We start from the raw sequence: 288358 nt of genomic DNA, 5'->3' as shown, positions 1-288358 counted from the left end.
TCCACCGAAAAGTTCACATTACACAGCCTAATCAAGTTAAATCAACAAATTTTCCAAATTTAGTTAATTTTACAAGTTTTTCTTAAGTAGATTCAGCAATTACTTTTTACAGTGAATCAGTTAAATGAAGTAAAATAATATAATAATATATACTTTTATAATCAGAGTATAAAAGAATATCTGGTACAAAAAGAATGAGTAAAATTAAATTAAACGCACACTATAATGATAAAAAAAGTATAATAATTACAATTAATAAATTTTCACTAGTGCTCCCAGATTTGTGGACCCCATTGAGAGAAAACAGTTTCCAAATTATATATCACTGAAAAACTGCTCTTCTCTCCACCAGGTACGTCGGATCTCAGTCCGTTCTCGGCAGACCCGCGGCAGTTTGAACGTCAGTTTCCTGGTCTGTCCACGCTCACAGAAAGCCGTTTCCCCAGTCCCAGAATGCACTATCCTGCGACGTTCACCTACACCCCCACTCCGGTCACCTCCGGCATGTCTCTGGGCATGTCCACCACCACCCACTACCACACCTACCTGCCTCCGCCGTACCCCGGCTCCACCCAGAACCAAAGCGGGCCCTTTCAGACCAGCAGCACGCCCTATCTCTACTACGGCGCCTCATCCGGGTCGTACCAGTTCTCAATGGTGCCGGGTGGAGATCGATCCCCTTCCAGGATGCTGCCGCCTTGCACTAGCGCGTCCACCGGCAGCACCCTCATCAACCCCAACCTGCCCAATCAGACGGACGGAGGCGAGGCGGACGGCAGCCACAGCAGCTCGCCCACTGTGCTCAACTCCAGCGGCAGGATGGACGAGTCCGTTTGGCGACCCTATTGAGACGGTCTGGTTGAACGAGACCTCAACGCAGCACTGTTAGCCTTAAAGACAGAGTGCGAGAGATAGTTGCATGTAAGCATGATCGGATTTGAAGCACAAACTCATTGGTACTCATTGTTGAATGGTTGCAGTGTATTTTATGACTACACTGATGTTTTTTTTTTTTAATTCTTTAATACAGATGGCAATTTACGACATTAGTCTGATTCATCTGACATTCCACAACGGCTATCGGTGATATAACACATGCCAGTCACTGAATTTAAAGGAATAGTTCACTCAGAAATGAAAATATGCTGCCTCGTTCTAAACCCATACACTGCAAAAAACAATTTTTAGTTCAACTTTAAATAGTTGTACTATCTAAACATTCTTAAATAAACATACATTTACTTGAGAAGCGAAATTACTTAAGGTATTAAGTTTTGTTTCCTAAATATAACTTTTTTTTTTTCACAGTTTACCAATTTGCTGTACAATGTTCTAAAAAGACTTATAAAAACACCAAAACCAATAAAAAAAAAACTATTTAAAATAAATGTATTTGTATAAATACAAAAACAAAACAAACAACAACAGACAACAAAGGACATCACAAGTCATAGGCTAAAGTGAAGAGTTACGTTTTAAAATATGTAACGTTGGTGCTGTTCTAATATGGATCGGTAAACTGTTCCAAACTCTGGTTGGTAAACCTTAGAGTTTTCACAGGATAGTGTTCACACAACAAGTCAGAAAGGTAAGAGGGGGGCGAGGCCATTTAAACATAAAAAAAAGAAAAAGAAAAGCAGAAGCACTTTAAATCGATTCTAAAGCAGACTGGGAGCCAATGTAAGACATTAAAATAGGAGCGTTTGCAAACACTGGTTAAAAGTCTTGCAGATGCATTTTGGACCATTTGTAATCTAGATAATGAAGAATTGTTTATTACCAGATACAGGGAGTTACAATAGTCAATTCTAGAAGAAAGAAAAGCATGAATTGCAGTTTCAAAGTGCTTAAAAGAAAGAAAAGTCTTCACTTTAGCCAGCGCTCTTAGTTGGTAAAAACTTGATTTGACAACTTAATTTATTTGCCTCTCAAATTTAAGTGCACTATCAAATAATATGCCCAATTTTTTACCATTTTTTACATTTTTTTTTTTTGAAGAAGAAGATAAAACACCAGAATTTAAATGAGAAATGTTTGGGATTTCAGAAAAGCCAAACACAGTGATCTATGTTTTACTCTCATTTAGATTTATAAAATTTAACAACATCCAGGCTTTGACATCGGAAAGACAGGCACAGAGGGAGTCTAAGTCATTTGTGTGCTTCAGGGGCAAATAAAGTTTAGTATTGTCTGCATAGCAATGACAATACAAGCCATGTTTTACAAAAATAGAGCCTAAATGAAGCATATACAGAGAAAACAATAAAGGGGCCAAAATAGAGCTTTGGGGGACCCCACAAGTCAAGGGAACCACACCCGAATAGCATCCTTTTATATTTGTTATTGTTTTAAGCATTAAGTCACATAATTTTATGTTTTGTTTTTGTTCTTTCAGGTAAATAAAACTTTATATTATCTTATGTCATTTTGCTTCTCAAGTAAATGTTTCTTGATTTAAGAAAGTTTAGATATTTTATTGAAAAATAAGATAAAATGCAAAAAAATGATGTAATTTTTGCAGTTTTTACTTCCTTTCTTTTGTGGAACACAAAATGACATATTTAGCGCAATGTTAACGCTGCACATTTAAATGCAATGAAAGCATATCGGGGTGGTAAAGCTCTAAAATGCTCTTGAATGTGGTTTTTGAAGTTTGACAGCTGATCATGTGGCTTTCAGCACCAAAAGAAGGCGGCTTGTGCGCTACATATTCTAATTATTCTGAAGACATTCAGTAACTTTGTGTAAAGAGCAGACCAATATTTAAGAGTAAAAGTTGCCAGAACATTCATTTTTGGACGAACTATCCCTTTACCTGTCTTAGAGTAAACTTTCATTGCAATAGGAATGCAGACACACTATTGGCTCAGAATATTTTTATACTAACTCGGTCTAATTTAGCATTTCTTAACACTGAAAGCAACTTTTTTATTTATGCGTGTTAGAAGTCAGCTATTTGAAACCTTACTGGCTAATTCCCTCTGATTATTTTAATTTATGTATGAAATGGTAGCAAACGGTACTGATTGCGAAGCAATATAAGCCATATAAACTTTAAATTATGCAATGTGTTTAGAGGGACAAAATCTAAGACGTTTGAATATTATTTTTTGGGACATCTATTAATAACTTAATGAAATATTTACTCGTTTTGTAATTTAAATGTTTTGTTATTATTATTGTTATTGTAAAGCAACCAAAAAGAAAATCCAATGGTACGCAAGCAATGAAGGAAGGATATTTCATTGTAAGACTATATCCACAATCAAATGCTTGTGGATTTTTCTCAGAATAATATCTCAGTCTGAAACGTTTCATTTTAATAACATGAAGTAAGCAAGCGTTAAGACATCCAGAAATGTTTTAGACTGAGTAAATCTGAGTGAGTAACATCCATTAAAAAAAAAAAAAAACAATCAATAAATGTACAAAGATATGTTACGAGAGGTGACGTGCTGCACTCTCCACTTGTTTTATTTTGGTATCCAATGTTTAGCAAGTTAATTTATTTTAGATGTAATTTTTATTTAATGTTTTTGGTGACTACAAGAACGACCAAACTCTTGCAGCAGTGGCCTAAATCTCTGCTTCTTTAGATACAGACATGATCAAATCTTGCGCATGCACTTGCAGAACGACCAGTTTCAATACAATCGTCAGCCTTCTCTTCTATAACTGGATGGTTAACTGCACTTTGTAGGTTAGTTAAACACTATGCAAACTGTACTACAACAATCACACTCAGAAATGTCTCTTTGCTGTGTGCTAATGTTCTTGAGGTACAATATAATCAAAGTACTTGGCATTTTAGACAACACATGAATAAAACAAAATCTCTGATAGAAGTACAGTGAAATGAACTGTTTAAGATGAGATGGGCTGCAAGCAAACGTTATACTGAAAATACAATCAAATTTAATTCCACAATGGAAATGCTTATCATCTCTATTTCTAGAATTTATTTATTGGTCAGCAAACCATAATGAGATGGGATGAAATTATCACTGACAAGAGAACCAATTTTGAAACAATTCTATTTGTAATTCTTTACATTTTGTAGTTGGCATCTTTGAAGATTAATGTACGTGTTTCTGGATTCAACAAGTGGTACTTGATTGAATGTTTGTCCATATGTAAGTTAATAGGCTGCTGGCAGCGCCCTTCTGAAACAAATCTCACTTGTCTGTTTTATTTCTGTTTTTGTGTAGAACAAAGCACTTCTTCTTTTAAAGGGATATACAACAAATGAAGCCTATGCCAGATATAAAGAAAAAATAAATATTTTACTCAAGAACTTATATTTTGCATGAAGTAAAATGAAGTCTTTTTTGCATAATGACACAATGAAACTTAAGAAAAACATTTTCTTTGACTAACTGTTTTCTGTTTTGGCACAATAAATTACATACATTAGCATCAATTCATCAGTTAAATCCAGTACAATGGTAATTAAAATATATATATGCATTTTTTTTTCATGTTACAGTAATGAATAATTATTAAAAGTAATGTCTCAATGCAAAACATTCTAAACATAAGCCAAACATGGTCCTAAACTTCATGCAAAATATGTCATCTTTTTTCCCTTTGATTTTTGTGACAAAATGTAACCTGAACATGTTCTTGGTCAGTTTTGAGAGATTCACCCAATTAAAATGATCTTAAAACAAGCCTGTAAGCTTTTTCACCCCAGCTATTTGTTCTGTACAGTATTAAACGCCATTTATTTGAGTTCAGTAACAAAAACATCACTTACACTGCTGTCCTTAACTGCCCTTTGATTTTGCCTTTTCTTTACCGTGGTGTCTTCTGGTATGAGGAGAGCGTTTATGTTTACAGAATGTTTACAAAAACTGCAAGCAGGTAACTGCAAATGTAAAGAACCTCTGCACTGTTAACTTTTTATGAATCCATGTTTAATTGCTTCAACATGCCTGATAACACAAGAACAACATTGGTCTGTCTTAATCAAACATGTCACAGGGCCAAAATATTTCTATGCTTTTGGGCTGTAGACTATGTTTTTCATTCACCCTTTTTTATGTAGTACCTTTGCAACTTCTGGGTCAACTAGCAGAGATTCCTTCCATAAAACTATTTCTATCTGTTCTATACGTTCAAACAAGCATTGAAAGTTCATTTACATATGTTTTTTGTCATTATCACAGACATTCAGAGAGTTTTGGGATTCTCCTTGGAATATCTATTTGCAAATTTCATTTATATTGCCAGTACGCAAGGTCAGTTTAAATATGAAGAAAACCAAATGCTTCTGCGACATATTTTGCGCTTTGTTATTTTCGTTTCTGGACCCTGGAAACACAATGCTATTGAAATATGCATCATTTTGATTCATCACAATGCTTTGTTTGTAAACAACTTCCTTGCACATACTGTACAGATGTTTCAGTTTCAGCAGTCCTGTTTGTGAAACTTTAACCTGTTTGTATGGGACAAACAATCCAGTAAAAATATTGTGAGATTTTTGAGCGTTTCTGATGATTGTATCATTTGTCTTTTGAGAATAAAAATGGCTTTTTGTTATAACTCATTGTTTACTTTTTCATTTCATTAGTTTGATAAATGGGTCAATGACATGGCATGCATAATTTTGTCCCCGAGTGTAATATTTCCTTTTGAAATAATTTGATAAATTTATGACATATCACTTTATTCTATAGTTTGAATTGATACATATTTTGTATTTTGTCATCTTAAACCCCCAAAATGTCAGGTGTTGCAACTATCCGAACAGATGAACAGACTAAGAAAACTATTTAAAAGTGTCTTAATAATAAAAAAATAAATACTGTGGCATGTTTTTTAGATTTGAAACCTTACATATAAACAAAGGTTATAGGTATTAGTAGTTTTAAAGCTGTTGAGATAATTGAAAAACTCATGTCGAGCAATTTGTATATTCTGAAATGTCAGGGTGGCAAAACTAAAAAACATGTATAGACAATAGTAAACATGATAATGCATCATCCAGAGGACCCCAAATGATCCTAGCAGCAGAGTAAAAAAGCCTTAAAGTTCTGCATAATTAGGGGCGTGGCCACTTGAGTGACAGGTGGATTGCCGTTGTTTGTCTGCTGTCTGTTAGCTCCACCCATTTCCCGCCTCTTTGCCCTTTTTCAGTTATCTGTGGGTGACGCGCTGCCAAGACGGTGACTGCCAGCTGACTCCGCCCACTTTGGGATTCAAAAATGCTCTTCAGAAGCCTACGGGTGATGCCACGGACACTACGCCCATTGTTTTATATAGTCTATAGCTGGTCCATGTCAGGTGGTACAATTACAGTATATACACACAACTTTTTGGTTGTACCGCCTGATATAAAAACAGTCAAACAATGAATTTAAACACTCTGAAATGTTATTTAACAACTGTTTAAACACATTGTTCATGACTCAAAAATATGCATGACATCAGTTTTGAAAAAAAAAAAATTTTGAAAACACATTTTTTGAAGCTTTATTTGTTAATGACCCAAACACAAATGTGCAGTTTTTTGTAGATTTTCTGAATTTGTCCTATTCTAGAGACAATATGCATGAAAGAGTTAATAATATAGGCCAAATATTATACAAGTGCATAAAAGTTATAAATGTAAATTTACTTTCCACCGCTTTCAATAATAAAATGTCTTGCCATCATGATTGACTTTATTAAAAACACCTCAAGAGCAGGTGCTTCCTAGAAAACTTGAACTTTTGTTGGAAGCACCAAGGGGAGCAAGAAAAACTTCTTTCACTGCTGTTTCACTGAGCTCCATTTAAAAACAACCTCAGGCACTGCTGGTTTGACAGTTCCCTGTATTATATGGCTGCAATGGAAAACCCCCTCGACCAACAAGAGCGAATCATTAAGGAAGTACTTCATTAAACGTCTGTATCTGAGTCATGTTACTAAAACATGTTCACAATCTGTTACATTTAAACATGTTGTTCAGCAGCCAGCAGTTTCATGGAACTAAATTACATTGAACTTAGCTGAACTCAACTCAACTGCATTGAATTGAAATGAACAGAAGATTAAAATTAAATTTAAGGGAACTAAACTTAGCTGTGGTAAACTGAACTGATCTTAACCAAACTGAGTGGAACTGAATTTAATTGAATTTAAAATGCAATCAAATTGAACTGAATATAGCTAAAATGAATTGAATATAAAAACAGACAAAATAAGCTACATTTCAAAATGTCATTTAAAGGTGCCCTAGAATCAAAAATTGAATTTACCTTGGCATAGTTTGTAACACTGTCACATAAAATGCATGTTTTACCACTCTATTTATTACAATGATTTTAGGTATAATAGAGTTTTAATTGGTTTACATGTGTTTTAGTCCATTTTATTCCTCTTATCTATTTAATGTGTGTATGTCTTTAAATGTGTATGGGTCTGCCTGTCATGTGACTGATCACATGACAGGAACAAGGAAGTAAGCCAGCATAAAGGAGGCAGCATGGCGAACAATCAGCCCCGCTCATTACAAACGTGATCACCCACAAGCTGGATTGAGGAGTTATTTCTTGGACTTACCTTTCCAGTGCTTCACATTAACTTCACATCAACTTCACTTGGATCAACACTTCTGTGGACTTTGTATATACACCGGTGGACACTTTCACATTGGGACTTTCAGCACGTTACTAGGACTCTTAAGGACTGTTTTATGGTATGGTGAAAATGGACTCCCTGCTTTTAAAAGGCCTAAGTTTTTCTAGTTTTATTGTGTTGTTTTAAGTTCCTTGTGATTATTGTAAATATACCTTATTTATTCATTTCTGTTTTCTGTATCGTCTTTTTAAACACTCATAGCTGCTCACACAGTATAATCTGACCCCAATATTAATCCATGTAAACTCGACCGATTGGGCCGATCGTTACATATGGTGGCCCGTACGGGGAACGTTTAAAGATTTTATACGCTGTGTTGAGAAGAGTGTTTTAAGATGACGACAAATCCAATTAATGCTGCTTCTTTTAATACATCTGCTGGTGGGTCATCGACTGTTTTAAGAGGAGAGATAAGAAATGGGCGAAACAGCTGGAACAAGCCAAGGATCCAGAAACCGCCATCTCCCCTCCCACTGTGACGACCAGCCCAGTGCCTCCCACGTCGACCCCTGGCTTTCCTCCGACCAACGATCCCACTGCCTCAACCAATTCACGGACAGTCAACAGAGCAACCAATGGAGAATTCGGTGCCACTGTTACAACTGGGCCAGACTTCGACACCGTCTTCTCCATCCTCCCCTTCTCCAGAGAGCAGCTCACCAGCTCACAGGGTGATGACGACACTCTCCAGAGACTTTCCATCTCTCCCTCCACACCACCAACCGACGGGATCGAAGTGCGGGACCACCAAGGCGTACTGTATCGTCGGATCCAGAAGGGGGATGACAACGTAAAGATCCAGCTCGTCGTCCCCAAGGCCCTGATCCAGCAGACGATACAGCACTTTCATCAAAAGACCCCAAAGAGACACCATGGGTGGCTCAAGACACTCCTGCGGATCCTGGAGGTCGCCTGGTGGCCCACGATCCGCAGCGACACCTGGAGATTCGTCGGCGACTGTAAGTCGTGTGGTGTGGAGACCAAGGAGTGTGCCGTCACCAACCCCAGCAGAAAACCACCTCATCATCCACCTCATCACCATTCATCATCAACATGCACCAAAGAGACCCACAAGCCAGATAGGAGGAAATGCCAGGGGGAGTGGCGTGCCAGGAAGGCTGGATGCTTCAGGACTTTGGGAGGAATGGCGTCACCGACCCAAGGACATCCAGGCTGGTATCTGATCCCACCTCTCTAGTGTCCCCATAGATTCCTCCGGCAGACCAGTGCCTCTGTGGGAGGGCCTAGTTTTACCTAATTTCTTACAAAGACATTTGAAGATACACATTCGAGAGGATACCCACTACATGGACAATGGTTGACGGTACCTTTTTAAGGACTAGTTTCTTTCCCAAGGTGACTTAAGCTAAGGGGGGGGACTATGTAACACTGTCACATAAAATGCATGTTTTACCACTCTATTTATTACAATGATTTTAGGTATAATAGAGTTTTAATTGGTTTACATGTGTTTTAGTCCATTTTATTCCTCTTATCTATTTAATGTGTGTATGTCTTTAAATGTGTATGGGTCTGCCTGTCATGTGACTGATCACATGACAGGAACAAGGAGGTAAGCCAGCATAAAGGAGGCAGCATGGCAAACAATCAGCCCCGCTCATTACAAACGTGATCACGCACAAGCTGGATTGAGGAGTTATTTCTTGGACTTACCTTTCCAGTGCTTCACATTAACTTCACTTTGTATATACACCGGTGGACACTTTCACATTGGGACTTTCAGCACGTTACTAGGACTCTTAAGGACTGTTTTATGGTATGGTGAAAATGGACTCCCTGCTTTTAAACGGCCTAAGTTTTTCTAATTTTATTGTGTTGTTTTAAGTTCCTTGTGATTAATGTAAATATACCTTATTTATTCATTTCTGTTGTCTGTATCGTCTTTTTAAACACTCATAGCTGCTCACACAGTATAATCTGACCCCAATATTAATCCATGTAAACTCGACCGATTGGGCCGATCGTTACAAGTTGAATAACAAGAGTTCAGTATATGGAAAAGACATACATTGAGTTTCAAACTCCATTGCTTCCTACTTCTTATGTAAATCTCATTTGTTTAAAAGACCTCCGAAAAACAGGCGAATCTCAACATAACACCGACTGTTACGTAATAGTCGGGATCATTAATATGTACGCCCCCAATATCTGCATATGCCAGCCCATGTTCAAGGCATTAGACAAGGGCAGGCAGTATTAACGTCTGGATCTGTGCACAGCTGAATCATCAGACTAGGTAAGCAAGCAAGAACAACAGCGAAAAATGGCAGATGGAGCAATAATAACTGACATGATCCATGATAACATGATATTTTAGTGATATTTGTATATTGTCTTTCTAAATGTTCCATTAGCATGTTGCTAATGTTCTGTTAAAGTTACCATCGTTTATTACTGTATTCACAGAGACAAGAGAGCCGTAGTTTTTTTTTTTTTTTTTTTCATTTTTAAACACTTGCAGTCTGTATAATGCACAAACACAACTTCATTCTTTATAAATCTCTCCAACATAATGTTAGCCTGTTAGCCACGTAGCACTATCAAACTCATTCTGAATCAAATGTAAACATCCAAATAAATTCTATACTCACATGGTGCCCCAAAATTGGCAGTTAAAAAATTAATTTAAAAAAAAAATCTATGGGGTATTTTGAGCTGAAACTTCACAGACAAATTCAGTGGACACCTTAGACTTATATTACATCTTGTAAAAACTGGTTCTAGGGCACCTTTAATCATCAGCAGTTTTAAACAGAACTGACTCTAAATGAACTGAAGTGAACTGAATTAAATTTAGCTGAACAAAACTAAACTCCACATATAGCTGAAATGACTGGAAATTAAAACATGGAACATCTGCTACAGTTAAAAATGTTCTGTTGAACTTAACTAAATCTTAACTGAAATAAAATGAACTGAACTGAGCTGAATTCAATTCAAGTTTTTTTCGATAACGCTTTTCACAATACATTGTTTTGAAGCAGCTTCGTAGAAAATGCATGTTTCATTGTTACAATCAGGAAGTATTTTGTTATCGGTCAGAGAGCTGAACTAGAACTGACTAAACTAAGCTGAGTTAAATCTAAGAGAAATAAACTTAGCTGACCATGCTTAACCAAACTAGAGCAAATATTTGGCCACAAATATTGGCACCCTTAGTAAATATGAGCAAGGGTGGCTATGAAAATAAATCTGCATTGTTTATTCTTTTGATCTTTCATTAAAAGAATTCACAAAATTTTAACCTTTCATTTAAGTAAACAATTGAAAGCGGGGGAAACTCACATTAGGAAATAAATGTTTTTCTCTAGTTCACGTTGGCCACAATTATTGGCACCCAATTATTGCAACGTCCCTTGCCCAAGATAACAGCTCTGAGTCTTCTTCTATAATGCCTGATGAGTTTGGAGAACACCTGACAAGAGATCAGAAATCATTTCTCCATACAGAATCTCTCCAGATCCTTCAGATTTCAGCTCCATGTTGGTGCTTCTCCTCTTCAGTTCACTCCACTCATTTTCTTTAGGGTTCAGGTCAGGGGACTGGGATGGTCATGGCAGAAGCTTCATTTTGTGCTCAGAGACACATTTTTGTTTTGAGTTTGATGTTTGTTTTGAATCATTGTCCTGATGGAAGATCCAACCACGGCCCATTTTTGGATTTCTAGCAATCAGGTTTTGTTTTTTATCTGTATTTGATAGAATCCACGATACCATGTATCTGAACAAGATGTCCAGGACCTCCAGCAGAAAAACAGTTCCACAAACTTAAAGATTCAGCAGTATATTTAACCATGGACATAGAGTACTTTTTATCCATGTGTGCACCAAACCCATCTGGTGGGTTTGCTGCCAAAAAGCTCTTTTTTTAGTTTCATCTGACCATAGAAGCCGGTCACGTTTGAAGTTCCAGTCGTGTCTGACAACTGAATATGCTGGAGATTGTTTCTGGATGAGAGCAGAGGATTTTTCTTGAAACCCTCCAGAACAACTTGTGGGGATGTAGGTGCTGTTTGATAATTTTTTTTTTTAGGTTTTCTGAGACGCAAGACTCAACTAATCTCTGCAATTCTCCAGCTGTGATCCTTGGAGAGTCTTTGTCCACTCAAACTCTCCTCCTCACCGCGCATTAGGGTGATTTAGACTCACGTCCTCTTCCAAGCAGATTTGTAACATCTTTAGTTGATTGGAACGTCTTAATTATTGCCCTGATGGTGAAAATGGGGATTTTCAATGCTTTAGCTTTTTTTCTTATAGCCATTTTCTATTTTGTGAAGCTCAACAATCTTTTGCTGCACATCAGAACTATTTTCATTGGTTCTACTCATTGTGATGAATGATTAAGTGAATTTGGCCTTTTGTGTTTCCTCATGTTTATACTCCTGTCATGGCTGGACAATTTCATGCTCCGAGTCACTCTGGTGTGCTAAAAAATGTAAATATGAATGGGAATATACTTCAGAGATATTTTTACTCATGAGAATTTCTAGGGGTGCCAATAATTGTGGCCAACATGTATTGGAGAAAAACATTTATTTCATAATGTGAGTTTCCCCCCACTTTCAATTGTATTACTTTGATTAAAGGTTACAATTTTGTGTTTTTTGTTTTTGTTTTTTTAATGAAAGATCAAAAGGACTGTATATATATATATATATTATAGCTGAACAAGAAAATTAAACAGCTGAAAAAAAACATAACAGAACATCTGCTACAGTAATAAAATGACATTTGCCAACAGTATTGTTGAACTTAATTAAAATAAATTTACCTGAACATACTGTAGCTGAACTAAACTACTGTAAATATACAGTAAATAATAACTAAATAAGTACTTACTTAGCCATAAATGAACTGAACTAACACTAAACTGGACTATTTTTTAAACTGAGCCAAACAGATCTGAACTTACCATAGCTGAACTGATCTGAAATGAAAACATAACGGAACATCTGCTACAGTTAGAAATGACATTTACCAGTAGTTCTGTTGAACTCAATAAAATTGAACCATACAGAATTTAATACTGAACTGAACTACAAAAATATATATATAAATATATATATATATATATATATATATATATATATATATATATATATATATATATATATATATATATATATATATATATATATATATATATAAACTTGCTTACTGAACTGAACTCAGCCAAACTGAACCAAATTTAACTTACCATAGCTAAACTGACTGGAAATGGAAACATGGAACATCTGTTACATTTAGAAATGACATTTGCCAGATGTTTGCCAATTTTGCTGAAACTTGACTAAATTGATCTTAACTGAACTAAACTGAATTTAACTGAACAGAACCACGGTTGTACTGCTGGTTTTGTGGTTGTCTATGTTCTATGATTTTGCACTTCTTAATCTTTGAAAAGAATGAAAGATATATCTGGGCTGCATTTTACATTACACTTCCCCATCATACACGCTGAAAATAAATAGGGCTTTCTGAACAGCTCTGATGAAAATCTGAGATAATCCATGAGAGGTTTTCGTCCCTGGCTTACATTGAGCAATGGTACTTCAACTTGAAGAGCATAGCAATGTTTAAACTTCTTCTAGTCAGTTTGTTGAACGGGCCTTATCTGTGCACATCTTGCCAGAATATGTAGGCCCAAATCTCCATGAGATTTTATATGATTTCCTGTCACTTTTCCTGACTATATTCTAAATTTCCACCAAAGACATTCATAACATACACTTCAAGACAGACAAATGCTCCATTATGCAGCATGTGATGATTAATGCACGTTAATGTGACACATGAAACAGATCGGTTAATGCTGTGAGCTGTTCAAACACGATGCCAACTGTTTGTCTAAACCTGCACTGAGGGTCTTTAAACGGCCCTATCAATGAACGCAAACATCCATAAGTTCAGCTTGGATCAATGTTTGGTTTGGATCACCTCAGCCAGGAAACGACTCAATGGGCTTATTTAGCGCTACTTAGAGCGGGCTCGACACTATTACATTGTTTTAAGACAAAACACGTGTGTTTCCTTTTGAAAATGAACATTGTGCTGAATGTTCTGTCATCTTTATCAAGGCTAATTGATAAAAGTTCTCCGATTCTGTTTTCATTTGTGGGTTGGCACGTTGCCTGATGGTTTTCAGTTAAAATAAACAAGTAGTGATAGTGCAAAAGCCAAACGCTGAGAAGATCTAAGGATAAGGAACAGCATCTCTGGCCATTTAAAGACAAAACTCAGAGTGGTTACTGATAAATATAGCTTAGTTTCTCGTTGCAACACAATTTTCCACCTTAACATGTAAAATCATAAATTTGCACTAGGACTTCATGAATAAAACCCTTACCAATACTAGAACAAAGTAAAAATATAAATATAACAACAATAATTCATAAATTATATATATAACGCTCAATCTATTTACTAACATAGTTTAATCTCATACTCTGCTAATTAAAATAGTTTTGAAATGGGTTTCAATTTCATTGCATCAAAATTATTTTTTATTTTCAATGTTCATTCATGACTTTAATAAATTTGTTAAAATAATTTGTTGATGTTGTTGTTGAAAATCCGTAATTCATTTGGTAAATGTTTTCATCAATTTAATTTAATTTAATTTAATTAATTTCATTGAACTTTTATTTTTTTAAATTGAACATAAGTCTTTTCACCTCAGTGCCTTTCTTTCACTGATTTACGCATCATTTCCTATAGTTCTCTCTGGATGAAATAGGAGGCTTCTGGTTTCACAGCGTGTTGTAAGAGTCATTCATTTCTCATACAGTTAAGCCCCTGGTTGCTCCAAATCACTTCACAAGCAATCAAATCTGCATTGTACTGTCCCAGTTTGGCTGGAGGTGTGCCAAGGACAATGCCCCAACGCCTTTAACACGGCAAAACCTGCGGGACATCTGAAAATAGAGACCCTTAGTGTCCCATGGCTGTCTGAAGGTTGCAGACTGGTTTGTCGGGCCTGATGATTTATGCTGGCAGCGCTCGTGAAGTATTTGCTGCCGCTGGGAGGTTTCCGTACAAATGAAGTGTGAAGCTCAGGGGACCACGGAGGCGGCGGGACGCAATCCTTAAACACCTCCGGCGCGCTGGCAGTAAACGAGACACTTTATAAGAGGAGGGTGGAACTAATGCATAGAGATGTTATCTAAAGCTGATATCACCTGATCATGATTCATCCTCTGTTCTTCGCTAAAAAGATATGACTGTGAAGTTTCCAAGTAGGTTGAGTTCCTGGATCAGCATCTTTTGTCCATGATCAACAATGCTGTCAAAGAAGCACATTGTTAAGCATAACTCTAACCCAAACTGAATTTGTCAGAGGAACATGCAAAATGCATTCATACACAATTTAACCCTTCGCCGGGAGTTTGATTGACAAGCGATCTAACCAATCATAACGCAGAATCCGCCATTTTCTCCGACAAAGCAGTCAGGACTTGAACTTGAAAAATGGTGTGTACTGATGTCTTTCTGCATTTGAAACAACAATCCTTCCCATGTTCATTCATGTTTATTTGATGCTATAAATTAACTAGTAGGAAGAGATCGGTTCACAAACCGCTTGAGCTGAGGCACTACATCGATCTGTCACGACACATTAAAGAGCCACAAAATGTTTTTTTTGTTTGAATTTCTTTACACAATTTGAAAGCTGGGACTTTGTTTAATATAATAAGTAATCGGCTGTGTTTTGTCTGTCGACATGTTGTCAGTGTCTTCTTTGCTCTGCAATGTATTTTCCACTTTGTGTGAAGTGACAGCGCCATGGCTTGTCGGACAAAGCAACAGTAACTAAGGGGGGCGGGTCTTTGCGAAGAGTCAATTGAATTGAATGATAACATACATCTTATACCTAATATATATATATATATATATATATATATATATATATATATTCTAAGGGTTTTAAAGGTATTAAGGGTTTTATAGGGTTAGTATGAGTATGAGTATGATGCGGGTAGCATTATTTACCCACTGTTGAATAGTGCTACCTACTAGCACTGAACACACTGAATTCTCTTCCGCGCTTGAATGGACAAAAACACACAAAATGTTGCCAAAATGACCGTTTTGTGGAGTATCCTCGTAAGCACAGTCTTAAATGGGTTAAATAAACTCTTAAATGAACACAAAGAATTGTGAGAAAATAGGATGCAGATCCGCGTCATCTGCAGCAGGTCCTAAAGTGACAGCAGACTAATAAACCTGCTTCAGTCTGCCATTAATGTTAATCAAAGAACAAAATAAATAGAAACTCATTAACTGTTTTTAACTGAATAACTTTTGTAGCTTTAATTCAAATTATTAAAAATGTATCTATATTTTAATTTAAATTATGCAGTGAAGACTGTAAAGTGTTTGATAACTGCTTTGATTCTGGATATTTCCTACCTGTTAGATCAAATATTTAAAAAATAGTGTCTTTATGTTGTTTCCACATTCATTTGAAGATTAAATGTGAAATTATTACAATATAAAACTATATTAAAAACTTTAATGTTAGGTGTGATTAATCGCCATTGATTACAGAAAAATTAGTGTGTGTGTGTGTGTGTGTGTGTGTGTGTGTGTGTGTGTGTGTGTGTGTGTGTGTGTGTGTGTGTGTGTGTGTGTGTGTGTGTGTGTGTGTGTGTGTTTAAACCTTTGTAAATCTCAAAGGTTTAAACTTGTAAACTCATTCCCAGTCCTGCTTCAAGGTCATGTTTGTGTGAGCCATGGGCAAATTTTAAGAAACACTGCCCTCCTGTGGATAATCTTCCTTCCAACTTCCAGTTAAAACCATGTTTAAACATCAGATGACACTGGGGCCGCAACAAAAACACAACATAAACATTAAACATGTTGCAGCATCACAATTTCACAAATATTTCACTAAAACGAACATGTGCACAATAGTATGCAGTTGCAAGGGTGTTCTTGGTGGCCACCCTGTAGTAAATGTGGTATTTTGATGAAAGCCGTACACCTTGGTAAACTTGGGATTCCATTTAGCTAAGGACAGGCAAGGATGGATAGAGGAGGTGAAGAGGAGATATGAGTGCAAGGAGCCAAAGCTCAGTCATTCACTCTCCATAAATACTGCTATGAGTCAGAGACAGTGGACGACAGCCCTTAGAAACCATGAAAAAGCCATGTTCTGATGCGCAAGCATAAATCTTAATCTGTCTGGTTATGGATGTCTCTAATCACAGTCTCTATGGTGGTTTCTAAATCAATCGTTTGGAGAATGAAGTAAACTTTTGATGAAGTTTATGGATTGTGGTGAGATGTGAAATTAGACAAATTAGATTTAATATCTTAATTATTGCTCTCAAGTCAGAAAACAAAAGTCTAATATTTCAATTTGAACTGTAGTCGGTTTATAAAGCAGCGGCTAGGACAAAACTAACATAACTCTGCAAACTTTACATATAAAGTGTACATGTAAAATTATAGCATAAAATATTATTATTAAAATAATAAAAATTAAAGTATGTAAAATATTAAATTTTATTGAATATAGTTTTAAAAAAATGGTAATAAAATATGACAAGATCTCAGAGTTAAACTGTGTCAGAAAAAAATAATCTTAATTATGTCAGATAACACTTAATCAAAACATGGTCAGGTCACAGTGTCTGAATAATTTTTGGTTCCAAATTTTTAACAATTTTACTGGTAGTCCACTGTATGAAGAATTTTTGGGTATAATATGTCACACTTTACTTTATTTTGCAATCCCCACTAGTAAAAATATAACAAAAATATCAAAAAAGTCTGAATAATTTTTGGTTTGACTGTAAATATAAACATGGTCACTTATCACATTATCATTATCGTGGTCATACTGGTTAGATTAATGAATTTTTACTGGTATTGGTAGTGACTAAAGTTTGATATTATGACAACACTGAATGTAAGAAAATGCAGCAATGCTTTCATCATTATTCTCAAGCCCTGCATGACATGCACTCTGGTTTCAGAAAAAGGACGTGTGAAACAGAAGTGAAGCTCCATTCTGACACCTTCTCTGGAAGCTGCCGAGTGCCAAATCCTAAACAAACACACGTGCGTGAGTGATATTGTTCCACCTCATCACTCTCACCCTCTCAATCTTCCCAGCATGCAGCAGGCCTGACACCACTGGAACCCTGTGCTCAGAGCAGGATGGCTCATATTAAGTCCGCAGAAGGGTCATTCCACGCTCTGCAGAGCGATACGGTGACTTACTGCGAGTAGGTAGCAGCTGTTTACACCGACTGCATCGAGGTGTTAAGTTGATATCACAAGCATTTTGATGGAATGTTAGGTTTCACATATCAAATTAGCATAGCAGTTCACGTAAAAATAAAAATAATGTCATGATGTACTTATTCGCATGTTAATCCAAAGCCACTTGATTTTCTTTCTTTTTTGCCGCTTTTCCATAAACAACAAAAGTATTTAGTGAAATGGGGATGTCAAGCTATATATATATTTTATATATATATTATTTTTTTTCAATTAAAATTTTAAATGGGTTTAGTGTTAGTTAACTCTGATACAGAAAACAGAGGCTTGAACATTTTTCAAAATATCTCTTTTTGCATTCCTGGAAAAAAGGAAATTATACAGGTTTGGCTAAACATGAAACTAAGTAAATGTTGACAGAATTTTAATTTTGTGATGAACAATGCCTTTAAGCTTTCCACTGACAAAAATAAATTATATTGGGATGCAGATCAACACTGAGATGAACAGATGGGGAACACATGAAAGCATAATGTATATACTGTATATATATATAAAGCGAGATGGAAACTTTAAGTAGATAGAAGAGTGGGTATGCAGCAATTTCGTATCCCAAAATCCCAGAGGCAAGTTGGCGATGGAGAAAAAAAATATTTCTACCAAAGCAAACAATACCAAATGCCGTTTCATACACTCTCAGCATGAAGACTTTTAATTTTCCACCATAAAATGTGAAACCTCTTGGATCTCTTCATGAGGTGCAGACAGACAGCATTGAAGTCTAAATCAAGATCTGACTGATGCATACCCACAATTACCCTGCTGTTTGAAATAGGGGCAAACTTCAACATTTGGTATCATTTAGAACCCAGGCGATGTCACTGATGCACAACCGATCCACAGTCACAAATCCAACAAGATCTCAAAGGATATTACTGCGCAGCGATGCTTGAATCCAACTCTGTGCGTTAGCCTATAATTATAAGACTCAAGCAAGCGCTTGTTTTGATAAAACGGTCTGAGTGAACTACAGGTTGCCTTGACTTTACTGCCCTGAAATCCTCTGATGTTGGTGATCCGAGCTGAGTTGTGGAGGAATTGCATGCCTCTTGCGTGGTGCGTTGGCAGTGTCCATGGAGTGGGCTCTGCTTTAGATTACCTTTGGGTTTTGAGCTATGAAAATGCAATAGCCACTTCAGTGTGAGTTAAATCAGGTGGGAAGTGAGTAATGAGGCCGGCGTATACTGCTGCTTTGACACCCTTCAAGAAAGGTAGAAGCATTCAGGAAAAGACTCTTTTTTTTTTTTTAAGTAATTGCTGGTTTTAGCAAATATAATGTGATTCTTCCAGGACTGTAATGATATCATTTTTGCTTCCAACCAAACACAGTTTCCACAGTTTCTGTCAAAATAAAACATACTGCAGTTATTGTAAACACTGTAAAATTATTTTAAAAATTTGATTTTTTTTTTTTATATATATATTTCCTGAAGAACATGTGAGGAATAAACTATATGATGCTAGAGCATCTGCCAGGGCTTTGTAGTACAGTTGCAGAGGTGTTTGTTCTGAGTGGATGTCCGCACATTGCTGTGCGGTTGCTTACTGGTCCACCCAAAACTCTCAATGGTGGTATTTACATGTACACTTCATGCATTTTACAGATCAGACACCTATCTAGACCTAGACCAAGTGTAAATGCATTTGTAATGAAATGCATTACAAGAAGCAAATCTGCTTTAGTGCATATGGTTTTTCAGGCCACATATGTAAACTTTACAATCCCTAGTGCTGTTTTTATCAGATAAGGCAAAATAGTTATTTAATGTGATGCTATGCAAACAATGTTGCTTTGTGTTTTATTATGTGGGTACTGTTGCTTTCTCTTTTATCTTGCAATGTCTTTGGTTCAAGCTTCAGTTGTTGTAGCTTTGCGCTACTACGATACCTTCCACTGAATATAGCATAGCCTGATCTTCATTCCTATATTTATGGATATGACATAAACACACACATCCGAATGACAGAAGTATGCCGTTTCCCAGGAAATTAATCCCAACAGCTCTAAATTATAAATAATTAATATACACCGATCAGGCCTAACATTATGACCACTGACAGGAAATGTGAATACACTGATTCCCTTTCGAAAGGGAACTCGCACTGCATCTAGCGCTATGGGGAATGCCTCCTCAGAAACCGGTGTCTGAAACGCTATCAAATCATACCAATCTTATTGGCCGGCAACAGCCTATGACGTCACTACTAGTGTGAACCGAACGCACATAAGGGGTGCCAAAAGAACAAGTCAACCTCTTTTCGTCTTCAGGGACTGTTTTGTCTAAACGCTGTTCAAGTGCTGTTCTAGGTAAGAATGGCTTTTTTAAGCAGACGTTTCAAGCGGTGTGTACATCTGTGTCTTAGATATTTGATGCTTTGATGACTTGTGCGTCCTTTGTTAGAAAATGCATGTTCAGTACTTGAGAGTTCTTTACATGTTCTTGTGAGAGCTTTTCCCGCTGAGGAAGCTCCACTCCCGTTTGTCTGACTTCCTGTAGGAAGAGGGACAATCTTTTGTGCTCGATGCGCACAGAAGAAGCTTGACTGAAGTGTTTGTATGTGTTTATTTCGTAAGTTTATTTTGTTTATTTTACTTCAGTGGCTGACGAGAGTGTTGTGCTGTTTGAGGATGCTTTGTCTTTTGCTGTCTAGTGTCTAGTGAGATAAGTGAGCAACTTGTCTCCTCAGTCCCCAGACGTTTGCAGACTGTTAAAAGAAGAGAGGATGCCACACAGTGGTAAACATGGCCTTGTCCCAACTTCTTTGAGATGTGTTGATGCCATGAAATTTAAAATCAACTTATTTTCCCCTTAAAATGATACATTTTCTCAGGTTAAACATTTGATATGTCATCTATGTTGTATTCTGAATAAAATATTGAAATTTGAAACTTCCACATCATTGCATTCTGTTTTTATCCATAATTTGTACAGTGTCCCAACTTTTTTGGAATCAGGTTTGTATGTATGTATGTATGTATGTTTATATATATATATATATATATATATATATATATATATATATATATATATATATATATATATATATATATACAAACCCGATTCCAAAAAAGTTGGGACACTGTACATATATACTTATGTATTGGGGCATTTAACTGGGAGAGAGTAAAGTGAAGCTACCGCTCCATTAAGCTCCAGGTGGTGAGTTCACCTGTGTGTTGTGAGTCGGCCTCCTTTCCTTAGAGTTGTTAGGGTGAAGTCTCCACTCCATTGAGCTCCAGGGAGGTCATGAGTGCATGTGTGTCGGCCCTTCTTTTTGGGCCGTCCCTATATCTGGCCTAGGTTTGTATTTTAGGAGTGTCTTTTAGACAGAGGCAGTTATGCTGTAGATTTTCCTCCTCCTTGCATGCCATGGCTTGGAATAGGCTACTCCTAGGTGAGCCTCTCCAGCTTAGAACTGGCAGCTAGTGATCCTTCTGCATTAGGCTATTATTGCAAGTAGCAGGCTTTACGGCCTCCTTAATTTGCCTAGGTCGAGCTGGGGCTCCTCTTGATCTTAGAGTAAAAGTGCTATGCTGAGCTTTAGTTCCCTAGTGGTGTTAGGCACAGACAGATAGCCAGGTGTTGTAGGCTTTTGTAGAAAAAGCGGTGGTTATCCTTGAACGTTGTTAGACTTCCTCTCGTTTAGAGAGTGGAAAGCACTATGCTAAAGTCTCCGCTCTCTAGACCTTTGGTAGTAGCTTTATCTGGTCGAGCTTAGAGCAATCTCTCAGCCATAAGCTCCTTGATTATTATCAAGTCGCGGGGTCGAGTGTTGCAGGCCCCTCCTGTGGAATTTCATCCTGTTGAGGCCTCCATTGCTCCCAGACAGTTGTTCTCATCTTTAGAGTTTTAGGCTTTCACCCTTGAGCCCTTTTTCAGGTTTAGCTCACTTTTCTCCCACAGCTCTGTGCTCTGTGCGATAATGATGTAGGGGAACGAAATCACTGGGATCACTTTCAGAATGATTTTTTTTTCCACCAGCTGTTGAACAATAAAACACAAAAGCCAATCAGAATTCATTCAAATGTAAGGGCTTGTGCATTTAAATGGCAGACAACATTGTGGAGAAGTTAATCTTTTGATCTTTGCTTAGTCAAACTCCCTTTACAAGGATACTTTAAACAGGCATGTGTTCGGCTAATGACAAAAAAGAAGGAAAACCGGACACTACTATTGAATAATTAGACATTTTGACTGTGACTCTACAGCAGTCATTCCCAAAGACCCACAAGTGGGTCGCGGGAGATTTTGTATGGGTCGCCAAGTCGAGCACTATTTTTCAGTGTGCTTGTAACACAGTTCGTAGATACGGGAAGAAGGAGGCGGGAACCGGCGAACGTTCAACATAACTTTAATACCAAAATAAACAAAGAACAAAACGAAAGTAATGCCGGCAGACCCTCGCGGACGTCTGCCGGCCACACAAACATAATAAAACATAATGTTAAGTCCAGGCCTGGCCCTCTCTCATCCTTCACTGTAGTCGCTCCTCCTTTTATGCTCCCGGAGCTCCTCCGTGAGGGACTCAAGGCCGGTGCGCCTCCCAGGTGAAGCTCATTAACACTCGCGCCGTTCCCTCACGGCTCTCGCCCGCTATATGTGTAGTTCAAGAATTAACCGCACGAGGGAGATCATCGTTTTCTTCCGTTTATTTATTTATTTATTTATTTATTTATTTTTTTTTGTTCTTTAGCTGCGCTCTGCACTCGGCAACCAGACATAAAAATGGATGCTTAGCTAATTAAGAAGAAAAAAAACAGCTAAAGACCAGGCTAACACTGCCAACAGCCAAAATACCGTCCCCGAGGGAGGCCAGCTTGACACTGTAATGATGAGAATATGAAAACAATGAGATGCCCTATCAACTCTTCCTTTCTCATTTCACCTCTGCATTTTACTTTTTGTCAACAACAGGTAAATAAAAAATAATTGTGCTTTGTCAAATATCTGTATCTCTTTTAAATAGTTAAGTGGAAGCTTAACTGACCTTAAAAATGGTCATACATATTTTGTTAATGCATAAATTCTCTTTGTGATATATGAACTATATGGGCCTAATGTTTATTGGGTCACAAGAATTTATCGAATTTAAAATGTGGGTCCCCAGAAAAAAAGTTTGGGAAACACTGCTCTACAGTATAGATAGTCATCAAACGATCTGTGACAGACGTGTTTGGTGCATTGATGTGTGGGGTGTGAGTGAGTCGAACTGGCCTTCATGCACTACTTCGTGACTGCAGGACATTTCTCCTAGAAAGGTGCAAAACTTACTGAAGCAATCAAGGAAGAAGCAAAGTGCATGTATGACCGGCCCTTTGCCCCACTGCCCAAATAAAGACTGCAAACATAAATGCAGATGGTTTAAATTTGCAGTGAAAGAAATGTGTTGGACGGCTCTAAGATGGTGAAAGGGCTTTCTCAACAGGACGTAGGGTAATTAAAACCCATGAGGCCGAGCGGCCCTGAGCTACCAGAGGAAAACCTCTCCTGTTTCGGCCTGTGTTCCAATCTGATCTCCATGCTTGTTTAATACTGAAGCAATATTATACTGCTGCCAGCTAAACCTGACATACAGACATCACATGTGCTGGAAATCAGATGGAACGACAGCTTTTTTCACACGTATTTGACAGTTTGATAGAGGGTGACCATTTGGTTTTCATGAAATATTATCTTAAGCTTCTCATATTGTATCCAGTTGTTGGAACTCAGCAGATGTTCGGTTGTAACCACGCCAAGCTATTTATGTCATATAAATATGCTACAGACTACAGCGTCATTCAAAATATATATTTAACATTAATTAATATTAATCTTTATCCTGCTGGGGAAAAGAAAAAATCCAACAGCAAGAACTAAAACCTTAAATCAGCTTTTAATGTGGTTTACTCTTAACCTGGCAAGCCTGGTGTTCAACTGATTTAGCTAGTTATATGATCTCCCAGCCTGACAAGTGGCCAAAACACCTCTAAAACCACTAGGACAGTCTAGACAGACCAACAGATTTTAAGCAGTTTTTATCTGTTTTCTCAGCAAGGTAAAGAAATGTTCCAGGTTCAATACAAAATAAACATGTAACATCCATGCCACTGAAGATAAATTGCGAAAAATCATGATTTCTTACAATGAGTCTATGGGGCAAAACAAGCACCAGAAAATTGATTTTGAACATAGAGTAGTATTAACCTGTATTTCCTGTCATGACCATCACATCAAGTCGATAAACACGGTATCTCACAAAACACGAAAGGATACAAAGACAGGAGCTTAATTTAAAGGTGCAATAGGTGATTCTCTACAGAAACATTTTTTGGTATACTGGTTGAAAGTCTCCTCATATCCTGATAGCAATCACTGTTAAATGGTCTAAATGTATTTTTATAAATATATATCATCTGTGGAAGGCATAAGACCATAAAATGTTCGTCTAATCATTCTATTCGGTATGAATGAAATAATACGATGTCCTATTTCAAGGTATGTTTCTCCCTGCATTCCATTTGGTAGGGCTCATCCCTATGCCCTAATCCCTTTAAAGGGTTTACCCTCCGGGGTGAGAGCTTCAAAGGGATGAAGGGTGTAGGGGTCAAAAAAAATCTTTTTTGGAACGCACTTCTGCGTCATCTTAACGAGACATTCAAGGAAGCACCTTTGTTGCACATTTTGTATGCCAGTTGACCCCACAAAAACAAAGATGTTGTTTAATGTTAGTTTACTTATTTATTTATTTAGTTTTGGTTTATCGCACCATATTGTAAATTGTGTCTGTGAATTTTAAACATTTGAATGGACTGATAAAGGGAGCTGTAAAGTATTTTTGTTGAAGTACAATGTTGTTTTGACCATAATAATGTACCAAATCTAACTCGTATAAATATAAGTATAGAAAAATACTATGCATACATTTATAGGTAAAATCAAACTCCAACTCAGAATGAGCTGTACCCATTCTGTGATGCCAAACAACTTGCCTGTGCAAAGGATCATGGGGGCCTTCATCCTTCATGAAATCCTTCATTCCGAAGTACCCTTTGAAGTTGCCAGTTTTGAGCACTTCGGTTTGGAACGACCCTTCAATATGGTGGCCATGATTGTTTTCGCTCCTAAATGCCCTTCGGTGGGCGATATGTCCCGTCTGGAACACATTGGCAGCTTATAAAAACTTAGTTCTGGGTTTTTTAGCTTGTTTGCTGTACACCCTGTCACGTAGCAGCTTTTAGAAATTGTTGTTTTTTGTTATAAGTCAGAAATGACAAGGAATCAGCTTGGGTTGGATGGTGGGCGTGGTTTTCAGATTATGATGCGGTCACTGTCTCTATGATGACAAGCCTTGAGGTTTTTTCTACTTTTTGTCTTGCAGTATGACATGTGACCATACACAAAAGAAGCATCACAAGCTTTATAAAAAAATATATATTTAATAACAGACCATAATTATTGAGTTGATATATGAAAATTCCAGACAGGGCAGAGATACCTGAGACCTAAATGTGTGCCTATTTTGTGTGATGGCTTTGATTTGTTTATAGAAAAAGATCTTAAATATTATGTATACATTTTGTGTCAGTATTTGTATATCAGCTGCAGAATTAAGCCAATATCATGGCCAATATAAATAGCTCAGCTTCATTAATTTTACCACTAGGTGGGGCTGTGTGCTTAAATAGAATTATTTTCAAGCCAATGGAAAGAAATTTAATTCTTTCATTTTTACTTTTTTTTCTCCTTCAGAAATTCACAAACATTAACTATAATAAATACTAAAGTTAAATATCATACTTTCAGATAAAGCACACTTTTATATTAGGCTACTGTTTCACAAGCTAGCAAAAATAATTTATGCAACACAAAAACGTTAAAGGGCTTTGCAGCAAGAATTTGACTTTGAACAAAGAGAATCACCATCCGACTCTGACAAGTTGTAGAGAAACAGTGGCACAGTGTTTTTTTCTAGACCGTCAAAGATAGTGACACTAATAGAGCAGTTTATGTCACTTACAGACAGTAAACATAATGGCAATAGTTATGGAAGTACACACAAGCATGAAAAGAGCAGGCAACAGTTTAGAATATTGCAGGACTGAGCCAATATGGCAAATTCTGCTCAAGAACTGCTGAAGAAAAATCATTTTCTCTTTCTGTTGTTTGCATATGATTATTAGAGTCACTGCTTGGTTGGTGTTCATTTGCCCAGTCGCCTGGCCACGTCCTGATAGGCCAGTTCAATCTCTCTGTCTGCCGCACAGGTGTTGGTGAATTCATCACGTGCATAGGCATTCTGCAGGTACCTCCAAACTCCACTAAACTCTGATGGAATGTCAAAGTTACGGTATTTCTTTGAAACCACCTGAATGTGGAAAGAAAAACAATGATGAAAAGAAACTGCTATATTCCAAATAAATCATCCTAAAAGTATTTTAATAAATGTCCTGTTGGGGCAAGTTATCATGTGTTTATATGTTGTAATTTTATGGAAATCATCAGTTGCTGTAGATCTTTGCATGTTGCTGGTACTTCCCGGTACAAATATCTAAACATTCTTAAAGGTGTAATATGTAATAGTTTTGCAGTAAAATATCCAAAAAACACTAGGCCAGTGTTATATATTTTGTTCATTTGAGTACTTACAATATCCCAATTGTTTCCAACTATTTGTAAATCGTGAGAAAATTGCAATTTTAACCAAGGCTCCGGGACGTGTGACGAGTCGCCTGTCAATTGCGTCATACCTGCGTTACCCTCGGTTTCTGGTTTTATTTTGTAGAAACCATGGAAACACTAAAGACGCTTTAATATATTACACATTTTGATAGACAATGGAACGTTTTGATATATTTATAGACATAAAATGTATTGATGTTATATAGCTCAACACGTTTAGTCTTATTGTTTATATCTAATTTTCTTGATTTTTTGAGAGTAATGCTTTACCACGCCTCAGAGAAAAAATACTATTTTGTCAGCTAACATAGCATAATCAGATGCAGCTTTATTTTTAGTAACAGTAATACAGCATTTTCTCCATCATACAATATGTTTTAAAATGAATTGCATGCCATTTATCAACACAAGCCAGCATTTAATATTAGGGTAGAGTGGGGGAAAACGCCCCCCTGGGGTAAAACGCCCCCCACCTGTTTTTCTCAAAATAAGCACCAGAGGTAGTCAATATACATTTTCACTGTTGCTATGCACTACGTTTGACAACGGGGATAAACAAATCTCCTTGGAGAAGCTGACACCAGCGACGTATTTGAAGAGAAGAGGATTACATGATAAGCGCTATAATTTTCAGATATTAGTAAACAAGTGTTTAAGAGAATATTGTTCTGCAGGATATCACAGTGATGTATGATAGATGAATAGTGAAGTCTGTAGTATGAGAGGATATGTTATTTATAAGGAATATGATTATATTTTAAAAATTAAACATTTTTTTAAAAAGTCGTAGCTTGTGGGGTAAAACGCCCCCTACGCTGAGGGGTAAAATGCCCCCCAGAGGGCATAGTTTCTCTGTATCATAATTACTATAATAACATATTTCTGTCTATCAAATCCTTTGTTTTACACTTAATGCAGTATAACTAGGTGGTAAAATCAAAATATTTAAACAAAATTAAAAAAAAAAATAATAATAATAAAAATTACCTCAAGTGAGCATTAGGCTAGCTTGATAGCACAGTTAGTTCACTGATGGAAGGTGGTTAGGTGACCACATTAAATTGGATGGCTTTTAATGCATTTATTGGACATATTTTACTACATAAATATATAAATTTATAAGTTTAATATTTATTTAGGGTTTTCTGTTTGTCTTGGTGATAGTGGTGAAAAAATACATCAATTATCAAATGTTAAAAATTTGGATATGTTGGATATTCCTCAAATAAATATTAAAAATATTAAATATGTAGGCCTATACATGTTGATACATTACTTGCCTTTTACTTTTAGAAACTATTCTGTTCATTTTGCTGTTGATCTATGAAGCAAACTGGTTGGTAAAGAAAGGGGGCATTTTACCCCACCTTGGGGGGCGTTTTACCCCACCGCTGGGGCAAAACGCCCCCTTTGTACAAAAAATATTTTCAGTCAAAATACTAATTAATTATAAAGGCTGAGCAATTTTAATATTTGGTGAATAACTCCTGCCATAGTCACTCAAAACCGGGAAGGCAATTCTAGTCACATTTATGTTTTGTTTCACTGTAATGTCACATTTTCCTTAAGGGGGGCGTTTTCCCCCACTCTACCCTATATTCTAAAATCGATCAGCTTACTGCAGTGTGCAACAGTGTCTCACAGCAGCCACCGAGCGAACTCACAGAGTAACGTTATAGCTAACTATAGTGATGGGACGATTGATACCAGGGCTTCGATGCTCAGACACAGTTTTCAAAGCATTATTGTATCACACACTGTACCGATGCTTGTATCGAAATGACAATACCACGTGATTGATGACGTTTGAAGCTTTGAACCTCATGCAGTATCGGAAAGTCGAGACAGCTGGCGCTTCAGCTGATGCATAAAAGAAAAATGCATGTTTTATTGCTCGGGTCTCAGAGACCCCGAACAGAACATAAGGGTTAAACAGCTCACCCAAAAATATTTTTTCAACTACTCACATCAATTATGATCGCATAATTGTATATTTTATATTATTGATCAATATGTGAATCCGTTGACCAGGTTACACATGACACGAGTGGTGGTCTCATTGTCACAAATTAATTTAGATGAGATTACATCAGATTTGATATAACTGATTCAAGATAAGAGTGATTCTGTCACGGACTTCCAAAGCTTTGGTCACATGCTTTTTCAAACCCTATCTGCTCCGCGATGATTTAGATATGGTGGAGAAAACAAGTCTGACCACCAGATGTCGCTAATACGCACTGTGTTAAAAGCTTCGAGTAATGAACCGTTTTTCGGCACAATTTGATGATAGCCTCAAATACTTCAGAAAGCCTCGGTTTCCCATCACTAACAATTTGAATAAATGAATCTGAATACATTTTTGGGGGGACAAATAGGCAAGCTTTGGCATATATTATCAAAATAAATGATTGTCATAGAATGAAGTACGAACTGGAAATAAATACAAACTGCACATTTAAATATTTATTCGTATTATGACATAATATTTTGCTAAAAAGCAAATGACACCACATCTGCGCAAGAGTTCACGTTATGTGAATCAGAACATGAAGCAGTCACGTGGTTGTGTGTGAAAACGAAGCTTCGGATGTCACCGATCACGTGGTTATGGCAAAACGAATCAAACTCCGATACAGTGCTTCAGTGTGAGATGTTTCGGGGTTTTTTTTCGTCCTGCTCTACTTCATACTACAGTAACGTTGATAATCGCATCCATGAACATGACTTCTTCCCTAGTCCTATCCCTATTCTTTTACACCAGGGATGGACAACTCCGGTCCTGGAGGGCCAGTGTCCTGCAGAGTTTATCTCCATCCCTGATAAAAACTCACTTGCCTATAACTTTCTACTAATCCTAAAGACCTTGATTAGCTGGTACAGGTGTGTTTGATTAGGGTTGGAGCTAAACTCTGCTGGATACTGGCCCTCCAGGACCGGAGTTGGTGGAGACCACATGTCCCAAGATTCCGCACTCAAACTTGGCATCATCAAGCTACCCCTAGCGGACAGAATTCTTACATACTGCACCTTTAAATCAAGACACATTTACTTGTGGCGCTGTTTTCTGAAACAGTTTCAAAATTGGGTGAGTTTATGCTTAAAGGTGAATGTTCTAGAATATTCTTTCACAGGATGTAATATAAGTCTAAGGTGTCCCCTGAATGTGTCTGTGAAGTTTCAGCTCAAAATACCCCATAGATTTTTTTTAATTAATTTTTTTTAACTGCCTATTTTGGGGCATCATTAAATATGTGCCGATTCAGGCTGCGGCCCCTTTAAATCCTCGCGCTCTCCACCCCCAAGCTTGCGACTATAAAACAGTGCATAAACAAAGTTCACACAGCTAATATAACCCTCAAATGGATCTTTACAAAATGTTCGTCATGCATGCTGCATGCATGCACTGGATCATGTGAGTATAGTATTTATTTGGATGTTAACATTTGACTCTGAATGAGGCTATGCTCCGTGGCTAAAGCTAACATTACACACTGTTGGAGAGATTTATAAAGAATGAAGTTGTGTTTAGGCATTATACAGACTGCAAGTGTTTAAAAATGAAAATAGCGACGGCTCTCTTGTCTCTGTGAATACACTAAGAAACGATGGTAATTTTAACCACATTTAACAGTACATTAGCAACATGTTAACAAAACATTTAGAAAGACAATTTACAAATATCACTAAAAATATCATGTTATCATGGATCATGTCAGTTATTATTGCTCCATCTGCCATTTTTCGCTATTGTCCTTGCTTGCTTACCTAGTCTGATGATTCAGCTGTGCACAGATCCAGACGTTAATACTGGCTGCCCTTGTCTAATGCCTTGAACATGAGCTGGCATATGCAGATATTGGGGGCGTGCATATTAATGATCCTGACTGTTACGTAACAGTCAGTGTTATGTTGAGATTTGCCTGTTCTTCGAAGGTCTTTTAAACAAATGAGATTTACATAAAATGGAGGAAACAATGGAGTTTGAAACTCAATGTATGTCTTTTCCATGTACTGAACTCTTGTTATTCAACTATGCCAATATAAAATCAATATAGAATCATTTGATTCTAGGGCACCTTTAAAACAAGAAAAAAATGGGTTAAGAAAAATAGACTTGTTTTCCCTTTGATTTCTTACTTCACTGGCAGATATTTGTTCTTCTTTTTCAGAAAACATGACTTTATGTCAAATGTCATTTTGCTTCTATTTTGATGTAAGAATCTTTATACATCTCACTGAAAAACACGTCAAAAACACAGATTTGGAAAAAAAATTGCAGTGTAGAAGATGACTGCCTTTACTTTAGAGAGTATTTCATATTTCAGAAAATGTATTCTTCTCAAATCAGTGGCAATAAATGACCACGATCCCATTGTGCCAACTTACCCCATACCCCATATATTTTATTCCAGCAATAATGTTCAAAAGACTTTTAACTTTATAAAAAATAATAATCAGTGCAATAAAAAGTCTCTCCTAGAACATTTCAGGAATCCCCAGTATTTTATCTTTTAAGTGATCAATTAAATCAGATCTCCCAGCGGTACATCACCTTCACTACGTGCAGTTTAGGGAGGAGGTTGCAGTCTGCGAGCGTTAATTCATTGCCGTCCAAGTACTTGCGGTTGGAGCACTTCTCCTCCCCCGTACCATTGGCATCAATCTCGTCCGGGTGAGGGGAGTTAAGGAAGTTGTCCAGTTTCTTCAGAGCTTTCAGTAGCCCCTTCTCCAGACCTACACAGCCAACAGTTTGATATGTGCTTATGCTGAATGTTTTTATCTGAAGAAATATGGCGACTTTAAGTCAAGACAATCCCTGTAAAGGACTAGCGGAATGTGAATGAGCTTTGGATAACATGTGGCTCCATATTTTTCCGTTGACAGCAGAGCATGCATAAAGAGCAGTAGATATTCCTTCAACCTGTCTAATAAGTTATAGAGCAGACGTTAAACTCACTTGCATTGGCTTCTGGCTTTGTGTTCTTGACGTAGGCTGAGAACTTTGCAAAGATGTCATTTCCTGCTGTATTTGACTCCTTGTTCTTTGCAGCCAGTTTTGGATATCTTTTGGAAGTGAAAGAAAAATATATAATGCTGTTCACATTACATAAACAATCAATTCATCTATCAGCATCCTGTCAACCTACTTGGGAGGTGCTAGCATCTCCTCCAAGAATTCCTCGATTTTGTTGATGTCTGTCCGCACCTCTCCATTGAAGGTAAGGAATGGCGGGGGAGTTCCAGGAGCGAGATTATGGAGATCAGCTGGTTTCCTTGAAGAATAATGAAAAAACTTTAGATTTTACTGATTTTTATCATTACACAATGTAGAAGAGAAAGTAATTTTTGCAGACCAATTAAAAAGCACTATTTTCTTCGCTATGTTCATGTATTTCCTATTGAAACAGAATATTTGGTTGGGACAAACATGTATCTATCTAAAGCAAAGGTCTTCAACCAGGGGCCCAAAATAAAGCATTAAAATAAGCATTAAAATAAGCTAAAATAACTAAATTCAAGACTTTTATTATTTAATTGCCAGAATTCACACAATCTCAGAAGACCTGGATAGGGTGAATGCAGGTAAAGTAGGCTGTTTAAGCTTGTTTGCAGTTTGCTCAATGGGTTTGCACATGCAGATCATAACAATGGTGTTTAATTGAAGATACACTATTTTTTTTTAATGATAAAATAGTTATAATAGCTGATGCAATATGACATTAGTGGGTGTGGCCACCCCTCAAAGGATGACTACCTCATGGTGAAAGGTAAAAAACCCTTTGACATAACATTTTCATTTCTAACTTATAAGGTTGCTCACTAAATGTTAATAAATATTATTGTGAGAGTTCCTGTTTTATTTGTTGCTACAGTTAACAGGGAATAAAATGCAAAGAAAAACTTTTTTTTATTTGTTTTCTTGTAAGGTGTTTAAATATTGTTCGCCCACTTTGGCTGAATGTGATAAAATGGGCCAGTGTGATTCAGGTAAAGCCTTCAGCCTTCAGTAATTACATTAAAATTCATTACATAAATTGACATTCACTGGTTATTATATAGCTGACATGTATAATTTACTTTTTTTTAGAAACAGAAATGAGTCAGGAAATTCAAGTCAGAGATGGAAGAAAGGAAAGAGCAGGCAAGGCAGTAAATTCAAGCTGTGGAGTGAGGAAAGGATGAGTGGAGCATAATGCAGATGCGGAGTATTAAAGGTACAATTAGTGATATTTTTTTCCGCTAGAGGTCGCTAGAAGCCTATTCAAAACAAAGGCGTAGTTTGATGACGCCAAGTTTTAGAGCGGAAACTTGGGACATGCGGTCTCCATCTCAACGGACGGTGCAAAAGAATAGGGATTGGAGTCTGGAAGAACTCATGTTCGTGGATGCGATTATTAACGTTACTGTAGTATGAAGCAGAGCAGGACCGAGTGTTGCGGGAGCTGAACGAGGATCTGGAGCGATTGATCAACACACGCCTCACGAGCAGCAGGACTTTTATTATGATACAGTCGCCGGCGCCGCTTCCGCTTTTCCGGTCATGAGTTTACAGGAGCTGTCCTTGTCGACAGAACCAGCGGCAGATGGTAAACAGTAATTATGTTCCATAAATAAGTAACACAATCCACCATAAAACGTGCAAGAAGTAAATAAGGAACTGCTTGAAGCGAGCTAGTGGTTTGCTGGACGCTAGACACTACTTCCGCATTTGTCCACGGCACTGTTGTCATGTGGTTTCTACGTCAGTAAAGGCGGTAACAAAGGTAACTGACGTCATTGACAGGCGACTGCACTGCCCCATGTCACTGTTTAGAATGGGGATTTTCTCATGATTTACAAGTAGTTGAAAACGTTAGAGATATTGTTTGTAATCAGCTGGACAAAATATATAACACTAGCCTAGTGGTTTTTGGATATTTTACTGCAAAAATTTTACATATTGTACCTTTAAGCTTTAAAATATGGACACAATTAAAGTTTATTTAAAGTGTTTTGAGAAAATAGATGGGTGGACTAACACACATAAACTAAAAGCCACAATTTTGACTTCATGGGGTTTTAACAGCAAACCTAATACCAAAAGTAGATTTTAAATAGGGCTGTTATTGAAACAGATATCCCAATTCGATTCCAAATCGCAAAATCTCTATTTGATTTGATTTTTAATTAATTTCAAAGGATAATTTTCACTGGCCCTGACACACAAAAAAAAAAAAAAAAATTAATAAATGCATAGTGTGTATAAATTAAATATGGATTAATCCTTTCTAAAGTTACAAAAGTTCAAGAGCAGTGAGTATTTCTTTTCTGTCTTATGTTGTTTGATTAACATAAAAAAACAGACAGCAGCAGGAATATTAGGCTGCTGTCACTTTAAGACTAAAGGCCTGTTTACACCAAGAATGATAACTATGAAGAGAACTATAACAATAAATATATTTGCTATATTAGACCGACAAGCGATGTGTCTGTTTATTCTAAGCTTAAGCATTGCGGTTTCAAAGTGTGAACAACATGTTTTTGCTGTTCTTGTTGCATTTACACGGCTTTGACCAGCAGATATCCTCAGCATGCTAAGTTTCGAGTGAATAGCTAGTGTAATCAATCTGATCTAACAGTGAATTTAACTGATGAAGTCAATATAGTGGAATAAAAACAACGTCTAGTCTTTTTCACTGCAACGTCAAAGGAAGCAAGACAATGTTATCAAAATTAGTGCTGGATACATGAGGTAATTTTATGTTACACTGTTTGCTATCCTGGCATAATGATCTCATCGTTAATACTTCTTATCATTTATTCAAAGGGTATGACCGGTTGTTTTCGATATATCTATTTTCTATAAAGTATCTTTGAAAAGGGAGGTTGTCAAAAAGTGGTGGCTTTTTCTGGACCTTGGCGATTAACCTCTCCGCAATGTCGTCTGTCATTTTAAAATGCGTGATCCCTTAAATTAGAATGGATTCTGATTGGCTGTCAGTGTTTTATCGTTCAACAACTGAAAAAAAAGTTCTGAAAGTGATCCCAACAATATTGTTTCTCTATATCATTGTCGTTATAGCTGTGGTGTGGACAGTGCTATTCTTTTATATTCAGAAAGATTTTTAGAACTGTATCTTTATTATTATCTTTATAGTTATCGTTCTTGGTGTGAACAGGCCTTAAAGGGATAGTTCACCCAAAAATGAAAATTTGATGTTTATCTGCTTACCCCCACTGCATCCAAGATGTAGAGGAATTTTTTTCTTCAGTCAAACGCAAATTATGATTTTTAACTGCAACCGCTGCCGTCTGTCAGTCAAATAATAGCAGTGATTGGGAACTTGAACAATAAGAGTCAAAAAAACTTCCATAAACAAATCCAAATTAAACCCTGCGGCTCGTGACGGCACATTGATGTCCTAAGACACGAAACGATTGGTTTGTGCGAGAAACCGAACAGTATTTATATAATTTTTTACCTCTAATACACCACTATGTCCAACTCCGTTCAGCTTCCGGCTAGTGAGGTCTGATCGCGCTCTGACAACGGAAGTGATGTCTCGCGCTCATTGAAGTATATGGGCGAGACATTACTTCCGTCATCACAACGCGTTTTTTGACCTCACTAACAGGAAGCTGAACGAAGTTGGACATAGTGGTGTATTAGAGGTAAAAAATATCTAAATAATGTTTGGTTTCTCACACAAACCGATTGTTTCGTGTCTCAGGACATTAATGTGTCGTCACGAGCCGCAGGTTTTAATTTTGATTTGTCTACTGTTATTGTTCAAGTTCCCATCTACTGCTATTATTTGACTGACAGACTGAATGTTTAAATGGCAAGCCCTTAAAAACACAGTGCAAATGATAAACTTTCATGACCATGCAGCACTGGCCTGATCGGGACAGTGACAGTTCCTTCAACTGTCCGGAACGTCAGCTGAAAGGCGCACCTGCATCTGCCATGTTAAACATTGAATGAATGACAGGATTCCCATTGTAACATTGCGCAGACTAGTAATAAGATTCAAGTTAATCAGATATTATGTACAATGTTTGCGGGGAAACAAAATATGGAAAAAAAAAGAACGATTCATGGCTTTTTGATATTGAATTGAATCGACCACTTTTTAAAAATCAATTCATTGAATTTTGCCTATAGTCCAAATTTTAAAATACAATTGAAATTTCATTACCTTTTCAGATCGACAGTGGTGACGTTGAACACGACTCCCTTTAGCCACAGGATCATAAAAAGCCTCTGAGAGAAAGGACAGTTTCCAATACTTTCACCATCACTGCCAGCCTGAGGAACACAAACAGAGAAATCATTACACCAGACTCAATACATCACATATACAGTAAGATATATGAATATGATAATCATGACACACATCAAAGTACAATAGTTCTACAAGTATTTTGCAGGCAGGAAATATGTTTGAACATGTTTTTTTGCCAATAAGCAATATAAAGATTCTTGCAATGAATTATGTCCTAAAATTGTTATATATTTTTATATATATATATATATATATATATATATATATATATATATATATATATATATATATATATATTGTTTGTATAGTATATTGCATTATTTTTAACAAGGTAATCCAATTTTTTTTTATATATTTTTTTTTTAATAATTATTCAACTCACAAACCCAGACATGCATGTCAGTGTCATTAGGGCAAATGTGATATTATTAAACCCCTGAAAGTCATTCACCATTCAGTGCATGATTTGTAATCTTCAAAACAATAGTACACAATACAAAGAACGAATGGGATTCGGTGCCAAATTTCCATATCTGAAATTAGAAGATCAAGCTACCCAATAGTGTCCTTAAACTGGGCCAGTAACCTGAGCCAGACATCAGATCCATGCTTGAGCTGAATTATGCATGGAAATTCCATTACCTGCCCCATTAGCCCACAGCAAAGGGGTTTTGGGTCATACTGTACCTGTCAATAGAACGTAGTTAGACATCATCCTCGCCACCTAAATTAATGTGTTTATCACTTGCTAGGATAAAATGCAAAGAGGTTAGTTTTCAAACACCCATCTGAGTTAAACGGTCAACGCATGATTGGCTCAGATCGAATGTCCACCTTATTGCTGATGTTACACCTGTGGTTATGCTCACACACAGAGACATTTACTGAATGGGACATGGAAGTTTTTCAATCTGACATTACTCAATCCAACCAACTTTATACCTTCCCATAGGATAAAAGATATTCAGAGCAAGGACCAAATATAATTTTACTATTAAAATTAGTTATTTAGATTAAAATGCTCTTAGAATATATTTTATGACTCTCTGTGTATTGGATTTCTGAGTGCTCCTTGTCCATGCAAAACTCACCGACAAGGACGCTACAGTATACACTCTTAAAAATAAAGGTTCTTTATTGGCATCTTTAGTACCTTTAACATCCATAGAGCCTTTCCATTACACAAAAGGTACTATTAAAATGTTCCTCACACTTGGAAAAAAAAACTGTTGTTCACTGAAAAGTGACCCAAAATGGCTCTTCTATGGCACTGGCTGTAAAAACTAGTGTCAGTAGTAGTGAAAGCTGGTTGCCAGGGCATTTCTATGCTGTTGCTATGGTGTTTACAGTGCTTTTCTGCATGTTGCTGTGTGGTTACAAGAATGTTCTAGGTGGCTGCAGGTGGTTACCTATACTGGCTTGATTTAAAAGAGCACTTCTAAATCTCTGTGATCAGTAACATTCTTGTGCTTGTTTTATTGTCTCCCAGGTACATAATTGTAAGTCTGATTACTTATTAAAGTTATAGCACACCTCTCTACAAGAAGACACATGATTTGAGGAATCATTAATGTCTTTAACACAGTATATGTTAAAGTTTAATACTAAGAGTTATGGGTTTCAAATCACTAAGCAAATAAGCAACTTGGCAAACATCACTAATAAGGACATATATCAGTACTCAGCAATTCTAAATCAAACAGTAAACACATGCCAGCCAACAAAGTTTTTATTGTCACTATTAGCTCTATTTATAACTTTGACTCATGCAATAAGATGCCACATGGAAGAAATACAGTATCTGACCTTATGCGATTAAGACAGTTCTTTGATTTACAATGCTGCTAATGCTTTTAATAATGTCTTTATCAACATTTTCATTCTTTTCACTCTTTCAGCAATTTCAGCTGTTAACATGTTCTCTAAACATCACCACATCTGCAAAACAAACCACAGCAGAAGTTCCCTTCAGAGGAATTAGAGCATGAGGCGTTGATAGAAAGGAAGAAATAATTCAAGAAGGACCTGGGGTTTCTGCTTTGAAATGTTACCTGCCCCCTTTTGAGCCCTGTCCTGGGCCAGACGCCCATCTTAACCTCAACCGTTGCCAACAAACTTGAGCTACAATTGTCAGAATGCTTAAAACAGGTTTTCAAAAGTAGTTCTGCCATTGATTCCTGACCCCTGACTACTGATGAAGTACACAAAACACAGTAAAAGAGCTCATTAAAGCTCATTTTTATGCTTACCTTCACAAAAAGCTCAATATCAGGATCTTTGTCCTCTTCATTTGAGGTCATATCGCTTAAGCTCACTCAGATTCAGAGGCTGACAGAGAATTATGAAAATGTAACCTCCTTTTCCCTGGATGCGAATTTGCTTTCAGGAAAGAGTCTTATATGCGTCCAGCAGGGTGTTGTGATGGTCTCAGCACTGTAACAAGTTGGTGGATGTGATGTCGTTGTTTTGATTTGGCCCCTGCGGTCAGCTGTCAGTGAGAGCCGCTAGAACTGTCACAGGAGGGACAAAAATAGCCTCCACGCGGCGCAGGAGCAAAAGGGAGGAGTTCAGTGTCACCTACACCGTCATCTGTTCTCTAACTTATTCTGGCTTGGGTCTTTTATAGAAATATGATGAATCATATTTCACACCTTCCTTACAAAACCTGAGTCACAAAACACTGACCTCTCACAGCACTGGTGTGAAAATCCAAACAGGGTTTAGAAATGACTCAAGGGTCATTCTGTCAAATCATTCAAATTTCAGAAATGTTTGGTTTTGTTAAGATTTTTTCTGATGAAAGACAAATATAAATAGTGATGAAAGCCAATATATTAAATGTCATGAATGATTGTTTACTTAGTAATAAACTATTTTGTAGCGAGGGGGTCAAAATGACTATTTTCACCTGAGATTTGGAACAAAATTACAGGTGAAAGAAAATGACTGTAGAAAGATGGAAGCATCATGTTATTTTAACACAGAAAATGGTCGGTATATTAGTAAAATCTGTTGACTTTAGCAATCTTTGTTGCATTATATGCCAACTGTGACAGCTTAAAAATGGGAAAAAGCCCTTTTTTGCACCCCAAAAGTAGCCCAATGACCATATCCCACATATCAAAACTCAAAATATGCCACTCCCATACCTAAAATACATATCTTACATTGTTATGCAAATTGAAAACCACTATATAGTGATCATAAACAGAGCTTAAAGACTCCTTCCCAGCAGCCCTCCTTCAAAAAACTTAACATAGAACAGTTTTATCATTGGTAGAACGTAAAATATTTCCTTTAACCCTTAAAAACCTTTCAAAAAATCAGCCCGCGGCAACAGTTTAAAAGTAGCCATGGGAAAACCACAGACTTGGCAATCCTGCCTCTGGAAGAGTTGACACGGAATGACCCTCTAGTATTCCAGTCCTTTTAAGTCTTATAAATGTTTTCTCCTCTCTAAAATCTCCTTTTTTCATATCTTTTTTTTTTTTTTTCTCAAGGTCTTTGAATCATCTGGTATTTAGGTGACAAACACAATGTAAAGGCATTCTGACATTCTTACAGTAAGTATCCTAATAGGCAACTTTTTAAGAGTTCACTGTCTCTCAGACCCCAGTAACGCTGATAATCAGCTGGCAGTTCTTAATGGATGGCGTTCAGTGTGGGTGGGTTATGGGTAAAGCATTCCAGTAAGTTCTCTCTAAATATAGAGCTGTAACCTCCCTGAACACTCATTTACACATGATTACTGACCAACTGTACAGTAACAGTCACACACTAAACTGTTGCTCTGTATTGAACACCAACTAACCAAATGAGTATTTGTGGTATGGCATGTTAGACTACACACATTATAAAATTCTAATTAGACTATATATACACACTGGTTCAAAGGTTTGGGGTGGGTCTTTTTTTAATTTTTTTTTTGAAAGAAGTTAATACTTTTATTCAGCAAGGATACATTAAATTGATCAAAAGCGACAGTAAAGGCAAAGTTACAAAATATCTCTATTTCAAATAAATTTCTCTTCTTTTGAACTTTCTATTAGGGGTGTAACAGATCACAAAAATCACGGTTCAGCGTTTTAAAGACGCTGTTCGGTACAGGTTAAGTACAGCAGGGTGAGAAAACTAAACATTTTTTTTTTTTTTTTTTATTAAACAGTGGTTTACTAAACAAGCTGTATTTCTGTCTATAAATTCATTCAATTGTATTTAAAAAAAAAATTAAGGATATAAAAATCTTTGTTAATGCTGTAAACTAGGCTATATAAGGAGCCCTAACTTGAACATTTCTATAATATTAAAGGTTACAATTAACAAGAGTCCAAACTAATAAATTCAGTTGCTATTTATTTTTAGATATAATTATTTACACTCAAATAGCCTAATAATAATAATAAATTGTATGCAAATGTTTAAATTGCACATAAGGCAGGTTTTGCATTAGCCTTTATATCTAATTATAAAATTATGTTTTTCCAATTCGTAGTTGAAATGAAATGTAGTCATTTACACAGTGGCTGTCATAAAATTTTCTAATTAAGACATCACTAAAAAGGTCAAAGGGTTAGTTCACCCAAAAATGAAAATTCTGTCATTTATTACTCAGCCTCATGTCGTTCCACACCCGTATAAGACTTTCGTTAATCAAATTAAGATATTTTAGTTGAAATCCGATGACTCAGTGAGGCCTCCATAGCCAGCAATGACACTTCCTCTCTCAAGATCCATAAAGGTACTAAAAACATATTTAAATAAGTTCATGTGAGTACAGTGGTTCAATATTAATAATATAAAGTAACGAGAATATTTGTTGCATCTGTTACACCACATCAAAAAATGTCAAAACGGCATTTATTGTTTGAATTTTGTGATAAAATGGACATATTTGAAAGAAACTTTCGAAAGTAACAAAACACAGAGGTCATTGCGATTATTGGTGGTTAATGCTGGTTAAAATTGGTTAGGCTACTACACTGCGCATGCCCCCTTGTGTATTGGATTGGATTGTGGACCGCCTGTTACTGATTGCCTGTATTCGTCGTCTGACTGTATGCAGCGAAACGTGATGTCCCATCAAAGAAATCGTTTCCACAAAAATATGCTGTTTTCAACATTGATAATATTAAGAAATGTTTCTTGAACAGCAAATCAACATACTAGAATGAAACTTCTGCTTTGCACCACAGGACTAAATTATATTTTAAAATATATTCAAATAGAAAACATAAAACATTTTGCAATATTACTATTTTTTACTGTATTTTTGATCAAATAAACACAGCCTTGATGAGCAGAAGAGATTTCCTGCAAAAATATTTTAAAAAAACCTTACACACCCCATTTTTTTGAATAGTATGTAGGGTGATAGTGAATCTGCCAAAAGGCAAATATCTGCTTATTAATTAATTCTGTACATAAAAACCTTGAAATATCAACTGATTGTCCTCACAACAGTGTCATGATATACAGTACAGTAACCTGTAGTTGTAAAATAACATGAAGTGAGACCTCTAGTGGCTGCTTGACATCTACAAAGAACTGCTTATATAAAAAGCACACTACAAAAAAGAAACTCTTTAAATATCTGAAATAGATATTTTATTTCATTTTGATGACAAATGTCATGTCATTTTTTGAGTGAAAAAATGTTCCATTTAGTTCTTGCTTTGCATAGATTCACGAAGATTCAGAAAGCTCATACAAACATATACAACCACAAACATTTGATAGCCAAATACTGCACAAGCGAGGATGATTTCTTGTTTCAGTAACCTTTCTTTTCAGTAACTAAAGTTGGATGTGAAATAATTTTGACCATTGCTAAAGACAAAAGCCACATGAAATATGATTATGAAATGACAAGCCATTTATAAAAATTCAAAAAGAAAAATGATTGTGCAGCTTTTCAATGTCATTTTAAGACAACAGTATTAAAAGTCAAAAACACAAATTAAAAAGCAATATCCTTTTGCTATTTTCCACTAAATAAGCAACACCATTTAAAAAGAACAACTAATTAAATAAGAAAAATAAAATCTCTTAAATAAACCAAATCATTTTGAAGCATGACAAAATTTCAAATTCTTAAATTCTTAAAGTAGCAGCGGATTCCCTTCTCCCAAATCTGACCACACAGATTATAGTGCGACAAGCAAAAAATAATAAGCTTTACAGTGTATTTACACATCCAACTATCTCAGAGAAAGATTCAACAACATCCAAAATCATTCTACTTTACAAGAACATTCGATCTTCAGGTAAAAAGCCCTCTTAAACCCTACAGAAATATTCCCCAGTAGGGATTCATGAAGAAATGATCATTCCTTTATTAGACAGAGCAACACTGAGATCTAAATGAGTCTCTTTTGCAAAGAAAAAAAGATCAAGCAACCTATAAAAAAAAGAAATAAATATTCAAATTTAGCTGGTTGTGGATTTCCTGGCATGTGAAAACAGATGTAACATGACTTAATAAATAAAGTTTCACTACAAACAAAATCAGTACAGGAATTTTCAAGTAATCTCAGCATCCTGTTTACAAACCTTAACCAGAAGAAAAAAAAAAAAAAACATCAGAAAGTTAAAGGGTTAATTTACCCAAAAATTAAAATTATCCCATAATTTAATCACCCTCAAGCCATCCTAGATGTATATGACTTTCTTCTTTCAGTCAAACACAACCAGAGTTTTATTAAATAATATCCACCTAGCTCTTCCAAGCTTTAAAATGGGAGTGAATGGTGCCCGAGATTTTGAAGCCAAAAAAAAGCACATCCATCCATCATAAGAGGTCACCCATCTGGCAAAACTAGACTCGTGTACGGCCGTTACTGGAAGCCAGTGATTATAGTTTATAAAGTTTTAAATATGGATATTTTTCTTACAAAAATGCATCGCTTCAAAAGCCTTTACTAACCCCGTGGAGTCCTATGGATTACTTTTCTGATGGATGGATTTTTTTGGACTTCAAAATCTAGGGTACTTTTCACTCCCATTATAAAGCTTGGAAAAGCCAGGATATTATTTAATAAAAATACGATTGTGTTTGGCTGAAACAAGAAAGTCATATGCACCTAGGATGGCTTGAGTGTGAGCAAATTATGGGATAATTTTCATTTTTTTGGGTGAACTATCCCTTTAATAATTATTATTGCTTATGTTCCAAGTTAAGTGCAGACCAGTTCAAGAGTATAAAGCATGGCACACCTCAGTAACCTGACTGGTAACATAATATGCATAGTTATAAAGCAAGATTTACATGCTTATGCTAATGCTAAAAAGCATTATTGGAAGTTGCACAAATGAATCATTCACACATGCTTGTGCGTGTGAGGTTAGGAAAAATCTAACACATTCAAAATATTTTTAGTTTTCTTATGGTAAATATTGGTGTTGTAACTCATAACCTGGTTAAAAACGTAGCACTAAACTTTTTTAAACTAAAGCATTTCTAGCTCAACAGCTGATGTTGAAGACATGTTTTGTCATGTTGTTTCATACTAATGATAACTAATCCTTATTGTGCCTACAGTGTATTTTACTGGTTCTACAACAGTTAAATTTCTCTCAATGATTGTCATCTCTGCACCATTTCAGCATTTAAAGGAATAGTTCACCTGAAAATGAAAATGCAGTCATCATTTACTCACCCTCATGTTTTTCCAAACCTGTCTGACTTTTTCCCTGTTTGGGTGAACTATTCCTTTAACATTTTGCATGTGCTTGAATCAAGTCAAATTCCCTCATTCATTCAAGTAAAGGTTCATCATCAGCGTCGTCATCTAACTCCAAGCGGGCGAATGGACGAGAAGACGAGGCATCTCTGTTCTTCATCAGCTTGAATAGGCAGGTGAAGGTGGTCAGGATTATTAAAACACCAATGACAATGCCCACCGCTAACGCCAGCTCTCCGCACTGCTCGTTAACTAGCGCACAGCGCACGTGAGCGAAGCTGCCGTTGTTGGCTTCCGGAGCGATGCCGATGAGGTGGCACATGAGTGGGTAAAGATCCACACTGTTAAAGCTCGACATCCTGTAGCCTTTACGGAACGCAGGCCCATGGGCAGCCAAGAAGGGGTGCATGCTGGGAAGCCTATTGTCATAGCCATGGTCGCCCACTGCAAAAGACAAGAAATAGATGAAAAAAGCTTAATGTGCCGATAATGCAGATATTACCTTTCATCTAGTGTGTAATACAGCAGTTTGTGAATATAAAAGGTGTGCAAAGTTTCAAAGATCAAAATGCACAATAAATGTCTCTCAAAAGAAAGAACCGATTCTGAACTGCCTGAAACGAGTTGTCAGTAATTACAATTTTACTTCCTGCTTGAACCTACTTAAGTTTGTAACACATTTCTATAATGCAAGCCTATGGTCGTCAATGACTGCCCATAAACAGCGCCTACTCTGACCCGCCCTCAAACACTGTAGCTTGTAGCTGTGACTGAAGAGTTTGGTTCATGTTGTTGACATGTTGATAAGACGCTGTGTTCTGTGCTGTGAAAGCAAATCCACTTTAATGAGGCTTGAATTTATCTAGTAAAACCAACACCATCGTTACTGTTCTGATCAATGTCACTCAAACGCTGAGAAACACTGGAATTCAGATATCGTTAGCCTCATAGCATAATTGCCCAGATCATATTTCAAAGGCAGATATCACAGTTTGGCCAAAAAATGACTTAGGCAATTATGCTATGAGGCTAACAATATGGTAATGGGTGTTTGTTTCCCCACACATGCTGTAAGCAGTAGACCAACCACAACAGACTGTGCTGTCTGACCAGGGATGGGCAGTATTTATGATACATGTATTTCAAACACATATTTCAAATATAAAATAGTATTTTGTGATTTGTATTTGATAGGGTTGATGAAAATAGCTTTGTATTTTTGTAGTTTTAAAATACTGTAAAATACTTTGTAAGAAGTCTACATGATGACATCATAAAAATGCAGCCTCTGATTGGTGCCTACTCAGTGGTTTGCCCAGACTTGTCGAGTTCACAACAGATGTTAAGTTTTGGTGTTCGTTTTAGTAGCCTATAGGCTAAATAGCTTAACAATTTACATAATGTTCTTGATAACTATTAACTGAGCAGCAGCCCCCTATATTTATGATTAACAATCAATTTATTAATTAGTTAAAAGTAGTTGCTATGAATGCAGGAGCCATCAGTTGTCTTCTTATCAATGACTTGTTTGTCATTGAGTCAGTGTTGCTGATGCAAAGTAGGCCCTTCGTTACCATGCATCAAGTAACTAAATTAGGATACAATTATGAGTCATTCGCAAACTGTTAAACATTAAACTGTTGGTTACTTTAAAACTAGCCTTCATCTGGCAGATTACAGGGAAGTGTGAATATTTGATCTGTTAAAGCCACAATATGTACATTTTCACCGCTAGAGGTTGCTTATTCAGTCGCTTATCCTTGATTTTGTGAAATCATGGGATGCTGAACGAGATTGCTGGAGAGCAGCGAAACTTTTATTTTGCCACAGTCGCCTTGCTTTTTTTGGTCTAGTATGTGGGGTAATGCAGCACTGTTTATCATTTTAGATACATTTGTGTGTTGAGAGTTGTTATAATGCTACTCTGTGTAGTTCAAATAGGTAGGCCAATTGATGGAAGGTTTGCGAAGAAATCTAATGCTTCCTTGTAAAAGTATTTTTTAGTATTTTTAAAATATTTTTAAAAATATAATACATTTTATTTTAAAATACATTTTGATGTATTTTTGCCCAACCCTGTGTTTGACCAATCAGAGCAGAGTAGGCTCTCAGAAAGGAGGCGTTTACAGAGACCGTTTCAGACACTGCGAGAAAAGAGGTGATGCTGCAATGTATATTATGAGAAAAGAGGCCTTGTCCACACTAATATGTTTTCATTTGAAAACACATCTTTTTTCCATCCACACTGAGACAGCGTATTTGTCAAGCTTTTTGAAAATGCTTTCCAGAGTGGATAAATTTGAAAATGCCATTTTTGCATTGTAGTTTGGATAATGAAAATGGAGGTACTGGAAAACGATGACGCATGTTAGGCATATTGTACCTATAGGTATCTATACCCATTAACAGTATTCCTCAAGATAAATGCTCCTTTGTAGAATGTTCGTGTTACAATTCCTGCAAAGATGACAGAGAATTTACTCACATTTGCTGTCCAGCTGGCACAATATGACAGTTGCCTGCTAATAAAATGATTGTGCCAGAAGAATAAAAGAGAACTTTATTATATCTGCTCTCTCTGCAACATCTTTTTAGCATGTTTTACGCATGTGGAGTAAGGTGATTTAAAGGGGTCATGAATTGAGAAATCAACTTTTCCTTGAGCTTTTGATATAAGAGGTCATCGTACAATAAGAATATAAGATTCAGAACTGAAATCTTCCTTGTTAGTCAATAAAAGCTTTTATTGACACCAGGCACACTGAACAACTGATCCTGAAATTTGATAAATTGTGCAGCCCTACTGTCAGATAGGTGAAACGCTGCCTCCACAGAAGAAATCAACGCCTACTTCATCATTGCTTTCCAGGTGGAGAAATGGGAATGCAGGGGCACCGCGATGCGACCACAAAGCGCACTTTCGCGATCAAAGGGGCAGGGGCTCAAGCCCTAAAAAAAACACGCTAAAAGAGAGAGTAATACTTGGATATTTCAAATGGAAAGATGTTAGCCAATCACAGCAGTGGGCGTTTACACTGAACTCTCACAGCAGACACGCCCCTTAATACAGAGCATTCAAAAAAGAGGGCTAAAATCAGGGTAGCAAAAATGAGTTATTTCTAAATTATGACAATTTTAGATGTAAAACACGTACTAACATTATAAGTGCAGCCCAGGAAACATTATAAAACAATAAAACAATGCAGTTCATGACCCCTTTAAGTGTTTTCAGACGTTTCAGTGTGGATGAGCAACTTTTGGAAAATGCTCGTGTGGATGAGGAGCATTTTTAAATGAAAACTCTGTTTTCAAATGTCTCTGGATTAATGTAGATGTAGCCTGAAAGTGTTTTTTGACCTTGGATGCATGTAAACCTATTGTAGGAAACCTCCAAAACAAAATTAGGAACTTTTACAATAGCATAATAGAGGCATTTTAAAAGTGTCAACACAAAAGCAAATTGCAACATAAACAATGCATTTGCCTTTGCAAATAACATTGATTGTTTTTTTAAAGGTTTAAATAGCAAATATTTTTAACATGGACATATGAATCAAAATAAGATTTCTAGGCAAATGTAACCTTAATAATTACTCAATGTTTTTAAGGAACACTTACATCGTGGGAGGCTGCCACTTTTGACAATCGTCCAGCCTTCATCTGCCACCAAAATGATCGGCTGAATCCTTTCGTTGTTTTTATAGTGCAGCCTGTCGGGAACATCATCCTTCAGGTATGCCTTCATGTGATCGTGACAGCTGGACAGGTTTTTGTATATGGTGGTATTATCTGTGAGTAAAAGAAAAAATATATGAGGAAAAATGCAAATCCATGTGGAATCTGTGGACTTTTTCACATTTTCTCTGCTGATTTTGGAAGGAAATATTCTAGGAAGTTAGAATAAATATTATTTTAACCACCCTGATCTCTGAAAAACAAGCTGAAAACTGAATAGCAATAGTAATCCAATTAGCATAAAAAAATAAGTTAGACGGGTATGATGTTCTATGGAATTGTTTTGATAAAAGGAAATGAGATACACTTCTAGTTTAGTTCACTTATATGATTTGTTCTTCAGGCATTCCTCTTTAAAAGTAAAAAGTATCTGCTGACCCCCACTGAAAACCACTTCACTCATGGTGCCACATTGAGATCCCCATATCTCTGGTTTTGAACCATATACAGCCTTAGACACATCCATGCCATTTAATATTTTGGCTTTCATCATAGTACATTGTCAGGCAAAGTTTTTAAATTAAAAAATTATTTAAAAGGTGCAATGTGTAAAATTTGAGAGGATCTATTGACATAAATTCAATATAATACACATAACTATGTTTTCAGTAGTGTATAAAGACCTTACATAATGAACCGTTATGTTTTTATTACCTTAGAATGAGCCATTTCTATCTCATACACCGCGGGTCCCCCCTCCATGTAAAGTTGCCATTATGCGCCGACATGTTTCTACAGCAGCCCTAAATGAACATACACTCTACAGAGTGCGTTTAGTCACTATGTTTTTCTTCTAAATCGTTTGTGTTTTTAGAGGCAGCTTGCATCGTCACTTGACTGTCTACTCTCTGCTGTCTCAGACGACGACATCTTGGTCTTGTGTCGGCCAGGCGGCCACCGTAGCTTCTCCGAAAGGGAGGGGTGCGAGGGGTATGTGCAGTCAGTTGCAGTTCGCAATCTCACCACTAGATGCCACTAAAATTTACACATTGCACCTTTAAATGGAGTATCAATGACAAACTGTACCTTGCAGTGGAATTATGGCAGCCACAGGAGTCAGATCCACCACTGTATAGCTGTTCGGACTGATGCAGTTATCCAATTTAATAAGACGCTCTTTAGCACACTGAGCCATACCATGATCGCTAGTGATGATAACGTTTATTTTGCCCCATAATCCCGTTTTGTTGAGCTGCTCTATCAGGAAACCTATGTGATTATCCACCTCCCTTAAAACCTTGGTCATCTCTGTGGTGTTCTCCGGGCCGTATTTGTGGCCGCTCCAGTCGGGTTCTTCCCAGTACAGAGTGGCAAACTTAACAGATCTGTCCGTCGTCATCCACTGTGTGATGTTTCCCAGCCTTTCTTCGAAGGGCACCTTTGAGTCGTACTCATATTTATATTTTAATGTGTGGTTTTGAATATTCACATCTGTTCCTGGCCACATAGCAGATGCTGCCCTGTAGCCATTTTTCTCCACAGACACCCAGATCGGAGTGGCTTCGTCCCACCAGAAAGGGTCACTGTCATTTTTTATTGAGAAATGCTTTTTTGACACTGGGTCATACATAATACTGGCAAGCATCCCATGACTTTCCGCGTACAGCCCTGTGACGAGACTGTAATGATTGGGAAAAGTTTTTGTCGTAAACACATTGGTTAGTTCATGTACAAGGACACCATCGGAGAAGAACTTCTCAAGATTGGGAAATGAGTATTTGTTTAGGTAGTCTGCCCGAAAGCCATCAAAAGACACAAGGAGTAGTGCCGGCGTGTCGTTGGCAGACTTTAGTGCCGGCACAGACAGGGTTAATCCACTACAGATGATGAGAGCGTACAGATAACCGCTGATCTGCATCCTGTGGCGGGGAATGTGGAAGTCACTTTCTTCACTGTGAATAGACAAAAGAAACTTATAACACACAGACTAACTTTTGTTAAAGTGAAAGTCCTGTAACGGAATTTTTACCCACAAGCCCTTCCTACAACAATTTGCTACTTAACTCATGACTGTTACAAACCATTACCAACCCACCCTGAACTTCACTGACTGCAAATATATGTCTTCAACAGCAGTTTTCAAATTCTTTTAAATGTGAAATATTTTAACTTTTGTAATTCATGCCATGTCATAGGACTACTTAAATGAACACTGGCACACAGAGTATTCTCAAGTTAATATACTCAGCTGATTCAAAACATATGGTGATGACAGGGTTGAAATAATGTAGCATGTTAGGGAGAAACTTAGTAACAATAATCAATAAAATCTTTATTAATCGATAATAAAAATAATTGAACAATGTTTAATTGCACATAGCCAATATACATTCACTATAGTTGTGTCCCAAATGACAAACTATACACTATGCACTAATACACTATGTACTTATGCACTATGTACTCATCAATATAGTGTATGAATTTTATTTTGAAGTTTATTTTGTCATTCAACATCGGAGTCTGATCCCCCCTCCGCACGGTAATTAAAGCTGTGACAGCGGAGTGCATGAAGTGTCCAAAAACTTAGTTTTTCCGTTAATTTAGTACATCATCCGGGTATTTAAAGTGCACTTTTTCTTTTGGGAATTTTCTGTGTGAATGCTCTATTTATACTTAAAAAGCCAAAGAATAGTGCTTAAGTATGCAAATTGGGATGCATCTTATATTTGTTGCCTTAAAACTGCACATTGCTTGGTGGTCAACATTGGACAGGTTGTGGAATAACAATTTTGTAAATAATTTATTGAAATTAATTTTCTCTCAAAAATATTATTTTGAAATCAGTGAAATCAGTGATTCGGATCGCGTGTCAACCCGCCGAACTGGTGAAATCATGTGACTGTGGTGCTCCAAACCACTGATTCGACAGTTTGGTGGTTTGACGCGAGATCCGAATCACTGATTCGACACAAAAGATTCATAACGCTCCGAAGCTTAAAGGGATATTTCACCCAAAAATGAAAATTCTATCATCAATTACTCACCCTCAAGTTGTTCAAAACCTGTATAATTTTCTTTGTTCTGTTGAACACAAAGGAAGATATTTTGTCTTAAACTGAGCAGTTTTGGGGCACCATTGACTTCCATAGTAGTTTTTTCCTACCATGGAAGTCAGTGGTGCCCCAAAGTGGCCTGGTTATAAACTTTCTTCAAAATATCTTCCTTTGTGTTCAGTAGAACAAAGAAATTTATACAGATTTGGAACAACTTGAGGGTGAGTAAATCATGATAGAATTTTCATTTTTGGAGGAACTATCCCTTTAATGAAACAGTGTTTTGAAATTGGCCATCACTATATAAGTCATTATTTTGTTTTTTTGGCACACCAAAAATTTTCTCGTCACTTTATAATATTAATATTGAACAACTGTACTCGCATGAACTGATTTAAATATGTTTTTAGTACCTTTATGGATCTTGATAGAGGAAGTGTCATTGCTGGCCACGCAGGCCTCACTGAGTCATCGGATTTGAACAAAAATATCTTAATTTGTGTTTCTAAGATTAATGAAGGTCTTACGGGTGTGGAACGACATGAGGGTGAGTAAATCATGATAGAATTTTCATTTTTGGGTGAACTAACCCTTTAATTGGATCTTTATTTCTGGACATGTGATTTCACTTTCACAATTTCAAGCAGTCAAAAGTGCTTTTATTTGAAGAATCATATTTCAAGAATCACAAATCAAGATTTCTTGCAACACAAGGAACTACAATTGTTAGTCAATACTGGGCTGTCCAGGGGATGTTTCGTCAAATAAATGTTATCTTAATAACACTTTCCATACTTAAAAAGATATGACATATACAATTATAATTATAAATGAATATAATAAATCAATATAATAAGTTTCAAGTTTGTCATATGCACAAACAAGATGTCAGTGACAGTTTGTACAGTGAAATTGTTGGGAGGCTCTCAGGCATTCTACAGCAGTAAATACAAATGATAGGTGTGCAAATAAGTGCAGATGCTCATGTAAACCACGTAATTGTGTATGAGAGTATATATGCATAGTAGAACTTCTATGTAATTTATGTGTTATGTAACAAGGAAGTGATACAGGAAGCGCCGGAGGACAAAACATGGTTCTAAAATTAGTGTTGAGCAGGTGCAAAATATACTGAGTCCTGGGTCACACTTATTGGAGCTGATCAATAATCAATACAGGCCTGTTTAAAACTCATTTATAATATAATGCAATTATTTTATCGGTACTTTCGATGGAAAATAGTAAAAATAGACTACAAAAAAGAAGAAAATAACGAGGAAAAAATGACAGTCTTGCACTGAATACTGCTGATGATTACATTACTGATTTTGGCCACATTACGTTTATTGGCCAAACTTAGCCATCAAGGAACTCAAAAAAGCCGAAGGGAAGAAACATTAACATACCTTTCGACTTGGGACGTTGGGAAGCGTATAATTTAACTCCAGTCACATTAAACTCTTCGATGATGTGTTTTATAAAGTCAGATATGTACTGGACTTGATGCAGTTTCTTCTTGCGCTTCCTCAAACACAATACCACATGACGTCATAGCATGACGGACAGATTCAGCAGCCAATGAAAGCGAGGTACGTCCCACTGCAGGTGCTTTTCACTTTCGGTCTCATCTTTTTTTTTTTTTTTTTTTTTTTTGTACATACGACACTGTTTTAATTGAGCACAACTAATATGAAAACAATACATCCATTTTAGATGTATTCGTCTTAAATTAAAATAATTCACTCAATAGTTTTTCTCCTCCAAAGTAAAATTGTAGTATCATATAATTCAGCAGTTGGATAAACATATGAACACAATAAAACCACACTAAAAACTTAAAAGCTTGTATAAGGTAAGTTTGACTTTCAAAACAAATCTAGCACTTTAGTGGCTCCGGTTTCCATGACTACGGAACAGAAAAGTGAGCAGATTTCTGAACAGCTTTTTTGTTACTTTAGATATCTCACAAAAACAGGTGTGTTAAACAGCTTTAAAGTGGTGTTCGCGTTTACATTGTGTTTCAGGACGCAAAAACACAGGAATATTCCTTGTCTGTGTGTGGAGGCCTTGCGTTTGACGCATACAGTAAAGTCTTTACGCGACGCGTACACTGCAAGCGATGGAATCCCGACGTCGACCAATCAGAGCGCTCGTATTATAATAAGGAAGCGCGACGCGTCTGTCTGAAATGACATCAGTACCCAGTCGACCAATTAAAGACCTCGTTTACGCGACGCGGCACGTTCGCGTTTATTTGCAGCAGATGGGGTTTGACTCACTCACTGAATGCGGTTTGGTGAAGGTAGGTTGTTTTTCAAACATTTTTATTCCTCATGTCTTCATAATAACATAAAGAGGGACCACTATGTGGTCTTCTCGAGCGCTGTCACTGTAATGCAGCTCTATTTTTTGTTGTTGTTGCAGTATTTCCTTTGTGTCATGGTAGAAACGTCGTCACGGCTGCATTTGAGCTTCTCACACTGCAAGTAAATATGGGTTTAAGTTTTTAGAGAGATCTGTGCATGAATTAAGGATTATGAATATTTTTTTTCCTAAACTAGATCAAGTGTTTGTTAGATATTCTTTACACCTGGTTTGGGTTAAGGTAGCTACCATAGACAGAGAGGGAGACTCTGCCACTCTGTCATTTGCACTCTGTATTGATGTATGTTTTTTGATGAAAAATATTGTTTTTAATAATAATTTATAACTAAAATTGTATTATCAATAAAATATTAATAAAGTTTTAATATTTAAACATAAATAATTATATTTACATACTGTAGCACTGTCATACTCTGTATTGACATGTTTAAAGGAAAAGTATTATTTTAATAATATTTTAATAAAATATTGTTTTTGAAATAATTACTAAATATTATAAAAGTGTGTTATTAATAAGTTTAAAAGTTATTTTTATATTTTTAAATATTTTAATATTTTAATGATATCTAAAATAATTAATAATTATATTTATTGTATAAATATAATCATATGTATTATATAAATGTAAAATTTTAAATATTTTAATTATTATTTAAATAAATATTTTTTTCATTTGATATGAATTGTGAACTAGACATGTTCTTTTTGGGTTTTGGCAACATGACAGTGATACTCAGCATGTTCTCATTATAATCATGCCAAAATTCAGATCTTCTTTTTAATGGACAGTATCTTGTTGCTCAGTGTAATGGTGACTTTTCCATGAATCAGGACATTGCAAAAACACTGAGCAGCAGGAATCTTTTTGTGGCCATTCCATCCATTACATTTTCCAAAGTAGACTCTCTGTTTAGTTAGCCAACTTTTTCACCAGTTGGTCCTCCAAGCATTATGAATTTCTAATATAGTGACTTTCATGTCTCCATAAAACTCACACAGTTTTGTGGAAACTCTGTCACTATTAAAGGACCACGACAGAACTTACATAATTTGATGCTATGATAGGAAAAGCTTAACGGCCACATAGGAGTTTGTTTGGTGAAGTTTGGTGTGCTCTGGTTGATGAGAACTAGAATTGCACAGAGACGGCAGGACTCAAGGGGTTCCCAGTTTAGCAGGCAGCTGCTGTGCCCTAGTTCCACTGCTCAACCTCAACTAAAGTAAGATGGAGTCCAGCAGACTGTGACCGATCTCACATGTAAACAATCTGCTTCTATATATGACATAGTACATGTAAATAAAGTATAAGATCTTTTATGGTGCAGAAATATGATCATTAAAACTACAGTTCCTAAAATCTAGGACAAACTGTTTGGATTGTAAAAAAACAAACTTTTAAAACTTATTTTCTTTTAAGATGTTCTCCAACATTGCAAAAAAAAAAAATAATAAAAAAATAATAATAATTATATATATATATATATATATATATATATATTTTTTTTTTTCTTAAATCAAGATACATTTACTGGAGAAGAAAATGACTTGAGCTATTAAAGGATTAGTTCACTTTCAAATTAAAATTTCCTGATAATTTACTCACACCCATCCAAGATGTTCATGTCTTTCTTTCTTTCTTCAGTCGAAAAGAAATGAAGGTTTTTGATGAAAACATTCGAGGATTTTTCTCAATATAGTGGACTTCAATGGAGCCCAAACGGTTGAAGGTCGAAATGACAGTTTACAGCAATCCCAGACGAGAAATAAGGGTCTTATCTAGAGAAACCATCACTCATTCTCTAAAAAAAAAAAATTTAATTTTATACGTTTTAACCATAAATGCTTATCTTGAACTAGTTCTCTTCTTCTTCTTCTCCTTCTCTATTTGAATTCCAGCAGTGTAGACACTGCTAAGTGTATTACTGCCCTCCACAGGTCAAAGTTTGAACTACATTTTCATATATAATATGCTAGAGCAAGTATATAACAATTAGTTCAAACTTTGACCTGTGGAGGGCAGTAATACACTTACACCAGAATTCCAATAGAAAAGAAGAAGAGAGCTAGTTCAAGATGAGCATTTATTGTTAAAACTTATAGAATTTATTTTTTTTTTTTTTTGAAAATGAGCGGTTTCTCTAGATAAGACCCTTATTCCTTGTCTGGGATCATGTAGAACGTTTTGAAGCTGCACTGAAACTGCAATTTTGACCTTCAACCGTTTGGATGCCATTGAAGTCCACTATATGGAGAATAATCCTGGAATGTTTTTATCAAAAACCTTAATTTCTTTTTGACTGAAGAAAGAAAGACATGAACATCTTGGATGACATGGGGGTGAGTAAATTATCAGAAAACTTTAATTTGAATGTGAACTAATCCTTTAAGTCTTGTTATCTGAAAAAATATATCAAATGAAGTGAGTTTATACTTAAAACAAGATTAAATATCTGCCAGTATAGGGTAAGAGAAATAAACTTAATTCAAAGGAAAAACAAGATTATTTTTCGGGCAGATATTATTCTGATACTTTTTTTTTCTTCAGAAAACAAGACTTAATATCATGACATTTTGCTTCTCAAGTTGTGTGTCTTGATTCAAGAATAAGTGTAAGTAAGATATTTGTACTGGAAAACGAGACAAAAAAATCTTTTAATTTTGTATTGAATAATCTTTAAAAAATCATTTTTTACAGTGGGGAATCTCCTGATTATGATGAAGTGACTGCACAATATAATTGTTCAAATCATCTGTGCAAAAAGCATAGACAAATTGTCGTCACCACAGAATTATTTAGTGCAGTTTATAATGGATCGGTTCATCTATTTAGACAAAAAGCTGCTGTTCATTCATGCATTATGTTGTCCATTGCATCTAATACACATTGTATGTTTTGTTTCCATAGGTGTAAACAGTATATGAAAACCATACTTGAGAAAAAGTACAGATACCTTTTAGCGAAAATGATTGCATTACAGGTCCCCAATTCTAATACGACTTGTGTAAAAGTCTCAAGTATTTTACTCATACTGAATGTAGGCTCAAAGATCCAGTAGTCCTCAACAATTGTGAAAAACAAGAAACAGGTGATTTGTGAGTAGAGCAATCACGTTTATTTTCTAAGTTAAAAAAGAACACCTCAAAATAAATCAATGTCGACAACAGCCTCTTAAACATCTACAAATACTCAAGTCTCAGTTCAGCTCAAGTGCTCAAAAAGGGCTTAAGTAAACCATTATCCTTCAAAATGTTCTGTTCAATATAATGGATAAATAAAATAATGTTGAGTAAAAGTAAATAGTCAAAGCCTACTTGCACTGGACACTGGTTTCGGCCTCATCACCGGCTGCAGTCATGTGCTCATCTTATATATTAAACACCTTCACATAGAGTAGTCTTGTTGACTAGTTTGGGTGAGTAATGCTGGGTACACACTAAAGAGAGAGAGACCACAAACATGAGTTCAAAAAATCCTAGATTTAACCGTTTTGCTCCTATAGTGTGTGGTGTGCCGTGGTGTGACAAAGACAGCACACCAGACACAAACAGGTTTCCAACCAGAGTCCCTACTGTGAACATGGGAATATTTCTCAAGACTTCAGAATAAACATGACGGACGATAGTCAGGAAGAAATTCCGATGATAGTGTTTGGAATGATTTTGACAGAAAATTCATTAAAAAAGGGGGTTGGGTGAAGTCGTGGAGATGGTTTTTATATATTGTATATTTATATATTATATATTTATATTTTTTATAGTCTTTATGCTGCACCATGACTGCATTTGTTATGTTTCCGTCTTCTATCAGCTCACTTTCTGATTGGATATTGTTTAATTTCATGTGATAATCTCCAGAGTGTGCACACTTTTGTCCTCAGAGTTCCCCCCACACATCAGGATTTCTGATCAAAAACATGTTGAATATTTATAATTCGCAATCAGGGCGGCTCCGATGTTCTTCTGAGCAGATTCAGTCATTCTTAACACACCTCACACCACAGGAAAATCTGATAAGATAATCAGTAGAACCATCAAGATAATCAGGACATTACCTAGGATTGTCGGAAGGGGACAAATCGGCCCCAAATCAACCTGATTATCTTGTGATGTGTACCCAGGGTGAAAGTGATTTCACCAAGTACAACATGTTCCTGGATCAAAATCTTTGTTGATCCTGGAACAACATTCCAATCAACCAATCAGATTTGAGGGACAAGTTTACCATTTATATCAAGTTTAGGCTTACAACCAGCGTTAGGTGCTTTTACATCAGTGTTATTCACCTATGATTTTAGGGAAAAGCTATGGGTAGGGTTAGGTTTAGGGGTAGGGATAGGGTTAGAAGTACATTTTCGAACAGGAATATTGTTCCAGGATCAACAAAATATGCAAAATCACAGTGACCATATTTTTTATATATATATATATATATATATATATATATATATATATATATATATATATATATATATATATATATATATATATATATATATATATGCTAATATCTTTGTTACTTAAGGGTTAGTTAACCCAAAAATTAAAATTCTGTCATTAACTACTCACCCTCATGTCATAAGACCACACCCGTACAATCTTTGTTCATCTTCAGAACACAAATTAAGATATTTTTGATGAAACCCCAGAGGTATATGACTCGTCCATAGCAGCAATATAGTCAAAATGTTTAAGGTCCAGAAAGGTACTAAAGACATCGTTAAAACAGTCGATGTGACTGCAGTGGTTCAACCTGAATTTTCTCTCTATTACATTTATTCAAATACTTTACACCACTGTTTGTTTCTAGGATATACTTTATTTGACCCATTTTCTTGGTGTCTGTTTGCTTTCTCTGATCCACAAGAATTAGTGCTTGTCACTCTCAAGAATCAACGATGAATCACAACAAAGTTACAAGGAAGTAGATATTATGAAAGAAGACTAACTAGTAAAACAAGTGTTAGTGCAGTTGTTGATATAAACTGTCCTGATTACAGAACTGCACAGGTATGTTTCTTTTACAAGAGGATTTTTAGATTCTAAGATAGTTTATCACATTTAAGCACACAGTAGATTTCAGTATTCACTTTTTGCATGGTATGATTCTGTTTGTGTTTGTTATATTTCAGATCATAATCATAATTTCAACAGTCTCGGGACTCAAACAGTATCTGCAAGTCTTGTTTGGAGAGCCTCTGGAAAGCTGCTAAAGAACATCAACAGCATTTTTCTTACATATCGTCTTCAAAAATAAATCTTAGCTAATGTGCTTCAAATGAACGTTCTCTAAAACAAAAGATATTTGCATTTTTGAACATTCATGAAATCTGTGCATATTTTGGCTTAAAATCCGAAGAGCCAGGACAATTGCTGGAGCCATGCAGGTCTCTTGAACAATTTCCAACAGTGATCTGCCAACTTTTCCATTGAATGATTTTTAGTTTCCCTGCACGTGTGCAGTAAATGTCCCTAAAGCCAATGGCAATGTCACATGCAGCAAAGCCCTTAAAAAGTTCAGAAAGCCATGCTGCATCACAGGATGACGACCTTTCCAGTTTGAAGGCTCTGACTGAGAAGCTGAAACTGGAGACCAGAAAGCCGTCTTACCTGGACTGGAGAGCCCAGCTGGAGGCGATGCTGGCCCAGAGCCACAGAGTCTCAGATGCGTTAGCGGCACCGGGTGACACGGAGAAACAAAAAACATCAGGTCCTCTTAAGTGGGCGAAGCCGTCACTGGGCGCTGGTGTGATCCATGAAGGGAGGCAGCCATCGGTGAACAGACTGGGATTTGGAAGTATAGACAGAGCATTGGAGTGGCTCAGGAAAGAGCTGGTGAGTATTAATGTGTATTGAACAATATATAAATAATATGAAAGTGTGTGTATATACAGCACATTACCTGTCAAAACTTAAAGGATATTTTTTCATTTTTTTGAAAGAAGTCTCTTCTGCTCACCAAGGCTCCATTTATTTGATCAAAAATACAGTGAAAACAGTAATATTGTGAAATATTGATAACACTTTACAATAAGGTTTCAGTAGTTAACAAACATAGTTAACATGAACAAAAAAAAATGAACAATACTTCTACAGCATTTATTAAACTTAGATAATGTTAACATTTACTAATGCATTATTAAAATCAAATGTTGTATTTGTTAACATTACTTAATTCACTGTGAACAAACAATGAACAACTGTATTTTTATTAACTAACATTAACAAAGATGAACAAATCCTGTAAAAAAAATGTATTGCTCATGGTTAGTTCATGTTAGTTAATACATTAACTAATATTAACAAATGAGACCTATTATTACAATTGAAAGAACTGTTTTCTATTGTAATATATTTGAAAATATATTTTTTTCCTGATGGCAAAGCTGAATTTTCAGCATCATTATTCTAGTCTTCAGAAATCATTCTAATATGCTGCTCAAGAAACATTTCTAATTATTATCAATGTTGAAAATAGTTAAAAGGTGATAATTGTTTTTCAGGATTCTTTGATAAATAGAAAGTTCAAAAGAACAGCATTTATTGCAAATAGAAATATTCTGTAAACACTATAAATGCCTTTACTGTCACTTTTGAACAAGATAATGTGTCCTTGCTTGCCCAAAACTTTTTAATGGTTGTGTTTGTGTATCACAGTTTACACAAAATTATTAAAGGGTTAGTTTACCCAAAAATGTCATTAATTTTGTCATAAATTGCTCACCCTCATGTCATTCCAAACCTGTAAGACCTTTGTTCATCTTTGGAACACAAATTAAGATATTTTTCGCAAATGCAAAACAAAAATAACGACTTTATTCAACAATTCCTTCTCTCTCCTGCCAGTCTCCTACTAAGTTGACATAGTTATTATTATTATTATTGGCCAGCTCCTGTGTCAGCATCACACACATGCTTTGGCCAATAATGAGCCTGCGTTCGGACATAAACACGGAAGCTCTGCAATGTGTTCACTACATCAACTGTGTAGGAGACTGACATGGAAGAGAAGAGATTGTTGAATAAAGTTGTTATATTTGTTACATTTTTGCACACAAAAAGTATTCTCGTCGCTTCATAATATTAAGGTTGAACCACTATAGTTGCGTTGACCATTTTAACGATGTCTTTATTACCTTTCTGGGCCTTGACAGTTGTAGTTAAATTGCTCTCTATGGAGGAGTCAGACAGCTCTTGGATTTTATCAAAAATATCTTAATTTGTGTTCTGAAGATGAACGAAGGTCTTACGGGTGTGGAACGACATGAGGGTGAGTAATTGATGACAGAATTTTCATTTTTGGGTGAACTAACCCTTTAACATCAAAATTTAAAGGATTAGTTCACTTTTTTTATATAAAATGTTCCTGATAATTTACTCACCCCCATGTCATCCAAGATATGTCTTTCTTTCTTCAGTCGAAAAGAAATGAAGGTTTTTGATGAAAACATTCCAGGATTATTCTCCTTATTGTGGACTTCAATGGCTTCCAAACGGTTGAAGGTCAAAAATACAGTTTCAGTGCAGCTTCAAAGGGCTTTAAACAATACCAGACGAATAATAAGGGTCTTATCTAGCGAAACCATTGGTCATTTTCTTAAAAAAAAAAAAAATATATACATTTTAGACGCTCATCTTGAACTAGGGCTGCGTTCCAGTTCGGTTTTAGACACGCACTTGCGAACTTCCCTAAACACTTCCCCTCGGGGGAATCCCTGCCGCCATTTTGAAGTGCGTTCCACTTCGTGAAGTGGACGTGGGAAGTTTATATGGACAGACCCTCGCTCCCTCGATTTTAACCGAGGGAGCGAATCTACTTCATATGTACACTTCAGGCAGCTCCATAACCCACAATGCAACACGATTGTGACGTCACCGCATATCGCGTTTAATTTACCCCACCACAAACAACTCTATGATATATTAATTATTTTTTAAACATTTAAAACACACATATATACATATAGAATGCTGTATTAAACAATTTTGTAAGGGGAAAAAATAAATAATAAATCAGCTCCATTGCGGATTCCAAGTGATCAAGGGCTTAGGATGTTCCAGTTCAGCCCATACAAAGGTTCCGCCAGAAGTGGGCACTCGTGCAACGTAAGCAATGATGTACATCCGAGTCAACGAGACCGAGTGAAGTTAGCAAGGGAAGGGCATTTAAAAACCGAACTGGAAAGCAGCCTAGCTTCTTCTTCTTCTCTATTAGAATTCCAGCATTGTAGATGCTACTAAGTGTATTACTGCTCTCCACAGGTCAAAATTTGAACTACTTGCACTAGCATATTGTATATGACAATTTAATTCAAACTTTGACCTGTGGAGGGCAGTAATACACTTACCTAACACTGGTTGCCACCAACTGGTGTAACAATGTAAAGGGCCAGGAAAAGTTTTACCATAGTGTTTCTCTGATATTATTTCTTTTGTTGCAGGCAGAGATGCGTTTACAGGACCAGCAGCTTGCACGTCAACTAATGCACCTGCGCAGTGACATTAACAACCAGAGAATCGTGCAAACGTGTAACCAACATCGCAAGATGCTGAACGATGCCACGTTTGAGCTGGAGGAGCGAGACGATATGTCAGATTTATGTGATGTCCCCATGTCTCCTGGATTAGGTCTCTCCTCGACACTCAAGGTCATCGGGGTCACCAAGATGAACATCAACTCTCGGCGGTTCTCCCTGTGCTAACAGCAGGACACAACAGAGGACCATGTTTTTATCTTGAAGGGGTCATGACATGGATTTTTTTTATTATTTTAATGTGTTCCTTAAGGTTCACCTATAATGTTATTTATGTTAAATATGCAGAAAAATTATTAATTTCAGCCTTCATCTTCAACCTGACCTCTATCTGAAATGATCAGTTTTTAAGGGCCGGTTCCTTTAAAGACCCTTTCACACCAAGAACGATAACTATAAAGATAACGATAAAGATATACTTCTAAAAATCATTCTAAATATAAAAGAATAGCACTGTCCACGCCACAGCTATAACGATAATGATATAGAGAAACGATATTGTTGGGATTACTTTCAGAACGATTTTTTCCCAGCTGTTGAACGAAAAAACACTTACACTCAATCGGAATCTGTTATAATTTAAGGGCTTGCGCGTTTAAAATGGCAGATGACATTGAGAGAAGTTAATAGCTGAGGTGCAGAAAAAACCACCACTGTCTGACAAGTCAAACCCCCTTTTCAATGATACTTTAATGAAAATGGATATATGGGAAACAATCAGTCATACCCTCAGAATAAATGGTGAAAAGTATTAATGATGAGATCATTATCCAGGTTAGCAAACAGTGTAACATAAAATTACCTCATGTATCCAGCACTAGTTTCGTCAACATTGTCTTGCTTCCTTTGAAGTTGCTGTGGAAAAGACTAGGCTTGTTTTTATTCCACTAGATTATATCGATTACACTAGCTATTCACTCGAAACATAGCATGCGGAGGACATCTGCTGGTTAAAGCCGATGTAAATGCAACAAGAACAGCAAAAACATGTTCACACTTTGAATGCTTAGAATGAACAGACCGTTATCGTTCGTTGGTGTGAACGCAAATACAGTTATTGTTATGGTTATCTTTATAGGTATTGATCTTGATGTGAATGGGCCTTTAGGCTTGTCAGTAAACTCCCACTGTTATTATTGGCAAATGTTATTGCATAGGAAACAGTATCAGCGCCCACTCGCTATTGCACTTGAGTAAGTGTTTTGAAAACATTATTCATGTAAACCTGTCATTTACCAACAAAGCATTATAAAATCATTTACTTGCGGTTTCTGATGTAGCTGCTGTTAGATCTAATACAGTTTGCTGCTTCATTACACTGTGCCTCATTCACAAAACAATCTACAGTCAAACGCTCCAAACAAACATATAATCCTCTGATGCGATCTGGGATGCCATTAAAAATTAACCATTTAGTTGTTCCTGATGCTGGTATGCTTCTGAAGTCTGTACAGAAAACTGTTTAAGCTGGACTCGTCAAAGCGAACGTACCTTTACGCTTCAATTAACTCTTCCATTTGTCCTCTTGTCAGCAGACTTAAGCACGTGGAATACGTCAGAAAGTAAACAGGCGTCTGTATACTGTATCCAGTGTAGACAGCGTCAGTGATTATGTTGGGTTCTGTTTGCTTTTGATGCGATACAGTGCTCACATTAGGTGTATGGCCTATGGTGAGATGATGCACCCGAGTTGACTGACATGAATTAGCGGTTGGGGCCGCCATTAAAGAAAAGAGACACCTAATCATGACTAAATGCCAGTGGGAGGGGCCTATGGTGATGATGCAAAACTATTCATTGATGTCTTGCTCTGAAGGTCACATGCAAACGTATTTGCCCATGTGACGTCACAAATGCCACAATATCCAAAAAAGCCATTTTTTGCAGCTTGATTAAATAAATGCTTTGTTGATAATGAGGATGATAATTTTAAGCTATGAAACTTGGCTATTTTAATGGTAAAGACCTCTTATATGTCAAGAGATCACAGCAAATTTGGTTGCTCATGTCATGACCCCAAAGTGTTTTTATAGATTATAGAGCATTATTAGGATAATGGTATTTTCAAAATGCCTCTGACCTTGTGCTTTCATTGCCTTAAGCCAACATGAAAAGACTTTAAAAAAACATTAAAACTTTAAAAACATCTTAACAATCAAGTGTACAGTCAGTGTAATTTTGTTTGATATTATGACATACGCCTATAATTTTGGGGGAAAATTTTGAGATTTTAAAGCTATACAAAACAGAAAAACATAATTTTGTGAGTTGATGCTTAAAACAATAAATAAATAAACAATTAAAGAGAAAACAAGATTATTTTTCTTAACCCCATTGGCAGATTTTTTTAAGCATAAACTCTTAAAAACTCATAAACTCATAAAATTTTAATAAATTTTTCAGAAAACAAGACAACATAATGTCATGTCAGTTTGCTTCTTAAATAAAGGTATCTTGATTTAAGAATGTTTTGTAAGAAAATCCTTATGCCATGTATTACATATCAAGTTCTCTCACAGATATACTGTATCTTATTGTGCAACAGTCAAACATTTTTTTTTGTTGTTTGTAATGCCACGTTTTCACAGGCCACTATTGTGATGAAATAGGTGTGTAATCATCGTTATTCTGTAAACCTCTCCCTCTTTTTGCTTTTTAACCTGTTTGTTCAGTCACCAGAGGGTAAGGCCTATAGTAAAAAAAGATTTAACACTAGTTCTAACACTAACAGAGCTGCTTGTCATCGTAACAAAGCCATTCACAATGCAAGTGCCGTGGAACTTCAGATTTGGGATAGTCATTCTTGGAGACTCAGCTGTAGGGAAATCATCTCTTCTGCATCGCTTCACTGAAGGAACATTTAATGAATCCCGTCAGTCTCCACTGGGAATTGATTTCAAGGTGCATAACATGATCTTTGACCCTGATGTTGTGATCAAACTCCTTCTGTGGGACACTGCAGGTCAGGAAAGATTTAGGTGAGTGTTTGTCAACTAAATACACCCAATATTACACAGGAATTGTTTACTCTGTGCTGTACTCTGTGCTTTTGTTCTTATTGTAGGCCGATTTGCTCACTATTTTAGTTTTTCTTTTTAAGACGTATAGCATTTATGTGAATTCAAAACCTGAAATTAGATTAGAAATTAAACTGCTCTCTGGAAAAGTGTTAGGGGTAACATTACAAGTACATAATCAGATTACTTTTTTCAAGTAACTAGTAAATATACAATGGGTACGGAAAGTATTTAGACCCCCTTAAATTTTTCACTCTGTTATATTGCAGCCATTTGCTAAAATCATTTAAGTTAATTTTTTTCCTCATTAATGTACACACAGCACCCCATATTGACAGAAAAACACAGAATTGTTGACATTTTTGCAGATTTATTAAAAAGGAAAAACTGAAATATCACATGGTCTTAAGTATTCAGACCCTTTGCTCAGTATTTAGTAGAAGCACCCTTTTGATCTAATACAGCCACAAGTCTTTTTGGGAAAGATGCAACAAGTTTTTCACACCTGGATTTGGGGATCCTTTGCCATTCCTCCTTGCAGATCCTCTCCAGTTCTGTCAGGTTGGATGGTAAACGTTGGTGGACAGCCATTTTTAGGTCTCTCCAGAGATGCTCAAATGGGTTTAAGTCAGGGCTCTGGCTGGGCCATTCAAGAACAGTTGTTGTGAAGCCACTCCTTCGTTATTTTAGCTGTGTGCTTAGGGTCATTGTCTTGTTGGAAGGTAAACCTTCGGCCCAGTCTGAGGTCCTGAGCACTGTGGAGAAGGTTTTCATCCAGGATATCCCTGTACTTGGCCACATTCATCTTTCCCTCGATTGCAACCAGTTGTCCTGTCCCTGCAGCTGAAAAACACCCCCACAGCATGATGCTGCCACCACCATGCTTTACTGTTGGGACTGTATTGGACAGGTGATGAACAGTGCCTTGTTTTCTCCACACATACCGCTAAGAATTAAGGCCAAAAATTTCTATCTTGGTCTCATCAGACCAGAGAACCTTATTTCTGACAATCTCACCATCTTGGCAAACTCCATGCGGGCTTTCATGTGTCTTGCACTGAGGAGAGGCTTCCATCGGGCCACTCTTCCGTAAAGCCCCGACTGGTGGAGGGCTGCAGTGATGGTTGACTTTCTACAACTTTCTCCCATCTCCCGACTGCATCTCTGGAGCTCAGCCACAGTGATCTTTGGGTTCTTCTTGACCTCTCTCACCAAGGCTCTTCTCCCCCGATAGCTCAGTTTGGCCGTACGGCCAGCTCTAGGAAGGGTTCTGGTCGTCCCAAACGTCTTCCGTTTAAGGATTATGGAGGCCACTGTGCTCTTAGGAACCTTAAGTGCAGCAGAATTTTTTTTGTTACCTTGGTCAGATCTGTGCCTTGCCACAATTCTGTCTCTGAGCTCTTCAGGCTGTTCCTCGGACCTCATGATTCTCATTTGCTCTGACATGCACTGTGAGCTATAAGGTCTTATATAGACAGGTGTGTGGCTTTCCTAATCAAGTCCAATCAGTATAAACAAACACAGCTGGACTCAAATGAAGGTGTAGAACCATCTCAAGGATGATCAGAAGAAATGGACAGCACCTGAGTTAAATGTCACAGCAAAGGGTTTGAATACTTAGGACCATGTGATATTTCAGTTTTTCCTTTTTAATAAATCTGCAAAAATGTCAACAATTCTGTGTTTTTCTGTCAATATGGGGTGCTGTGTGTACATTAATGAGGTAAAAATTAACTTAAATGATTTTAGCAAATGGCTGCAATATAACAAAGAGTGAAAAATTTAAGGGGGTCTGAATACTTTCCGTACCCACTGTATATAGTAAATATACTACTTTTAAATTTACAAGTTACTTTTTTCCCATTTACTGACGCCTCTCTTGTCCCCATGTTGACAGAAATCAGGAGTAAGTGCAGAGGCGTTGTGTGTGCTGTGTGAACATGATGGGTATTGTAGTTCTAGTTTAAAAAATAAAATAAAATCATGGACATAATTTGAAGAGGTTAAATGGTCCTCAAAAAATAGTCACAATTGTATTGTACGCGGTCAGAAATGACCGCATTGGAAATGAATCAGAGACAAATTTCATCTAGTGGAAAAGTTGGGTACTATGCCCAAACAAAATCTTACTGAAAGCCCTTTTTTTAAGATATCAACCTCAAATTTGGAGCACAACTTGTTTAGATATTGGGCATTTTTCATAAAAAACAAACTTCTATAACTTTTTTTTTTTTTTTTAGTTTAAATTTAAATTTCACTCACCAGGTGAGAAAAAGCAAAACAAAAGGGACGCAACACAATACATTCCATAAACAGTAACTAAGTAATACAATTTTATTAGGGAGTAACTCAATATTGTAACACATTACTTTTTAAAAGTAACTTTTCCCAACACATATTTCTCATAAATGTCAGGTTGGGCAAGTTTCTATTTTCTATAGACCACAGTTGGTTTGATACTTTTGTTATATGTACAGGGCACAGCATAAATGAGTACACCCTCTCTGAACAAATACAAAAGATGTATTTTCTTTATGATCACTAATACAATTCATGGAAAGATGGCAAAACTAAAATGTATTAAACATATACATAATGAAGAAAAACTGAGAAATATATGTCATTAATATCCATAAAATAACTAATTAGCCAATTTTGTTTAAATTAAGGATTGCAGACATGAGTACACCCTAGATTTAATTCAACAAATGTATAATATTCTAGTATTTATTCCCTCCACAATTTTGAATATACTGCTCTGACCCTTTCTGGCATGGTGTGTACAAGTTCATGACAAATTGTCACATCTGTTCTGTTTAACTCATGGATGATGAGCTCCTCAAATGCCCTGATCTTTAATGGGGAGTGTTGCTCAACTCGTCTCTACAGAATCCGCCACAGGTGCTCAAGAGTGTTAAGATTGAGTGCAATACATGTCCACAGAAGGTGGACATTTACAGTGAGGAAAATAAGTATTTGAACACCCTGCTATTTTGCAAGTTCTCCCACTTAGAAATCATGGAGGGGTCTGAAATTGTCATCGTAGGTGCATGTCCACTGTGAGAGACATAATCTAAAAAAAAAAATCCAGAAATCACAATGTATGATTTTTTTAACTATTTATTTGTATGATACAGCTGCAAATAAGTATTTGAACACCTGTCTATCAGCTAGAATTCTGACCCTCAAAGACCTGTTAGTCTGCCTTTAAAATGTCCACCTCCACTCCATTTATTATCCTAAATTAGATGCACCTGTTTGAGGTCGTTAGCTGCATAAAGACACCTGTCCACCCCATACAATCAGTAAGAATCCAACTACTAACATGGCCAAGACCAAAGAGCTGTCCAAAGACACTAGAGACAAAATTGTACACCTCCACAAGGCTGGAAAGGGCTACGGGGAAATTGCCAAGCAGCTTGGTGAAAAAAGGTCAACTGTTGGAGCAATCATTAGAAAATGGAAGAAGCTAAACATGACCGTCAATCTCCCTCGGACTGGGGCTCCACGTAAGATCTCACCTCGTGGGGTCTCAATGATCCTAAGAAAGGTGAGAAATCAGCCCAGAACTACACGGGAGGAGCTGGTCAATGACCTGAAAAGAGCTGGGACCACCGTTTCCAAGGTTACTGTTGGTAATACACTAAGACGTCATGGTTTGAAATCATGCATGGCACGGAAGGTTCCCCTGCTTAAACCAGCACATGTCCAGGTCCGTCTTAAGTTTGCCAATGACCATTTGGATTATCCAGAGGAGTCATGGGAGAAAGTCATGTGGTCAGAAGAGACCAAAATAGAACTTTTTGGTCATAATTCCACTAAACGTGTTTGGAGGAAGAAGAATGATGAGTACCATCCCAAGAACACCATCCCTACTGTGAAGCATGGGGGTGGTAGCATCATGCTTTGGGGGTGTTTTTCTGCACATGGGACAGGACGACTGCACTGTATTAAGGAGAGGATGACCGGGGCCATGTATTGCGAGATTTTGGGGAACAACCTCCTTCCCTCAGTTAGAGCATTGAAGATGGGTCGAGGCTGGGTCTTCCAACATGACAATGACCCGAAGCACACAGCCAGGATAACCAAGGAGTGGCTCTGTAAGAAGCATATCAAGGTTCTGGCATGGCCTAGCCAGTCTCCAGACCTAAACCCAATAGAGAATCTTTGGAGGGAGCTCAAACTCCGTGTTTCTCAGCGACAAGCCAGAAATCTGACTGATCTAGAGAAGATCTGTGTGGAGGAGTGGGCCAAAATCCCTCCTGCAGTGTGTGCAAACCTGGTGAAAAACTACAGGAAACGTTTGACCTCTGTAATTGCAAACAAAGGCTACTGTACCAAATATTAACATTGATTTTCTCAGGTGTTCAAATACTTATTTGCAGCTGTATCATACAAATAAATAGTTAAAAAATCATACATTGTGATTTCTGGATTTTTTTCTTTAGATTATGTCTCTCACAGTGGACATGCACCTACGATGACAATTTCAGACCCCTCCATGATTTCTAAGTGGGAGAACTTGCAAAATAGCAGGGTGTTCAAATACTTATTTTCCTCACTGTAACCTTGGGAGAATGCATATCCTCACTGTCATGTTGAAAAAAAATGCCCAACAATGCAGGGAGTGAGGAAAGGGTAACAACTTCTGTTTCAAGATTGTGTATTAAATTACAAAGTGTGGGAATTCATGACAGCATTGATAAAGCACAACTCCCTCACACCTTCCTCATCCCTCACCAGCACTCATACTCCACTGAACTTTACTGTGGGAACCAGGCATTTCTCACTGTACTCCTCCTCTAGCAACACCATAACATTTTGGATGCTGTTAGATGGATGCTCCAGAATCTATATTTGTAAATATGGGCTATGGAAATGGCTAACTGACTTTATTGTGCTTTGGCTACAGTACACTCTTAAAAAATGCTGGATTAAAAACAAACCAATTTGGGTTATTTTGGCAACCCAGCGCTGGGTCAAAAAGGCACGCACCCAGCGCTGGGTTGTTTAATGTAACCTAAATTTTGATGTAAAATGACTACATTGCTGTATTTAAATTAACCCACATGGGTTTTTAATTAAACCCAGAAATCTTAGACATTATATAATCACTTGTGTACACACAGAATGAATATCAAAAGGTAAAAACTTCTTAAAAACAAGAACAAGGGCAAACATGGTCAAAATTAACAACATGCATGTGAGATGAAAATCAGAAAAGAACAGCAAATCAACAGCCACAAAACTTATACAGATAAATGAAATTGTTTTTCACATTTCAGTGAACATTGATGAATATAACTGGCATTTAAGACCAAATAAGACTTTTTTCGCATATTATCCACTGCCAACGAAAACACTATAAAATTATTTACTGGTTTCAACTTTAAGTAATTGTATTAAATATTGCAATAACTGAAAGAATGTTAGTTTGAATGAGAGTGTGAATTCCTCCACTAAACAACAAGCATTGAACATTTGTCATATTATGCTAAAAGTCCCTGAATACAGAACACGCATCACTGACAATTTTCATGACCTCCTTAGGATAACTGATGTCCAGTCATGAAGAAGCTCCATCAGCACAGCAAAGGCATGCAACATCCTTTAAAAAACATCAGTCATCTCCACTGGGGAAGGTCATTCTACTTTTTGACCAGTATTCATCCCCGTCACCACCTGTCCATCATTGGGCTAAAAAGAAGAAAAAGAAAATTACTAGGGAACACAAAACAAATTCCTAAAACATTTATTGGTTAAAACTGAATTTTCAGACAGGTGCATCCACATCAGTAAGAGTAGGTCAATAGTATATTTTAGCACTTCAAACACTTGTTTAATGTATCTTCTACCACAGCACACTAGAATGCTACAATGGCAGCACCAGTGACTGCATTTAATTCAATTATTATTGACCAACACAAATGATTCATGATTCAAATTGAGTTGGGCGATATGGCCAAAAATATTGTCATAATACTTTTTTCCATATCGTATGATAGCAATATTTATCACAATATTCAAAAACCATTAATAGGGAAGGAAGTTCTACATATTTGTTACTTGAGAACAAATGCAAACAATTTGTTCACAGTTAAACTCCACAGAGTAAGCTGCATTTTAATTTAGGGCTTCATGAAATCCACTTTATTTCCCCCCAAATTCTGTGTTTTCCATGATATTTTTCTGGATTCTATGTTTTATGATTTAATACAAATTTATCGTCAAAAATGGTGTCTCACTAAATGAATTAATAAAACTTTAACAATTCAATCAATCTTTTTAAAATGTAATCAAACTGTTTCAGTTTGAGTTTCAATGTGTATTTGATGGGAATTTTCCTCAAATGAAACAGAGAAAAGCTTGTGAAGTGACTCAAGAGCAGCTCTGGAGATGAAGTTCATGTGGATTGTCCTAATACAGAGAGACTGCAGATGGATTAGATTAATCCATATACAGTAAAAATGTCCAGAACTTATTTTTAGCCATACATTTATAAAGACAAAAACCATGTTTTTGCCACAATTTCTTCATTTAGGGGCCAGTGGCTCCCTACACAGCATGTAGTGTCCAGTGAGATGTTTTTCTGTCATTATGAAGCTTAACAGTTAACATGCCAAAAAAATATTTAAATAAAATTATAAATGACTTTTGGAAAACTACTTTTTTGTTGAAGTATTAAAACAGACATGACATACCTCACACATTTTGATGAACTTGGAGGGCTGCTCTTTAAAGTATTAGTTCACCCAAAAAGAAAATTATCATAATTTACTCTCCCTCATGTCGTTCCAAAACCAAGACTTTTGCTAATCTTTGAAACACAAATGAAGATATTTTTAATATTCTCTCAATTTTTTGTCAATCCACTGCAAGTCAGGGAGTCCAACAGTTTTCTGAACAGACATGATTGCTTTATACGATATGAACAGATATAATTTAGGATTGTATTCATATGAATATTGGTATGGATTACTACAATAATTTTGTATTTTTGAAGGTAAAAATACTGATCATCTAGACTGTAAATGGAGAAAAATAAATAAATAAAGATGAGATTATTAAAAATATCTTCATCTGTGTTCCATTGATGGACAAAAGTCTTATGGGTTTGGAAAGATATGAGGTTGGGTAAATGGTGACAATTTTTATTTTTGTGTGAACTATTCCTTTAAGAAAGGAAGACCAAGGAGAAGGGCTCCTCTCCACAGCTGGTTTGAGTTCTGCAATGAATAACAAAATAAATTGGAGTTATTTTAAAAAAATGTCAAGAAGTCATACTGTTGTTGCATAAACATTTTAAATAACGTTCAGGCAGAAGACAACAGAAACATTTATTTTTCAAAAAATAAACTCACATAAAGTCAAAAGAATGAAGCACTCCTTAAGTCTCTGGTTTGATCTACAAAAACAAACATAGTTTTATCAAAACACAAATGATAACGACGTGGAATTTTAAACTTTATTTACCATAAATCGTCTTTCCCTCTCTTTTTCTGAAGAAGCTGAGAAGATCGTGCATCCTCGCACAGCAGTCGCCTGTCGTTTCACGTTACTCCCGGCGCGGGCCAAATAAACACACAAAGCGCAACATGACTGAAATATTACATGCAAAACATTAACTATTATCGTTTCAACACCATCAAAACAAATCAACCTTTATTTCATATCGCAGTTTCATTTCCTTAAGGAAAACTAGGTCATTACATTCGGGTTAATCGCGAAGATTAATGAATTAAAATGTGAATCTGCTGATAACCATAACAGACATCAAGAAACTTTTAACGTTAAATATGACAAGAAACCTATTGAGGCAACCACGAAAATTTCCATTTAAGTTCTTCTCTGACTTTTTTCGTCTTCAAATACATTTCAAAATACGCTTGAACAGAAATAAGTGAGAATATCTTTAATTTTTTATCTTTACTTACCATAAACCATCTTACCACCTCGATTCCACTCAAAGACGCTGAGAAAATGGCGGCTTCTCTGTGCTGTTAATGTGATGTACATTTTTTTAGAGTGTAGGTAGTTTCAGTGAGAACAACAACCATGAATGTCATTTCTGCAGGCTGCATCTTACTCTGTGAGATAAACAGTCACTCTTTTCATAGCTTTTGCTGGCTCTGAGACACTCGCTTGGTATTTCTCCTGCTCTTTGTCTAGCAAAAAAAAAAAAAAAAAAAAAACCCTCATCACTAAATGAAAGCTTAAAATGAAGACTTGATTATTTCAGGGGCCTTGTCACACAAGTCCATTGTTTTTGAATTTCTGTGTTACTTTTGCTATATTTTCACTTAAAACAATGATTTGGTAATCCTCTTGTACCACTGTCCTCTTTTGTGCTAAGAAATAAGTCTCCTGACAGTTCTCTCCCAAGTGGTACCACTGTTGTAAGCATTAAGTCTGAGAATGATTCAGTGGGCTATATAACACTTTTAACTGTCAAGAAATTACTTCTCTTTAAATGATTTGGTTCAACATACTTAACTGTTGATCAAACATTGCCTTAAACTTACACCAGAAAAATCTTATTTTGTTTTATGTAGTAACATTTCAGAGGGTGTACTCATTTTTGCTACACAACATTTTATCACCTTGATAAGAAAATCTTATTTCCCTCAGTTATTTTGACATGTTTCTTTGGTAATTGATTTATCAGACTTGCTGGAACATTATATCTGTAACATATCTTCTAAGTAATTAAGTAATTGCTGACTTTCAGAAGTTTCAGAGGAGGTGTTCTCATTTATGCTGTGCACTATATATATAATATATATCCTCTGCCATTCCTCCTTGCAGATCCTCTCCAGTTTTGTCAGGTTGGATGGTAAACTTTGGTGGACAGCCATTTTTAGGTCTATCCAGAGATGCTCAATTGGGTTTAAGTCAGGGCTCTGGCTGGGCCATTCAAGAACAGTCACGGAGTTGTTGTGAAGCCACTCCTTTATTATTTTAGCTGTGTGCTTAGGGTCATTGTCTTGTTGGAAGGTAAACCTTCTGCCCAGTCTGAGGTCCTGAACACTCTGGAGAAGGTTTTCATCCAGGATATCCCTGTACTTGGCCACATTCATCTTTCCCTCGAATGCAACCAGTCGTCCTGTCCCTGCAGCTGAAAAACACCCCCACAGCATGATGCTGCCACCACCATGCTTCACTGTTGGAACTGTATTGGACAGGTGATGAGCAGTGCCTTGTTTTTTCCACACATGCCGCTTAGAATTAAGGCCAAAAAGTTATATCTTTGTCCAGAGAATCTCATTTCTCACCATCTTGGCAAACTCCATGCAGGCTTTTGTGTGTTTTGCACTGAGGAGAGGCTTCCGTCGGGCCACTCTGCCGTAAAGCCCCGACTGGTGGAGGGCTGCAGTGATGGTTGACTTTCTACAACTTTCTACCATCTCGCGACTGCATCTCTGGAGCTCAGCCACAGTGATCTTTGGGTTCTTCTTTACCTCTCTCACCAAGGCTCTTCTCCCCTGATAGCTCAGTTTGGCCGGACAGCCAGCTCTAGGAAGGGTTCTGGTTGTCCCAAACATCTTCCATTTAAGGCTTATGGAGGCCACTGTGCTCTTAGGAACCTTAAGTGCAGCAGAATTTTTTTTTTTAACCTTGGCCAGATCTGTGACTTGCCACAATTCTGTCTCTGAGCTCTTCAGGCAGTTCCTTTGAGCTCATGATTCTCATTTGCTCTGACATGCACTGTGAGCTGTAAGGTCTTATATAGACAGGTATGTGGCTTTCCTAATCAAGTCCAATCAGTATAATCAAACACAGCTGCACTCAAATGAAGGTGTAGAACCATCTCAAGGATGATCAGAAGAAATGGACAGCGCCTGAGTTAAATATATGAGTGTCACAGCAAAGGGTCGGAATACTTAGGACCATGTGATATTTCAGTTTTTCTTTTTTAATAAATCTGCAAAAATGTCAACAATTCTGTGTTTTTCTGTCAATATGGGGTGCTGTGTGTACATTAATGAGGAAAAAAATGAACTTAAATGATTTTAGCAAATGGCTGCAATATAACAAAGAGTGAAAAATTTAAGGGGGTCTGAATTTAAACCCTATACTCAAACCATATACCCAATACTTTCCGTACCAACTGTGTGTGTGTGTGTGTGTGTGTGTGTATGTATATATGTATGTGTGTGTATATGTATGTGTGTGTGTATATATATATGTATGTGTGTGTGTATATATATATGTATGTGTATATATATATATATATATATATATATATACATATACATATACATATACATATATATATATGTATATATATATATATATATATACACACATATATACATATATTTGAGTATACAGTAGTATCTTAAAAAGTGCTATAAAAATGTTATATTTTGTTATATTATACTTTATTTTCTCAAAGTGAAATGTAAAACCTTCTTCAGTTGCCATTGCATCACTTCAAAGTATCACTTTAGAAAAAAAAAAACCTTCTAATATATCTGTGTTGTCATATTTTATCAGAGCAAAAACACCATCACTGTTTTTAAGAAGGTGCCAGCAGTTTAATTTTTTTTTTTTCATTTTTAAAAAAAATATTTTCTCTAAAGTTTCAATAAAATGTTTCATTAAAAAAACAAACAAAAAAAAGATTTACATGGTTAAATTATCTAAATGGTTAAATTACCTATATCTTTTTTCCATATGCAGTAACTGTGAAAATGTTCAATAGTTTGTTGTTTTGAAGACCTTAAAGTTTGTGTCAATGCAGAAACTGACTTTAAAAAATAAACCCATCTTGAAAAATATCCACTGGACCTCAAGTGTGAAATCTAGCCCCAGTCTTCCATACATTTTAAGAGCTGATCAGCTAAAAGAACTTCAGTATGCATGACTTTGACCATTTTTGCTGCAGGTCCATCTGTAAGTCTTACATGAGGAATTCTGCGGGCTGCATTCTGATGTTTGATGTCTCACAGCGACAGACGTTTGATCGTGTTTGCAGCTGGCATCAGGAAGTCGTGGACTACGTGAAACCAAACCCCATGTTCTTCTTGCTTGTGGGTCATAAGTGTGACCTGGCTGTGGGACGACAGGTCCGGAAGAGTGAAGGAGAAGCGCTGGCTAAAAAACTCAACATGGTGGCTTATCTTGAGGTGTCTACAAAGGAGAACATTAACGTCAGCGAAGCGTTTGAGACCTTGACCAGAGGGATATATAACCTCTTGAAGGAAGGCAAAATACCCACCCGAGATGACTGGCAGGGGTTAACGGTTGGGGCCGCCATTAAAAAAGAGACACCTGAGAGTAAAAAGTCTGCCTGCTGCAACTGTGGATGAATAGTGTGTGTTTAAGACTCAACTGGACTTCCTGGATAAAGGATTTTATTGAAAAAGATGTGTATTGCAGTATTTAACATACATACTAAAATAGCATTGAACTGCATAAAGGGCTCATATCATGATATATCACATCACACCTTAGTATTTTTGTCTTGTTTTCCAGTGCAAATAAACATGCTGAAATCAAGATACATTTACTTGAGAAACAAAATGACATGATATTAAGTCTTGCTTTCTGAAAAATGTATCAGAAATATATAATATTTAATATTTTCTGACCCTTTTGTCAGTTAATTTAAGCATAAATTCACTTCATTTGATACATGATACAAGTCTTAAAGGAATGACAGAATCATTTTTGAAAAGCAAATGAAAACTGTTATTGATGCAAAGAACAGAAAAGCAATATCAAAAGAAAAGAAAAGGCATATCAGTGAAAAATAAAATAAAATTATAAAAATATGATATGAGCCCTTTAAGTTTCTGTGAACGACTGCAATATGTCACAAGGCTCTTTCTCTGTGCATGTGTTTGTGGTTCAGTTTGTGATATAGAAAAAGGAAATGGCAATTACAAACCTGTTCAGAGGAACTAAAACTGACTTCATTTTTACAGTATTTTGTTAAGAAAAAGAAAAAAACAGCATCAGGTGCAGACCATTGCTGTTGTCAGCTTTCATTTGCACAGGTGAAAACATGCTCATAAAAACCTGCACATTTATAAAATTACAAAATGAATGCTTTGTAATGATGATGGCTTTTCACAAACCATGTTTCCATAGAAAATGGTCTCAAATAATATAGCACCACCTAGAGGTCATGATAAGCAACTTCAAATTGTAATAGTTTCATTTTATACAGAACGATTGATTTTATGCACAAGAGAATTCAGACAGAGATATATTTTAGAATGTAAACTGAGATCCAATTTTTTCCTACAGTAAAAGCATCTGACCAGTTTCACATTATAAGCAATAACATAAAGACAAATTCGTTTAATAACTTTTTTTGTAGTTCATTAGCACTTTTGAGCACTTTTTATATATTGTGGTTTTTAACTAGCATTAAAGGTGCAATATAGGTGATTCTCTACTGAAACATTTTTGTTATCTTGGTTGAAAGTCATCTCATATTCTGATAGCAATTACTAGGCTATGTTAAATGGTCTAAATGTATTTTTATAAATATACATCACCTGTGGAAGGCGTAAAACCAAAAAATGTTCATCCAATCTTTATATTCGGTCCGAATAAAATAATAATACGATGTCCTACCTGCCTGTCAAGGTATGTTTTTTCATAGGCTACCTTGCATGACAGCATACGTCATCAGCGCGACCGCGTTTCATGCTATGCAGAGTTTACACCTCTATGGTTTACACAGACAGAGGTCGGTCACGAGCACTGCAAACAAACAGCAGTCACTTTTTACATTTCTTACCGAATCAATAGAGGGTATGCATCGATGTCACTTTCCCGCCGGGCTCCCTCAGCCGGACTGAGTGGCAAAAGAACCTGCTGCATAACTGGATTTAATAGGGGAAACTGCGAAAACGCGAGTAAAACAAACAATTACACTAAAGGTTGGAATTGAATGTTCCTTACAACTTGTCAAGTAAACCTAATCCATGGATATTGACATGCAGCCAGGAATCGTGTTTCCTGACATTTATATATTGTTACATCCAATGTCTTTAGGCAATGTTGCCATGTATGTTTTGAGTGTTTTTGTGCAGGAGAAGGTGTGGCCTGCGCAGAGGTCCTGATTCCTGCTTATGGAGGCCGACTTTGTGCCATTTTGTTTGTTGCTCTGTTTTGATTTCTCCTGTGTTTGCGTGTGCTTTGTAGAATTTGTTTTTGTTCAGTTCGAGTTATAATTTTCAGTATTGCTTTTGCCTTAAGTTACCTTGTGTAAATATCATCATCATGATGCCATTTCTTTTTGCATATATCTTTATTCTATTTTTTGAGTTAAGGGAGTTAGGGAAGTTATTTTGTAATTTTCTTTAATTTTTTGTTTGTTTGTTTGTTTTAGGGAATTTAGAGGGTACTTCAGTTATTTTTGTTATTTTGGCTTGGTCCACTCCTGAATTTAATCCCTTTTTTTGTTTATTTTCATTATATTGTGTTAATAAATTTAACTTTGTTGAAAATGTATCTGCAAGTGAGCACAAATTCATTTAAGGTATGGCTGGCCCTAGACGGTCGTAGCATAAATTGGGGGCTCGTCCGCCAGTTCAGTTTTTTCCGTTTTGAGCAACCAAATTCAGTAGCAAACATACAAATGGTTTATTAGATCTGATGAAATTTGCCTTGTTTTTTTATTGTTTGCCTTTGGGGTTTTACTTTTTGGGGAAGGGAATTCGGCAGAGTTTTTGAGATTTCTTCTTTGATTTATAGGAGTTTGCAATTCGGCCTACGGCGCAACAATTAGAAAAATGTCGTAAAGATGACTTATTTGCAATCGCGGATTTGTATCAGATCAAGGTGCCTCGAGGCGCAGTAAAGAGGGATATTAAGGGAGTGATAGTGAGACATTTGGTGGAGAATGGGGTCCTGCCAGAGGAGGGCGTGCAAGTGGGCGTTGCAGATCAAATTGCGAGTTCCGTGGGTGAGGGAGCGGAGCAGACCAAACCTGCGGAACCGTTTAGCATAGATCCCGCTGAGCTGCCATCTCCACGAGACCCATTGTTGGCTATTAAGCTAAAGGAGCTTGATTTGGAACTAAGCCAGCAGCAGTATCAGTCAGCTGTTGCACATGAAAACAGTCAAGCTTGAGACTTGCGCAATTCGACTGAAAGAGCTGGAGCTCAAACTTAGGAGGCGTGGCTTTAGATGGCAATTTGTAGGGAGGGTGGGATCTTATGCTTCCAATGCTAGAAGGCTAACATTAGCATTTCCCAGATCACCAACTACACCTTTAATTTTGAACAGAAAAAAAGTTACATAGTGTAGGCTACCTTTAAGCTGTATTGTTAATGTCTATTTTAGGCTAGATTCTGTGTTCAAGTAATAAACTTTAATTGCTCAGAAAGCATATAAAGCAAGTAGGAAAATGAATAGTTGACAGTTTTCATTTCAGTCACATTTTATTGTATTAAAATGACAAAGATACAAAATTTAAGCATTTGTCCATGTGTATATTTGTATCTTGTTCATCCGTGGAATATGTACAATACATATAAGCTTTGTATCATCTTCATAACAAAACTTTAGATGTTGCATAACATTTTAAACAACAGAACAGCGATAGAGATTTGAACTCGTAATGGCATGTAGCCTATCTAAAAAAAAAAAAAAAGGAAGAAAAAAGAGCAATGCTTGAAAATCTGGCACATTCCCTAAATCCATAAACACGGTGTAAAAAATAAATATCTGTACATCTCACTGCGGGACACATTTGCCCTCAGAGACAACTGTACTCTATTTTATGTGAGTTACAAAATAAAACACTATGCTGCTATTTACCCTGATCTGCCTTGTACACACCATGAACACGGTGTGTATCGGCCAGCTGATGTTAGTCCATTAAAATACAGTTTGAGGTTTAGACTGAGATGTAGCAATATTGCAAAACAAAATGAAAACTATTATCTTTCTATTTCAGAATCATAAGACCTGCATCAAATCGAAAAAACAAAATTATGTTGATTTTTTTTTTGCTGGTGATTATTGAAGAGCAGCCTCATGAAACCAGATACTTTCACCATATGAGACGACGAGGAGTCGAGAAAACCATTCACAATCTGACACGATAAAACAAAAAAATAAATCCTCTGAATTACGAAGACACCAGACAAAATAAGACCAACATGTCATAAAAAAAAATAAAATTAAAAAAAAAATGGATAACTAAACGAATTAGATGTAAATATACCCGAATCTTCAGAATACCCTTTATGCTGTTAAATCATCAACTACAGCAAACCCATGCAAAATTACACAGACAATTATTTTTAAATATTTTATGGGCTTCTCTCTCTTTTTTTTGAAATATAAAATCGTAAAAGCTACTGAAACAGACGGTTTTTCATATCAAAGACACAGCCAAATGAAACAGTCAGATATCTAAAGCATAATATACCTTTTCAGATTTCATACGTTTAGACAATACGTCACAAAATTAAAAAATAAATTTATACCTAGATTTCTTGAACCCATTTTAACATTCGAATAAACGCAATAACAATACAATCCATAGATCCAATCAAAAATAAACTATAATCAGTTAGACAAGTAAAAAACAGCCTTTTCTCTAAAAACATAAACTACAAAACTTTTCAAACACATACTTTAGAATATAAACCCTGACCAGACAACTAATTTCTAAACTACCTTTCAAGTAAGAGAATATCCTTACAAACACATTTATAGGTAAATACAATCACCCCTTACTGAGAAATCAAATGTGGTCAAATTTCTTTTGTATGTAAGTACTTTTGCTTGGGGTAGCCCTGCACAGCTTTGTTAATACATGGTTAAAAAAATATTAAAATGTCTTATATTTGGTCTCACAAAAGTGATAAACTGTATGTCCTTGGAAAGTATTTATAATTTAACTACGTCACATTTTCAAGGAATGTTCCATGTTCGAAACAAGTTAAAGTCCTACTGACAGCATCAGAAAATAATGATTTGAATTCACAGCAAACAAATATAAATTGTACAGTAATGCACTTAGAATGGAAGTCTATGAGATGAGACATTGCACTGGAATAAACACTGTTTGAAAAGCACAATACTACCTGTCAAGACTATGTCTGAGAAAACTGCCCTTCACTACCCTTGTTTGTACAAAATTATTTTATGAAATAATAATAATAATGATATGATATGATGATTAATACTTTACAGCTAAAATAAAACACATTATTGGTGCCAGTGTTGGGGAAAGTTACTTTTAAAGTAATGTGTTACAATATTGTGTTACTCCCTAAAAAGTAACTAACTGCATTACTTGGTTACTTTTTATGGAAAGTAATAGTTACTTTTGCGTTAATTTGTCTCACCTGGATTTGCTTGTTTGTTATTTAATAAAATGGTAAATGTAAAGGCCCTTTCACATGAAAAGTGTAATGAATAAGCCTTGGGCTGAATGAAATGCAAATGCACATCAGTACAGTAGAGGGCGCAACTCAAACAAACCTTTCAGCTGTGCTGCCATTATGGATCACAGAAGAATAGGATGCAAGGAAAGAAAATGAGATTAAAAACAGAGTGTATTTATTTAACATTTTATTATTGCAGGTTTGCATAATATTCTGAGTTTGCATTTCACGTATTTTATTCATATTGAGGAATACTGAATCTGTTTTTGTGCGATAAATAAATTCATGCTCATATTTACACCGTCTACACCGGATGCGAGCGGCGCAACGTGACCTGACGACTTCCCGACAGTAAACAAATTCCCCTTTCTACTTCTGACATTGTCCAAGTGCTTTGCAACGGTCAGCTTGTTGCGATCAGCGCAGACAGCTTTTAGCTGTTGCGGCACGGTGCGATGCGACACGACAAAAGTCACACCACATCCAGCGTAAACATCCAGTGGTGTTACTCCTGATTTCTCTCAACATTGTGACAGAACAGGGTGTCTAGTCAATAAATTGGAAAACAAGGTAACTCAGATACTTTGTTTCAAATTTAAAAGTCATTTGTTACTGTAAAAAAGTAATCTGATTACATAACTCGCATTACTTGTAATGCATTACCCCCAACGCTGATTGTTGCTTTTAAAGAATGTCTTGCCCCACTGACTTCCATTGTAAATGCATTGTTGTTCTGATGAGTTTCAATCTTTGAATCTTTAATTGACAACATACCACACTTCTGTCCATAAAGCTTAACTTGTTTTGAATGCGCAATTTCTCTTACCATATTTATCTCCTAACATATTTGACTTGATATTTCTTGATGAAAGCTTTTAAAATGCTTTTGTTTTTTTGATACAAAATAAAAATGCAACAAGAAACAAACACAAATTTATCAAGTTGCATTCCCTGCATGTTTCAACAGCCGGTTTGGAGTTCAGATGTGCTTCACTTTCAATACAGACCGATTCATAAACACACAAAACATTCAATTTCACATTCCACAAGGATGCATATAGCAAAATCTAGGATTCATTAATACATACAACAGAGATGTCTTTTACACACCACAAACTTTGACCACAGACAATTCAGACTCCTGCTTGGAACAACTACACTGTGCGAGTTACACGTGTTGCATGAAATAAAAGTCTTATATATTACATTGTGATGTATGTTGAGATTTTACTAAGTGAAAACGTGACAAAAAAAAAATCCACGTCTCACCAAAGAACCTGAATAATTGTTTGAGGCCATAAGACACTTTATATTCAATATCCAAACATAACCTTTAGTTCTGCTCAATGTTATTTAGATATTACAAACACAATTTATTATTTATGCAAGTCCCAATATAATTCAAAGGCTACCATGAAATGTTCATGCACTACAGTATATCACACTTCTGTTTGTCGAGGGCAATCAACAATTTAAAAAAATAAACATTCATTGTGACGAATTTCAACACCGTCCAGCAATTGCAATAGGAATTTATGTGGGAATGAACTCAATATGCAGTTCACCTGCTGCATTTTCAAATCTATAACAGGAACCTGCCATTATTGTGCTGATCTTTTGTCCCATCAAGTCATTCTTATTAACTTTTGAAGCAAAGTGAATCTGTTTTATGACAAACATTATATTCAGTTTCAAAGCTGACATGGAATTAGATGTACAGTACATAAAAGTTTATCATGAACAAAATATTCAGAACGTACAAATTAGCTGTTATAAGAAATGTTCAGTATTGGTAAAATATATTGCACTGTGCTTTTCAGTATATATATATATATATATATATATATATATATATATATATATATATATATATATATATATATATATATATATATATATATATATATATATATATATATATATATATATATATATACATACATACATACATACATACATACATACATACATACACACACACACACCGATCAGGCATAATATTATAACCACCTTCCTAATATTGTGTTGGTCCCACTTTTGCTGCAAAACAGCCCTGACCCGTCAAGGTATGGACTCCACTAGACCCATGAAGGTGTGCTATGGTATCTGCACCAAGATGTTAGTAGCAGAACCTTTAATTCCTGTAAGTTGCAAGGTGGGGCCTCCATGGTTTGGACTTGTTTGTTCAGAGATGCTTGATTGGATTAAATCTGGCGAATTTGGAGGCAAAGTCAACACCTCAAACTCATTGATGTGCTCCTCAAACTATTCCTGAACTTTTTTTTTTTCTTTGTAGCAGGGCGCATAATACCGTTTCCGTGAAAGGGTGTACATGGTCTGCACTGTGTATTCTGACACCTTTCTATCAGAACCATCATTAACTTCTTGAGCAATTTGAGCTACAGTCGCTCATCTGTTGGATCGGACCACACGGGCCGGCCTTCGATTGTACATCAATGAGCCTCGGCCGCCCATGACCCTGTCGCCAGTTCACCACTGCTCCTTTCTTGGAACACTTTTGATAGATATTGACTACTGCAGACCGGGATCACCGCACAAGAGCTGCAGTTTTGGAGATGCTCTGACCCAGTCGTCTGGTCATCACAATTTGGCCCTTGTCAAACTCGCTCAAATCTTTACGCTTGCCCATTTTTCCTGCTTCTAACACATCAACTTTGAGGACAAAATGTTCACTTGCTGCCTAATATATCCCACCCACTAACAGGTGCCGGTATGAAGACATAATCAGTGTTATTCACTTCACCTGTCAGTGGTCATAATGTTATGCCTGATTGATAATTATACCATATTGTATTACAAGTTTTTATACTTTATGTGAATAAATCATACTATGTGGGATAAACATAAAAGTGACATTCCTTCTCAAAGCAACTTCACTCTTTGTACTGTTTGGATACCAAAGAATATGCTCTTGTGTTTGACATGATTAGTAGAAAAACATTTCCACAGGTGAATTCGTCACCACAACAAGGGTAATATTTATCATCTGAAACTTTGGTTTGCCACTGGGATCTACAGTCACCAGATGTGACAACTGAGGTCTTTATAACACTATATAGGAGGAGATATCTGGATCAATGTTCAAACCTATACTGTAGCTGAGTATATACACATTACAGCTTAGCTTGCTTTGCATTCTACACTGAGTAGTTCCACAAAAAGGAAAACAATATGTTAGTTTGCTAGTAAATATAAAGCTCAACTAATCTAATAAAAATGGATCAATATGAGATTTCCATTTGAGTTAAACTGTTATTTTTCCACAAGCTGTACTCATAAACACTTAAAAAGAAACTATTCAAATGCACTATAATTGTCCAACATATTTTGTTAATGTCTAAAGAAAATTAAATAATCAGAAATCAGAAAACGCAAAACTTAAATCACCCGCCAAGCAAGTTTTTTCAGGCCTTGACTTAACAAGAACAAAAGGTTAATAAATCAAGCTTAAAATGTTCAGATCCTTTTGAAATTGCATAGTCTGGAATTGAGGAACTGTATTTTGAATGTTGAATTTGTACTAATTTACGGTTGTTGAGCATTGAACTTGTTCTTCGCACAAAACTGCTTGAACATAAAGTAACATTTACATGTTGTATAGAATGCAAGTAAAACACATTTATGTGAATCACTTTCAAAAATCAAGAAAGAAAGGATCAAATTAATGCATCCATTTCAGTAAAAAAAAAGAGGTGAACAACAAATCCTCTAGTATTTCAATGCCAAGAAGTGTTTAAAATGGAAAAAAAGAAAATGGAAAAAAAGAAAACAAAAAACAACAACAAAAACATATTTTGACGCCTATTCTAACTGCTAATGTAGCATTACAGGGTTACCAGAAACATTCTATACAAAAGCAACACTGTAATGTCTATGTCATATTCATCAAGCAGTTCCCACCGAATCACGAAAACAAAACAATATATAAAAAAAAAAAAAAAAAAAATTTTGCCTGTACATAACAAAAATGTATTTCTACTGTACATTTTACACTGTTCTGTAATTTTTTTTTGTTTTTTTTTTGGGATGAACGGTCTGATACGTCGATCAGTACAAGGTAAGGCTTTACAAGAACAAATCTATACATTTAAAACATAATATACAAAATATGGTTCAGTTTTAGCACCTTGAAGATAGTGTTCTCAACAATGGTGAAGCAATACTGGACATCACATACTGAAATGAACTTTAGCCCTAACGTTTGCCTCTCACAATGGACCAACAAATATGTTTATTCTGTCGTTTTACATAAGGCTGATGTCTAGTGTTGCTTCACCGCCATCTGTGAAGCGTCTATTCCAATGCAGTCACACCCCAGAACCAGAAGTGCTCGCGCTGGAATGTTTACATCATCATTCTGTCGTGTTGCTATGTTACATGTGTTTATGTACAGTTCCATTTACTGCATTGGCACATTTGAAAGAAAAGAAAATAGAAATATACTGGCATTGTTGTTTGCTGAACTGGTTGCCTTGGCGGTTAGATAAGGCACCACAGGGTAAAATAAATGGGTGAAAAATGAAATAATGGCAAATGAACATTTCTATCAAAATCACATCCTAATGATGACATCATTATGGATGCCATCTTTAAGATGTCTGTGAAAGTCCCATAGGCTATAGTCCATGGTGGCATTAACCGAATGCTTCATTCGAATAATACAATGTATAATAATGAATTTTTCATTATAATATACATATATATTATTAACTGAACGCTGCAATACTGTTGCGGTTTTCTGTCCATATCAAGGAAGCCCTTGCATTTTCTGACGACAGCTGATGAATATTTCAGTCTGTCAGAGGAAGGAGAAAAAAAGGCCTGAGTAAACAAAAAATCTATTTTGACTTCATACGTATCATTGCAGGTACTGTTTAACAGGACAACAGTAATATTTGAGGTGTTTTCAGCGTGGTTTTATTTCAAAAGTCAGTCCTCAGCAGCGGAAGCTTGTTTCGAAACGTTGGACTCAACATTAACAAGCTGAATGCATTTGAATGTTTACTGCTTGGTTAGAAGGAGAACTAATCACAGTGTATTAGCGCCCAGAGGAGGCCAATAGGTGACTAATATTTACAGCACAGATGTGCGCGAGTGAAGATGCACCAATGGACATACGGCACATCTGGCAGCCATCAAAAACATAAAATTAAAAAATTAAAAAAACACTAACCATGAAAAGATGCAGGTTTCTCCAGCAAACAACAGTGGTCCAGAATGCTGCGGATGAGCGAAATCAAAGCAAAACATGCAGAGAAAACACACACAAACACACAGTCATGAAATGAACGCTGGAGGAGGACTGTCCTAGAATACCTCAGAATGACCTATTACTATAGATTTATACTTGAAGGGAAATCTAAAACAAATATCTGCACCAGAATACACCTGAGCCACACGTTAATGTGAGGGAAGGGCTAGCAGCAACCAGGGAGGAAGCCGAGTCTAGAGAGAAGCAGCGTAAAAGAGCTTCCAGCAATCCAATGACAACTTTAGGGAAAAGCACGCCAATTAATGATTATTCTCAAGCTCTTTTTCCAACCTGGCAAGAACCCTTTTCACCTGCTGGATGCACCTGTATGGCATCTGGTTGTTGGGATCAAAGCAGGCACAATGGAGTCAAGGACATAAGTGATCTCCTGTGCATGTATGTGGTGCACCAAGCCAGCGCTGCTTTAGGTTTGCTCTTATTTGGAAACTCAAAATTGCAATGAATTTGTGTGAAAAGCAAGTGCCATGACATTGGAGACAATTCACAGTTAAAAGGTGCACCAAGCTTTGAGTTTAACTGGCCAATGCAGCCAATTTAAATGCTGCACTGACAAAAAAAAAAAAAAAAAAAAAAAAGTCAAAAGACGAGGTTAATTTTGAATATAAATTCCTTCTAAGATAGTAGTTGTGTCCCAATTCAGAGGCTTGCGTCACAGCAGCATGACAAAGGCCGTCCCATTTCGAAGGCTACTTCAAATGCGGCCTAAAAATCCAACCTTTTTTCCTGCATTGCTCACGAAGGATAGAATGAGTGAAATCTTCACAGCTTAGCCTATCCCAAGATTCATTGCGCACTGGTAACTACTAGATTTTTTATTTTATTTTTTTATTTTTTGAGAGAGAGAAAATTCCGGATTACACGTATATATGCAAGTATTGTTGGGTTTCAACTTACTCAAATATCTAAAGATACAAATATTTTTTTTAAAAAATACACTTTAAAGCTGTTCAAATGTTGAAATATCTTATCAATATGTGATTTTATCGATAGTTTATACTCTTTATTATGTACATAATATACATAATATGGACCAATATGAACATATTGTTTTCAGGCAGTTGAATATAGAACTATATTTGACAATGCTAGGTTTGACCTTCGCAGACATCGAAAGATGCAGCCTCTGAATTTAGACACAGCTAATGTCTTTTGGTCAAATTTATTTTCAAAAGGGGGCATTTGATGCACTGTAATGCATAAGCTCAGTGAAAAAAATCTATTATACTTAATTTATTCCAATACCAAAATGCATTTGTTTAAACAGTTCAGCCTCATTAAAAATGTACTATTTTGCCCAATATTTGTGAGAGCTTATTATTTTTATACTTAAATTAGGCTATTGCAACATGCAACAATATCAAGCCATAGTGAAATTGATTGACACCTCCTGTATTTTACAACAGGAGCACTGTTTCTTTGCATGTGTGTCATTTTAAACATTTTTCAGAAGTACAGTTTATTTATTTAGGGGTCAAATGTTTTTAAAGTAAAAAAAAAAAAAAAAAAAAAAAACTTAGTGCACCTTTAAAACATTTAAAACATCTGCACCTTTCCACATGGCAGAATAATACAAAAGAAATGAATAAATGTAGCACCAAAAAACACTCTACATGCTTAGTTAAGAAATAAAAGCTTCCCTATAAGCACCAATCAGCAAGGAGGATAAGCGTGACAGGCGGCGTGGTGCACCAATAGCAGAGAGAGACGGTACTGTTACAGTAGAGGATGTGATTTGGCTTTGTTTCACGCTGCGGGCAGCAGCAAGCCCTGTGTGTTGAGGCAATTATCATCCTCTTCTCATACGATCGCAAAATCCTCCTATGGTGAGACTCTACCACGGTTACTTGTGTAAATACACTCAGGTATATTCAGGCAAAGATAACTTCAAATGCCATTAGCTTAGCATCTTTTTGCACCTTAGAATAAAATAAATGTTAAAAAACTGACATTTAAGTCATTACACATAGGAAAAATATGTGTGCCAGGGTTCCTCAGAGAACCACAGCCACATTTCTGCACCTCACAAGTTTATTACTTGGAATTTTAGATGACGACACTAGACAAACAGATGAGAGCAGTAACCGTATACACTATGCAGTCTAAATGCTCAAAAAGAGGTTGAAATAATGGAGAGGACCGTTCATACAACGCCACCTTGTTAAGGGTTTTCTGTGCTTATTTCTGCTGAGATAAGGAACACGGCTACGTTCACACCGCAGATAAATCTAGGCCAAGTCTGATTTGTTTTCTGCTCATGTGTGTGAACACAGTGCCGACCATTTGAACTCAAATTTGTCATGATTGCACACTTTCATCCTTGGAGTGAAGATGGGGAAAAGCAAAAATGGTCAGTGGCACAATGCTAAATCTCCTAAATAATAATAAATATAAAATGTCTGCTTATAAAAAAATAATACATCGTACAATTTAAAATTACACTAATAAAAAAAAAAATATATATATATAATAATATTAAATTACAATAAATACATTAATAAGAACAAATATTAATAAATAAATAATATTATTAAACTTTAAATAATATTTACTGGTATTTAGAATTATAAATATTATTTCTAAAAAAGTCTGATCTGAAAATCAGAATGAGAGATTTTGGCTTGCGGTGTGAACATGGCTATAAAGCAAAAACATATAACCAATAACCAAGAACAAAAAAATCATCAATTCAATGTGCTATTCACTGTACAAAACGGTTCCTTCAAAACCACGACTTGTGTGCTTTAATTATCATTCTAAATTGCCACTAAACTATACAGGTCTAACATGATTCTCAGTGCAAGGTTCATTTTAATCATATTGTGCAAAGGGTTCAATGGACTTAAACTGTGCTATACAAAGTCAATGAGGTATTTCTTTAATAACCAACGAATAAAGACACTTTAACAAGCTAAATACAGATTTTAAGGCAAACAGACAATGAATGCCACTTGGATTTTGTCTGACAGGAAGTAGAATCTTGCCTGTCGAGGTCAGTCTAAAGAGGCGTGTGCAGCGATTAATTCACTAGAGGTCACTAAATCGCTCTACTCTAATTTGCTAGTAGGCGAAAATCTATAACTCTTACTGAAAATAAGTGACTTCCTGTTGCATTGTACATGCAAATCACTGTCATGGTGAACGCCCCTTTATTCAAGTGGAAAATTCTAGGTTATAGCAGGTACTTTCTGTATATAAACGTCAACTTGAGCATATCGATCGATGAAAGTGTGAAAATAAGCTCTGAAATATCAGATCAGTTAGTACAGATTAATAAAAGTTGTTAAAAACCCAAGGCGGTGTTGATGTGGTCAACCGATCTCCATTTTTCCAATGTAATGGTTTCCGCTGGCTGTAAACACCATGACGCATTCATATCCCTTCATGGGGACACATTTCTAAACAGATATCGTAAAAAAGAGACAGTATATACATACAAAATATATACACATCTTCAGGAGGCTATTCACGTAAAAGAAAAGTGCAATGCTTGATGCTTACACTTGCTGTTCCTCTTTTACACACATTTATATAATTTATCCGGAAACCAAAATGGCATGCATTTTGAGAAATGTGTCAGATCTGAAACTAAATGTAGGAGAGAGCCAGCCATCACAGGGATGACTCGTACTGCAGGAGCTCGTACAGCAGCGGTCCGTCCCTGTACCTGATTCCGACGGTCGCGGGCGTGATGAACTGCAGGATGTTTATCGTCCTTCTCAAGCGCCTGTCCACGAAATGCGCGTCCCAGGCCGGGTACCGTTTCCTGGGCATGTCGATCTTGATAAGAGGACCCTCTGGCCTGTAACGGCCCAAGGGAGTGGTGGGCTCAGGCGAGCGCACCTGAAACACGGGCAGGCAGGTGTCTCCTGTGGCATCATCCGGCAGGCCAAAGGCCCCCATGGAAGCCCGAGTGGGAGTGCGTTGGGACACTCGTGGACCAGGAGTGGGTGCCATGGGCTCGGCCTCCGGGGGTAATGGAAGTCCCCAAAGAAGCTCAGCACAACAGGAGCTAGCTAACAACCTTATTTTAGGTCCCATCGGATGAAGGAACCCATAGTAGATGCCCATGAAAACCACCCCTGAGGCGAAGGTTAGGTAAACTCCGCAGAGCACCGGCACTGCATAGGAGTCAGTAGTGACTGGGTCTCGGTAGGCGTACCACAGACAAGTAAGCACCGTATTTTCGGCAAGCACCACAAAGTAGTAGATCACCATGCGGTACCGGGTTCGGCCCTCCTTCACGTTGAACCAGCAGAAGATGTAGACAATGCCCACCACCATGTTGAAGAGCACCTCTTCCCATTTGGACATGCAAAAATCCGTGCCTCCGTGCACAATCCAGAATGCCATGGCACACCAGTGCACAACCACGAATATGCCGAAGTAGATGTGGAAGATGGAAGCGAAGAGAGCGAAGGAGAGCACCCGAGAGGATATTGTGAAAAGCCTCCAAATGATATGGATCAGTGCGCCCCTGTAGCTCATGCTCTTTTTGTCGTCTCTGGAATCACGCAAGAGCTTGTGGTAGGAAGCCATGACCCAAGCCAGCGAGAGCAGGGAGGCAACAGAGGAGACACCTGTAAGGTATTCATGACGAGAGACATTCTTTAGGACTTATCATATTACTCTTGCCACCAGTTTCCAAAGCAATCTGGTTAAATCATTCATGCCTCACAGTTCCCAGGTTCAAACACTCTATCACAGTGGTCTCAAACTCAATTCCTGGTGGGCCAAAGCAATGCACAGTTTTGCTCCAACCCCAATTAAATACACCTGATCCAGCTTATCATGGTCTTTAGGATTACTAGAAACTTCCAAGCAGGTGTGAGTTGGAGCTGGTTGAAGCTAAACTCTGCAGGGCTGTGGCCCTCCAGAAAATGAGTTTGAGACCACTGCTCTACCAGATCCCAAAAGCAAACAATGCAACCCTGCCCAGGAGAGCTCTGCTTTTAGTTGGGGTTTGGAATGACCCAAGATTAACTAGTTCAAGTGTGAAACTATGTAAACTGTGCTAAAATGGTTTGCTGTAGATCAAGGGTCTCCAACCCTGCTCCTGGAGAGCTACCGTCCTGCAGATTTCAGCTCCAACCCAACTCAAACACACCTGAACCAGCTAATCAAGGTGTTCAGAGCTGCTTGATAATTACAGACAGGTGTGCTTGAGCAGGGTTGGAACTGAAGTCTGCAGGACAGTAGCTCTCCAGGAGCAGGGTTGGAGACCCTTGATCTACAGCAAACCATTTTAGCACAGTTTACATAGTTTCACACTTGAACTAGTTAATCTTGGGTCATTCCAAACCCCGACTAAAAGCAGAGCTCTCCTGGGCAGGGTTTCATAACCCTGGGTAAAATGCGGTGCTTAACCCGCTTCTAGATTACAGATGTGAAACGGTCCTCTAATATCGGGATTTAAAATTATTATAATCTGGGGTTAAATGCAGTGTGAAAATCCCTTGCATTGTTTGCTTTTGGGATCTGATAGAGCAGTGGTCTCAAACTCATCTGCATCCACTGCTGTAGACTTTATCTCCATACTGAAATCTCAGATGGCTCAGTTGACAATAGGGCTGTGCGATCAACCGTAATTAATTTTTGATTTTGGGTTAGGGTTGGGCTGGCTTCCAGTAACGGCCGAGTTGCGGCAGAAGAGAGACCTCTGACCTGAAGTATAACGTAGGATGTAGGAGTAGCGTAAGTTGTGGTGAGAGTAGACGTCTCTCGCGGTTCAAACAAATAGGACTGGCTCCTCTTCTCTTATATTGAAATCCTCAAAAAATGTTCTTTTAATTTGTGACTGGTGTTCTGTTCTTCCGTGTTCAACAATACGTCATGCGTCGAGTCAGAGGTCACTCTTCTGCCGGAACTAGACTTGCGTGCGGCCATTGCCAGAAACTAGTGATTATAGTTTATAAAGTTTTAAATATGGATATTTTTCTTACAAAAACCCATCGCTTCGCTTCGACATTTATTAACCCCCTGGAAGTTAAAGTATGGATTAGGTTTGGGCCGATAGACCATGCCATCGATACAAAAAAGCCAAATGACTAGATGTTTTACACAAACTAAACCAATAATATTCAAATGGCGGACCCCCAGCATGTTTCCATCCAGACCGCGAGACAGAACGGTAGCACCATTTTTCTTATTCTAGTTGAAGTGAGCATGTCAAAACAGTGGTGGGAATCACACCACAAGCACTCAGAATCATTTGTAGTAATGATATTTCAGCGCTATATCCTCTAATAGTTGTATCTAAAGCCAAATGCGCTTCATTCAAGCCCTTTCATCTCCGTGAGCTTTCTCTCTTTCTCCAAACGCGTCACATTATGGTGCGTGTCCACTGTCGTGGAGCAGAGCATTTTTTTATTCATTCATTCATTTCACTAAAATTACTCATATCATGAATTTAGACTTTGAACATATCACCCACCAATAACCGTGTTAAATAATCGTGATTTCAATATTGACCAAAATAACTAATTATGATTTCTTGCCATAATCGACCAGCCCTAGTTGACAATGATGAATCTTTTCTGAATTGTTAAATAAATTTGTGTATGGGACACCATGAGCCTGGAGACTATTGTACACTTGAGTTTTTGAAAACTTCGCTTAAAATGGGCTATAAATAGAAAATTCTCCTTTGACAAGGAGTAGAGGCTTGGACCCGGAAACATCTTTACAATCAGATTCAGACCATACCTTACATGCAATCAGCATAAAGCACAGCCTTCTTTAATAACATGCATTTTAAATCACAAACGTCACAGAAACATGCAGAATGATGACTGGAAATGTTTTGCCAACATATTTCAGATGGACATCTTTCACCTAAAACACACATTAAATAGAGTGCTGCAGGGATGATATATTTTTTGTAGGCCAACCCTTAAGTTAGCATCACCTTGGTTCCCTTAACAAAAAGTTAAATAGTGTTTTTCCACTGGCTTTTTGAAAATTGCAGAAAATAAGCTCTGTGACTAACAAAAGTTTATGATTCCTACACATATTGTTCATCAAGATAAATGAACGACTTTTGTGAATACTGAAGCCTAAACAAAATCAACAGAAGTAAAATGCTTAAGTTGCGAAAGTTTGAGTTAGAATATTTTGAGCGTGAGTATAAACACAATGAGGCTGTGAAAGCAATTAGTGAATTAGATGAGCTGTTCGGCATAATTTCTGTTTATTTTTACCAGACAACCTCTGTACTCGTAGCAACCACCTTTTAAGACATGTAAATGCTTGAAAAAAAATCATGATTGGGGTTATACTCATGTATTTTATGTTGCAGAATAAAACGTGATAATAGCTTGTGTTAACTTAAGACTTTATATCAGGTATTTAACCAAAAACTCTTTAAAAAGACTTTGATTCAGGAAGATGGAAACGGAAATGCAAAAATGCCAACTTATTTCTGATTTTCAGGACTCAATCCTGCAGCACTCTACAGCTGTCTAGATGATGTAGAGGAATCTATTTAACAAATGTATTGTGCATTGTGAAAGTTTGTAATTGCAGTTTAACTAACTCCACTAATGAATTGTTCACACTCACACTGTAGTGTCTCAGCCCGGTTCTTCTGGATCATTATGCAGAGTTGTAGCACCAGTTGGGGGGCACTCTCCAAAAACGTCTCCAGCAGACGGAGCATGTTGACGTCAGCATACTCGTACATCATCGCCCAGTAGAAGCGCCGCCTGTGTTCCTTCTGTCGCCGACTCTGGATGCCTAGGTACATCGTGCGGATATACCTGTTCAGAAGATCATAAACATTACTACAAAAACATATACTGAACCTGTGATTACTGGAAGCTATAAAACCCAGCACAATTAAATGCTCAGTTAATTGGTATCTCATCTGCAATGATCCCATGACTCATTTCTATGAGACGCATAGCCAATAAAAATGTATCTCTGCACAAAATGTTCTTGTAAATTGATTTTTTTTTTTCAATGTCACACTTAAGCCATAGGAATACATAATCTGATACCAATAAACAGCCTAATTTGCACACAATTTTAAACATTCCCAAACGTTCTACCATCACAATGCAGTAATTCCCACACATATATCTTAACTATACCATGTGAGTAAAATAGTACATCCCGATACGTATAAAATAAAAAAAAAATAAAAAAATGAAAAAACCTAACAATTATACTTGCAAGAATTACATTTGCAGAAAGCAAATACTTTGCGCTCAAAATGAGCCAAAAAATAATTAGCATTATTTTTGCAGAGAAAAGATTCATTTCCAAAAATTAATTTACTAAAAGTTAAAATAACTTGAAAATGAACTGTATAAATACTATATGTGTGTGTTTAACATTTTGTAATTGTATTTAATGTGTTCATTTTCACAAACTGTATATACTGTATAAAACAGTTATTTAGTTATTAAATACAGTAGTTACTAAAGTTACTAAAAACAGTTATCATATTCATATTTATTTACTTTGTTCATAATGTTATAATGTGTTATAATACCATTTTGATCTGTTTGCAATGGTTATTTTTCAAAGTGTGATTTTTGGTGAATTGTATTAAAACCAAATAGGGTCCATTTGACTCACAAACATCTTAATAAGTATTACTTATAATAACAGTATTTTTCATTAGATAATATCAGATAATATCAACAAGTAAGATTTCATTGATATTTTGACAACTGAACTGAAATGTCTCCTTATTGTACATTCGCATTAGCATTACATTAGCAGGTCAGCGTTTAATTTAGGTTAAGTTGCAATAAATCTACATTATACGTGGTGCTGCACCCAAGAACTCATCATTATCTGACTTCCCATCAATGCATTTTACTGTGGACATAGTTACAAAGCATTAAAGATCCCCACTGACCTCAAAACTGTGGATATGTGTGCAAGTAAATAAGTAAATAAATAAATGCATTGAACTAGAATTTTAACAATTTTGAAAAAACGTTTACGTTTTTCAAATAGATGTGCAATAAATTGTAGCTTATCATTTTCACAGGCTGCCTGAGGCACAGAAACTCTGGCAGCACATCAGGACGTGAGTGTGAATTATTTATGTCTATAAAATGAGCTCGAGCACATGGCAGCAGGAGTTTCCCATCAAGGGCAGACTTATTACATCAGTGTTTCTCAAACCTGTTTCTGGAGGACCCCCAAAATGGATCTGACACGCGTGTCAGGACAAATGCAATAAATATAGAAATGCAATAATCACATTGTGACAAAATACGGTCGACAAGAAAGTGTCACCGCTCCAGTGTTATTTTAGTACCAGTGAGATACTACTATTATAGTTTATTTTAATATTTACAATTTTTTTTTACAATTAGGTCTATAAAACTTTTATTAATTTTTATTCAACTGTTTTAGTTATTTTAGTACATCAAGTTAAACTAAATGAAAAGGAGAAATGTTGCTTTGCCTACTATAGCTGAAGTAAAATGAATTTAATCTTTTAATGTTTTTAGTTAATTTAAGTCAACGTTGATTTTCTTCAAGTAAAAAAAAAAAAAAAGATTTTATATTTATTTAACTATAAAATCCCTGCAGTGCTCACATACTCTGTGGAAGCTGTGAACAGACAAGCAGCGTGAGATATCACAATATATCACATATTTCACAGTTTACATATAAACACGGCATCCATTTACAGTCAGTGTAGGACGTTTCTGCGATATAATGATTAATGGCCAATATTGACTGTATGCAAACACACGAACAACCCTCTTTATGTTGATATATACCCAGAAGAAACTGCACTGCCTGAACCGGGATATTCTGTGTGATCCAGTAGGCTTCACAGTGTCAGACAGAGTTATATCTCAAATCTCTCTAATAGTAACACCGGAAGTCACTCAGTGAACGGCCTTTATTTGCTTTACATTTCCAGCTAAATGAGTCACTGTACGCAGCTGTGCCACAGATATCGACCCGGATGGGATGGGAATGGGTGCAGGTTACAGTAATGTTTGGTTTCATGTCACCCAAGTGGTTTCCCGTGTTAATCAATACCGCCTTAAAAGCATGGAGTGCATGTATCAAAATCCCACAGTATAAAGCTGATAAATTTAGCTACACAAATCCACAGGATGTACTGTGACATACGATTAAATGTTTAGTAACACTGGGCTTCAGAAGACAAAGTATTTTAATTTTAAGTTTAACCACAATGGAAAGATATGTATAAGTTATCTCTAATTTCACACATGTGCTCTGCATTTTTTTGAAAGAAGTCTCTTCTGCTCACCAAGACTTAATTTATTTGATCAAAAATACAGTGAAAACAGTAAAATATTACTATAATTCAAAATAACTGTTTTCTATTTGAATGTATTTTAAATTGTCATTAATTAATGTGAACAAAGTTGAATTTTCAGCATCACTACCCCAGTCTTCAGTGTCACATGATCCTTCAGAAATCATTCTAATATGCTGATTTGCTGCTTAATAAACATTTGCTTAGTAGTTTTTGAATTTTCTATTCACCAAAGAATCCAGAAAAAAATTAACAGCATTTTTTTTAAAGATGCCATAGAATTGAAAATTGAATTTACCTTGGCATAGTTGAATAACAAGAGCTCAGTACATGGAAATGACATACAGTGAGTCTCAAACACATTGTTTCCTCCCCTTATGTAAATTTGATTTGTTTAAAAGACCTTGGAAGAACAGGTGAATCTCAACATAACACCGACTGTTATGTAACAGTCAGGATCATTAATATGTACGCCCCCAATATTTGCATATGCCAGCTCATGTTCAAGGCATTAGATAAGGGCAGGCAGTATTAACGTCTGGATCTGTGCACAGCTGAATCATCAGACTAGGTAAGCAAGCAAGGACAATAGCGAAAAATGGCAGATGGAGCAATAATAACTGACATGATCCATGATAACATGATATTTTTAGTGATTTGTAAATTGACTTTCTAAATGTTTCATTATCATGTTGCTAATGTACTTTAAATGTGGTTAAAGTTACCATTGTTTATTACTATATTCATGGAGCCGTTGCTATTTTCATTTTTAAACACTTGCAGTCTGTATAATTCATAAACACAACTTCATTCTTTATAAATCGCTCCAACAGTGTGTAATGTTAGCTTTAGCGATTTTTTAACGATTGTAAGGCCGATTATGAATGTAATTTGATACTTACGACTGATCATGTCCAATCGCGCAGAGTCAGAGCCAGTTGCGTTCAGTGTTTAACTGTTACAGTTGGTGTTTAAAATTGTGCAGTGTGCTGTGTCTAAAGATTCTAGTCTTAGAATTTTAGAAACAGTCATTGCCAGTCCTCCTCACAAAGATTCTTCTCAAATTTGATAATTCCCACTTCTGAAGTAGTGATTACGAGCAAATCGCATTCAGGTTTCGAACTGGGGGGGGGTGTTCAATTTTTTTCAAGGAAAGTCATCTTTACAATAACGACGATAGCACGTGAAGGCAGCATAATATTTGCGATCGATGACGTCTACTAATGTCTATACAACATATCTTCGAAGGAATACCAAAATAGAAGCGATAAGGAAAGAAGCTGGGCTGCTATTGCGGAAGCTTTGAACGTGTCAGGTACTGGACATACTGGACCGGATTATCCATAGACGGGATTGGGCGAGTGTCCTGGGGCACCAGCCAATAGGGGGGCAACAAGTGATAAAGATAATGACTGGACATGTTTTGTATATATATTATTTATCTGGAAAGATACGGATACAAAATTAACAGTTAATGATACAATATATACAGAGAGAATATAAAGAGCCCTACCCCTTTGATCGCGAAAGTGAAAGTGCCCTTTGAGGTCGCATTGTAGTAGTATAATTCTTTGGTAATTTAATGGTCTGGGTAGCATTTCCCAAAAGCATCGTAAGCCTAAGTTTATCGTAGCTCCATTGGTTTCAATGGAGCTACGATCAACTTAAGCTTACGATGCTTTTGGGAAACGCAGCCCAGTACAGTGCCGTTTCAAGTCGAACAAGCTTCATTGAGGTTCGCAGCTTATCGTTGCTTAACAACGGCCGACACCTAAAAATAGATTAATTTAACACAGTTTACTCACCTCAAATTCTCTCTGTAGAGAACAAAGTCCATGTTGCCTCTCCAGCCAGGACCTCACCCATATCCTGCGCGTTTTTCGTCTTTTTTTGTTATTTTCCGCACAAATATAGCTGCAGATGAAGAGCGCCAGCTGTTTGTTTACATCTATTTTCAAGATCCCGCGCACAGTGTGTTGCTTAGCAGCGGTCTCAATCGTAAACGTTTGTGTTCTTCTCCAACCGTCAACGATTAGAATCGGCTCCAGTCGAAGGAAACAATCGGTATGCGTGTTCAGTTCAGTCTTAGAATGTTTCAGCTAATCGTTAGGTGTGTCCCCGGCTTTAGCCACGGACCATAGCCTCAAACTCATTCAGAATCAAATGTAAACATCCACATAAATCTACTTACATGATCTGATACATGCATGCAGCATGCATGACGAACATTTTGTGAAGATCCATTTTGAGGGTTATATTAGCTGTGTGAACTTTGTTTATGCAATGTATTATAGAGTCGCAATCTCGGGGGCGGGGAGCGTGAGGATTTAAAGGGGAAGCAACCTGAATCGGCGTATATTTAATGATGCCCCAAAATAGGCAGTTACAAAAATTAATACAAAAAAAAATAAAAAAAAATCTATGGGGTATTTTGAGCTGAAACTTCACAGACACATTCAGTGGACACCTTAGACTTATATTACATCTTGTGAAAAAGCATTTTAGGGCACCTTTAATAGTCTTTCCTGACAAATTTGATCAATTTGGTGCAACTTTGCTGAATAAAAGAGCAAATTTCTTTCTTTCAAAAAAAAAATAAAAAATACCACAGGCCCCAAACACAACGCAGCTCAAGATGAAGTCATCATAAAAACAAACACTAGAAAAAACACACCAACATTTCTAGAATAGAGAGAATTTAGATGTTTCATATTCATGCAACCTTCACTGCATCGATCTACAATTTCTCAGACGCCGTGATACGAGCAACAAAACTGTGAATGAAAATAAACACGTTGGCACAATCTTTTCCAGAACAGAATTAGAATTAAAACAGAATTGCAGAGATTTGCTTTCTATTCTCTATGTAGAAATCTTGGGATGAAAGACATGCATGCCTGTAAAATCCTGTGAGGAGCTAAATCCCTCCTGGGGAATACTATGAAAAAAAGGGATTTCCAGTTTCATAACACCCAACAAACATATGGAGAGGGACAATGGGAAATGACTGGGAACATTACGCATGCATGTGTGTGAATTTATTCTCACGTCTCACTTTTGCAGCACTTTTTGCACACAGTTTTTGAATTAAAGTAAGTTGTTAGAAGCGGTGAAAACTGTGAAACAAATAGTTGCTCTAATAATACAGAAACAGATGGAAAGGAAAGAGGAAAATAAAGAGGAGTGTATAGACAGAGAGGTAGACTTACACTCATCTTGGCCCGTTCCAGAAGCCTCTTTCTGTCTCTCTTGCCCTCCGCTATGTGAGCGAGTAAACCTCCCTGTCCCAAACCAAACTGCTTCTGTCTAGATCATCAGTCCATCAGGGAAACTAAAGCAAAACAAACAGATCAAAATGGAGTCATGAAATGAGAATGGGGTGAGGGGTTAACACACAACAACCAAACTGCAACAGAATTATGGGATCGAGCAGACATCAAATGAAAATGGGTAAAATGACTCCAAAGATAAAAAGGCATAAATTAGAAACTTGTAAGGCTGAAGGACAGATGTGCTGTTCAGAAAGAGAACTGAATTCTGAACCTGAACACTAGGTCTGAAATCTTAAGGCTGTTCTGTTTCTTTTGAACTATTGCATACCTGAAGGTAAATATATGCATACATGTGCATATATTCATCATAAACTAAATATGAATAGTTTGATATGATGATACAATGGCTATAGAGCAGCTCCACAAGAGTAAATAAACATCATGAGGAGGGGCAGAAATTAACCTGGGCTCTGAAAGTGAAAAAAATGCAATGTAGGGTCATTGGGAAAAAAGAAATGTGCCTCTACTTATACATTTTTGCAAAACTCCACAAAAAAAAAAAAAAGTGCCTATACATACAATTCACTAAAATTTCCAGCTGAAATGAACACTAGTGGTAGTAAAACAACAATCACACAGATCATGATTACAGTAGGGCTGTCAAAAGTACAGACTTCAAAGTCGGTACTGAAATTAACAATGTGACAAAACCATCATTTCCCCCTAGTATTTTAAACCGTGTGTTTAGCAGATTCTGACTAAGTTAAACACACCTGATCATTGTTTGGCTACAATGATCAATGCTTCAAAAACATGTTGTAAATAGATATCTTTGAGGCTGTTCATGGAGCGCTTACACAAATACACAGAAAGCGTCTAATCAGTGGATATATTAGAGTTTCGCTGATAGACGCCTGCTTTTAAACACTCCTGTGTGTATCTGTGTAAGTGATCGGTGAAGAACGTCAAAGATGTCTTTTTACAACGTGTTTTTGAAGCGTTGATCATTGTAGCCAATCACAGGCATATCTGTTGAACATGTGAACACAATGGCCAATCAGAGGTGTTTATGAATCCACTCAACAGCGCTCAAAATGCTAGGGTGAAATGCTGGTATCCTCAGATTTTTTACATTTCAGTACCGACTTGGTACCAAAGTAAAGGTACTTGGATTACAGGGGTAGATTATTGATTAATAAAGACTCAAGAACTCAAATACTTGTAGAAGCAAGCTAAAATGACATGGCTGCTTCAGCAAATCACGTTTGCTTTTGTTAAAGGGGTCATGAACTGCATTGTTTTATTGTTTTATAATGTTTCTGCGGTGCACTTAAAATGTTAGTATGTGTTTTTCCTATCTTAATTTTAGCCCTGTTGTTTAAACGTTCTGTTTTAAGTGTAAACGCCCACTGCTTTGATTGGCTGACATCTTTCCATTTGAAATAGCGAAGTATTACTCTCTCAAAAACTTTTAGCACATTTTTACTATTATAGCTCTCAAGATTAACTTACCGTGAAAAGTGTTGTATTACATTTAGATCTATGGCATTATATTTAGATGGTGGCATGAAAGGTTGCAGTGATGAACATTGTAGCCGATCACAGACATGTTGCGGAGCGCATGAAAGCAGTGATCTCGTCATTGCAACTCAATTTCTGCACACTAACAAATGCTTTAAATCATACCTAACAGTGCAAACGCATTGTAACTAAGAGATCCGTTAAATAAAACGGGAGTTTTTGCACATGACCAGAACTCACTAAATTGATAAACTATACTATACATTTAATCACAGTTTAAATTACAGATTATTTTCATCCTACTAAAAGAAACAACGTGAAGTTAACCGTTTAGTCATTGGTTTGATTTACTGACACATAGACAAAGAAAATCTGACTGTACATAAATCATTTCTTCAGATCAGCCATTAGAATTAACAGAGTTACTTAAAGGGTTAGTTCACCCAAAAATGAAAATAATGTCATTTATTACTCACCCTCATGCCGTTCCACACCCGTAAGACCTTCGTTAATATTCGGAACACAAATTAAGATATTTTTTTGTTGAAGGCCTCCATAGCCAGCAATGAAATTTCATCTCAAGATCCATTAATGTACTAAAAATATTTAAATCAGTTCATGTGAGTACAGTGGTTCAATATTAATATTATAAAGGGACTAGAATATTTTTGGTGCGCCAAAAAAAAACTAAATTACGACTTATTTAGTGATGGCTAAATTTCAAAACACTGCTTCAGGAAGCTTCGGAGTAGGGATGTGCAACGATTAATCATGATTAATCATTTACAAAATAAAAAACTGTGTTTACGTAATATGTGTGTGTTCTGTTTATAATAATTGTGCATATATAAATACACATTTAAGAAATATATGCATGTTTAAATATATATATATATATATATATATATATATATATATATATCTATATATATATATATATATATTATATATATTTTATATTACATATAAATATAAATATATTATATATAAATCTAAAATTTTTCTTAAATATATACATGTATGTGTCTGTATTTATATATACATAATTATTATACAGAACACACATATTACGTAAACACAGACTTTTATTTTGCAAACGATTAATCGCAATTAATCGTTTGCAAAATAAAAGTCTGTGTTTACGTAACGTGTGTACTTGCACTTTGCACTTTGGTGCATAATGAATCAGCGTATCGAATCATGATTCGGATCGCGCATCAAAGCGCCAAACTGCTAAAATCACGTGACTTTGGCGCTCCGAACTGCTGATTGGAAAAACTGATTTATTATGCTCATCAGCTTCCTGAAGCAGTGTTTTGAAATCGGCCATCACTATATATTCATTAGTTATAGTTGTTTTTTCTTTTGTTTTTTGTTTTTTTGGCACACCAAAAATATTCTCGTTGCTTTATAATATTAATACTGAACCACTGTACTCACATGAACTGATTTAAATATGTTTTTAGTACATTTATGGATCTTGAGAGAGGAAATGTCAATGCTCCTTATGCAGGCCTCAGGTTAACGAAGGTGTGGAACGGCATGAGGGTGAGTAATAAATGACAGAATTCTCATTTGGGTGAACTTACCCTTTAAATGTTGCTGCGTTACTGTCGAGTCCATATCGTAAAAGTCTGTTTGCAAAGCCTGCGTCGAAATGTGACTGATTTACCAAAGAATCCACAGTGAAATCGTGATAACAAATAAATAATGCTCAACTGAGACATTCACATTGTTGAAAATAAATAACCATATTGCTAGAATTAGAATCCTTTGAAAGGTAATGTTATTTTTGTCCTGTATCGCTATTCTCTCCTCCTCATCTCACTAACACACCAGTGGGCGGGGCTAACATTGCAGCGATGAAGTAGGCATTGATTTCTTCTGAGGAGGCAGCGTTTCACCCGTCATAGATAGGCACATTACAGGATCAGTCGTTAGATGGGCCTGGTGTCAATAAAAGCTTTTACTTGACTAACAAGGAAGTTTTCGGTTCTGAAACATACAGGATATTCTTATAGTACGATGACCTCTTGTATATCAAAAGCTCAAGGAAAACTTGATTTCTCAATTCATGACCCCTTTAACAGTATTGGTTAGATTTAGTGTAGATGGTTTGTTATTTTCAAATGCAACGCTCAACAGACATTTCATTTCCAAACTTCCGTGATACATACAACATTGCAAGATTCACGTCTGTTTCAGTAAAAAAACTGAACGTGCTTTTAGCTCCACTGTCCACTCACTAGACATTTCACTTTCAAAGTGTCGCACAACGTGTAGAAGCAACATAATATCATTTTGCAGAAATTTCACCACATGCACATTTTTTCTAATGGAACTGGCTTGGAAAAATGCCCTAGAAATTCAAAACGTGAGGGCAAACAAAATGCTGAACTCTATTCTAGTTATGCTATACGAATATCACATAAAATATGACAGTCATTCATTAATCACAGCCTCCTTCAGGGTGATACGAGATATGAGATTGTACATTATCCCGCACACATTTATTAACAAAATAGGAAAATTATATCAAATGATAATATGGCCACATAAGAGCTCTGTTAAAGCAATAATGTGAGCAGAAAACCAGAAAATCAAGGCTGCTTGGTTGGTTGATGCAAAAATGCCACTGAAAGTGACAGATCTGCCCAAGAAATGTAATATGCACAGTTGCACACACCAAACTATGCCCCTGCAAATGGATTATTATCTAGGCCTACAGAGCTGTACAAATATTGCATAAAATATCAGCTGGAAAAACACTGAATACAAAAACATTCTGACTTCAAAACTGTAAATATATTCAAATTCATGGTGACAGATTTTAGTAGAGACCTGCATAATTCAACACAGGGATCGGCAAATTACTTCAAATGTATTCCAGCTGAGCATTTATTGTGTTGTGATATGTCCTACATTATTTAAAGACACTTTTGTCTTGGATATTTATTTAATTTGTCTTCTAGTATGTCACAGTCAAAATTAAAAAAAAAAGAGAAAAGTTGAATTGAAAGTAAAATTTCAATTATGTATGCCGACAAACAACAGAGAGTTTTCCACATGCAGAGACAAGTGCGTACTGTACAGTAAATGTCAGCGGATAAAGCAACCTTCATGCTCCTTTATCCCAACTGGGGTGCATCTCAGAAAATGCAAAACTATCTCTGCACATTAATACTAGGATGCATACAAGAAAGTATTTCAACAATGAAGTTGTTTTCAACCCAGAACCTTTTTTAAAGTCACCATTAAATCAAAGTTTTTTTAATGGAATATTGCACTATTGTTCATGTAATCTTTAATCAAAATATCTTCCCCTCCCTCTAGCAGTGACATCTCTTCTCTTCTCTGATGATGTGTTTACTGTTGTGAGGGCGGGGCAACCGGTCACTCACATGAAATCCACCAATAGCAAACAACCATCCAAATCAATTTCCCATGGACAAAATCAAGTCCCGGCCTACATTTTTTTCTTGCGCAAGAATCCGTTTCACATAAGCATCACAATATGGAAGGAAAGACTATCGCAACTTCTGTTTCATGCCAACTTGTATTACAGGTTGAAGATGCTATAGTCAACTGTCTGGAAATTTGTGAAAGAAGAACATTTTCAAGGTTGCTCATCCAATTTGACCCCTAGATGAAGAATTCAGGTGCTATTTCTTGCAAGTACATCATGACTAAGAGAAAGATCCTGCTGAGACACTGTAAACTCTCTCTCAGCCGTTACTGAAACTCCCGCAGGGAGGATAGATTCAGTACACAGGCTTTATGCTTGCTTTTACCCTGAAACTTTCACAGATTGTGCCTGCAATCAATAATTGAACACAACTTTAACACTGAGGATTGTGCGAACCACCTCAGGTTTTCATAGCAGAATCTTTTATGAGAAAATAGTCAGGGTTTACTCCATAAAAGCTTTAACAACTGAAAAGACTGCTGAGCACTTAGCAATACAATATGAGAAAATTGACTTTTAGACCGCTTTCTAGCTATTGAGACTTGTTTCTGAGCATCTATCTAAGGGACACAATCATAAAAATCTAAACAGATTAGGTAAATTGGATGCAAAGCAGTTTGTTGCATTGCATGAAAACCGACTGTAACTTTCAGAGCACAATGAAAACATTCATTCAACTTTCTTTCTTTCAACAAATATTAACACATAAATGTCTCAACATAAACTAAAACAGCCCATTCCAATGGCTAGCACAAGAAATGCATTATATGAATTCTTCAAAAAGAGCAAACGGCTTCACTATAACTTTCTCAATGTAAAGTACTTTCTGTCTAGCAGATGTCAATCCCTGAAAGTTATTCATTATGCAGCAAATCCCATTTTTAATTTTCTGGCATTTTTAGTTGCAGCTGCAGAATGAATTCAAAAATCATAATCCTTATGAACAGTGATAAGTGCAGAGGCTGAAAACTATAGCAGCGGTCTTCTCTGTTCTTCAATGACGGCCCAATAAATCTAATTCCCCAATAAAAAGAAAAAACAGTTTAGGCTAATTCAGTAGTCAGAGTTATCTGAAAGGTTAAATGGATCCTGGAGGATTATATGGCTAAGTAGATGTAAGGCTACTCAGTATTCGGGCTAAACACATTATTAAATAAGAAATATCCCTGTGCATATCCCTGTGCTTCATGATACAACTGTCTGCTGAATAAGAACAGATAATAGATTCAAATAAACAGATCAAGATTTTAATAGCTTTTTTTTTTTTTTTTTTTTTTTTTTTTTATAAAGGGAAATACAGTTTACTTATAGTTACTGCCAGGGTTATTATTGTAAACTAAAACTAAAACCCGCACTATAAAAGAAACATTTTCATTACTTGTATTAAAATACATGTTAAAACATAATAAAAATACCTTGATGGGTTACTTCACCCAAATATGAAAATTCTGTCATTAATTATTCACATTAATTACTCACCCTCATGTTGTTCCACACCCCTAAGACGTTTGTTTATTTTCGGAACAAATCTTTTTAATGAAATCTTAGTGATTTCTGTTCTGAATCAGACTTTTTGAATGAATCTCTTGACTGAATGATTCAATGACAAATACATTTAACAGTCACTTGTCGCCATCTACTGGCGTAACAATGTAATGATTTAATCTTTGTTTGAATTGCAAAGTTACTTTCAAAAGGTTATTTGATTTAGATCGCTACCGTAGACATCAGTGTTTTTGTATCCGAGCTATAAACTTTTAACCCAGTACTTCTGTAATAATTTTAATATTTGCAACACAGAAATAATGATACTATGTGGTTTGTAAAGTGCAGCTCTATCAAACATGCTGCATAACACACAAGAATGAACCTCATTAGTTCTCACACGCCTCAAGAACTTCAGTTTACCACAACTGATGTGTGAGTTGATTAATGTTTATATGTGAATAAAAGCCTAAATTCAATCTGTTCGTTATATAAATTATATAATGTATCTCTTCAGAAAATTTGGAATAAACTGCCCAATTCCTATAAATTAGTTTTATGATCTCTTTATGAACTTTTTAAGCATCAAAGTGGTAGTTGTGTAGCTGTCTATGGAGGGACAGAAAGCTCTTGTATTTCATCAAAAATATCTTAATTTGTGTTTTGAAGATGAACAAAAGTGAGTAATTAATGACAGAATTTTCCTTTTTGGATGAACTAACACTTTAAACTTATTTTATTTCAGCTGGTTGCCAAGACATCATTTCTAATTTTCCTTTAGTTTAACTAAAACTGAAACTGAAATAAAAATGAATAAAAACTACACACACATATATAAAAGTAATAATAACAATAATGGCAAAAAACAACAAAATGACTAAAAATGTAACAAAAATTCTAAATCAAAACTAGATCAAAATCTAGATCAAATCTAAATCAAACTATTAATAAACACTTATGATACTACAATACAAATGGTTACTGCATGTTAAAAAAAAAAAAAAAAAATCTTCCTCTTTGCATTTCACCTCTGCTCTAGCTTTCTAATAAACCTGCCATTGTACACTATGAATATTGCTTGGATCAGTAATGACCTGCTTATGTTCCTCTATCATAAGTTACTTTTGATAAAAGTAGGGCTGTCAAACGATTAATAGTGATTAATCGTATACAAAATAAAAGTTTGTTTGCATAATATATGTGGGTGTACTGTGTGTAATTATTATGTATATATAAATTCACACAAATTAATGTATATATTTAAGAGAAATATGTTATTTATGTACAAAATATTTTTATTTATATATAATATAAATTATATATAAATATAAATAAATACATATACTTGTAAATATTTCTCAAATATATACATGAATGTGTTTGTATTTATATATACATAATAATTACACACAGTACACCCACATATATTAGGCAAACTCAAACTCACTTTATTTTGTATGCGATTAATCGTTTGACAGCCCTAGATTAAAGTGTCTGATAAATGCATGAATTTAAATGTAAACTGGAATAGGGCAAGGAATTTTAACATCAAAAACATTACACACATCAGCTAAAAGTTTATGCCATGAGCAATGTAATTTTCAACAAAGAGACTGATAATGGAGACCTTGTGTTATATTCTCATGTCACAAACGCTAAACATAAACAAGGTGAAGGTTGCAGGTGGAGACTTGTGAGAGGGATATGTGTCCCAGGAGCCGGTCACACTGCGGTTAAGTGGAGGCTGTAAAAGCCATGTAATAGGCCGGTGAAAGGTGTGAGCTCTGGGGCTCGGGGTTACTGAAAGTGCAATGAACATAGAGGAGAATTCAGGTCAGTGTGTCAAAACATCTACAGCCACACCAACTGCTGGTCTGGTCTGCGCTGCGCTTTAGAGATCATGCTTGCGTAACAGGACCATATGAACCCAGAGCTCACTGTTTTCATAAGGATGTTGGCCAGAGGGTTTAATAACAGATGCTAGAATGCAAATTAGATGCATTTTCTTAATAGGTCAATTACAAATTGCTGGTTTCTTACTGGCCCTATAGTGAAAGGTTCACACTCAAGTCTCTGTGATATTCTGGTCTCATTTTTATTTTAAACACCTCTCAATAACAAGATTTCACATGATTTAGGGTACCATTCCATAGCACAAAATCACATTTCTTACTCAGTATTTTTGTCTTGTTATCCAGTACAAATGTGTAAACATTCTTAAATCTAGATACATTAACTTGAGAAGCAAAACTACAAGATGAATATTAAGTCTTGTTTTCAGAAAAAAAAAAAAAAAAAAAAATCAAAATGTATTAAAAATCAAAAAGGTTTAAAAAGTAAAAATGTATCAAACTTAAGTGTATGTAACACTTAATTTTGTCTTTTTTTCAGAAAAAAAAGACTTAATCATGTCATTTTGCTTCTCAAATTAATGTATATTGATTTAAGAATGTTTCCATATTTGTCCTGGAAAACAAGACAAAAATACTGAGTAAGAAAATCTTTTTTTTTTTTTTTGCAGTGCAGGATGATTTTCTATCAATGGTTCAATATTTAGGTTTAAGGGTTTATTCAAATACACTGTAAAAATGTTTTATTTACAACTTGAAAAAATTATTGGAGTATAGGTTTATAAAGAAAATTCTATATTTTAGTCTTTCCACTTCAACATTTCAAGTTTAGTTACTTGCAGTTTCTAATTATTTACTAGCAATTTCTGAGTGAAATTTTTTTCAAAGTAGATCCATTTCATTTTTTCTTCTTCTTTTTGCAGTGTATAAGCCATACCTATCATGCCGGTTACAAAACAGCACCAATTAAAATCTCTATGAAAACACCAAAATATATGAAGCAAAAAGTCATTTATCACAAAACAGACCCCTTCAGGGTTATACAAGATTTATTACCATGACTATACATTATTCCTCACAAATTTATCAACAATAACAACACAATATGAAATATCAATTTATAATATGGCCAAAATTTGTGAAATTTACTGGCAGTGAAAATTGGTAAAAGTAAATCCTATACCATTTTTTTTCAGTGTATGCACAATACCATGATTATGCCTTACAAGCCACCACCGATTAAACATACTCTATGGAAACATCAAAATTTATTAGAAAAATTAAGTCTTATGTTGTCAATGGGGTCCAAAAATCCCCTTGGTAATTCGCTTGATCCTACAAGCCCATATGTCAACTGGACATAATCTGCATTTGTAAACTAAAAGCAAGGAAGGGCTGAAAGGATTTTCATGCTGTGAGAACTGTGAGTCAAGCTGGGGTCTTACACTCTTAACACTGCAATCAGCCCTCATCAGTGTTAGATCTCTGCCAAGGGAAGCATATGTGCATCCAGAGAGTGTGAGCGCCGCCGACGGGGAACACATTTTCTGCCTGAGCTTCTGGTCACCCCTGAGCTTGACAGATGATCTTAACCGGCGTGACAGTCAACTAATTGTCTTATTCAGGCCTGCAGACACTGACTACATTTCCTGTCGCCCTGCTGAAGAAGTAAAGCATCAACAACAAGCTATTCTTACATGTCACTGGATACTCTCAGTAAACCGGTTACAGTGCTGTATGGAACTAATCACAGGCATTTATAGATACTGAACATTACAGAGGATTTATTATTTGGAAATGCTGTTATCTGACAACTGGATTGTCTGGAAAAATCATACAGTCTAGAACCTTTCACTAATCCATTAGCTGCCTTAAAACTGTAATGAATCCAAATATGAAAATGCTATTTAAAATGAATGTAATGCTTTATATGACTGGTTAAACCATTCTGTACCATTTTACCAAAAAACTAAAATACTGCAATAAGTAAAGAACAAGCAAATTAAATTAATAGCACAAAATGTTTTGCATTTCAGTAGGAAAACAAAATATTTCCTTAAAACAATTGTAAGCCTATTTTAATTTTAGTCTTATTGATATTAAAATTGTGATACTTATTTAATGTCAATTAAGCACATTTACACCCATCAAGAATTTTTCACTTAAATTGTAAAGATTTTATACATAGTGACAGTATGATTTTACTGTATTTACTTTAATCCAAACGCGTAAGACCTTTGTTCATCTTCGGAACACAAATTAAAATATTTAAATACAACATCATAACCAATTTATGTTATGAAGCGACAAGAAAACTTTTTGTGCACGAAAACAAAACAAAAATAACAATTTCAACAATTTCATCTCTCCTCCGTCATTCTCCTACGCTGTTGACGTTGTAAACACAGTGCAGGGCTTCCGTGTTCTACGTCCAAACGCCGGCTCGGAGATGGCCAATAAGCTGGCATTTGGACGTAAACATGGAAGCGCTGCACTCTGTTTACTACGTCAACAGTGTAGGAGAATGACAGGAAAGAGAAGAGATTGTTGAATAAAGTCATTATTTTTGTTTTGTTTTTGCGCACAAAAACTATTCTTGTCGATAACATCATAACATTAAGGTTGAACCACTGTAGTCACATGAACGGTGTTAAATATGTATTTAATACCTTTCTGGGCATTACATTTTGTAATTACGTTGCTGTCTATAGGGAGGTCAGAAAGCTCTCGGATTTCATCAAAAATATCTTAATTTGTGTTCCTAAAATGAACAAAGGTCTTACGGGTTTGGGACGGCATGAGGGTGAGTAATTAATGACAGAAATTTCACTTTTGGGTGAACAAAACCTTTAAAAATTATCATATTGGAGTAAGAAAAATGTAAAGATAAGCAATGAGAATAATAATAATGACAATATTTGAGTAAATTGTGATCATTTGTCATCACACTGCAAAACTAAAATATGTTTCTCTATTTATGCAAAAATTTATTTATTTTAATTGTCTTTTGATTTTTGTGAGATTTACCCAAATACAATTTACACACACACAAACACACACAAATACAGTAGTTATTTTAAGAGAATCACCAAGAAGCATAAAATATCCTTCCCTCGTCATGCTGTGTCTTGATGACGTTCAAGTCATTTGGATAATAGCATTTGAATGCAAATCTTTGTGATGTCCAGCCTTGTTTCGTGCTTATCTGCTCATCACAATGTTTCTATTCAACTCGAGAGCAAACAGCCTCTCGTGGACGAGACACATCGGGGTCCCCAAATGCAACCCCAGACCAGAACACAAACGATTCTCAATCAGCATAAAATATGACCTTGGAACAACTAAAATATTTACAACATCCTGAAGACAAGCCTGCTACAAGACTGATTGTACAAGCAACATCCTACAAGATCAAGCCCAAGCAGGATGCAGCAAAAACAACCCAACCACACCGAGGTTTGTTTTCCTCTTGCAGAGGTCATTCAAGTAAATTAATTACAAGCTCTATCGATTTCACACTCTCAAGCCCAAAGTGAGCCCGTCATTCTGCTGAAATGAACGGTTTGGCATCGTTACACAGATGGTTAGAGGACACAGAACGAGCCATAAAGCAAGAGCAAGAAAAACATTTGTGTTGCAACCGAGCGCTGCCTCGGTGATGATGGAAATAGAAGGCATCTGCATGTGATATGTGTGTTTGTTCAATGTGCATCATCTCTGGAGCGCGTGCACGGCGACGTGATGTCATGGACCAGCCAAAACAACCATAAACCATCCTGAGCGTCTGATCAAAACAAGCAGGTTGTTGCCTGTATAAATCAGCACATTTTCCTGGTCCATAAACTGGATGTGTGCATCATCCTAAAAGCGTTTCAATGGACTTTTTAATCACCATCACGTCAGCGTCTTACCTCCACACTTGTCCCATCTGAAGGATGTGCACACAGGCATGCCATATCCATATCGAGATCACACAGCACCTGTCCCTGCCGTAGATGCGCGAGCTCAGATCCGCCGTGGCTTTCCTGCTGAGCCCCTCCACGGCCCCGAGCCCACCGCCCGTGTAATCCTGGACGAACCACCTGAAGCTTAGAATCTGGACCAGCACCGACGGCACCAGCACGAAGAACAGCGTGAGCCCGAACCACAGATAGTCCCGTTTGGAGTAGTAGTCTATGGCCAGCCACAAGTCCGTCCCGACGTCCCAGAAGAAGACGAGCAGCGCGAGGACGATCCAGAGGCAGTCCAGCCACAGGCGCTCCTCCGGCTGCTGCTGATGCTGCGGCCGCCCGCGTTCTCCAGCATCCCTGTCGCCCAGCAGCGACTGCAGACACGCGCTCCTGCAGCCCCAGTAACACGACGACGTGTTGCAGCAGTGACAGATGTGTATGGCCGAGCTGTCCAGCGCATCCTCGTCGCCGACCGCTTCGTCCAGGTTGTGCAGCTGGGCGAAACCGGCAACGACCCCCACGCCATCGGATTTTGCTGCCATCTTGCTCTCTGAAACGCTTCATCCCCCCCTCCTCTCCTTCCGTGCTCCGTGACGTCACTTCCGCAATACCTGTGCTGGAGTGTGTTTGTGTGTGTATAAGACGATGCTACTTAAAATTATCTATAGGACTGATGAATATATTACCAGTTAAAAGTCGGGGCGCATACTTTTTTATGACCATTTTTCACATTTCGCAATAGTAGTTGGAAACATCATGTAGTGACAAAAATACACTAGCTTATATATTTTATGTAGTGACGTATAATAAATAGGCCTATATATAGTGATTTTAAGACAATATCAAATACCAAATGTATTATATAGCCATTTGTCACACGAGAACATTCTTCAAGGTGACTTTATTTTTGACATTTATGTACACAAACATTTAAAGGGTTAGTTCACCCAAAAATGGAAATTCTGTCATTTTACTCACCTTCATGTCGTTCCACACCTGTAAGACCTACTAAAGACATTTAAAACAGTTCATACAGTGGTTCAACCTTAATGTTATAAAGTGACGAGAATACTTTCTGTACGCCAAAAAAAAAAAAAAAATAAAATAACGACTTTGTTCAACAATATCTAGAGATGGGCGATTTCAAAACAATGCTTTACAAATCATTTGTTTCGAATCCAGTGGTTCGGAGCACCAAAATCACATGATTTCAGTAAACGAGGCTTCATTACGTCATAAGTGTTTCTAAATTTGAATAGTTCAAGTGACTTTGGCAGTTTGATAAGCGCTCCGAACCACTGATTCTAAACAAAAAAATCGTAAAGCTTCGAAGCTTCATGAAGCAGTGTTTTGAAATCACACATAACTAGAGATTGTAGAATAACGTTTTTTTTTTTTTTTTTTTTTTTTTTTTGCTGCACAAAAAGTATTCTCGTCATTTTATAATATTAAGGTTGAACCACTGTGGTCACATTAACTGCTTTAAAGTTGCAGTCCGTAACTTTTTGTGGTTAAAAATGATCCAAAATCAATTTTTGAGCAAGTACATAATCAGCCAGTGTTCAAAACTATCTCATTATCTTAGCTCGATTCACAACAGTAAGCTTGTAATAATGTTTTATAATAAGAGCGACATGGTGGTTTTTCCACGGGAAATTTGAGCATGCAGCAGTTCCTCTGTGCGTCATTATGTCACGTCCGTAAACAGAAAGGAAGGAGTCCAGGCTAATTGGTTTTATCACGTGAGGACGCAGCTGGTAACGGATCATTTATAACCTGTTCTCACAGCAGCTGAAATAATTAACCATTTTGATGGTGGATTGTAATCCAGAAAGATCCAAATGACAATCATCAGTGACAACTGGAGATTCACCCGTAGTCAAAAAGCAAAAGACTTTGGACTGTGGAGTGGATACAGAAATTGAAATCTACAGGTAACGCTAATATACACTAAATACACATAGTCATGCAATGCTGATGTTGTTAACATTAACAATTTGAGAACAATATAACAGTAATAATAATTTGCACGGTTTGACGTGATCCAAGCTAAGCGATCGTTAGATTTAATCATCATTGGCAGCGCGATTAGGCCTAATGCCTTTTTCCTCAGTTGGTCAGAACAAAAGTGGCAGACGTGTTACTTACTTGTTCAGATGATATTTTCCAGTGAAAATTCTTATATTGGTCATACTTTCAAGATGTAGAATCTGTGATTCTGAAGTTCAGTATCCACACCGGTGCAGTGACTGACAGCAAACATTAGATTCATCTGCGCTGACGAGCTGTGCCGATGCACAACGCACGTACAGATAACTGTTCCGCATATGACTGCAGTTGCAGGTTTCAAACAAGAGATGGCGACAAACAGGAAAAATCACAGACTGCAGCTTTAAATTTGTTTTTAGTACCTTTCTAGGCACTGAAAAAGGACATGATCTTGCTGGCAATTGAGGCCTCACTGAGCCATCAGATTTTATCAAAATATCTTAATTTGTGTTCCGAAGATGAACGAAGGTCTTACAGGTGTGGAACGACATGAGGGTGAGTAATAAATGACAGAAATTTCATTTTTGAGTGAGGATCTTATACTAACTAACTAAATAGTGTATCAATATTATATATTAATATTAAATACTATAAAATAAATGAAGTTTGTATCCAGGAAAACCCATAGTTTATTTGTCACAATAAATATTTCTGAATTATTTCTCAATTACACTCTTAAAAATGCTGGGTTAAAGGTACAATTTGTGATATTTTTTTCCGCTAGAGGTCGCTAGAAGCCTATTCAAAACAAAGGCGTAGTTTGTTGACGCCAAGTTTTAGAGCGGAAACTTGGGACATGTGGTCTCCATCTCAAGGGACGATGCAAAAGAATAGGGATTGGAGTCTGGAAGAACTAATGTTCGTGGATGCGATTATTAACGTTACTGTAGTATGAAGCAGAGCAGGACCGAGTGTGGCAGGAGCTGAACAAGGAGCTGGAGCGATTGATCAACACACGCCTCACGAGCAGCGGGACTTTTATTATGACACAGCCGCCTGCGCCGCTTCCGCTTTTCCGGTCATGAGTTTACCGGAGCTGTCCTTGTCGACAGAACCAGCGGCAGATGGTAAACAGTAATTATGTTCCATAAATAAGTAACACAATCCACCATAAAACGTGCAAGAAGTAAATAAGGAACTGCTTGAAGCAAGCTAGTGGTTTGCTGGACGCTAGACACTACTTCCGCATTTGTCCACGGCACTGTTGTCATGTGGTTTCTACGTCAGTAAAGGCGGTAACAAAGGTAACTGACGTCATTGACAGGCGACTGCACTGCCCCATGTCACTGTTTAGAATGGGAATTTTCTCATGATTTACAAGTAGTTGAAAACATTAGCGATACTGTTTGTAATCAGCTGGACAAAATATATAACACTAGCCTAGTTGTTTTTGGATATTTTACTGCAAAACTTTTACATATTGTACCATTAAAAACAACCCAAATTGGGTTGAAAATGGACAAACCCAGCAATTGGGTTGTTTTACCTAGCAGTTGGGTTAAATGTTTGCACAATCTGCTGGGTAGTTTAATTTAACTAAATTTTTGTTTAATAATGACTGTACTGCTGGCTTAAAATGAACCCAAAGTATGTTTAAAATGAACATTTATTAATAAGTTTAATTAATAATAATTAAACCATAATCATTTATCAAATTGTTAAATTAAATTTAACAATTTAAATTTAAATTGATTAAATAAATGTTCACCTTTAGATTATTATTGTTGCTTCTAGTAATTATGTGTCTGATTTTTATTTTCCAGCCTATTTTGGGTTCATTTTAAGCCAGCCATATAGTAATTAAATCAAAAACTATTTGGGTTAAATAAAGCATTTTTTAGTGTGTACAGTTCATTTAACATGTTGACCTTGACAATGGAAACCTGCCATTAAACTGCCTGTTATTTGGTTTTCAGCAAAATTTAAACAGTGAAACAAGTATGAAACAAGTATGAAACACATGAAGCAAATTTTTATTTTCATTTAAAATCAGTTGCTGGTATACATAAGATTTTGCACAGCATTTTTTAGAGTTCCTCTGCATTTGTATTGATGTTCTTTTTAAAACAGCATTATATTATTGCTCTACTCATACAGTATTTAAACCAGTTGTTGTTAAAAGCAGAACACCGAAAAAAACAAGCAAACAAAAAACAGCCTCCTTGAACACAATCTGTGAGCTCCATAAAATCCACTGCAGTTGCTTTCAGCACATGGGGAATTTCCTAGATTAGCACAGCACAAGCAAAACCCTCTGCCACAGGAATATGACAAAAGCCCCCATCTTTAGTTCCATCCCAATGGAGAGAGTCCAAATCTTCAAACAGACACTGCGGCGCATCTGACAGAGATACTAGGCGGCTTAACCGCTCTTCACTAATTAAACTGTCATGAAAAAAATGAGAGGAGTAGATGTGGAAACCTCATTTTCAGTAAAAGAAAAAGTGTGAAACATGACTATATTTAACCATTTAATGCATGAATTATGAAACCACAAAAGAATAAAAAATAACAGAACCAATGTTTATTTGTAGCCTACTTAAAATCAGCAAAATAACCATTTAAATCCTGCAGTGTTGTGGTGAATATTTTTGTTTTTAAATAAATGTTAAATACATTGAGTAAAATTAATAAAACTGGCATTATGTTCCAATCAGACAATACAATCAAATTTGCATTTGTAATTCTAATTCATTCATCACATTGGAAATGGAAGCTCAAGTCAAGAGCATTGGATTGTGAGATAAAGTATAACACTGTAGTGGACATCATGTTTTCAAAATGTTTTTTCCACAAAGGAATAAATGCAAATAAGACCGAAGAGTTAAAGAAAGAATGAGAAATATAGCACAACTGAGATTTGAGAGAACTAGTTTAGGCGAGAAATTCTTCTAGTGTCAAAGCCATTTACACAAAATATGATTTGAAAGAACTGCATATTTTTCAGCAGCCTGTCTCCTCTGTTCAGAAGAGTGACTGTAGAGCTCTCTACAGTGGGTTTGAACCAACCAGAAACGCTACTAAACGCAAAAGCACAAGGGCATGAAATTTTTATGAAAGCTAATGTTGTGACTGTAGGGGCAGTGAATACTACAAGTGAGATAATTGCCTGCAGATCCCTTGAGTTCTGGCTTGCTTTCATGTGCTGCTATTGAAGCAGACAATAAATGTATATTTATTGCATGACTGCTGCACACAAATGCCCATGCCATGAAAGACAGAAGGCCGCTGCTCCAACTGACACATCTTTCAATAAGGCTGGAATCACTGATTCTTGAGACACGGACAAAATCATTATTTTATCTGGTATTGTTTTTTTAAAAATAGTTACATTTTCACTTATTAAAAATTAATCAGATCATTTAACACAAATGTACAGCAACGCTACATTTTATTTTTATTGTATATTCTATATATATACAGATTTACAGTAGACATGAAATGGATGTTGCGATAGTCTTTTCTTCCTTATTCTTAACAGCTTCTGGAACAAGAAATGTAGGGAGAGACTTGGGCAATTGATTGGCTAGCTGGTTGTGGTTTGCTATTGGTCGATCTCATGTGAATGGCGGTTGTAATAAATACTGCAATATTCCATAAAAAAATAAAGAAATTATTTTATGGGGACTTTAGTAATGTGCATTTTTTACAATTATTTTTCCAATTATTTTATCAATCACAACAAATATGGTTTGTTACGGAGTCCCGGACATGACATGCAGGAAAAAAAATAGTAGGCTAAATTGTGTGTACGATTTATCAATTTTTTCCCTCGATTTACTAAAACGTGCATACGATTTACTATTTCATTCCCTTGATTTACAATGCTCAGCGTAAATGATTACACTCCCATTGAAAAGTAACATTTTAAACAATATCTCAATGAACACAAATTTCCAAAATGCTTACAAGACAAAGTTTTGTATAACATCAGTTTAATTTATAATTTGAAAGTAAGGTTAATAATATAACTTAGAGAACAAAATTTTCAGTTTTACTCAAATTAGGGTGATGCAAAAATGAGTACACCCCACTGAAAGTCTCTGGAGCAAAGCTAAATTTTAGACTACAAATGTCTAATTTAACAAGAATTCAATCAGAGGTGAGTCTAATTATTCATTACACAGGTGTCCAGCAGACAGCTGACTATAAAAGAGTGTTAAAACTCCTTCCCATTTCATGCTGTCAGCAATGGCACCACATGGAAAAGAAATGTCACAAGAAAATAATTTCTTTACACCAGAAAGGTGAAGGCTAGAAGAAGATCAGCAAAGCTTTACTTATCACTTTACTTAATACTGTAGCAAAAGTGGTACAAAAATGTAAAAAAAAGATGGAACTGCAATCATCTCACAGAGACGTCCAGGTCATCCACGGAAGATATCACCTCAACAGGAGCGTCTTCTGATGAGAAGGGTTGAAGAAACTCGACATGCGAGTTCACTGCAGTTATCTAAAGAAGTAGAAAGCCAAACTGGGGTGACCATTTCCCATAACACAATACGGTGTACGCAGCAGAGGAATGGCATGCATTGTGGGGCTCCATAGTTTGTATTTGTTTGTTTTTGTTTTATTTTGTTTTTTTAAAGAACAACTTGCAACTATGTTTCAAGTCATTTATGTATATATACAGCACACTCACCAGCCACTTTATTAGGTACACCTTGTACCTGTTTGGATCTTCTATTGCCTTCATAACTGTCCTAAATTCTTCATGACATAGATTCAAAAAGGTGCTGGGAACATTCCTCAGAGATTTTAGTCCATATTGACATGATAGCATCATGCAGTTGCTGCAGATTTGTCAGCTGCACATCCATGATAAGAATCTTACATTCTAGCACATCCCAAAGCTGCTCTGTTGGATTGAGATCTGGTGGCTGTGGAGGCCATTTGAGTAGTGAACTCATTGTCATATTCAAGAAACCAGTTTGAGATGATTTGAGCTTTGTGACATGCTTTATTCTGCTGGAAGTAGCCATCAGAAGATGAGTACACTGTGGTCATAAAGGGATGAAAATGATCAGCAACAATATTCAGGTAGGCTGTGGCATTTAACCCTGTAAAACCCAAATATAGAAAAAAAAAGAGCAAACTTTTTTTGACCTCTCAGATATTGTTTTAGGAGGCCCCTGATGTAGAAATGAAAGATTTTTCAAATGTTTTACTTTTTAGTAAGTTTTTAGGGAAATGTTGTAATATTGCAACGTTGGGCCTAGATAGGAGCAGAATTTCTGTATTTGTACTCACTTTGTCTGAACAGATACACAGATCATTTGCAGGGTTGATTCATTGCTTACATAGCCCCATATCATGAGTAATAATCACACAACAATCATATTTTTTATGAATAAGCATTTATTAATAAAAATATCAGAAAAAAATTGTATTTATAAAACTTTTTCTTCTATCACTTTCAATGTGGTTTGAATGAAGTCTGTGTTTTACAGTGATAGTCCCTAAGACTGTCCCTAAGTTCTTTTCATTTCAGAAGCACAGGCGAACATTGCACTTGCTACGGTGTATTTGTGTATCCATTATTGCAGTGTCTACAGCGTCCTCTCTTCTTTACTGGGAAATGCGCAATCATGTCGTTGCGTACATCCAGTGGGGGGTATTCCGATGACATCTTGGCATTCTGAAATGGAAAAAGTAAAAAAATTAGTTAATTAATTCAAATGGGTCTTATATTGTAGTAGATAAACTGAAAGAATACAGGGTGGTAGACCATGTGCCGAGGGTAGATCTAAGTATATTACCCATCAAAGTATTATAATTTCAATGCAAATGCTAATCAAAATTACTACTACATTCAAACAATACTGTCTGGCTGGCCTATTATGCTCTACTTATCATACTAAAGGAACACATGCATCCCCCCAGAGCACTTACAGGTTCATGTTCAAGACCATTCACACCTGTCCCTGAAGAATGCAACACTCAAAAAACAAAAAAAAACAAAACAAAAAAAAAAAACAGGATCATTTAGAAGTTAAAAAACAAATAAACAACATAGATACAGGGAGTTTCACTGCACTGCTCCACATACAGTTTATTCCTGTGTTTAATTAAGGTCTAAACTAAACTAAGTACAAATTTAACAGAAAAGCACATTTAGAACTTAGTTACAATGAATCTAACAGTTTAAATTTCAATTTGTCACCATGTGAGAAGTATTATGTAATGTGTAGGAGCACAGGCCATTTTGACTACCACTCTGGCCCAACGTTGTAGAATTATAACATGGACTTAATAAGCTCTAAATCAAATTTGATTCATGTTTTCCAAAATAACTAAATATATCTGTGGTCTAGACATTGTAATAAACACAAAAAAAATATGTAAGGAAATTTACTTGAATCTTGACAAATCCAGTCATGTAAAAAAAGGAGATGAGCTTGATGCAAAGTCTGCAGGTAGAGTAACTTCATGGCCAGATGACCGGACCTATAAACACTTATTCTATCCAATAGCATTTTGAGGACAAACAATAGAACCCATTAACTATGTAAATGTGGTCTTGAGAGAAAAAAACTTTTGCAAGCCTTTTTTAAAAAATTGTTGAAAGTGATGTTGTAATTCTGCAACAGTGGGCTTTACAGGGTTAAACAATGCTCATTTGTTACTAAGGGACCCAAAGTTTGCCAAGAAAATATTTAACACACCATTACACCACCTGAACCGTTGATATAAAGCAGGATGGATCCATGATTTCATGTTGTTTACAGCAAATTCAATTCCAATTTTGGTGAGCTTGTGTGAATTGTAGCCTCAGTTTCCTGTCCATAGCTGACAGGAGTGGCACCGGTGTGTCTTCTGCTGCTGTAGCCCATCGTCTTGTGTGTTCAGAGATGCTCTTCTGCAGATCTCAGTTGTAACGAGTGCTTATTTGAGTTACTGTTGCCTTTCTATCAGCTCGATTCAGACTGGGGGATCTATGAATATGCTAATTAGCCCCGCCTCCACTCACTCGCACAAGCTCAGAGATCCACTCGGTCAACTTACTGAGGTAAACACTGCACAATGGTATCGTCTTTTGCAATGTTGGGCACATGACGGTAATTAATATTATTAGCCTTTTGCTCGACTACATTATCAAATATAGTCATAACATCGTAATATAACAAGTGCTTATTTGAGTTACTGTTGCCTTTCTTCAGTCTGGCCATTCTCCTCTGACCTCTGGCATCACCAAGGCATTTTTGCCCAGAGAGCTGCCGCTTACTGGATATTTTCTCTTTTTTGGATCATTCTTTGTAAACCCTAGATATGGTTGTGCGTGAAAATCCCAGTAGACCAGCAGTGAAATATTCAGACCAGCTTGTTCTTGCACCAGCAGCAACAATGCCACGTTCAATGTCACTTAAATCACCTTTTTCCCCATTCTCAGTTTGAACTTCAGCAGATTGTTTAGACCATGGCTGCATCTGAAAAATTAGGCAGCTGAAATGTTGCCTCACTGCCTTATAGGCAATGACTCTGCAGACAGCGTTTGCACATGAAGGTACCTCACGAAACTGATTGTGGACACACTTCCAAGGCAGCGTATCCATTTAAAGATCTACAGCGAGACAAAGTGAGTTTTGGTGAGAACTAAACAAATATTTAATTACTACAGTAGTCAATTCTCAATAGAGATTACATCAGAAGTAGAAAACATTGGTCAAAAACATACATTTACACACAAACTGACCAGAAACTGCAATTTTAAGATGCCATTTTTCTTTGTCACAGAATGTAACACACAGGATTATGGGCAGCATTTTTTCAGTCCCCTTGTAGTCATTAATTTTATTCTTTAAAACTCATCTTTGATCACCAAAGTTTTTTTTTCTTGTGAAAAAAAAACTCTTGAAAAAGTGTCGTACAAAATTTAAAACATTATATTGTTTTATATCTACGAGTAGGCAGGATAATTTTTACATCATTTTGAAGCAAAAACTCTAGTCTACAACATCCAATACGCAGAAGTCTTGTGAACACATATTTAGTATTTGTTTTGTGGCCATATTTCAGTGACTTAAGTTTTTTGTTTTTTCAATAACCACGCATAAACGTTATTCCCTCAAAAATACAAACGTGTACATACATGTTGCTCACATATTATGGTAGCCTAGTTCATGCTAAATACAGTGTAATGACACTGTGACGAGCAGGGCGGGCGAGAGCCGTGAGGGAACGGCGCGAGTGATAACGAGCATCACCTGCGAGGCGTGCCGGCCTCGAGTCTCTCACGGAGGAGCTCCGGAGGCATAAAAGGAGGAGCGACTACAATGAAGGACGAGAGAGGACCAGGCCTGGACTTTATTTTATGTTTTTTTTTTTTTTTTTTTTTTAACATTCAACGTAACTTTAATGTAAAATAAACAAAGAACAAAACGAAAGTAATGCCGGCAGACCCTCGCGGACGTCTGCCGGCCACACAAACATAATAAAACATAAAATAAAGTCCAGGCCTGGTCCTCTCTCGTCCTTCACTGATGTCACTCCTCCTTTTATGCCTCCGGAGCTCCTCCGTGAGAGACTCGAGGCCGGCACGCCTCACAGGTGATGCTCGTTATCACTCGTGTCACCGGCCTCGCGCCGTTCCCTCACGGCTCTCGCCCGCCCTGCTCGTCACAGACACTTTTGCCATTAATATGTTTATGAATAACTGAAAAAGCACAAATGTCAGGGCATGTCAAAACTTGTATGGTGCAGAAACAACGCAACCTCTGCATCCATTTTCAGGCCTTTCCGCTCCGGTTTCTCCAGCACTGGAAATCTTTTCTAATATTAATGCTGGTCCTAAAGCTCTTGCCTGATCATAACTCTTCTATTATAACCCTCTCTATCGTAATAACTCTCAGCCATCTCTCTTTCTACAGTCTTTCTTCAAATCTCCCTGTTGCTCACTCTCTCTCCTCCCTCATCATGAGTGGACACGCCCCTACTGCGGATTGGCTCAATCTCTCTCCTCCCACATCATTAATGGACACGCCCCTACTGCTGATTGGCTCAATCTCTCTCCTCCAATGTCACTCATGTATGGAGCAGAAACAATGCATCATCTGCATCTATTTTCAGGCCTTTCCTCTCCAGTTTCTCCAGCACTGGAAAGCTTTTCTAATATTAACGCTGGTCCTTAAGCTCTTGCCTGATCATAACTCTTCTTTTATAACCCTCTCTATTGTAATGTCTCTCAGCCATGGCTCACTCTCTGTCCTCCCACATCATAAGTGGACACGCCCCATACTGCTGATTGGCTCAATCTCTCTCCTCTCCATCATGACTGGACATGCCCTCTACTGCTGATTGGCTATGAATGTGTTGTGCTGCTTGGTCTGATCCACTTTCAACAGCGTTTTTCAGAAATTGCTTACTGCACCTTTAATTTAGTATATGGTGATCTATGAATATGCTAATTAGCCTCGCCTCGAACAGTCGTCAGTGCAGAAAGGCAAATAGTTCATCATAACATACTGTACATGATACACCCACAATATTGCTAAATCTACCTGAATTTTCTTATCAACAGAAAAACACTGGGATATCCTGGCATCTCGAGACTGCTTCAGAATGGTCAGTTAATGATATGCTAAAGCCTGTCAACAGGTTGACGTTATTGATTACAAAGTTGTGATGTCACAAACACCAGCTTTCAAACCGCGTTTTTGAAACTGTCTTTAGAACACTGCAGTTTTAGGGAGAAAATAATCAGCAATGGTGTTGACATATGAATTTGCTCATGGTTTGTCTTAAAGCATAATAAAAACACCACATAGACATATAAACACTTAATTTTTACTTACAAAAAGTTTTTGGATCCATGTCTACATGCCTAAGTGCATCAGGTTGTTGCCATGTGATTGGCTGATTAGATATTTGTGTTAATGAGTAGCTGAAAAGGTGTACCTAATGTGGCCAGTGTGTATATACTGTATATTTAGAGAGAGAGAGAGAGAGAGAGAGAGAGAGAGAGTCATATTACATGCACATAAATTTGTTATACAATTTTTTGGTTATACTTTATTTTACAGTATGTGTACTTACAGTGTATTTACACAAGAAAGTTCTCTCTCCTCCATTCAGACTGGGGAGCCCCCAATTTAGTGATTCAGGTAGTCAGGCATGGTATTTATATTTCTTATGCATATGTTGTGATTATTTTATGAATATTTTAATTCCTTTTCTATGTAAAGCACTTTGAATTACCATTGTGTATGACATGTGCTATATAAATAAACTTGCCTTGCCTTTCCTAATATAAAGTAACTGCAAAAAAAAAAATTCTTAAAAAAAGGTCTTATAAAACTTAAATCATTATATTGTTTTATATGAACGAGTAGGCAGGATACTTTTTACATCATTTGAAGTAAAAACTCTTGTCTACAACATCCAATACCAAGAAGTCTTGTGAACACATATTTAGTATTTGTTTTGTGGCCGTATTTCAGTGACTTAAGTTTTTTGTTTTTTCAATAACCACGCATAAACGTTATTCCCTCAAAAATACAAACATGTTGCTCACATATTATGGTAGCCTAGTTCATGCTAAATACAGTGTAATGACACTTTTGCCATTGATATGTTTATGAGGGCATGTCAAAACATTTCCAGGCCCCAAAAATCCTCAGACCCCAGAGGGTTAAAGGTGCAGTAAGTGATTTTATATTACACTTTGAATTACCATTGTGTATGAAATGTGCTATATAAATAAACTTGCCTTGCCTTTCTTAATATAAAGTAACTGCATGGGTTAAGGTTAAGGTTAGGTTTAGAGGTAGGTTCAGAGTTCTAGTTATAACCCAGTTATTGTAAATAAGCACATAGTATGTACATGCGGAACAGCACTGTAAAATTCTCCACATTTTTTTCTAATTCAATTTATAATATTTTATTACAAATTGTTTTATTAGCATAAAAATATGTTTTGTATTTGGTGTGTTTTTGATTCAAAGATGTTGCAAGTGAGCAGAGAAAAAATAAGGAATATGACTCATGAACATTCCCTTGAGCTTGTTTTGGTGCTAAATGTCATGTAGGTGTGAAAAAAGTCCTTTGGAAACAAGCCCTACCAGTCTTCCAGCATGTCACGGTGACACACACAGTTCATGTTCATGGGCTCACTGAGTTCAGCAATTTATTTTAATAAACCCTTTTTAATAAGAATAGATGTCCAGGTTCTATAGTACCCGACATAGTTAATTACAAAACACACAGAGGAAATTTCCACTGGCTCCTTGTGGAAGACCTGGAATTGATTCCCTTAGACTAAATAAATGGTCACAATAGCCTCTCTGAGTCTTCTTTCCAAGGAGAGAAAATATAATGATCTATTACTGATAAAGAAGATTACTTGCAGTCATTATTGGTCTGGTTTATATTATAGTGTTTAAAGGGTTAGTTCACCCAAAAATGAAAATTATGTCATTAATGACTCACCCTTGTGTCGTTCCAAACCCTTAAGACCTCCGTTCACCTTCGGAACACAGTTTAAGATATTTTAGATTTAGTCCGAGAGCTTTCTGTTCCTCCATTGAAAATGTATGTACGGTATACTGTCAATGTCCAGAAAGGTAATAAAAACATCATCAAAGTAGTCCATGTGACATCAGTGGGTTAGTTAGAATTTGTTGAAGCATCGAAAATACATTTTGGTCCAAAAATAACAAAAACTACTACTTTATTCAGCATTGTCTTCTCTTCCAGGTCTGTTGTCAATCCGCGTTCACGACTCCACAGTGACACTGCTGACGTGTTATCTGGTGTGCCCGAGCTTCGATTACAGTCTGAGGGAGATGCACGCTTTAAACAAAACAACCTTCGCAAACATGTCTAAGGATTTCGACACAGAGGAAGACTTGCTTTTTTTTGCTCAGCCATATTTATTTGAACCCGAATACACGGACGAAAAACTAAGAGCGATGGAAGAAGCTCCTACACAGCAGCAACCGCTGTCACAAGCAGCGTCACTGCGGAGGCGTGAAAGCGGATTGACAACAGACCCGGAAGAGAAGACAATGCTTAATAAAATCATAGTTTTTTGTTATTTTTAGACCAAAATGTATTTTCGATGCTTCAAAAAATTCTACCTAACCCATTGATGTCACATGAACTACTTTGATGATGTTTTTATTACCTTTCTGGACATGGACAGTATACCGTACATATATTTTCAATGGAGGGACAGAAAGCTCTCGGACTAAATCTAAAATATCTTAAACTGTTTTCCGAAGATGAACGGAGGTCTTATGGGTTTGGAACGACATGAGGGTGAGTCATTAATGACATAATTTACATTTTTGGGTGAACTAACCCTTTAATTCCAGTACCAAAGTTTATATGTTGAAAGTGCAACGCGTACTATGGCAGAATAAGTATCGACTTCTAAATAAAACAGGCAGTCGGCAACTGGTGAAGTCATTAGGTGTGTTTAACTTGAATCTGCACTGTACAGACTGATCGGTTCATGACATCAGATCAAAGTACCACGAGAGCGATTTGAAAGCAAATTAATGGTCTGCACAGCACAGCTTCAAGTCAAACACACCTAGGCTGCATTTAAAGGGTTAGTTTACCTAAAAATGAAATTTCTTTCACTAAGTACTCACCGTTCCAAACCAATAAGACAATGGACTATATGCACGAAGCGTTCTTTAGAACGTCCGCAACAATATAAGCCAGCTGGAAAATTTCCGGTGTCACTTGTTGGGTGTGTTGAGCATCAATAGTGTATTACTTAATTTATGATCAGAATATAGTTACTTAAATAGTCAGGCCTAGCATTAATTTAGTTATTCAAATGTAAGATGACGAAAGAAAGAAAGAAAGAAAGAAAGAAAGAAAGAAAGAAAGAAAGAAAGAAAGAAAGAAAGAAAGAAAGAAAGAAAGAAAGAAAGAAGTAGCCTACTTCAGTGTTCTTCCTCGGCTAAATTCAATTCGACCATCAGTTTTCACACTTTTGTTTTGAGGTCCCGTTTTTCATGTTTTTTTGAAGCTTTGATTGTGTTTATAGTGTGCAATATAAAATGTGTTCATGTTTTGCGTGTAAAAAACACAGTATTTTTCACATAATTTACTTATCTGTATACTGCTGTTTCCACTGTCATAAAAACGGGCTGATGACTTCCTTGTTCTATGAAGTCCCTCCTTCAGAAATACGTAACGAGTTCTGATTGTGCCAGCAGTTCCTGTGTTGTGATTCGACAGCAGTTTAGCGCATCTTGCCCGGAAAGGTCACGCCTCTTACCATAACGTGTGCTGCACATAGTTTTACATGTGGATTATTGTGGTGTTGTGCCGAATGAACACAAAAGACAATAATTCCAGAGAGACTGAACTCTTTAATCTCCACAAGCAGCGACAGAAAATGTACAACGTTAGCACTCACTCAGAAGAGTACCTCATACGGAAAACAGCCATATACATAAACATAGTCCCCTCTTGTGGCCATTATGTGCACTGCAGTCCAACATTAACTACTGCAGTAAGGATACCACAATTATAATTTTCGGGAACCGAGTTAAACATAAATTGTAAACATTGATCTCTAAGTACAGCGTCCCTGGGAAGGCCAAACAAAGGTGATTGGACTGCGGGATGAAAATAACAGCGTTTTGACGACATGGTGACAAACACAATCTACAAACGCAACTCTTGCTCTTCTCCGTGGGAGCGCAACAAGACCACGCCCCCTTTTTTTGTATTCCTGTGGGCGGAGGTTAGTCAAAAAACTGTTTTAGTGACGTAATTAAAGAAGGAAGTAGAGGAATGTAGTCCAAACTGGCCGTTCGATGTAGGCGACTTCTGTTAAATAAAATATCTCGCTTGGTATTGAACTTTGAGCTTTAAAATTTTACAGATTTTATTTATACTCTAACAACAACATTACACACTAACTAAAGTTTGAAACATGGGAAGAACATCGTGAACATCACGAAGAACGGGACCTTTAATATTTATTTAAAAGTGAAACTGAGTGAAAAAATATTACAGGAAATGGCTAATATACGCGCAAATAAATGCCGCCATCTGGTTATAGAGGTAATTATAGTGGTAAGTCTTTATTTTTAAATAAAAGTGTTTTCTATCAAATGATGGATTACCTACATCTTGAAATGTTTGGTTTTTCAAATGGGGACAATCTTAGAAGGATGAACAAATAATGTTTGTTGTCATCACATTAAAAATAACATTTGAAGTGCCTGAAAAAAGCTGTGTGTGCGTGTCTATAAAGCCTGGGACACACTTAAAGACTAGCTAAAACATTCTAAGACTGAGCTCAACTGATTCGACTGAATCAGATTTAAATACTTATACACACAGAATTACACCGACTGGCTCTGACTCGGCGCATTTGGGCATGATCAGTCATAAGTATCAAATTACATTCATAATCAGCCTAACAATTGTTAAGTGTGTCCCGGCTTAATTAACGATATGCACGCTTACTTCCTGGTTGTCGTTAAGCCAACTTGGGCATTTCCAGTGAACTGTTAGTTACAAAACCATCAGTGGTTGACTTTTTAATGTTGTATTCATATTTTAATACAGTTAGCTTATCTCATTTACCTAATTTGACAATAAAACAGTTTTATTGATTGCAATAAAGACAAAGCTATTGGAAACTTTTAAGAAATGCCGTGTCTGCACACACATTTTTTTCCAGCACTTCAAATGTTATTTTTAATGTGATGACCACAAACATTAGCCTACATGTTCATTCTTCTGAGATTGTCCTTAATTTGTAAAACTGAATGTTTCAAAATGTAGGAAATCCAACATTTGATAGAAAACACTTTATTTAAAAACAAAAAAGACATTAATTACCACTATAACCAGCAGGTGGCGGCAGTGTAGCTTTTATTTGTGCATATATTAGCCATTTCTTAGTTTTTCACTTAGTTTCGCTTTTGAATAAATATTAAACATTATAAAATAACTTTGTTAATGTAAAGTATGACCTACTCACAAAATCTCATGAAAAACAATAACTTTGCTCATGAATGAATTACACAGAAAGCGAGCACCACGCTTTCCTTTGTAACCACAGCAAATATTAAATTTTTGACGCCTTTTTTCACATAAAAGTGTGAAAACTGATGGTCGATTTGAATTTAGTGAGGAGGAACACTGAGGTACATCTTTATTTATTTAATTTTTTATGTTGTCTTACTTTTGAATAACTAAATTAATGCTATGCCTGATTATTTAAGTGACTATATTCTGATGATAAACGAAGTATTACACTATTGATGCTCAACACACCAGCAACTGAAATTTCACCGGAACTTTTCTAGCTGGCTTATTGTGGAAGTTCTAAAGAACGCTCCATGCATATAGTCAATTACAGACAAAGCGTTTCTTATTCAAACATTCCCATTAGCTTTGTCTTTATTGTAATCAATAAAACTAGCTTATTGGCAAATTAGGCAGGTGTGATAACTGCATTATAATATAAATACAACATTAAAAAGTCAACCATTGATGGTTTTGTGTCAATGTAGAGCGTGTACAGAATAACCAGAAATGCCCAAGCTGGCTTAACGGCAACCAGCATATACAGTAACTGTGCATATGGTCAATTTATGCTGTCTTCATGTGCTATCAGAAATTTGATAATTCCCACTTCTGAAGTCGTGATTACGAGCTCATTGCATTTAAGTTTCGAAATGGGAGGGCGTTCATATGCAATTTTTACCTAGGACACTCGTATTCACGATAATTCCGAGAGCACTTGAAGGCAGCATTAGATATTTTTGATGAAATCCGAGAGGTATTTTTTAAAAATCTACCATAGAAGGCAACATAATTACCACATTCAAGGTCCAGAGAAGTAGTAAAGACACCGTTAAAATATTCAAAGTGACTACAGTGGTTCAACCTTAATGTTATGAAGCTACGAGAATAATTTTTGTGCACAAAAACAAAACAAAAATAACAACTTTATTCAACAATTTCATCTATCCCCTGTCAGTCTGTTGACGTTGTATAGACAGTGCAGGCTTCTGTGTACTACGTCAGAACAATTCTGACTTTATATCACAATTGCGTGTTAAGTCAGAATTGCAAAAATATCTGAGTTGCAAGATATAAACTCCTTTTTTCTACATGAATTTAGCATTTAGAAATTAAATTTATGATACAGATGTTGTCAGATTTCATTTGTGATTTCAAGCTTGGTGAACAGATTCAGAGAACTTGATGCTTCCCCATTCCTATAGCTGCACTTGCATGACTGAAATAGCTGCCGAGAGGTGTTTCAAAGATGGCCACCGAGTGAAATGACTTGCCTTAAAAGGACTTTGATATACAGTAAATAGAGCCAATAAAGGCTACATGTTCTGTTTTGTCAGAAATCAAGTGTTGCATTTGATCATCTGACAATATGTTTTTCAAAATATGGAACTAATGAGCTAATTAAAATAAATTATGAATATATTAGGCTAAATGATATATATATAAAATCAAGTGAAAAGTATCTTTGCACAATCTTTCTATAAAATAAATATCACTCGTTTTTATTCATTCTAACTTTATTAATTTATTTTTAATTTGACATTTGTGTGTGGCTTTAAAAGTTTTGGGTCCGATGTAATTATAAAGCGAAGATAAATTGGTAATGTGATCTTAGAATGCATGCAGTGTGAAGTGGGTGTGTCTCGGCTGGACTGACCAATCACAGCAGACACCGGCTCACCGTGACACTCTCCACGAGAGACATTCTGAGACCTGTAGCTGATGCAATACTGATGGTGGATGAAGGTGTCTGTGCAGTGATAAACATTTACACCTGATCCTGTTGGACTCTGATGTAGTTTTAGGAGCAAACGGTTCCCTTACCCGTTTCTTTCCCCTTTATTCTAGAGGATTAGGGCAGTGGTATAAAAGGTGAGTAAATCATAGTTTCTCTTATAGATGTTTTCATCACTTTTTTGGTGCAAAATTCAGCATACGAATGAATGTCGTGATTTACTGGAGGAATGTGTTTTATTGTAACACGCGTAAATGTAGTGCACCCGGATCTTTGATCGTCCCGCCGAACTGAGACATCGCAACTATTTAAAAATCAGAAAGCGGTACATGTAGAAACCAAAAGTGAAATGTGTCCATTATCACCGGCTGCGTGTTGTTACAACAGAAGCTTTTGTGATAATAGCTGGTGTTGATTGGTAAATAGAGACTGCCAGTCTCCTCCCAGTTTGTGATGAGGCAAGTTTAGTCGCAGAATGCACTAGTGTAAATAGTGCAGGGAGACACACTGTGTGATATGAGGCACTACTACGCTAAGTGTAATTAAAGGGTTTGTTCACCCCAAAATGAAAATTCTGTCATTTATTACTTACCCTCATGCCGTTCCACACCCGTAAGACCTTTGTTCATCTTCGGAGCACAAATTAAGATATTTCTGATGAAATCCGATGGCTTGCACCAATTTTTGGAGCACCAAAAAAAAAACAAAATCACGACTTATTTAGTGATGGCCGATTTCAAAACACTGCTTCAGGAAGCATCGCATAGATATATCAATGGAAGCATCGGAGCACAAATGAATCAGTGTATCGAATCTTCTGTTCGGAGCGCCAAAGTCACGTGATTTCAGCTGTGGGCGGTTTGACACGCAACGCAAACTGATTCATTTGTGCTCCGAATCTTCCTAAAGCAGTGTTTTGAAATCGGCCATCACTAAATAAGTCGTTATTTTTATTTATTTATTTTTTTGGCACACCAAAAATATTTGCTTTATAATATTAATATTGAACGTAGGAAGTGTCACTGCTCCCTATAGAGGCCTCACAGAGCCATCGGATTTCAACTAAAATATCTTAATTTGTGTTCCGAAGATGAACGAAGGTCTTACGGGTGTGGAACGGAATGAGGGTAATGAATGAGAGAATTTTTTTGGGTGAACTAACCCTTTAATAATAGTGAAGTTAAAAAAAGAAAAGGAATAAAGAAGAATCTGTTCATGGATTTAAATCATTTCCACGGTGAAGATCTTGTCTGACAGCCTTCAACAATCACCTTGCTGTGACCAAAAGACTCACTGGTAATCTTCATGCAACTGAGTTCAGTTTAATGTAGTTTAAATGTTTATTTTTTAAATGATTATTTTTAGACCACGAAAGGAAATAATGTGAACTTTTAAAGTGGTGATCAGATACGTTTTTGAACTAAACCGTATGGCAGCTAGTAATAAAATGGATTTGACTTTGGTCATGGTTTTTGTGAGACTGTTATAGCACTCACCAGAAGGTGGCAGCACCGGGGTGTTTCTTCAGCCACAGGCACTTTTATGCACCAGGGGTTGAATTTTATTTAAACTAAAAGATTTTTTTTTTTTTTTTTTTTTCTTTGTTGTATGTAGGTCACATTAAATCTCTTGGAAACTTTTTCCATGTCTTATTTATTTATTTCTTAAAATATTTAAATTTCTTGTATGTAAGGATTTTAATGTTTTATTCTTGTCCCAGACATATTTAAAACATGACTATCTAAGATAAATACTGTTCCAATACCTGCCTGTTCATCTGTATTATTTAATTATATGTATTTAGGATGCATATAATGCAGATGTAAAATTATCATAGCAATGCAAAGAATTTGCTATTCTCTAAGGTGTTTTGTCATGTATAAATAATGTAGAGAAAATTGCATTTAAAATACAATAATAATATTCAACCAAAAAAACAAACAAACCAACCAAAAAAAATGTTATATTATCATATGACAAAAAATTAAAATCTATGTGCCATGTGCTTGACATTTTTGGCAAGAAGGACCTGAAGGAGACATGAGCACATGTTCGGTCACATGCTGTCAAGGCTCCATTGTGAGTTCATTTTAAACTAGAAAATACATATAAATTCAATAAAAAAAATATATATAAAATAAAATTGTACATCCAAATGTGTTTTCTAAAATTTTTTTTGCAATTTTTTAATGCACATTTTGTTCAATAATTTGTAATTCAATTCATTAACTCAAATACCAATAAAATCTGTGTTATGCAAAAATGACAAAGTCCCATTAGGGGATAGATTTTTATTTTCTATTTTTTTCTGTATAGATGCACTATTGTTCATTACTGGCAGGCAGTATAATAGCCTTTTTTGCCTGCAAGTTTTATAGAAGACAGAGTGGAAAAGCTGTACCTTATATAGAAAGTATTGATGATAGTGACTCATGGCAGTGCATCAGAAAATAACGTCGTAGTAAAAAAGGAGGAAGTTGAAGATCAAGGAGAATAGAAGCAGTCAGGAGCATCCTTAGGGCATTGCAACCGGTACGATCGCATTGCAGTGGTGATGATGGCAGAGATGAAGTGTTTGGATACATTGTCCTATGCAAGATGTGATCCATACTTCAACCAGAGGACAGGAAAGGCCTATTGGCCTCACTTCACTGACAATCAGGGACGCTCCAAAAATGATGACTAAACAAGTCAAGTTCGAGTTACGTGTGGAAAGTGTGGGGTTCACTGAAAAAGAAGAGTCTTGTTGATTTTCACTTGTGCTACAATCATTGATTTGGAATTCCAAGAAAGAAACAATGTTAATGACTGTTTTGATGGGTTTTTTTATACACTAAGATATGGTTTGACTATTTTCCAGGCAGTGAAGTTGCATCTGAATTTGTGTCAAGTTTTTTATATTTTTACATGCGAGTTCCAAATGAAACTGAAATGGAATGTTAATAAAGCTTTTTAATGTTTTTTGAAACTCTAAGACCTTTTAACTACTTTTCAAAATGCATTTGAATGTGTGTGCAGTTTTGCCAAATTTCCAAATATAATTTACCCTAATAGGACAATGTCAGTTAAATGACGAAACCCTAAGAAAATGGTCCAAGGTCAGATGTAGAAAATTAATTCCTTAAATGTATGTAAAATATAAAGTCATTATTCTTTTCTAACTTCAATTTCATAAATTGTCCCACAGAGGGTTAAATGCTTTTGTAAAATGTAAAAGAAGGAAATGTTTCAGATTCTGATATTTTATATAAAAATAAGTAAATGAGTGACGCTGATTATGTGACTCCTTTGTAAGACAGACTCTTTCGGATGTGCATTTCTGTGTATAATGCGGTGCTTTATTCAACACTTTGTTATGTGTGTTGGCAGTGAGTAGAAGATGCGGTTCTGTGTAAGAGCTCTGAGTGGGGCGGCACAGCGGGTTCTCCTGGCTCCAGTCTGTGGCTTTCAGCCTCTCACTGTTGTAGCTCGCAGTGTCAGTTTCTCTCCGGGCCAAGTCGCATCCAATGACAGTTTTCACTCAGTGTCCTCTGGATCAGATCATCCCAAAGTTCTCATTACCGGTATGACTGCAGGAGACAAGTGGCTAGACCATTTATTGTGTAATGTTAGTTTTTAAAAGATTGTGTGTGTGTGTGCAAGCTTTGAGGCCTAAATGGATGTTATATAAACCTTTAGATGTCATGTTTCCCTGGTTACCACATTCTGAAGCATGAAATGTAGTCTCCATGGAAACACATGACTGATGATAATGATTTTAATCATATTTTCTCTGTTTTTCTTTTCAGGGGGTCTGGGTCAGCTGGGAGTGGGTCTAGCCAAACTGCTCAGGTGAGACTGAACTAGGGCTGTCACGATTATCCTTGATTAACTGGCAAAATACTGGAAGTGGCTCATTCCATGGATGAGAATCCATGAAATGCATTTAGACCATTTTCTATGGCTGCACGATATAATAAACCATTTAAAAATCAATTAATACAAATAAGTATGCAAATTTTTGCTCATCACGATTTCAAAATAAAAGTTTGAATTATTTGACATTTGAAATAAATGATGTTTGGCCAATATTAAACGAGGATTTGATCATGCTGTAAAGTGTAACAACAACAATCATCAGGCCAATGGCGCCCTCTTCAGGCATTTGTTATAATATATAATGTACACAAGTTGATTGTTTATATTATGAATATTACATTATGCATTTTAAGTGTTTTTCAATAAAAAAATAAAAAAACATCTGATGACTTGATTTTGATGCTTTATTTGAAACAATTATTATTGCCTCATTACTAATTGTTAGTGACAGCCCTAGACTGAATGTTGCCAAAAGTTTACAGGGTTTGGTCAGTCAGAGTAGACAGATTTCATAGAAAATCTTGTAGTGTTTGATGGGAACAGTTTGTTAAAAAGATAAAAAAATAAAGCACACCTTATTTCAGAAATATCTGTCAGGTAGAAACTTTTTATGGTATTCCAGACAAAATCTTGGGTGCTTCTGAATACTCAAAAGTCCTATTTCCACCGGATATTATTAAGATGCGTTTTGGTCACTTGGAACAGTTTGGTGACGTTTAAACAGGTCTAAAACGTTTTGAGCTTGTCCACTTTCTACCACTTCCAGAAGTTGTTGAAAACGCATTCGACCAGATTGCTTTCACAGGTGTATCCTTCACCTCCTACCCTAAGGGGGTGTAGCTGAGACACAAGGAAAAGAAGCGAAGAAATTAAACGAGGATGCACAAATAAGAAATGAGAAGCACCCATTGTTTAATGCACTCTTTAATTCTGGTAGTAAATAGTTAAATATGAGATTTTTGTTTATCTTTTGTTATAGGATGCAGTTTGGAAAATATAATGTAATTCTGTCTGATATCAGGAAACCCCCAAATCATGTTTACCAAAGTGGTGAGTTCTATTTACTTATGGTGGGCAGCATCAATTCTTTCTTTTTTACTTATTTATATTGATTTTAGGCTTTTAATTGTAAATTTTGACTTCAGGTCCCTTTATATATTCCGACATTTTGGACTACAAAAACTTGCGTGAGATTGTTGTGAACAACCGCATCACTTGGTTGATACACTACAGCGCCCTTCTGAGTGCAGTAGGAGAGGCCAATGTGTCCCTCGCTCGTGACATCAACATCACTGGTTAGTCACAGAGAGATTTGGCATTTGTTTCATTTGTATCATTTTCATCTTCAATCACGGTTCAGTGGTAGAGCTTTCTTTTCCAACTTCCTCATCTTTAGGGTTGCACAACGTTCTTGACATTGCCGTCGAACATGGGCTCCGTCTTTTCATCCCCAGTACTATTGAAGCCTTTGGCTCCTCCTCCCCTCGTAACCCCACCCCTGATCTGTGCATCCAACGACCACGAACCATTTACGGAGTGTCCAAGGTTCACGCTGAGCTAATGGGAGAGGTCAGTACACTTTTGAGAACACTTAATCCTAAACATTTTGTGAAACATTTAGCATGATATTAAAAGAGAATGAGAAAAGAAATAGTATAAGCTTAGGCAATAGGAAATATATATCGACAGCCATTTCATGAGGTCTTAATGCATATTAATTTCATGCATATTTTGCTTTTTTTTTTTTATGCTCTGTGATGCATTATTCAAATCACATTTTTCTGTTGTATTTTCAAGTATTACCATCACAGGTTTGGTCTTGACTTCCGCTGTCTCAGATACCCAGGAATCATTTCTGTAGACTCTCAACCTGTTGGAGGAACTACAGGTGAGCATATCTCCTGTGGAACAGTGTTGTTGTTGTTGTAAACTAACACTATTAAAAAGTATATATGTTAATTGAAATAAAGCTGAAATAAAATAGAAAATGTTAGATGAAAAACTTAAACTTAAAAAAAAAAAAAAACTTTTCAGAAAATTAGAAATGATGCCTTGGCAGCTAAAGCCAAGTTTCCACCAAAATTACTTGGAACAAGGAACATTTTCCCCCCAGACCTGTTGCTGTCTGCATTTCCATCGTGGTGTAAAGTACCATGAAGATTAAGCATATTAGTCCGGTGATGTAGGACTGTGCGTGACTTTCCAGTTCCAGTCTGTCCAATTTCGTCCTCCACATATAAGCTTAATAAAGCCTTAACCTCATCATGCATCCATTGGTCATATTTTTGAAACTCAATTGTTGATTTGAATAGCGAACCACTCTTACTGCACACACTGCAACATTCGCACTGCGACTTCTAAAAATGGTGGTTGAAATAAAATGCTGCGTGTAGTCAACCAATCAAAATGCTCTGTGAACTCAGCCAATCAGCATGTTCAGCACCCTAGTCCTACCCCTGAAAGTTTATGAACTTTGAAAAAGTACTACCTTGTGAGCAGGTACTTTCTGTCAGGAAAATTTTTACCCGGAACTTCATTTAGACTCTGGTTCCTGCAAACGAAACACACCGAGTACCACACCAAAGTCCCTAGTTCCTGGGGAAACACAGCTTAACTGAAATAAAGTAATTACTACTGAAGTATTAAAATTACTAAAACTAAAATAAAAATATCCTCCAGCTCCAAGTCTCCTGCGTCTCCAATGGAACCACCCAGCCTCCCTCTCCTACCTCCTCTACCAAAACTAGCCAGTCCTTTGGCCCTGCCTCCACTGGCTCCTTTCAGTCCCTCAGCTCCCCCACTGTTGACTCTATTCTGCTGCATGGATCTGCCTCGGGTCGTATGGTCTCCAGTTTCACCTTGGCAAGGAGATCTCCTGGCTCCGCCTCCAGCCAAGCCTGTCACTCCACCTAAGCTCGTCGATCAGTTGGCTCCACCCTGGCTCCTCCCTCCCTTGGCTCCACCTGGGGCCATTGTTGTTGCAGTTCCACTGGGCTTCCTTGTCCCTGTGTCTCCACCTTGATCAGTTGTTGCTCTGCCTGCAGACTTCCAGGCCTTTAGCTGTGCATCGTCCCTCCACTCCATTGACTACTTTGGGCTCCGCCTTCCCTCCGGCTTTACCTTAGTCCTCAGTCCCACCGCCTCCGCCTCAGTCCTCTGGCACTCTGGCTTGGCCTCAGCCTCCAGATCTATTGGTGGCATTGGCTATTTGGCTCCACCTGGGTCTCCACCTCTATTGCCAGCCCTTTTCCTTCTTCCAAAGGCCCCTTCCACCCTCCCCAGTTGGACTCTTATTTGACAGGAGGACACACAATTCGGGAGGGGAAGCTACTGTAACAATCTCAGTCTCTTCAGTTTCATTGTGTTTTTTTTTAGTTTTTCCTGTCCCAATTATACTTTGCAAGACGTTGCAAGAGTTCTTTTTGCAACTTAGTTCCCTTATGACTCATTTCCACTGAGCGGTACGGTTCAGTTCAGTACAGTACAGTATGATTCGGGACAGAAGCAAACCCTACTACCCCCCTACTTGATAGGCGTAGTGTATGCCGGAAAGTAGTGATCGACGTCATTCTCACGTGAAGAAGAAAGTGACAGTAAACAACAATGGAGGACATACAGCAGCTTTGTTTGAGTAAAGGCTGAAAGCTGCAAGGAAAAACAGCCGAAAAATTGTGTTGCAGTGATATTGTGTTGTCATTCCCCTCGTAGCACATGCAAGTGACAATTCTCTGTCAATCAATCACTGTATATTTAAGTCCTCAGTTTCCTCTGTTCATTGTTCCGTGTCATCTTTAGTTTATGTGGTTGTGTTATATTCTTTATTCCATGATAATCATTTTGGTTTCAGCCACATGCTGTGACACCCTTGTAATATTTAATCAAAATAACTTCCCTTCCCTCTTGCAGTGACAGCTCTTCTCTGACGATGTTTACTAGCGTGAGGGCAGGACAACCTGTCACTCACATGAGATCGACCATAGCAAATGACAATGATCTTGTGATTCAATCAATTCCCAATAGACAAAATAAAGTCCCGCCCTACATTTTTCTTGTTGGAGAAGCCGTTTCACGCAGACACACGTCACAATAGAAAGAAAAAACTACTGCAACTTTGGTTTCATACCGATTTAAATGGTACAGCAATATATGAATAACACTAAAATAACACTGCTCTGGAAGGCTAATGTAAAACCTTCACCTCCATTTATTCTGTCTCTTCTATCAGACTATGCTGTCCATATCTTCCACAATGCTGTAAAAACGAGTAAATTTGTGTGCAATCTGAGGCCTGACACAAGACTCCCCATGATGTTCATTGAGGATTGTCTGAGAGCCACACTGGAGGTTCTGGAAGCTCCTGCTGAGATACTTAGTATGCGCACATACAACATCAGCGCCATGAGCTTCACTCCAGAGGAGCTGATTCGAGAAATCAGGAGGCACCTGCCAGACCTGCAGGTTACATATAAGATTGACCCAGGTCGACAGGCCATTGGTAAGGGCCTGACACATCAGTATAAACACAGTGTTGCAATTTATACTATGATAAAATTAAAGTGTTTTTTGATCATGCATGTAAATTTGCGTTTAAATAAAACATTCAGCAGATAATGCCATTTAGACTCTTCCAAACTGAACACAGGTCAGTGTGATATCTGTGTTTCTGTGTTATTGCTTCTAGCTGACAGCTGGCCAATGATCTTGGATGACGCCAGTGCCCGCAGTGACTGGGGCTGGAAGCATGACTATGGTTTGCCAGAGCTGGTTCAGACGATGCTTAACTTTACTGGATCAGACTCCAGAATGTCTCAAGCAAACTAAGCACCATCTGCTATTATGTGTATGAGGTTTTTGGGACCTAATGGAAGGGATGGTAATTGGGCCCTGTAGTGCACTAAGATTAATGAAGGTCAAACTGTCTGCCTTTTTCCATATGTAGCATGTATTTGTTTTTCCTGTTAAAGATAAACCAAATATTTACAAGGTTCAATTATAAGCTTAAATTGTGACATTTATAATGTTGCAAAAAAAAAAAAAATTGCTATTTCAAATAAATGTTGTTCTTTTGAACTTACTAATCATCAAAACATTGATAATAATAAAATGTTTATTGAGCAGCAAATCAGCATAAAGCTGTTATTTTAAATTGTAATAATATTTTATGATATTACTATTTTTACTGTATTTTTGATCCAATACATACAGACTTGGTGAGCATAAGGGACTTCTTTCAAAAACATTTGTACTGACCCCAGACTTTGGAGCGGTAGTGTATACTTATGAAATATTGGGTGCTTGTGTGAAAGAAATGTAATATCATAGTATAAAATGACAATCATAATTATGGTGCTATTTCTAAAGGGCATTATTAGACTCTTAGTTTTATGAAAATAACCTCATCATGGTCCTTATACTGTAGCTGAATTCCATTGTTTGTTTGTTTTTTTTGTTTTTTTTGTTTTTTTACTTGTGAGAACAATTTATTTAATTATAAAGACTTGACATCTGTAACTCTGTAATATATATATATATATATATATATATATATATATGTTAAGCTGTAAAAGGATTAGTGATTAAATTAATTTAGTAGCATTTGAGAATCACTTGTCTTTTTCATCAGTCTTAGTGATACAATAGTTCACCCAAAAATGTCATTCTAAACCTGTATGACTGACTTTCTTCACAAAAGAAGATACTTCGAAGTAGGGCTGCAACGGTTGCAAAATAAAAGTCTATGTTTGCGTAATATATATGTGTGTATTCTGTGTATAATAATTATGTATATATAAATACACACATTCACGTATATATTTAAGAAAAATGTTATATTTATATTTAAAATTATGTTTATATGTAATATATATATATATATATATATATATATAATACATGCATATATTTCTAAACTTTATACCTGTATGTGTGTGTATTTATTTATACATAATTATTATACACAGAACACACACACACACATATTTCATAAACACAGACTTTTATTTTGCAAACGATTAATCGCGATTAATCTTTGCAGCCCTACTTTGAAGAACGCTGGTGTCCAAACAACATTGGAGCCAACTGACTTCCATAGTTTGGGCAATTAATTTCTTTTGTGTCTTACAGAAGAAAGAAAGTCATACAGGTTTGGAAAAATATAAAAGTGATTGGTAGAATATTCATTGTGGGGTCAACTTTTCCTTTAAGTTGTATAAAACCTTGGCTTGGGAAAAAAAAAAAAAAAAAAAATTAGAGTAGTGAAACGTCACTGCCAAACTGTTCATATGTTTAATGAAATGCAGTCAATAAAAAACCAGAGCTGTCGCTGGTTTTTATGGCCACTGCAAATTTTAAGGAACTCATTTAGATATGGGCGAGAATCTCCTAATTTATTACTCCATTTGGTAAATATGAGTGAATTGGGTTGGAATTCAACCATATTAGCTGCATTGTGGATGTGGCCTCTATACACAGTTCACACAACTTATACATTAAGAAGTTATCAAACTTTATTTTTATTATATTTCATGAATCTCAAAATATAGAACTTTTATAGAACTGTACTTTAAATTCCCTTCTTCTTTGATTTTGTAGGAGTTGACACACTGTGCTTTTTAGGGAAAACAGGTTGATTTGCGAAGTGCCTCAGTTTCATCTGCAGCAGATTCTCAGTGAGACAGGCTTCATTCATCAGAGACTCCATTATAATTTCTCCTTGCGACTGCAGAAAACTGTGCAGCAGCTCTTCTACCTCCTAAAGGAGAGAATATGAGTCAAAGAAAAATATTTTCGTGATTAATACTTTGATCTTATCTTTCATTTTATTCCCAAAGAGTTCATTAAGCACTGAAGCCTCATCTACAAAAGATGAAAATGGAACATTTGTGTAATTAGTTACTAAAACTCAATTGTTTGCTTTAGTTTGTTTCCCATCAGACAAATATTCACATTTGTTATGTTTTGTAGTAGCAACGTAAGCAGTCACCTTCAGGGATCATCCCATACAGAACAAAAATATATGGGAAAATACTGCAAAATGCAATATGAATGCAATATGAATGCAATATATTACATGATACATTTCCATATATGGGAAACTAGCGCTTATACTTTTCAATATACTGCAATATATATTTTTCAATATACTGCAATATATACATTGACCATGTATGGCTATATATTGATACATAAAAATATATAGAAATTAAGACAAACATAGTATTACATGTAATATTGATAAAGTTTTATCCTTCATTGTGTACTTATATTACATGTTTCCATATAGATGTGAATATATTGTACACACATATATTCGTAAACATTCGTAAATATATGAGTAAATATGTGAGTGATTTGCGTGTAAAGAGACCTTCCCGAAAACTCTTCTCCTGATTCACAAATACTTCGTAAACATCAGAAGTTTATCATCAAAAAGTTGATTTATTTCACTAATTCCATTCAAAAAGTGAAACTTAACACAGACTGATATATTTCAAATGTTTATTTCTTTTAATTTTGATGGTTATAACTGACAACTAAAGAAAATCACAAATTCAGTATCTCAGAATATTAGAATATTGTGAAAAGGTTCAATATTGTTCAAAAATCAGCTAATTAACTCAAAACACCTGCAAAGGCCTTTAACCCTCAGGGGTCTGAGGATTTTTGGGACTCTGGAGAAGTTTTGACTTGCCCTGACATTTGTGCTTTTTCAGTTGTTCATAAACATATTAATGGAAAAAGTGTCATTACACTGTATTCAACACACATGTATGTACATGTTTGTGTTTTTGAAGGAATAACGTTTATGCGTGGTTATTGAAAAAACAAAAAAACTTAAGTCACTGAAATAAAGCCAAAAGATATATATTAAATCTTTGTTCACAAGACTTCTGGGTATTTGAGGTTGTAGACTAGAGTTTTTGCTTCAAAATGAGGTAAAAATTATGCTGCCTGCTTGTTCATATAAAACAATAGAGAGATTTAAATTTTCTAAAACATCTTTGGTCAAGAAACACAGTATGCGTGGAGGCATGAATCCTCATGTATAATGGGTGATTCTCACCTGAGAAGACAAAAGAATCACATAATAATGACCTGAAATTACTTGCATATTAATGAGGCCTTTCAGTCAGGTAGGCTGTGAAAAAACCCTCTGTGATCATGATTCATATCTCATCATGGTGTAAATCAAACAAACAGAAAAAACAGCAATACTGTGAAATATTATTACAATTTAAAATGGTATTCTATTATATTCTTTAAAATATAATGTATTTCTGTGATTCAAAGTGTCTGAACAATTATGTTACCTCTAGGGCATTTCATATAGGCTTTTAGCTTAAAAGCATGCACATTTGGAGAAATATTGATGGATTGTCATATGTTTGTCAATCTTCTATACAGAAGAGTAATATTTATTCAGGATTTATTGTCATTACTATGAGTGCTGGATACTGTGTTTTCAATTCATACTCACAGCCGGAGGGCGCTCTGTACACCTTTAGTCCACAAATGCCTGAGCACTAAAGAAGAATAGGCAATCCAGGAACTAACCGAACTAACAGAGGACAGAGATCGCTAGAATTTGCGTCTGAATAGCGCTGACTCCGTGGGCGTGGCCGCATTAGCGGATAATGAGCTGAATCAAGGACTTCTGACATGGCTCTCTTTTCATACAGATTACATAAACACAGAATGTTTGAATGAACAATTTGACTTACACGATTTAAAACCTGACATTTCAACGTTTTTTTTTTACATAAGTCTAATTTTTTTGTGATTAGTATTCACTAAGTTACAGTTCATTTTCTGAGAACTATCAGATTGGACTTCCTTCAGAGGGAGACGAGAGATCATGCATCATGTTAGTTTTCTTTATTTTACAAAAAGCACAACATTTTGTTTTTACTCTGAGTGTACACAAATAAAAGAAGATATTCCACAGATTAAAATGGTGTATAACTCTTAATTGTATGTGCAACATTAACAGAGTATTTTGAGTCTCTTTCACACTGGTAAGAAAAAAAACGCGGTGGTATCGCCGGCGATACCCTCAGACCTCAGAGTGTTAAATGGTCTCTCAGTCTAGTTCTGTAGGCTACACAATCATGGGTGACAGTTGTCCAAAAAACGACCATTGACACCTTGCACAAGGAGGGCAAGACACAAAAGGTCATTGCAAAAGAGGCTGGCTGTTCACAGAGCTTTGTGTCCAAGCAAATTAATAGAGAGGCGAAGGGAAGGAAAAGATGTGGTAGAAAAAAGTGTACAAGCAATAGGGATAACCACACCCTGGAGAGGATTGTGAAACAAAACCCATTCAAAAATGTGGGGAGATTCACAAACAGTGGACTGCAGCTGGAGTCAGTGCTTCAAGAACCACTACGCACAGACGTATGCAAGACATAGGTTTCAGCTGTCGCATCCCAGAGTCTGGAGGAAGAGAGGAGAGGCACACAATCCACATTGCTTGAGGTCCAGTGTAAAGTTTCCACAGTGAGTGATGGTTTGGGGTGCCATGTCATCTGCTGGTGTTGGTCCACTGTGTTTTCTGAGGTCCAAGGTCAACGCAGCCATATACCAGGAAGTTTTTAGTTTTTAGAGCACTTCATGCTTCCTGCTGCTGACCAACTTCATGGAGATGCAGATTTCATTTTCCAACAGGACTTGGCACCTGCACACAGTGCCAAAGCTACCAGTACCTGGTTTAAGGACCATGGTATCCCTGTTCTTAATTGGCCAGCAAACTCGCCTGACCTTAACCCCATAGAAAATCTAAGGGGTATTGTGAAGAGGAAGATGCAATATGCCAGACTCAACAATGCAGAAGAGTTGAAGGCCACTATCAGAGCAACCTGGGCTCTCATAACACCTGAGCAGTGCCACAGACTGATCGACTCCATGCCACGCCGCATTGCTGCAGTAATTCAGGCAAAAGGAGCCCCAGAATAAGTATTGAGTGCTGTACATGCTCATACTTTCATGTTCATACTTTTCAGTGTGCCAAGATTTCTAAAAATCCTTTCTTTGTATTGGTCTTAAGTAATATTCTAATTGTCTGAGATACTGAATTTGGGATTTTCCTTAGTTGTCAGTTATAATCATCAAAATTAAAAGAAATAAAAATTTGAAATATATCAGTCTGTGTGTAATGAATGAATATAATATACAAGTTTCAATTTTTGAATGGAATTAGTGGCACCCCTATACCATTAGAGATGCTGGCTTTTGAACTGAACGCTGATAACACGCTGGAAGGTCTCCCTCCTCCCCCGGAGGACATGGCGTCCATGATTTTCAAACAAGAATGTCAAATTTAGACTCATCTGAACATACAACACTTCCACCTTGAAACAGTCCATTTTAAATGAGCCTTGGCCCACAGGACACGACGGCACTTCTGGACCATGTTCACATATGGCTTCCTTTTTGCATGATAGAGCTTTAGTTGGCATCTGCACGGCAGATTGTGTTTATCGACAGTGGTTTCTGGAAGTAATCCTGGGCCCATTTAGTAATGTCATTGACACAGTCATGCTGTGTTGATGCTGTGTCATCTGAGGGCCTGAAGACCACAGGCATCCAAGCTCTTCGGCCTTGTCCCTTACACACAGAGATTTCTCCAGTTTCTCTGAATCTTTTGATGATGTTATGCACTGTACATGATGTGATTTGCAAAGCCTTCGCAATTTGGCATTGAGGAACATTGTTTTTAATGTATTCTGCAATCTTTTTATGTACTCTTTCACAGCTCTGCCCATCTTTAAGGCAGGAACACACCAAGCCAACGCCAACAAACTAGTGGTGATGAAAGCAAACTGCGGGGTTGGCTCACGTCGGCAGCGTCTGGGTCCAAAGTTGGCCTGACACACCAAACCGATGCTCGACAGCTTACGGCCAAGTAGCACGTCCATTCTGCACCTGCTCAATAATGCAAGTGGCAGTAGCTGACCAGCCAATCAGAATGATCAGATGGCCCGGCGGACCGATGACCTCCGACGCCGATTTCATGTCGAATTGGCCGAAAAAAAGCAGACAAGGACCAACTTCAGCCGACGGTGCACAACACACTGAGAAAACTGCCCGACAGCCAACTGTCGGCTTGGTGTGTTCCTGCCTTTACTTCTGAGAGACTCTGCCTCTCTAAGACATCCCTTTTATAGCTAATCATGTTACAGACCTGATATCAACTTATCTAGTTGATAGATGTTCTTCCAGCTGAATCTTTTCAAAATTTCTTGCTTTTTCAGCCATTTGTTGCCCCATGACAAATTTTTTAAGATCTGTCGCAGGCATCAAATTTGAAATGAACTCATTTAGTGGATAAAAGTGTAAAATTTCTCCATTTAAACATTTGTTATGTTATCTATGCTCTATTGTGGATAAAATATTGGCTCATGTGATTTGAAAGTCTTTTAGTTTTCATTTTATTCAAATTTAAAAAGCTTCCCGACATTTCCGAAATTTGGGTTGTATATTTACACAATACATTACGTATATTTTCAAATATACTGTTATATAATTTAATATATTGATCATTCATATATAGGGAAATTTATTTTCTTTCCATAAGGGATAGTAATGATGAGGGAAGTAGAAACTCATTTAACCATGGCCGTGTCCAAAATCACACCCTATACCCTTTAAATAGGGTATTATTTGAAGGGAACAGCCATTTGTAGCGGTGTGACATTGTGGCTGTGCCCGAATTCGCCCTCTATATTGACCTAATGCTCTATTCGCCCTTTGTTGATATTGGACTAATGCACCTCATTCACTATTCCCTAAATTAAGGCCCATTCACAACAAGGACGATAACTATAACAATATAGTTCTAAAAATCGTTCTAAATATAAAAGAATAGCAGAGTCCACACCACAACTATAATGATAACGATATCCACCTGTTTCCAGGGGGCGCTACTGTAAAAAAGAACGTGGGTACAACTCGGTAGAAGTAGTATACCAATTGTATTTTGTGTGTTAATTGGCAAAGAGGCTAGTGTTTTTTCGGATCATTGTTTACTTTGTAAAGTTGTGAACCTTTATGAGAGATGTCGTTATGGCACTCAGGGACAACATTTCAGTTTAGTACATTTATTAGTTAATTAGTAATATCACAATACAATTGTCCTTACTTTACTGACCTTCCACCAAAGTGCTGCTGCATGACTACAAGAGCGTCCTGGCCCTGCAATAAATGAACAACCCGCTGTCTGTACTTCACCTGTCACTGATGCGTTTCCACTGTTGAGTCAAAGGCGAGCATGCTATAGTCCAGGGCCAGTCATATATGCGATGCTAAAGACTACTTATGCTAATCATTGCAATAATAAATACACATGTAACGTAGACAACTCATTATAATCGTGCATTTAATTGGTTTAATGTTTTATCTGTCTCTTCCCTGTCTGTCACACATTCCGGTTAACCCGAATAACTTTTAACTCCAATTTTCTTCTCATGAGCTTCCTCTGTTGCTCTAGCTGAAAAGATATCAGTATAGAAAGACTGAGAGATCACTCAAACCTCCTCAGATTGCAATCATCACATAATTTCAAGGAAAATTGATAGAAATGCTCAGAAATGTGATGTAAACTTATGTGAATATATCAGTTAGATACAGCATGATTGATGGGCACAAAAATTAATTACTGTTACTGTAACATTTTTTATTGTAAAACATTGTTAAAATATTGATGTAGGAATCTTACGTCTTTAAGTAAAGGCCAAATGTTCGCAAGTTTGGATCGCTAAATCTTCAACGACTGTCAACTATTGAATTAATGAGTGTCACATTCCGCTTGTTTACTTCGAACCGGAAGACACTCAAATCACATTAAAATTTAAGGGCTTGCACATTTAAAATGGCAGACGACACTGTGGAGAAGTTAATCGCCAAGGTCCAGAAAAATCCACCACTGTTTGACAAGTCAAACCCCCTTTTCAAGGATACTTTAAAGAAAATGGATACAAGGAAAACAGTTATACCTTCGTAATTGTAATGGTCTGGCTGTATTAACACACATGACGAAGAAGACGAAGATCCAAGACAGTCTTTAATAGTATCCACAGGTAAATCCAAACATTGGAAGACAGGTAAACACAACCATAACACTGACACTGAACTGAATGAGGATAATTAACAACACACAACTGAACTGAATAACGAAACACATGACGACAGTGTCCATGACAATCAGAAAATTAACACAAAGTCCAAACAAAGGGAAACTGTGACAGTTTTTCCCCTCCCGGAAGGCACGGCATCGCATCATGAAAGAAAAGAAGAGGGAAGGAGGGTGGAGCTCTGGAGGTGGATGACGAGATGGCAAATGGATGAAGAGTAGTGGGTGAAAGGATGGTGAGAACAGGTAGACTTGAGGAGGCTCTGGTGGAGGGCGAAGATCCGGGAGGGGGATGTATAACAGGACAGTCCAGGGTGGTGAGGATGGTGGATGAATCCAGAGGATGGTCTTGAAAAGTGGCGTGCAGATGGAGACCCAAGTCACAGACAGGAATGTGCTACCAAGACAGCATCGCTGGAGGGAGGAGCCATGGTATGAAGGTGTTAGACGTGACCTTGGCGACGACAGTGATGGAGGTGGAGCCCACTGCGCAGACAGTGAGCCGATGAGGTCGAGAACGGCCGAAGACATAGGCGGCGCAACGAAGCCGCAGCGATGACCTCCCGAGGTGAAAGTGGGGATCTGGAGGTTAGAGGTGGAGCTGGAGCAATCGAGGGTGGAGGCAGAGCCTAAGGGAGGGCGGGGCTTGCTGCAGCCGAAGGGGTGGAGGGCTGGAGAGTAGTGCTGGAGAGTAGTCCACAGCAGAGGTGTGTCGATGTCTGACTCAGGTGGAGCTGACGTTTCAAGAAGCCCGGCAAGGCCGAATGGCCGATGGTCCACGGTGGAGCTGAGGGAGGAAGGGGTGGAGGCGCGGGAGCCAGGGTGACGGGTCGAGGTGGAGCGGAGCTCTCAGAGGCTGAAGGCAGAGCCACAGGCTTCTGGCATCAAGGCGGCGATGGCTCCCAGAGGGGTACACACACCGCTGAGAGGAGGCTGAGGTGAAGCAGAGGGACTGTTGGGAGGTAGTGATGACTAGGTGGTAGGGCTGGGCGATGTCTAAAGTAAAAAAAAATTTGATGGATGATGACATTGGCATCAGTGCGATTTAATTCATTGGAATTAAATTGTGTTCATTTAACTGTCAATTTCTTTTTTTTTTTTTTTTAAGTAACTGCATGGAAATTGAAATCATGCACTGCACTGGGTGATATTGTGTGATTAATTAAGATCAACATCATGATGTCTGTCAGCATCGGCAATGGACGTTGACATCGTCTATTGGCCCAACCTTATTGGGTGGTAGGAGCGACTTAGGGCTGAAGAGGAGCCTGCCAAATGACACAGATTGATGAAAATAATTAATTCCATAAAGGCAGTTTGGAGAGGTTGTGGGAGAGGGAGGCTGGGTGGGGTTAACAGGACTGAAAAAGAATCAGATTCTGACAAGGAAACCAGTACCCACTTCACAAACGTGGCGAAGCTCCCTCGAGGTGGATCCCTGGACAACTGTACTCATGTGGCGGTGTTGAGGCCGGGCAAGCAGGAACGAGCACAGGCATTCGTCCGGGAAGGTGGTTTGATGGGCAAGATTCAAATAATCTGTTAAATGTTCCTCGAGGGAGCAATTTCCCTGTTCAAGGCACAGGAGTTGCACAGCAGGGAGATCCATGAAGGGGGAAGTCCAAAAACGAACACACAAAGGAGAAAACAACCGAAAAAAAAAAAAACCTGTCGCCGTTAATCACTTTGTGGTCTGGTCTTCTGTAACAGTCTGGCTGTATTAACACACACGACGAAGAAGATAAAGATCCAAGACAGTCTTTAATAGTATCCACAGGTAAATCCAAACATTGGCAGATAAGCAAACATGACCATAACATTGACGAGACCAGACAACACTGAACTGAAACAAGGGAACTTAATACACAAGTAAATGAGGATAATAAACTGAATAACGAAACACAGTAGTGTCCATGATGACAGACAGTTAGTGTAAAACAAACACAAAGTCCAAACAAAGGGAAACTGTGAAAGTAATAAGTGGTTAGAAGTATTAATGGAGAGGAGCTCATTATGCCAGGTTAGAAAACAGTGTAACATAAAATTACTTCAGGTATCCAGTGCTAGTTTTGACAACATTGTCTTGCTTCCTTTAAGTTGAAGTCATAAAGACTAGGTGTTTTTTTTTTTTTTATTCCACTATATTGACTATGTCCTCTAAATTCACTATTAGATCCGATTGAGTACTCTAGCTATTCACTTGAAACATAGCATGCTGATGAAATCTGCTGGTTAAAGCCATGTAAATGCAACAAGAACAGCAAAAATGTTCAACAACATACACACTTTGAAACTTATATAAAGCTTAGCTTATATAGACAGACTATTATCATTCGTTGGTGTGGACGCAAATAAAATTATCGTTATAGTTATTGTTCTTGGTGTGAACGAACCTTTAGTTTACCAATATAGTTCACTTGAGGAAAGAAAACGAGTGAGTGAATTCTTAGCAAACTAAGTTTCGAAATTCTTCTATTCTTACTTTCTTTCTTTTTTTTTTTTTTTTGTTCTCCTTTTTGTTCTTTCAATCATGAGCGCCCTCTAGCACAATTACACAGAACACAACAATATTTTCCAGTGAGAGAATAGAGAGAAAAGTGCTGGGTCTCAGAAGTAAAAATTCCATTTATTTTCTTCACAGAAAAATTGATTTTCGGCGACAGCATATAAACCTTTCAAGGCAGACCTACCACAAGCTCTGAGGCTGTTAAGCAATGATCTATTCTTCTGTAGAGGCCACAAGTCTTAGTCCATGTGTTAATTTTTATAGGAAAAACCAAAGCTGTTGAAAATGTGGCCAAGGCTGTTGTGCTCAACTAGGTTAAATAACAGAGCGGTGTTCCTTTAATCCATCTTATCTGGTAACTGCTGACAGCCTGCAGCTCCTTAAGCATGAAGTAGTCTAACGCAGAATGTCTTCAGTATGAGAGTGATAACTATAGGACAATATGCAACAGAAATAATCCTTTGTTACTTCTGTCAGTATGAATTATTACAGCCTTCACATTTCACATTGTGCTATAAAATGGCAAAGTTTGCAAAATACAGTTTTTAGGTCAGTGCTGGTGGAAGCCCTGCGGTTACGCATCAGAGCCGCTCGCCAATAGCTTAGAGATTTACTTTGATGGTTTTTGAAAAGGTAATAGTGTGCCAACATCTACAGGGCAGCTTAGGATCACAATCCTGTTCTATATCACCACTGAGCAGGAAACTACATTTCAGGTTGCTTCGGAGACACTGTCCAAACAATCCGTCTACTTGACATTTATCCCTTTTGATGAACATGTAAATGAAATGTTGATAAATTCTAATTATAAGTCATTTATTGGTGTTTACTAAGGCAAGCATCACTATTAGTTTTCAAAGCAATCGTACTTATTTTTAGGCTGGTAAACAAAAATCCCATAGAGTAACATTTCTAGAGCAATTTCCAAGAGACCTTGGTGTAGACCAGTAAGAAACCACCAAGTTATCAAAACTTGAGTTTTTACACTGTAAATAACTGATATTTTGTACCTGTTTGCTTAACTGGCCTTCATATGGAATATTGTTTAAGCTGGCCTGTAATGTTGCCATCATCTGAGCTTCTGCCTTTTGTTCCCTGATTTCTGCTGTTTATTTTAAATCATCAGTTGTTTGTGGTGTTTACTAAGGCAAGTAAGTATAAGTATGATAAGTAAAATAAGTATGGTTACTTTGGAAAGTAAACATTAATTGTGATAATTACTGTTTCCTTTCCAAATTAACCATACTTATTTTTGCCTGGTTAATGTTAAAACGGGTAGGAAAATCCCACATTGATGGAACTTCTAGAGCAAATTCTATAATAGCCTATAACAGAGACTTTAGGGTAGACCAGTAAGAAAATACCTAGTAACCCAGAACATCCAAGCAAATGTGGGTCTTTATACTGTAAATAGCTGATATTTGTACCTGTTTGCTCATCCGGTCTTTATGTGGAAGATTGTTTAAACTGGCCTGCAACATTGCCATCATCTGAGCTTCGGCCTTCTCTTTGAGTTCCTTGATTTCTGCTTCTTTTCTGGACTGAGCCACACACAGGTCTTTCAGAGTCCGCTGCTGTTCCCACTCCACAGCGTCTGTACCCTCACAAAGGGGCTGTGGATGAGGTGGGCTTTCAATCTCAATCTCGCAGCTGATGTGTTGAAGACCTGTCTCACCGTTTAAAAATGCCTGATAAAGCCGCTGATGAGGAACATATGTTTTCACAATGAAGTCCAGGAGAACAGCATGATGGGCAGCAGAGAGACGAGGCTCTATCTGTGATAAATGATCCTTGATGAGGCAAATGACATCTGGTGTCTTCAAACCTAATATGAGTATTAAAAGCAAAGATTGTCACATTTATTAATCAAAAACTCCAAATGATAATAAACAGATTCCCGAGTACAGTCATTGCACAAAGCAAACTTTTTTTCTAAGACCAGGATGAAAATGTATAGAGATATTTCTATGTACTGTATTTACTCATCTAACTACATCTCTCTCTATGAAGCATCTATCTGTGATACCATCTGAAACATTTTGTGAATAACACTGGCAAAGAGAAAAACTACACAAAGTGTGATTATGTAAGATGCACAATTGACATTAAAATAAGTTGACTGATTTTGTAAATAAGTAACTGTCAATTGTCGATTGGCAATATGTATTTAAAGGGTCAGGGTGCCATGTCACAATTAGGGTGACACCATCAAACTTAACACGAAATTACAGTAAATGTAAAGATATACCCTAATTTCAACAATTAATTCGAAAACATATTAATGAATAAAAGTGTTTGTGTAATCTTTATTTCGCTATGAACAACGAAACATAAAATGACGAGCGCATGGACTTCTGGGCGTCCCTGTGATCACGTGATAAACACGTATCAGCCTAGGCATAATCAAAAAGCATTAGCTACAGCAAAAAAAAAAAAAAAAAAGTGACATTGTTAAATAGCCCACCTTTGAGTTTCGGCAGGAGTTCTTTGGTGATGTTTGCCACTTGTGCTACTGTTGACCAGGACAGTCCTCTTGTAATTGCTAACATCACATTCTCATACACAAACTGTTGATGTAAATACTGTCGTTTATCATCACCATCAAACTCCTTCCAGTGAAAACAGCTGCTCAGACGTTCAATACCATCATCTCTCTGAAACAACACACATCAGATACGAGGTTTCAAGACAACAGAAGCTGTGTGTTAATGCGCACAAACGTCCTTCACAGCAAATGATAGATGTATACTGTATCGTCGTGACTTTGGATGCATCACGCGCATCTGCTTCGTGTTTCAAGTCTCTATCAAACAAGTTCGCGCGCAGGTAAGATTCACAATATATCTCGGGCTATTTATTTTAAGTAGGCTCTAAATTGCGTTTATTTGTGTGAGAATGTGGTTTAGTCAAAAGCAAATAGCTGAAGGTTTACCTTCATCCTCGATATCTCCTGTAATGTGTGTATGGAGGCCATCATGAGACGACTGCTGTTGTGTTTGTTGCCATGGAAACCCAGAAGATTACAGTACTTTCTATGTAGTATGTTCTGTTTAAACAACGCGAGCTTTATCTAGTGTAAACTTTCGACAACAGTATTGTGATATTAATATTAGCCTAATTATTTGATTTATTATTTGTTTATGAATTATTTGATACTGCACGCATTCGAGCTTATATCAAGTGTAAACTTTAGACATAACAATATTGTGTTATTAATATTAATTATTTGATAATACTGCACGCATTTGACTCAATATATCAAAGTCATAACAAACAATATTATGATATTGATGTTAACATTATATAATATATAGCTACAGCAGTATGCATTGTGTATTATAATAATATTACACTTTTTTTTGCACTTTTATAATATTCATAATAAATTAATAATTTAATACATTTGATTAATATATATTAATATATTTAATTGAAATTGAATTCATATGTTTGTCCCCATAAAGGCATACAAAATTATTAATGTTAATTATTACTAAATTAATGTTAATTATTACTAATGTCATATTTGCATGATATAAAACCCAACATATCATAATGGTTCTGTTTGTTTGTTTTTAATTGTTTTGTGTGATAAAATGTCATTTTGTTTTAACGATTTGGTATAAATTTGCCACAATATTATATTAATGTGAATATTTTATTATATATAATGTTCGTAATGTAAAATGAATATGATTAATCATAATATTGTTTAATATTATGCTAAGAACAATATTAGATTTTTTTTGTAATATGATGAAAAATTTGATAAATATTGAATACTATATTTGCCTCAGTAATTTTATGATAATAATATTGGATCTGATTTCATAATATTAAGAAAAAATTTGCTAACATGACAATGTACATATTGTCAACATATGCAGTGTCACTTTTTGTTGGTCAGCGCAAGCCAATAGTTTCCATTTCTGTGTTTCTATGTCTACACCATGAACAACAGCTCAGTTTTGGAGAGCTAAGAGTTAATTCTGTTTGGCACAGATGGCCACACAGTATAATCCTCTTTCAGAGGAGTCCCACTTCTCCTCCTCCTCCTCCTCCTCCTCTCTGGATGAAGGTCTGCCTGTGATAATTAGCCTAATGGAATGAATGACTGTGGATAGACAATATGCAGCTGTGGCATGTCCGTGGTTCGCATGGTCACGGATGAAAAGTGACATTCTTCACAGGAGGGAACGTCATGCTTTCAAACGCAGTGCCTGTTTCATCCTCATCTGTGTGAGCCGGAGGAAGGAGCACTCCTTTTTGTAAGAAAACCTGTTGAATTTTCTAGATGGATTACTTTAAAAGTATTGACAGCCCTTGAAGGTTTGGTGTTGGAGGATTTGGCAGTCGAGGAGAATGAACCTGCGCCTATAGGGTAAAGCCAATGTGTGGAATTAGGACAGACAATCAACATGGCTCTGTGAACATATTTGGTTAATAAAAAGGTCTGTTTTAGCTAATGGTTTTAGTGGAACATGCTGTCTGTGAAAAAATAATTTTCTTACTTAGTAGTTTTGTTTTCCAGTACAAATATTGATAAATTCTTAATTCAATATACATTTACTTTAAAAGAAAAATATGAATTTTTATTACAGTTTATTTTAGGTGACTTAGTTACATTGTACTTCAGTACTCAAGTACTGAGTAATATTAATTAACAACTATATAACTATGGGAAAAATTAAGAGACCACTCCAAGTTCAGAAATCCATGTTAAGTGGTCTCTTATTTTTTTCCATTGTTGTAGTTAGTTATAGTTATAATCATGTATAATTTACTGTTATTACTATAGTAAGTACATGTGGTAATGTGTAAGTATGTCACCTTAAAATAAAGTGTTACCAAAATATATTCTTGCTGGGCTAAGAAAAATAGTCTTGTTTGCCCTTTCAATTAAGTTTATGTTTCTGACCCCGTTGGCAGATATTTGTTCTTGTGTTCAGCTTAAACTAACTTAATTTTAATCTATTTTTCAGAAAACAAAACACAATATAAGTAATTTTGCATCTCAAGTAAATGTGCCTTGATTTAAGTATGCTTAGATATTTGTACTGGAAAAAAATGACAAAAATACAGAGGAAGAAAGTCATTTTTTTGCAGTGTGAACTAAGAAGTCTGAGCTAAAATAGGAAAATGCAATTATGGATTAAGGACTGAAGTATTTGTTTGTGTGAGAGCTGATAATAGGTTTCACAATGATGTTGAGTACTAGCAGATAAACTGATGCATTGCTTTGAATGTCAAACTTTCCAGTGGTTACAAAGGCTATGAGAATAGCTGTCATATTATATAAAGCATTTATTATTATTTAGTCACTTTTACAAATCTCATTTTAGAATGTTCAAGTTTTTTATGTTGAAAAGTGACTAATATCTAGCAGCTCTTATTTCTGTTACGATATTAAGTAAGTGTTAATTATCTTGGTATTATAGGCCTGTCAGTAGCATTATGGAAATCATTCTACACAGTTTTTAAGTTCTTTGCTAATTATTTAAATGAAACTGAACAGATGTACACTGTAAAACCCGCAAAGTTATGGTAACTCAAACCATATGAGGAAACCGATTGCCGTAAACCATTTAAGTTTAAAACCAGTAAGTATGAGTACTGTAAACTCATATACATTGAGTTAAATTCACTTATATTTTAGTGTTGGTTTAGTCAATCATAACAGTAAACTCAACTTAAAGATTTTAAGGTTATTTTATTCATTCAGTTTAAAACAAATCTTAGTCTTAACAACTATATTGTTACTTAAATGGTTTGAGGAACCCGACTGCAGTAAATGGTTTAAGTTCATCAAACTCAAGGTAATAAAGTTAAATAAGACTAAGCAAAACCTAACACTGTAAAACTCAATAAGTTCGGAATACTCAAAACATTTAAGTAAACTAACTCATTTTGTTAAGTTAGTAGAACTTAATTTTTGTAACAAGTGGGGCGGGGCCGAGAGCGGTGGAAGCGGAGCAAGGCCAGTGTGGTGCGCAGGTGTCTCTCATTAACAACAAAGAGTATAGAACCCAAGAGGCGGAACTCTTATCAATTTTGGGCATCAGCCACTAGGTGGCTCTCTGGTAGCATGGCCGCCATTATGGTGTGAAATTGCCAACTGGACCATAGAATCCTTCACATCTTACGCACCCAAAATCAGTGAATTTTACAACCAAATCAGAAGCGCAATTGAACATTTTTCATATTAAGTCAACAGTAAGTTTTATGGCACCAACGGTAAATGTTGTATTGTCTTATATATGTTTTATTTTACCAGTTGTGGAATCCAACCATTCATCCATCTGAGGTAACGTAGTTAGCCTACTTTATTATTTCCATTTTATGCAACTAAGATCATTTAAGATCATCATGTTTGCAGCGAACAATAGCCTATAGATCAGACCTAATGGAATAATAATAGAGTTACCCCACTATCTGGATTGAAATATATATATATTGTATGTTTTAATGGATCATGCTACAAGCATAATGATCTTATAATACTTGATGCATTGCTGTGTCCGTTATCGCATAATTCCCACTTTTGCTTTCATATACAACACTGCAAAAACAAGCTGTTATTTTCTGTTATATATTTATTGTACATCATTCCCAATTTTTCTGATGCATGTCCTTACTTTAATTCCATATGTTGGTATTAATTCAGTGTTTATAATGCTAATACTTGAACTTCAAAGAATTTTTAACCCAAACTGATTGGGTTTCTAGAGAGCAAAGGTTTTGTGAAAAAAGTGGAAGACATAAACACAAAGTCTGTAAAATAAAATGTTAAAAGGATTTGATGATCACTATTGATAGTATTTTATTCTGTGTTGTCATCATCCAGGTTGGATTTTAGCTTTAATGTACTTTTTTTTTTTTTTTTTAACAAAGCAGCTGATATTGCCATAGAAACTAGTGGACCGATGAGTCGCTTTCACGCCAAAATGGTGGAAACGCAGGGCTGCTGCTGGGCATCAGTGTTGCAATGGAACGTTCTATTGAGTTTCGCTTCTTGTTAGTGTATATTCTTTGTTAACAATCACATCACCAGCATCCTTCTCAGCCTCACCCCACTTATCTTAATGTTAGTTACATACAGTTCATTTACATTAACATCACATTCAGATCTTCATGTTTAAATGATAGATAGCTAATAACACATGCTATTATAACTATCAAAAAGATGTATATAATCAAACAACATACAGTATATATGGTCCTTAAAGTTTTGCAGCCCATCCTCAACATAACCATAGGCTCTACTCTTCACCACAATGGTAAACCTACAAAACTAACATAACAGAACCCCCTGTAAATCCCAACATAACACAACATTAAACACTATTTTATGTCTCCCTATGTTAATCTTGTGCAAAAACACACAAAATAAGCCTTAATTTCAGCATTTATTTATATAGTCTGATGCAAAGCATGCCGGGAATTAGAAATCTGCTGCAACTCAATCATATTAAGTTCAGCTTACAACAATGAAATTTTGAGTTCACTATTTTTTGAGTTTCTATTAAGTACTTTCATTATTATTTGAGTGAAACAAACTCATTTCATTTCATTAATTTCACTGTTCGGTTTTACAGTGATATTTGCATTTCAGATCTAGTGAAGGTGTTTCATGTTCCCTCCCTCTTCTCACACATATCCCATGAGTCTTAAACGTTCTTGCTTCAGTTTCAGTAATCTGACAGCGTTGTATTGCAGTTTTCTCCCAATGGGCTGCCAAGTTCTCACTTACTAATTGTGGAAATCATGTGTAGCACTTTCAACCATTAATTTAACCTTTAGAGATTTATAATTAGTGTCAAATATATATGTACAGTACACCTCTCAGAGATGTTTAGTAATTAATTAGCTCTAATTAAAGGGGTTTTGTGCTTGGTGTGCCATTGCAAGATTTGGCAGTGTTAGAAATCAAACATAGAACCTATAAAAACATCCGTATTAATGTTTCTTTAGCTTGCGGGTAATAGTGGGTCACTTAAGCGCACAGAGGATGTGCTGTCTTTTCCTGAGATTACAATAAGCCTGTGCTTTGGCAGTGCTAGAGTTAGCAACAATACTCATGTCCTGTAACACTATGGTAAAATTTAGTTTTTAAATGACTTGGCCAGAAAACAATCACCTAGAACACCCTAGAAACCACTCAGAACACCTTAGAAACTGCATAGCAATGTCTTGGCAACCACTGACAACACCTAATCATGCACAATAAGCATCAGTCCTCATCATTTGATACAGTCTAGTCAAATGCCTAGTTTTAAATGTCTTGCACTTACTCCTCCTGTTACAAATTAAAAGAATGTTCAAAGTGCTCTATGGTTATAGTACAGCATTGCAGGATTCTGAGAGAATAGGCAGCTATAGGCACTATTCACATTCACTTTCATCTCAAGGTTTCCTTTGAAACAGAATATAAATACATTTGAATTAAGTACCAGGTAGATATTATTGAGAGCATTCATTTTCAAACCATAAGGAAGGTTTACACTAAATATTAACCATGCAGTCAATTATTCTATGAAGAGTGCAAGTCTGCTATGTTGTCATTACAGATACAATATTTTAGGTTAAATGGTTGTATGTCAGATCTGGGTGAATTTGATGAAGCATGTAAAGGCCATATCAGGGTATATTTCATCCCCAAATAAAATGAAAGAAAATGTAATTTAATTGGGTCACACTTTAGATTAGGGTTCAGCTCTCACTATTAACTAACTATTAACTACGACTATTAACTCCTAATTACTGCTTATTAATAGTTAATAGTAAGGTAGGTATTAAGTTTAGGTATTGGGTAGGATTAAGGGATGTAGAATCATGCAGAATAAGGCATTAATATGTGCTTTATAAGTTCTAGTAAATAGTCAATATCTTAGTAATATGCATGCTAATAAGCAACTGTTTGAAGCAACTGCATTCCATATCTTTATATGAAAATAAACAAGCTGAAATCACTCCTCCTGAAAAACTTGAATTGCTTTTCTATAGCATTAAGCCTCAAATGTCAACTATACATTGGTTTGGTTTCTTCTTTATATAAAAAGTAAACATATGCATGGTATTATAATGTTATACTAAACTCAAAATTAAAACAATGGAAACAAAAAACTTAAAATAACCTAAAACAAACAACAACATCTTAAGTACGCAGACTAATGTAAGTGGTCTTTTTTTTTTGGTAATTGTGCCTATGAGTGATTTTGTGGCATCCGTAATTGTAATCATGATTAGAAATTTGATTTATTGTGCAGCCCTGCATTGTAATATCAAGTGAGACATTTGTGAGATTCACCAATAGTGTCTTGTGATTGTTTGTAGTTGTTTATTATTAATATACCATCATCAGTGGCATCTTTTGCCAGTCAGCAGATATAAGCAGTAGAACTGGAGAGAATTTGACAGCAGATGTATTTTCAGTCACTGTGTGTGGTGCATCATTCATAAATGACATGTTTGTAGAATAAAACAGCCTGCCGTCAGGGGTCAAAAAGCAGACGTCTCGTAGCTCTGCGCATCTCTGTTTATGCAATCCTGGTGTTGCTGTCATGTGTCTCACACTCCCCTAAAGTTCAGTGAAATCTCAAGATGATTAGAGAAGCTTTTCGTTCTATCCTTAGCTGCCAAAGTGCCCTGATTAGTGGCCAGACTGTTTGTGGGAGGGCTTGTAAACGTGTGTCCCTGTAGCAGTCGTGTGCTTGGATGTTACCTGGAACGTTACTCTGCATAGTCAGATTTTATTTTTATTTTTCATTTTATACAGTTTTTTAGCATCAGATATGATAATGTATTCTGAAAATGTAAGTATATTGTTCACATTACATAGATTTTATATATTATAGTTTTTTTTTTATATTGAGCTGCCTGGCTACAGAACTAATGCTATTTATATATATATATATATATATATATATATATATATATATATATATATATATATATACAGTATATTTGATAAAGTGAATTGTTCAGTGAAAACATGAGTCAATATAGATCAATTGTCTACATTTATAATTAGAATATAGAATGTCATTTTATTTAGTCTGGACTGTCATGAAACTACCTCCAGGTGCACTTTTATTTTTTAAACATTTTATTATAAGAAATCTGGTAAAAACCTTTTTGCTCTCAGTTTGATGCACATACAATGATTTTGTGCACAAATTTTGCTCAGAGATGATGCTCTTGAACTTCAAATGTTGGATTAAAGGACTAATGTTAGCTATTAAGGACTGAGATCTAAATGCAATTTAAGCTATGCATGAGTGCATGAGATTAACTTCTGAACTGGGGCCTAGTTTTACTGCTGCTTATACTAAACAACATGTCATTTAAAAGTGTGATACAAGTTTGACTGAAAAATGGAAAAGTCCTCATGGCATGACTAGATTACAATTATCACAATATCTGTGTTTTCTGTAATACCATGGTGTTCTTTGGTACTTTGGAGTACCATGATAATGCCATGGTTCACTGTATGAATATGCTAATCATACAGTTCCATGGTATTGTATAGATTAAAGTACCATGGTACTTCACCAGTATTTTGTGATGTTGAACTATGTCTTTAGGGTGGTTCTTTGCGTCCACATCATGCTGTAAAGTCGATTATGAAATGGTTAGATCCAGTCCTTGATTCTGATTGGTCAATAGCTGTGTTTTATTCACGATAAAACACAGCTATTACCGCTTCACCCATTGGTTCTGTGTATTAATACACAACACCCTTAGAAACCACTCTTAGCAACGCAAACGTATATCAGTTCTTAATTGATATTGTTCATTTAAAGGCCCACTGAAGTGTCTTGGAACATGTAGCATTATTCAATGTGTTGACGTAATTTCAACTGAAACAGGAAGACAGATCGAACAGCTCCGCCCCTTTTTTAAAATAGCCAATAGCTTTTCGTTTATATCACAGCATGGCTAGAGCTGTTGAGCTAAAGCTTTAGTTTCCTTCTAATCTCTAACTGTTTCTCCTCCTAATCTCCTCTATATCGATTTAAAATGCATTCTGAGTTTAAATGGGTCCGCCTGCTTTCAAACACTCCTGTGTGTACTGTTTCTGTTTGAGCACTCTGAAAAGAGCCTCAAAGATATCTATTTACAACATGTTTCTGAAGCGGTGATCATTGTAGCCAATCACAGACATATCTTTTGAGCATGCGAACACAGTGGCCAATCAGAAGTGTTTTAGAATACCCTCAACAGTACTCAAAATGCTAGGGGGAAATAGTGGTATCATCACATTTTTTAAATTTCAGTACCAACTTGGTACCAAAGTTGGTACTTTTGACAACCTTAGTTTAGTTAAATATACTGATTACAGACTGTGGTTTCTTGGCAAATCTGAGCACAATTTGAGACATTGTTGAAGCCTCTTCTCAAACCCTACAACAGAGACATTATTAGGGTCTCCATTTAATCAAATTTCTCTCTAAATGTATGTTATATAAAGATTTTTCTTTTTATGCATTTGAATTTGTAATTTGTGTTGATTGTGAGTTTCAGATAATGTCACTCACATTTCCATTCTCTTCCCCACAGTTTGAATTGACGTGGAGGAAAGATGCCGAGGGCGGCCCCAGGCTCCTTCGACGCTGATACCCATTTTCAAAATGAACAGTTTCCTCATCCTCCAACATCATCTTTTGGCTCCAGTGTGAAAGCGGCCAGCTCAGCCAAAAGAATTACCTTCTACAAGAGTGGCGACACTCAGTTCAAAGGGGTCAAGATGGCCATCCATAAACGCAGCTTCAAATGCTTTGATGCCTTATTGGATGACCTTTCCCAAAAGGTTCCTCTACCTTTTGGTGTGCGTACTATCACGACCCCCAGGGGCACCCACAGCATTAAACATTTAGAGCAGTTAGAGGACGGAGGCTGTTACTTGTGCTCTGATCGCCGCTACGTCAAGCCAATCAACATAGAAGCTGCAGGGAAGAGGCCAGCGGTCTGGCACCACCACAGCCACCCACATAATACTCGCAGGAAGCCCTCCCGACCTGAGGAACCCCCCATGGGACATCAGCACCACCATCGGCACCCCAAAAGAATTGTTCTAGTGAAAAACAATGACCCTGCTGTTAGGCGATCCATTGTTCTGAGCAGACGAACTGCTCGAAGTCTTCGTGTCTTCATGGACGAGATTTCAGAACTCATGCAGTGTCATGTCAAGAAACTCTACACTCTGGAAGGACGCAAGGTCAGGGAGGATTTCATTTCTTCAGCCATTCTTTAATTAGCCAGGTCAAGTATTTTAGGAGGCAGATGTCAGGTCAGGACAGAACAGCAAGCCCTGGGAAATAAAAGTTGTTCTAGATACTAATCTAATATGCATCTTAAAGGGATTTACCGTACTATTTTTTTTTAAAAAATGTGCGTACTATCATGTTGTTCCCCATACATATGATTTTCTGGTAACACTTTAGTATAGGGAACATGTATTCACTACTAACTATGACTTATGGCTTTTCTCTCAATACACTCCTAATTTACTGCTTATTAATAGTAATTTAGTTGTTAAGTTTAGGTATTGGGTAGGATTAAGAATGTAGAATAAGGTCATGTAGATTAAGGCATTATTATATGCATAATAATTACTAATAAACAGCCAATATTCTAGTAAGATGCATGCTAAAAAGCAACTTGTTAAAAAAACCCTAAAATAAAGTGTTACCAATTTTCTTACTTCTGTGAAACACAAAAGGAGAAATTAAAGTATATGTACATTGTTCTTCCATATATATATAGTGACCAGCTATACATGCATAAACCGTACCAAAAAGGACCAAAAAGCACCATAAAAAACAATTCATATCACTTGTTTGCTAGTGTTCTGAGGAACGGATCAAAATTGTATTAAAAAGTAATTATTTACTGAAAATCTTGCCCTCCACCATAGCTCTAATATCTTCTTCATGCATGCACATTTTCCGTATTGATTGATTGCCAATGGTTTTTATGTGTCTCATAACTAAATGTTTGAATGTGTGTATGCACTATTTTAGCACTGTAGGGCAGAGTTTCAGCAAATAATGCATTTTTATAACAAATTTTGTGACATATTTATCCTTTTTTGAGTGTGACAACCCCATGCAATGCTCATATACAGTAGTATGTAAAAGAACTTTCTGCAAAACATCTACTTTTGTGTTTAATGAAAGTCATACAGGTTTGAACAGATATTAAGAGGATGAATAAATGACTCCTGGGGCCGTATTCACAAAGCGTCTTAAGGCTAAAAGTAGCTCCTAACTTGCCGATTTAGCAGAAACTCTTAAAAATAATGGGCTTGTCAGTCCTAATTTTAGGAGTCCTAAATTTTTGCTCTAAGAGTATTTCACAAAGCATTTTAGCACTAAAACTAGCTCCTAAGTCTGTGAAACGATAGGAGTAGTCAAGAGGACTCCAAATCACAAACAATCCTAATACAACTAAAGACACTGTACACCATTGAGGCAATAGCGATAGAGCCTTAGGTGCTGAACCTCTTCTTCATAAATGTAATACAATGATTTATAGATTTGAATCTACGATGAGACGCCAAAAATAGGCCTAAATCTTTAACAAATAAATAAAAATTGTCAGATTACTTTTGGCAGTGGTTTTCATGACCTCACATTTAAAAATGATTGAATAGAGTAAAACAAAAGAATAATAATAATATGCTAAGTGTATTTTGGTGTGCTGTCCAAGGGGATCGAGGGCTCCGAGCTTGGAATTTAGCCAAAACCCAAAGTTATCCCCATATCCCCAGCCGAAAGTGGAGTGTGGTGGCAGAGGGATGCAGAAAACTGTTGAAGTAACAATAGGCGAGTCGGCTCTCGTCTGTGTATATATTCCTCCTCTCGAGCTGATTAGAAAGACCTTTTGAATGTGTTCCTATCAAAATTTGTTTATAAAACATCATTTGTCGCTAGAATTCTGCATTCTCTTGAAATGCAGACATCCAAGAGGACAATTACTAGTTTAATTAGTGACACTTGAATATGGTAACGTTTTATTTAAAAAAAAAAATTATTTGAATAGGGCAATATTTGTGTTTTAAAACCTTTATTTTAATATGGAAACATGATACCTCATTCTACAATATTTCTATGATTAAATCGCTGACTCCTCCCCCATCAGCCAATCACGGCATGCATAGTCCATAGCAACGAGATCAACCCCGCCCTTACTCTTAGTTTAAGACTTCAGTCTATTCCTTAGTAAAAGTTGGTCTCCGCAGCTTTGTAAATAGGTTTTAAGAGAAAACTAAGAACTTTTACTGCTATTTAGAAGAACTCTTAGTGGTAAGATAAAATGTTTTGTGAATACGGCCCCAGAATTCTAAGTACTGGTTTAACTATTTCTTATCATTTAAGCATTTCGTGTTTAATTGGTTGATTTGCATATTTACATAAATGAATATGCTGCTATTGTCATTGGATAGAACCATTATGTTTGAGTTTTGATGATTTAAGACTTCATAATTCTAAAATGAGTCTATTTAGTGAAACTGTGTTAAGCACCAGTCACTAATAAGGTTAAATTTCAATTAAAATGTTGATTTTAGAAGGTAGCTGCCTATGTAGATAGTAATCGTAAGTATTCGTCTCTAAGTGGATTTGACTCATATGTCTTTTGTCTATATACTGCTCTCTATAGATTGACAACATTCAGAGTCTGATGCAGTGCCCTAGTGTGCTGGTCTGTGTGGGTCGAGAACCCTTCAGACCGCTGCTCATGGAAAGCTTAAAGAAGCTCTCAGATGAAAAGCTTCCAGGAATGGGCACAAGGTCTCACTCTAGTATCTGCAGTGAAGGTCATGAAAGCAAAAAGAATGGTAAATATTTTCTCTTATTGTGTCCACAGTTCAGGTTAAATATTGTTTACATTTATTTGTTTTAGGTGAATCATTAAAGTGATTAACAACCCATCTACCCACGTGTCTCTAATAATAGAATGAAGGTGAAATAATCCACCTCCAGCTCAAATGCAGTTAATGTATTAGCAACGCTGGTGAATCAAGAACCTGTTTCAAATATACCTCATTATTTTTGCATATTGAAAATGTTATTATCCTTAATGAATTAATATTTTTTTCTATTATTTTGTTTTAACAGTTAACTTTGGCCTGGAGACAAAGAAAAGCATTATCCATCCAAGATCTGACTCGAGTAATAGATCTACAAGATTCTCTCTTTCTTCAGAAAAGTCCTATCAGAATGGAATATGTATGACACCAGGACAGTCCGGTTGCGTCAGCTCCTGTCCTTACGTTAAAGAACTCGTAGTGAATGATGACATTGAGAAGAGAGTGCTTGTTAACAAAGATGGCAGCCTTTCTGTGGAGATGAAGGTTCGCTTTCGGCTCTTCAACGATGAGACTCTCCAGTGGTCCACCGAGATCAAAAAGTCAGCCACAAAAGTGAATAACACTGGCTCCATAAAAGACGGTGATTATCTTCAAGCTAAAGCTGAGTATTCAGACCCAGACTCCATCTCTCCATCTGAAGAGACTGATGAAGCCTTTGCAACAAAGTTGCATCAGAAGCATCTTGAGGAGACACTTTGTCAGAACTGTTGCAACCACTGCCAAGAGTATGACATCTGGAAAAACCCCATGCATAAAGACCCGGTGGCCTGCAAATCACCCAGTTCCAGTGGATCCTCTCACAGAGTTGTACGCAAAAAGTCATCAGTGGATAGTACGCACACAATTTCTCGCTCCAGCGGGGAGTACACTGAGCATGTGGTGGAAAAGGCCTCATGCTTTCAGCAGACAATGGAGGAAGGGGACACCAGAGTAGAATACTGTGCAGTAAGTCGTTGCTGCAATCGAAGTGAAGTGTCATCTGCTGGAATCACGTCAAAAAGCCAAAGATCTTGTGAGGACGGCTGTGAGAGTGACATTAAAAGTAGATGTTCTCATACTGAACCTGAAATCTCTCCTATGCCACATTGTGAGGTCTTTAAGGTCATGGAAGAGCGTCCAATTTCTGCAGTCAGCAACTCATCCAATGTGCTTGAGTCTTTGAAGGAAGATCAGGATGATGATTATGATGACCTGCCTCCAAGCATCTCGAGAGCAACAGACTGGTCTCAAAGTGAAAGTGATGATCAACCCAAATGTGCTCATTGTTGTGGCTGCCAGTCTTCACCAAGATCTTATTTGTCCCCCAGACCTCCAAGTAAAGAATCAAGCAGTGTTGTTAACTCACTGAAGCTGAAAAAGTATAAAACCACTTTTGCAGCACCAGTAGAGCCAGACGGGATGAGTACGACATCTCCAGTTTCAAAAGTGTCCTCCAGGTCCCATCCATGTCATTGTGGAGCCATAACCCCAAGTTCAGCTGCATCTGGTCAGCAGCACAGGCCTGAGGGGAGGGCTTGTAGTACAATTTCTAGACATAGCCAAGTGTCTTGTAAATCTAGAGGCAAAGCAAGCAACCATGGAATCAATGCATCAAATGCTCTGGAGATATGTGAAGGTAATGCTGAAAACAGATCTTTAAGTCCCACGTCAGGTGTGTCGAGAAGATCTGGCAAGTCTTCTGTATGTTCATGCAATCCAGAGGGGAACGATCCAGAGAAAGCTGATTCCACATTGTTGAAGTCAAACAAATCTGCTGCATCCACTTCAAATGCTCATGAAAACTGTGAAGCTGTTAATAATACATTGGAAGTGGAAGCCACACGGGAACACTCTGAGTCTGCACTGTCTAAAAATTCAAATGCCTCTTCTACTTCAAAAATCTCCAAAAGGTCCAACTGCTCTGCTCATGAAATGTGTTCTATTGGGAAATCATTGAAATATGAACATAATGAAGCAGAAAGAGTTGAAGAAAGAACCAAAAGTGCCACATCAGCAATGTCAGCCAGGTCAGACTTTATTATTTCAGAGAGAGAGCCCACACCAGCCTTGGTCCTGACAGAAACAGATGAAGCAGAAGAAAAAAGCCAAGAAAGAGTTGTCAGCCCAATTTCTATGCATTCAAATTTATCAACTATATCGAGGACGTCCTTCAAATCAAAATCTGAATATTCAGAGAAAGCTAAAATGCCTAGATCTTGTAGTCCAAATGATTTCAAAGAAGTGCCATCAAAGTTACTTAATCCTCAGGGTGATAAATCAGCAAGTGCTGCTGCTCAAAATCATACCATGTCAGATAATCATTGTGGACAAGACACAGAGTTTCTTCAAGAAGTGAGATCAGCTAGTGCCATGTCTAATAAATCAAATCAATTTTCTGAACATTCATCACATACATCAGAGCAAACAACTAGGTCTGTCAAATCGTGTTGCGACTTACAAGACAAAGCCACTCCAAAGTCCAGCCTTTTTGATATTCAGTGTGAGCCGGAAACTGAAGTAACCACAGGAGAAAGACTATGCAGTTCACTGTCCAACTCCTCAAAAACTTCTGTAAAGTCAAATGTATCCTCAAAGCATTCACCCACAGAGTCTAAATCTACGGAAAGAGTTCACAGTGCAATGTCTATTAAAACAAATGCATCTAAAGGGTCATGTAAGTCCTGTAAATCAAACCACAACTTTTCAGAAAACACAGTTACCTCAGTACCAAATGATGTAACACCTGAAGAATGTGCAAGTCCAAAAAGCGAGTCAAAGAGAGCTACCAGCACAATGTCTCAGACCTCAGAAAAGTCTAATGCCTGCTCTGAAAGATCTGTCAAATCCAGTGCAAAGAGCCCTGCATTCCAGAAAATGGACAATGGCAAAGACATGATACAGAATGCCTTAACTGTGACCTCTCCATTACCTAGGACAAAGAGGTCTCCATCTCCTAGATCAAACAATGACACTGAAATTAAGAAGACTAATAGCAGAGCAACAAGTGGGATGTCAGTAAGCTCTAATGTATCATTGCAATCCCAAATATCCAGTAAATGTAATTGTCACTGCTCCTCAAGTTGTAATTTGAGAGAGACAAATCCTGAGAAGCTAAAAGAGGATGCCAAAGATGAATCTGAAGAAAGCTTGTCAGGAAAATCGAAACTATCAGCTAAATCTCTTATCAATAACATTACATCTTCAGGCAACCAGTTAGATGAGCCTCTAAGCCCGACATCGACAGCATCTGTTTCTCTTGGACTAGGAGAAGAGCACAAGGGTGAAGACTTTGATGAACAATCAATCAGTGGCATATCTGCCACCACAGAGGACGGTGGACATAAGATAAAGAATGTAAATGGAGTGGATGCTGAGGAAAGGCCAATGACAGAAATGTCTGTGAACTCTGCAATTTCAGACAGTCCCAGAAAGTCCCATCACAAGAACTGCAAGACTCCTGTTCAAGCCCTCTCGCCTGTCTCAACTGCAAGCATCATGTCAGCAGAACTGAAGAAGAGAATGTCAGGAAGCCAGTTAAATGAAAACAACATCAGAGTGCCCTCCACTTTGTCACTGTCATCTTCACGAAGTAAGTCACCCTCCAGAGTTTCACAGAGAAGTGCTAAAAATACAGTTATGAAAGAGAGAGATTGTGAAGCTGTCAACAACACCAACCATGCAGAAATGACTGAAACGTCCTCAAAACATGACCAAAGTGAAACAGCTTCTGGAAAAGCTACACCAGCAAGTGACTGTTTACACTCTTCAGAAACTCTTCAAATGTCTAAAAATAGCCAAAGTACTAGAGAGAGTGATAAAAGATCTAAATGTTCTTCCCAATGTTTGGAAATAAATGGACTGAATATAAAATATAACAGAGACAATGATGGGGGGATGGTTAAGTCTCTTAAAACATCCACATCAGAAAGAAGATCTGTGAAAAATTATACATCCAGGCCGAATTCAGCAGTAATGTCTGATATTTCCCAAAATTGTAGAAGTCTACCACAACAGATGCCAAACAAGAAAAAAGCATCAGACAATCATCCTGATTCCTCAAGTGACAGTGTTTTATCTCAGGCACTTTCAGCAGCAGATTTGTTGAGAGATATTATTGATAATGCTAGACCAGTGAGTAGAGGATCAAAGTCAGTTACCTCCAGCAAAAATGTTGACAAGGTAGAAAATAAAAGCCAAAAAAGCAGTAGGAGCAAACATGAGGAAGTCAACAACTCATCAGATTGCAACAACAAGGAACTGGTGCCGTCATGCTTACCGAACACTTCCCCTATAGAAGTTGTGAATGACTGGCTTAGGAACATTCCCATTGAAGGCCATGTTTATGAAATGGATGTGGAACTCACTGAATATATGACCCTAGCTCAAGGTGTTGATGAAACTTCTGAAAGGGACAAAGGTGAGGAACCAGAAAGTATAATTGAGGTAGAGGAACCTTGTGAGGATCAAGCAGGCGAGAATCATATTCAGCAGGAGACCAATGACAGTTGCGGTGAAAAAGCACAATTGGAAACTCATGAAATGGATCCTAACCCTGAAGCTTTAACCAAACAAGACAGTTTACAAAAGCAGTGCCATTCTTCGGTTCAGGTCATGAAGGTTTTACTGGGTCCAAAACTAGACAGATCCACTAGTTTACCTGAAGTCTCCCCTGTTTATGGCAGAAGATTAAGTCAGTCTGCTCAAGGACTGTTGGACTGCCTTGCAAATTTACGATTGATTGACTCAGACTCTAAAAATGAAAAACATCGTAAATATAATGAAATCATGATGATTCTACAGTCTCTCTGGCTCCAAAAGCCCTCTGAGGATGAACAGAAAAAGCAGAACACAAAGGAACATCGGTCCGAGGATGAATTTAACCCACGGTCTTCATCTGGGGTTGATGTAAGCGGTGGCTCCACTGGCTCTGTTAAAGGTAGCATGAATGGCGTAGTAGAAAAAATAGAGACAACTCAAGGCACAATACCACCAATTGCCGAACGAGAAGCCTCAGTGCAAGATAAAGATGAAGAAGAAAATGAGGAAAAGTCTACAACTCCTGCATTTGAATGTTTAGATCCATCCAAAGTTCTCTCAGATCCAGTTACTCCAGACATTGCAGAGCAAGTACAGGGGAGTCCAGTAAATACACAACTAGATGAAGACCAAGAAAATGGCATATTGCACAAAGAAGATATTCAAAGTAGTGAGAATATGAATGATTCAGATCAAACACCACAAACAACCTCTTATAAGAGCTCTGGGAATGAGAGTTACACAATGAAATCTCAAGAAAATACAAGCTCAGGAACTCCACCGTCTGTTCAGAGAGCTCCGCTTACCAAAAGAGTTTCACAAGACCCAGATCCCATTTGGGTACTGAGCTTATTAAAAAAGTTAGAAAAGCAGTTCATGTTGCACTATGCAGATGCCATGGCAGAATTCAAAGTGAGGTGGGATTTGGATGACAACGAGATGCTCGATACAATGATCAGCGAACTAAAAGAGGAAGTACACAAACGGATTCAGTTAAGTATTAACCGTGAACTGCAAAAAATCCAAAGTCGGGCTGGTAGGGGTCCGAGACCTCCGGGAAATACTCTATCAAGAGAGTCTACGGCCCAGACTGAGCAGCGACGCAAACGTCTTCGGGTCATGCGCAATAAGTCCATCTCCATGTCAAGGAGTGATGAAAATTACAATGCTTCAGGTACAGAAAACAGTGATCAACGCAGTGATGATGAATACTGCCCATGTGATGCATGCATGAAAAAGAAAATGGCATCCAGAGCAGTCCAGCAAGCTCAGGCTTTGAGTTTGGCTCCAGTTATGATGGAATTTGATCTGCGGAAAATTTTACAAATGAAAAAGGATCCAGCCAAACCTCTAGAATCAAAGCCAGAAGAACAACGTACAACCAACTTGACTTGTGGAGTGGATAAAGAAGAAAAAAACTTAGAAGTAGTTCATGAAGAGATAGAAGATACGAATAACGATACTAAAGGCCATGATGTTGAGATGGCAGATCAAGAAGAGCCAGATGGTGCTCTTAATGCAGTAGACAAAGGCAAAAATGCACACAACATCAAAGATGTATCTTTAGACTCTGAGAAAAGAGATCCAAATGAAGAGGAAACAAATGACAAAAGAGAGTCTGGTGATGTGGAAGGTGATGAAGATGAGGAGAAAGAAGGTGAGCATGTGAAAGAAGTTGTAAATGGTAAGACAGACACTGGGGGGAAAGAGGAAGTAGAGTTTGTTGAGGAAGAAACTGAGAAAGGAGATACAGAAAAGGATGAGGAGGAGAAAGTCAGTCTTAAGGAAGATGCAGAAAACAGTGATGCAGCTGCAAAGGCAGAAAAAGAGAATGAGATGACAGAAACTGGTGAGGAAACCGAATCAGGTGACAACGGAGCAGAAACTGAGATTGGGGAAGAGAGTACACAAGACAAGTCTGCAGAAGATGGTAGTGAATCTAAGTCAAATAAAGAGTATACACCTGAAACTACCGAAGATGAAAAGTCAGATGAGACACCAAATGAAGAGTCTGCCAGTGACAAGAATGCTGATGGAAACCAAGATGGATCTGAAGAGGACAATGGGACATCAGACACAGGACAGGACGAGGACCAGCCTGAGGGAAAAGCCAATGTGCCAAAGGTAAAGATCGAGGTTGAGGTCAGAGGAGACACAGAAAATGAAACGGACAAATGTAGCTCTGTTGAGGAAGATTTTGAGAATGATAAATCTGATGAAACCATTGATGATGGCTGTGAGAGCACACTACCAAAGCAGGTAACAAGAACATCAATGGAATCTCAACCAGGATCAGTGGAGAACTGCACAAATCAGACAGCGCAAGCTAAACTGAAAGATCTTCAGAGTTTCATGGAGAGTGTTGAAAGTCAAGGAGACAACATGGTTGTGATTACTAAACAACCACCATACAAAGAGCCACATGGACCAGGAAACCAAAAGGACATGTGCAATGGCTTGACTGAATGGCAAGTGTCTCCTAAAATAAGCAACAGGACCAGTATACAAAAGAATACAAAGGATGGACAATAATGTTATGGTAAACAATAAAAAAAAAATCCTTTGAAAAACCCTCATATAAAGCACTTTATTTTTGATTACTTATGTTTTTTTTAGGTGGGAATTTAATGTTTAGGATAATTAATCTGAATTAAGTAATTGAACCTGAATTAATCAAAGACATCTAAAAAAACAGCTAAAGAGAACTTTGAAGAGATTTCGAAACTATATATTGTACAGTTCTGTATATTTCCACGTAGTCAAGGTATTTTATTGAAACTTAAAAAGTTAAAGAGACCAGACTTTTATTGACTTCTATTTAATGTATGGAGTCATATACACAGGCAGTGAAATACTGCATATACAGAGTCTCACAACAGCAGAATAATGTACATTTTACTGATAAATGTTGAATTCTCAGGGTGCTGAATGTTAAAAGAATTATTATATACATGCATTGTTCAACCAAACCTCAACCAAGGTTAGCATTGCATTACATGTAGTTCATAGCTAAATGGCACAATTATATTTCAAAATATATAACTGCAGATTTGTAAGAATGGGCTATTACCCAAATTTATATGAGAGACATTCAGTTCAGCAGCAGCCAATGACTGTGTATTTCGAAATGACTTATTTATTAAGTCAAAAGGTTTTCTTAGGCTGCTAAGTGGTGCTTGATGCTGTATTTTACATCATAAAACATCTTGCCAGATGTGGTACTTAAAGCATCCTTGACCAAGGTTTGTTGTATGCTGCTATTGTATTGTAACATTTAATAAATGCTCAATTCTGAGAATGTCAATTGTTGTTTTCATAACAGGCCAATGTCGACACAGTAAACTGAACAGCAGTATAATATTTAGTGATTGCTTATTATTGCATGTTTAGGGTTCAGGGTTTATTCTAAACCCTCATCCATAAGGCCAGAAACATGCTTAGTATTCAAATGCAGAATGCTTGAACAATTGTGTGACAAACATTCCAAAGTCACCAAACGCCATTATACCGCATGTGTTGCTTCAAATATCTAGCTATAAACATATCAACTTTGACTGACTTGCTCAGCAAGATTCTTTTTATTGTTCCTCCATCATGGCAGTTTTTTAACAAAAGAGTGGTGCCAAATTTGTTCAGATTTGTGTTGCTGTTCTTCATTATCAAACATTCTTGTTATGTTTTGTCCTTCATGTATTCAGTGATATTGGTGGGTACACACACTTAAGCACAAATACTTGCTGCAGAGTTTGAGTCCAGCAGCTTGAATAGTTCTTGCGTCATCCTAATCTCATTGCCTTTGCATTGGGAGTATCTTTAGCTGGGTGAGAGGATTGAGGTTGACTTGCATCAGTCATTAATCTTGTACAGCTATTAGTCAATAGGGCGGAAATATATAATTCAATAGTGTGCATTGACTGTCACACTGGCCTGCACTTTACAGCAAATTTACAGGAAACCGTCAATCTCACATAGCCTGTGTGTGTTTATTATTTTCCCAATGTAATGCCCCCTTGTGTTGTGTTTTGAAATCACAGGCCAGGGAAGGTTTAACATTAAAGGGATAGTTTAGTTCACCTAAAAATGAAAATTACTCCATAATTTACTCACCCTCAAGACATACAAGGTGTATATGACTTTCTTCTTTCAGACGAATACAGTCAGGATTTAAAAATGTCCTGGCTCTTCCAAGCTATATAATAGCAGTGATTGGGGTGCCTGAAAAAAGTGCATCCATCCATCGTAAAAGTAATCCATACGGCTCCAGGGGGTTAATAAGAGCCTTCTGAAGTATAGAGATGGGGTTTTGTAAGAAAAATATCCATATATAATCTAAAATAACTAGGTTCCAGCAGATGACTGCGCAAGTCAACTTGCACCACGAGAGTAACCCATGATGTAATGTATGATGTAGGAGTATCGTAAGCTTAGACCCCTCTCGCAGTTTAAACAAATAGGGGGTTAAACAAACCGAAGCACCTCTCCCGTTTTATCTAAATCCTCGGACATTTCTCTTTAAAATTTCATTTTTTTTTTTTTTAAATAAAAGGATTAGTTCACTTTCAAATACAATTTTCCTGATAATTTACTCACCCCCATGTCATCCAAGATGTCCATGTCCTTCTTTCTTCGGTCGAAAACAAATTAAGGTTTTTGATGAAAACATTCCAGGATTATTCTCCTTATAGTGGACTTCAATGGCCTCCAAATGGTTGAAGATCAAAATTACAGTTTCAGTGCAGCTTCAAAGGGCTTTAAACGATACCAAACGAGGAATAAGGGTCTTATCTAGCGAAATGATCGGTCATTTTAAAAAAAAATTAAATGTATATGCTTTATATAAACAAATGATCGCCTTCCAAGTGGTTCCACCAAAACCACACTTTCGTATTCTTCATAAAGCTTACGCTGTATGTCCTACGTCTTCCCTATTCTACTTACGGAAAAATTGGAACTGGCGCTGCGTTCATTCCGTAAGTAGAATTTCTTTTCGACTGATGAAAGAAGGACATGGACATCTTGGATGACATGGGGGTGAGTAAATTATCAGGAAAATTTTATTTGAACGTGAACTAATCCTTTAAGGAAGCTATAAGTGAGATGCAAACTGGGAAGTGTCCAGGCCCAGATGGGATCCCTTCTAAATTTTTCAAAACTTTTTCTGATAAACTGTCTCCACTGTTACTTAGCATGTTTAATGACACTCTTTCTTCGGGCATCCTCCCTTTAACCTTGCACCAAGTTATTATCTCCCTTATTCCAAAAAAGGCAAAGACCACCTCCTATGCAGTAATTACTGTCCCATCTCTTTGATGGGGGTTGATGTGAAAATACTTGCCAAAGGCTTTTATATAATTCCCCTTTAGCTAGTGTTCAGACAAATAATTGTCATTCTAAGTATTTCCCTCTAGGTTGAGGGATGAGACGGGGTGCCCGCTCTCGCCTTAGCTCTTTGCCCCTGGCAGTTGCTCTTAGCATGTAGTATGACTGGCATTGTTAGAGGAGATGTTGAGCAAAGGTTATCCCTATATGCTGATGACCTCTTGCTATTTGTTTCTGATTTAGACAGTTCAGTGCCCACTGTGTTAAACCTATTTGTGCAGTTTGGTCGCATATCAGGTTATAAATTGAATCTGATGCCTATTAATTCTGCTGCCAAAGTATAAACTATACTAAAGTATACTCTGCAAACACTGCCTTTTAAGACATCTCTGCACAATTTTACATATCTAGGCATCTGTGTGACCAAGATATTCTCAGATTTATTCAATAATAACATCACAACACTGATTAATAATTTAGTTCAAGACTTTAAGCATTCGTCTCTTTAAGCATTGCTCCATTGGTTTCACACAAATGGGTCTGAGATTGTTCCATCTTGGCTCTACATTGAAAACACGTCTTACAAGCTTTCATCTTTGTCAGCACTCCTCTGTCTCCCGACCACACTATCTGCAGTAAAATATTTCAAAAATTTGTTAATTATTAATAGCCTTAAGATTTGGATGCAGTTTTTGTGCCATTTTGAGATTTAGATTACCCCCTTGTCTTCTCTCATATACTCTAATCCTTTATTTCCCCCCTCTACCATGGATAGAGCATTTGCTTCTTGGAAGGATAGAGCATTTGCTTCTTTTGGTCTTGTCTCTTTTGCGGATTTGTATATTGATATTTTTAGATATTTACAGATTCGAGATTTTGCATGCAAACAATTTCCAAATTTCCCAAACAAACCTCCAGCCTCTGAGGATGATATGATTCTAAGTGTTCATCCATGTCAAAGGGGGTCCATTTCAAAGCTTTATAATGCAGTCTCTTTTCAGTCTATCTCTACCAATTCACTTGGTCACAAGACATTGGTTTAGAAATAGATGAAGAGACTTAAGCAGAAATTCTCAATCGGGTTCACTCCTCTTCTATTTGTGCTCATCATGGAATGATACAATGTAAAGTTATCCACAGAGCTCATTGGTCTAAGAGTCGACTGGCTCGTATTAATCCTGCTATTAACCCCAAATGTGATTGATGCCACTCCAGTCCTGCCACTCTTATATATGTTTTGGCCCTGCCGTGCCCTCTCTCCATTTTGGTTGTCTGTTTTCTATTCCCTTTCAGTTATTTCCTTGTGCAACATTCAACCCTGTCCTATCATTAGCCTGTTTCGTGTCCTGCCTGCTGATCACTCTTTGCCCTATTATTTTGCTGATTTTATTGCATTCCTCACATTGCTGGCCAGACGAAAATTTTGCATAACTGGAAAAACTCCCATCCCCCATCACACGCTCGGTGGATTAAAAACACCTTATATTTCATTAAATTTGAAAAAATTAGACTTTCCACCGGCCGAGTACATCATTTTCTAAAATTTGAAAGCCCTTTGTAGCCTACATACAAACTCTGCAAACTCTTAATCTGTCTGATTAAAGCCTCTTCATTACACCTAGTAAATTTTATTTTAGCATTGACATGTAGAATTCAGTTTTAAGTGCACCTAATTCTTTGTCTCTCTGCCTCAGTTATTTCTCAGTTTTCCATTGTTATCCTCTGATGAGAATGCATTTATATATTTATTTTATTTCTACTACTATTTTATCATTGTTATTATTTCTATGTATTTATTTATTGTATTTTTTTTATTACTTTTTTGTTTATTTTCTTTCACCCTGAATTAATCGTACAAAACCATAAAAAAAAAATTAAAAAAATTATTTTTAGACTCAACGGTGTTTTGCCTTTGTGCTTCCGTGTTCGTCATTACGTAATGCGTCGGGTCAGAGGTCACTCTTCCACTGCAAATTGCTGTGTACGGCCGTCTGCCAGAAGCTAGTTATTATAATTAATAAAGTTTTAATTATGGATTTTTTTTTTTATTTTTTTTTTCACAAAAACCAGTCGCTTTGCTTCAGAAGGCCTTTATTAACATACTGGAGCCATATAAATTACTTTTACGATGGATGGGTGGATGGATGCATTTTTTTTTTTTTTTTGCTTCAAAATCAGGCTTCTTGGAAGAGCCATGCATCTTGGAATCCCACATGTGCGTAAGTACCATGCTCGTTCACATTCATTAGCATTCAGAAACGCCTCAAATTAACCATATATGGTGACAACACTTCCTTTTACTTTACTTGAGTTTTTATATTTCTGTCAACTTGTACATTTACTCCACTACATTTCCTAAATAAAATGTATACTTTTACTCCGATACATTTTCCCAAAGCATTTTTGTTACTTACTACAAAATAAAGTCGGAAGAACACAGACTGCAAGCAAGCATGTGCAAGCAAGTGCTCGCACAACCGCGGTTGATTTCATTTTCCAGGTTGCGTCCGTTGCTAGAGCAGCGGAGAAGAGTGTACTGTAATTATACAGTACGAGAGACTATCACTGATGCCTCGTAGAGTTTGTTTTGACACGTGACGTGAGGCTGCGCGCTGCACAGAGTGGGACACTTCAAAAACGGATTTAAAACGGACAACAAAACGGTATGTTATACAGTGTACACTACAGTACATGTTTTCGTATCATTATAAAGTAATTAGTTTGTTGAATAGATGCTGCATTAGTGGAGAACAGTAGTATGTTTGCCGTCTAGGCTGAGAGGGTGCTAACATTAGTACCTCAAGCGGTTAAAACAATGTGACAAAAACACCAACTGTTTAATGTCACAATTGTTACCATTCATTTGCAATAGTTTATATCCATTTGTTCACTGTTATGCATTCATTATCCAGCGAAGTTGCATATTTAAACTAATTTATTTAAACTATTCTCATCATGATGATGATGATGATGATGATGATGATCACATTTTCTAAAATAGAGCCAAAAAATGTGTGAAAGTATACATATAATAGACCCATGCAATGCCTTTGTGTGTAAAGATGGTCATTTTTAAGCATGACTGTTTGGATTTATATGAAATGGTAACACTACAATAAGAGTCCATTTGTAACATTAAATAAGGTTAATAAAAGTATTGTTAACTTTTAATTTCAACATTTATATTTTAAAGTTGTCTCTTACATTAGAGCACTATGAATTAACATGAATGATCAATGTATAATTAATATATTAGTATTTTTTATATTTAAAAATTACAATAAACATTTAGCCTTTTTTTCAATGCTGCTCAAACTGTGTTTAGAACTACTTTTAATTATTTATTTATTTTGCTCCTTTTGTATTTTACATTTACTTGTACTTTACTTTCAATACTTAAGTATGTTTAATATAAAAAAAATACTTTTTGTACTTAAGTACAAAAAATATCACATACTTTAAAACTTTTACTCAAGTAACATTCTAAACAGTGACTTTAACTTCTACCAAAGTCATTTTCTGGTAAGATATCTATACTTTTACCCAAGTATGTTTTTTGCGTACTTCATACACCACTGTTTAAAACTAGACAAATGATAAATTGAGGGGTTTTTTTATAATTAAAGGAAACACAGGACATATGTGGATTGCTTAATGCATACTGTGACACTCTTAAATGCTTTTTATGTGTAGTGTCGCTATTCTACCACTAGATTATCTGCATAAGCATGCTCAGAAGTGTGCTTATATTTAGACACATTTCTACATATTAGTACAAGTTGGTGAATCCCACACTTTGCATAAAACTGTTCTTACGCACTCATTACTCACAAATCTATTTGTACACACTGTTGATAAATGAGGGCCCAGGGGGATATTTTTAAATGTATCTCCGATTGTGTTCATCTGAAAGAAGAAAGTCATATACACCTAGGATGGCTTGAGGGGGAGTAAATCATGGGATAATTTTCAATTTTTGGGTAAACTGACCCTTTAAGTGTCATTCTTACAATACATTGCCGGTCAAAATATTTTTTAATGGTTTTGAAAAGTCCTTAGGCTGAATTTATTTGATGAAAATACAGTAAAAAATAGATCTACCGAACCGCCAGAGGGAGCCGTCACCCGAATATTAGCTCTCATTGGACTACATTTCCCATGCACCCACCTGGGACTGATCACCCGCGCACCTGCAGTCAGTCATCTCACATTCACTGGCTGCGTCCGAAAACCTAGGTAGCTGTCTTGCTGCCTCGCTATCTTATAAGATAATGACTTGTATGGCAGCATTTGTGCATGAAGGTACCTCACGAAATTGATTTCGGACAGACTTCTGAGGCAGCGTAACAGTTTAATGATCTACAGCAATATAGCGCGAGCTTTGGTGAGAACTAAACAAATATTTAATTACTACAGTAGTAATTTCTCGATAGAAATTATATCAAAATTGAAATATGTTTATCAAAATCATACATTTATACACAAACTGAGCAGCAAATGCAACTTTCGGACGCCATCTTTATTTTTCTAGCTCAACTGTCACAGAATGGAAAGCAGGACTGTGGGATATCAAAGGCAGCTAAGGATACATCTATGCTTCCTTCAAAAATCGATCTGAGGAAGGTATCTCATGTGAGAGGAAGTGAAGCTAACATTGGATTCGGACGTGCCTTGATGCCTTACTACCTTGAAATGTGTCCTCGGAAGGCAGCATTTTCCAGTTTTCGGACTGAAGCCCTATTCGGACGGGATTAGTTTTACATGGGGAGGTGGGGGTAAAGTAATTATTACCAGAGCTTCTCAGTGATTTTAGTCCCGTCCGAATGTACCATCTCGGTAATCATTATGGACAATGTCAGTAAAAATTACGGCAACTTTTGCCTTCTGTAAAAAGGTCCGGAAAAATGACCTCAGGTAATACTAATCCAGTTCGAATAGACCCGCTGTAAATATGTACGGTAAAATTCCGTCATTTCCTGTTTAAAAGTAGTTCTCTGTGCATTTTTCAAACATGGAAGCACTTGAAGAAACATTCATTTGTGTTGTAGGTGGTGGGACAAGTCTGTGGCAAACCTCAAGTATTTTCTAATTTGCAAAAAGATGAGAAGATTGAAAGCACTTGTCAGAGGCACTAATTTTATCTTTAGCTAAGTGCCTATTACCATCACAATCCAATCAAAATTTCATTTAAAAATCGTTTGACCGGACCTAACTGTTATATATATAGTTTATTTATATTATTATTTGTTATATTATTATTATATTATATTTGTTTGCGCCAGGTTTGCGAACATGGTATGAGAAAGCAACCCACATGACGACAGGGAGGTGACAGCGGTTCATAAATCGAGGTACCCCTCCCGCTTCTGCTAGTTTTACTGAGATGTCTTGTCCTGTGCGAATTGGCCAATTAATATTATAGACGTCCTGAGGTAAAATTTCTTTACTCCACATCCCCATGCAAAACTAATCCCGTCCGAATAGGGCTTTGGACTGTACCCGTTTTGAGATTCTTGCTGCCTGCCCCAGACTTTGCCTGCGTACTGATTATCTCTGTCTGCCGCCTGCCTCGACCTTCTGCCTGTTTCTGTTTATGCTGTCTGCCGCCTGCCACGACCCCTTGCCTGTTACCTGGTTAATGTTATTGTCTGAGCACTTCAATAAACTGCAAATGGATCAATACCCTTCTGACTCGTCAAACCCAGTAAAGACATTTAATCCATCAGACTCCAGTGGCACCGTACTGTCTTCCCATGGTCTTTCGGCGCTCGTGGGCAAAGGAGTTTCTCTGAAAGGCTCGCGCGAAACTGAACGGAACGCATGGAAGCTAGCTCACAGAAACGTGAAAATGGTCTCATTTGAAAGAAAATATCCTAAGCTAAAAGATGATATAGTGTGACTAATTGAAGCAGCCCTTATCAAAAGTGCGGGGGTCGACTTCTATCTTTTCAAAACCTGACCCCCCCCGTCCTCCGTGCCAACGGCGCCCCTGGGTAGTTGTGTAGGCTGTCCATGTAGGGACAGAAAGCACTCAGATTTCATTAAAACTATCTTCATTTGTGTTCCGAAGATAATATCTTACTAGTTTGGAACTACATGAGGGGGGAGTAATTAATGACAGAATTTTCATTTTTTTGGTTGAACTAACCCTTTAATATTGTGAATATTACAATATAAAATAACTGTTTTCTATACAATTTTACTATATTTTAACATGTAATTCATTCCTGTGACACAAAGCTTAATTGTCAGTAGGCTATCATTCCAGTGTTCAGTGTCACAAGATCCTTTAGAAATCCTTCTAATATGCTGAACATTTTAAAATAGTGTATAATAGTAAAGAATAATATATACTAAATAGCTTCTATGATTCACAGTGTTGAATTCTTATGATTAGGTATCTGTCAAAGAATTTGAGGTTTTTCATTTTCATGACAAGTATTTAGAGCTGTTAAAATATTTTAGTAATGTAAAAGTCATTTGAAATGTTCTCAGAAGGAAGAAGGAAACCTGCCTTAAAAAGTGCACTTACAGTAATAGTAATAATCCAGGCATTTTAAAGATTTACAGTATTACATTACAGTGTTCTTTATCAGATCACAGAAAATACATGCTCCTACAATAGTTCACGGAGTCCACATAACAGTTTAAAAAATGAACATTCATTTGCAAATGCTCTGCTGTCACAAATGTTGAAAGTTGGCATGCCAATTCTACATTGGGGTAAGAACAGCCATTATTTTTTAGGTCAGCAGCATCGGTCAAAAAATGTCAGTCAGGAATGGAATATTTATCAGCTTTTTGGAAACTAGGAAACTTCATAATCACCTTTAGTAATACTAATTAGCAATACTAGTAATAGTCATTTATAATCATGTACACAAGAGATTTATGTAACAGTCTGTGAAGTGTATTGTATATGGATGAGTCTCATGAAACCTGTCAATATGTCACATCACCCCAAAATCAATTAAGAACATTTTACCACATATATAAATTTTGGGACTAAAATGTTCTTTATCGGGGTGATATATTCGAATTTGAGTACATCAATACAAGACTTCTTGTACTGTCTTTGTTGATTTAAATTTTGATTATAATGCTTATAATTATAATGATTCATTTCAGTAGATTCTTTTTTTTTTTTTTTTTTGTGCAATTACTTCTGTAAACTATTAAGTAAGTGAATGTATATGTGTTGGTTACATATGAGCTACTGCATGCTCAACAGTTTATTAACTCTCTTTATATCTACAGTACAGTGTCTACTCCAGTTCACATACAGGCTCTTGGATGAGAGCCAGGAGCTTCTCCTGCAGCTCCGTAAATGTTGGCCTCTCCTCAGGGTTTGACCTCCAGCACATCAGCATAATGTTGTAGAGCTCTTCGGAGCAGCCAGGTGGTCGCTGCATCCGCTCTCCTCTCTGAATGGCTCGAACGCATGCCATTTTGTCTTGACCTGAGATTGTACAAGGAAGAAATATACCAGAGTTGGGTGAGATGCAATCTCAGCTAAGAGTGAATGTTCTCAAGGTGATGATACACGGGGCGACTTTTTGAGTTTATTTTTGCAATGTTGCTTGGGCATTTTCCCATTGAGAATGAGCAACAAATTTCTATCTGCATACTTTAGATTGGTGGTGGGCAATTTTTTTAAAATCCTCCAACAAGAATGCTAGCAGTCAATCACGTGATCGGCTTGGACATTTCAGAAAAAATTCAAACAAGATGGCGGCCTCTCAGCGGCAGTGGAGCGAAGAAAAGGAGAGTGAATGTATATGTTTTTATGCTGGTAAGTTGTCATGTGTCAACTGCTTTCAATTAAAAGTTGCTAAAACTGGTAGCTAAATGTCATTAGATGACATCATAATGGCAAATTCACTGAGCTATATAAATATGAATATAGATCAGTATGCAAAATAAGAATCTAGATAAGGTTTGTCCAAGAAGTTGCTAGATTTGTCCCTAAACTTTTGAAAAAAGTCTCAAAAGGGGCGGGGAAGTCACTAAATCTATAGTGACAGAATCGCTAAATTGGCAACATTGGTTGGCTGAAGGGCGTATGGCACGTGAAGGTAGCTTTTGACACGATTGTATCCGCCTTTTGTCAAACTTGCTCTTCTCCTTTTTTATATCACAAATCAAATCAGAAAGGCATTTATATGTAATAAAAACTAAAAAAAATATTTGAAAAGTTGAAATAAAGTGCCTAACAAGTGTTTATAATAAAGTATTTATTGGGTTGGCAATAGATTTGCTCCTCTCTGTCTCTGATTGGTTGCTGCCAACTGTCCGTTGCCCTAATTAGTTGCCATGTGTCTCACCAGGTTGCCCATTTTGACGGCAACATTGCTCAAAAAGTTGCCCTGTGTATCATCACCTTCAGAAGTTATAAACAAATGTTCGGTCAGTAACATTAATAGAACGTTCATTCAAAGTTATCTGGTCTTTAATAATGTTTTCACAGTGTTGCCAGGTTTTCATAACAAAACCCGCCAAATTGCTACTCAAAACTAGCCCAAAACTAGTCCAATTGTGTTTCATGGGGGCTCCCCAGGTATAATTTGCATTCCAGGGGCTAAATATCATATAATATCAAATATTATTTGGGGTCACTTCAACCCGCGGATAGGGCTGGGCGATATATCGCATGCGATTGTCACGCGCATTTTGTCAGTAAAGCCGGTTCCCTGATTACCGCTAAATCGCCATCACCTGCTTTCAAATGGAGCGGCATTTAATAGACAGAACCGTAGTTCACTGACAAGCTACGCAATATCGCGTTCATTATCAAAGGCGATTCATCTGCGATAAGTTTTAGAACCTTCAGAGAACATTAACAAAGGAATGTTCCCATAATGTTTGCAAAATGATAAAATGGACAGTTCCCTTAATGTTTTCTCTAATGTTCACATAACCAAGAAAAAAAAAACGAACCATTTTAAAAACTGGACATTTTGAACATTCAGAGAATATTCCAAAATAACGTTTTCATAATGGGAACATTAGAAAAGCGTTCTTTGAACATTTATGTATTATGTTTAGGGTGTGAAGCATGTTTACCAGGGTATGGGTCATCTCCATATGTGACGATTTCAGTTAAAAGGATGCCGAAAGACCAGACGTCACTCTTGCTTGTGTACTCCTTCTCCTCAAATATCTCAGGGGCCATCCATTTCACAGGGACCCTGACATCTGCAGGTACATGAGAACTGTTGTACATACTTTTTGTGTGTCTTATCATTTGTTTGCATCAATGTATGTTTCAAATATCTTACCTGATGAAATCCTGTGGTTTCCTGGCAGATTAATTTGAGCGAGTCCAAAATCGGCTATTTTGCAACACTGCATGTCGGTAAGCAGAATGTTCTCGGCTCTCAGATCCCTATGAACTATTTTGTTCTCAATGTAAATCATTCCTTCTGCAATCTGAGAAATTCAACAAAATAAAGACTTAGGCTAGTTTACACAGGGCCTTTATCACCACAGACAATGACAGACAAGTCCGCCCCAATAATTAGAAATGGCTAAATTGTTCCCCCTAATTTCTTATACTTGCCAATATTTGACAAACATTTTAGGTGGTTTTACAGTGCTTGTCAATGTCAAAATTATTGAGAGTATCACATTAGGCCTATTTATTATAAATATTCCTGTTCTCGTAATCTTTAATTAAAATATCTTCCCTTCACTCTTGCAATTTCTATTTTTCTCTGATGATGTGTTTACTAGTGTTAGTGCTTTTTTCCCCCCACCACCATGTCCTTTTAGGGGCTCTGTACTGTCCTAGTGTTCAAAACATACTGTAGATATGGTTTGGAATAAACAAAAAAAATCCCATATGACAGAAAAGACTTTGCTGTATTTTCTTGCTGTGCTTAAATCACAACTGCTGTCGTTGTGCGAGATGTGAATGAATGTTTATGCATGTAAATGTTGAGGGTTTCCTCTTTCCTCGTTCCTCACCTCCATAAGTGCATTTTGAAAATGTATGTGTCCTTCATAATGATCGATTTTTGGGTCATGGGTTAGAGGACAGAGAAGCGAGAAAATGAGGAAACATCAATGTGAATATTGAGGAGCAGCCAATCTTGCATGACAGCGGCACCAAACATAATTGCAAAAATAATAAACACGCCACCTCTCTGCTTAACATTAACATCAATATTGCTGTCTCAGGCCGCTTAAACAAGCAGAATGACAAATCTATGAACTGCTTACGTATATACAGGTGCTGGTCATATAATTAGAATATCATCAATAAGTTGATTTATTTCACTAATTTCATTCAAAAAAGTGAAACTTCCCTAAACACTTCCCCTCGGGGGAATCCCTGCCGCCATTTTGAAGTGCGTTCCACTTCGTGAAGTGGACGAGGGAAGTTTATATGGACAGACCCTCGCTCCCTCGATTTTAACCGAAGGAGCGAGTCTATTTCATATGTACACTTCAGGCAGCTCCATAACCCACAATGCAACACGATTGTGACGTCACTGCATATCGTGTTTAATTTACCCCACCACAAACAACTCTATGATATGTTAATTATTTTTTAAACATTTAAAACACACATATATACATATAGAGTGCTGTATTAAACAATTTTGTAAGGGGAAAAAATAAATAATAAATCAGCTCCATTGCGGATTCCAAGTGATCAAGGGCTTAGGACGTTCCAGTTCAGCCCATACAAAGGTTCCGCCAGAAGTGGGCACTCGTGCAACGTAAGCAATGACGTACATCCGAGTCAACGAGACCGAGTGAAGTTAGCGAGGGAAGGGCATTTAAAAACCGAACTGGAACGCAGCCTTGTTCTGTAGGCTACACAATCATGGGGAAGACTGCTGACTTGACAGTTGTCCAAAAGACAACCATTGACACCTTGCACAAGGAGGGCAAGACAAAAAGGTCACTGCAAAAGAGGCTGGCTGTTCAAAGAGCTCTGTGTCCAAGCACATTAATAGAGAGCAATAGGGATAACCGCACCCTGGAGAGGATTGTGAAATAAAACCCATTCAAAAATGTGGGGGAGATTCACAAAGAGTGGACTGCAGCTGGAGTCAGTGCTTCAAGAACCACTACGCACAGACGTATGCAAGACATGGGTTTCAGCTGTCGCATTCCTTGTATCAAGCCACTCTTGAACAACAGACAGCGTCAGAAGCGGCTAAAGACAACAAGGACTGGTGAAAGTAAATTTCTCTGATGAAAGTAAATTTTGCATTTCCTTTGGAAATCAGGGTCCCAGAGTCTGGAGGAAGAGAGGAGAGGCACACAATCCACGTTGCTTGAGGTCCAGTGTAACGAGTCCATTTATAGCATCAAATAAACATGAATGAACATGAGAATCAATGTTGTTTCAAACGCGGAAAGATGTCAATATACACAATTTTTCAAGTTTAACTCCACCGAGGTTAATCTTCTAACTCCTATCTGCTTTGTTGGACAAAATGGCGGATTACTTTTAGTCATTTGCTGCATCCCAATTCACCTACTTATACTATGCCCTAAAAGTATGTACTCTTTCTGTGAACAAAAAGTACTTACTTTTGAGTGTGTTGCAAAAGAGTAGACAAGCTTTGGGACATACTATCACGTCATACAATTGCGTCTTTGCTATCTGCCGCATCCAGTCACCGTAAACTGCCCTGTCAATCATCTTACATCCTCCACATTTCATTTAGTTAATTTCCTACCATATCGGAGAGAAATGCAGCACGTTGATCTGCAGTCGCGAGTCTTTCATGTGGAGAACTCTCCTCATATTAACGCATAATGATGCATTTAAAAGTTAATGGCCAATCAGATCTTTTTAAAATGCCACATTGGTATTTACAGATGAAAAATAACACAGATAACAATAAATAAATATTTTCTATCAGTTTGAACTGATTATTAGTCACTCAAACAACCTCTCAGCGTCGATCGTGCATATTCGCCATGTTTTGTAGTTTTAAACACTTTTTACTCGTGTTTGTAGTTCTGAACTGAATCCTCGTACAACGCGCAAGGGGTTGTGGGCAATATTAGCCTCTATAGTGTGCACGGATCCACACTTTGAAAATCTACCGGAAATAGTAGACCATCCGGGGACTTTTGGCATACTCTTTTCAACATACTATGCTTTGTGACACACTTATTTTTTATCTCACATACTATTTAGGATGGATAGTATGGACATTGGGACACAGGGACAATTTGGGTATCTCACATATTCTGAATGTCTTCGGCAGAATTCAAATGAGCCATTTTAGATTAATTCCAAGATTAATCTAGATTAACCTAGATTAAAAAAAATTAATCTATGCCCACCACTAGTCTTAAGTAATATTCTAATTTTCTGAGATACTGAATTTGGGATTTTCCTTAGTTGTCAGTTATAATCATCATCAAAATTAAAAGAAATAAACATTTAAAATGTTTCAGTCTGTGTGTAATGAATTAATATAATATACAAGTTTCATTTTTTGAATGGATTTAGTGAAATAAATCAACTTTTTGATGATATTCTAATTATATGACCAGCACCTGTAGAGACTATATTGATATATATTGGTTATAAGTATATAAAGTAGCCCTGCACCGAAATATCCAGAAATAACTTTTCCAACTGCTCTTATTTTTTAATTAAAGGGTTTCACCTGTCATATAAAGACACTTTTCACCATCCTAATCGATAAAATCCTGCCCTACCATTTTCTCCCCATTTATTATCCTGTTTCATTGTTCAGCTAAATTGTTTTTAAGGAAAACTGGCCATATGATTTTTGTTTTGATACATTCCAGACAACTGAATTACACTCAAAGAAAATCAAGTTACCTGGACAGCAAAATCCATCATGAGCGACAACTCTAGATCTTCTTTCTCTTTGTGGCCTAGGGAAAGATATAAACTTATGTGTATATCTCTTAAATTGTGTCTTTTTTTCTGTAAAAGCAATGTTGTCAATTAAGATCCAAGATTAAGGTAAAGGTATCTCTGGTGTTTATCTGCATACAATTTAATATGAGTTCACTTACTGATGAGAAATGTCTTTAAAGAGCCGTTTTTCATGAGCTCTGTCACTAAGCAGATGGGTTCACTAGTGGTACACACAGCATAGAGCCTCAGCAAACGTTCATGACGCAACTCTTTCATGATCTCAATCTCTGTTTTGATAGTTGGATAATTGACAACTGCAAGTAAAATGGTACAGACAAAAAATTGCATCATAAAACAACCAAGAAAAATAATTTCAGCAGTGTTGGTTTGAGGTAAATGAGTCAGTGCTTCTCAAAGGGTGGCTCACAGCCTCAAAAAGGACCAGGTTTGTTTTGGGTCACAGTTAGCAGGTGACAACAACAACATTCATGCATACTCCCCATCCCTCCTTTGTACATAATCTGCATATATAGACGAAAAAATGCTGTGAACTCAAATTGTTGATGTTCATGAATTGCTTAAGTAGATTATTGAATGTACTTAAAAAAAGATAGAATTTTAAAGTTTCAAATGTTATCCCCTACAGGGTTAGTTCACCCACAAATGAAATTTCTGTCTTTAAGTACTGAACTGTTGTTATACATAGTGAACTCAGTGCAGGCTTCTTTGTTTATGTCCGAACGCCGACTCAGTATCGGCCGAAGCTGAACATGTGAGCAGCAGGACGATGCATGCATGTGATGCTGACACAGGATCCAGCCAATAATGAGCCGGCATTTGGATGTAAACAAGGAAGCCTGCACTGAGTTCACTACGTATGACGTAATGTTCATATTTTTGAATAAAGTCATTCATTTTCTTTTGTTTATGCGCACAAAAAGTATTATTGTCGCTTCATAACATTAAGGTTGAACTACTGCAGTCACGTTGACTTTTAACCATGTTTTTAACTTCCTTTCCTTTCCTTTCTGGACGTCAAAAGGTGTAATGACGTTGATACCCTCGGATTTAATTGAAAATACCTTAATTTGTGTTCCAAAGATCTTACGGGTGTGAAATGACATGAGGGTGAGTAATAAATGACAGAAATGTCATTTTTGAGTGAACTAAGCCTTTAAAACTCATCTTTGATCACCAAAATGACATTTAAATGTTTTTCTCTGTGAAAAAAAAAAAAGTTATTCGTGCCTTAAAATATCCTGAATGTAACTCTGCGCCCTTGCCTCATTTAGTATACGTGGACAATGAATATGCAAATTAGCCCCGTCTCCACTCACTCGTGCCAACTCAGAGATCCACTCGGTCAACTTACTGAGGTAAATGCTGCACAATGTTATCGCTCTTTATAACGTCGGACACATAACAGTAATTAATATGCTTTGTCTTTTACTTGACTATGGCATCAAACAGCTAATAATGTGTTGCTAATGTTACATAAACCATGTTCCTGTTTGCCATGTCAGAGTATGACAGAATGTACATTTCCTGAAGAAAATGTGAATGGTGCTTGCAGTGGCAAAATTCGGCACTCTTGATTAGCATGATGCTAGCATGATGCTAACACCATTAACATACTGTTAGGATGTTTTCAGCAAGATGCTAACACCTGTAGCATACTGCTAGGATGTTTTTAACAAGATGTTAATCATGTTAGCATAATGCTAGCTACATGGTAACATGATTAGCATGTTGTTAGCATGATGCTAACACCTTTACCATACTGCTAACATGTTTTTAACAATATGCTAATCATGTTAGCATAATGTTAACAACATGCTAACATGATTAGCATGTTGCTAGCATGGTTTTAAACAAGATGCTAACATGATTAGCATGTTTGCTAACATGATTAACATGCTACTAGCATAATGCTAACATGATTAGCATTCTACTGTCATAAAGCTAACACATTTTCACTAGTTTGTGTCATGTTTAAACCCTTAGCTAATTGTTATTAGCATGTAGCTATTCACTGCTAGCATGTGTAGCATGTTGGAAGTCCAGATTGTGTTTTACTTCAGGTCTCATATTTTACAGTGTTTATCATACAACGTGCCGTTGGGTTTTAGCATATCATTAACAGTGAACTAGCAGGGGAGTCTTGAGAGTAGCCAGGCTATCCTGATTGTAACTCTGCGCCCTTGCCTCATTTAGTATACGTGGACAATGAATATGCAAATTAGCCCCGTCTCCACTCACTCGTGCCAACTCAGAGATCCACTCGGTCAACTTACTGAGGTAAATGCTGCACAATGTTATTGCTCTTTATAACGTCGGACACATAACAGTAATTAATATGCTTTGTCTTTTGCTTGACTATGGCATCAAACAGCTAATAATGTGTTGCTAATGTTACATAAACCATGTTCCTGTTTGCCATGTCAGAGTATGACAGCTGCCAGTATCCTTACAAACGCTATGAACTACTCAGAAAGTCAGTGGAGAAAGGCATATAGTTCATCATAACATTGTAATATACATCATACACCCAGCATATTGTTAAATCTACACAATTTTTCATATCAACAGAAAAATATACCAGGATAGCCTGGCTACTCTCAAGACTCCCCTGCTAGTTCACTGTTAATGATATGCTAAAACCCAACGGCACGTTGTATGATAAACACTGTAAAATATGAGACCTGAAGTAAAGCCAGTTGAGAACCACTGAATTAACCAGTTTATTGATTACCTTTGAACTCTTTGATGGCCACATCTGTCGTGTTGTTCCAGAGCCCCTGCCACACCTCTGCAAACTCACCACTGCCAAGCTTCTTTATTTTGGTAAGTGAACTTCTCTCTACCTCCCAATTGGTGTCAAATGACAGAGAAAGAGGAGCTGGCTGGTCCAACTAGAAGAGCAATGAACAGATTGGAATTTTGCTGGAAAACTTAATTATAGGATGCTGATGTGCTTTCAGTAATCTGTAGGTTCAAACTCTTTACTGACCTTCACACAGGGTTCATGAAGCTTTTCGCAGAGTCCGCCTTCGTTTTTGGAGTAAAACTGTATCAGCTCACGCAAGGTTGGGAAAGTTGTATGATGAAGAAGAAAAAACTGCTTGTCATTTTCTCTCTGCTTGATCCTGTAATGTCGCGCATGATTTCCATTCCTCACTTTAAAAGAAATCATTAAAGAAAATGTTATTCAGCTGCTCTGAAAGTTAAGATCAAGGTTGGTTCATTGTTAATTGATTTATCTCTTTTCAGTTAAATAAAAGCAGTAGAGGATTGAGACGTTGTGTGTGTTTGTGTGTGTGAATCACATGTACCTGATAAGTAGTAATTATTATTCTCATAACACTTCCAGACGAGAAACGCACCCTCGGCATTTTGTGGTCTCAGCAGACATCTTCTGGCCTCTATGCGCATTTTAACATTCTCAAAATACCATCTGAAAATCAATCAATACTAGTTTTTATTACGTCCATTTTTATTTGTGTTCATGCGTTGTAACAACATTGTATCACAGATTAAATGAACAATAAAGTAAACATGAAATGGATGAATCTCAAAGAAATAAATCTAATTCACATACTGATATACTGTGAATATATATACATAAGTAATTTCCAAACCTTATCTCTATGATTATTTTCATGAGTCATTTCTACAGAAAAAACATAAACTGAGCAGTGACAGCACTGTAGCTATTTCACCAGAACTTGTGAAACTGGACAGACAGGATTTCCAGTTTCATTCAGGGCAAGGATTCAAAACACAAAGCTTGAGATTACTCTATATATTATTACAAAATGATCAAAAGTACATGTATACAAGTATAACTTAAGGACTTACAACTCAGCCTCTACGCTATCCAGCGGCTTGACGAAGTCTTTAGGCACATATCCCTTTTCCTCCACAAAGCTGTTAGATTTGCCACCCTTAGCCGTCCGTCTCCTCACATACAACCAGTACTCAGTTTCTCCAGTTACTTCCAGAATATCTCCTTTCTTCAGATTTAGATCCCATATTGTGCGTGAGGGATAGTCATAGATTGACCTGAAGACCCTTTTTCGGTTGAGGGATGGCTGTTCGTTCTTCGTTGGGCAACACGGGCAGCATCGTTTACAGGAGCATGCAGAATTCCCCATGTTCACCAGTCATATCTGCTCATGCCGTGTGCATACAAGCAGAGTGATGGCATAACCAGCTTACTATACTACCAACTCCCTGTAGCCAGACAAGTTCCCATTGGTTACGCTTAGTATGTCAAGGAAGTATTTCGCAAAAAAATGATCAGAATTTCCCTGATGTCATCCAGCTGGGTTTACTTAAGCAATAACAAAATGCCATAGCGTGCATGCATAGCTTTTCAACAAGGTGTTTTAGTAGATACTTTGGAGTTACAGAAAACCAAGCAATCTGAAATACTGTATCTTTAAAAAAGTGAAGTGAAGTGAAGTGAAGTGAAGTGAAGTGAAGTGAAGTGAAGTGAAGTGAAGTGAAGTGACATGTGGCCAAGTATGGTGACCCATACTCGGAATTTGTGCTCTGCATTTAACCCATCCAAGTGCACACACACACACCGTGAACACACCCGGAGCAGTGGGCAGCCATTGCTGCGGCGCCCGGGGAGCAGTTGGGGGTACGGTGCCTTGCTCAAGGGTCTCACCTCAGTCGTGGTATTGAGGGTGGAGAGAGCGCTGGATATTCACTCTCCTCAACAACAATCCCTGCCAGACCTGAGACTCAAACCCATGACCTTTGGGTTACAAGTCCGACTCTATTAGGCCACAACTGCCCCATCCCTTCATTGTGAGAATTTATCATTTTATTCTGTGTTAAGTCTGCATTTCGAATCACAGGAGAAAGTAAACAATTAGGTGAAATCTGCATCATAATTTATTTGCTTTTCATTTTATAATTTTTATTTATTATTAAATTTGTACACTTGCAAAGTTTAAATATAAGCATACATAATTGTAACGTATGTGCATCATTTTATTGTGTGTTCAGTCCACAGTGCTCTTGATTGAGTTGAGGCAGGCGTTCACTGCATCTCGAATCACAGAATAACAATCCAAATGACGCTGTGCTTCAGCATAAATGCAGCTACACTGGATCATCACCAGTGCAGTGGGGACCACCTGCCAGTGCAGAGCATAGGTATAACAGTTAAATCTGCCTTGGAGAATAACACAATGCTTTATTAAACTTCATAAATGTACTTTCTCCTTTCATTTAATATGCAGAGGCAACTGTAATAAGCCATTCGGGGCAAAAGTGTAATGTAAACAGACCACTGCTGTACTGTGGTCTTTGGGCAGGACTATTTGATTGTCTGTGAATAGTATGTGGAAAACCTGTTTGCAAATCTTTTTTTGCAATTTTGCATGGTGACTAGTGGCACAGAAATGACACCTTTCACCTTCACTTGTTAGTTTTTCTGTTCCATTTTTCTTACAGTACATTAATCACTCAATGTCACTATGTTGATGTCTTATTGATTGATTGTTATCTCCCTTACTGGACTGCATTTTGTTTAAGGCAACTGAAATGACTGAAGAAATCATAGTTTGAGTGTCGGACACTGTTTTTTTCACCTTTTTTTTTCTGTAATTAATCACGATTAAAAACTTTAAAAAGGCAGCATATTTTAAATATTTGTTAAATGGCATATTTTTATGAACGAAGGCCAGTATCACTGATACTAATACTGGTACTGATGTCTCTATGAAATAGATAACTGAAAGTGATCCATTTCAAAATATATTAGGATTTAAAAAAATAACTTAATTTAAGTGAATTAAAACAATCTTCACATAAACCCATTATAATAAATGTCATATTTACATGTAGCCTTCCTACCTGTTTCTATACAGAAATTGAATAAAGGTATCGACACTTTACAGTCTTCACTGCATAAATTATAAATTAAATATAGATTATTCCTTATTAAAGCTAAAGTTTTCTCTGTTACCTTTGTTCTTTGATAAACATCAATGACAAACATCACAGCAACTGGTTTATTAGGCTGCTGACCCTTTAAGACTTGCCGTTGGTGAGTGGATCTGACACACATCTAATTTTCTCACAAATCTTTAAGGTCTTTTAAAACGTGATTTAACTCATTTTAACTCATTTAAGGTATGCATCTTTCTGTGCACACACAACACACACAACATTCACAGAATGTTTGTCTTGTGGCGCTTGAATGGTTTAAAAGCATTTGCATTAATAAGAGCGTGATTATATAATGTAATGCTAGCCAAATTATGACAGAAATAATGGTTGCTGTGTTAATTGTGCTAAAAATTTTTATGTATTAAACTGAAAAACTTAATTGCATGTGTCAGAGTGGCTAAGAGAAACTACTCTAAACAGCTGGAAAAAAAACTGTTTTCAGCCACTGACCCTGTATCAGAGTAGAAAGGCCTGAAAGACACCATCCCCTAGCACTGTTGAATCAACCACGAGAGAATGAGTTTTATTTAGGGTGACCACCCGTCCCGCTTTGTGTTGTACCGCACAGCATTTTGACTCCTTGTCCCCAAAACGACATTGCAAAAAGCCAGACGAGCATACAGCAGCCTGCTGGAGAAATTGTGTAGTGATCATGTTCACCAACAGAGGGCGCTGTGCAGCTACTTGGTCGCGCGCGCGCCGCTACTTCATGAGGAACGTAATCTGGAGGCGGTTCTTAATGTCAAGGACACTTCCTTGGCAGGATTGGTCCTTCCAAGTCACTTCCTTCAGAGGCTAGGCGAGGCTCCTCTTTAGCATTCGGAGAACACGTAAATGGAACAGACTAGCAAGTGCATGTCATTGCGCCATTACGTCAGTGAAAAGGTCTAAAAAAGATGAGAAAGCTATGAATAACGCTGTGATTGGTATAATGGTATAATATTAACGTTAAATTACTTTGGGCAACTTAACTAGTTATTTATAAAAGAAATGCCGGTGACGGCAACCAAGCTAACAATTGTTAAATGACGGTTCGGTTTAGTTAGCCATGAATAATGTAATTTGTATTTGTATAATTTATAATATCAATACGGTAGTAATTTGTACTGGCATTTAAACGTTAAACTTTATTTATCTGACATATTTACTACAGTTATAACAAATGTTTGGTAACGTAAATATACATTTGAAAGCATTGCCCGCTAACGTCTGACATTTTTTTTTTTTAAACAAGAGCCGTTTCTCAATGTCAGTATGCTTGACATTGAGAAACGCCTAGTATCGCAAAGCTGCGCGCATAGGATTGTGGGTGATTTGAGAGCGCGGAGGCTACACATATGCATCATTTCCTGTATATGGGATATTTTTCGAACGAAAGACTCAGTCCTTGTTTGAAATTCCGAGGATCCTCGACATTGGAACAGTCCTTCGACGGATGGCGATGACGTAGCATCCTCGAAATTCTGGCTTCCAAGGATCCTTCCTTGACATTGAGAAACGCCTTGGATCTGGACCAGGGCAAATAAGCGCCATTATAGTCATATATCAAAATAAACAGCGTTATCGCTAACTATTCTAACTATTTATACTGTTTGTATGTTTTATAACAGAGCCTCAACAGGGTGCGAGATTGTTTTGCAAAATTTTAAACGTCCACAAAAGTTCCTCAGTCACAACGCAGCAATTTCCACACACATGTCTACGTGAAGGTAGTCTACACTCAGATAGCCTATGTATAAATAAAAAAATAAAATAAAATAATACACGTACTTTGTGCTTAAAATTAGTCTATTTTAAAATAATAGATAAAAATAGTTAAAAGTTAAAACAGGTGTAATTTCTGTATACAGTAGCCTAGCTAAAAACAGCTTGTGAAAATTAAAATATTAAATTCAATCATGTTAAAAAATATTAGTTAAATGCTGTTAAATATTTATCTTCTTATAGGCCTATTTATGTTGTTTTATTTTTGTAATGTAATGTGCTTTTGTAAAGTCATAATTCGGTTTCCTATAACAGGCATATTGTTTTGAACTGCTTTTACAATGTTTAATATTAATCGTGTAAAAGCACTTAAAATATGTGTATTAAAACCAAAACAAAAATCCTAATAATAAAACTAAATCATAATTATTAATGTAATAATAGCCTATAAGGAACCAACAACAATTAAAAACAAAAACATTCAAAAATGTATTGTCCCTGTTTTTTAAATATATAATAACAAATGAGATTTTGGTGATATTTTGACCACTCAAATAGGAAATGTCCCCAGTTTCCATTCACCTAATTAAAAAATAGTTATCTGCATGATGCCAGCTGCCTTTAGGGTCAGTGCTGTTTAAATTAAACTACATGTAAAATAAAGACATGTTATGTTATATTGTGATGTAATGGTGTTTTCTGGAAGTGACTAAAGAACAAAGTAATTTTATCAGCTGAAAGCCAGGATACAAATGTTTTTATTAAGTTAGACATTATATAACAGCTTCAGGTTGTGTTTTAGTATTGGTAACATGTCCCACATTGCCCCACACAAACTTAGTAATCGTCCCACATTTTGTTTGTTTGATGGTGGTCACCCTAGTTTTATTGCAGGTCTCACGCCGCACACCCATTCTGACTTTCTCTCCACATTCATCAACACCTCCATCAACCCCCCTCTCGCTACCTCCTGCACTTATAATCTGTGAATAAACTAACAATGAGCCGTTGTATTTTTATTAAATAAAAACAAACATTAATAAATACTTTAACAAATGTATTGCTTATTGTTGAATACATTGACAAATTTTAACTAATAGGACCTTACTGTAAAATGTTACCTACTTGTAAATGTAAAAAAAAAAAAAAAAAAAGGCTTTAAAAGTAAGTGTTAGGCTATGTAACCTGACAACTTTTTTAATCTTTAAAACTTCTGTTTCCCTCCACAGATGTTCAAGATAAATAAAGCAGTTCTTACTCGCTCCCGTCTGTTAGCCACATCTGTGTGTTTGCGGACATCTGCTGAGGTCGTGTCTTCAGCCAGATCATCTGTACTGTAGATGGCTCTCAGTAGAGCACTTTCACACTCTGTTTTGGAGCAGCCTGTGAACCGCTGACAGTGATGGTATATAATTAAACCGGTCAAACAAAAAGCACACACAGGGGTCATATTACAGCTCCAGCTCAATTACTTTTCAGAATTGAAAGCTAAAATTAGCCAGACATAAGAAAATATGATTGGTGTTTGCCCATGCAAAACTCATTGCTATAAAGTCAGAGTGTTGCCATGGTACTTTCAATAGTTTTAGCATGTTGCATTGTGGTTGCTATGGTATTCTGGGTGGTTGCTAGGGCATCACATTCGATATATAGTTCAAATAAGAGATCAGTAGAGACAATTCTTACTGATACCTGTAAAATGTTGATGGCTCTCCTGTACAACTTGCTGTTAGTTACTCTGAGATCTATCATGTAATTCATGTACACTTTTCCCTTCAGTACATGAGCTCCTGTGCTGATTGCATTAAGACACAGTTTGGTTGAAAGCTCCCAGTGCTGTCTCTGTTGAATAAAAGAGGGCTTGAAATTTTTCCTTTATCTTTATTTTTTATTTTAATCTTTAGTTATACACAGGGCTTGACATTAACACCCGCCAAATGCGGGTGGATTTCAGCGGTGGCGTGTAACTCAGTCACTCCTACTAGCCACTTTGGCGGGTTGAATTTTATATTTTTCAATTGTGGTCTTTTAAAAAGGCATCTGAAACAATAAACTAAGTGCAATGTAGTTTTGTCAAAAATATTGATTTTTCGATACATATCGATACTGAAATATCTGAAACGCTTCAATACTCATTTTCTGCAGAACAGATAAGATACTAGCTGCACTTTCTCTCTCTCATCTTTCTGACAGCAAGTTGAAACACAAACCCGCCTCCCCTCACTCACTTATTTAATTTGCTTCGGATGAGTATAGTTGGTGTTCAGGGCTTGAACTTCACGTGGGATTGCACGTATTTTGCATAATTTTACTCATTCCCACAGATTTTGTGCTCACAAATAAAGCTGCCTCTCAGTACTAAATTGAGTTCTTTTTCACTTCTTATTGCACTTAAACAGTCAAATACACACAAAATAATGTCAGTATTCACATAAACACAGTTAAGTTTTAAGTGAATATAAACAGTTGATAAAGAAAATGCAAGTGTAACAGTATAATGGATCCCTGTGTCGGGTCTTAAAGTGACAGGAGCCTAATATACCTGCTGCCAAATTATGAGATAATTTTAAAAGTATCTATCTGGTAGTTTTTTACCCATGATATCAATGTCTGATTTGTGGCCAGTGAAAATGGTGAGTGTCTAGTAACTTTGGAAAACCACTAGCCACAATGGCTGGTGAGCAAAAAAGTTAAAGGTGCCCTTGATTCAAAAATTGAATTTACCTCGGCATAGTTAAATAACAAGAGTTCAGTACATGGAAAAGACATACAGTGAGTCTCAAAATCCATTGTTTCCTCCTTCTTATATAAATCTCATTTGTTTAAAAGACCTCCGAAGAACAGGCGAATCTCAACCTAACACCGACTGTTACGTAACAGTCGGGGTGTACGCCCCAATATTTGCATATGCCAGCCCATGTTCCCAACATTATGAAAGGGATTACACATCTGGATCTGCACAGCTGAAACATCAGACTAGGTAAGCAAGCAAGGACAATAGCGAAAAATGGCAGATGGAGCAATAATAACTGACATGATCCATGATATCGTGATATTTTTAGTGATATTTGTAAATTGTCTTTGTAAATGTTTCGTTAGCATGTTGCTAATGTACTGTTAAATGTGGTTAAAGTTACCATCGTTCCTTACTGTATTCGCGGAGACAAGAGTCGTCGCTATTTTCATTTTTAAACACTTGCAGTCTGTATAATTCATAAACACAACTTCATTCTTTATAAATCAATCCAACAGTGTAGCATTAGCCGTTAGCCACGGAGCACTATCAAACTCATTCAGAATCAATGTAAACGTTCAAATAAACACTGTACTTACGCGATTAGACATGCTGCATGACGAACACTTTGTAAAGATCCATTTTGAGGGTTATATTAGCTGTTTGAACTTTTTTTATGTTGTTTAAGGCAAGTGCGAGCTCTTGGGGTGTGGAGCACCAGATTTAAAGAGGCCGCGTACCCTGAATCGGCTTATTTATAATGATGCCCCAAAATAGGTAGTTAAAAAAAAATAATTTAAAAAAATCTATGGGGTATTTTGAGCTGAAACTTCACAGACACATTTAGGGGACACCTTAGACTTATATTACATCTTTTTAAAAAAAGTTCTAGGGCACCTTTAATGACAAGCCCTGCTTATAAAGCTAAGAATTACATAATAAATATGTCAACTAATATGAACTTACCATTACAACTGATTTGTCCTTCTCTGAAGAAAAAGGCCATGTGATGTTCAGGACCGTTTCAAACATGTTGCAAACTCTTTCCTGAAACAATATATATAAATATAGATAGATAGATAGATAGATAGATAGATAGATAGATAGATAGATAGATAGATAGATAGATAGATAGATAGATAGATAGATAGATAGATAGATAGATAGATAGATAGATAGATAGATAGATAGATAGATAGATAGATAGATAGATAGATGGGGAAGGCTATTCCATGCTAAGTTACTTTATCTAGATTATTTTTGCAATTATTTCTAATTTCCTAACCAGTGATTTGTGATTAAAATGGTTAAGACCATTAAAAGACTACAAAATATTTTGTCATTTTTGTCTTGGCCCTTTTTTTTGCCCAGGAGTGTATATACATACATACAGTACATACGTAAAAAAAGAAGAAAAAAAAAATGCAAAAACAGCGCTATGCATTTTTAAGATGTGTAGTGGAAGTGAAGTGAGAAGTGTATGCTACTGGCAAAAATCCTGATTACTCATTTTACTCACAGGAATGGTGAATTTTCCAAGGTCATGAGCAATCGCATGCAAATTAAATGTCCTTTGCCTCAGTTGATTGGCCAGCATTGTCACCTCATGTAGGTCATCTTGAGATAGATATTAAAATATATTTCGAACACATTCAGAGAACTGCTCATATTCCAATTTGACCATATTGTCAAATGCATAACTGATTCATGTTTGCTTACCATTGACTGTAAACAGAAATAAGATCATGTCATTTTGACTCAGGCTAGGCAAGACTGTGTCCACAAAATCCTTGTGACCAATTATGAATTCTGGCCCCTAAAAATAGTTGTTTTATATTAATAGTTGTTATTATAATATATTTTCTGATATGTGGTGTTAGATTACTGCAGTTGTTACAGTTCTTTTGCAAAGATGCATGCAGGTTTGAAACGACATAAGAATGAGTGTATTATTACTTCTTTTTCTTTTTTTTTTTCTCTCAAATTGGCATGCTTTCCTTTTAAGTTGTTCAATCAATTGCATTGAGCTCACCAAAGATGATAGATCTCCTTCTTTGTTTTTCATTTCGCTGAAACCGTTGTTGATGAAACCTCGGATGTCACCAAAATCTGAAATAATGTGGTTCTGGGTTGAAACATTTTCCATAAAAGTATCCTTGCGCTGTTATTAATTTACCCATTTGTCAAATACACAAATTGAAATAACATCTTATAATAAAATGACAATGTAAACAGCACCTGCTCCATATGTTGGGATACATTCACTGGCATCAGTCATTCCTATAATGCCAAGAGTTCGCCATCCAAGATAGTACACATGTGCTTTCATCTGAAGACTGTTGAAACATGTACAGAAATAAATCACAAGTGAGCCTTTAATTATGATGAATAAATGATTATGATAAATTCTCCAACTTTTCCTACATGCATGCAACTGAAGATCAGCCAATTCATGTGCATGGGCAAACTCCAAGATTTATGTGTTAGGAAGCAGTGAAATGTTGGTTGTACCTCTCTCCTGCTTTCTGAACAAGTGCAGCAAGTTCATCACTGTGTGAGTAAGTAGTTTCATAAACCATCTCACTCGCTGTAATCCAGGCAGACATACATCTGAATGACACATTTAATTATAGTAGATTACTCATCAGAGAAGTTCAATTTATGTTATATATATACATATATACTATACTATAATATATATATACTTATATATATATTTATATATACACACACACGCACACACACACACATAAAATAATACATATTTTAATATTTTAAATATATATGTGGCCATTAAAATCAAAATGAAATTTAAAACATACTCAGGTGTCATGATCTTGTCTCTAAATGAAGCTTCATATCCGGCCAGAAGAACAGTTTCCAGAATGATTTTAGTTGCACTGCCTCCTTTCATCCTGGATGATCCACTGATGGCCTCAGCCTATAAGGAGATACCACAGGTTCTTTAACTACCACAACAGCATCATCACAGATGTGCTAATTTAAGTGATTGTAAATGCAATTTTTCATACCCCCAATACAGGATTTAGCACGAATGCTCTTTTATGTCTCTGCTCTGCAGCCATCCTTTCTGCAACATCTTTAAAGTGAAATGAACAGTCCTGTATTAGCTCACTCCTGTCAGGATGGCAAGAGTGTTAGCAAGCTGTTGTTATTGATTTAAAAATGTTAGTTATTAGTTTGTATTAAACAGAAAGGCTTTTGTTTGTTTGTTTTTTCAGTAGCCTTACCTTGCCATATGTACTGGATTGAATCCCAGAAGCACGGGGGTGAAGACGTCTAAGTGGTTCAGACAAAAATCCAGTTGCCCAGCAACAAATGGTGCCTTTGACATAGAACAACATCATGAAGCACACTCATAGGTTACCTGCGGTAGGCTTTGATATGAGCATGCAATATAATCAAGAAAGAAATACAGATAGGTGATTAGCTTTCTGAAATGTAAACTGGGGACATTTACTAGTTCAGTGGTCAAAATATAATTTCAATTTCACTTTTTATTATCTATGAGTTAACCATGAGTCACCATGACATCAAAATGACACCAACATTTTTATGGGATGTTGCAATATAAGCAATTTATCCATGCACATCATTATTTTTTTTAATTCTTGTGTCTTCATAATCTTTAAATATCTTCCCGTCCCTCTTGTAGAGACATCTTTTCTCTGATGACGTGCTTACTGCTGCGAGGGCGGGGCAACCTGTCACTCACATTAGATCGACCAATAGCAAACCACAACCTTCCAATCAATTCCCCATGGATAAAATCAAGTCTTTTATTTTTTTCTTGCTCCAGAAGTCATATCACTCGGATATATATCTCACAATAGAGACGAAAAAACTATCGCAACTTCCATTTCATGATTACTTTTTTTTATGTTTTTGCGCATTCATTGTAATTCAAAACAAATCTAACTAAGCTCAACCTAACCTGAATAACGCACAAGAGCAAACCTCTTCTGGAGGCTCAAACGAGAATGAACCTCATTGGTTACGCAGCACGTTTGAGCTTCTGGAAGAGGTTTGTTCTTGTGCGTTATTCAGGATTGGTTGAGCTTCTGTTTATGTTCACTGATCAATGTTTTCATGCGAGTAAAAGTCTAAATTAAATCTGTTCATCATTACAAGTGATTGATTCTCTTCAGAAAATTTTGACTAAACCGCTTGATTAATATGGATTAGTTTTCTGATCTCTTTATGAAGTTTTTGAAGCATCGAAGTGGTAGTTGCAAAGGCAGTCTATGGAAGGAAATCTGACAGCATTCTGTCATTAAAAAATCTTCGTTTGTCTTCCGAAGATAAATGAAAATCTTACGGGTGTGGAACGACATGAGGATGTGTAATTAATGACAATTTTCATTTTAGGGTGAACTAACCCTTTAATTGTGTTATGCGTCCAATGTTGTAAAAGCGATGCCATTGCAGCGTTTACCTCAGTAAGTTGAGATCTCTGAGCTCGTCATGCGAGCGAGTGGAGGTGGGGCTAATTAGCATATTCATAGATCCACGTATAATAAATGAAGCAAGGGTGTAGAGTTTACATTGTGGTGTAGACTCTGCTATTCTTTAATTTTTAGAATGATTTTTTTAGAACTATATCGGTGTGAATTAGCCTTTAACCTGTTGCTATCTGACTTTTAGTTATAATTCATTCAGTGAATCTACAAACGAGGAGATTGTTTATTTGAATGATCTATTGTCATGACTTTTAAATGACTAAATGGAATGTGATTTGAAAAAACAGACTTCATACCGACATGCCACAGGATATTCCGAAGAACAGCACATGCTTCTTTCCTGCACAAACCTGTTAGTGCAAAAAGAAAACAGGAAATTGAGAAAACGTAAGTATATATAATCGTGTACACATTCTGTGAATATTGTTTTGTTAAGGAAAGCATGACTATTAATATCATTATTTAAATACAATAAATGCAAATGATCTAAAAGTAATGTACCTCATCTTTCTAATCAAATAGTATTGAAGGAGGGACTTGGGGTAAGCAATTTTGATTTGGACTTGAGCCTATAAACAACACCCTAGCAGTATATGCACAGCAGTGTTAACCATTTAGAACACTTTAGTAATCACATAACAACAGCCTGGCAACCGTCCAGAACACTCTGGCATTGCGATGAGTTGCCGCTCACATGTTCTTCTGAAAATGTGAAAGAATAGCCTATTGTCTTTCCATGGGCAACTGATTTATTACTATAGTGAAGTTGCATTGCATTGTTTATTTTCACTCTCTGCTCTTGTGTTCACCTTGTCCAGCATTCGAGCTCCGAGCACCGGGTCGTCCTCTGGAGCCTCCTGTGATGTCAGCAGGGCCCTTTAAAAACAGAGTCCTGAAATACTGCAGTGTCATACTGGAGTGTCATCTTATGCATCAAACAGACAGACTGTTTATTCACCTGTCACCTCCAGCTATGATGTACAAACAGATCTGTTTCTGTCTTTGGGCGTTCAACATCTCATTAAAGGATTTCTGAGAAGATAGAAAATAGAAATAGAATATGACAAATATAGGAAAAAGATAGGTTTCTTATTTTATTTTATTTTATTTTTAATTCAAACCACAACTGTTCTTGTATTTATGTGTTATAAGTTTTTTTTTTTAAATCAATAAATGTTTCTTAAACTCTATACCACCAAAAGAAATGCAATACGGCCTGATGTTCCACAGCCACTTAAAACAATCAAACTCTCCTCTGGATCCTGCAAAGACAAATCAGTTATGATGTCAACAAGTTTCTAAAATGAATTAAAATAGAAAATAGAATTATTAAAATAATTGTAAAAAATACATTGTGAAATATGTACAGTGCCTTGTGAAAGTATTTGTACCTCTTTTCACATTTTATGTTGCAGCCTTAAATTATACTTTAAATTACTTTTTTTAATTTTTCTTTTTATCAGTCTACACTCCCTACATCATAATGAAAAAGCAAAAAAACAGATTTGTGATAACTTCGCAAATTTATTAAAAAGGAAAAACTGAAACAATTACTTTGCAGAAGTATTTGTTCTCTTAAAGGGGTCATGAATTGAGAAATCAACCTTTCCTTGAGCTTTTAATATATAACAGTTCATCGTACTATGAGAATATCCTTTAAGTTTCAGAACTGAAAACTTTGTTAGTCCAACAAGCTTTTATTTTATTGACACCAGGCCCATCTAACGACTGATCCTGGAATGTGCCTATTGGTGAAACGCTGCCTCCGCTGAAGAAATCAACACCTACTTAATCATTGCAGCGTTAGCCCCGCCCACTGGCGTGTTTATGAGATGACGAGGAGAGAATAGCGATACAGGACTAAAATAACACCACCTTTCAAATTATCCTAAATCTAGGAATATGGTTATTTATTTTCAACAATGTGAATTTATCAGCTGAGATTTATTTATTTGTATTTGGTACTTCACTGTGTATTCTTTGGTAAATCATCGCAATTCAGCGCAGGCTTTGCAAACAGACTTTTACGGTATGGACTCAACAGTAATGCAACAACATGTAAGTGACTGTGCCTGATGTGATATGTAATGCTTTATGTACAGTCAGATGTTCTTTGTCTCTGTCAGAAAATTAAACCAGTGACTAAATGGTCAACTTCATGCTGTTTCTCTTAGTAGGATGAAAATAATCTGTTACTTAAATGGTGATTCAATTATATATAGAAAGCAATCAAAGAGCGCTCTCTTTGCAAACGCTGGAGCTTTCAATCAAACAGTGTGCAGCTCTGGACACTCCAAAACTCTTGTTTTATTCAACAAATCTCTAAGTTGCATCGTGTTTGCACTGTTAGTTATGATTAAAGCACTTGTTAGTGTGCAGAAATTGAGTTGCAATGAAGAGATCACTGCTTTCATGTGCTCAACAACATGTCTGTGATCGGCTACAGTGTTCATCACTGCAACCTTTCATGCCACGATCAATGCAAAAATGTAATGCAACACTTTTCATGATTAACCTTGAGAGCCGTAATAGTAAAAACGTGCTAAAAGTTTTCGAGAGTAATACTTAGCTATTTCAAATGGAAAAATGTTAGCCAATCACAGCAGTGGGTGTTTACACTGAAGTCTCACAGCAGACACGCCCCTTAAAACAGCATTCATAAAAGAGGGCTAAGATCACGGTAGGAAAAATTCCTTTTATTTCTAAATTATGACCAATTTTGATGTAAAAAAGCATACTAACATTATAAGTGCAACCCAGGAAACATTATAAAACAATAAAACAACACAGCTCATGACCTCTTTAACTCATTGCTAGTTGAAGCACCTTTACAGCCTCAAGTCTTTTTGGGTATGATGCGACAAGCTTTGCACATCTGCATTTGGAGATTTTCTGCTGTTCTTCTCCTCAGATCCTCTCAAGCTTTGTCAGGTTGGATGGGGACCGTCGGTGGACATCCATTTTCAGGTTTCTCGAGATGCTTGATTGTGTTCAAGTCCGACTCAAGAACATTCAAAGAGTTGTCCATAAGCCACTCTTGCATTGTCTTAGCTGTGTGCTTGGGGTCATTGTCCTGTTAGAAGGTGAACCTTCAGCTGAGTCTGAGGTTCTGAATGCTCTAAAGTAGGTTTGCATTTAAGACTATCTCTATATTTTACTGTGTTGAGCTTTCCTTGGTGCAGTGCCTGGCTTTCTCCATACATGATGCTTGGATTTGAGGTTCATCAGACCTTTAAGTGTTTTTTTTTTTTTTGTAAATTCCAAGTGGGTTTTTATGTGTCTTCACTGAGGAGAGTCTTGAGTCTGTCATAAAGCCTATAAGTGGAGTGTTGCAGTTGTTTGGCCTTCTGTAAGTTTCTCTCGTCTACATATGATCATGGAGCTCAACTAGAGTGACCATCAGCTTCTTGGTCACCACTCTAACCAAAGCCCTTCTCCATTGATTGCTCAGTTTGCGGAGCACTAGGAATAGTCCTGGTTGTTCCAAACTTCTTCCATTAAGGATTATGGAAGCTACATGCTCATGTGGACCTTCAATGCAGCAGAATTTTTTGTAGTCTTCCCCAGATCTGTCTCGATACAATCCAGTATCTGAGCTCTGCAGGCCGTTCTTTTGACGTAATGGTTTGGTTTTCGCTGATATGCATTTTCAGCTGTTAGACCTTTTATTGAGAGGCGTGTGCCTTTCCAAATCATACTTATTCAATTGAATTTGCTACAGGCTAACTCCAAACAAAGTGTAACATTTTAAAGACGATCCTGTGAAATTGTACCAATACTTATGCAACAGAATTATTTTACTTTTTCATTTTTAATAAATTTGCACAAAATCTGTTTTTTTCTTTTTCATTATGGTGTATTGAGTGTATAGATTAATGCAGAAAAAGTAACGTGTAGCAGAATAAGGCTGCAACATAAAACATGAAAAAAATGAAGGGCTACAAATACTTTTGCAAGGCACTGCATATATATTATATAAATATATTAAAGGCTATATTTGTATTAAAACATGCTTAAAATTAATCTCTTGGGTTGTTGGTTTGAAATAAACGACTTAAAGTACATATTACTGACCCTCAACATAATTTCAACCACCTTTGCAACATCAACCATTGTTTGGATGACAGGTGAACTATGCAGTCTCTATATAACAAAAAGCACAGGTCAAAACTGCATGGAAAACTCTTGTTAGGAGTGTAACAACTTAAGAAAACACAATTATTCCTCACTTATCCACCCAATAGGCCAAACCTGATAAAATGGATCATGATTTATTTTTTTCTCAAAAATCTCAGCGTCACATTGTTTCAGTATTTGCACCATCTGTTTGCTGTGCGCTCTATCAATATCTCTGCTGATGGGGTTGCATTTCTCCGTCACAGGTAGAGAGAGCTCGTAACACGACTGCTGCGTAAGACAGAAAACCGAGCACTTAAGATTACCAGCATCACTCAAGAGCTCCTTTAATTACATTTAAGCTTACAAGGGAGGAAGATTTGTTGCTCTATTACCAGCTAGAGGACATCTGAAATGAAAGCACAGGCAGTTACCAGTGTTCAGTTTTCACTCACCTTCAAGTGATCCATGTTTATCAGACGGTATTAAGACTCCAGCGTTTCAGTGCAAACTCTTTTATGATTAGTGCAATGCACAGTGAAAAAGCATGAAATTCAACGAACTGAGATAGCTTGAGAGGAAAAGCCCTGACAAAGAACAAAGTGAGCATAACAAAGTTCACCAAATGAACTTTGACTCGTCAGCTGTAAAAATATTTCCCCTCTAAAAGACGGACGTTGACACACACTAGATCATTTGGTTTTTATTTTGAACTGTATTTGATTACAGCATTTAATGAATAGAAGTCAAGGCAGTTTTCTATTCTATTTGATACTGTTTTTAGTATATTCAGTACTATATTTCAGTTATTTAATGTTTATTTGATTGCACATAGCCATCTTTTATCTAATAATTTTTCTTAGATTTTTATTCATATTTTTGGTTGTGTATTACCTAATATAAAATTTATATCGCAGTAGAATATTCCATTATTTAATTCACAAATTTGATCTATTCTCTTAAAAAATTACTTTTTATATTAAAGGCTGAACTTTAACACTGAAATGCGCAGCCTTATAGAGTACCTCAGGGCCAACCCGGAAGTTAGCGGCGCAAAAAAGCAAAAGCCTATGCATTTTTCCCATAGACTTTTGGAAAATCGCAGAAAATAAGCTCTGTGTTTAACAAAGGGTTATGACACTTACACGTTTTGTCTATCAAGATAATCTTTACAAGTTAACACAACATTTATAGATTTTGAAGCCTAAATAAAGTCGTCAGATATAAAAGGCTAACAGTAGACTATAAACGGACTACAGCACATCATGGTCGCGGATCAACGTCATCACCACCAAGCTTCCTCAAACTTTATTTAGAAAACAACTTTATTTAAAAACATGCTCGCTGATTATGATCTGCACTGTTATTAATACTTATCCAATTTTTCATGAGAAATGCTGTCCAAATGTCCCATTTTTAATGATGACGTCTAAAGTCCCCGCCAAAGGAAGTAGTCCCTTTTAGCAATTTGTTATTGTGATTTTAAGACACAGTAAAAGTTTAAAAAATCACAAGTGGGTTATAACTGGTGTGTTTTATGTCATAGATCAAAACGTGAAAGTATTTAGAGGCTTTGTTAACCACAGACCTTATTTCAGGCGATTTAGCAAAAACCCATTCAAAAAACCCATAGACTTTACGGCGTTGGAACCGGAAGTCCTAAAATGCTAACTCGCTTCCGGATTTTGCCTACAAAAATGTGTCATCCCTGAGGCACTCTATTCAATGTGTTGATATAATTTCCATTGAAACAAGAAGATCGGGCGGTTCATATAGAACAGCTCCTCCCCCTTTTTAAAATAGCCAATAGAGTTTCATTTATATCACAGCTCAGCGAGAGCCGTTGAGCTCGGTAAACCTGCAGTTTCCTCCTAATCTGGAAGCGCTCCTCTTCCACATCATTTTAAAATATAGCATTCTGTGCAGAATGCAAATGGGTCTGATACGTTTTCTGGTATGCGCCGACTTGCGTATATGATCAGCTCTGTGCTCTCATGTCTCTGGACCGGAGCAGACTGAGTGCACTCTGAAAGCATATTTGCAATGTCTGAATCGTTCCCTATCCCCTATATAGTGCATTATGTGCCATTCATGTAGAAAATAGAAATGTGTGAAGAGTGACCGATTATATTTTAGCCAAAACTTTAGCATTTATTTATAGTGAAGAGGGTGGGACGTTTCGGATTCTACAGAGCATTTGATTGGAGAGTGATGTTATCAAAATCACTGATCCATATTGGTGGAAGTGAGAGACGTGGTCCTATCATATACCTGGTGCAATGTTGCGCAATGTTGCAAGTGTTTTTTATAGTTTCAGCCCAGCGTAGTGATCATTTTCAAGTCCTGCGCCACGTTGTTTAAATAGTGAATGTATTTGTGGCAATTTGTGCGCCCATGGCATGCTGGTCTGAAAACAAGGCGTGTTCAGGTGCATTGTTGGCGCATTGCTATTTTGAGGCAACTGAAATAGACTGCACCATTGACCAACTGAAACCTGGTCTAAAGTCAATGGTGTAATATTTGTACAAGTGTACACTCTGATTATTACACACACAGGGAGGTGCAGCAGCACACAAACATGTCAAATATATATATATATATATATATATATATATATATATATATATATATATAGAGAGAGAGAGAGAGAGAGATGTTTTTTGGGATTACATTGCAAAAGATTATTATTGTGTGAATAAAGATAAATCCAGCTTGTCCTGTAGATGGTCTGCTCGTGCCCATGTGCTTAAGTATGCTTTCTAACCAAAGCTCATGCATATATTGGCAGATCCGTTTCCTCGCTAGAGAAGCATTCAGTTTTTCCACTTGCAAATTCCGCCATGTAAATAGCGAATCTTTTAAAGGGAATGGGAGATGATAGGTTTATTGCATGTTACGCCCAAAACACACCCATGACTCATTAATAGAATAGGGACAACCCTTTTAGACCATGCGCCAGGCGCGTCCACCATTTTCCCCATACTTAAACTAGCTAGGTGAATTCGGACATGCCCTAAGTGCACCTGCGCCATGCGCTTTAGACCATGTGCTTAGAACGTTAAAATAGGGCCCTGTAAGTTTTGAATTTGGTTATATTTTCTAAATCTGAATTTTGTCATTGTTTTGGAGCAAACTAGCTTATATATAACAGCAAGGCTACCATATTCATGCTAAAAGCTACAAAACTTCAAGTTTGATTTCATGGGGTCTTTAAGAATATGTTGTTGGATGTTGGTTTAAAAACAAAACCTACTGTACTGAGTGCACTTTTTCTGTCAAACACATAAAATTAGATTTATGAAATCACTGTGGATTGTCACTAATTTTGACCAACTAAGTCACGTTTAATTGGAATTAATTTGCATAATTTTCTTAGGCCCAGCAGAGGAAATCAGCTAAATACCTATATACCCAGCCATTTTTATTTTATTTTTATTTATATTTTTGTCCACATATTCTGTTCTATCTAAAATTCTTGTGAATTCTTAAAAGAATTCCTTTTTGACCCACCATTATTGATCATTTCTATTCTGTAATATTGAATTCTATTCTATTTATACATCCGATGTGAAAATTTTCAAGTATATTGAATGGTTTGTTATTATTGCTTCAGTTTAGACTATATAAAGTCAAAACTCTGTTCTGCTCAGAGTTCTGGGTTCTATTCTATGTGAGATTCTCCTCATCTTAATGTTTGCCATGGTCTATCGATGGGCAAGTTTGAATGGCGTCGTAAATCGCGTCTAACAAAGCGGGTGAGGGTGTTTTTACTGCATTCATCCCGGTGCAGGTTCGTGCGTCATGCGGCTATAGAAGGTGAATGAGTGACTGCTGAGAATCAATCAGTGACTGGCCACCTGTGGGTCATGTGCCGACGATGCAGCGCTGCTGATGTATTGGTATTCTTAAAGCGTCTTACACGAGCGCATAAAGTGAGAAAGGCGAACGCGAGCTTTGTGATGGACGCCATGCGCGCTTACGCGTTACAGTAGACGAGCATGTAACTGGTGGCGAGGCTGACGATCCGCGAGTTCCGTTGTGGTATCGATGAAAGGACATCAAAAGTGTGGTTTCTTTAGCTCTCAAATCACTGAACATAATCGCAAAAGGAAGCGTCTCACTCGCGCTTTCCAGCTGATGCGGATTCGGATGGCAATAGATTGAGGTGCATTGGATATCAGACTGCGAGGATGGTAAAGAAGATGCTACTGGCTTAGATTGTTTATCATCATCTTCGTCATTACAGCGTATCAGTGTTGCAAAGAAAATGCGTATCATGTCATAGTTGGAGTGATGTTAACTTCAGGTTACTTTTCCTTGGAAATTGGCGTCACTCATCTGGAATAACTCTTGAGGAAGATATGATTCACCTAGTCACTTTTATGAGCCTTGTTCTGTCTCTGTTTGGATGCCACATCTGCTTTGCAGGGGCGAGTAAGTAAACTTATTTTCCTTCTGTCAAATGAATGTCCTACAGCATGATGATAATAAAGATCAAACGCAGCGTGTATCTCTCTATACTTGTGCGTTGATGTGTTGATCATGACTACAGTCTATAAGCGTGCTGTTATATAATCCTTTTCAGTGTTTTTTTTTTTCCCTTCCCGAGCCAGCGGAGGAAGACATTAAGGAAATTGCCTTTTACCCTGTTAGTCGTTGTTTTTGATTTAATGGGCCAATGCTGAGAGAATGACCTGTGCTAGAGCATGTCAAATCATGACATTTAAGTGCCAGTGCAATAGGTAAGAATGATGTATTGTATGTTCTTACAGGGGGATAACGTCTTTAACTACTGCTTTCTTGTATTAAAAATGATTTGATTCATCTATGATATTTGTTTCTTAAAACTAATAGATTACAGTCATTGAAGATCTCATTTTGCACACCCTTCGATGCACTAAAAGTCATTTAAAGTGCTGCTGCTGCCAAACCTTACATCAAACTTCACAGTTAATTGAAATACTGGCAGCTCTCTCAATGCATTTATTGTTAATTAGACAATCTTACCAGAAAGAGATTGGTTTCTAGTTTGATGTATGTTCATGAAGCATTGACCATTCGCACATTACATTGAGCTGAATTTCTCTTTTCTTGGCAAATAACAAGATAAAAGGATGAGTGCGGTTACTCATCCCTCTGACGCAATGTTTGCTTTCTTGCTGAGCTCTGTGAATGTGTTTGATCCTAAAACACTGGCTGAATTGGCCTGCCAGGCCAGTAGTCGTGGTATTATTGGGGACTAAATTATTTACACGGGGGTGTTTAGCTTTGAAATGTAAGATTGGGTTTAGTGTACTGCTGTTATAGTATGGCTCTCTTATGGCATTTTGAGCTTTTTTTTTCTTTCTATTTTTAAGTGTATATTTGCATTTATAATCTATGCACTTTTTAAACCTGTTTTTTCAAACTGAAAATGTTTAATGTGCATATTAACAAAAAAAGTATTTAATAGATGTTAATATGTTGTTGTTGTTTTTTTTTTGTTTTTGTTTTTTTTGCTCCTGGATGTAACATTAGCAATATAGATTTTTTTTTTTTTTTTTTTTTTTTTTAAATGCACAAGTAGGTCATCTTAGTAATTTAATTGTATTTGATCTATACCTCTTGAAGTAATATATGCCAATATATGCATGAGCTTTGCTTCAAAAGCATACTTAAGACAATAAAGATGTCTGTACCATTGGATGTGCATGGACTTATAGTATAAAAGCTGATGGTTCACAGGGATACAGGTTAAAGTCTGACATAATATGACATTATTGGATATCCGCAAAATGCCAAAGATTAAACATGTATGTGATATACACTGCAAATTGCAGTAAACAAGTCTTGTTCTGTTTTCCCCATTTTTCTGTCATTTTTTGTGTCTGTGTGTGGTCTTTTTGTGCAATATAATGTTCTTTTTTGATTTTATATACACCTATAAAATGAATGTGCAGGAGTTATTTCTACCTTATCTGACCTTTACAGCATCACTGTTTATTGGCAACATCAGGTTGATTCAGACTTAAGTAATGACTGTAGCACATTTCTAATATATCTGAGTCAAAGATATATGATTGTCAAGACAAGGCATATATATTTGTATAGTGCTTTTCACAATACAAATAGTATCAAAGCATATTTGCAGTTAGTTATATTGTAGCAGAAAGTCATGATGTAGGGTTTACAATGTTTACAAAGTCCCAATTCAGCAAAAACGTGATTAAAGGCATGTATTCACAATGCATTTGTCTTTAAATTCTCTAGACTTTCATTTTTATATTAAGAATATGTTTTTGGGTGTTGGTTAAAACACAAAACTTATCGCATGTCCTTTTTCTGTTGAACAGATTTTTCACCCCGACACATAAAATCAGATATTTGGTGAAGCACTGTGGATTGTCAGTAATTTTGACCAACTGAGTCACGCTTGTCCCATTTAAAAAGATTTAAAATTGGAATTAATTTGCATAATGTCCCAGCAGAGTGAATCAGCTGAATACAGAAGTGTTGCATATTTATGAACTGCATTATTGTAGTTCTTCATTGAGTCAGAGTCAAATTGGTCCTTGGACGGCTTGGGGAAGCGGAGACCGAATGAATCTATAAATACTACAGAGCATCTCAAAATACCTTGCAAACATCATTCTTTTGCATACAACAGTAACGTGTTTAATATAATCTTTCTGAATGTGACATTCATGGAGCCTGAATCTTTTATTGAATATTTCAGTATTTAAGTTGTATATGTTTGAGTGCAGCAGAGGGTTGTGCTAAGAAATGATTCATGCTGGTGACTTGTGTTTTTACAGACCGCCCTGCTGCTCCTGTCAATGTCTCTGTTACTCACCTGCGGGCGGATTCGGCCACCGTGTCCTGGAATATTCCGGAGGGAGAGACCGTAATTGGCTTTGCCATCTCACAGCAGGTCAAACAAAGTTATTACTATGAGATGCAGCCCTACGGGCATTATTACAATTCATTAAAACAAAGTCTGACATTTTAATAGCTGCAATATATTTAGCTTCTGCTGAATCTTTAAACATGTGTATGTGCATGTGTTTTAGCGTCAGGACGGGTTGATGCAGCGTTTCATTCGTGAGGTGAACACGACCAGTCATGCTTGTATACTTTGGGATCTGGATGAAGACACAGACTATATTATCCAGGTCCAGTCCGTCGGACTGTATGGAGAGAGTCTGGCCAGCAAAAAGATTCACTTCAGGACGCTTAAAAAGTCTGAACATTTTCAATCCACCATGATGGATCAAGGTAAACATGCCTGTTGGATAAGCATTTGTACAATGTCATTCATTTAATAATGCACATTTCATGTTTTTTGTGGATTTATTCTGAAGTGAAAGTATTTCACAAAGTATTTAAGTACTTTTTGTCATCATTTACACCAATAAAAAAAATGGTATATAAATTGCTAGTAAATTTTACTAATAATACACAAACTTAAAAATTTGAGGTAAAAAGACTGAAATGTTATTTTCTTGTATAACAATCCAATAATCTTTGTTTTATTTTTCAACTTTTTTTTGAAGGTGGTGTTTTTTTTTTTTTTTTTTTTTAGCATACGATGAGCTCAAAGCTCATAGACATACAAAGTTCTGTCATGAAACTCCAGAAGGCACAAGCTGATTGAGTCCTTAACTCAATCTGCTTGTAATCACATCATTCATAGTTCTCAGGGGCGGACTGGGGCTAAAACGTTGCCCTGGACATTCAGGCACTGAATGGCCCGCTACACCCGGTCCAACAACACTCTATACCATAAACCTACCAGCTCATTATGCACAGAGCACCACTTGCTAACATAAAAATATAATACAATAAAGAAATATAAATGCAATTTATTTTTTAATTGAAATGCTAATCATTAACATTAATAAATGACTGGCATACTTCTACTTCTTTACATTTATAATTTGTTTTTCCTGGTGTACATGGCATATAGTAAATAATTTTGAAGAATTTCTCCCTTTTGAATGGGAACTCACACTGCAGCCCCTAGATGGCACTATGGGGAATGCCTCCAGCATGACTGGTGTTTAAAGCATGAGTCTAAATACGACAATGAACTTGACATTGGCACTAATAATAACAAGAAACATTATTAATAATTGAGCACAAATAATAAATGATGATAATTAAGCAGCAAATCAGCATATTAGAATGATTTCTGAAGGATCATGTGACACTGAAGACTGGAGTAATGATGCTGAAAATTCAGCTTTGATCACAGGAATAAATTATAATGCAAAATAAATGCAAAACAGTTATTTTAAAATGTAATATTTCATAATATTAGTGTTTTTATTTTGATCAAATCCAGCCACCTTCTTTCAAAAACATTTTAAAGGTGCCATCGAACATTTTTTTACAAGATGAAATATAAGTCTAAGGTGTCCCCTGAATGTGTCTGTGAAGTTTCAGCTCAAAATACCCCATAGATTTTTATTTTTTTTTATAATTTTTTTTAACTGCCTATTTTGGGGCATAATTAGAAATGCACCGATTCAGGCTGCGGCCCCTTTAATTGCTCGCGCTCTCCACCCCCTCCCGAGCTCTCGACTCTTTACAAAGTGTTCGTCATGCATGCTGCATGCATACATCGGATTATGTGAGTATTGTATTTATTTGGATGTTTACATTTGATTCTGAATGAGTTTGATGGTGCTCCCTGGCTAACGGCTAATGCTACACTGTTGGAGAGATTTATAAAGAATGAAGTTGTGTTTATGAATTATACAGACTGCAAGTGTTTAATAATGAAAATAATGACGGCTCTTGTCTCCGTGAATACAGTAATAAACGAGGGTAACTTTAACCACATTTAACAGTACATTAGCAACATGGTAACAAAACATTTAGAAAGACAGTTTACAAATATCACTAAAAATATCATAATATCATGGATCATGTCAGTTATCACTCCATCCGCCATTTTTCTCAATGTTCTTGCTTGCTTATCTAGTCTGATGATTCAGCTGTGCACAGATCCAGACGTTAATACTGGCTGCCCTTGTGTAATGCCTTGAACATGAGCTGGTATATGCAAATATTGGGGGCATACATATTAATGATCCTGACTGTTACGTAACAGTCGGTGTTATGTTGAGATTTGCCTGTTCTTCGAAGGTCTTTTAAACAAATAAGATTTATATAAGGAGGAAACAATGGAGTTTGAGACTCACTATATGTCATTTCCATGTACTGAACTCTTGTTATTCAACTATGCCAAGGTAAATTAAATTTAATTCTAGGGCACCTTTAAAGAGTCTTAATTATTTCAAAGTTTTGACCACCAGTGTGTATATTTAGCTATATATGTAATATTTAGCTAATAATGCAATCTGAGAACCGTTAATGTTGTAAAACTGTATACAACGGATACATTAGATTCTCACAAACAAATGAGCCTGCATCCAAAGTATGTTTTTCAAAATAGTACAGCAGTTTAGTTATAATGTCCAAACAGACAGTGCTGTCAGATTTTGTGGTGTCTTGAGAGCCATATTTTCCAGACATTGCCACTGTAGTAGACAGACACAACTTTTAGCCAATGCCAAGACGATCCGACAAGACATTCTGTTTATCTTCCGATGCCAAGTTCAGTGGCTGGAATTAGCTGAGGTTACGTGATGGCTGACAGATAGCAGAAAAACGGCTAGTGGTGACAGCAGCAGCAATCCACCTGTCACTCATGCCCTTAATTATGCAGAACTTTAAGTCTTAATTTAAACAGATGAGTTATAAAAAAAAAATACCCCCTCACAGTTGTCATGAAGGGTAAAATTAGCTATATAGACCAAAACCACTTTTTGTACCATGCTGTAAACATTTTTTTTTTTTTTTTTCTGCTGTAAAGTTGGGCATATTAATATGGGTGATCTATGGTATTGACTCCCTTTTGGATCCTGTCTCTAGTGGCCAAATGATGAATTGCAGTTTAAGTCACTTCCATGTTGGCTTCAAAAGAAAGAACAGAAGGTTGCCGCTTGGATTTACCCACTGGTGTCAAAAGTATTCACATTCATTACTCAAGTAGAAGTATAGATAATAGAGTTTAAAAATACTTCTGTAGAAGTTGAAGTATCAACTCAAGCTTTTTACTCAAGTAAAAGTGTAAAAGTACTGGTTTCAAAACTACTTAAAGGGTTAGTTCACCCTCATGTCGTTCCAAACCTGTAAGACCTCCAGATCTTCGGAACACAGTTTAAGAAATTTTAGATTTAGTCTGAGAGCTTTCTGTCCCTCTATTGAAAGTGTTTGTACGGTAGACTGTCCATGTCCAGAAAGGTAATAAAAACATCATCAAAGTAGTCCATGTAACATCAGAGGGTCAGTTAGAATTTGTTGAAGCATCGAAAAAAATTTTGGTCCAAAAATAACAAAAACTACGACTTTATTCAGCATTGTCTTCTCTTCCAGAATCCAGTCCATTGAACCCTTTCATCTGTCGCCGTAGTTGTTTTTGGCGATTAGGACATCTGCGACATTTTGAAGCATCGAAAATACATTTTGGTCCAAAAACAACAAAAACTATGACTTTATTCGCGTTCATGACTCCGCTTCTTTTTCTTCTTTACTGTTATACGGCGGTTGGCATCCTGCTTACCGGTGCATTACCACCCCCTTCTGCTCCGGAGTGTGGTTCACGACTCCGTAGTGATCCTGGAAGGATAGGTTACATAAACTTAATTCTTTATATATATTTACGTAGCAATCGGCTGGCCCACATTGTACAGCAGCCCACTAGGAAAACTCACAGTGCTCCAGATGGCCAGTCCGCCCCTGTCAGCTCCTGCTGTAACAGTAGCTAGTGAGCTCACTGCTCAACCTTCAAATACTTGGTCAGCATTTGCTGTAGCAGTTGCAGCGCATTTACAGAAACCCTTCCCCAGCTCCACCTGTATAGATCTGCTACGGGTAATTAATGTATGCTATATTGTACAGTAGCAGCATGTCTTACTTGCTCACATCAGTGTGTTGTGTATGTATTGGCAGTAGCAAGTCCTTTACTTGCTCTGCAGCAGTGTAGCAGATCTATTCCACCAAGACCAAACATATCAACATTGTCATATCCATTACCATACCAAACACTCCCAGAGTTTTCATGACCAACTAAAAGCCACAAAACTTTCTAAATCAGTAGTTCCCAACCACGTTCCTGGAGGCCCCCCAAAACTGCATATTTTGTATCTCTCCTTTGTCTGACACACCCATTTCAGGTCTTGCAGTCTCTACTAATGAGCTGAATCAGGTGTGTTTGATAAAGGAGACATGGAAAACAAGTAGTGGGGGGCCTCCAGGAATGTAGTTGGGAACCACTGTTCTAAATAATTTCACAAGTTTGTTAATAAATAACATCATTAATTCTAAAATTTCCTCAATGATCTATTAAATCCTCTAACATGTTGTTGTCTTGTTTACCTGATCAGATGACCCTGCGGTTGAGGGTTTAGACATTTCCAGACACCTTCAGACAGGAGAGATACTAATCATTATGACTGTACTACTAATGTGGGCAGGTAAAGTATAATAATATAATATAATTATAATCATGTTAAAAATATTCTGGTTGCAATGACATTTGTGATATTATTTACCAAAGGAAATCATTTGTCCCTCCACTTAACCCTGTAAAGCCTAATACATCTATTATACATAATACAAGAATATGGAGCTCATACTTTGAAGGAAAAACATCTCAATATTATTCAGAGGCTCAAACTGGAGAAAAAAAAAAAAAGCAAAAATATGCAATTTGGTGCAGTTGCTGATATTTATATGGCCAAAGAGTACAGTAAGATGAAATTCTGTTTGTAGTTTATAGTGTTAAATCAATGAGATCCACACCTATTCTTGTTGAATTTATAAAAATCAGCAAAGTTCTGTCCATGCTTTTAATTTAGAGGCCTTTTTGTGTTTCAAATATGAAACGGGCTTTACAGGGTTAGAAAAAGTTTTTAATACAGAGTTTCAAACCTATAGCAATATTTTAAACTCTCTGTTCTGCATTTAAATGTTACAATTTGGCATCAGTGAAATATTTTCCTAAGTATTGCTTTGTATTTGTTTTTTACAGTGACCTTAAGAAAACTTTTGTCCTTTCAAACTCAATTGTGATATCCAGATGGAAGATAGTGTTTTGTTTTAATTAAACATATCAGATCTGCGTCCCCGTAATCAAACTGATCTCTGTCTTGCTGCAGCGGTGATTGTGCTCTTCTGTAAGCAGTATGATATCATCAAAGACAACGATTCCAACAACCACAGTAAAGAGAAAAGCAAGCCGCTGTCTGGCCAAAGTACTCCAGAGTACCATAACGGAGGCCTGCTGGGCAGCAAGGTGAGACCTTCACCACTGACCAACACTGTGGCTTTCACTGTGGTCAGTGTTGCCAGGGTCGCGGTTTTTCACAGTTGGGCTATTTTGAAAATGCAGTCATGGGACAATTTACAGAGCTGCGGTTGCTTTTTTTTTTTTGGCTACTTATATAATGTACTGCGGCGCCAAATGTTTAGATGTGAAGATGTATACAATCTATGATGTTAAAGAATTTGGGAAGTACACAGACAATGTGTTTCAAGTCAAGTCAAGTCACCTTTATTTATATAACGCTTTTTACAATGTAGATTCTGTCAAAGCAGCTTTACATTGATAACTGGTACATCATTTTGGCTGCACAGCAGCTCTTAAAGAAAATGGTGTCAATGCAGGCAGATCAAAGCACTGTTGAATATCAAATGTCAAGTGTTCCCAACTAGGCAAGCCAAAGGCAACAGCAGCAAGGAACCCAAACTCCAACAGGTGACATCAGGTGGCAAACAAGTGGCAAATGGTTGTTAAAATGGAGAGAAAAAAAACCTTGGGAGAAACCAGGCTTAGTCGGGGGGCCAGTTGTCCTCTGGCAAACAGTGCTTTGTTACGATTCAGGTTGCTATCAAAAGTCCAATAGGATCGCAACATTCAAAGTATTTATTTCAGTTCCATCCACAAAACACAAACACTCTCACTTAACACAAAAACTCTCTTATATACAAAGCATTTAAATCTGCTAAATCTTGAATCTGCTAAATACGACTATAAGGCATCATGAACATCATGATTTTCTGTAAAGCTGCTTTGAAACAATGTATTGTAGAAAAGCGCTATAAAAACCCAAAATTTGACTTGTCTTTTATGGAAGGCTATGTCTGCTTATCACTTTGTGACCGTGTCATTCATATTCATAGCTTACATTTTAAATTTATTATTCAAAGACAGAGTAAAAGAAGATTTAAAAGTACTGAAGAGAAAGAAAATACAGATTGAATAATTAAATATTGCACATATAAACATGTCTAGCTAAAATCATCTAAATAAGATTCAAAACATGGAATAAACAAAATCAAAACCTTTATTTTAAGGCCCATTATGGGAATCCCGCAGCTGTCAACTGTTATTGGACAGGGGGAAATTGGGCTAGTTGTCATTCCTTTGGGGTTTTCATCTGGAAATTTTTCTAGAACCCTGACTGGTTGGTTTCCAGTGAAATACTGCATTATCTACACCAGTGATTTCCAACCGGGGGTGCGTGTACCCTAGGGGGTATGTAAACAGGTTCCAGGGGGGCAGGGGCATAGTTTGTGGGGGTGGCAATATTCAAAGCCAATACAATACAACCATACCAACGTTCAACCCCCCCAAAGTTGAAACCAAATCTACGCCCTTGCAGGGGGGTGCGCAAAAAGATTTAAACTTGTTTGGTTTGTTCTGCATATAGGCATGCCAGGAACGCAGTCAGTCGCCCCAGCATTACCACAACCTGGCGCATTAGTCACTGAAAATGTGTCCATTTACAATCTGATTTTGCAGCGTTTAGTATTGTCACAGGCATGTCTATTGAAAGTAATGGCCAATCAGGTGTGTTTAAGTTACCGGTTGTAAGTCCTACATGCTGACAAAACTAACCCATTATAACAAAGCATAGATGCATTGTAAATGAGAGATTTATTCGTTTTATTTAGTTAGATTCATTGATTAAAACGCGAGTTTCGCAAATTGTGCCAAAATCGGTGACCTTGCGCTGAACTGACAGCTCCAGTGATTGATATAGAGAAAGCTTGTTGCTCCCTTTCTGTATAATTCATTGGCAATTTGAAGAAGTTGTTTATCATGAGACTTTGTGACTTTTTCTACTTCAGAGTTTTAAAAAGTGTTAAACTTTGATAAAATTGTTTTTTTTTTTTTTTTTTTTTTTTTTTAAATAGTGGTTTTATAATGTCTAAATATAAATTAAAAAGCAAAAGGTGTGGAAAAAAAACTATTAGAAACTGGTCATAAGTGCTCCTCTGCTGCCACCTACTGGTTACAGTGGTAGTTTCATGTATTTTTTATTTTTAAATAAGTGTTTGGTTTTTCATCAAGTTGTATTTAAAATATTAAAATTTTAAATGTGTATTTTGTCCAGTCTTTTTTACCCACAACATTGATTCTTTGGTTTAGTGTTGATGAAGGGGTACTTGAGCCTTATTGATGGGGTTGTGGGGTCACTTAAGTTTGGGAACCACCGATCTATACTACTGTTCAAAGTTACCTACTGACCCCAAACTTTTGAATGGTAGCATATAAGTATAGAGTATATTTTTTTAATAACACTTTATAATAAGTATATAGTAATGAAGTACTAACAAATAATTTGCAACCTATTAGTTTATAGTTAATTCAAAGCTTATACATTGAAGTGTCTAAATTGGTAATATATTAATAGCCTATATACTGTAAAAATAGTGAGTTCTTTATTCAATGCCACTGTAATTTACAAATTGTTTAATTAGCTTGTATGTTAAGAGTTGGATAATGTTTTTTTTTTTTCAAAGTGTTACCCATTTGTATGCATTCAGCAAATATTATTCAGATAAAATTATGCATTTAATTCAGTGTTATGTAAATACTATGTCTTTACTCTTAGTAGCCTGATCAAATAAGTCATATAGAGATATTATACCACACCTTAAAGGCACTGTATGTTAATTTCGCCAGGTCGTTTATTCAGAACAATAATAAAGGAGTAGCTTGATGATGACGTGAATGAGTGCGGAATCCTGGGAGTTGTCATCTTCACCTCTGTAGCTGATGGAAAGCAATCCAACGGCAATCAGGCAGAAATCATGTTAATGGATGAGATAATACATTCAAGTTTTATTAACTTTACTGTGGTATGAAGCAGAGTGGGGCCGAGAGCCGTGGGAGCGGTCTCAAGCTCCATGGAGTTTTTATTATGCTTATGCCTCAGTCAGCCACTGCTGCTCCTTTGGCTTTGTTTATTTTATGATTAAAGTTACATTTAACATTTGCCGTTTCCACCTCCTCCTTCCCCGAACTTTGTTACGGTTACGTTTGATAACTTAAAATCATTTTATTTCATTCTAATGAAACAACCGCAAGTGCTGAATTACTACAAATAAAGCTCTTTCTGATTCTGCTATGTTAGCCACGTGACAAAATAGCATTGTCTCTGAGTACAAACATATTACTTGTGATAAATCAAAAAAACAAGAGATTCAAACAATATGACTAACCGTATTGAGATCTAACAATGATTAGTTTTTTGTCGATAAAGCTATCCAAACAGTTTCTCACCTGTCTAAAAAAAACAACTTTAATATTAAGTTTTAACTGGTGGGGCTGGGGGAAGGTCTTGATGAATAAAACATTCATCAAGTCTATAATATTGTGACATTCAGACCAGGCCAGTTGCTTTGGTCAATCACCATTTTAATCACATTTTCTATAGTAAACCATATTCACAATCACTCCCTAAAATTGGGGATGTTAGAAAGTTTGATTGTTTCTATTTATTTACAAATAATTTAAAATGTATTAAAATGCCTACATAAAATGCATATTTACTTTCAAGTTGAAAAATTATTAATTTGTAAAACAATATCGTAGCATTTTTTTAGTCGCAAGCTACGCCCATGCATTAAATAATGCATTAAACTTAAGCAGCGCACACACTTAACGATTGTAAGGCCGATTATGAATGCAAACTGATACGAATGACTGATCGCGCTCAAACGTGACCAGTCTGCAAATACAGTCGGTGTTCAAATTCCACGTGCATTTAAATGTGCTTTAGACGAAGGAAACAATCGCTGTGTGTTGAGCTCAGTCTTAGAATGTTTTAGCTAATCTTTAAATGTGTGCCCGGCTTAAAGGGTCACGCAAACATGTAAAAAAAAATTGTCATAATTTACTCACCCTCATGTCATTACAAACCCACAAGACTTTTGTTTATATTCGAAACACAACTGAAGACATTTGAATGAAATTTGAGAGATTTCTGTCCCTCCATTGACAGCTACACAACTACCACTTCAAAAAGTTCATATAAACATTGATCAGCAAACATAAACAGAAGCTTAACCGTATTTGCTTGATGCGTAAGAACAAACCTCATTGGTTCTTGCAGAAGCTCAAACGTGCTGTGTAACACACGAGAACAAACCTTATTGTTCTCAATTCCATTTACCATATCTTTTTGAAGCGTGAAAGTGGTGATCAGATTTCTTTCAGAATATCTTCACTTGTGTTTCGAATATGAAAAACTTGCGTGTTTGGAACGACATGAGGGTGAGTTATTTATGACAGAATTTTGATTTTTGGGTGAACTAACCCTTTAACTAACTATTCAATTTGTTACAATACATTTGTACACAGTACATATAATAAAATACTAAAATACGTTTCATTGTTGGTTCATGTCAGCTCAGGTCCACTGAATAATATTAACAGATAAAACTTTAAATTTGAATAATGTATTAGTAAATGTAGAAATGAACTAAGATTGTTAAATGCTATATTAATATGTAATCTTATTTGTAAAGTGTTATGAAAAATTCACATACTGAATACTGTAAAAATAGTAATGCAGTATAGTAGGCCTATTATTGTTAGTGCAGTTCAACTATAAAGAAATTCTTGCCTCAGCATTTCATTAATTTTTTTTTTTTTTTTTTTCTAATCTCTGACCATTTTTTTACTCTTTTGTAGTTCCAAAGGACATCATCCTCCGTTAGCATCATCAAGGTTTAACCAAGGCCTCATCATGAAACCTGGTCTGTCATCAGACCCGTCGGCGGATATCAGCTCATCTTCTGATATTCAAGACAAGCATTAAAGGCAATAGTATCGTAAACCTCTCAGCTCCCTCAGCCAAATCGGGAATTGTAAGGTAGTATACGGGTATTCAGTAGTATACTCCAATAAAGAACAATGTCCTGGACAATGAACATACCTCTTTGCATATTACATAAGCTATAATCACAGGAGGAGCTATTGGTGCTATGAATATGATTGTGGAGTTCAGACATTGGCAGCCAGATACAGTGGTTTAGATGCGTGTCAATGGATTTGTTGCGTGAATGTGTTTCATTGAAATAGGATGAATAATAACAATTATAAATGTGGCATTTCTCATTGATACATGTAAATTATGACAATAATTTCATCGTCAGCCACAAATGTGGCCTAATATTATGCATTAATAATTTCTAACCACAGTGAACTGTATATCAATGGCTTGTTTAATGTTTTAAGTAAGTATTAGCACTGTGTTACTAAATGTTTCACACCCTTGTAAAGTTGATTGTTCAACAGTGGGGTTTACATAAGAACCAGTGCAAGAGTGTCTGTTCATAGAAATAGATTTGTGTGTTTGGCATAGAAATGCCACAAGTAAAGTTTCTATTTTGAGCTTAAGAAGTAATTAGTAGAAGCATACAGTATGTCTACCCTGATATTGTAATGTGCATAGTTAAAAAAAGAATACTTATTTTAATGTTATATTATTTTATTTGTTCACTACGTGAGAAGTTTTGACTCAGTAAATTAGCTACACATAGCTGTAGTTTTGGGCAATAGATAAAGAATGTAGTTTATTTAAATACTGTATTTCACTGCAAAGGTTAGAAGTGGATTTTATTAATATTCTTATTCTCAATCCTACTTTACAATAAAGGGAAAATGGAAAACCATGAGTATTGTCTGTTGGTTCTTAGAGGCAAAAATTTCATGTTATACTAAATTTTATATATGGATTAGTTCCTCATAAGTGTCAGCTAAAAAGCAGGCACAATTGTTGGAGAAAAGAGCCCTGTGAACAAATTTGACAAAGAAATACAAGCAGCGATGAAAGGGCCCTCGCACCCGTGCCACCGCCACCCACAGTGGCTTTAGGAAAACAGAGCACAGTGAGCAATATGGATTTAAGTATATAAATATAGGAGGATTATGTCAGTCATTTGTATTTGCCACACTTCCTGCTACCAGCTGGTGGCGATATAACTATAACTAAATTTTGGCATGTAGATGTTTTTAGGCCAGGACACTTATCAAACATGTGAAGTTTGGGGCAGATCGGACACAACAACTTCTTGTTTCATGACGATAATACACTCCGCTAAGTGTAGCATGATTTAATGAGTTTCTAGCATGTTTGGCACTTCATGGCATATTTAAATGTGTTTCAGGGAGTGAATTAAAGTGTAAAGCATGTAATTTCCTGTTGCCAACAGGTGGCGCTATGACTCACTGAATATTTGCATGTAGATGTCTTCAGGCCAGGACTCTAATAAAACATGTAAAGTTTGGGGCAGATCAGACATTGTATGCCTGAGTTACAGCAACTTGGCCACCATGGATATGCCCTTCAATCTGTAGGAGTTCATTAAAATACAATGTCTGGAAATGGCAAAAACTGCAAACATTTTGCAGAGAAAAGTCAAAATATCTCACTACCTGTTGGGTTTTCAGATTTTGCACCCACAGACTTTTTTGTAGGTAATGGGCTGTTACATGTGTGTACCGAAATTTAATATTTGTACATAAAACACAGTGCAAAGGGCACTTAATTGAAATTTTGTAGGTGGTGCTATTGAGCCATTTTGCCACACCTAATTTTAAAATCGATATCAGACGTAAATTTTCACCACTTCAGACGCGTGTGTAAGGGCGTGTCCGTGGAAGCCTGACAAAATTCGATGTTTCGCCATGAAACAGGAAGTTGTTGTAACTCAGGCATACAATGTCTGATCTGCTCCAAATTTCACAAACTTCCTGGCCTGAACACATCTACATGGCAATATTTAGTTTGTCATAGCGCCACCTGCAAGCAACAGGAAATGACATGTTTTATACTGTGATTAACTCCAGAACAACATCATATTTGGTCAATCTAATCTAAAGGCCTTAGCGATGTTAAATCACAAAGATTTTGAGTTTTCGTTGAAAGGCGTGTCTGTGGAGGCATACAATATCCAACCTGCCCCAAACTTCACATGTGTGATGAGAGTCCTGGCCTAAAGACATCTATATGCCAATATTCAGTTAGTCATAGCACCACCTGCTGGCAACAGGAAATTGCATGTTTTACACTGTAATTCACTCCCTGAAACACATTTAAATATGCCATGAGGTACTAAACATGCTAGAAACATGTTAAATCATGCAACACTTGGCTAAGTGCTAATGTATGTGATAAACACCACAAAAAAGGAAGTTGTTATAACTCAGGCATATCCATATCCAACCTGCCCCAAACTTCACATGTGTGATAAGAGCCCTGAAGACATCTAAATTGTTAGTTCAGTTAGTTCTAGCGCTACCTGTTGGCAACAGGAAATGGCATGCTTTACAGTGTAATTCACTTGCTAAAACACTTTTAAATATGCCATGAAGTAACGTTGCCAAACATGTAAGAAACATGTTAAATCATGCAATATTTGACTAACACAAGTGCTAATGTATGTGATTAACACCAAGAAAAAGGAAGTTGTTGTAACTCAGGCATACAATATCCAACCTGCCCCAAACTTCACGTTTGATACATCTACATGACAAAATTCAGTTATAATAATAGCGTCACCCACTGGCAACAGGAAGTGACGTGTTTAACACTGTGACGCACTATTAGCAACATACTAAAATATGCAATTGAGTACTAAACATGCTGCAAACATTCTAAAACATGCTAGCACCTCTTAGCCGAGTGCTAAAGCATGCTATTATTGTCATGAAACAGGAAGTTGTTGTAACTCAAGCATACACATTTGATAAGTGCCCTGGCATGAAGACATCTACACACCAAAATTTAGTTATAGTCATATCTTCACCAGCTGGTAGCAGGAAGTGTGGCAAATACAAATGACTGACAGAAATTTTATATTATATTTTACATTATATACCTATATTATACTTCAATGCATATTGCCTATCACCGTGCTCTGTTTTCCTAAAGCCACCAGGTGATGGTGGAAAGGGTGCGAGGGCCCTTTCATCGCTGCTTGCAGCTTAAATTTACATTTTAATTTCACCCAAATTTTCTCATGAAGGGAAACACATGCTCCTTTAATAAATGGGAATGCTGACAGACTATAACATATTAGTTTCATATATTAAATTCAACTTCAATTCCATTAAATTTAAGAATTAAATTTCAAAAAGGTTTTTCCTAGATACTGTAGTTACATTTTTTGTTCTGGCAATACATTCATTTTCATGCATTTATATTTGGACAGCTAAGGCAGTTTCAACAGTATGATGTTAGCAGAGGAAATTATGTATATAATAACAATTATTTCTAGGTAATTTGCACACAATTGCAGTTCAAATGCTTCTCCTCACTTAAAGGGCTGTAGCCGCACAAGATGATCTTGTGCGCTCAAAATTCTGTCATTTGTCCTGATGATCACGTCAGTGTGTTTGCCCAGTAAACGTGCTTCATCAAACAAAGTAAAGTCTGTGGCACTTATGTTAGTGTTCTCCGTGATCTCTTAAATGTTGGTCTTTAAATGTATTCAGCCTTCTCACCTCAAAACTCTGATTAAAGTCATCTCAGGTTTTTGTCTTTGTGGAGACCCAATGAGCAGGACAGTTCTAGAATGCCTTTGTTGCAGAGCTTGAATATTTTTAATCAGTTTGTGTTTTGTTTTGTTCTATCCATTTATTTTTACATGAAACATCTTCACACTCATAAAGATATTAAAATTCATCTAATAATTTATTTGTCAGTGACCAATAAAATAACCAGCAGGACAGATTTTTCTGTCCTTTCCTATCATTGTGATATTTGACAAAGTAAATAATTTGAAACAACATGTCAATATTGTCTGAAAAACATTATGTAATGTGAGGAGACTTGAACAGAATTTCACACTCTTGGAAAAATGTTCTTTATTTGAATGAGTGGGTGGCTCTTAAAAGGTGGTGCCCTCAAAAGGACATTTGGTGGCTTCAACGGAGTTCCACATACAGAGCTTCTCAGATGTTGCTCAGCAAATGCTAATTTCCCCCTGGGCCCAGGAGGACTCCGTCTCTGATCAGATGGGGCAAGCCGATGCATCCGTCTCTTTGCCAAGAAACAAGACATTGCCCCTTTAAGCCACCGCCTGCTCTTCTCGATTCCATAGTCTGTCCTGCCAGTTTGACCTTTCCAATTCAGATGGGGCAGAATGTCTGAGAACAGGAGCTTTGTTCTGGGAAACATTCGAAAGACTACAGCCAGGTAAGTCTTCATTTCCCGAAGGAAATCTATGTGGTTACTGCCCTCCTAACACAGACTGTTTCCACCAAAGTGAATGATCAGGAGGTCAGGAGCAGGACCTCTGGCCCTGACAGAGCGCAGCACTGGAATCAGCTGCTCCCAGAGTCTGCCTCCTCATGCAGGCTACGGATGATGGAACGCCAACAATCCAGACTCGAGGTGCCATCTCAAAGAAGAGTAAGGGAGCTGTGATTTACCTCCAGTATTTATGCTGCCTTGGTCGTGTGGGCGGAACTGTCCCACCTACTTTGAGAGCCCACCAATGCTGTGCCAGCCAGACGTGTAGCCACACTCCAGCACAGATGCCCTTCTCAGGCAATACTGTTTACAGGATTCTTTGATGAATAAAAAAATAAATAAAAAACAGCATTTATTCAAAATAGAAAACTTTTCTAACAATATACCATCACTTTAATATCACTATATATCATATATATTTTTTTTAAACAATTATCATCCTTGCTGACTAAAAGTATTAACAGTGCCCTAGAATCAGAATTTGAATTTACCTCGGCATAGTTGAATAACAAGAGTTCAGTACATGGAAAAGACATACATTGAGTTTCAAACCCCATTGTTTCCTCCTTCTTATGTAAATCTCATTTGTTTAAAAGACTTCCGGAAAACACTCGGATCTCAACATAACACCGACTGTTATGTAACAGTCGGGATCATTAATATGTATGACCCCAATATTTGCATAATGCCAGCCCATTCGACGCATTAGACAAGGAAAGGCAGTATTAACGGCTGGATCTGTGCACAGACAAGGTAAGCAAGCAAGAACAACGGCAGATGGAGCAACAATAACTGACATGATCCATGATAGCATGATATTTTTAGTGATATTTGTAAATTTCTAAATGTTTTGTTAGCATGTTACTAATGTACTGTTAAATGTGGTTAAAGTTACCATTGTTTCTTACTGTATTCACGGAGACGAGTTGTCGCCATTTTCATTTTTAAACACGTGCAGTCTGTATAATTCATAAACACAACTTCATTCTTTATAAATCTCTCCAACAGTGTGTAATGTTAGCTTTAGCCACAGAGCATACCCTCAAACTCACACAGAATCAAACGTAACCATCTAAATAAATACTTTACTCACATAATTCGAAGCATGCATGCAGCATGCATGACGAACATCTTGTAAAGATCCATTTGAGGGTTATATTAGCTGTGTGAACTGTGTTTATGCGATGTATAGTCGAGAGCTCGTGTGGCAGAGGAAGCGCATCTCTTAAAGGGGCTGTGCTGAAATAATCAGTGCATAGTTAATGATGCCCCAAAATAGGCAGTTAAAAAAATTCATTAAAAAAAATCTATGGGGTATTTTGAGCTGAAACTTCACAGACACATTCAGGGGACACCTAGGACTTATATTACATCTTGTATAAAAACAATCTAGGGCACCTTTAAAGGATTAGTTCACTTTCAAATGAAAATTACCTCAAGCTTTACCCTCACCTTCAAGCCATTTATGACTTTCTTCTTTCTGATGAACACAATCTGAGATATATTAAAGCTGCAGTCCGTTTGAAACCTGCAATTGCAGTCATATGCGGAATAGTTAGCTGTACGTACGTTGTGCCTCTGCACAGCTCGTCAGCACGGATGAATCTAATGTAGGGCTGCACGATTTATCGTGATAAAATCGCACACGATATGGCAAAGGCTGCGATTATTTAATGCGTGGCTTGTCAGAGCTTTACGGCTCTGTGATCAGTAGTAAATGCTTCTCCATCTGAAAGCTAGAGGGCGCTCTTGCGTAGAAAATCAAAATATGCCCTGCAGCAGAAGAAGATAACACGCATCATATCGCTGTAGCTGAATAAACAGAAGAAACGCTTTGATTAATTAAACACATTATTCTATGTAAGAAGCCACATCATGTCACAGAAGGACGCTTAACTGTCTTTATGAAGTGAGTTTGGAGTAAAAACATGTCATTAAATGTTAATAAATGCTTCTCATGTCTGATAAGAAGTTTGACGTGTGTTGCTTTTTTTAAATGTACATTATAAGCAACTCAAACTCACAGTGCTTTCAGATGGATTAGCATTTGGAGCCATACTTCATTGACAAGCTGCGCAAAAAAAATAATTGCAGCCTTTGCAATTTCATAATCGCACTAAGAATCGCATCGATAATCGTGTTCAAGTTCAATGTTATTTTTCATATCGTGCAATATATCGTGCAGCCCTAATCTAATGCTTGCTGTTAGTAATCGCACCGGTGTGGATACTGTACTTAAGAATCACAGATTCTACGTCTTAAAAATTATAACCAATATAAGAATTTTCACTGGAAAATATCATCTGAACAAGTAAGTAACATCCCTGCCACTTTTGTTCAGACCAACTGATGAAAAAAGCATTAGGCCTAAAATAAATTGCACTGCCAATGATGTGCAGTCTATCTAATGATCTATTAGCTTGGATCACGTCAAACCGTGCAAATTTATTTATTTTATTTTTTATTACTGTTATATTGTTCTCAAATTGTTAATGTTAACAACATCAACATTGTGTGACTCTGTGTATTTAGTGTATATTAGCGTTACCTGTAGATTTCAATCTCTGTAGCCACTCAACAGTCCAAAGTCTTTTGCTTTTTGACTACGGGTGACTCTCCAGTTGTCACTGATGATTGTCATTTGGATCTTTCTGGATTACAATCCGCCATCAAAATAATACGTTTAATTATTTCAGCTGCTGTGAGAAAACGCTATAAATGATCCACTACCAGCAGCATCCTCACGTAATTAAACCGACTTGCCTAGACTCCTTCTTTCTGTTTACGGACGTAATGACGCACAGACGAACTGCTGCATGCTCGAATTTCCTGCGGAAATCCACCATGTCGCTCTTATTATAAAACATTATTACAAGCTTACCATTGTGAATCGAGACAAGATAATTAGAATGTTTTGAACACTGGCTGGTTATGTACTTGATCAAAAACTGTACTGGATAATTTTTTACCAAAAAAAGTTACGGACTGCAGCTTTAATAAATATCCTGATGCATCAGAGCTTTATAATGCCAGTGAATGGGATCAATGAATGAGCTGAAGAAAGTGCCTCCATCCACATCCATCCATCATAAACGTACTCCACACAGCTCCAGGGGGTTACTAAAGGCCTTCTGAAGTCAAGCGATGCATTTGTGTGTAAAAAAAAAAAAAAAAAATCTATATTTAATAAGTTATAAGGTAAAATATCTAACTTCCACCAGACCGCCTTCTGTATTCAACTTAAGAAAAGAAAAAAAAGGTCGCAGTTCATAAAGCTTACACTATGTTCTACGACTTCCCTATTCAACTTACGGAAAAAGCTTAACTGAGACAAAGCCAGTTCTGTTTTTTCTTAAGTTGAATATGGAAAGTGGTCTGGCGGAAGCTACATTTTTTTTTACTTCACAACTTATTAAATATGGATTTTTTTTTTTTCTTAAGTTGAATGGCTTGAGGGTGAGGGTAAAGCTTGAGGTAATTTTCATCTGCAAGTGAACTAATTCTTTAATTTCTTTCAGAACAAAAAAGGAAAAAAAAATAATACTGACCCCAAAATTTTGAATGGTATTTTATATTATTATGAAAGATTTTCTGCATTTTTTATAAAAAAAAAAAACAAGAGACTTCTTTCAGAAACATGAACAATAATGTTTCCCAAACTTTGACCGGTATTGAACAATTCTGGAATAGCTCCTTGAAGCTGCTTGAACTGAACGGAGTACAGTTACCTGTGAATTACCATAACCACACAAAGAATCTTAATGTAAATCAAGATTATGTCCTCATTTTTAAAAAGAGCACACTTTTTACTTACATTGTTAACACCTTACTTACTTTTCAACGGTTTAACAACGCAAGTAGACCTACTAGGAACTGCGTCACCAGTTTTAACATTCGTGACACTAAAATGTTTGTCCTAATAAAAGGTTCCACATTAACTGCAACATCCCCATCAGCACAAACATCATCAGAAACTGAGAGAACATATTTTCAGCCTCATCAACAGATGACACGGCGACAAAATTAGCAGCACTTACCTCAGCAGGAACAGCGTCATCTGGAGCGGCCTCAACCGAAGCGCCTTGCCGCTCTTTCTGAACCTGCTTGTGTTGTGTCCGATGTCTCCACATTCAAAATATCGTATACTGCCAGCGGACACTGCAAGTTCATAATTAAATTCCAACATCATAAAAACTCGCCTCCTGAAAAACACACAATGTGTCTGTCCCATGAAGAATGTTTACAGCCAAGCGAGATACTACGAGCACTAACCTTTCCGAATCGGGCTAGTTCTTCACGCTGTAAAACCTCGTCGGATAAGCGACGCGATAAGCACGTCCTGCAACTGAACACACTTGAAACCATTACAAAGTGATAATGTGGCGTGACTGGCGTATGATCCTACCACGAAACCGCTAATTCTCATTGTATTATATCATAGTTTTAATATTTATTATTATTAATAAAATTTTGAAAATATGAATAAGAAATATAATATTATAGTGTTAAAATTATTATTAAAATGTTATAATCACCATAATATTATATTATAGATTAGATATATAGATAGATTAGAGCACTGCTGTACTCGGATCTTCCAGTAGGTGTCGCGGTTTCTCTGTTTCACACTGAACTCTTTCAATCACTTCCTGTGCTGCACATTCCCATCACAACAACTCCAGCAGCAATGAAACTTGTATACTTTCACTTCTTCAACTCATGGAGACACTTCACAGGGATAAAAATTAACATGGACTAATAATTACTCATGGAGAGACGTTGATATTCTCGCTGCTGGCTGTCCAGTGGTTATAAACACTGGACTTTTATTGTATGTTCTCTTTTTGGGTTAGCTAGTCATGCTAGTTAGCCTTCGACTGATAACAAGATAAACACAAATTCAATCCAAAATATCTTATTTTTTTTCATTGATGTCGATTAAAATCAGGCTACAGCCGTCAGCTTCGCGATGTGAGGGTCATATAATCGTATATGACTGTTTATGCAGTCCTGTCTGTGTATGGTATTAAGTTTAATTTTAGCTCACGCTAACAGAAATAATACGAATTTCAGTTGTTTGGCTTTTTGGATATGATTTTTGGGAATACACATGATAAAACGTGTTTAATCTGGGTTTATGAGTGAATTGAGGAACTCTTTGTTCTGGGGAGGAAGAGAAAAATGAGGAAGAGGAAGACGATGGTGATGAAGATCAGCTCAACAGGGAACTGCTGATTATTAACAGACATTCAGAAAAATGCCCAGAAGAAAACAGTCCAACCCACAGCCTGTCAAATGTAAGTCTGGATTTCTGTTTCACTTGATTTCACCTCAATTCAGTTTCACTCTTTTCTGTTATTTTTTTTGGAATTAATTCTTGATTTTCATTTATTTTACTGCTGAAATGAGCGTGATCGTGATTTGTTGATAATAAAATCAGTGAGAGAATAAAAATGTTCTGGGTGAATTAGCTAGTGATATATGGTCAGTTTGAGACTATATAACTATTCACATGGTCAGTCATGACTAGTCCACAATCAGTTGGCTATTTGTAATGCTTTGTAATCTCACAATGTTGTTTTTATTACATTCTAGCTGTAATTTTATAATTTTGACAAATATTTAGACTGAATAATGTAATGTGACATCAGAACGTGTTTATGAAGCACTTTTTTTAGTAGATATGTTTTGTTATTGAGTCACATGCCCATGGTTTCTATATTTTTTTTACTCTGGTTTGTATTTTTTTCATTGTGTTTTCGCTCTTGTTAACTTGCTTTTTTCAGTACTTTCTGTTGAAATAAGTGTTCATGTTAATTTCTTTCAAAATTAATATACGCAAGTCTAACTTGTTTTATTTGATCAAGTCTTTCCTTTTGTTGTATCCGTTAAGAAATCACAGCTCTTAGTTCCTCTAGGGTTTTTATATAAGGTTTAAATGAGATACCCCGATTAAGTGAGCAGAATCTATTTCCAAAGCACTTGTTTAATATTGTAATTGTATAGAGTTACTTGTCTTTAAGAATCAGCTATGCTCTGTTCTATCTCAGTCAAAGCATATTGGCTTCCACCTCTTCCATCGTCATTCTTTCCTTACTCCGTTTCCTCTGGACAGACCTCTGTTCCTGCCTCGGGACTCGGGTTGACCCATCTCTGACCCAACTCCCTCCATTTATCTAGTGTCTTTCCACAGTTCCTTCCTTCGTTCATTTCTATCATATTTTTTCCTCTATCCAGAGCTCATATAGCTGTAGTGTTGTTAACGTCAGTCCTGTCACTGTTTAAATCTAATCATTGAATGATCATAATTTATATGACTGAAAATCAGACAAACCACATCTGAGTTGTCCTCTATTATGCGTTATATTTATAGTTTGTTAGTCATTTTTAAAATGTGGTGTTCATTTGCCAATGTCGATATTGAGAGATCAAAGTGGCTGAAATAAATCTCCTGCTAAATGATGTACAACTTAATTATTAAATGAACATTTTACACAACATTTACTCTGAAAGTTTGAAAAAAAATCCTCTAGAACTTTTGGGAACCAAATGTGTGTCATCCATTGACACATTTGCTAGTAGATTTAGTGGACTATGACACAGGAGTCATCCAAATCGACATGGTTATTTTTTCCAATAACGAGAATCTCAAAATGAATACCTTCTTTTATAGTTTCATGTGTAAGACTGATGTGATTATCAGATTGATTCCAGCATGGTAAAGACGTATAACTGTATACTGATGTTGTACTGTTTTGTTTGCAGTGGGAGCTGAAGATGCTGTGGCAGTTGGCAGTCAGGAAAACCTCGTCCTGGAAAGTGACTTCCTCCTCGAACAGGAGCTGGGCTTTGGAGAAAATGACTACAGGATTGTTGGTTTTGAGAGGGACTCAGGTCAGTGACGTATATGCATTACTTTAATTCAGCTTAAATTATTTTTCTATATTATTCCATAGTTTTTTAGCATTTGCCAAATTAGTCTAAAGTCTAAATGTAAAAATAATGTTATTAAATGGATTAATAATTTACTGTTGTAGAGGAGCTGATATAAAAAACTGTTTGCTAATGAAAGCCATGTTTTATTATTATTGATAATATAATTATTATTCATAGCAGTATAATAATTTAATAATTTTATATTATAATTACTTATTATATTATGATTTTTATTTATTGAAAATGTAAATTACCATTGCCACAGACACAAAAGCCAATCAGGCTCCATCTTCAGTGCTCAAAAAATGCCCAATTCCACCTTCAGACCTCAAGCCTATGATAAACACTTATATGCTCAAGAAATGGCCAGCAAAATGGGATCAGTGTAATAGGGACAAACTTTATAAAATCGATCCTGTGGTTGATGGGAAATGTTGTGTCCATTTTAAAAATAGCTGGGACCTTTTTATATCTTTCACTTCTTTTCTCACCATGAGTATAGCAGTGGTAGCTGCCATCGTTAAACTATAAACAAACAAAAAGCCAAGTCTTACAGCAGTGGTTCTCAGCCTTTTTAACTTCAAGGCCCCTTTTTAACTTCAATACCCCCTGTATTGTGGTGGACAATGGGGGGGCCTTGAAGGCCTCACAATTTCTACTTGATAAAATATTGAAGCACCCTTGAAAGTTTGTTGAGGCCCCCTAGTGGGCCCCGGGCCTTTTGTCAGAACCTCTAGTAAACTGCATGTTTTGCTGAGTTGTAGAATCATAAGAGAATCGTGATCTCTATTTTAAATTGTGATTCTCAATTTATTCAGAACCTTTACAGAAATTTTGTGATGAATAAACATCACATAAAATTCAAATTGAATTGTTTTAACTTATAGTAATATTATTATATTGTATTTCATAATCATTAACAATCATAATGATAATACCAATTAGTATTGCTAGTAGTAGTAGTAGCAATAATATTGTATTATTATTATTATTATTATTACATTATATCATATCAGACTAAACATTTTGATGACTTATACCAAATTTACACTGCAAATGTGGCACAGAAGTGCTTCTGAAGTGGCATTTAAGTGTCTTTACACAGACTGTTTAATGCTGCTCAGAGGTGGCATAAATGCATTTACACTGAATTTTGAGCAGGCACAGAACAGCCTTAATTTGTATGTGTAAAGATGCCTTTATTTCACACTAAAGTTTTTTTTAAAGCATGGAACCTTTGATATATTTTGCCTCAGCTTCCCATGTAAATAAATGGTTAAATTAAAACAGAAAGAAAACTAAGTACAACACAGTAGTGTTGTCAAAAGTACTGAAATGTTAAAAATAGCGAAATTTTTAAAACGTGACACTTTGAGTGCTGTTGAGCGGATTCGTTAACACCTCTGATTGGCCATTGTGTTCATGTGCTCATCAGATATGTCTGTGATTGGCTACAATGATCAATGCTTCAAAATCATGTTGTAAATAGACGTCAATGATGCTTTTCATTGAGCGCTTACACATGTGAGCGTTTGAAAGCAGACATCAGCGAACCGCTTTAAAAAGTGTCACATTTTTAAAATTTCAGTACCGACTTGGTATCAAAGTTGTCTACTTTTGACAACAATATAACGCAGCATCTTGTTATCTCCTGATAGACTCCGTCACTGCTGACATGGGAATGCCGGTGTACGGCTTCAGCGATGAGGACTGCTCCGGCTACAACCGTCTCGGCATGGAGAGCGACTTCGAGGACCCGCGAGACACGGAGAGCGAGCGGGAGGAGATGGGCCCCGATGCCGCGTTCGCACCGTACCTCTCCTGCAGACAGTGCGGCCAGCTGCTCGGCGACCCCCTGAGTGGGGCGCTGGATCTCGCCGGTCTGTACTGCCTCCAGTGTGGAGCCGAGGGTGGAGATGCTGACCGCCAGGACAGACCATTAGAGGAAGCCCACCCGGCCGACAGCATGCAAGGGAGGATAAACCGAGGCAGATCCACGTCTGATGGAAGTGCTTGTAAAACATACTCATGCAAACTGTGCAGTTTCAGCTCACGTTACTCTAATCACTTGAAGCGGCACATGAAAACGCACAACGGCGAGAAACCGTACCAGTGCCAGCACTGCTCGTATGCCTCCGCCCAGCTGGTGAACCTGCAGAGGCACGTGCGCACACACACGGGCGAGAAGCCATACAAATGCGAGTTCTGCACGTTTGCATGCAACTCTCTGGGTAACCTGAAGAGACACCAGCGCATGCACACGCAGGAGAAAGACCTCAACTGCAGCGAGTGCGATTTCCGTGCGAACAACAGCCACTCTTTAAAGAAACACATGATGAGCCACAAGGAGGACAAATCTACAGCCTTAACGGAAGGTATTTGTTTAACCCACGTCATAGTTCTTTTTATTTATTTTCTTATTTAATGAATCTTTTAAAACAACAGCAAAACAGACAGACAGAAAATACACTTCATACTTCTTAATGCATGTTCCTGCTGTTATTATGAACGATTCATCTGTGCATGTTAGGGCTGCACGATTAATCAAAATAAAACCAAATTTGCGATATAGCATAGTGCGATTGTTGAATCTAGCTTTTTTTTAATTATTATTACAATTTTATATCCATATTGATATAACACAATTTTGTAAAGTATTATTATATTATCTTTCTTAAAGCTGCTGTCCGCAATTTTTCCTCTTTGTCGCCATCTCTGTTTGGAACATGCGATTGCAGTCATATGCGGAACAGTTATCTGTACGTGCGTTGTGCATCGGCACAGCAGATGAATCTAATGCTTGCTGTCAGTCACCGCACCGGTGTGGATACTGAACTTCAGAATCACAGATTCTACATCTTGAAAGTATGACCAATAAAAGAATTTTCACTGGAAAATATCATCTGGACAGTTAAGTAACAAGTCTGCCACTTTTGTTTTGACCAACTGAGGAAAAATCATTAGGCCTACAATAAATCACGCTGCCAATGATGATTACATCTAACGATCGCTTAGCTCGGATCATGCCAAACCGTGCAAATTATTACTGTTATATTGTTCTCAAATTGTTAATGTTAACAACATCAACATTGTGTGACTGTGTGTATTTAGTGTGTATTAGCGTTACCTGTAGATTTCAATTTCTGTAGTCACCCCACAGTCCAAGTCTTTTGCTTTTTGACTACGGCTGAATCTCCAGCTGTCACTGATGATTGTCATTTGGATCTTTCTGGATTACAATCCACCATCAAAATGATAAGTTGAATTATTTCAGCTGCTGTGAGAAAAGGCTATAAATGATCCACTACCAGCAGCATCCTCACATGATATAATTGACTAGCCTCTCGACGGGACTCCTTCCTTTGTTTACGGACGTGACGAAATGACGCACAGAGGAACTGCTACATGGCAGTACTTTAATCCAGAATGGCAGCACAGCTGAAAGATTTGTTTGAGCTGCGCCCTCCACTGTACAGGTGTGAATATGCATTTCCTTAAGCCTAACGCTGCATTCACATAGCGTTAAACGCTTCTCATTTACTTTGAATGGGTGACATCATGTGTTGCCGAACTGAATTGTGGGTTCCGTCGCGTTGCTTGCTGCAGCAGTTGAAGATTTCTCAACTTTTCAAGCACCAACGCAGGCGTCAGCCCGTCAGATCACAGACGCTAGCCAAACGTGTTCATGCAACACCGGAAAATAATGTGATTGGCTGTTGTACTGTGACTGTTGCGTCCATCAAGCGTTGACGCTGACGCCCCGTGTGAATGCAGCGTAAGGCTTATTCATTTCACTTTTGGTGTGAAAGGGGATTTATATTTGCCAAAAATAGAACTTTTTTTGTTGTTATTATAAAACAAACAAACGAGCCCAGTAACGCAAAAGCAATGTAACACATTACTTTTCATAAAAAGTAACCAAGTAACACAATTAGTTACTTTTTTAGGGAGTAACGCAATGTTGTAATGCATTACTTTTAAAAGTAACTTTCCCTAACACTGATTATTATAGTCAATTTGATATACAATCACATACTTTTAGAGACAAATTGTGCAAACAAGCACAGCAAACCTGGAGCTTTTTTGAAATCTTCTTTTAAAACTGCAATTTTAATTTTATTAAAGAAGCGTTTTAAGAATAAGAAGTGTCGGCACAAGGATATGTACAGATGCTCTGGAGGGGGAACTTGACTCTCAGTTAAAAACTTTCAAAAGGTTTCAAAAACCTACACAAGTGTGTGTTGGTGGTGTTAAATATTTTTTCTCTCACAAATTAGAGAAGTAAAATGGGTTTTGAATGGCATTTCTTGTTAATTGACTTTATTCGATAATCAGTACTAAACAGGAATACAGATTCCTTGAGGAAACATCTCTTTTAGTTTGATGTCTTTTGGGTGTTTTAAAGTGAACTAAGAAGCACTTGTTCTCTTCATAACTGCACGTTTCTTGCTGTTGTACATTTCCACTTACTTTATTCTCGATACATTGCACTCTGAGCGCTTCATGCTGCAAGCTGAAAGAGGAAGTGGAGTGTGAAGTAAAAGGAAGTAGAAACTGTTGGGTTCCTAAAACTGGGTTTGTTTAAAAGAGGAAAATTGCTGTTCAGCTTTTTTTTACTTTGTATTTCAGAGTCGGTGGTGTCTGACCTCACTCTCCACATCAGCAACGACTCAGACTTCCTCCAAAGCTACGACACCCTGCGGACGGACCGCCATCCTCCCTCCCTGCTGCACACTGACGGTTTGGCCAAAGAGTCAGACCCTCTGCCTGAGCTGCTATTTCCGTTCACGTGCCGCGTGTGCGGCGTGGTGCTGGAAGACGAGGAGGGCGCGACGGCGCAAATCTGCAGCAAATGCACATTAGACATGTTGTCCAAAAGCTCCCCCACTAGCCCGGAGAAAGGCGACAAGCTGTACTCGTGCACGTCATGCCCGTTTGTCACACAGTACCCCAACCATCTAGCCCGCCACATGAAGACTCACAGTGGCGAGAAGCCCTACAAGTGCCCGCAGTGCAATTACGCGTCCGCCCACTTCGACAACCTCAAGCGGCACCACCGCGTGCACACGGGCGAGAAGCCGTACAAATGCCGCGTGTGCGACTACGCTTGCGGCAACTTGGCAAATCTGAAGCGGCACGAGCGCATCCACTCGGGCGCCAAGCCGTTCCAGTGCAGCGTGTGCAGTTACAGCTGCAACCAGAGCATGAACCTGAAACGCCACATGCTGCGGCACACCGGCGAGAAGCCCTTTAAATGCCAGGAGTGCGGCTACACCACAGGCCACTGGGACAATTACAAACGCCACCAAAAGAAGCACGGCCACTCCGCCGAAGGGTGGCTCAAGATGCAGCTACCAGAGAAAGAGGATGAAGATGAGGAAGGAGAAATGTAGTGAGATCTCTTTATTGATGTCTAACTCCAGTTGCCTTATTTTTATCTGAGGAATCCATGCTGTAACAATGTGTCACGACATGGCCGATTTGCTGTTTTTTTTTTTGTTTTGTTTTGTTTTATGTTTTTTTTTTTCACATGGAATTTGATTGTATTTTGTATTTTGTCCAACTGTTTACAGCAGCTGATCACAGAATCACAGGTTTTGCTATTTAAGACCGTCATCTCAAACTCAAAGAGCACATTTATGCACCACTGGGTGAATTTCACAAAAACACCAAAATTAAAAGGACATAAAAAATCATATTTTGGTAACACTTTACTATGTCTCATTTGTTAACACTAGTTAATGCATTAGTTAACATGAACTAACTATGAACAATATATTTTTACAGCATCTATTAAAGGTATAGTTCAAACGAAATTGAAAATTATCCCATCTTTTACTCACCCTCAAGCCATCCTAGGTGTATATGACTCTCTACTTTCATAACCAACACAATCGGAGATATATTTAAAAATTCCCTGGCCCTTCCAAGCTTTATAATGATTGAGAATGAGAATGCGGGGCGTGTTTTGAAGCCCTCAAAAAAATGCATCCATCGGGGGGTTAATAAGTGAAGCGATGGGTTTTTGTAAGATAAAAAATCCATATTTAAAACTTTATAAAGTATAATAACTAGCTTCTGGCAGACGGCCGTACGCATCGATTTGCGGCAGAAGAGTGACTTCTGACCTGACGCATTGACGAACGTGGAAGCGCAGAGGATAGAGCAAAACAAAACAGTATGCGTACCATCATCTGGCAGAAGCTAGTTATTTTACTTGAAAGTTGAAATATGGATGTATAAAAACGCATTGCTTCACTTCAAAAGGCCTTTATTAACCCCTTGGAGCCATATAGATTATTTTTATGATGGATGGATGCATTTATATTGGGCTTCAGAACATGTCCCCCATTCAATACCATTATAATGTTTGGAAGAGTCAGGATATTTTTAAATATATCTCTGATTGTGTTTGTCTAAAAGAAGAGTTATATACATCTAGGATGGCTTGAGGGTGAGTAAATCATGGGATAATTTTCATTTTTGGGTGAACTATCCCTTTAACTTTTGTTGATGGTAGTTAAGAAAAAAACAGTTCATTGTTTGTTCACAGTGCATTAACTAATGTTAACAGATAGCACTTTTGATTTTAATAAATGTTGTGTTTAACATTACCTAAGATTAATAAATGCTGTAGAAGTATTGTTTATCTTCAGATCATGTTAACTGTAGTTAACTATTGTTAACAAATGAAACTTAATTGTAAAGTGTTACCCATATTTTGCATAAAGAAATTGAGACCTGTTTCTTTGGACCGTTAAAAATTTCTTGCATTGCAAAAAATCTTGTAGACTTTTTTTTTTAATGTTCATTTATGAAATTTTTTAGATTTTTTTTTGTAATGTATTATTTTTTGTAGTTACTGTATTGCAGTAAATCACTTGATATTTAAAAAGAATAAATTAGTGTAAATCTCAAAGTGCAGCACAGCATATACCACCATGATGTGCACTGTCTTTTTCACATCACAGTGATGAGAGAGTTTTTTTTTGTTGTTGTTGTTTGCCATCACGAAAATGTCAGACTGCAAAAAATAAACCCTAAAATCAGACTTCAATTTCTTTTATGCAAAATATAACTTATAATTTTTTCTTTTTAATTTGGGATAAAATATATTCTTGATGCACTTTGTGAGATTCACTGCGGAGCCCCTAAAGCGACATGGGAGGAAATGTTTCGCGTTCCCCCAAGAAACTTTGCTTTCATTTGCAAAATGTTTGGGTTCCTCTTAGAAACTTTGCGCATGAGTTTTGCGAGAGAATGCAAACGCATTGGAATGTAATTTTTCCTTCCATCACCATGTCACTTTAGGGGCTCCGTAGATTCACACCTCTGCTGTTATGGATTCTAGTGGAATTGCTGAATGAAAGAACGAGTCACCTTGTTCCAGGCCGATGCAGCAGCTGTAGTTGTGTTTTACTGTGTTTCATGAGGGATTTGATGACACTGAAGATGTCTGGCTGCTACTGTATGTTCACTTATGCACAATGACAGTGATGTTGCCTTGTCTTGGGGAGGTGCTGCACCTCCTTCCCTCATTTACTGTATATGAATTTCCTGGTGCCACTGCAAAATGCTGCACTGATCTGGGGTCTCGTCCACCTCCAGCACACTCATTGATTTTCCAGGGCATTAGAGGGACGCGTATGAGTGAGTCTCAAAAAAACGCTAGCTTCGTATTTAACCCCAAAATGATAATCAAGGGAATGTTTTGCTTGAAGAATACGAAGATATTCTATTTTTGTTTTGTTTTGTTTTTGTTTTTTTGCATTGTGACATTACTGTCCCCCTCTACAATTCTACAATGTTCATTACTATATTGTTAAAAAAAGTATATAAATTGTACAGTTATTGTAAATATTGTGGTAGTGTATTATGTTCTATCCCTTTATTTTTATTACTGTTTTACAGTAGATAATTTTGTTATTGCATTACAGATAAAAAAATGCTTAACTGTCTTGAAATTGTCACAATGCAAAAAAAGTAATAATGGTCCTAAAATAGGCCTCATTTTCTTTATGCAGTTTTGTGTGTGTGTGTGTGTGTGTGTGTGTGTGTGTGTATGTGTTGAAAATGACCCAGATATGTTTTCATGAGATTCACAATTATGTGTGTGTGCGTTTGTGTGTCTTTTGATTGACTTTAAAATATTTCCTTCAGTTTTATTTAGATTAAAGTGTGATGCCTACTGTGAGATTTTCTCTTAAGAAAATTCATCATGGAAACCTATAAAGGTTTATTTTCTCACACGGTCAGTGAGAAAGATCCTGTTTTGCTTCATTCTTTTAGTTGTGCAAACCAGTTCATGAGGAAGAAGGTGGGGACCACACATTAATAATCTCTTTTTTTTTTAAAACACATGCATTGATTTGTGAACAGGTCACATTCAAAACAAACATTTTGTACACAGTCACTTTGATACATATTTGATATTAATTGGTCCTCCCTTTTGTCCGATTTCGCTCTGTTGCAAGAGTTCAGTGCAATCAGGGAATTGATGAAATAGATGCACAGCACTGAATCCAATGACATTTGCTTTGCCATATAGTGTAATATGATTATTTATGTACTGTATTTTCGTGGGTTTCATTAGCTTTCTGATTTTTGTACACAAATTGTTGATCTGAAGAACTGTCAAGTGGCCTTTGGTTTCATAATAAAGATGTTTTTAACCTTTTATTAAAATAGCTGAGTTAAGACGTGTAACAACAAACGGGACAAAGTTGGAGTTCTGAAGAATAAATATTTAGTACAACACTTTATTACGGTGCTCTAATTTGATTGGACAAGCAGAGTTCTCTAACAATGCTGATATTTTCTTTAATGGTATCACTCCACTAGAGTTTCAACTTGTGATTCTGCTTCCTTTCTCAACAAATGCAAAATAGTTAAGGAAAAAAAAATGCACATGCTAGATACTAGGGCTGGGTATTAACACATTTCACGATTCTATTTTATTTAGATTCAGAAGCTTGCGATTCAATTCTGATTCGATATCAATTAATTGGGGCCTACATCTCTTAACTAATGCTCTAAACTATACAGAAAACACCTGTAGCCTACATTACTATAAAATTAAAGGTTTAGTTCACCCAAAAATGAAATTTCTGTCATTAAGTACTCACCCTAAACACGAAAGCCTGCACTGAGTTCACTGTCAACTGCACATGACAACTGTTCAAATTAATAAATTAAATTAATTTCATTTTGTTTTTGCACACAAAAGTATTCTCATCACTTAACATAACATTAAGGTTGAACCTGGTCACATGGACTATTTTAACAATGTCTTTAATACATTTCTGGACCTCAAAATATGACGTTGCTGCCTATGTGTGCTTCAGAAACCCTCAGATTTCATCAGAAAATATCTTAATTTGTTCTGAAGTTGAACAAAGGTCTTATGTGTTTGGGACGACATGAATGTGAGTAATCGATGACAGAAATTTCATTTTGGGGTGAACGAACCCTTTAAAATTAACTGATTGGTATAGGCTACTTATTACTTACAAAAGGAAGTTTTTATAATGTTATAACTTTTTTAATTATAATTATGTTTCTATTCATTTTATGAAATATAAACATTTAAATCATGTCTCATAAAACATGACAGACATCAAATAATGATCAACAGGTTAAGCAAAAAATGCAAAGAAAATGCAATGTAGTGCAAAATGCTTCTCTCTAGAGTTAATTTATCCAGCTGACTATCAAGTTTGTGGTCATTGAACGGCTTTGCTGAGGTAAATGACATTACGTGACATTGTTTACAAGATGTTTTGTTGATGTCTTTCTTGGTTTAAACACCATTTCATGATTACAGAGGACATAAGAATTTTAGTAAGTTGTACCGTTTCTTTCAACATACCTTCTGATGTTCATTCATGTTTATTTCATGCTGTAACTAGAAGTAAAGAGGAAGAGATTATCAGTTCACATGTGCTCTAAACACTGCTAAAGCGGTAATTAATGTTTCAGTTTTATAAAAGCTAAAACTGTTTCATATCAAAAGTAACAAAGCTTATTGAAATTTATTGGATGGGAGCCACGCTACAAAATGTTGTTAATTAATCAACTTAAAACAGCATAGACTAAAAGATTGATTCTTGGTATTATAAGAATCAATACCATTTCATCAAAATATGAATCGATTAAAATCAAGAAATCAATATTTTTTTTACCCAGCCCTACCAGATTTTGGTTTTACAGTTTAGTTTAACGTTAGGAAAACTACAAGATGCCTCTTAGACAGTGAATCAATACAACAATGATAGTAACATTCAATAGATTGTTTTTGAGTGTGAATTTGTCATTTTGAGTAGAAAATGAACTCCAGATATCACAAAATTGCAAGTCACTAAGCTTAACAACAATCATAAAACTGTAAATACTGCTGGAAAAAAAAAAAATCATGCCCCAGTGCATGATGGGAACACCTAAATCAGAAAAGTTGAGTAGGTTTTACTTCATTTTCTGTCATTGATATTTATGCTTTAATTTCTACATGCTTGAGTTGAGTACTGATATAGAATATACATTGTTTTGTTTGTTTTTCTACGTTTTTTTTAGTTCTTGCCTGAGCTAACTTTTTATGTAGAAATTACTTGACCACAGAATTATTTTCAGTGCATTATGTCAACTAAAATTTAAACAAATATTGAAAGAATATATAAAGAGAAAGAATAAAGACAAATGCTGGCTTTTAGGTTTTATTTTTAATCAAAATGTGCATATATTACAACACAGGATTGGCATGAAAAAAAATAAAGTTACTGGATTTTTGTTGATGTATTTAGAAAATGTCTATAATTACATAAAGAAACATTTGGCTGTTGAACTGTTTTAACATTTACCATTTTTTCCCCTGTAGAGAGCAGATCTGAGCTTTTACAGAGAGACTTCACAGAAAACCGGAACACAATAATGCACAACAACTGTTTTTGTGATACAGGTTAAAATGTAAGTGCTTTTCGTTTCGGAAGTTTTTTCTGTTGCTGGCTGAATTCACGGCGCAGTAGCTGGTTGAAAGGGACCAAACCTCTCTCAAACACCTGACTTGGTTCCGTTTTACCAGCAACTAAGACGTGTTTCTGAGGACAGACAGGTTTCCAGCTTAATTAATCATCATATTTATAGAGGTGAGGAGGAGAAGCATCAATTTCCTCAGTGTCATTCGCACATCAACATTTTGCATGGACAATTATCCAATAATCTTTCTGATTAGTCTCAGATCTAACTTTTGCTTTGCATGTAGGATCATGTCAGCAGAAGACATCCATCCACATCATGATCTTCCTTCTGGAGGACGATGACACAGAGAGTGCGTGGATGTGCCGGTATGTCCTCATTCTGGGGTGTCCATCCAGAATTAGCTCTTCTCCACCTGTCCAACTATTTCTAACAGTAAACAGTGGTGATGGGCAGCAGCTGTGTTCTGTCACTCAGGGTCCTTCAGTATTCGTGTCATCATGAGCTCAGAAACATCACCATGTGCTCAACAATGACCTGTGCTTGACTTTGACATAACCTTTAGAAAGTCATTTGTAACCACATTTGTAAGGTTATTAAGTAGATCCTAATTCATACTTTAAAAACATTTTCAAACAAATTAATGTCTGTCAGTTGGGTAATACAATGGTGCAACAAATACCCAATTTTGTAGGATAATATTATAATATTTTCCAAGAATTTTGAGCATTTTAATTCAAAGTACTCCTGGTTTAGAAAATTTGATGATATTTGAGGTTCTTTAGAAAATGTTTTTTTATAGAACAAATCTTAATATATATATTATATATATATTAAAAATATATTTAAAATGACATTTTATATTTATACATTTAAAGTTATAGAACAAATTAATTATTTAATCTTAATTTTTACATTTCTTTGTTATATATAAACACACACAAACACACATATATATATATATATATATACACACATATTTCTGTGTATGTATGCATATATGTGTATATATATATATATATATATATATATAAAATTTAAAATTATATAATTAAATACTTTTAAAGTGATTGTTTTATAGTTTATTCATTTTTAATGTATTTTTATAGAAAAAATATAACAAAGTTATACAAAAAATTAGCATATATCTTGTTTTTATTTGTTATATATAAAGATTAATTGTATCTATGTATATGTACACACAATTAATCATATATATATATATATATATATATATATATATATATATATATATATATATATATATATATATATATATATATATATATATATATAATTATGTAATTAAATATTTTAAAATTATATATATATATATATATATATATATATATATATATATATATATATATATATATGATTTATATTCCATACATTTTAAATTAATTTTTGTTGAACAAATATAACAAAGTTATTGAACAAATGAAATCTTTTTAGTTAATATAATAATTTAATATATAATTCTGCAATATGTCCATTAAGATGGATGATAATGTTCCCTACAAACCATAAACATATAATTCAGTAATGCCATAAAGTCTTACAGTTTTAAGAAGATGATGATGATGATAATGTCTCTCTGAGGCCACACACTTCCTTACATTCCATAGATTGAGTCCGTATATGGGGATATAAGGAAGTATGTCGTCTCAACGAGCAACAGCCGGATCTGTTAAACACACCGTACATCACAACTTTGTTTGTACAACTCAGATAAAACAGTTCAATACAATATCTAAGGCATAAAGGAAGTTGACAAATAACATTTTTCCTATAGACAAGGTTTAATGAATCTAGGGAAAGTTTTCAATCACCTCTTTTCCTTCACTGGCTCATTTTAAACATTCCTGCAGTAAAACAAATAAACATTTAAAAGTACAAATTTCTATTTGGTATTAGTTCAAAAAAACATAACATTTGATAATTATAAAAGAGTTGCTGTTGAAAATCATTTTGAATAGTTTGAAAAGATTTTAGATGATGTTGAATACTACCTTTGCAGTTTAAGTTCAGCATGTCACAGCACAGGACATGTCAACTTTCCATAAAGTCAAGCCACATCCCATTCTGGCCTGGCAAGCATTTAGTGAATAACAGGCTAGCTATTGTCTAGAAAATTGCATGCTGCTTTTGCATGGCCCTCATAAAAAGTAAAATGTTTAAAAATGGCATTTTCATTCTGAAATATGCTTGAGTAAACAAACCAAACTCCTAAAACAGAAAGAAGCAGTAAAGAGAGACTCAACCAGGAGCTGCTTCCACATCGAAAAGCCCTGCAATCCGACAGCAATGACAGTTTCAGCACAGGTTTCCCACATTACTTGCCCGTCCCTTAGCGTCCACTCCATCAGAGGGGACAAATACAGGTCCGGCGCTCTCCCTGTCCTCCTCTCTTCCGTGCGTATCCTCTTCTGTTGCCATCTCCTGGATTGTGTCCAGACTTGGCTTGGCTTCCCGTCCTTTTCTATTGGTCGCCCTCCCCCTTGTTGGCGGCCTTCCACCTGTTGGTGTCTTTTAGAGGCCTGGGTCTCTCCTAAACCTCCTGTTCGCAGCCCTCAGCACTCTGACAGGGCCAGCAGCCTGTGAAATCACACCTCTCAGCTGTTCACACTGCACTCCAGACATCCTACACCCACAGCCAGAACTGCCATTGAATGTCAATGGCTTCTTAAAAAAAGATGGGGTGGGCGAAAAGACAACTGCCACCAGCTTTTATTGGGACAGCATGACAGAAAATGTTTTCTGGCGCACAGCTGACAAAGAAGTTCGTGTTTTTGGTGTGTATGCAGGAATATATCTCAGTGATGTTAATGTTAATAATTCATTTGGTCTTTCTATAAATGTCTAGAGCAGATTTTACATCACTTTGCTCATGTCTTTTATTTCAGTAGTGTCTATATATAGCCTAGAAGCATGTTTCCACCTGAGAATTAAAAAAAAAAAAAAAAAAGATAATTGCGACTTATCTGAAAATTCTGACCTTTTCTTGCAATTGCAAGTTTATATCTCGCAGTTCAGACTTTATAACTCCCAATTGCAAGTTTATATCTTGCAATTCTGAGAAGAAAAAAAAGTCTGAATTATGAGACTGGACACAACCTTTGAGGTGAGTAGCATTCTGCTAATGCTGCTAATTCTGCTAATGTCTTTTATTAAGTCTTCATATCTTATACATTCAGGGGCGTAAATCGCGGGGGGGACAGGGGGGTCATGACCCCCCCTATCTGAGTGCTGCCCCCCCCAAAAAAAATATATAATTAATAACCACGCAAAGTATTGTATATAAATTATATAAACTTAAAATAATTATGTAAGTAGTGAAGCAATACAAACGCAAACGGGCGTTTTAAGTTTAGAAATATTTTGAGTCACCCCTCCCTTGCCTCACAGTGGTTTGGTCCACCGCGCACGTCACACACGCTTGTGTGTAGATTCTGTAGAAGTCCGGCGGCGCCGGCGGGAGAGAATAGTTCTACAGACAGATGAGTTCCAGTAAGTCGGCTCTCAAGGCTATTTTATTCAAAAACATCGGATGAAGTGATTATTTTTCTCTTTAATGCTGATGGTGCTGAGTAATTAGTCATAACAACAACAAAAAAGATAATAACTGATGATTTTATTTTCCCGTGAGTCCGCTATTTTAGCGATTATAATGTTACCTAGCTTGTTTACCATAGCTTGTTGGATATTATAAGATAAGTCACCCACACCAACAACAATTAACATTGTAATAAGAATATGTGAACTGTAATAAGGCTAATAGATTTACTGTTGTGTGTTCGGTTATGCTCAGTGTGTATTCACAAAGAATAAAAGGGACTTTGGTATTCATCGTATTTTGGTGACTTGGTTGTAAACAACTTCAAAAAAAAAAAAAAAAAAGTTTAAATATAACTATATATATATATAATATATATTATATATATATATATATATATATATATATATATATATATATATATATATATAAAATATATATTATAAGATTTTGAAGAATATTTTGGCCAATTTAGTCAGTTTTTTCATTGAACCAAAGAGAAACAATGAGCATAATGGCAGTCTCCATGCTACACTAATAATAGTAGGTTTTCTTCTGTGTAACTTTACATATATTCTTTATAAGTAAAATTTTGGCTGTTATTTGTGTCCCCTTCAAAAATTGCTCTTAAGAAATTTTATGTTTATTGTCCCCCCCTACTGTCAGATGAAATTTACGCCCCTGTATACATTATAAGATCATAATCTTAGAGAGTGTATATTGATTAGCATATGCATTAGCAGTTTGCAGTTAGCAAATGTGCCATTTTAGCATACAACTGTACAAGATTTTTCTCTTGTTCATGAGAATAACGGTTAAGATGGGGTTAAGATCTAACAGTTTTAACAATTGAATTAAACATACACACACGTTGGGTTTTCCTTAGACATTATGATTTTTGTACTATACAAACTGTATATTCTGTCTCCTAACCCTAAAACTTTCTGGATTTTTTAATTGTTCAAGAAACATCACATTTGATTTATTAAGCGTTTTCCTCATGGGTACCAAAAAATGTCCCCACAAAGACAAAGATTTTGGATATGTCCATCTTTGCGGGGACATTTTTTGGCCCCCATGAAGAAAACACTTAATAAATCATACTATGTGATGTTTCCTGAAAAATTGTCACCTTTTAATGCATCCTTGATGAATAAAAGTATTAATTTATTTTTTTTTAATCTTACCACAAATATTTGAATTGTATAATTGTTTCCACAAAAAATTTAAGTAGCAAAAATTGGTTACAACATTGATAATTATTATTAATAAAAACTAGAATGTACATTTCCTGAAGAAAATGTGAGTCAATGTTAAGCAATGTTAAGTCAATAGGACTTTTTGCCCCCTTTTTTATCAGCTGCATGAACATTATAGGTCTGATCACTTAGAAAAGACATAGCACACCTCTCCTCAATGAGCCGGTTGAATTGACACCTCATTCATGGGTCTATGACAAACGGTGCGGGACGAGTTACACGCCAAAGTTTTGTGTGGAAGAATAATAATAAGTATGCAGAAACACAACAGTGATTATTTGCCAGAGGCAAGCACCACTAATAATCAGAAATGTTTCTTTAGCATCAGATCAGCACATTACAATGAATTTTGAAGGATCATGTGACACTGAAGACTGGAGTGATCATGCTGAAAATTCAGATTTGCATCAAAGAAATAAATGACATTTTAAAATCTATTCAAATAGAAATTGAATTTAAATAATAAATGTATCCTATACTAATTCCAGACTTTAGTGGCTGAAAAGTACAAGGAACTTCATTTTATTTTGGCACAGGTGTAAACAAATTCATTTAAATATATAGGCTATATACAGACCTAGAAAAAGTGACATGCAAGAAAAGAAATAAAATGTATATGCCGAAATGGTTACAGTGCAACCAGTACTAAATTACTGAAAGGTGGAAAATTGGTGCTGTGGATTGAAATGAAAAAAGTATAAGTTACAAATGACAGTTCAAACACTAATCCTAACTATTAACCACCGCTCAGTCAGAGGGAAATTATAGACTAATAAGAATGTTGTTCAGCCCAGATCTATCTTTACAGTCTTACAACCTGAATATTATCAACCAACAAAGATGTTGATCCAGGAACATCTCTTTCTTGGAGAGACGCTGAAATTAAATAAAATAAGACACTGAAATGCACTGACAACTTTTATGCCTTTACTTATTTTTGTGTGACTCTTGGATCACATGTAAGACTTCTGCTCCACGGACAGAAACAGGAGCTGCAGGGGAATGGGAACATGGAAGCTCATAATGGCTAAGGTCAACACCTGTGTTCTAAAATCAGCTGGAGTGGAGAGAGATAGATTTAGAGCCGGAGAGCGGTTGAGCTGTAAGACTCATATTGAAATTCAACTCTCAGTCTATTTCAGTTGCACACAGAAGCTGTAAATAGCCTTGGCTGCTTGTGTGCATGCCTTCAGATCGCTATAGAAGCTCCATGACATGATAGTATAAGCAGATCTGATCATGACTGTTTCAGCCAAAATCATTGATTATTCATTATATTGGTTAATCATTGAATTATTGATTATTCTTTAAAAACCCTACAAAGATCTAGATTAGTTCAGCACTTTATCCATTAGATGTAGATGTGGGACACTGGGGTTAGCGGTCACATTTTTTTACTCCGGCAAAAAAAAAAATAAAAATAAAAAATAAAAATAAATGGTAGGTTTGTTTATTTATGTATTTAAAATAGACACAATAGATGCTAAAATAAATACAATAAAATATACAATAAAATAAATGGTGGGTTTACTTATTTAAAAACGCTTATTTTTAATAGATGCAAACTTTCTTCACTATTCACTAAAAAATTTCCACAGTTCATTTAAAAGGGTAGTTTACCCAAAAATGAAAATTATCCCATGATTTACTCAACCTCAAGCCATCCTAGGTGTATATGACTATCTTCTTTTAGATGAACACAATCAGAAATATATTTAAAAATATCCTTAGTCCTCCAAGGTTTATAATGGTTGGGAATGGGGGGGGCACATTTTGAAGCCAAAAATAATGCATCCATTCATAAAAAAAGTACTTCATACGAGTCCAGGGGGTTAATAAGTGCCTTCTAAAGTGAAGCGATGTGTTTTTGTAAGAAAAATATTTAAAACTTTATCAATTCAAATAACTAGCTTCCGGCGGACAACAGTACGCAGAATGTGCAAGTCGATTTGCGGCGGAAGAGCAACCTTTGACCTGACGCACAACGTAATGACGAACGCGGAGGCACAGAGGACAGAGCAAAACATATCACCAGTCATGGATTATAAGTCTAAAATTATCATTTTTAAAGAGAAATGTTGGAGGATTTCGATATAAGAGAAGAGGAGCTTAAATTAGTTTGAACCATGAGAGGCGTCTAAGCTTACGATACTGCGTCATACATCGCGTCAGAGGATTACTCAATTGGCACAAGTTGACTTGAATATTTTGCGTACGTTCGCCTACCGAAAGGTAGTTATTTGAATTGATAAAGTTTTAAATATGGATATTTTTCTTACAAAAATGCATCGCTTTGCTTCAGATGGCCTTTATTAATCTGCTGGAGTTGTATGGATTACTTTTTTATGGATGGATACATTATTTTTGGCTGCAAAACACAGCCCTCCATTCACAACCATTATAAACCTTTGAGGACTAAGGATATTTTTAAATGTATCTCAGATTGTGTTTGTCTGAAAGAAGATATACACCTAGGATAGCTTGAGGGTGAGTAAATCATGGGATAATTTTAATTTTTGGATGAACTGTCCCTTTAACACAAATTGACTTTCTATGTATGTATGTATGTATGTATGTTCACTAGTATTGGGACACCCCTCCAAATCATTGAATTCAAGGTGTTCCACACACTTCCATGGCCACAGGTGTATAAAATCGAGCAGCTAGGCGTGCAGACTGCTTCTACAAACATTTGTGAAAGAATGGGTCACTCTCAGGAGCTCAGTGAATTCAAGCGTGGTAGCGTGGTAGGTTGCCACCTGTGCAATAAGTCCATTTGTGTAATTTCCTCACTACTAAATAGTCCACGGTCAACTGGTAGTGGTGTCATAACAAAGTGGAAGCAATTGGGAACAACAACTACTCAGCCACGAAGTGGTAGGCCATGTAAAATCACAGAGCGGGGTCAGCGCATGCTGAGGTGCACAGTGCGCAGAAGTCGCCAACTTTCTGAAGAGTCAATAGCTACAGACCTCCAAACTTCGTGTGGCCTTCAGATTAGCTCAAGAACAGTATAGAGAGCTTCATGGAATGGGTTTCCATGGCCGAGCAGCTGCATCCAAGCCTTACATCACCAAGTGCAATGCAAAGCATCGGATGTAGTGGTGTAAAGCACGCCGCCACTGGACACTGACTCACTGGAAATCTGATGGATGAGTCTGGGTTTGGCGGTTTCCAGGAGAACGGTACTTACCTTACTGCATTGTGCCAAGTGTAAAGTTTGGTGGAGGGGGGGTTATGGTGTGGGGTTGTTTTTCAGGGGTTGGGCTTGGCCCCTTAGTTCCAGTGAAAGGAACTCTTAATGCTTCAACATACCAAGACATTTTCCCAACTTTGTGGGAACAGTTTGGGGATGGCCCCTTCCCATTCCAACGTGACTGCGCACCAGTGCACAAAGCAAGTTCCGTAAAGACATGGAAATTGATGAGTGAGTTTGCTGTGGAGGAAGTTGAATTGCCTGCACAGAGTCCTGACCTCAACCCGACAGAACACCTTTGGGATGAATTAGAGTGGAGACTGTGAGCCAGGCCTTCTCGCCAACATTACTGCCTGACCTCACAAATGTGCTTCTAGAAGAATGGTCAAAAATTCCCATAAACACACTTCTAAACCTTGTGGAAAGCCTTCCCAGAAGAGTTGAGGTTGTTATAGCGGCAAAGGGTGGGCCAACTCCATATTAAACCCTATGGATTAAGAATGGTATGTCATTAAAGTTCATGTGCACATAAAGGCAGGCGTCCCAAAACTTTTGGCAATATAATGTATGTATGTATGTGTAACGTAGTTCGTAAATATGGGAAGAAGGAGGCGGAACCGGTGAACATTCAACATAACTTTAATTGAAAAATAACCAATTCCAAACGAAAGTAATGCCAGCAGACCCTCGGGGACGTCTGCCGGCCACACAAACATAATAAAACATAAAGTAATATCCAGGCCTGGTCCTCTCTCGTCCTTCACAGTCGTCGCTCCTCCTTTTATGCCTCCGGAGCTCCTCCGTGAGAGACTCGAGGCCGGCGCGCCTCGCAGGTGATGCTCATTATCACTCGTGTCACCGGCCTCACGCCGTTCCCTCACGGCTCTCGCCCGCCCTGCTCGTCACAGTATGTATGTATATATGTATGTATGTATGTATGTATGTATCTATCTATCTATCTATCTATCTGATGTATGTATGTATGTATATTTATATATACTGTGTGTGTGTGTGTGTGTGTGTGTGTGTGTGTGTGTGTGTGTGATGTTCAATGTATGAACATTTAAAATGTGTAAACTTGCCCCTACCTGACATTTAAAATTATTATCCTAATTTAAGATAGCAATAAACAACATTGTACAGTTTTTTTTTATAGTTTTTCATTTTTGACACAGACATCCATTTAGATGTCGCTCCTTTGTCGCATTATTAGAGATTTAACATCACATTGCTATAAAACCTGACTATATCATAATGTTGAATGCCTTCAGTGCATATAAGATGAATTTGATTTTAAAAATATCTCAGTGGAATTCATACAGGCTTTTTGTAGATATTTTTTTTTCAGCATGTTATACCATGAACTACCAAATTATAATTCTGTATTAAACCTGACTTCTTTAAATCCAACATGAAGTTTTGAGGGGGATCAGCTAATGGCTTCCTCACATGTTCGTGTTGAATCATTAAAGTAAAAGGCCTGTGTTTGCCGGCCAGTTGCCGTTCCTGTGGTTGATACAGCTGTTCCATAAGGGCCACACGAGCAGACGCCTGAAAGACCTGCCATTGTGTACATTTCTATCAGCGAGGTCAAAGGTACCGTAATCAACGGTTAAAAAACAGGTGGGGATTCTGACGGGAGATGGCAAATGCTGCTGTGGCCTCAGCGAGACCGTTTAATATGACAATAAAGACACAGATTCTTTGTTTGCAGGGTTGCAGGATTAACTGAATAATGATAATGACATTTTGAGTAAAGTTGGGTTGGCTCTTCCTTTAAAAATATAGAGCTTTTGATTATATATACTGATATATATATATATATATATATATATATATATATATATATATATATATATATGCATATATACTGTACTGTGAAATGAAATGATTTCATGGAATGAAAGTCATTCTTAGCTCTCATAAATGAGAATTAGTAATGAGAATCTAATGATAAGTACTAAGAAAATATAGCGAACATATATAAGCTTGTTTCCGCCATAAAAAAAAAAAAAAGGTAATTGCGACTTTTTATCTCACAATTGCGAGATATAAACGCACAATTGCGAATTGTCAGTGCCATTGTTTTGTCTCAAGATGCATACCAGTAATGTTCTTTTTAGTGAACGTTTTTAAAAGCTTAAATGCCCTAATTAAACTATGTATGGCCTAGTCCTGTCTGTGAAACCAGGCCATAAAGTCAGAATTACGTGAAATAAAGTCAGAATTGTGAGATAAAACATCAGAATTGCGTGATATAGTCAGAATTGTGAGATATAAAGTCAGAATTGCATGATATAAAGTCAGAATTGTGAGATATAATGTCGAATTGTGAGATAAAACATCAGAATTGCATGATATAGTCAGAATTGTGAGTTATAAAGTCAGTATTGTGGGATATAAAGTCAGAATTGTGATATATATATATATATATATATATATATATATAGTCAGAATTGTTATAAAGTCAGAATTACGTGATTTAAAGTCAGAATTGTGAGTTATAAAGTCAGTATTGTGGGATATAAAGTCAGAATTGTGATATATATATATATATATATATATATATATATATATAGTCAGAATTGTTATAAAGTCAGAATTACGTGAAATAAAGTCAGAATTGTGAGATAAAACATCAGAATTGCGTGATATAGTCAGAATTGTGAGATATAAAGTCAGAATTGTGAGATATAAAGTCAGATTTGTGATATATACAGTCAGAATTGTGAGATATAATGTCGAATTGTGAGATAAAACATCAGAATTGCATGATATAGTCAGAATTGTGAGTTATAAAGCCAGTATTGTGGGATATAAAGTCAGAATTGTGATATATATATATATATATATATAGTCAGAATTGTTATAAAGTCAGAATTACGTGATTTAAAGTCAGAATTGTGAGTTATAAAGTCAGTATTGTGGGATATAAAGTCAGAATTGTGATATATATATATATATATATATATATAGTCAGAATTGTTATAAAGTCAGAATTACGTGATTTAAAGTCAGAATTGTGAGTTATAAAGTCAGAATTGTGGGATATAAAGTCAAAATTTTGAGATATAAAGTCAGAATTGTGTGATATAATGTCGAATTGTGAGATAAAACATCAGAATTGCATGATGTAGTCAGAATTGCGTGATATAAAGTTAGAGTTACGCGATATAAAGTCAGAATTGCATGATATTGTCAGAATTATGTGATATAAAGTCAGAATTACGTGATATAAAGTCAGAATCGCATGATTATATCTTGAAATTCTGACTTTATATCCCACAATTCTGACTTTATATATTTTGTGGTGGAAACAAGCTTCCAGGGAAACATCTGGACACATTACAGTAATTTAGATTTGAGGAGAAAATGTTCTTAATTGACATGATTTGTTTTAATGAAATTAAAAAACAACAACAACAAAAAAAAAACATTACTAAAAATAATATAATAATAAAAATAATAAATTATTATTAATTATATTTTTTAAAAAAAGTGTAAACAATAAGCAGTCAACATTCTTCCATGAAACAGATGATGTTCAGGACAAAGTGGCATACATGTTTGGAGTGAGTAAATTCATTTTTCTTTATTTAGTGAACTTTAACAGCTAGACCATTTAAAGTCAGCAGACACACAACTGAAATCAAAATGTTCTGCTGTAACCCGGTGATGTTTACTTTATTTGGAGTTTGGACATGTTGGATGAAAGCTGAGCAAATGTAAGCGAGGACAGGACATGACGAGTGCTTTAATGACTTCATGCTCAAGTAAGTGCTAAAGACATCCAGATTCCAGAAGCAAGTGACAGCTGTCAGGCGTGGACAAGAGCTAGTCAGCTCAGTGTGGCCATATACATGAGAATGATCATTTAACCGTATAAAGCCTACTGTATCACATTTTGTATTCTAGATTCTAAGGCCTGTAAATGATCAATATGATCAAAACTTTGCTGAAAAATCTGTTGTACGTAATCTCCTTCATGCCTTCTGTCGTCGGATTGATAGTATATACTATTTTAGCAAGTAAAAGTCCTTTCAGTATAATTTTAATTGTTATAATGTTCACCTTCAGCTCGTGGTTCATGTGTCTTTTTGCTGTGAAGTCTTTATTATTTTTATAAAGTAAACATAAGAATAACTTTTATATTTAGCAGTATTTCAAGATGAAATGTATCAAATATGATCCATCTGGCTCTTGAGGAATGTTTATTTGTTTGTGTATTGAGTCTTAAAACTACAGAGCTATTGTAGTTTTAAAACTGCAGAACTTTGATCATAAAACTAAGCATTTAAATATCATCTTACTATGACATTATTGGCAGAGTGACAATTGATATTTACATAAAGATCTCATTGATTTACATTACAAGCTATCAGAATTTCATCTTACTTAAAATCAGTAAACACTAAATTTTACATTTTTGATGACGTTGAGTCTCTGAATAAATTTTTTCCCCTATTCTCAAGTATGTGCTCCATATTTTCCTATATATTATGTATGAGATTAAAAGCCTGAAAAATTGTAGTTTGTTTGGTTGTCGTCCTCAGGATCAGTGAGTCTCATCTGATGGGTCGTGACCCAAAAATGTGTCTAAGGTTTGTTCTGCTAAACAGTCCTGTATAAATGCTTGTTAAATGCTAATAAAATGAAACTCACAATATGTATAGTTATCAAAATAAATACTTATCAAAGGTGTGCATTCAATAACACCACTGTGTTTTGATGAAAATTCACTTGTCGTGAGGTCATATGACCAATATCAACACTATAATTGGCTCATTTGTTGTTCCATACTGTATATTTGGCTGGTAAACACGCATCTGCTGTTCTTAATGCATGCACAAATCTGTTAGTTTTCCCTTTGAATTGAGTTGATTTTTCTTACCCCACTGACATTTGAAATTTTTAAACTCACTTTATTTTGATTAATTCAGAAAACAAAACTTAAGTCATTTTGGATCTCAAGCAAATGTATCTTGATTTAAGCATTTGTAGTAGAAAAGCATTTTTTTGCAGTGTAATAATGTTGCAAATAGTTGAGTTGACTATCCAATATTAATATATTTAAATATATGACATTCTTGTTGACATTTTGCACCATAAATAGGTTTGATTCACCAATTGCATGGAGCAAAACCAGGGAATCCCTGCTCTAGACTAAACCTGCCAATGAAATCCCAGCCGCTCCTCAGAGGCAGTTGAAGCAGCAGCTGGTGAATTTCCCTCATACTGCATTGTGGGGGCTGCACATGGGCCACACGGCAGGTGGCACTGACCAGAGAACTTTTCCTCCGGCAGAAATGTCACCTCTTTCCAAGGCCGGGATATTCAGCTGGGATATGATTAGGCCCTGTCTCTCATCCTATAAGTTCCCGGGAGAACGAGAGGGAAAGGCATGTGCTTCTCGCACATTATCTGAATGGCAGACGTGCCGCGCGAGTCCTGCTGTCTGACCGCGAGTCACAGCCGCTGCTCTTTCCTGCGGTCCTTCATGACAATTGTGTGCTCATTTGTTCAGGGAGCTTCTTTCTGCAGGACCTTTGATTGTTTAGGGATTCCTACGAAGAACAAAAATATTACAGGGGTCAGTCATGCTGGACAAAAAATGAATATGTTTGTGGTATAGAATGTTGTATTGTTACTGAAAACTATTTTGTGCAGAGACAGTTTTCTCCCAGAAACTGCTAGTAGATTTCACAAACATTTACAAAGAATTGGCAAGTAAGCAGAAAAAATGAGATAGCATTTTCTTGTAAAACGTACTCCAATAATCTTTGAGTTTATGCAAGTAAAGTGAGTTTATGCTTAAAAGAATAAAAAAAAATATATATATATATCGGCCAGTGGAGTCAAAAATAATCTTGTCTTTCCTTTGTTTATTTTTCTTAACCCATTTGCAGATATTTTTCTTGTTTTAAGAAAAAAAAAATCAATTTTGTATATATACACATTACATTATATTATATACTACATTCATATATTAAGTCATTTTGCATCTCCAGTAATTGTATCTAGATTTAAGAATGTTTAGATATTTGTACTGGAAAGCAAGTCAAAAACACTGAGGATGAAAATATTTTTTTGCCATGTATTTTCTAAAAGTGACAAACATTTAATTTGTTTTTGGATTTGGATTTCATGTTTTTGAGCGACAAACCGACTAACACCAAAAACATCCCATAATTCATCAAAGGATCAATTCTCACTGATGCTTGTGTTTTTTGTTTTCCCTCCAAAATTATGTCTTTTTCCGGGAAGATGATGTCATTGGTTTTTTTGTTGATTGTTACAAAATACTTTTTAAAAAGTATAAAAAGTTGGAGGTGACTATAAATTGATTACAAATTAAAAACATAACAGCAAGTTTTGAAATGTTACAGTTTGAACTGCTTTATAGATGAAATGAACTGATGTAATAATTGATGATCTTTACAACAAAAAGGATTTAACACGTTCCATAAGTAGAACAGGAAAGGCGTAGGACATAAAACGTAAGCTTTTTGAAGAATGCGGAAAGCGGAAGTACGTGCAAGGCGATATTTTGTGTTTATAAAGCATAAACAGTTGTATTTTTTTTCGAAAATGGCCCGATTCGCTAGATAAGACCCTTATTTCTCGTCTGGTATCGTTTAAAGCCATTTGAAGCTTTGCTTTGAAGCAAAACCCGGAAGCGAGTTAGCATTTTAGGACTTCCGGTTCCATCACCCTAAAGTCCATGGGGTTTTTGAATGGGTTTTTGCTAAATCGCCTGAAATAAGGTCTGTGGTTAACAAAGCCTCTAAATATTTTCACGTTTTGATCTATGACATAAAACACACCAGTTATAACCCACTTGTGATCTTTACTGTGTCTTAAAAACGGTGGTTGCTAAAAAGTTGCTAAAAGGGACTACTTCCTTTGGCGGGGATAAGTATTCATACACAGCGCATATCATAATCAGCGAGCATGTTTTTAAATAAAGCTGTTTCCTAAATACAGTTTGAGGAAGCTTGGTGGCGGTGACGTTGATCCGCGACCATGGTGTGCTGTAGTCCGTTTATAGCCTACTGTTAGCCTTTTATATTTGACAACTTTATTTAAGCTTCAGAATGTATAAATGTGTTAACTTGTAAAGATTATCTTGACAGACAAAACGTGCAAGTGTGTAAGTGTCATAACCATTTGTTAAACACAGAGCTTATTTTTTTTGCGATTTTCCAAGTCTATTTGAAAAATGCATAGGCTTTCGATCGAGGAAACCCGTGCGCTGCTAACTTCCGGGTTAGCCTACAAAAATACGTCATCTCTGAGGTGCTCTATAAGATTCCATGTAGCATTTTCATGGATCAGTCATCTATTCTGATTGGTTGATAACTTTTGACAGTGTTTAAAGTGAATTAATTTTTTTGTGCAAGAGCACAAAAAGAGAGATTCGCAAGTGCACAGGACACAGTTTGAGTGCGCACACGCAATATCTGAGCGAGAGGAGAGGCAGTTAATTAGAGCACTGTATATTTGCGAGCGCGTCCAGTTTTGTGCGAGAGCAAAGGAAATCCATGTGCGAGCGAAAAGATTTGCAAATTCTCTTTACAGCGTCTAGTGATTGAAAGCCGCCTCTCAGACAGCACTGGAGTACCGAGTTATCTTTTGCGTCTTCTTGAGCAAATACACACAAAATTATGCCAAAATGCCCGTTTTGACAAGTATCCACATAAAAACAGTCTTAACTGAACGTAAACAGGTATATCTTATGTGTGTGTCATTATAAGGCAGTGGTCGGCAATAGTCGGCCCACGGGCCAAAACTGGCCCGCCCGCAATAATATCTCTAACTAATATCTCTTTGATACTGCCATTTTCTCTCACCAGCTAGCTTAAATGTTAACATCACTCTGCACACGACATAATAGCAAACCTTCAGCATGCAAACAATTAAAAAATTGAGTTTAGTACGTGAGGATGCCAAGAAATAATTCTGAGTGTAAAAGTAGGCTACGTCGAATAACTGTTACAATAAGTTAGGCGCCATTGTGTAACAAGCACATTAAAATGATACTCATTTATTATTCACAATATGGAAATAAAACATATTTGTTATGAGCATGACTCAAACATGCCATTAATGGGCTTATTATTTTTGTTTTTTGTTATTTGTATCCATTCTGCATCTCCCACATATGTGTGTTTTAGCAAGGCGGTCTGCTGCAAGTTGGTGAATGAAGATACTTGCCAGGTTATGTGTCACTACTCTGCTTTATTAATTTATCCAGTGTAAAACCCGGACACCGCCACACAAATGTGGCTTTTTGTTAATGACTGTCCTACAGGATTTAACACAGAGTAACAGCTCACTACCAGTTACAAAAGACACTGTAACAGGCTGTCACAGGCAATTCTAGTTGCATTTTTCATCAATTAGCCTAATTTCTTAAATCATCCTTTGACTATGTTCTGGCCCACCATTTAGTGGCGAAAAAGTTTTTGGCCCGATGCCAAACTTAATTGCCGACCCCTGTTATAAGGGATGCTTGCATTAGGCGTTAAAGTGACAGTAGCCTCATATAGCCTAGCCTACCTTCTGTTTTAATAATATTACTCAAACACCAAAAGAAAAAAAAAAAAAGAGAAAAACACATCATCTATGAGGTACTCTATAGGCTGAGAGTGAACGACACATGGAATTCTTTTGAAAATCAAAGATGGATCTTTAATTTCTTTACAATTATAATATTTAATAATATTATAGAAATTATTTTATAGGCGCTTGGATGATTTGTATATTAATAAGCTTGTTTTTTCAGTGGGGTTTGACCTGTAATGTGATGCTTACAGGTCAAACCCCACTGAATGATTTATCCAAAACCATCATATTAGCCAATGGACCAAAAAATTTAATTATCCTAAACATGAATTTAAAACAAAAAATTGAACAACTAGTTTAATAAATCAGTCTATTTGGGAAATGTGTAAAATGTTATAAATTAGCCTGTTAAATTAAAAAATATATATATTAATTTCAATAAATGTATTTAAAAAATCATTTGAAATCAATGAAGACTTTCATCCAGTGTTTTTGAATGAATCTCTTGAATGAATGATTTTGATTAATAAAATATATTTTAACAGCCACTGGTCACCATCTACTGGCAGAACAGTGTAATGCTCATTTTGATTGCACTCTAAAAAATGCTGGGTTAAAAACAAACCAAGTTGGGTTAGATATGGACAAACCCAGCGATTGGGTTGTTTGACCAACTTGCTGGGCAGTTTTATTTAACTCACCTACCTCCGGTTTCCCAGACTAAAAATGCATGTTTGAGCGGATTTAACTGAAAGCAACTTGCACGGACATAACTTCAAATATGTCAATGCCATTGTTTTATCTCAAGATTCACAGCAGTAATGTTCTTTTTTCTAGGTTATGTTTATAAAAGCTACTTAAATACCCTAATTGATATAAGGCCTAATCCTGGTTTAGGCTAAGCCCTGTCTGTGAAACCGGGTCTATTGTTTAAAAAAAAAATACTGAACTCAAAATGAACCCAAATAGGATGGAAATTAAAAATCAGACACTTAATTACTAGAGGCAACAGTAATAATCAAAAGGTGAACATTTATTAATAAGCAATTTAATAAATGTTTATTATTTACATATTATTTATTAAACTTATTAATAAATGTTCATTTATTAAACACATTTATAAATGTTAATTTCCAACCTATTTTGGGTTCATTTTAAGTGAGCAATATAGTAATTTTTGAACAATAGTTGAGTTAAATAGAACTACCCAGCAGGTTGGCTCAAACTTTTCACCCAACCGCTGAGTTTGTCCATTTTTAACCCAACTTGGGTAATTTTTAACCCAGCATTTTTTGTGCTGTCACAACATCAGTGTATATTCAGACTATAAATTGTTATTGCAATGCTTGAGTTATTATTTAATGTTTAAAACATATAGCTTTCATGACCACTGCTTTCAGCGGCAATGCAAATGCAGGTTTAAATATTCTGGTTTGATATTAATTTCAAAGTATTACTAGCCGAATCGAAGTCATTTAGGAATAAGATTGCATTCTTTTAATGATTAATCATGCACACATATGTATTATTTTTGTATGTCATGTTTTATACCAGACCTCAAAAGAAATTCACTATGGTGCTATATTTGATATGCACATTTTCAGGAAATGATGATCTGACCCTGATCTAAATAGTTCTGTCTTAAATCAGAAGATAATTTTGATAACACTACAATAAGGTTTCATTAGTTAACGTTAACATGATAATGAACTGCTTCTACAGTATTTATTAATCTTTGATAAGGTTAATTTCAACATTTACTAATACATTTCTAAAATTAAAAGTTGTATTTGTTAACATTAGTTAATGCACTGTGAAGTAATAACCAATGAACAGCTGTTATTTTATGAACTAATGTTAACAAAGATTAACAAATACAGTAACAAATGTAGCCTATTGCTCATTATTAGTTTATGTTAGATAATACATAAACTAATGTTAACAAATGAAACCTTATTGTAAAATGTTACCTGTTTTTATATAGCCTATATATTTCAACACAAAATGTATGACCACATTAACTTTAAGAACCTCTTTTTTTTTTTGGTTTGTTTTGATAAATCGTTCAGAGGGGTTAGACCTGTAATGAGATGCAGTTAGACTAGGTTATTTAAATGGGATGCCATAATTCTTGTTTTAGGGGGGCTGAGATGACAGATAGGGGGGGCTAAAGCCCACCTAAAAACAGCCTAGAATCGCCCCTGAGAGGAACTAAACAAAATTGTAATAGTAAAAGCATGTTAGAATGGCAATCTAAAAAGAGCCAAACAAGTTTCCTTTAAAAGGGATAGTTCACCCAAAAATGAAAATTCTGTCATTAATTACTCACACTCATGTCATTCCAGACCTGTAAGACTTTCGTTCATCTTCAAAGCACAAATGAAGATCTTATCTGAGAGCTTTCTGTCCCTCCAAAATTGACAACTTTGACACTTCAAAAAGTCAGAGAGAGATAAGAAAAAGTGATTTAGTCCAAATTTTCTGAACAGACTCAATCTTTATATGATGAACTTAGGCATTTATTCACATATAAACATTGATCAGCAAAAGCTCAATCCAACCTGCATGGTGCATGAGAACAAACCTCTTTTGGAAGCTCAAACGTGCTGCGTAACACATGAGGTTCATTCTTGTGTGTAGAGTGAGTAATTATTGACAGAATTTTAACCCTTAAATGAATGTCTATGAAAGAAAATCAGAGTGCTTTTCAAAGCATGTACGTCTTCATGAGGACCACAGGGCTGGTAAAATATGTAGGCAGAACTTTCTCTCAACACATCTGGGGCCTCATAAAATGTTGCGTAATCCGTCCTTCATTACTTAAATGTGCGCACATGTGATTCAGAGAATGAACGTGTATGAACAGAAACGTGTACACCTCTCTTCCAGATGTGAAATCTGTAGCAAATGATCTTGAAATTGTGTGCAGCTGAATGGACAAATTCATTTGTCATGAGGTAATATGGCTAATACTGCATCAAGGCCTCTGCAGACAGCAGCTCTCTGACAGCCTGAAAGAGAGGTTACACCGTTCTCTGACTTCTCACTCTCATTAGTGCTGTTTTCTAACATCACTATTAACTTGTGCTTATAGTGTATTAAACTTAGGCACATAAATTGCTTACATACATGAATTATACCTCAAATCAAGATACTAAACTAAAACTAGTGAAGGGTGCCTTTCAAACCAGTTTCGAACCAGTTATTCTAAACGCGTATCAAACTGACAAAGTCACATGATTTTAGTAAACGAGGCTGCGTTACACGTCATAACTGTTTTGAAATGATTTCAAATTTAATGACACATTTGATCTCATGAACCCATGAACCAGTGTCTATAGCCTATGTGATTTCTGCCTGATCTCAGATCAATTTTATACATTTTTACACATTTAATGACACATTTGTAGGCTATAATAAAAAGGAAGAGTTGTATTTAAAAGTCTCTTATTAGTCTGATTTACCAAGCTCTTCATAAAAGAAGTATTGCATTTAATTGATTACACTTTCAATAAAACATTTGCAATTGGTTTGTTTTATGAATGTTTGAGCTGAGTTTTCGCTGCATTTACACGGTTCTGACCAGCAGGGGTCACCAGCATGTGGCGTTTCGAGCGCTTCGAAAAAGTGAATCATTTTGTGAAGCAATTGGTTCAATTGATTCAAAGTTTTAAAAAGCTTCGTTTCTCCAGCATGGATCGGTGGTTTTAAAGAATTAGTCCACTTTTAAATAAACGCTTACGCTGTATATCCTACGCCGCCCTTCCCTATTCTACTTACGGAAAAAAAACGAAACTGGCGCAACATTCGTTCCGTAAGTAGAATAGGGAAGGTGTAGGACATACAGCATAAGCGTTTTGAAGAATGCGGAAAGCATGCAAGGCGATATTTTGTGTTTATAAAGCATATACAGTTGTATTTTTTTCGAAAATGACCAATCGTTTCACTAGATAAGAGACCCTTATTCCTCGTCTGGTGTCGTTTAAAGCCCTTTGAAGCTGCACTGAAACTGTATTTTTGACCTCCAACCGTTTGGAGTCCATTGAAGTCCACTATAAGGAGAAAAATCCTGGAATGTTTCCATCAAAAACCTTCATTTATTTTCGACTGACGAAAGAAAGAAATGAACATCTTGGATGACATGGGGGTGAGTAAATTATAAGGAAAATTTTATTTAAAAGTTGACTAATCCTTTAAAAACCACTCAGAACACCATATCAACATAAAGAATATATATTATTTATTACTTATTTACGTTTATTATTTGTATGTGGGTGCACTTAAATAACTAAATTTCGTTGTACAGCTGTACAGTGACAATAAAGATTTCTATCTATCTATCTATCTATCTATCTATCTATCTATCTATCTATCTATCTATCTATCTATCTATCTATCTATCTATCTATCTATCTATCTATCTATCTATCAACATCATAACACTCTTTAGCAACCACATAATTTCTTCAGAAAATATAAAAGTTCTTTTTTATAGTAAGGTAAATGTTGAGCTGAAATAATGATGATTTCATGATCAAATGTTACAGGTTTTGGTTTGTTTAACCATGCACACCATCTCCATCTTTTAAGATAGAGATGGGCGGGATGCATTTAGCAGCCATTTGCATGTTGTACTTTACTTGCTTCAACTTGATGAGCAGATGTTTCCTGATAAAAAGAGAAGTTATAATTTAACTCTCCCTTGAGAATCTGTTACATCAGTTAACCTGAGATGTCTCTTCCGAAGTTTAATGGCTCTTACAAGTGGTAAAATAAATAAAAAGCATTGCATTTGCATTTTATTATTATATTTGTTTCTTTACTTAGTATTACTCTTCCAGACATTCAAAAATACAATCCTATACAAAGAATCACGTTCACAGATAATGAAGGCAAAAGTGAAGGCCTTTATCTGGATGTCTTTTCACGAGGCACTGAAGAATAGTTCCTGGGTGTGTGTTAAAGAGGAGAGCATATTGTAGCATACTAGACAATAGGATCCGCACGACTAACCTGAACTTTCCTTGTTCTTGTAGGTTCTAATCAAATAGGCTTCCCCATAAATCTGCCCTTTTGACGTTTGTGATATCAGATGTGATTAATGCTTCACTGCTCTTTAATAAAGGACTCGCTGTACATTTCTAGTGTTCTCGACAGTCAAGGCATCGATAACGCAGCGAACACCAATGGGACTGGTAAATATATATATTTTTTCTGCACTCTATAGAAGAAAAGCTTATTTGGAACCTTTTAGGGGTTCCCATCATGGGATTTTATGGATTTAGTTTTAATTAATTTTGTTTTAAATCATCTTTAATTAAATGTTATGAATTAAACAGCTCGTAAACATACTTTATCACTAGAAAAAATATGAAATAACCTGTTAAACATAAAAGTAGCATATTGAGCAATCATTTAAGACATTTCTCCTTATATGGGACTTTTGGTTCTATACGTATGTCATGTTTAGTTCAGTCATGTTTAATTCTTTGTCTTTAGTTTTAGGGGCTGTTTACACGACACTGTTTTCAACTAAAAACTATGTGTTTTGGCCATTCATTTACATGACAGTGACATTTTGGGGGCCTGAAAACACAGTTTTGAAAACGTGATTTAAAGTGCAACTTTACTGTTATTGTCTGCGTATTATGTTCAGTCTATTGATGCGTAGATTTTCTTTACAAAGTGGTATCGCCAACTACTGGCCTGGCATGAATAATACAGCGGTTTTTTTTTTTTTTTTTGAAAAATATTTCTGTTTTTAGTTTATCTTTGTTGTGTAAACTTACCCTTGGGGGCTGTTTACACTACACTGTTTTCAACTATAGAAAACGTTATGTGTTTTGACCGTTCATTTACACAATAACATTTGGGGCCTGCAAACACAAGCTTTTCAAACGGGTTTCAAAGTGAAAGTTTTTGAAAAAGACACCGTTATCGTCTTCATGTAAACTAAAAAAAATAATTTGTGAAAACGGTGACATCGTGCGCATGCGTACAGAGCCCCGGACATGACATGCAGGAAATAAAATAGTAGGCTAAATCGTGCACACTATCCCTGCGTTCCATTCGGAAGGGCTCATCCCTATGCCCTAATCCCTTCAAAGGGTTTACCCTCCGGAGTGAGAGCTTCGAAGGGATAAAGGGTGTAGGGGTCAAAAAACTCTTTTTTTGGAACGCACTTCTGCGTCATCTTAACAAGACAATCAAGGAGGAGTAGATTGTGCAAGCTGCACCCTTTATTTAACGTTAGTTTATTTATTTATTTATTTTAGGTTTATGGCATGTAGGCTATATTGTATATATGTATTTTAAAAATTTGAATGGACTGATAAAGGGAGCTGTAAAGTTTTTTTGTTGAAGTACAATGTCGTTTTGACCACAATGATTTTGTACCAAATCTAACTCGTATAAATATTACAGTAGTACATAAAAATATTATACATACCTTTATAGTTCAAATCGATCTCTGAGCCTCCTGTACCCATTCTGTGACGTCAGACTTCCTTGTGCAAAGGATCATGGGGGCCCGAAGTGTCCCATCAGTTGTTCCCTTCGAAATCCTTCATTCCGAAGGGCCCTTTGAAGTGGCCAGTTTTGAGCACTTCGGTTTGGAACGACCCTTCAATATGGCGGCCATGATTATTTTCACTCCGAAGTGCCCTTCGGAGGGCGATATATCCCGTTTGGAACGCACCGTATTTATTAATTTGTTTCCTCGATTTACTATTTCATTCCATTGATTTACTAAAACGTGTGCACGATTTACTATTTCGTTACCTCGATTTATAAATCATGCGCATGATTTATAAATCAAGGGAACAAAATAGTAAACCGCGTGCACGTTTTAGTAAATCGTGTGCATGATTTAGTAGATCGAGGGAACGAATTAGTAAGTCTTGCGCACAATTTAGTAAATCGAGGGAACGAATTAGTAAATCGTACGCACGACATGCGTACATGCGTATTATGTGTTCAGTTTATAGGCGCGTAGTGTTTCTTTACAAAGTGCCATCGCCAGCTACTGGCCTGGCAGCAAAAACAGTGTTTTTAGTCATTTTCGCGGACCATCCGTCTGAACCGGGATAGTTTTGACAATGTTTAAAAAGGAAAAACATTTCCGTTTTTAGTACATTGTTGTCAAGTAAACACCCGTTGTTTTACCGCATTTTCTTGCCTAGTTCTAGTTCGTTCATTAGTTCTCATAGTTTTTAATTAATCTTCACCTGTTCCCTGTTCAGTTGATTATTTAATAATGTATTTAAGCTTTCAGTCTTCTTCAGTTCTGGGTCTTGTGTTGAAGATACATTCTAGTGTGTATTGCTGTTCCTGGTGTTTATTAAATGTTATTTCGTCGTCTTTCTGCCTCACAAATCTTTGTTTGGATCATTACTACAGCTAAACTGTGACAATTAGATCCCTATTGAACCCTTGTCTTTCTAAGAGTGTGACGTGATTATGTATTTGAAATGTAGTTTCATGATACCGTTCTCTCTCTCTCTCTCTTTCTCAGCATAACTCTCGTCCGAAGCTTTACCCCGGAGATATTCTTGAGTTTCCAGGCAACAGTTACTTTTCTCATTTTGGAGTTTACTATGGTGAACGGGACGGAGTTCCTTACGTGGCCCATCTGACCATCAGAGGTGAGTGTGCGCGATCTGTTTGTGTGAAACCTGAAACCATGAAAGCTCATAACACTTCTCCCATCATCTCTTTTCAAGATTCAGACACCAAACTCCTCCTTTTTGGCCGAGCTATAAACGCTGCGGTAAAGCTTGACCCGCTTGATGTGGTTGGGAAGAAGTACAAGGTAAGAAACTACTTGGATGACAAGCATCCACCTCGAGATTTCTACAATCTCATCAAGCCAGAGATTGATGAGGCCATGACGAAACCCATCACATTTGACATCCTGTTCAGCAACAGCGAACATCAGGCCACAATGTTTCGATACGGTGTTAAAAAGTCAGAGCAGGTAAGAAATGTTATCTAATTCTAAACATGAATATGCATTTAAATCTGATACATCATCGTTGTCACTGTAGAGTTGAATTATTATTACATTTGTCTAACTTGGATGAGAAAAATTCATTTTAGCTTCTCATATTAAAATGTAATTAGGTTGTTCTGGGAAACATCATTAACCGTTTTGTAACATTTTTGAAAATTGTTTCCAGATTGAAAAAGTCTATTCCAAGATCGTTCCCACCTGGAAAGAATTATTTGAGAAGAAAAAGATTTAATAGCTGCATGAAGACACGAGAGTTCAAGATCATACAAAAACATACTTTCTTCCTTAAATAATTCTTAAATGGAACAAAATATTGGAACCTACTGCTGTAAAATATACAAAATGGTTTGGAATTGCATACAGTCTGAACAAATGAAAAGTATAAATACTCTTTATTGTATCGAATGTTTTATTATGGGTATTGAATCTTCTGCTTCAAGTCTCGCATGTCTCCACAAGGAGGCGGCAGAGAGTCAAAGTTTGCATTGGGCTAAACGAGGCGAACAGCAGCCAGGAATGATTAAATGTCTAACCAGCAAAATGTCTTTTACATGTTTAAAAATGTTTGTGTCTCGTCCGTAACTAGCATGGAACTGATAAATTAAATGTCTCTGGCCTTGTATTCATGTAAATGTGATAATATACAGATAATCATGTGCAAAAGCCAACAAACATTTTGTAAAACTAGAAAGTGTTTATTAAAATAAAAACTAGCATAGAACTGAGAAATTAAATGTATCATACCTTATAGATTTATACTATAAATGTGGTGCATAATCTACAGATTTTAATGTACAAATTTTGTAAAACTGGAAAGTTATTAAAATGGCTTTAACGAAAACTATGAGTCATTTCTGATCAATGCATTATACATTTTATATATATATTTTATATATATATAACTTTTTTTCCCCACTTTAGTTCTATCTGCCCAGTAGGAGGCGAATAATCATCATGGAGACTAATGCCAACGCTGGAAGGAAAAAATGACTGAAGAGCCTCTCGTTGCTTTATTCTGGACGATCTCATTGTTCACTGTGGCATGACGGAAAAGGATGCAGATGTGCAGTAGGTGTGAGAGGGACAGTTCCCTAAACCGAGGGTGGTAGAAAAATGTCATAAGACTATAAATATCAACATAAAGGGAAGCCTCCCCTCCCTATAATATTGGACGTGTTGCGCCATGTAGGCTACATAAAAACTCCCGACAATTATTCAAATCGGTTTTAATACTTAAAAAAAGGTCGTTGGTTATCGTTGGGTTAAGATGCGTTTGCAAAGTATCACAAAACTTAGATGACGTCATTCACTTGACTACAACTCGACAAGCGCGTAAGTCTGTAACCATAGAAACAGAACACTATCCCAGACAACAGGGAACGTTCTCAGAACTTTGGTTTGGTAGTAACATTAGAACGTTCATTCAAAGTTGTCTGATTTGTAATAATGTTTGCAGAACGTTTGCAGAAAAACGATATAAATATCCGCCTATTATATTTCAATAAACGTTTTAGTTGTAGCCTACATTCATCCAACATTTTTTAAATGTTATTACTGTTGTTTCAAAACGTTTAATGTTTAGCCTACTTTTGTTTATTTGTTTACTTAATGTTTATTCTAATGTTTACACACACACACACACACATACACATACACACACACACACACACACACACACACACACACACACACACACACACACACACACACACACACACACATACACACACAAACACACACACACACACACACACACATATACACACACACATATACACACACACACACACACATATACACACACATATACACACACACACACATACACACACATATATACACACATATACACACACACATACAAAAAAGGTTCGGAGAATAATCAGAAATAACGTTTTCAAAACTTAATGGGAACATTAGCACAACGTCCTTAGAACATATTGGTTAGCAAAGATGCCGCTCGAACCCCTTTGCCTTATCTCTAGGACGATTTATGGACAGAACTCTAAAAATGCTGTGTTAAATATGGACAAACCCAGGAATTGGGTTGTTTTCACCAAATAGCTTAGAACCCAAGAGGCGACACTTTGATACTTTCTTGGTAACAGCCACTAGATGGCGCTCCGGTAATCCTTCACATTTTACACACCCAAAATCGGCGAATTTCACTGCCAAAACAGAAGCGCAATAGAACAGGTGATTTTTTTTGTTTGTTTTTTTTTTTTAAATATAAAGTCACCAGTAAATTGTATGGCTCCAACAGTAAATGTTGTATCGTCTTATATGTTTTATTTTACCAGTTGTGGAATCCAACCATTCAACCATCTGAGGTAGCCTAACGTAGTTAGCCTAGCCTACTTTGAGTATTTCCATTTTATGCAACTTTACACATTTATTAATATTAAATTAATAATTAATACATTTAAGATAATCGTGTTTGCAGCGAACAATATATTTTATACCTAGTGGAGTAATATATAATATCTAGGTATGAACAGGCCCGGATTAAGAACACATTGGGCCCTGGGGCTATAGCAACACTAAGGGCCCCCTTTCATATGATTGCCATGCCACAGTGTCTTGTACCACAAGAATTTTTTTTTTAATTATTATTATTTTTATATTTTTTAAAAATTCCTTTTATCAAATCATTTTATATAAGCACACTAAATATTCCATGCTATTAACATATTTTAAAAAATATTTAACATATAAAATATTTAACATATTTTAAAATTATATTGCATATATTGCTGACACAATAATTCTTTCCTCTGATTAACACAAAATAAACTATTTTGAAGAATGTGGGTAACCAAACCGTTGATGGTCCCCAGTGATTTCCACATTATATTTTTTTTTTTCCTACTATGGAAATGAATGGGGACCAGCAACTGTTTGGTTACCCACATTCTTTAAAATATTTTCTTTTGTGTTCAACAGAAGAAAGAAACTCATTCAGGTTTAAAACAACTTGAAAGTGAGTATGTGATGACAGGATTTTAATTTTTGGGGTGAACTATCCCTTTAAGCACAAGGGTCCGCATGCTATTAGGATGCTGTCACTTTAAGACCTGCACGCGTCCGATTTTCTCAACTCACTTCAGACATAACCAACTGTGTTTATGTAAACCTTTTGTGTATTTGACAGTATTATAGCGCAATCAGACGCGAAAGATGAAGTCCAGTAGTCAGGTGCTGTTTGACAGGCTTAAGTGTGTGTTGCCGCTTCGGGTGTATGGGGTTGGGGTCAGAAAAAGCGCATCTCAGAACAGCACACGAATGACAGGTTTAACTGGCTTTTAAAGCACATGCAAATAAAGAACTTGTGATTGCGAATAAGTGCAGTGTCCCGTGAGTAACTCTACCGCTGTGTTAACGTGTGATGTGAATGTGTCGAGGTCGAGATGTACGGATGCGGCACCAGAACTGCAACTGATAAAATGTACTTCAAAGGCAGAAAGTGGAGACAAGTCACACGACATTGGTGTTCGTCAAAAAAACAGTAGGAAAGTTAATTCGGGATTTTTACACGGGTGATGATGATGAGAGAAAAACACTGACATTCTGAATTCAAACGGCAATAAAATCAACCGACTCGTCCCTGTAAATGTTGAAAACACCTTACGTTTTAATGAGAAACAATTACTATCCGAATAGGGCTTAACTCGTAATAAAAATAATAACTTGATGCAGCTGCTATCTCACCTTTTTCAACATGTAAAGCACGCAGATCGGCGACGGTGTCGGGTGAAGATAATTGTGAGCTGCCGCTGCACGCGGGGTCTTCCACTGGCTCGGATGTTTTATGTGAACCGAAGCAGTTAGTTTTGTAATTTTTGCTGTAAGATTAGCATCCCTTTTCTCCCTTTCAAGCTTATTTTTCATTTTTTGCGCAACACTATCACTTTTTTTAATCATTTTGAACACCAGCGAGGCTGAACAAGCAATAAAGGCCAATTTTCTAGTCTACATGCGATGCGATAGCATAATGCAAAGAGGCGTTTCCCGGTGTCATGTCGCGAATTGTAAAGTGATTTTGATTGGACAGTGATTTATCAGTCAGGCACATTTTCCAATCATTTTTTCTTGTTATTTATTAGACACAAATCAACCACCTTTGACTTGTCAATCTCATTTCCTCCAGCCAATCACGGGCCCCCTCTACCCGCGGGCCCTGGGGCTTCAGCCCCACCTAGCCCTTATGTTAATCCGGCCCTGGGTATGAACTGAAATATATGGATCACGCTACAAACGATCTTATAATACATGATGCATTGCTGTGTCCGTTATCGCATAATTCACACTTTTGGACACTTTTACTTTAACAGACATTAGACAACACTGCTAAATCAAGCTGTTATACATGTATTTATTGTCCAACATTCCCAATTCCTTAATTTAGTTTCATATGTTGGTAATAATTCAGTGTTTATAAGTCTTTTAAAGAATTTTAACCCAAACTGACTGGGTTTCTAGAGAGCAAAAAAAAAGTGAGACTTAAACACAAAATGTGTAAAATAAATTGTTAAAAGCATGGATGTGCACAGACATTATGGGGGGCAGGGGCTCAAGTGGAAAAAAGGGCACTTCTCATAATTATTAAAAAAAATAATAAACCCATAAATATATTAAGACAACTCTGACTTCCTTACCAATTTATTTTAATTCCCTCACACTCACACAATTGTTTTATTCTTGATTTCTACAAAATAATCAGTTCACACAGAGGCCATGTTCTTCTTTAGTATTGAGTAGGTTTATCACAAGAGCAGGCAACAGCAAAGGAAACTATGCCACAGTGTACATGTTTTCTACGCTGCTATTTTCAAGTACAAACCTGATTCCAAAAAAGTTGGGACACTGTACAAATTGTGAATAAAAACAGAATGCAATGATGTGGAAGTTTCAAATTTCAATATTTTATTCAGAATACAACATAGATGACATATCAAATGTTTAAACTGAGAAAATGTATCATTTAAGGGGAAAAATAAGTTGATTTTTAATTTCATGGCATCAACACATCTCAAAGTTGGGACAAGGCCATGTTTACCACTGTGTGGCATCCTCTCTTCTTTTTATAACAGTCTGCAAACATCTGGGGACTGAGGAGACAAGTTGCTCAAGTTTAGGAATAGGAATGTTGTCCCATTCTTGTCTAATACAGGCTTCTAGTTGCTCAACTGTCTTAGGTCTTCTTTGTCGCATCTTCCTCTTTATGATGTGCCAAATGTTTTCTATGGGTGAAAGATCTGGACTGCAGGCTGGCCATTTCAGTACCTGGATCCTTCTTCTACGCAGCCATGATGTAGTAATTGATGCAGTATGTGGTCTGGCATTGTCATGTTGGAAAATGCAAGGTCTTCCCTGAAAGAGACGACGTCTGGATGGGAGCATATGTTGTTCTAGAACTTGGATATACCTTTCAGCATTGATGGTGCCTTTCCAGATGTGTAAACTGCCCATGCCACACGCACTCATGCAACCCCATACCATCAGAGATGCAGGCTTCTGAACTGAACGCTGATAACAACTTGGGTTGTCCTTGTCCTCTTTAGTCCGGATGACATGGTGCCCCAGTTTTCCAAAAAGAACTTCAAATTTTAATATGTCAGACCACAGAATAGTTTTCCACTTTGCCACAGTCCATTTTAAATGAGCCTTGGCCCAGAGAAAACGCCTGCGCTTCTGGATCATGTTTAGATATGGCTTCTTTTTTGACCTATAGAGTTTTAGCCGGCAACAGCGAATGGCACGGTGGATTGTGTTCACCAACTATGTTTTCTGGAAGTATTCCTGAGCCCATGTTGTGATTTCCATTACAGTAGCATTCCTGTATGTGATGCAGTGCCGTCTAAGGGCCTGAAGATCACGGGCATCCGGTATGGTTTTCCGGCCTTGACCCTTACGCACAGAGATTGTTCTAGATTCTCTGAATCGTTGGATGATATTATTCACTGTAGATGATGATAACTTCAAACTCTTTGCAATTTTTCTCTGAGAAACTCCTTTCTGATATTGCTCCACTATTTTTCACTGCAGCATTGGGGGAATTGTTGATCCTCTGCCCATCTTGACTTCTGAGAGACACTGCCACTCTGAGAGGCTCTTTTATATCCAATCATGTTGCCAATTGACCTAATAAGTTGCAAATTGGTCCTCCAGCTGTTCCTTTTATGTACATTGGATGCTCCTCTTCTGGTATTGACAGCCCTACAGATATCTTTAACATGGTTCAAAACGCAATGCATAGCAAATTAAACTGAAATTTTAATACAACATAAATTACATTAGTATCAAATCAGGCAGACGCGTTGGTGGTCAAACTATTAACGCGGCGTTAAACTTATAAACAATCTCACCAATAAATAGTTATACAATAGTTTCACGTTTGTGAAATGCACGGGATGGATCCATCTACTAGGGCTTTTCTTTTTTCGCTTCTCATCGCCAGACAGCAGTTGTATTTTCCCGGGCATAGTTGTCACAAGTTTTCAGTCAGCAGCAAACATGAGGCGCGTGCGGGAATGAATGGCTTGTCGCGGATGGAGGGCTGCTGAACTCGACAAAGCTGACCTGATATATAGTATTTATTATGATTTTTTTTTTTTTTTTTTCAGTAAATATATTTTTGACAGGGAAGCTGTGCACAAACAGGAATGTTCATTCATTTACTAAAAAAAAAAAAGCCCCCCAGTAAAAAGGGAACTTTCTCTCGAGGAAGAAAAAGGGCAGGGGCTCAAGCCCTCCCTGCCGCTGTCGCCTTTGTCTTGCTTAGTTGGGGACACTTGACATTTGATATTCAATAGTATTCTTGACATTTATTCAACAGTGCTTCTGATCTGCCTGCATTGACACTAGTATCTAAGAGCTGCTGTGCAGCCAAATTATGTACCAGTTATCAATGTAAAGCTGTTTTGACACAATCTGCATTGTAAAAAGCGCTATATAAATAAAGGTGACTTGACTTGACTTGACAAGCCTCCTTTTATGACTTTGTGTGCACGTGCCTGGTTAAAAGGATTTGATTATCACTAGTGATAGTATTTTATTCTGTGTTGTCATCATTCAGGTTGGTTTTCACCCAGCCGTTTTTTTCAACCAATTTTGGATTTATTTTTTTAGCCAGTAATATAGTAAAAAGCATGTTTTTGCTCACCCCCAAATAGGGGCAAATTTGTGGGGTATTTTAAGCTGAAACTTGACCAGAGACTTATATTACATCTTGTGAATGAGGGCATAATAGGTGTCCTTTAACCCAACATGCTGGGTTTGTCCATATTTAACCCAATTTGGGTTGTTTTTAACCCAGCATTTTTTAGAGTGTAGGCTTATATTTACACTTACATTTACAAATCATTTCACAAAAATACATTTATCTAGAAAAGACAGATTTTGCCATTCAGATATGGCACCAAAAGACTGTTGATTGTGTGTCATTGATGAACCTCAATAGATCTCAAATATACAAATTGCTTTAAATATACTTATACAAATGTATTATCAAAATGTCAAGACACCCTGAAAGTCTGAATACACTGGTTATATACTACCATCCCTTTTGACAGCAGGTCAGTTTATGACTTTAATAACACAGGATCAATAAACCTCCAGAGCTCTCCAGAGATGATCATACAAATGAGAAAAGGACACCATCAGGGAGAAAGCAAGGGCAGTAGGCCTACTTTAGAGGTGGATTAGTTCTTAGAAAAAATCAGGAGAGTTGTGAATCCATCTCTAGATTAAATGAGGTAGAAAACACTAGACAATCTTTTTATTATTATTTTTTTTAACAAAGCAGGACCCTATGGACTGAATGAGCTGAGATCATTGTCTCTAGATCTATGAATTACAACAGGATCTTAAATACAAATTCATTAGCACACAGAAGAATGATTAATCCATTGCAAATAGTTTCACATTCAAATGAAGACTGGAAAAGGCAGTTGTGACTGACATTAAGTTATTATTAAATTATTAAATCGATATATATTTATAGACAAAGGTCTCAGGTTTGTCAGGGAACAGGTTTTTCTGAAAATGTTTTTTTTCTTTTTCTAAAAATGTTCATTTATTCACTTCAGAACTTAATTTGTCAACGTTCTCAGACATTAAAAAGCATGATATTTTAATCGGATCCATCCAACAACATTGTAAAGTCTTCAGTTATGTAATGGTGTTGTTCAGTAAAGGAGCTAAGTAAAAAATATATTCTCTAAAATCTTTCCTGGGTTAGGGTTATTATGGACAATCCAATTCCTTAATTCTCTACCCTCTTTTTTAGTATTAAACATATATAACCAATGTTCTTAGCTAAATCAGAATGATATCATGTAGTTCAGTTGATGTTTTTATATTTTAACACAATAAATGGGGGGGGGGGGAGAATAAAATATTTCTTTCAAAAGTAACAGAAATCTTCATCTGACAGTGTTAAATACTGACAGAGCTGACAAAGGTCAAAAAGAACTAATTTTTAAACTAAAATGTAATTTAATGCAACAGTCCTTCCAGTGGTTTGTTTTTCTCCTTTTAGCAGTACAGTACATCTCATTCTGGGTCAAAGAATAAGCAATTTTGTTTTCTTTCTCAGTTGTAGCTGCCTTAATAAACATAAAAAATGCCATGATTTATCCCACAGCTATTTAAAGAAACTATTACACCAGAAGGACAGAGTTGACCGCAGAGACTTCAACATTGTTTGTATAAAATGTGTCAATGTTTGACTCTGGGTGCTTCTCAATATCCCTCCTCGTTTTCTCCTCCCCCTTCTTATCGGTCACAATAATTTAAATATATTATTTACTTTTACAGATGAAATAAACTTTATATTTCAACTAGGCATCTTGCTTTATTAATATTTATTATATTTTTTTAAATAACTAAATTTTAACAACATATGGGTACATCCCTCGAGCGCAGCTGACGACGCTTTGAAGTGATGCTAAAGGGAGCGAGGATTTATCATTTCACTTGATTCAATTCCTCCATCCTCTCGTCTATTCCTTGCGTCCTTCCCTCGCATCCTGGAGGGGTGGAGCTAAGACGTGAGGAAAGGAAGCAAGGAAAGGAAACGAGGATGCACAAATAAGAATTGAGAAGCACCCTCTGTGTCCTACAGTGAGATCCACAGTGAACAGGAAATGGGTAAGTGGCCCTTAGAGTTAAAGATGACCATGAGTAGACGCAAAGTGAGGACACAACTTTGATAGCCATTTGTTTTTTATTGAAAATATAATGCAAGACTTACTTTTTGTATTGTTTGATATATTACAAATCTCTGCCTTTCAATTGAAATGTATATTTTTGAATTTGTTGCATTTTTATACACTTTGTTTGTTATTATACAATTGTGACCTCATGCTGAGGACAGGCTAAATTAAATGTATTTTTAAGTTATGTATTTAATGTATTTAAAATAACACTAACAAAATAATTAAAAACATTAAAGCAATATATGTCCTGAGTATCCAGATTTCCTTTAGATGTAACTTTTAAGTATTTCTATTTTGATGAATTTATTTATTTTTAACATAAAGAGGGCTATTTCTTTAATCTCCTAGAACCGATTCTGTCCGGATTTAGATCAGGTCATAGCACTGAGACTGCTCTTTTCCAGGTCACAAATGAACTTCTCATTGCTGCTGATATGGGGGTTTGTGTTATTTTAGTCTTATTAGACATTACTCTCATGCTGTCCTTCTTGAAAGTTTGGGTGTATGATTAGAAATCACTGGTACTGCATTTGAATGGTTTACATTTTTATTTTACTAATCGTTTTCAGTTTGTGTGTCTGGGGAAAAATCAATCTAAACCAACACTAGTCCCACAGGGGTCTGTACTTGGGCCCATCTTGTTTAGAATTTTTATGTTGCCTCTGGGTGAGATCATTCATAGTTTTGGATTATGGTTTCATGGTTATGCTGACAATACACAGATCTATGTCAGCATGCACCCTAATCCAAACCTTGCAGTTACAACTCACGTAATAGTTCTATTACTGACAATAACTTTGTTACTTCGTCCTCTCAAGTGCGCACTCTATCTTTGACCCACAACTGATGTTTGCTGCCCACAATAAAATGGTGCTGAAAACCAGACTTCGAACTTCTCTATCGCTGCCAGATGCAGAAAGGCTTATTTACACTTTTATTACATCGAGGCTTTATTACTGCAGTGCACTTTATGTCGGTCTCCCTAACAGGTCCATCAAGAAATTACAAAATATTCAGAATTCAGTAGCCCGATTATTGACGTATACAACTGCTCATATTTCTCTAGTACTTTAAAACTTGCATTGGTTTCCCATAAAAGCATGCATTGAATTTAAAATACTGATTTTAAAATATAAAGCTATTCATGGGACTGCCCCTGCCTCTCTCTGCAGTTTAGTTGCCTCTACTCCAGCCCGTTCTCTGCACTCTTCTGGGTCATGTATCCATCAGCAGCCATTATATAAATTAAAGTCTAGTGGTTGAGCTTTCTCTGTTTCAGCGCCACATCTGTGGAATGCTCTACCATCTGTGATTAGAGACTCTCCAACATTGGACTGCTTTACTCTTTTAAAGACTCATCTTTTTAAAGCTGCTTATTGTAAATGAGTGTGATATGTTTTATTGTACTGTTAATATTGTTATTTTTTATGTGTTGTAGCGCTTTGAGTTTCAGAAAAGCACACTAGAAATAAAACACATTATTACTATTATTATTATTTTGTGTGTAGGACATGTTTTGTCCCTTATCTCAAGAACCAGTGATATATATATATATATATATATATATATATATGGACTTCAATGAAAGAGTCAAACTAACAGGCACTTTGCATAATTAATTATTCTCAATCTTATTGCCATTAAGAAGATCAATTATCTCAAACAGTCACAGTTGTAACAAATATACAGTCAACATGAGGTTTGTGTTATTTAGCTGTCTTGTTGTATTAAGTATGATGCTCTATTTAAAAAGTTGTAATATTTAACTGGACTATAATCACAAGCTTTCCAGTTCATGCATTCAAATAAAAGGATGCATAATTGTTTATGGACTAAGCCAATTTATAAGCACACAAAGACTTTTTGATAAAGGTAGGATTTTGTATTACTCATACCGACTGTTTTGACAGCTTCCTTTTTAATATTACAGAACTTGTGTGAAAATCCTTTCCGATAATTGAATGAAAGTTAAATAAAAGCAAAGACTAAACATTTGGCACATCCTCATCTGGTATATGCATCAGTTCTTTGTAAGAAATCCATCCTGGAATAGAAAGGCTTAGAAAGGAAATCACTGAACTGGAACCCCAGTTTCATCTGTTAAGGTTCTACTCTATTGTTTGCGATATGAATTCTAGATTGAATCCCTTAATAAATTCATTGAGGCAGGCAGCATTAATACATATAAAAGCAGAGAGCTAGAGCTCAAAGAAGTCTCTCACGTCAATGGAAATAATTACACCAGCACATGTAAAAGAAAAAGGAAAAACGCTTGCTTATTACTGCTTTTTGGAAAAACATAAATAGAACTGATCACTTGTACTTCTTATAGCTCCTATATACACAAATAATTTAAGATAAATAAAAAAAAATAAAAAACAGCTTTATACTCAAAATCAAAAAGAAATATAAACCAAGAATGCAGTGACTGTCTGAAGACTAATAGTATGGTAATTTACACTGACTTGATGACGTGTTTTAAGATAAATGGACATAGGGTTTGGTGGGGGTAATTGAGAATGAATGGGGGAAAGTCACGTAAGAGGAGGCAATGCCTCAGTCAAACTATGATTGGATAGGATTGGTTTGTGCGATAAATCCTGCCTCTTGTTATATATAAGACTTTGCCTCTTTATTTCAGAGCACCACTGCACACCACTGATATTAAGATATTATAAACATTAAGGGCCCTATTTTAACGATCTAAGCACATGGTCTAAAGTGCATAGCACAAGTGCACTTAGGGTGTGTCCGAATCCACTTTTGCTAGTTTAAAGACGGGAAAAATGGTCAGTGCGCCCGGTGCAGTGTCTGAAAGGGTTGTCCCTATTCTCTTAATGAGTAATGGGAGTGTTTTGGGTGTAACACGCAATAAACCAACCAGAGTCTCATCTCCCATTCCCTTTAAAAGCCAGTTGCGCTCGTGCCATGGCATATTCGCTATTTACAAGGCGGAATTTACAAGCGAAAAAACCGAACGCGTCTATACATCTGCTCGTGCACGAGGTTAAAGCATGAGCAGACCATCTACAGGAAAAGCCAGATTCCACCAAAGCATTTTTATCTTTAAGTATACAATAATGATCTTTTACATGGTAATCCTTTTATTTTTAATTTGCCATGTTTTTTTTTTTTTTTTTTTTTTTTGTGCTGCTGCGCTTCCTTGTGTGTATAACATGCAGAATGTATGCACGTTGTGCAACCGCATATACATGTGCATCTCAATAAATTAGAATATCATGAAAAAGTTTTTTTTCCTGTAATTTAATTCAAAAAGTAACACTTAAATATATTCTAGATTTATTAGACAAAGTAAAATATGTCCAGACTTTTTGTTTTCATTTTTATGATTACAGCTTGCTGCTCATCAAAATAAAAAAATCAGTATCTTAAATTATTAGAATATTTAATTTCAAGTGCTATTAAATTACCATTCTCAGGGTATAAATACTGGGTTTAGGTCAGTAATCCCAACAGCAGTCATGGGGAAGTCTGCTGAATTGACAGTTGTACAGAAGATGATCATCAAGACCTTTGTGACGAGCAGGGCGGGCGAGAGCCGTGAGGGAACGGCGCGAGGCCGGTGACGCGAGTGATAATGAGCGTCACCTGCGAGGCGTGCCGGCCTCGAGTCTCTCACGGAGGAGCTCCGGAGGCATAAAAGGAGGAGCGACATCAGTGAAGGACGAGAGAGGACCAGGCCTGGATTTTATTTTATGTTTTATTATGTTTGTGTGGCCGGCAGACGTCCGCGAGGGTCTGCCGGCATTACTTTCGTTTTGTTCTTTGTTTATTTTACATTAAAGTTTTGTTGAACGTTCGCCGGTTCCCGCCTCCTTCTTCCCACATCTACTAACCTCGTTACATTGGTGCCGAAACCCGGGAGGAAGGAGGGACATGCTGTCGGAGAGCCCTCGCTGCTGAGGGGGATCGCGGTGCTGCGGAGTTCGGGCAGCGCAGGAGTGAAGACCGCGAGAGGCTGCCCGAAGCGGTGGTGCTGGTGCCTTGTGAAAGGTGGGACGGAGACCCGGATGCCGTGCTCCTGGGACGAGGTGGGGTGGCTGCCGTCCTGGACCTGGAGGGAGCGGAGGAGTCGCCGCCGTTCGCCGTGGGCCGGAGCCTGCTGCCGTCCGCCATAAAGGGAAGGAGCAGGGAACGGGGGACTCGCTGCCGGCTGCCCTCAGTCGGAGGCGCCATCGCCGGCCGCCAGGAGGCGGTCGAGGATCGGGCCGTCCACCGAGCGTCCAGTGCCACCGCATGGCACCGCGAAGAAGAGCCTCTCGGCAGGCTGAGGACCAAGCGGCAGTGTGTCGGGGAACCGGACCAAGAATTTTTTTTTTCTTTTTCCTCTCTCCCCTCTCTCGTCCTGTCGCTCCCCTTGCTTCCGTCTCCTTTCTCTCGTCTCGTCTGTCCTTACCCCCAGGTGCTGCGGCCGCCGAGACAGGCCCCGGGGGGGAGTAGAGCGCAGTCTCGGAGGTACCCCCCGGCCTGCGAGGGGCGTTGGGGGTATGTGACGAGCAGGGCGGGCGAGAGCCGTGAGGGAACGGCGCGAGGCCGGTGACGCGAGTGATAATGAGCGTCACCTGCGAGGCGTGCCGGCCTCGAGTCTCTCACGGAGGAGCTCCGGAGGCATAAAAGGAGGAGCGACATCAGTGAAGGACGAGAGAGGACCAGGCCTGGATTTTATTTTATGTTTTATTATGTTTGTGTGGCCGGCAGACGTCCGCGAGGGTCTGCCGGCATTACTTTCGTTTTGTTCTTTGTTTATTTTACATTAAAGTTTTGTTGAACGTTCGCCGGTTCCCGCCTCCTCCTTCCCATATCTACTAACCTCGTTACAACCTTCTACAATGAGGGTAAGCCAAAGAGGGTCATTGCTGAAAGAGTTGGCTGTTCGCAGAGTGCTGTGCCAAAGCATATTCATGGAAAGTTGACTGGAAGGAAAAAGTGTGGTAGGAAAAGATGTACAAGTGAAAGGAATGACCACAGGCTTGAGAAGAGTGTCAGGCGAAGCCAATTTAAGAACTTAGGAGAGCTTCAAAAGGAGTGGACTGAAGCTGGAGTCAATGCATCAAGAGCTACCACACACAGACGTCTTCAGGAAATCCAAGCCACTTCTGAACCAAAGACAACATCAGAAGCGTCTTACTTGGGCTAAGGAGAAAAGATTGTCAGGCAAAAGACTGTTCAGTCAGTCAAAGGCGCAGTCTGTTTCAGTTGCCCTAAAATAGTGACGCGCCAACAACGCATCTGAACACACCTCATTTTCAGACCAGCACGCCCATGGGCGCACAAATGGGCGCGAATGCATTTGCTATTTAAACAATGTGGTATAGGACGTGAAAATGATAACTGTGCCGGGCTGAAACTAGCAAAAAAACACTTGCGTCGTGCCTGGCACCACATTGCGTCGGGTGTATGATAGGACCCTAACATCATGATTTTTTAATGCTGCTTTGAAACAATGTATAAAAATAATAGATTTGACTTGACTAGTTTAAGCATGCAGCTCATAGAAATCCTCTTGTGTGTGAGCAACATATCTCAGATGAAACTAATCAAAATTTCTAAACAATTTGTGCAACTCACACTTGGAACAAACAGTTTCACTAATAAAGATGACTGATTTTTGGACACGTCTTGAGCGTTGTGGCCCCCAAATCTGCCGCTAACCAGTGATCTTCATGTATCATCTGTGGGATTGAGCATTTTGATGGGGCAGATTGTCCCTGGTGCACACTAAACCAATATCAGAAACATCACTGATGGAGTGCCTGTCTGTTCGTGTCCTTCATTCGATGAGTATAGAGCGATACTGTCAAAGAAACCATCATTCTGAAAATGAACTGCACGTTGTAACTTGTATAGCACATTTCACAATACACATGGTTTCAAAGCAGCTTTACAGAAAATCTTGATGTTAATATTTATATTATCTTAATATCTAGATGCCTTATAGTCACATTCACAGATTGCGACAATACATAATCAAGCAATTGAGAGCTGCATAAACTATAATGTAAGTGCACTACATATTTAGTAGTTGAGGTTTCATTTTCACAGTTTTGTTTGGCAAAATTAATGCAGATTTATAAAAATGCACATCTGATAGTTAACCTGCATATGCAAATATACAAAAAAATTACTTTTACAGATTTGGTAGATGATTTTATCCAAAGCAACATGCATTTAAAATACTTTTCCATGTGCATTTGCTGGGAATCAAACCCATGACCTGTGTTATCACAGTTACTGTACATGTAAATATTTAAAATTTAGGCACACACCAATAACAACGCCTAGATGCCATCTTAACAGCAGACTAAAGCAAATATTAGGTGTGTTTAGTTAGCCTATTCAGAACTCAGGGTTGCACTTTCAACAGTTAAAGTGTCAAAGTACATGTCTTAACATTGATTTTGGCAATCTGAAAACTGACCTATATATATATATACATATATATATATATATATATATATATATATATATATATATATATATATATATATATATATATATAAAACACACACTGTTCTAAAATAATTAAGGAACACTTTTTAATCAGAGAATAGCATCAAGTCAGTTAAACTCCTGGGATATTGATCTGGTCAGTTAAGTAGCAGAAGGGATTGTTAATCAGTTTCAGCTGCTTTGGTGTTAATGAAATTAACAACTAGATGGGCAACAATGAGACGACCCCCAAAACAGGAATGGTTTTACAGGTGGAGGCCACTTACATTTTTGTCCCTACTAATCTTTTCGGACTGTTTTTCACTAGTTTTGCATTTGGCTAGGGTCAGTGTCACTACTGGTAGCATGAGGCGATACCTGGACCCTACAGAGGTTGCACAGGCAGTCCAACTCCTCCAGGATGGCACAACAATGCGTGCCATCGCCAGAAGGTTTGCTGTGTCTCCCAGCACAGTCTCGAGAGCATGGAGGATATTCCAGGAGACAGGCAGTTTCTCTAGGAGAGCTGGACAGGGCCGTAGAAGGTCCTTAACCCATCAGCAGGACCGGTATCTGCTCCTTTGTGCAAGGAGGAACAGGATGAGCATTGCCAGAGCCCTACAAAATGACCTCCAGCAGGCCACTGGTGTGAATGTCTCTGACCAAACAATCAGAAACAGACTTCATGAGGGTGGCCTGAGGGCCTGACATCCTCTAGTTGGCCCTGTGCTCACTGCCCGGCACCGTGGAGCTCGATTGGCATTTGCCATTGAACACCAAAATGGGCAAGTCCGCCTTGTGCTTTTCACAGATGATAGCAGGTTCACCCTGAGCACATGTGACAGACGTGAAAGGGTCTGGAGAAGCCGTGGAGAATGTATTGCTGCCTGTAACATCGTTCATCATGGTGGGTCAGTGATGGTCTGGGGAGGCATATCCATGGAGGGACGCACAGACCTCTACAGGACTGCTGTCAGACCTACGCTGGTGCAGTGGGTCCTGGGTTCCTCTTGGTGCACAAAAAAAGCCAGCCTCATGTGGCGAGAGTATGCAGGCAGTTCCTGGAGGATGAAGGATTTTATTTTTTTGAGCAGTGTATATATGCACTGCCTGGCTAAAGAAAAAGTCGCTGTTTGGATTTTAATAGGCAAATGCTTAAGAGTCAATGATTGGGTCATTATTGCAGTGATTATGTTTCTAGCATGTTATATGTTTGGCAGCAGAGTGTGTACTTTTAATTTCTTAAACAACCATGTAGGAAGACACATTATGGCCATATTCCAGGTTGACAATGCTCAAATTGTGAAAGAATGGTTGGGAGAGCATGAAGAATCATTTTCACACATGAATTGGCACATCTGAGTCCAGACCTTAAACTCATTGAAAGTCTTTGGGATGTGCTGGAGTAGACTTTACAGAGTGCTCACCTCTTGCATTGTCAATACAAGATCTTGACCAAAAATTGATGCACCTCTTGATGAAAATAACCTCACATTTATTTCTATGAAGAGGTACATCAATTTTTGTTCAAGATCTTGTATTGATTATGCAAGAGTCAAGCACTCAGAAACATAATAATCACTGCATTAATGTTAGGAAACAGTTGTTTCTGGCCAGAACTTAAAATAAAATTCCATCTTTGCTGAAATTGCCTAAAACCAAAACCTGAATATGAAAATTGTAAATAATTAAAGTGTATAATCATTAACCAGAAACTTTAATTATCTCTCACAAGACTTCAAGTTTTCAAAGCAAAAACTTGCAAAGAGGAAGGATGTCTAAACACATTCCCTGTCCTCTGAGAATTTAGACATTGATACTCAGAACATAATCTAATGCTAAATGAAGAGAGCCATGACTATCCCTTTTGAAAACTGCGACTCGTTTGCTACGGCAAAAAAATGACCCCTCTGTATGTGAAATCATTTCCTTTTTGAAATGAAGCTGTCGCAGCAGTTCTAGTGCCGCTCTGCCTTCCTCTCTACACTCCATTATAAGACGGCAATCTCAGGTCAAGGCAATCAGTCTGCTTTAACAAAGAGAGCTGCTGCTGTTCTTAAAGGACGAGACGCAGTGACTGTAATCACAGCTCCGC

The 288358-nt window shown here is 36.6% G+C and overlaps 14 protein-coding genes across 23 annotated transcripts in view; 8 read left to right on the top strand and 6 right to left on the bottom strand.

Moving 5' to 3' along the window:
* The window catches only part of runx2a (RUNX family transcription factor 2a), a 49869-nt gene extending 43621 nt beyond the window's left edge, over positions 1–6248 (top strand). For 2 of the 3 annotated variants that reach the window (XM_067366766.1, XM_067366765.1), the window contains one exon: positions 353–5526. In XM_067366766.1, coding sequence (XP_067222867.1) covers positions 353–849 — 497 coding nt within the window. In that variant the 3' untranslated portion in view covers positions 850–5526. Of the gene's footprint in view, positions 1–352; positions 5527–6141 lie in introns of those variants that run through there. The other variant, XR_010892495.1, reaches the window with a different exon arrangement.
* A 19117-nt stretch (positions 6249–25365) lies between these two features.
* On the bottom strand, positions 25366–38365 carry clic5a (chloride intracellular channel 5a). 2 transcript variants are annotated; one of them, XM_067367799.1, is made up of 7 exons: positions 38115–38365; positions 35779–35888; positions 35479–35541; positions 31747–31872; positions 31557–31663; positions 31152–31333; positions 25366–26282 (listed from the first exon to the last, which is right to left on the bottom strand). In XM_067367799.1, the coding sequence occupies exons 1-7, from the start codon at positions 38163–38165 to the stop codon at positions 26118–26120; spliced, it is 804 nt and encodes a 267-aa protein (XP_067223900.1). In that variant the 5' UTR covers positions 38166–38365; the 3' UTR covers positions 25366–26117. The 2 variants fall into 2 exon arrangements, with proteins under 2 accessions (XP_067223900.1, XP_067223901.1); XM_067367800.1 differs by lacking the exon at positions 35479–35541 and having other exon boundaries at positions 38115–38360.
* Positions 38366–41216: 2851 nt separating this feature from the next.
* On the bottom strand, positions 41217–51831 carry enpp4 (ectonucleotide pyrophosphatase/phosphodiesterase 4). Its single transcript, XM_067367843.1, has 4 exons — positions 51682–51831; positions 48306–49171; positions 47163–47333; positions 41217–43988 (listed from the first exon to the last, which is right to left on the bottom strand). Exons 2-4 carry the CDS (start codon positions 49135–49137, stop codon positions 43618–43620), a joined length of 1374 nt encoding a protein of 457 aa, XP_067223944.1. The 5' UTR covers positions 49138–49171; positions 51682–51831; the 3' UTR covers positions 41217–43617.
* Positions 50684–63526, top strand: fam167aa (family with sequence similarity 167 member Aa). Of its 4 annotated transcripts, XM_067367845.1 has the most exons (5): positions 51941–52127; positions 52300–52577; positions 52700–52761; positions 57790–58492; positions 61099–63526. In XM_067367845.1, exons 4-5 carry the CDS (start codon positions 58124–58126, stop codon positions 61357–61359), a joined length of 630 nt encoding a protein of 209 aa, XP_067223946.1. In that variant the 5' UTR covers positions 51941–52127; positions 52300–52577; positions 52700–52761; positions 57790–58123; the 3' UTR covers positions 61360–63526. The 4 variants fall into 4 exon arrangements, with proteins under 4 accessions (XP_067223947.1, XP_067223946.1, XP_067223945.1 ...); XM_067367844.1 differs by having other exon boundaries at positions 51941–52577; XM_067367846.1 differs by lacking the exons at positions 51941–52127; positions 52300–52577; positions 52700–52761 and adding an exon at positions 50684–50822.
* A 428-nt stretch (positions 63527–63954) lies between these two features.
* LOC137007024 (ras-related protein Rab-39A) lies at positions 63955–75520 on the top strand. The gene is made up of 2 exons (XM_067368277.1): positions 63955–64169; positions 75097–75520. Exons 1-2 carry the CDS (start codon positions 63955–63957, stop codon positions 75518–75520), a joined length of 639 nt encoding a protein of 212 aa, XP_067224378.1.
* A 13951-nt stretch (positions 75521–89471) lies between these two features.
* Positions 89472–112203, bottom strand: xkr6a (XK, Kell blood group complex subunit-related family, member 6a). Its single transcript, XM_067367974.1, has 3 exons — positions 111623–112203; positions 93420–93616; positions 89472–90439 (listed from the first exon to the last, which is right to left on the bottom strand). The coding sequence occupies exons 1-3, from the start codon at positions 112201–112203 to the stop codon at positions 89472–89474; spliced, it is 1746 nt and encodes a 581-aa protein (XP_067224075.1).
* A 21621-nt stretch (positions 112204–133824) lies between these two features.
* On the top strand, positions 133825–139124 carry LOC137007154 (L-threonine 3-dehydrogenase, mitochondrial-like). The gene is made up of 8 exons (XM_067368471.1): positions 133825–134008; positions 134234–134276; positions 135283–135353; positions 135449–135598; positions 135700–135872; positions 136101–136191; positions 138529–138798; positions 138985–139124. Exons 1-8 carry the CDS (start codon positions 133825–133827, stop codon positions 139122–139124), a joined length of 1122 nt encoding a protein of 373 aa, XP_067224572.1.
* Positions 139125–140865: 1741 nt separating this feature from the next.
* On the bottom strand, positions 140866–152912 carry c18h8orf74 (chromosome 18 C8orf74 homolog). The gene is made up of 4 exons (XM_067368470.1): positions 152868–152912; positions 152400–152589; positions 151363–151760; positions 140866–141054 (listed from the first exon to the last, which is right to left on the bottom strand). The coding sequence occupies exons 1-4, from the start codon at positions 152910–152912 to the stop codon at positions 140866–140868; spliced, it is 822 nt and encodes a 273-aa protein (XP_067224571.1).
* An 8604-nt stretch (positions 152913–161516) lies between these two features.
* rp1l1a (rp1 like 1a) lies at positions 161517–171854 on the top strand. The gene is made up of 4 exons (XM_067368469.1): positions 161517–162152; positions 164597–164774; positions 165055–165825; positions 165895–171854. The coding sequence occupies exons 1-4, from the start codon at positions 161517–161519 to the stop codon at positions 171852–171854; spliced, it is 7545 nt and encodes a 2514-aa protein (XP_067224570.1).
* Positions 171855–180873: 9019 nt separating this feature from the next.
* Positions 180874–191664, bottom strand: si:ch73-340m8.2 (tyrosine-protein kinase Src42A). The gene is made up of 9 exons (XM_067368138.1): positions 191362–191664; positions 190836–190957; positions 190514–190680; positions 190256–190415; positions 187662–187817; positions 187462–187517; positions 183920–184070; positions 183705–183836; positions 180874–182100 (listed from the first exon to the last, which is right to left on the bottom strand). The coding sequence occupies exons 1-9, from the start codon at positions 191655–191657 to the stop codon at positions 181907–181909; spliced, it is 1434 nt and encodes a 477-aa protein (XP_067224239.1). The 5' UTR covers positions 191658–191664; the 3' UTR covers positions 180874–181906.
* A 561-nt stretch (positions 191665–192225) lies between these two features.
* gckr (glucokinase (hexokinase 4) regulator) lies at positions 192226–207092 on the bottom strand. Of its 2 annotated transcripts, XM_067368136.1 has the most exons (20): positions 206961–207092; positions 206641–206796; positions 206464–206532; positions 203583–203651; positions 203348–203421; positions 203199–203265; positions 202686–202739; positions 201160–201254; positions 200941–201046; positions 200731–200849; positions 200420–200518; positions 200147–200244; positions 199941–200017; positions 199628–199724; positions 199428–199525; positions 198875–198955; positions 196867–197016; positions 196433–196567; positions 192483–192653; positions 192226–192353 (listed from the first exon to the last, which is right to left on the bottom strand). In XM_067368136.1, the coding sequence occupies exons 1-19, from the start codon at positions 206973–206975 to the stop codon at positions 192519–192521; spliced, it is 1794 nt and encodes a 597-aa protein (XP_067224237.1). In that variant the 5' UTR covers positions 206976–207092; the 3' UTR covers positions 192226–192353; positions 192483–192518. The 2 variants fall into 2 exon arrangements, with proteins under 2 accessions (XP_067224237.1, XP_067224238.1); XM_067368137.1 differs by lacking the exons at positions 192226–192353; positions 196433–196567; positions 196867–197016 and having other exon boundaries at positions 192500–192653.
* A 3269-nt stretch (positions 207093–210361) lies between these two features.
* fndc4b (fibronectin type III domain containing 4b) lies at positions 210362–223799 on the top strand. Of its 2 annotated transcripts, XM_067368289.1 has the most exons (6): positions 210362–210939; positions 213300–213415; positions 213555–213759; positions 217938–218027; positions 218712–218848; positions 223538–223799. In XM_067368289.1, exons 1-6 carry the CDS (start codon positions 210867–210869, stop codon positions 223577–223579), a joined length of 663 nt encoding a protein of 220 aa, XP_067224390.1. In that variant the 5' UTR covers positions 210362–210866; the 3' UTR covers positions 223580–223799. The 2 variants fall into 2 exon arrangements, with proteins under 2 accessions (XP_067224390.1, XP_067224389.1); XM_067368288.1 differs by lacking the exon at positions 223538–223799 and having other exon boundaries at positions 218712–220828.
* An 8976-nt stretch (positions 223800–232775) lies between these two features.
* Positions 232776–244045, top strand: LOC137006910 (zinc finger protein 513). Its single transcript, XM_067368055.1, has 4 exons — positions 232776–233401; positions 234870–234998; positions 236699–237415; positions 239670–244045. Exons 1-4 carry the CDS (start codon positions 233362–233364, stop codon positions 240431–240433), a joined length of 1650 nt encoding a protein of 549 aa, XP_067224156.1. The 5' UTR covers positions 232776–233361; the 3' UTR covers positions 240434–244045.
* Positions 244046–249499: 5454 nt separating this feature from the next.
* On the top strand, positions 249500–272100 carry plaat1l (phospholipase A and acyltransferase 1-like). Of its 2 annotated transcripts, XM_067367874.1 has the most exons (5): positions 249500–249518; positions 267621–267779; positions 270098–270227; positions 270306–270559; positions 270762–272100. In XM_067367874.1, exons 2-5 carry the CDS (start codon positions 267771–267773, stop codon positions 270825–270827), a joined length of 459 nt encoding a protein of 152 aa, XP_067223975.1. In that variant the 5' UTR covers positions 249500–249518; positions 267621–267770; the 3' UTR covers positions 270828–272100. The 2 variants fall into 2 exon arrangements, with proteins under 2 accessions (XP_067223975.1, XP_067223974.1); XM_067367873.1 differs by lacking the exon at positions 249500–249518 and having other exon boundaries at positions 267570–267779.
* Positions 272101–288358: the final 16258 nt, after the last annotated feature.

The sequence above is a fragment of the Chanodichthys erythropterus genome, chromosome 18 (genome assembly GCF_024489055.1).
Source record: "Chanodichthys erythropterus isolate Z2021 chromosome 18, ASM2448905v1, whole genome shotgun sequence".
Lineage (NCBI taxonomy): Eukaryota > Metazoa > Chordata > Actinopteri > Cypriniformes > Xenocyprididae > Chanodichthys > Chanodichthys erythropterus.
Note: the sequence above shows the minus strand (reverse complement) of the source record. Positions and strands in the feature narration are given on the sequence as shown.

Bases quoted from the DNA above. Each gene is read 5' to 3' on its own strand.
- clic5a (XM_067367799.1), bottom strand. From the start codon at position 38,165: ATGACCTCAAATGAAGAGGACAAAGATCCTGATATTGAGCTTTTTGTG. The intron at 35,542-35,778 runs GTAATGAAATTT...TTAACATGGCAG, and splicing joins ACCACTGTCGATCTGAAAAG to ATGCAGGTGCGCCTTTCAGC. The intron at 31,873-35,478 runs GCCAGTGCTGCA...TTATTCTTCAAG, and splicing joins ACTGTCACTGTCCCGATCAG to GAAACCAGCTGATCTCCATA.
- enpp4 (XM_067367843.1), bottom strand. From the start codon at position 49,137: ATGCAGATCAGCGGTTATCTGTACGCTCTCATCATCTGTAGTGGATTA. The intron at 47,334-48,305 runs GTACAGTTTGTC...TTTTACTCACAG, and splicing joins TGCCATAATTCCACTGCAAG to ATAATACCACCATATACAAA. The intron at 43,989-47,162 runs GTAAGTGTTCCT...TGTCTTTTGCAG, and splicing joins AAGTGGCAGCCTCCCACGAT to TGGGCGACCATGGCTATGAC.
- fam167aa (XM_067367846.1), top strand. From the start codon at position 58,124: ATGTCCCTAAAGCCAATGGCAATGTCACATGCAGCAAAGCCCTTAAAA. The intron at 58,493-61,098 runs GTGAGTATTAAT...CTTTTGTTGCAG, and splicing joins AGTGGCTCAGGAAAGAGCTG to GCAGAGATGCGTTTACAGGA.
- LOC137007024 (XM_067368277.1), top strand. From the start codon at position 63,955: ATGCAAGTGCCGTGGAACTTCAGATTTGGGATAGTCATTCTTGGAGAC. The intron at 64,170-75,096 runs GTGAGTGTTTGT...TTTTTGCTGCAG, and splicing joins GCAGGTCAGGAAAGATTTAG to GTCCATCTGTAAGTCTTACA.
- xkr6a (XM_067367974.1), bottom strand. From the start codon at position 112,203: ATGGCAGCAAAATCCGATGGCGTGGGGGTCGTTGCCGGTTTCGCCCAG. The intron at 93,617-111,622 runs GTAAGACGCTGA...TCTTCTGAACAG, and splicing joins CAGATGGGACAAGTGTGGAG to GTATATCCGCACGATGTACC. The intron at 90,440-93,419 runs GTGAGTGTGAAC...AATACCTTACAG, and splicing joins CCGGGCTGAGACACTACAGT to GTGTCTCCTCTGTTGCCTCC.
- LOC137007154 (XM_067368471.1), top strand. From the start codon at position 133,825: ATGCGGTTCTGTGTAAGAGCTCTGAGTGGGGCGGCACAGCGGGTTCTC. The intron at 134,277-135,282 runs GTGAGACTGAAC...CTTTTGTTATAG, and splicing joins GGTCTAGCCAAACTGCTCAG to GATGCAGTTTGGAAAATATA. The intron at 136,192-138,528 runs GTGAGCATATCT...CTCTTCTATCAG, and splicing joins ACCTGTTGGAGGAACTACAG to ACTATGCTGTCCATATCTTC.
- c18h8orf74 (XM_067368470.1), bottom strand. From the start codon at position 152,912: ATGATGGCCTCCATACACACATTACAGGAGATATCGAGGATGAAG. The intron at 151,761-152,399 runs GTGGGCTATTTA...TACTCATATTAG, and splicing joins ACTCCTGCCGAAACTCAAAG to GTTTGAAGACACCAGATGTC. The intron at 141,055-151,362 runs GTACAAATATCA...TCTCTCCTTTAG, and splicing joins AAGACCGGATGAGCAAACAG to GAGGTAGAAGAGCTGCTGCA.
- rp1l1a (XM_067368469.1), top strand. From the start codon at position 161,517: ATGCCGAGGGCGGCCCCAGGCTCCTTCGACGCTGATACCCATTTTCAA. The intron at 162,153-164,596 runs GTCAGGGAGGAT...TGCTCTCTATAG, and splicing joins ACACTCTGGAAGGACGCAAG to ATTGACAACATTCAGAGTCT. The intron at 164,775-165,054 runs GTAAATATTTTC...TTGTTTTAACAG, and splicing joins TCATGAAAGCAAAAAGAATG to TTAACTTTGGCCTGGAGACA.
- si:ch73-340m8.2 (XM_067368138.1), bottom strand. From the start codon at position 191,657: ATGGGGAATTCTGCATGCTCCTGTAAACGATGCTGCCCGTGTTGCCCA. The intron at 190,416-190,513 runs GTCAGTAAAGAG...TTGCTCTTCTAG, and splicing joins TTCATGAACCCTGTGTGAAG to TTGGACCAGCCAGCTCCTCT. The intron at 187,818-190,255 runs GTAATCAATAAA...TTTTACTTGCAG, and splicing joins GGCCATCAAAGAGTTCAAAG to TTGTCAATTATCCAACTATC.
- gckr (XM_067368136.1), bottom strand. The intron at 202,740-203,198 runs GTGAACACAAGA...TTGCACTAACAG, and splicing joins GAGCTCGAATGCTGGACAAG to GTTTGTGCAGGAAAGAAGCA. The intron at 201,255-202,685 runs GTATGAAGTCTG...TCTATGTCAAAG, and splicing joins GAATATCCTGTGGCATGTCG to GCACCATTTGTTGCTGGGCA.
- fndc4b (XM_067368288.1), top strand. From the start codon at position 210,867: ATGATTCACCTAGTCACTTTTATGAGCCTTGTTCTGTCTCTGTTTGGA. The intron at 210,940-213,299 runs GTAAGTAAACTT...GTGTTTTTACAG, and splicing joins CATCTGCTTTGCAGGGGCGA to ACCGCCCTGCTGCTCCTGTC. The intron at 218,028-218,711 runs GTAAAGTATAAT...GTCTTGCTGCAG, and splicing joins TGTACTACTAATGTGGGCAG to CGGTGATTGTGCTCTTCTGT.
- LOC137006910 (XM_067368055.1), top strand. From the start codon at position 233,362: ATGCCCAGAAGAAAACAGTCCAACCCACAGCCTGTCAAAT. The intron at 233,402-234,869 runs GTAAGTCTGGAT...TTTTGTTTGCAG, and splicing joins CAACCCACAGCCTGTCAAAT to TGGGAGCTGAAGATGCTGTG. The intron at 234,999-236,698 runs GTCAGTGACGTA...ATCTCCTGATAG, and splicing joins TGGTTTTGAGAGGGACTCAG to ACTCCGTCACTGCTGACATG.
- plaat1l (XM_067367874.1), top strand. The intron at 270,228-270,305 runs GTGAGTGTGCGC...TCTCTTTTCAAG, and splicing joins GGCCCATCTGACCATCAGAG to ATTCAGACACCAAACTCCTC. The intron at 270,560-270,761 runs GTAAGAAATGTT...AATTGTTTCCAG, and splicing joins GTGTTAAAAAGTCAGAGCAG to ATTGAAAAAGTCTATTCCAA.